Source organism: Corella eumyota, chromosome 1 (genome assembly GCF_963082875.1).
Source record: "Corella eumyota chromosome 1, kaCorEumy4.1, whole genome shotgun sequence".
NCBI lineage: Eukaryota > Metazoa > Chordata > Ascidiacea > Phlebobranchia > Corellidae > Corella > Corella eumyota.
In genome coordinates this window covers 9,801,844-10,045,636 of record NC_137490.1, presented here as the reverse complement: position 1 = coordinate 10,045,636, position 243,793 = coordinate 9,801,844, and the positions used below count along the sequence as shown (strand labels likewise).

General features: G+C 28.7%; 14 protein-coding genes, 1 long non-coding RNA gene and 1 pseudogene across 31 annotated transcripts; 9 read left to right on the top strand and 7 right to left on the bottom strand.

Moving 5' to 3' along the window:
• Nucleotides 1–858: 858 nt before the first annotated feature.
• On the bottom strand, nucleotides 859–2,141 carry LOC145763854 (uncharacterized). The gene is made up of 4 exons (XM_082575390.1): nucleotides 2,047–2,141; nucleotides 1,812–1,955; nucleotides 1,621–1,732; nucleotides 859–997 (listed from the first exon to the last, which is right to left on the bottom strand). The coding sequence occupies exons 1-4, from the start codon at nucleotides 2,103–2,105 to the stop codon at nucleotides 971–973; spliced, it is 342 nt and encodes a 113-aa protein (XP_082431516.1). The 5' UTR covers nucleotides 2,106–2,141; the 3' UTR covers nucleotides 859–970.
• A 2,927-nt stretch (nucleotides 2,142–5,068) lies between these two features.
• Nucleotides 5,069–10,928, bottom strand: LOC145758866 (uncharacterized). Its single transcript, XM_082572586.1, has 7 exons — nucleotides 10,869–10,928; nucleotides 8,430–8,507; nucleotides 7,627–8,332; nucleotides 7,349–7,515; nucleotides 5,947–6,056; nucleotides 5,297–5,444; nucleotides 5,069–5,223 (listed from the first exon to the last, which is right to left on the bottom strand). The coding sequence occupies exons 3-7, from the start codon at nucleotides 8,292–8,294 to the stop codon at nucleotides 5,069–5,071; spliced, it is 1,248 nt and encodes a 415-aa protein (XP_082428712.1). The 5' UTR covers nucleotides 8,295–8,332; nucleotides 8,430–8,507; nucleotides 10,869–10,928.
• Nucleotides 10,929–12,561: 1,633 nt separating this feature from the next.
• LOC145748693 (RING finger and CHY zinc finger domain-containing protein 1-like) lies at nucleotides 12,562–16,459 on the top strand. Its single transcript, XM_082564979.1, has 5 exons — nucleotides 12,562–12,949; nucleotides 14,792–14,977; nucleotides 15,092–15,287; nucleotides 15,358–15,441; nucleotides 15,561–16,459. The coding sequence occupies exons 1-5, from the start codon at nucleotides 12,684–12,686 to the stop codon at nucleotides 15,663–15,665; spliced, it is 837 nt and encodes a 278-aa protein (XP_082421105.1). The 5' UTR covers nucleotides 12,562–12,683; the 3' UTR covers nucleotides 15,666–16,459.
• On the bottom strand, nucleotides 16,400–22,508 carry LOC145748657 (patched domain-containing protein 4-like). Of its 3 annotated transcripts, XM_082564977.1 has the most exons (18): nucleotides 22,371–22,508; nucleotides 22,091–22,285; nucleotides 21,726–21,910; nucleotides 21,520–21,624; nucleotides 21,219–21,325; nucleotides 20,852–20,972; nucleotides 20,540–20,737; nucleotides 20,318–20,448; nucleotides 20,019–20,108; nucleotides 19,792–19,953; nucleotides 19,503–19,677; nucleotides 19,326–19,389; nucleotides 19,049–19,216; nucleotides 18,724–18,926; nucleotides 17,690–17,995; nucleotides 17,254–17,465; nucleotides 16,981–17,184; nucleotides 16,400–16,872 (listed from the first exon to the last, which is right to left on the bottom strand). In XM_082564977.1, exons 1-18 carry the CDS (start codon nucleotides 22,446–22,448, stop codon nucleotides 16,457–16,459), a joined length of 3,120 nt encoding a protein of 1,039 aa, XP_082421103.1. In that variant the 5' UTR covers nucleotides 22,449–22,508; the 3' UTR covers nucleotides 16,400–16,456. The 3 variants fall into 3 exon arrangements, with proteins under 3 accessions (XP_082421103.1, XP_082421102.1, XP_082421104.1); XM_082564976.1 differs by having other exon boundaries at nucleotides 16,981–17,465; XM_082564978.1 differs by having other exon boundaries at nucleotides 16,733–16,912; nucleotides 16,981–17,465.
• A 3,062-nt stretch (nucleotides 22,509–25,570) lies between these two features.
• On the top strand, nucleotides 25,571–59,905 carry LOC145755868 (cytoplasmic dynein 2 heavy chain 1-like). Of its 2 annotated transcripts, XM_082572106.1 has the most exons (83): nucleotides 25,571–25,794; nucleotides 26,022–26,165; nucleotides 26,284–26,446; nucleotides 28,735–28,884; nucleotides 29,042–29,155; nucleotides 29,962–30,197; nucleotides 30,296–30,538; nucleotides 30,709–30,828; nucleotides 31,427–31,546; nucleotides 31,693–31,868; nucleotides 32,711–32,906; nucleotides 33,049–33,165; nucleotides 33,396–33,539; nucleotides 33,719–33,963; nucleotides 34,173–34,388; nucleotides 34,476–34,609; nucleotides 34,846–35,083; nucleotides 35,166–35,349; nucleotides 35,514–35,719; nucleotides 35,906–36,061; nucleotides 36,254–36,365; nucleotides 36,515–36,685; nucleotides 36,840–36,998; nucleotides 37,120–37,343; nucleotides 37,460–37,661; nucleotides 37,973–38,146; nucleotides 38,709–38,813; nucleotides 39,211–39,361; nucleotides 39,493–39,692; nucleotides 39,900–40,082; nucleotides 40,185–40,367; nucleotides 40,651–40,797; nucleotides 40,967–41,173; nucleotides 41,319–41,451; nucleotides 41,632–41,784; nucleotides 42,194–42,381; nucleotides 42,625–42,812; nucleotides 43,080–43,205; nucleotides 43,463–43,593; nucleotides 43,927–44,049; nucleotides 44,151–44,233; nucleotides 44,462–44,611; nucleotides 44,708–44,799; nucleotides 44,926–45,052; nucleotides 45,163–45,281; nucleotides 45,424–45,595; nucleotides 45,812–45,996; nucleotides 46,357–46,499; nucleotides 46,889–47,022; nucleotides 47,140–47,364; nucleotides 47,542–47,731; nucleotides 47,887–48,029; nucleotides 48,207–48,419; nucleotides 48,649–48,786; nucleotides 48,848–48,955; nucleotides 49,365–49,531; nucleotides 49,699–49,944; nucleotides 50,379–50,592; nucleotides 50,824–50,965; nucleotides 51,163–51,272; nucleotides 51,669–51,683; nucleotides 51,957–52,055; nucleotides 52,321–52,444; nucleotides 52,536–52,699; nucleotides 52,869–52,988; nucleotides 53,140–53,274; nucleotides 53,440–53,583; nucleotides 53,762–53,917; nucleotides 54,025–54,131; nucleotides 54,510–54,666; nucleotides 54,825–54,996; nucleotides 55,170–55,237; nucleotides 55,404–55,529; nucleotides 55,969–56,079; nucleotides 56,279–56,386; nucleotides 56,783–56,921; nucleotides 57,077–57,282; nucleotides 57,572–57,735; nucleotides 58,048–58,259; nucleotides 58,382–58,530; nucleotides 58,670–58,864; nucleotides 58,946–59,062; nucleotides 59,324–59,905. In XM_082572106.1, the coding sequence occupies exons 1-83, from the start codon at nucleotides 25,618–25,620 to the stop codon at nucleotides 59,480–59,482; spliced, it is 12,987 nt and encodes a 4,328-aa protein (XP_082428232.1). In that variant the 5' UTR covers nucleotides 25,571–25,617; the 3' UTR covers nucleotides 59,483–59,905. The 2 variants fall into 2 exon arrangements, with proteins under 2 accessions (XP_082428232.1, XP_082428239.1); XM_082572113.1 differs by lacking the exon at nucleotides 51,669–51,683.
• Nucleotides 59,906–65,751: 5,846 nt separating this feature from the next.
• LOC145752011 (protein lin-54 homolog) lies at nucleotides 65,752–68,402 on the top strand. The gene has a single exon (XM_082568196.1). The coding sequence runs from the start codon at nucleotides 65,768–65,770 to the stop codon at nucleotides 67,658–67,660; it is 1,893 nt and encodes a 630-aa protein (XP_082424322.1). The 5' UTR covers nucleotides 65,752–65,767; the 3' UTR covers nucleotides 67,661–68,402.
• A 1,575-nt stretch (nucleotides 68,403–69,977) lies between these two features.
• LOC145755885 (proteolipid protein DM alpha-like) lies at nucleotides 69,978–74,479 on the top strand. Its single transcript, XM_082572123.1, has 7 exons — nucleotides 69,978–71,485; nucleotides 71,745–71,849; nucleotides 71,975–72,155; nucleotides 72,300–72,450; nucleotides 72,771–72,939; nucleotides 73,131–73,300; nucleotides 73,510–74,479. Exons 1-7 carry the CDS (start codon nucleotides 71,227–71,229, stop codon nucleotides 73,831–73,833), a joined length of 1,359 nt encoding a protein of 452 aa, XP_082428249.1. The 5' UTR covers nucleotides 69,978–71,226; the 3' UTR covers nucleotides 73,834–74,479.
• Nucleotides 74,480–76,291: 1,812 nt separating this feature from the next.
• LOC145763663 (uncharacterized) lies at nucleotides 76,292–77,065 on the bottom strand. The gene is made up of 3 exons (XR_014288444.1): nucleotides 76,952–77,065; nucleotides 76,732–76,769; nucleotides 76,292–76,545 (listed from the first exon to the last, which is right to left on the bottom strand). It is a non-coding gene; the product is annotated as an uncharacterized LOC145763663 (long non-coding RNA).
• Nucleotides 77,066–80,618: 3,553 nt separating this feature from the next.
• On the top strand, nucleotides 80,619–116,837 carry LOC145758790 (protocadherin Fat 1-like). Of its 8 annotated transcripts, none has more exons than XM_082572545.1 (53): nucleotides 80,619–83,488; nucleotides 83,610–84,214; nucleotides 86,660–86,834; nucleotides 86,916–87,043; nucleotides 95,150–95,220; nucleotides 96,543–96,700; nucleotides 96,904–97,057; nucleotides 97,152–97,398; nucleotides 97,899–98,038; nucleotides 98,182–98,398; nucleotides 98,508–98,605; nucleotides 98,672–98,879; nucleotides 100,301–100,550; nucleotides 100,871–101,104; nucleotides 101,258–101,531; nucleotides 101,656–102,117; nucleotides 102,234–102,395; nucleotides 102,511–102,690; nucleotides 102,953–103,136; nucleotides 103,299–103,526; nucleotides 103,735–103,946; nucleotides 104,053–104,310; nucleotides 104,427–104,577; nucleotides 104,706–104,917; nucleotides 105,025–105,223; nucleotides 105,330–105,460; nucleotides 105,550–105,691; nucleotides 105,897–106,075; nucleotides 106,273–106,357; nucleotides 106,455–106,594; nucleotides 106,732–106,889; nucleotides 106,968–107,204; nucleotides 107,319–107,487; nucleotides 107,656–107,793; nucleotides 108,035–108,188; nucleotides 108,342–108,442; nucleotides 108,630–108,762; nucleotides 108,884–109,020; nucleotides 109,129–109,227; nucleotides 109,322–109,472; nucleotides 109,584–109,753; nucleotides 110,074–110,566; nucleotides 110,700–110,951; nucleotides 111,049–112,468; nucleotides 112,595–112,795; nucleotides 112,978–113,225; nucleotides 113,402–113,617; nucleotides 113,712–113,815; nucleotides 114,033–114,158; nucleotides 114,349–114,430; nucleotides 114,562–114,609; nucleotides 114,956–115,218; nucleotides 115,361–116,837. In XM_082572545.1, the coding sequence occupies exons 1-53, from the start codon at nucleotides 80,814–80,816 to the stop codon at nucleotides 116,297–116,299; spliced, it is 14,598 nt and encodes a 4,865-aa protein (XP_082428671.1). In that variant the 5' UTR covers nucleotides 80,619–80,813; the 3' UTR covers nucleotides 116,300–116,837. The 8 variants fall into 8 exon arrangements, with proteins under 8 accessions (XP_082428671.1, XP_082428667.1, XP_082428670.1 ...); XM_082572541.1 differs by having other exon boundaries at nucleotides 114,956–115,230; XM_082572544.1 differs by having other exon boundaries at nucleotides 109,584–109,777; nucleotides 113,402–113,575; nucleotides 113,730–113,815; nucleotides 114,956–115,230.
• Nucleotides 116,838–128,559: 11,722 nt separating this feature from the next.
• Nucleotides 128,560–129,845, top strand: LOC145758711 (uncharacterized protein F54H12.2-like). Its single transcript, XM_082572535.1, has 2 exons — nucleotides 128,560–129,292; nucleotides 129,385–129,845. Exons 1-2 carry the CDS (start codon nucleotides 128,560–128,562, stop codon nucleotides 129,843–129,845), a joined length of 1,194 nt encoding a protein of 397 aa, XP_082428661.1.
• A 4,091-nt stretch (nucleotides 129,846–133,936) lies between these two features.
• Nucleotides 133,937–141,149, top strand: LOC145752230 (uncharacterized). 4 transcript variants are annotated; one of them, XM_082568492.1, is made up of 18 exons: nucleotides 133,937–134,075; nucleotides 134,265–134,376; nucleotides 134,526–134,625; nucleotides 134,714–134,799; nucleotides 134,961–135,116; nucleotides 135,445–135,548; nucleotides 135,725–135,904; nucleotides 136,113–136,299; nucleotides 136,662–136,749; nucleotides 137,230–137,447; nucleotides 137,630–137,742; nucleotides 137,921–138,208; nucleotides 138,496–138,748; nucleotides 139,087–139,194; nucleotides 139,743–139,803; nucleotides 139,882–139,944; nucleotides 140,032–140,100; nucleotides 140,195–141,149. In XM_082568492.1, the coding sequence occupies exons 1-18, from the start codon at nucleotides 134,032–134,034 to the stop codon at nucleotides 140,263–140,265; spliced, it is 2,301 nt and encodes a 766-aa protein (XP_082424618.1). In that variant the 5' UTR covers nucleotides 133,937–134,031; the 3' UTR covers nucleotides 140,266–141,149. The 4 variants fall into 4 exon arrangements, with proteins under 4 accessions (XP_082424618.1, XP_082424601.1, XP_082424609.1 ...); XM_082568475.1 differs by having other exon boundaries at nucleotides 139,743–139,944; XM_082568483.1 differs by having other exon boundaries at nucleotides 139,087–139,200; nucleotides 139,743–139,944.
• A 1,781-nt stretch (nucleotides 141,150–142,930) lies between these two features.
• LOC145759897 (uncharacterized) lies at nucleotides 142,931–144,672 on the bottom strand. Its single transcript, XM_082573756.1, has one exon. The coding sequence runs from the start codon at nucleotides 144,466–144,468 to the stop codon at nucleotides 143,131–143,133; it is 1,338 nt and encodes a 445-aa protein (XP_082429882.1). The 5' UTR covers nucleotides 144,469–144,672; the 3' UTR covers nucleotides 142,931–143,130.
• Nucleotides 144,673–152,539: 7,867 nt separating this feature from the next.
• Nucleotides 152,540–169,588, top strand: LOC145754588 (uncharacterized). The gene is made up of 46 exons (XM_082570667.1): nucleotides 152,540–152,831; nucleotides 155,022–155,069; nucleotides 155,179–155,332; nucleotides 156,889–156,961; nucleotides 157,063–157,192; nucleotides 157,257–157,398; nucleotides 157,527–157,620; nucleotides 157,701–157,743; nucleotides 158,090–158,201; nucleotides 158,318–158,475; nucleotides 158,609–158,748; nucleotides 159,446–159,557; nucleotides 159,689–159,842; nucleotides 159,946–160,153; nucleotides 160,230–160,466; nucleotides 160,926–161,049; nucleotides 161,139–161,205; nucleotides 161,265–161,416; nucleotides 161,495–161,524; nucleotides 161,656–161,786; nucleotides 161,902–162,063; nucleotides 162,219–162,398; nucleotides 162,762–162,873; nucleotides 162,969–163,082; nucleotides 163,164–163,293; nucleotides 163,425–163,515; nucleotides 163,598–163,778; nucleotides 164,119–164,325; nucleotides 164,467–164,589; nucleotides 164,693–164,788; nucleotides 164,925–165,035; nucleotides 165,234–165,324; nucleotides 165,413–165,501; nucleotides 165,683–165,760; nucleotides 165,870–166,095; nucleotides 166,182–166,248; nucleotides 166,383–166,470; nucleotides 166,579–166,674; nucleotides 166,849–166,938; nucleotides 167,005–167,093; nucleotides 167,347–167,483; nucleotides 167,573–167,977; nucleotides 168,209–168,270; nucleotides 168,429–168,509; nucleotides 168,696–168,817; nucleotides 169,004–169,588. The coding sequence occupies exons 2-46, from the start codon at nucleotides 155,040–155,042 to the stop codon at nucleotides 169,353–169,355; spliced, it is 5,871 nt and encodes a 1,956-aa protein (XP_082426793.1). The 5' UTR covers nucleotides 152,540–152,831; nucleotides 155,022–155,039; the 3' UTR covers nucleotides 169,356–169,588.
• Nucleotides 169,589–171,718: 2,130 nt separating this feature from the next.
• On the bottom strand, nucleotides 171,719–181,937 carry LOC145747771 (FHF complex subunit HOOK-interacting protein 1B-like). 3 transcript variants are annotated; one of them, XM_082564910.1, is made up of 25 exons: nucleotides 181,760–181,937; nucleotides 180,988–181,681; nucleotides 180,739–180,889; nucleotides 179,389–179,501; nucleotides 179,095–179,201; nucleotides 178,911–178,943; nucleotides 178,206–178,361; nucleotides 177,938–178,049; nucleotides 177,660–177,818; nucleotides 177,471–177,557; nucleotides 177,027–177,194; nucleotides 176,771–176,850; nucleotides 176,407–176,602; nucleotides 176,160–176,229; nucleotides 175,862–176,006; nucleotides 174,967–175,043; nucleotides 174,328–174,681; nucleotides 174,069–174,193; nucleotides 173,865–173,957; nucleotides 173,578–173,723; nucleotides 173,338–173,471; nucleotides 173,046–173,224; nucleotides 172,667–172,841; nucleotides 172,486–172,580; nucleotides 171,719–172,415 (listed from the first exon to the last, which is right to left on the bottom strand). In XM_082564910.1, the coding sequence occupies exons 2-25, from the start codon at nucleotides 181,096–181,098 to the stop codon at nucleotides 172,206–172,208; spliced, it is 3,276 nt and encodes a 1,091-aa protein (XP_082421036.1). In that variant the 5' UTR covers nucleotides 181,099–181,681; nucleotides 181,760–181,937; the 3' UTR covers nucleotides 171,719–172,205. The 3 variants fall into 3 exon arrangements, with proteins under 3 accessions (XP_082421036.1, XP_082421037.1, XP_082421038.1); XM_082564911.1 differs by lacking the exon at nucleotides 181,760–181,937 and having other exon boundaries at nucleotides 180,988–181,690; XM_082564912.1 differs by lacking the exon at nucleotides 178,911–178,943 and having other exon boundaries at nucleotides 171,720–172,415; nucleotides 181,760–181,936.
• Nucleotides 181,938–192,111: 10,174 nt separating this feature from the next.
• LOC145740726 (palmitoyltransferase ZDHHC9-like) lies at nucleotides 192,112–199,395 on the top strand. The gene is made up of 11 exons (XM_082558556.1): nucleotides 192,112–194,018; nucleotides 194,318–194,397; nucleotides 194,599–194,720; nucleotides 194,866–195,038; nucleotides 195,229–195,387; nucleotides 195,599–195,736; nucleotides 196,310–196,361; nucleotides 196,659–196,761; nucleotides 196,983–197,180; nucleotides 197,545–197,686; nucleotides 198,342–199,395. The coding sequence occupies exons 1-11, from the start codon at nucleotides 193,967–193,969 to the stop codon at nucleotides 198,680–198,682; spliced, it is 1,560 nt and encodes a 519-aa protein (XP_082414682.1). The 5' UTR covers nucleotides 192,112–193,966; the 3' UTR covers nucleotides 198,683–199,395.
• Nucleotides 199,396–200,238: 843 nt separating this feature from the next.
• Nucleotides 200,239–241,694, bottom strand: LOC145740706 (uncharacterized; annotated as a pseudogene). The gene is made up of 106 exons (XR_014280907.1): nucleotides 241,573–241,694; nucleotides 241,124–241,292; nucleotides 240,815–240,961; nucleotides 240,257–240,397; nucleotides 239,924–240,075; nucleotides 239,630–239,803; nucleotides 238,921–239,125; nucleotides 238,456–238,643; nucleotides 237,750–237,940; nucleotides 237,328–237,468; nucleotides 236,890–236,982; nucleotides 236,617–236,681; nucleotides 236,372–236,441; nucleotides 236,092–236,217; nucleotides 235,881–236,019; nucleotides 235,465–235,590; nucleotides 234,921–235,023; nucleotides 234,703–234,813; nucleotides 234,430–234,582; nucleotides 234,174–234,245; nucleotides 233,894–234,019; nucleotides 233,578–233,714; nucleotides 233,245–233,398; nucleotides 232,875–233,025; nucleotides 232,659–232,781; nucleotides 232,265–232,406; nucleotides 232,060–232,173; nucleotides 231,831–231,925; nucleotides 231,541–231,648; nucleotides 230,912–231,042; nucleotides 230,580–230,720; nucleotides 230,373–230,453; nucleotides 230,066–230,221; nucleotides 229,730–229,959; nucleotides 229,404–229,617; nucleotides 229,030–229,161; nucleotides 228,851–228,877; nucleotides 228,519–228,628; nucleotides 228,126–228,352; nucleotides 227,852–227,997; nucleotides 227,517–227,610; nucleotides 227,122–227,308; nucleotides 226,740–226,914; nucleotides 226,470–226,589; nucleotides 226,119–226,252; nucleotides 225,868–226,002; nucleotides 225,569–225,720; nucleotides 225,102–225,295; nucleotides 224,734–224,871; nucleotides 224,369–224,491; nucleotides 223,922–224,046; nucleotides 223,095–223,317; nucleotides 222,896–222,963; nucleotides 222,611–222,749; nucleotides 222,119–222,310; nucleotides 221,745–221,925; nucleotides 221,175–221,326; nucleotides 220,655–220,849; nucleotides 220,346–220,497; nucleotides 219,669–219,875; nucleotides 218,070–218,196; nucleotides 217,627–217,765; nucleotides 217,150–217,286; nucleotides 216,756–216,899; nucleotides 216,349–216,581; nucleotides 215,818–216,092; nucleotides 215,606–215,709; nucleotides 215,310–215,434; nucleotides 214,883–215,074; nucleotides 214,639–214,741; nucleotides 214,032–214,202; nucleotides 213,676–213,812; nucleotides 213,355–213,537; nucleotides 212,931–213,123; nucleotides 212,627–212,764; nucleotides 212,181–212,350; nucleotides 211,867–211,978; nucleotides 211,453–211,702; nucleotides 211,211–211,313; nucleotides 210,621–210,769; nucleotides 209,337–209,524; nucleotides 208,865–209,004; nucleotides 208,569–208,661; nucleotides 208,277–208,489; nucleotides 207,939–208,140; nucleotides 207,702–207,857; nucleotides 207,334–207,488; nucleotides 207,010–207,210; nucleotides 206,684–206,836; nucleotides 206,387–206,547; nucleotides 206,075–206,226; nucleotides 205,790–205,965; nucleotides 205,566–205,717; nucleotides 205,292–205,428; nucleotides 204,923–205,108; nucleotides 203,816–204,019; nucleotides 203,517–203,617; nucleotides 203,225–203,352; nucleotides 202,554–202,719; nucleotides 202,172–202,309; nucleotides 201,818–201,926; nucleotides 201,587–201,693; nucleotides 201,192–201,414; nucleotides 200,844–201,005; nucleotides 200,513–200,697; nucleotides 200,239–200,383 (listed from the first exon to the last, which is right to left on the bottom strand). The product of XR_014280907.1 is annotated as an uncharacterized LOC145740706 (transcript).
• Nucleotides 241,695–243,793: the final 2,099 nt, after the last annotated feature.

Sequence of the window (243,793 nt, the reverse complement as noted above, 5' to 3'; positions counted from 1 at the left end):
TTTTTTGCCACATGTGGTAAAAAAATGTGGCAAAAAATGTGGCGAAAAAATGTGGTAAAGAAATGTGGTAAAAAAAATGTGGTAAAAAAATGTGGCAAAAATTTATTTTTGTTAAATGTGGCATTATGATTTCGGAAAAGATGTGGTAAAAAAATGTGGCAAAAATACTTTTAGAAATGTGGAAAAATAATGCAGGTAAAAATAGAAAAATTTTAAATAACTGTTGCTTGGTAATCTATTCGTATTGATTGTTTAATGTTGTAATTGTATTTTTTTGCCTATACGGTGGGTGTTGAATTAAAAGAAGTAATTTGCATATTTTTGTTATTACGATCACATATATAAGTCGATTTGAAATTGTTATGATATAGTCGCAACTTTTATATGCTATCGATAATTTACTCACGCACCACAAAGTGGTTTAAAAAAGTGTTGTATAGCGGTTATGTAACAGGAGTATAAGCCAAAAGGTTTAGGGTTTAGGTCGCATGAATGCCACATTATTCATCCTCGGGCCCAGAGTTCACGGCTAGCTTAAAAACGCGTCCCTACGACACACCCATGTAGCTTATTTTATACCCAAGAATTTTCGATTTTGTTTTCGTCTATTTAACTAAATTAAGCACAGACGTTAGTTTAAAGTGACGAAAGCATCATAAGGTTTTAATTTGTTGTATTAAGCGAAAAAAAGGTCGTTATTTGAAACAATATACAAGGAAAATTAACAATCATAATATCAAATTTTTTAGTAAACAGTTTCCAAATAAATGGAATTAATCATTTTCCTCTTCTACTTTATAAATATAAAACATGTAAAAAAATACAATTTAAAGTCAAGTTTCAATGTTCCGTTTTTTTTTTTAAAATCGTCTTTAGTATCTTTTTTTTGATGCCTTTTCAATGTTGTTTTATAGAAAAATGCCATTCCACACGGTAGTGGGGCTGTTCGATTTAAATATCATTCACACAGCTACAGTTGATTGTGTTTTTTAACAGCCTATAGATATAAAAAAATAAATTTTTATGTAGTTAAAAATAAAACTAGATTTATTTGATAAATAAAAGATGGTTAAAATCATTTGATCATTTTTAAAATTAATCTTTAATAATAAACAAAGTTTTAACTCAGTTTGAAATTGTTGATATCAGAATATACATTACACTAAATTTTGAAAGCCTAATATAAAACTTTAATTTTTAATAAACAAACAAGCATTTAAATATATTAAACAAAAAAAATTAAAATTTTAATCCATTTTTGAGTTAATAATAATATGGAATATAACTGACCAAAACTCAAGAAATTAATAATAATCTTTAAATTTTTTAAAAAACAAATACCTATTAATAAGTAATCAATAAATTTAGAGAATGGGTAGCCTAAAACGCAATATGATATTGTACAATATACTGAAGTTTTAGATGATATTGTACAATATACTGAAGTTTTTTTATAAACTCTAAGGAGCAAAAGTTATCTTTATTCAAAATTGGGACAAGACAGAAAAGAATAAAAATAATAAGTATATTGACATAACAATATGTTTTGAAATCTAAGATTTCGACCATGATAATCTTAAAACGCATATAATTCTGTAATAGCATTGAATTGAACTTTACCTGTTCGGCTTGATGTAAAGTTATGTTTTTTATTTGAGAAAGACCAAAAAATGTGGCTTCTGCTAGCAAAACATCGAAAACCAATGCTACTCCCTTGTTTTCAAATCCATCTCTGTAATAAAATAGGATATAAAAATAACATTTTTTTGCATACTAGAAATTCTAAAGCATAAAAAAAATATAAAATTTACCCAACAAAAGTAAAAGCAATTTTTGTTAAGTAATGCACAATTCTTTCTGTGTCATCACCAAACACAGAAATATCCAATTCATGAATTCGTTTATCAGGAGCTGCATACTTTCGATCCCCGAATCTTTTTTCAAAATTTATCATTCTGTACAAAATTAATTATTAAAATACATTGTATATAATTGTTTAATAAGAATTTATATACCTTAAAAAAATATTAAATCAACCAATATTACCGATTTGATTTAACTTTTTTGTTCATGACATTATTGATGTGCACATCACAGTTTCCCATTAAAATATGGGACTTTATAGCTTTTTGATCAATTAAACCAATTTGATTGAAAATATTTTGCTTTTTTTTTTGTCGATCATCTTTACACTCCGGACAAAAATAACGTTTTGGAAGTTTTCGTGTGGACTGAATTTTTAAACATTGTAAATGATACCAATCACGACATTCACCCTCACAGAAGATCATTTTTTCATTTTTTTTAGGTTTTAGACAGTTTTTTCCTGCATGACACAGACTAAAGTTTGACGTAAATAAAATAGATACAGCATTTATTAAAAAATGGTTAATTGTTATGTAATTTTCAGGGCACTTTTTTCCAATTTTAAGAGAATCAAATGGATGTCTGTAGGTTAGGTTATCTTTGGTATCACTGGTGCACACCCCATTATATTTTTTTTCTTTAAATAAGAATGATGATATTTTTGTAGCCAACCAGTTTCGTATAGATACTGAATTTTCATGTTTGTATGGTAAATATTTTCCAGCACAAATATAAAACGCATTTAATAGCATTATAATACCGCAATCATAGGAGTTTCTTTGCAAAGTCGTATCCTCAGGCGCAATAATATACCACTTCGATATATCATCTTCATTACAAGTATTTTTTTTTATTTCATAATTAATGTACTCCAGTATTGGTGTAAGTACAGGTATCGAATAAGTGTGAGTTGAATCAAGATAAATTATTAAATGCTTCGATAAAAGCACAATGAGTAAACCCCAATGAAAGTTATTTCCAATATTAACAGGAAAAATCCAAATATCATTTTGGATAGGAGATTTTTTTTTTAACCATTTGCTGTAACCTGGATTAAGTTGTTTTTTAACTAACTTTAACCAGACAACAAAATGACAAGGAAAAGCCAGAACTTTTACAGATGCATTTACCAGATGTTCATGTTGAGTGCATATCTCAAGAAATGCATCTATGATGCCATCATTGACCTTGTTACCGATTTTTAAGCACTCGAAATCACATTTAGGCACTACTAAAGAACCACTGTCAGTTAAGATATCATGTCCAAGTGTTGGGAAATTACATTTAGGAGGCCAATTTTCAGTTACAGAAAGGGCAATACCCTTGGATAATTTAACGTTTTCAATTTCACTTGATGTTTTTTTTTCATTATCTTTTTCAATATCCTTCTTTTTTAGTATACATATTGATAATGAAGGAACATCATGTTTTTCAATATCTTCACATATTGGTAGTAAAACAGCAACATCTTTTTTAATATCTTTACATTTACGTAGTAAAAGGAGATCATCTTTAGTAGTATCCTTACATATTTGCAGTTGAAGAGCATCATCTTTTTCAATATCTTTACACTTAGGTAGTAAAGGGGCATCATCTTTATCAGTATCCTTACATATAATCAGTTGAAGAGCATCATCTTTTTCAATATCTTTACACTTAGGTAGTAAAGGGGCATCATCTTTATCAGTATCCTTACGTATAATCAGTTGAAGAGCATCATCTTTTTCAATATCTTTACACTTAGGTAGTAAAGGGGCATCATTTTCATCAGTATCCTTACATATAATCAGTTGAAGAGCATCATCTTTTTCAATATTTTTACACTTAGGTAGTAAAAGGGCATCATTTTCATCAGTATGCTTACACATTGGCAGTGAAAGAGCATCATCTTTTTCAATATCTTTACACTTAGGTAGTAAAAGGAGATCATCTTTAGTAGTATCCTTACATATTTGCAGTTGAAGAGCATCATCTTTTTCAATATCTTTACACTTAGGTAGTAAAGGGGCATCATCTTTATCAGTATCCTTACATATAATCAGTTGAAGAGCATCATCTTTTTCAATATTTTTACACTTAGGTAGTAAAAGGGCATCATTTTCATCAGTATGCTTACACATTGGCAGTGAAAGAGCATCATCTTTTTCAATATCTTTACACTTAGGTAGTAAAAGGGCATCATTTTCATCAGTATGCTTACATATTGACAGTGACAGAGGACCATCTTTATTTAAATTCTGACATATTGCATCTAAGCAAAAAGAAGACTCCTTTGAAACACTTAAAGCAATTGAGTAACCTTAAAAGACAAAAAAAAAATTTTATTAATATTTCTTCAAACTGTAGTATAATTAAAGAACTTTTTGTATATTTATAGAAATATTTTTAAGTATATATAAAAGTTAATTATGGCAAAGCAAAAAAGTGTTCTGCATTAAATCATTTTTAAATGTATATAAATGAACAAATAAAAAACTACATACATATGCTACTTGCTAGCCTTAATTTTTTTACTAGTTTTTTGTTTTATTAAAATACCTCTAAAATTTTGTTCAATTCTTTTAAGGCTTTTTTGGTTTTTTTGTATTACACTCAAGTTGAAGACCAAGGCGGGTCATAAACAAAAAATTAACAACACTCATTGATGTAAATGAGGGTCTGCAACAAAAACATCCATTAAATATGTTGATATTTCAAATTTTAATGATTATTTTAACATTTAAAGTTCACTAACTTTCAAATATATAAAATTATCACTTAATACTGCAAGTTTTTAATAAAAATATTGTCACACCTATCCTTTTTCATACTGGCATTACACTGCTCAGCTATGCTAGAGTTCACTAATAAATTTTTACAAAACGATAGGTCCCTAAATGTTTTTTCTGGTCCCCTTTTTTTTGTTCTATTATGAAATTTGTCAGAAAGACTATAAAAATTGTTTTTCAAATCAGCTTCCACTGGCATCAAAAGGTCCTGATCTAATTTTTTTAAATTTTCTTCACTCCACTCAAATAACATTCCCATATTAGGGGAAAATAGTCCACGATGTCGATTTTCTCCATGGTGTGCTATCTGTTAGTCACACAAAACAATTTTCTATTTAATGCTAAGCATCTAAAATAAGTTTATAACACTTTTTTATGTAGCTACTGTTCTCATAAATACAAAATTAAATTTTTGTCTATAACAGTTATTTTTTTTATATAACCTGTCTCGAAATGTCAGACACAACAACATTAGGTTGCGTTTTAAAAGAAAGTAGGCCGTCAATATAATCTCTGGCACTTTCTTGTCTCAAGATATATTTAAAATAAACAGCAACTCCATGTGTGCATCTAAAGTGTACTACACCTCCTAATAAAACAATTAAAATTTAAAAAATATTTTTTACCGATTATAATCAAGTTTGTGATTTAAAACAGCATACCTCCATACTTCTTAACACTACGAAACATTTTAGGAAAAACATCCTTAAACAAAACTAACTCATTCAGTTTTATAATCATGTCATCTGTGCTTCCCGAGCTTGCTATGCCAGCAGCCGTGCACAACTCCCTTAATTTGTGCGAAGCACTCTAAAAATTAATTTAATTTATAAAAATTTTATTAAAAACAGAATGTTTTTACTTGTTATGTGATATGAAACAGTGTTGAACAAAGATATATATACTTATAAAAAAAATGAGAACTAACAGAACTTATTAAAATTATTATTCCTAAATGCTTTTGCCAAACAATAAAGTCCTAAATGCTTTTGCCAAACAATTAGACTTGAAATCAACTTGGCTCATCTCTACTAAAAAATGTCACAAATTACAGATCAATTTGCCCTACTTGCTAGAGTAACCTTTTGCTGTTACAATAACTTCTGGACTGTTTACCTACCAGGCCAAGGTTTGCAAGACTAACAGTTAATAGTAAAACAGCAAAAAAATAATAAGCTTTTTAAGTAGAAGATATTTCTAATATTTTTTTAGCATAAACAACAAATTAGCCCTTGATTTGCAGTACAAAATTGATACAAGGTCAGTCCAATTTTGTGAATTTATCAGTAACTCAGTATATATCTAATTTTACCTCATCCGTACTATGTAATGCTTCCAAAATTTCTTCATGAGAAACTGAAACATTTGTTAATTTTCTTTTATTGGAAACTTGAGATTGCACAACTGAAATTTTTCTATGTTCTGTATTAAAAAGAACATTCCCAGCCCTAGTCAAGGATCCCCATCCAGGGTGCAATGGTATTGTATTTAATTTTTACCTTCCAAGGGTTTTGATTTGAATCTTAAAATAATAACATTTAAATAAATGCCAACAAACACAACTAATTATAAATAAAATAATTGTAATTTAAATTTGATTTTTAACATTTTATCCTACTAAAAAATCCCCGGCCAATAATTTCCTTGGAATAGTTTTGCCACATCACTTCAATATCAACCTTATCTAACTCTTTTTGGTCCAACTTCAGACAATCAACTGCGTATTATAAAAAACGCATTTTTTTAAAGTGCTATATTACAGAGTTTTGAAATTTTGTAAGTAATGTTTATAGCACTTTAGTATGGTTGACAATAAATCACAAAATGGCTTTAGAACTTTTAAAAAATGTCTGTAGTACTAACAATTTAATTTTCAAAAACACTGGAAAATGATTAACATAAAAAACCAGGTTACCATATTTTTTCGTGTGACATAATAGCGTAGTTAGGGTATACAAGCTAGTTCTTTCTAAGTCATTACAAACAAGGCTTGCTTTTTCTTTTTTTTTAATTAATTTTGATTTTTTTTGTATTTATATATATATATAACTTAAAAATTAGGTAAAATCATTTAAAGTTAAAACCATTTCTGTGTTTAGTGACACCAACTTTATCAATTCTTGGGTAAAAAAATATTGCTAATATATGTTTTAAAGCAATTTTCTTAAAAATCATAAATTTAAAATATAAAATTATTTAAAGAGAAAATCAATATCGAATAAAAATTATATATATACATAAATTGATGCTAGAAATGCACCTGGACGCTGACAAGTATTTTTCCAATTGCCATCTGCTATGAAAATTTTAGGAGAAATTCCACATTTTAAACAAGAAAAGTGATAATTGATATCGAGTAGGGCACAAAAATGATAAAATGCATTCCTAATGCTATCAATTTGATTAAGTGGTTCATTGAAAATCATATTTAATCCCGTTTCAACTCCAACATGATTCTATGAAGAAATACTTTAAAATATTTTTTTTTTAGTAAAATTGATGTTGTTAAAAACAAACCTCAATTCCTCTCATAAGGTATTGTATAAGTTTCAAGGAAAGAATTTGCAATTAGCACAGTGGTAACTTGGAACTAGAATATCTAAATAATTATATTTTAGTTAGTATTTCATTTTTACTAGTTGTCAATTGCTAAAAAATCAAAAATTTTTACAACTTTATTCTTGTTCAATTAAAGAAAATTTGTAATCTGTTACCATTCCAGACTTTTCCCAAGCCATACACAGTAGCCTTCTTTCGTTTTTGTTCTAATAAGATTTTATTTGAACAATGCGGGCAGCAAACCTCTCCTGGAAAAAATATGTTTGGTGGTGACTTTTCCTCAATGTTATCTTTCAAGACAGTTGTTGGAATTTTTTTAAAACTTAAAAAATAATCCATTAAAATAATATCCTCCTCAGTTGGTAACTGGATTTCACTAAAAAAATATTAAAGATTTACAAAAAGAAATATTAAAATTTAAAATTTTTTTTACCTTTTTGTGTCTTTTTTTAATAAAGTGAAGTCTATTTGACTGACTAACCACTTGCATGCATTCTCATGATTGCAAGAATAATTTTGATTCGAGAATGGACATTTGCATGACCATCGTCCACTTTCTTTATCAAAGGTTACTCTAACTCTGTTAAATTTGCAATAATAATCAACTTTGTCAGTAAGCACTGAAAAATACATATGTTTGTCATTATAGCCCAGTGAAGCAAAGTCTGCATAAACAACCAAAGGTAAATTTTCCTCACAACTTTTAACATATATGTCATTTAAATAATTTTTTGTTGATAATGTTATAACTTGAAGAGTAAACAACTTCTGAAGACATGCTGTATTCAGTTCAGGAAAATTTTCAATCTGTGCATAAGGAACTGAACTTAAATGTATGCACTGTGTTGACGGATTATTATTATAGATTTGGTCACCCATCATTAAAGAAACACAATCTTCATTGCTACAAAGCTCAATTTGCAGGCGTTTGTGGCTACGCACATGGATTGGTGACAAACAGCCACTCTTTTTAAGTGCAACGAGAAAAATACCACTTTTTTTGTCTACACAAACAGCAGGAAGAATATTTACAGGTGTCCCATGTTGACACTCTTTATGTCGTCGCAGCGAAGCCGCACTTCCAAAGCATTTTTTACACATATTGCAGCTATTCTTTGTTGTATTTTCTTCTAACAAAGCTAACACAAAAATTAAATTTTAGCAACTTAAAACTACATAAACTTACAAATTTTAAGAATAGTTTGTAGGTTTTATAAAAAAGTTCTAGTTTCTTACTATTAATTTTGAAATTTGAATCATCCTCTTCTTTTTTTTTTTCATCGTTTGTAGTTAATAATGATGTTGTACAACCCTCTAATCACACATTAAAAACTTATTTAGTTTATTTTAAAATTCAAGAAAATATTTGCAAAACGTACAAAAATAACTTATGCATGTAAAAACCATATTTTAGAAGGTGACCACTTTGTCCAACAAAAATTGTTTCTTTGCATTTAAAGTATTACACAAAACTTTCTAAGACCCGACCTAATATTTGCAGCTAGACTAGTGATATTTAATTAATCATATATGGGCAATTCTCATTGGGAAAGTGTTTTTTAAAAAAAAATTAACTTAAATTATTTGTTTAATTAACTTACCTGTTTCTTTGGTTTTGATATTTAAAGTTTAAATTTAAAAAAATTTAGGCAAATATCTTTTTATAAGTGATTTTTTTTTTAAATTTAAAATGTACAAATTTTTTTGCACTTTTATGGCTATTTTAAGCAATAATTTTAAGTTAATATAAAAGTTAAAAAAACAGATTACAACAGATTTGTAAAGTGTTAGTATAAGAGGTTTAAACATATGCTTAACATAAGCAGGGTACGAATTAACGTTTAAAAAACGATTCGCTAAAAATGAGGTCGCATTTTTAGAGTAATTATTAGGTCCAAGTCATAATCTTCGTTTTTTTGTATCACTTGACGAGTTGCGTGGCATTTTTTAAATGTAACGTATTGTTAAACAATCGTTAAGAATATTTTGCACGAAAAACGAGACATTTTTAATTCTTTTAAGGCTGTGTTATGCATTTAAAAAATTGCGCAACAACTGAACGATCTCGGGAGCGAAATTTACGCATTGCCAAAACATGGAAAGTTATTGTTATTAAATGCCCTATAGTAACCTACATTTACGCAGGATTATGTTGATGTAATTGAATTAGTGTGAAACCGGTGTAAAATAGATCGTAAAAATATACACGAGAGTTTTATCACTGCCTGAACCTTTTTTGGTTGATTCGCTATTTCTAATATATTTGTAAAAAACGATTCGCTAATTTTAAAAAACGATTCGCTTTTAGCGAATAGCGACCCGTTATTTCGTTCCCTGATAAGTTAAACAACAACTTCTATATTACAATTTAAAAATCAGCAATTTTTAAGTTTTTAACTTGTAAGAATATAGGTAATTCCGTTATCGAATTTACATAAAAAGTTTTATAACTTGAAATTTAATCAAATACAACTTTTAATATTTTTAATTCTCTGATTTTAGTTGTTAGGTACTATAAATAAAAACTAAACTTTAATGTTCCTTATCAATTCTATCTACAATAATGGTAACGGAATTACAACAACAGAGATTTTGTAGAAATGCTTATTCTGCCTGGTTTAAGTGATTTAAAATAATATAATTATTTTTATAAGTAAAAAAATGAAATGGCATTGTAATATAATATCCATTTTTTTTAATTTTGTGAGAAAGTAGTTTTGAAATTTATAAATTAGTTTTATGGGTACATATATTACTAAATAAAATTAAATAAAAATATTTATAGTTAACAAGTTGATTTTTAACTGATATTTGGCATATTCAAACAATATTATAAGCTATTTTACCCACTAGACTTATTGTTTTTGCATAATTATCCATTTTATTTAGGTGTAACAAATTGTTTCTGCGACATCAATTTTATTACTAATTTAGAGTTTAGCGATTTAGAATTTTAAACATGTTATGTTTGTTTGTTAATTTTATTTTTGGAGTTATGTTTGTAGTTTTTGTTAAAATGGCAGTAAGGAATTTTAAAATTTGGTTTGTTTGTTTCTGTTTAAGAGTTTATTTAAAAAAAAACCTAGTAGTTTTTAGTTTTGTAATTCCGTTACCAAGATTTTTTAAAAAATTTTTTAGTTAGGTTTGTTTCTTATTTTAACAGTACCTAAAACTATTTTTTTTAATTTTATCTGAATTTGAGTAAATTTAAGGCTAAAGTTACATGCCAAAATTCGACAGTGTCTTTCTGTTACTTAAAGTGTTATTCTGTTACCAGGTCTTTTAAGTTAATTTGTCAATAAATAAACATTTTTTAAACCCCAACTAAAAAAATTTGGTATCTTTTTGTTGCTTTCAATAAGGACAATTATTTACACATGTTTAATTTAAGTTAGTTTTTATAAAATTCAGACGAATTGGGATTAAGTATTACCCAACTTTTTATATCTAATTTATTGGCGTAATTCCGTTACCAAACATTTTTCAATTTTTAAGAAGCATAGAAGTTCGAACTGCACTTCTTTGCTTATAAAAATTTAGAATGGCAATATATGGGTTGTTTTAACTTAAAAAATGATTTCAATTTTATTAAAAAAAAAAATTATAGGTTTGTAAACCACAGTAATTGTAATTCCGTTACCGAAGAATTGCCCATATACATATTTGAACACTTACCATTAGTTATCTTTTCCACACTCAATTTTTTATTAACAATTTCAAGCACCCCGGAACACTTCGCAGCTAAAAATAATTTATAACGTATATATATACTAAAATTTTTAATAACTTACATTTAAACAAAAAAAAGATATTATCTTTTACAATTTCAAATAAGGTTAAAGTTTAATATAACAATTTTACTAAAGCACCTTTTTTTAACAAAAAAGAGATTTACCTTTGTAAAAACTATAAAATTAATAATAAATCATGTATACTTTTAATATGTCTAACAAAGGTTTCTTTTCTAGCATACACTTTTTTACAGTTTGGGCAGTGGAAGTGGCCATTACGTTCCGATGCAATAACTCCTCTACATTTTAAATTGCAAGAAACACTAAAACCTAAAAAAAGTTATGTTTTTTTAGTTCCGTTAGTCAATTAGTGTAGGCCAGCCTGGAAAGTAGAGCAGTTTTCGACGAGATCTCGTGCATGCAAGCGTAAAAAATTGTGACCGCGCGTGCACGCGTACTAAAATTTCCGGTCTAGGCATGCACGCGTGATATATGTTAGCGTGTTTTACTGCGCATGCACATTTTTTTAAGACACCAGGGGTGCAAAACGCTAATTTCAGGCGTGCATTTTTTTTAATGAAAAAAATCTCGTGCATGCACGCTGCCCTACTATCCAGACTGGAGTGTAGGGTGGAAGGGGGTGCTGACAACTGGTAGCCAGTCACCTTTTTCTTGTTTAAAAAGGTTTAAGGCTGAATTGGCTAACACACTGACCACCTAAGCTATGTAGTACCTTTTTAATACATTAGCTCTGCAAAATTTGTTACCCTAACATTTAAATAAAAAGATTGGGTTGTTTTAAATCAAACCCTTCCTTAACATTTTACTGAAAAATTGCAGTTGCATTTTTATTTTAACTTAACTCTTTTCTAAATGAACGCCAGTCCTTTTAAAATGCAATAACAGCAGCAAAATTAGCAAAAAATAAATCGTTGTCGATGAATATGAATATACATACCGTTTCTTTTTTCTAAAAGATAAAAAACAGCCTTTTTAAAATGTTTTTTGCAGTGTGTCAGAAGCTCTTGGTGAGTTTTAAAACTACAGTTGCATAAATGACACTGCGTCCCACTTAGATAAATGTAAATATCTTCTAAGGAATCTCCGAAAAAACAATTTTTGTTTTTCATACTTGGTCACGAAAACAAAAAAGAATTCGTGCCCCAAAAAAGAAGGAAATTTCCACCACGCGTTTCAGTTTTAGTGGTAAACGGAAAAATGAATTAGTTTATTAAAAATAAAAAAATTGATTAGTACTTGCATATTTTGTACTTTATAAATAAAAGTTAATTAATAATTAATAAAACTACTATTGTTAAATATATTTTAAACCTAGTAAAGTATATATTTTAACTAAAAATGTATATATTTTTAGCCACATTAATAAAAGTATTTTACCACATTTTTTTACCACATTTTTTACCCACATTATTTTGCCACATTTTTTACCACATTTTTTTACCACATTTTTATGCCACATTATTTTTGCCACATTTTTAAAAATTATTTTTGCCACATTTTTTTTACCACATTTTTTTACCACATTTCTTTACCACATTTTTTTGCCACAATTTTTGCCACATTTTTTTACCACATGTGGCAAAAAATCTCACAACCCCTCCTCAAAAAATAGTGAGACCGCAAAAGAAATCTTCTTAGCTTTCTCCTGCCGCTTCGCATTTAGGTTTTTAAACTCTTCCTCAATTTCTTTTCTTCAGTGTTTTGTTTTCTCTTAAAACTAAATAAATAACTTAGAAAAATGGGCGAGGAACTGGAAAATAGCTACTTACCTAGTTTAAACCTTTTATCTGAGGGTGCTGAAACAAATACGCTTAAACTCAAACCACCGGCTTCTGATGGTTGTAAACATTATGTAAGACATTGTTTATTCGTAAGTCCATGTTGTGGAAAATTATTTTCTTGTAGGATATGTCATGATAAAGTTTCTGAACATGAAATTGACAGACATGCTGTTATTAAAATTGTCTGTTGCAAATGTGATACCCAGCAACTCGTATCTAACAGGTAAGTGCAATAATAAAACCTCTGGTAGTTACTAGTTGGTAGCGGGCTTATAATGGCTTATGCTTAAACTGGAAAATCAGTGTTATAACTTTAAAATTAATTTTTATTTAATTATTTTGTACTTATTTTGTTAATCATATTTTTTATTGGTAACCAGACACTTCAGCCCCCAGACACTTCGGCCAATATTTTTTTTTTCAAAACAGCGGGGATATTGCATTTTAATTACCGCGAGAAATTTTATTTTTTGCGTAATTATATACAGTTTTTTAGACAGTATTTGAAACAAAATAAGCAGTAAATTAATTTTTTTTTAATAATAATGTGCAAGAACATGTTATCTTTCTTTTGCCGTGTCAATTTTTTAATTTTACAAACTAAAACCTATAAAAAACTAATTTTGAAAGCGCTGCGCTTTTTTCAAGACGATGCATTATGATATCACAGATTTTGCGAAATAGGGCCGTCTTTCTAAACGATATTTGAAGAAAATAGATCATTATTAATCATTTTTTACACTGAGTAATATGCATAAATATGTTATTAGTTATTGCCCGTGTTAATGTATATAAATTTATATACTAAAACACAAAGAATAAAATTAAATTTTGCATAAAGTACAGTATATATAAAAATTTTTAATGGTTGTTACATTAATGACATATGTTAGTTTTTAGAATATTTTTTTTTTAATTTTTGTTTCAAAAACCGTTTTTAAAACGAATTAAAGACGGGTGCTTTCGGCCTGCAAAATTTTAGGACTAATCGCTTTCGGCCTGCGACATATTTCATTAAACTGCGGGGAGCCTGCAGCGTTAAGCCCGCGTATACCTTTAATGCAAGACCATATTTTACCGATATTTTAAATGAAATTTGGTAAAAGAAACAAAAATTTAAAAAAAATAAATATTCTAAAAACTAACATATGTCATTAAGGTAACAACTAATAAAAACTAAAAGCTTTTATATATACTGTACTTTATGCAAAATTTTATTTTGAATAATGGTAAAATATGGTCTTACGCTGACTTTATACACGGGAATTTCATCGCCGACTCCCTGCCGTTTTTTTGCAGGACAACTCTTCTGGAAACTCTTTAAATGTTTTATTCTTTGTGTTTTAGTATATAAATTTATATACATTAACACGGGCAATAACTAATAACATATTTATGCACATTACTCAGTGTAAAAAATGATTAATTAATGATTTATTTTCTTCAAATATTGTTTAGAAAGACGGCCCTATTTCGCAAAATACGTGATATCATAATGCATCGTCTTGTGTCACCTAAAAGCGCGCGCTTTCAAAATTAGTTTTTTGTAGGTTTTAGTTTGTAAAATTGAAAAATTAAAACGGGAAAAGAAAGATAACATATTTATGCATAATCCTCAGTGTAAAAATGAAAAATTAACTTTCTTTTTTCCTCAAATATTGTTTGGAAAGGCGGCACTATTTGGCAAAATACGAGATATCATTATGCATGGTCCTCCGTTACCTAAAAGCGCGCGCTTTTAAAATTAGTTTTTTATAGGTTTTAGTCTGTAAAATTAAAAAATTGACACGGCAAAAGAAAGATAACATGTTCTTGCACATTATTATTAAAAAAAAATATTAATTCACTGCTTATTTTGTTTCAAATACTGTCTAAAAAACTGTATCTAACTACGCGAAAATAAAATATCATGCGGTAATTAAAATGCAAAATCCCCGCTGTTTTGAAAAAAAAATTTTGGCCGAAGTGTCCGGAGGCCGAAGTGTCTGACATTCTTTTTTATTACTAGGTAAAATGCAATGTTTGCCCATTGTTTGTAAATTTTGTAATCATACTGTATTTGTAGATGCACTAATTGTGAACTTGTATTTGGAAAATATTATTGTTCTGTTTGCCGGTTATATGATGATAATGAAACCAACAAATTTCATTGTGATGGCTGCGGAATATGTAGGCTTGGGAAAAGGGAAGATTATTTTCATTGCAATAAATGTGGTCTTTGCTTACCAGTATCACTGTTGGAAAAACATAGGTATGTAGCTGTGTTAAGTAATATTACATTAATTTTTAAATAATTTTTTTTTTTTTAATAACATACTTTAAACGGAATTATTATTAAAACAGGCTAAATTTTTTGTATTTTTAGATGCATTGAAAATGCATCAAGAACTAACTGTCCAGTATGCATGACTGACTTGCACACTGCCAGAAGCAGTTGCCATATTCCAAAATGTGGTCACTTGTTGCATTCAAAATGTTATAAAATGTTGTTAAATTCCGGAAACTACAAATGTCCACTGTGTGGTATTTCAACTTTACCTATGGAAGAACATTGGAAAATTGTAAGTACTGATGCAAGACAGTTAGTCTGAAAAAATCTGTTATGGTTTATTTTAATATTGATTTTTTAAGATTGATGAAGAAATTGCAAATACGCGAATGCCTGAGGAATATGCCAATTTCAAAAAATGGATACTGTGTCAGGATTGTCACTTTGTAAGTTAATCATTCAGCATTGATATATTACATTTTTTTCAATCCTTCACCAAGTATTTTTTTAACCTAAAACAACAACAAAGATTACTTAAAATATATTATCATTATTTATGCCACAGGTCAGTGAAGTATTGTTTCATGTTCTTGGATTAAAGTGTGAAAATTGTGGTTCTTATAATACTTGTGATACAAAACCACCTAACCACGAAGGAACATCTGTGTAATTTTTAACACGCATGACACTTTATTTAGATTTTAAAAATTTGTCTTAATTTTAATCTTATAGTGCATGTTGATTTTTTATTTATATAGATATATAAATATTGTTTGTTTCTAATGTCCCTTGAAGTGAATTCATATTAAACTTTTATAAGTCAAAAATATTGTTACCACCCCGTCGTATAGCTTAAGTAGTTTAAAATTTTGGCCGGCAGTGTGATGTAGTGGCCAGAACGCTTCACAGACTAAGTGAGGTTGTGGGTTGGATCCTTTGTGATCTCATGCTGTAGCGCCTTCAAGTAGACCTCTATAAAAGGTATGAACTTCTGCTAGGCCAGCACTCAATCAGCATCATAATTATCGGGCACTTAGGCAACTCGAGACTGGGTCGGAGTGACTATTGTTTCTCCATGTTTAGGTCGCGCCTTCGACCTTCCCACATCAAGGATAAAGATATACATAAAAAATATAAATAAAAACTTAATATTGTGAAAATTATAAACCTTCCTAAGCGCCTGATTTTTTAAGCGAAATCCTTAGTTTTGGACAATGCTTTAAAGAGCATTTTTTTGTATTCGTATCTTCTATCAGCACCTTGGCTTGTCCACCGTTTAGTAATTTTTTTTTTGTTAGTTTTTACTGTTTGTTTGAGTATTTTTACTGATAACTGTTTTCTGTAAATAGTTTATATATTACTTTTGGATTCTATTTAAATAAGGTTTCAAACCATAATTAAGGATGTGAACATTTTTAATAAGTATACTTATACTGCAATCAAACAATAATAACAATATCATTAAAGACAGGTTATGTGTTCAATTTTACAATCGCCTTCCTCCGAAAGTAAACTTGCCGCCCTTTGAGAATCGTAAAAGTATCTGCGAGCATGTAAATGCGGGCGAGAATCACTAACGTTGGTACTTTCAGCAACAAGGCTACCAGCTATGTCTATAGACTCGTTATGCGTTCCAGCAAGCGATTTTTTTTGTGGCGGCAAAATTGTTAAAAAAACTGGCAAGAAAAAGAAAATATGTGCCATTAAAATGCATACAAAAAAAGCAATTGCCATAAATGTTACGCCGTGTACATGCGAAACTTGAAAGGTAAGTGTTATGCAGCTAAGTGCAAGTATGAGAAGACCGCAAAAGTTTTTTGACGCTGTCGATCGCAGTGATTGTCTGGAAAGGTTAGCACGCCCGGACTGATTAGACGCTTAAAATATTACGGATTGCTAAATTAGTTAGTTCCCAACCTAATATGATTATTTAAAGTTAACTTTTAATAATTTAATACTCTTTAAAAAGTTTTTGATATACTTACTATAAAATAGAAAGATAAGATTACCGATCACAGCCATGGAATAAGGTAGGGCAAATAGTAAGGATACAAACATAAATGAGTCCAGTCCAATGTTAAAAAAGGATAGTAAGCCACTTACACCAAACGTGGTGGAAGCAGCAAAGCATACACTCCAAATGGGAAAAAAAAAATCGTCAACAATAAAGCAAGCACACAATCCGAAAGCTAAATGGATAATTGGCCCTAGGTGAACAGTTTTGTGTATAAAATTAAAAAAAAACAATTTGTACCTACCAAAAACGCAAAGGAACAAAGAAATACTGACATAGGAAAATTGTCTCAATTTGTAACTTATACTCCAGTCAAATTCCGGTGCATCAAAATACAAAGATGGCGTGATGGATTTGTTTAAGTTATTGATAAAAGTACGAAATGAAGGATCGTTAAATTGATTACTAGCGTACAACCTTTCATTTACTATACGATTTGAATGATAATAAAACCATCTGCAAAAAATAAATAAATACTTTAGCATCAAAAGTTTGTTAACCTACGCTTAAAAGGGTAATCCTAATTTAATTTTGTTCTACGGTAAACTGCTTTGCAAACAAATTGTATTTTTTTATGGTTACTAATTTGGCTCAAGTATATAAATTAAATTATGTTACCTAAAGTCAAAAATAAATAATTAATGAATTTGTTGGTTATTCAAATTGCGAACGACACTAACCTATATGACATACACGGATTTTTATTATCACATCCAGTTACATTATACACAATGTCGTCAGTATAATAACTTTTAAAGTCATCAGAAGCCGTGTAATTATTCCAATATTTTTTCATTTCATCTGCTGGTAATTTGGTATCTACCTCTAACGGCATTGGTGGTGGATTTGGATCATTTTGGGTTAGGGAAGGTAGTAAATCCGGCATATATCGTTCATTAGGATCATATGAATCAAATTCAATCTCGTTAATCATTAAGTTCGCGTCCTCAATTGAATTATCGTCCTTTTTGTTATTGTTAACAAATCTTAAAAATAGTTATTATTTTATTTGAAATCGGTTAACTCGTATACAATTTTTAAACAAAATAACATGATTGCTGTTATGATGTTATTGCTTTATAGTGTTTTACGCCTGTACATGTAAGTATTAGCCTGTACATGTAAGTATGCTATAGGTATACAGGTGTGTATAAATACAATATAATCACACCAATAAATGTAAATAAAAGTACTTTGGATGTTTTGATTTAGAATTTTGAAATATTTACGCTTAAATTCCGATTTTAGAGGTCACTTAAAAGTCCGATTCACGCTTTAAAACCAAAGTGAAGGGAACTTAAAACAGAAATTTAAAATGAAACACAATTAAGTTAAAAAGGCTTAATAACGTCGTTATTATACAATTTATCAACAGTTTGTTCTAAAACAAATTTTAAAAAATGATAAAAATTTTTGTTTAATGATAAATTTTCTATATTTAAATAGAATAAAATCCGTTTCAAATTATTTGTTTAAACAAAATCCGCTTTATTTTTTACCTCGTTTCATTATAAACCATTGTGTTTGTTTTCTTTTAATTTATTTTTATTTTTAGATTTTCCGTTACAAGTTTGCCTTATCACTTTAGAATATTAAACATCGCAATGCCATAGATATCTTGCTAACCCTATATTTTTATGGATTTTTTGGGGGGAACAGCAATGTTTTACTCTCGTTAATCGCCTAAAAAAATTAACTTGTCAGTAATCGGTACTTGATAAATTGTTCCAGCCAGTTTGTTGATAGTTTTCCGTTGACGTTTGGATGATTGTCGATAATTTGATGAATTTTAAGTAGTGCTAATTGAACGTCGATGTCCCACGGATTTCCTTGAAAATTACCCTCCACCACAAAAGATGTTCCGAACGGATGAAATCCATTTACCAACTCGTTGTTTATTTTGTACAAGCTGCTGTCCTAAAAAAATTGTTTGTTTTTTTACGTTGGTCAATTATTTTTTGACTACACATAATCAAGAAACAAATTACGTTTTAATACTAAAAAACTTTTAGAAATGGTTCAAAAATGGTTTAATATACCTGATTAACCAGCATAATAGGATTAATTCGCTCTTTTAACACCAAACAACCAACAAAACAAAACGAAACGTAAGTCAAATAAACCAACATTGAAATAGGTCTTATGTAAGTCGCTACAACTCCATCAAAATATAAATCGGTCCATAACTGCAATTGTCTATTCACAATCTAGTAATAATGTAATAGGTTAACCCCAACTTATTTTACTTCCACAGAAATAAAAATAATTTTTTTTTAGTAAAACCTAGTTTATTCTACACATATGAACAAACACAACCTGTCTTCGTGTTATTTTCATTTTTCTGGTGGAAGATTGTACAATCACTTCAGAATCTAAATTTCTGTAAATGGCATATCGCTTTTAAACGCCTATTTTTTTGATTTATTTACATCGTTATTTAAAATGATTTTATACTAATTTAGAAAAAAAAACTTATATATCTAAACCATCTACTCGTTTATGGATTCCGCTTTCGAAACCTCTGATAACACTGTATTAGTTGCAGTATTACGGGATCGTCCCAAGTTGTTAATGGGTTTGTGTAAACAAAAACTTTGAATGACAGAAAAACATATTTTCATACAGCCCGGGGCAAATGACATTTGGAATAAAAGAGCAAAGACTAAGCCTAAAAAAGATGTTGGTCAATATTAAATTCTAATTTACCCAAATATTACAAAACGTTCTAAATATAATTGAAGTCGTTAATATTGTTAAATTAAAATTGTAAAAATGTACTAACCAATGTTGTATGTTATACACAAATGTGATACGGAAGTAAGGGTTCCTGATGGAATTAGAGGAGCAGTAAATGAAATTATAAATAAAATTGAACAAACAAAATTAAACACAAAAGTTTGTTTGTAAAAATCAACAAATTTGACACCTACAGCAATCGAGGTTTCTGTAAAATATTTAAATTTTACATTTCTCCTTAAACATTGTCTAAGAAATTCTGTAATATTATACCTTTTGCATTGTTCAAATTGTATTTGTTGGTTAACAAATCCCATTTAAAGTAGAATCTAATATGGTGCAGTTGAAATATTGATTGGGTGGCTAAAACAATCAATATAAATACGGTAAGCATTTAAATTAATAATTTATAATGGTCTCTTTATTAAATTACGTAGAAATAAAATCAGATAAGTGAAAAATAATCTATTTAAATTTAACAAATAAATTTTATTTTTATCACAGTGTGCACTTAGTTTTTAAAGTTAACTGTATATAGATTAAAACACCTAATAAAGGTTTTGTAAAATTACCGGATATAAAAATTGCCAGCTGAACAAAATTAAAACAGGGTATTCCATATATAAGTGAGTGGATTGATTTAATGCACACCAAAACCATTAGGATACTAAGTGCACCAAAACAACATGCAAGAAAAGATATCCTGAAAATAAAAGTTGAATTATTAAATCGATTAACTGACCTAAGTCTATTTAAGAGTTAAATTGACATGTTGTTAAACAAATTTAAATTACCAAGTCACACTTTCTTGGGATATAGTAAAAATACCCATCACAACAAAATGAATTAGACAAAGTATAGCAATATGATATGTTCTTAATTCCACAATATTGTCCCATGTTTTATTAACACTTTCTGTCGTTGAGGATAAAATAATAAAATGTTCTGTTTGAAAGTTGGAAGCCAACTTTTCAAATTCATTTAGCCACAATCTAAAATAAAAATAATAATAAAAAAAGTTATTAATCATCATTAATCGAATTACCCAAAATTAATATCTTTAAATCATAAAAAGAGCTTTAGTGGTTTGATTGTTAATATTGTACCTTGCTAATTTTTTTTCATTTTTTGTATTAGATTGTAAGATAAAAATCAAATGAAAAGATCGAGCTGAAAAAACATTAATATCATTGTGACTTATCCATCCAATACTGCGACCCAAAAATACTGTAAAAAAGATTATTTTAAATCCCCTTTGTTTAATAAATTAAATTACTAAATCAATTTTTTTTAACTAAATTTACAGCAAGATTGTTTTTCCACAAAAATTAAACAAAAAAATATCTAATTTGCAAACGAAAATTTGCTTTAAAGATTAAATAGATTGCTTTGCATTTTACATTTAAAAATCGTTTTTTTAGGTAAGTTTAAAGCCACGAAATATAATATAGAAATAATCGTTCGTTTTCCTACCTTTAATTTTTGTGTGATTTTTATTCAAGGAAGTAAGCAATGCACAAGCAGCTTTTGTTTCTTTATCAACTTGTAATTGGAATATGACATCACCTTTCAATCCCGATCTACATTAATAATACATTACTGTTTTATTTTTATTTAACAAATCTTTATGATATAATTTTGAAACTAATTTTGTTTTATTTACGAGATAAATTTTAATAAAACACGTAGTTTCTTTTAGTGAATGCTTTATCGATTATAGATTTTAAAAGAATATTCCGCGCTGGTTTAATATGCTTAATACACATTAACTAACCGAAGCAAAATTTCTAGTAGTGGGTCAAGATCACAGTCTGAAGTTTCAATTTTTGAGGAAAGAATTTTTGTCCAGTTGTTTGAGCCCTTTTTTACGCAAACATCTCTAAGTTAAAACAATAAAACAAATTTACAAAAAAACAAATTTACAAAAGAAAATTTTTCTTATAATAAAAAAAATATTTTGACGAGTTTAACATTTTTTACGTGTAGGAAATATTTTTTCCATTTTCAGTATTCACTACTGTAAGGTTTTTAACAGCATCATAAAATAGCAACACAGAACTAATAGACGCGTCATTTAAAATATCTTCGTCAAATTTTGATTTAACTATTGCTTGACCCATGTAGCGACTTGATCCCAGTTTTGCCCATGTGTTATTGAACCATTTCTACATAATTTATAATTAAATTTTGTTTAAATATTGCAAAACAAAAAAAATATAATAATAATAATGAAAAAAAAACATTAAAAACCACATTAAAAAAATTGATCATTAAACATGTATAGTTCATCTAATAATGTACACTAGTAGAAAAAGAACTTATCATACAAAAATATTAAATTCTACCTTATCAAACTCTAAAAATTGAACTGACTTCTGGTTAACTGGTAAAAACGATTTTTTTATGTCAAGTGTTGACATTGTTGAAGTATTTGGAAACGTTTGTGAAATTACATATAATGTCGTTGTAATAATCAGGGGAAATGCTATAAAGGGTGCGGGACAGTTCCATACGAAGAAGCCAAGTTTGAATGCTAATTTCTGTATATATTTATGCATTTATTAGACATTTACATACAAACCTTCACACGCGGCAAGAATAATTAAATATATTTTACAATATTACCGTTACAAATGTTGACAGCGTTGTTCTTATTACAGTGGGTATTTTGGCGTTTTTGAATTTGTTTCTAGTGCAATTCATTTTAATTTATTTTTGTTTAAACGTTTTTCAGTAAAATCGTGATCATATTTTAAGAGAATATCCCTGTTTTCTAAACAAAAGCACTGAAAGTTAAGGGTAGTCTGACTACTTTGACTAAATGGCTTAATCTGGCTACCTTGACCTTTTAACTGTTTTTGATGCGTTTTTTAATGCTAGATCATTCAAAACAATGTAGATCTTAATTTTGAATAAAATAAAAATTCAAGCATTCATGGCATCGATCAGTAAATTTACAGAATTTTAAAGACTTTGAAAACTACAGTTAATATAAACGTATATGCAGCTACGCACAAGTATGAATCTAGATGTAGAATATCAATGCCTCTGTTTTAATTAAATTACCACGCGCGTAATATGCTTGTATTTATTTGTAACTTAAACTCCCACGGGAAACTTGACTGGCGTGTTCTAGGGATTATTTACCATTAGTTTATTATATCTAAACGTTAAAATATATTATTTTAAAAGTTGGTAAATTGTAAAGAAATACCTCTATAAAAAAAACAATTCATTCTTAACCTTATACATTAAATGCCTAATTAGCAGATACAACAGTAAACGTTTTCTTTGGTGTCACTCTTTTGTTAATATTACAATTATTTAGCTAAATATAAACTATCGTTTTTGTAAGAAAAATGTTTGTTTTTTTTAATTAAATTTTAATGTTAACCGTTAACGATAACTTCCGTTACTTTCCGATGAATTAAACTAATCAATGCTAATGAAGTTACCATATTTTTTAACGAATTTCCATTTAATGAAGTTACTTTTTCGGTTTAATTTGTTACTTAATCAATAAAGTGTTACTTAAATAATAACCTGATAATAAATTTATGTTGTACTGTCTTGCCTACAGAACATTGCTTTACCAAGTAATTAGTTAAAACATCCTTTAGGCTTTGTGTTGATAACATTCAATTGGAAAGTCATCGACATTTTTTTTAATAACTCTTATTTGAATAACTGTACAATCTTTATAATATATGTCAAAATCTACATACAGTTTAAATTTGGGTTACTGAATCATAAAAATAAGTTTGCTTTACTGAAAAACCGAACCGTTATCCTAAATTTATCACCTTCTCTTAAAAAAAAAACTTAAAGTCTACTAGTAAATCGCAAAGAAACCCGCTTTATTGCTAGAAGATACTACAGCTAAAGTAAAATTTTACTTTTAAAAACTTACAAAAAGTTAAACGTTAAATTTTTTCGATGTGCAAATTTTGCACGTTTACCTTGCTTTTTTTGCAAGTTGGTCATCTAGTGGTTGAGTTTAATTTAATATTACATTCTTAGCTAAGAGACGCTGTGTTCCTATTTCAAGCTGTTAAAAACTAACACGAAAATCGAATTGTTTTTAAGTAGGAAACGTCTTTTTTTAGTTGTTCGTAAAAAAGTAATTTGCATGACCTTCTTTGTATTAATACATTAGTTATTGCATTAATTAATGTCACGAAAGTTACATTGCGTATTTAAAAGATTTTGCTACAATGCGATAGAAAATTTATTCTGTCAGTCTGTGCTTCTTTACATTTTGGCACATTTATATGGATGCCATCAATAAGATCATAAACGGATTTAGATATTTTAGGAATAAAATTTCATTTACCGTAATTAGATAAAGCCAGTAACAAAATCATTACAAGAATAGTATCACTCAAGAATTGAACAACTAACGTATTTATATCAACTCAAATGAATAAAAACTTTGACAGAATAGCATCACAGTAGTAACTGCTTCCATAGTGAAAATAATATTAAACTTATTTAAATATAAACTGCTATAAGATTTTCCTATCAGACTTATTTCAAGTTGGCCGTAAAATCACAGCCGACGAAATAAGATTGCAACCGACGGAATGAGATCGCAACCGACGGAATAAGATAACAACCGACAGAATAAGATCACAACCGAAGGAATAAGATCACAACTGAGGGAATAAGATTGCAACTGACGGAATAAGATTGCAATCGACGGAATAAGATCGCAACTAAGGGAATAAGATCATAATCGACGGAATAAGATCACAAGCGATGGAATAAAATCTCAATCGAAGAAATAAGATTACAATTTAAAAAAATATAAAAAAACGCGAAAATCGCATTGGCTGTTTATATAAGATTACTGTCTGTTAATTTAAAAAAACTTAATAAGACAATTTTTATTAACCCCTTACCCAAACCCTCTTCTGGGAAACGCTCTTCAATTTCAAAAGTAATATTAATCGTCGGCTGTGACCTTATTCTGTCGGTTGTGATCTTATTCCGGCGGTTGAGATCTTATTCCGTCGATTGTGATCTTATTCCGTCGTTCGTGATCTTATTCCGTCGGCTGTAATCTTATTCCGTCGGTTTTAATCTTATTCCGTCGGCTGTAATCTTATTCCGTCGTTTGTGATCTTTTTCCGTTGATTGCGATCTTATTCCGTCGATTGTGATGTTATTCTGTCGGTTGTGATCTTATTCCGTCGATTGTGATCTTATTCCTTCGGTCGTGATCTTATTCTGTTGATTGCGATCTTATTCTGTCGGTTGTGATCTTATTCCGTCGGTTGTGATTCTATTCTGTCGATTACGATCTTAATCTTTTAAAATTATTAGTGAAAACCAGATTTTATTCCGATATGGAATTTGTTCTTTATACATCTATTTGTCAAATCATCAAAATCGGTATATTATATTATTATCTAGTAGGTTATGTTAAGTAAAGGGTCACTTTACGTCATGTATAATATTCCTAAAAAAACTTTAATTTGGCAATTTGAGCTTAGTCCTTTTGTGGTCATATTACTTGCATGAGATTCCTACGCATCCCCATTTATATAAGTACTTCTAGTAAGGATGTTGTCTGATGGTATAAGTCTAAAAAATAGTGTGTTACGCACATTTATTAGAAGGTTAATAAACGTGCCCACATATCACAATTTATAGTTTCAGAATATTTTGAGTCTTGTGATACCAAAGTAAACAAACTTCATACTGCATGACAATAGCTTGCCTGTTTATATTATAAATTTAGTTTGTGTGTTAAAATAACTCAGAAAATAACTGTTAAAATAAATGTTCAACATTTAATACTTGATGTTGTACTTAGACTTATTTGTTAAGTTTTTTCTTATTGAAGTAAAAATCTTTCATTATTTTATTGATGGCAAATGACGAAAGAAAAGAGTTTATTCTTCAGTTTATATCCAATACTTTTGGTACTTCAGATACCAAACACTTATTGCAGGCATCTGAATTGGAAACATTTTTGGATGATGCAAATTGTATGACCTTAGCTGCTGTCAGTGATTTAAAGAAAAACATAACAGTTTCAAATTCTGTAAGCTTAGTAAATATTTTATATGAACAAAGGGCTAAATTAGGAAAATGAAATTTTATTTTTTTTCAAAATTTGTATTATCAAATCTCAATTAAAACAAGATCTGAGCTTATTCATTATCTAAATATTTTTGATTTTTACTAAATTTAAGAGACGAACTAGCATTTTACCTGTTAAAAAATTAAATTAGTACTTGACTGTATTTATATCGTTCATTTGTTTTTTAGTTTATTTTGGATCCTAAACATAAAAATGTTTTGTTTTTCTACAAAATTAAACCAGAACCAATCTCACCAGAGAATCAGAGATCAAATATTTTTGTTTCAACTATGCCAGATCCTGTAACTGGCTTGTATTATGGAATGCAAAAAGTAATTTTTTGTATATTAAAGCATTGCTACTTTTATTTGTCTACATTAATAATTCAAAAGTTTATGTGTAAAGTCTATGTATTGCTTTTTTTACACTTGTTTTTATAAATTATATTAGGTTTTTGTTCCTTGCCTAATGAAGGACAGCGTTAACAGTGGTATAAGTTCAAACTTACAAAAACAACTGACAGATTTGGAACACAATTTAGGAAGTGTAGTAAGAAAATCACATTCAAGTCAAAATGTATTACAACCTAGCGAAACACAGGATCAGTTTGGTGGTAAAATTTAAACAATTAACAATTTTTTGAGTAATTATAATAATATATATAGTTAAATCTTTAATTTTATTTCAAAAGTTATAGTTTTGATTAGGTAATTTTACTGTAACATTTATTTTACCCATTACTAAGCAATAGCTAAGCAAAGTGCTATATATATATATATATATATATATATATACACTGGCGTCGATCCTGGGGGTGCAGGGGGTGCATGCACCCCCACTTTTAATTTTATCAAGTGCTGAATATATGTGGCACCCTAGAATATTTGCAAAATTTTGCATTTTTGGTGTAAAAACGGATAGTTATATACGCGATCTAAAAAATTTCAGATAATAAATACTTGGAATGTCGCCAAGTACTTAACAAATGTTAATCAAAATGGCATTTTCTGCGTGCCAGTAGATTGTGTAAAACTGGAATTATTGCGAAACAAATAACGATTGTCTGTTCCCTATTTTAAGTAATAATTGTACTTCCATTTGTTAAAAACCAACGTGGTCTGCTATCGTTGCGAACATCAAGATTAAGACTATTTAGAGTCTATTTTAGAAAAGCTAAACCAACTATGAGCACTTTAAAACGTTTTTTTTTAGAAAATACATTACTTTTTTTGGCACCCCTAACATTAGTAAAAAAATTTTTTGGATCGACACCCATGTATATAGTCAATGGAGGTATTTATCGGACAGTTAAAATTTGGAGGTAATTAGTGGACACCATTTTAATTTTTTTTAGGGTTGCCACTTTTTACCTATAATTTGCCTTAACATTGTCTATATCAAAAGGAAAAAAAAAATATATATATACGCTTTTGAAATTTCAAAAAAAAATTTTTGATTTTTTCGAAAAAAAGGCAAAAAGTAAGTTGTTAAAATTTACATAATTTTTAAATTACCAAATTTTCAGATTGGCAACACTAACTAAAAATGCACTAATCTTTCTATAAGGCCCTAATTTAAACTTCTATCTTCATTACACTCTATAAAAAATGCGTCCAATTTTTACCTACACCCTATTTTTGTAAATGGGGGTAATTATTGGACACTTATGAATACATTTTAATTGCTTTTAAAATCCCAAAAATAAACCTTGTAGTCAATTTTAGTCATAGATATTATAAAGCATAAACAGATTTTAATTTCTCATGTTTTTGCAATAAAGTATATTAATAATTTAGAGTAGAAATAAATTTAAAATAAAAATGCCAAAAAAATATATATCCACCCCTCAAAAGACTTAAAAAAAGGTGCAATACAAGGAAAAAAACACAAAGCTGTAGGCACAAGTGTTAGAAATTTATCCAAAGAATATAACATACCAAAATCAACAGTTCAATATTATTTTAGTAATGAAGGTACAGATCGCCCAGAACATGGCGTAAAGCCTGTATTTATCATCATTTAATGCAAACAAATAAAAGAGTGTATAGAAAATTGTGGTTTGCAGGTGTATAGCCTACAATGTAATGGAAGACACTAAAAAAAGACTAAGATCTATGTAGACAATTCTTTAAAAAAGGAAAATCTTAACTAGGGTAAAGTAACTAAGCAGTTTCTTAAAAATCCTAATAGTCCTACAAAAAGTTTGCGTCTAAACTGCCTGAAGCCTAAAATTATCTAAAAGATCCCCTTTATCTCAAATTTTTTTTAGAATGTGGCAATTGTTAACACTGGCTGATAATTACCCCCACTGTGTCCAGTAATTTTTGTGTAGATAATTATTGGACATTTTTGTGTCCAGTAATTTTTGTGTAGATAATTATTGGAACCCCATTTGTGTAGATAATTATTGGACATGTTAATCTAGAATTTTAGGCAAACATGTGTAGATAGAGATTTAAATGTTATTTTTTCCTAATAATGAATGATAACACTATCTTAGGAACAAAAAATATTTGATTTAAACCTTAAAACAAAGAATTTATGGCCAAGTTTGTCAAAATCCTCCAATAATTACCTCCATTGACTATACAATAATATCTAAACATTCATCAGATGTCAAATCAGGATAAGACTTTTGGCAAGCGGTAAATTTGGTTAGATTAACTACTATTAACACCATTTTGTAATGCAGTTGCAAGTTTCATATAGTATTGAGACCTTATATTACAAATCATGCTTAATAGGCATGTCAGGCATAGAAATTTGCAAAACTTAAATACCTCTGTTGTTAAATGCTTCAATTAATAATTATGTTTTTTAAATTTTTTTAAAAGTTTTGCACTGTTTAATTATCAACTGGAATTAAAGTGGACTATTAAGATTTTGAATTATTTTTTACAGGAATTTTGAAACCGACGGATGAATTAAATTTTTGGTTAGAATTGTCAACATCTGGTTCTCGCTTAGATATTCAAGAAAGAGCTCAACATTTTTACGAGATACTTAAACCAATGAGCGAACAGTTTTCCAATATGAATAGTCTTTCACTAGGTTTCTTGAGTTTACATTGAAAACAAATTTTTATTAGTTACAATTTCCAAATTTATTATTTGTAAATCATTTTAAAAACTTTTGTATGAAAGATAACACAAAACTGTTACTATTATAAGTAGAAGCTTTATGTTTTTATGTTTGTTTTATGTGATAGAAAATTCATTGGAGCTTGTTGAACAAATTCATGATATTTTGGATGATCTGTGGAAACAAACCGACCACCCTGAATACCCTGGAAACAGAATGTTAAATTTCTTAGATATTATTGGTAAAAATATAATTTTTAAATTGTCAGAAAATTTTAAATTGTCAGAAAAATTACGAGTTAATATATTTAATGTGGTGTAAATTTATTACATGTTTTTAATTAGTTAAAATCAAAAATAGTCAATCTTATTTTATTTTAGAATTTTTATTTTTATTTTAAAAATTTAACAAAATTTTTTTTATTTATAATTAAGTTTTGGGCAAGGCAATTTTCAAAGGTGGGCACCAAATCGTTAATGCGTTAAACGTTAAATAACGAAGTTAATTTTTTTGTTAAAATTTAACTTTTAAGTTAATTTTAAAAATCGTTATCGGACCTGTTAACTTTCGTTAAATTGTGCTTCCGTTAAATTAAGCCCGTTAACTCAATATTTCACAAGTAAATCCATGGTAATATAAGGAATATATATGTTTAAAATTGCCGTTTATCGGGTTTAATCGTCGCAATTTTTAAACGATGTAAGTAATTACTATCCGGCCACTGTTATTTGGGCATTAGGCCTATGCCAGTTTTAAAAACTTCTTCTTAACCATTTTCATCTAGTTAAAACATGGATTAAGAGAAAAACTATTTTTTTTAAATCTTTTTTATAAAAAAGGTAATTTCTTTGTTTGTTTTAATTAAATTTTAACGTTAACGTTTAACGATAAATTCCGTTACACTTGGTTTAATTTACCGAAAAAACGTTAGCGAAGTTACTGTTATGTGTAACGAATAACCATTTAACGAAGTTGCTTTTTCGTTTAACTGTGCCCACCTATGGCAATTTTATTATAATGCAATGATGTTTATATTTAATTTCAAAGGAGATGAGATTTGTCGCTTTATATCTATCTATTTGAAAAAGTTTAACTCGGTTTGGAAGGATTCTTATATTTTGGTCAAAGATGGTTTACAACAATCTATTGCTTTATGTGAACGATGGATCAACATTACCGAAACCTTAACATCAAAGTTGTGGAAGCAATATCCTTCCCATCAATGGAAAACGGGAAAGTACCGAGCAAAAAATGTTATTCCCTGTATGCAAAGGTTTCAGGAGGTATGTATGGTTTATTCATTGTAGTTTTGAATATTATACAACTTAGGTGGAATTGTTTTCTTTATATTTTATTTTTTTTTCTAAAATAAATGTTTTAGATTTTAGAGCTTCGCAGTGTTTATGAGCATCTCTTGCGTCTTTTGTCATCAGCTGAGCGAGAACGCCTTGCAGAATCAAGCAATCTTTTTCAAGCATTTGGTCATTTCTCAGCATTACATTACAATTCATACACAGAGCCTGCATGGCGGTCTGCTGTGGTTAGTTATGAGCGAGCTTTACAACCAGCAGAAGATGCTGTTGCTGGAAAGCTGCGAAGAACTTTAAAGGATTCTTCAGGAAAGGTTTGCAAATAAAAAAATATAATGACCTTAATTATATTCTTGTTTCTTCTTATGTCGTTTTATCTTTACAACTACTTTTATTTTTTTATTTAACTATATAATAATTATTTGCTAAAAATAGATTTAGCATTTTTTTTATTTTGTCACTTTTAAATATTTTGTTAATTTAGGTTCATCAGCTTTTACATGAGTTTAAAAGAAATCATGATCTTATAAAAAGGCCAAGAGTTAGTAAAGCTCTAACACCTGAACGGGAAGCTTTGTTGAGTCTTTTAACCAACTATACTAAGGTGACTATTTAACATATGGGAATGTAAAAAATTAATTGTCAAGTCAATTCTTAACTACCCAAGTTGATTTTTTAAAAGTGTTTAACATAACGCAATTCTTAAAAAATTAACCAGACAAATGTTTTACAATGTCGTTAGATGATATCGTCAATTTGAAGTTGCATATTTTAAAACAGATTCAATTTTTTATTAGTATTCTTTTTATTAAATAGAACAAAAGCCTATATCATGAACCTTATGTATAAAACTTATAACCAGGTATATTTGCTTGTTAGGAAAAAAACTATTAAATTTGTCATTTATAAGAAAAGCACAATTAAATTTAATCATGTGGTCTTAAAAGTGATTTCTATTGACTACTGTTTTACATACAAAGTATTGGAATTAAAATATTAAATCAGGGAATCTAAATTGAATTAATACTTGAAATTATTCATTATCTCCACACACCTAATAATATTTTTGTGTATTGTAATATTTGATTTTTGGCAAACATAAATTGATTAGACAAACCCGCAATAAAAATAAAATGATGAAGTAAATTTTAAAAATAAGTATGTAGTGTATATAATTTAAATGTTTTTTTTTATATTTTTAGTCTTTAAAAAGTGAGTTTCGTCAGCATTCTAGAGAAGGAATAAATATAGGCAAATCAAATGGAAAAAACTTATCTGAAGTTGTTAGTAATATTATATGGGTTAAACAACTTGAAGCGAAGGTGATTTGATTTTATGAGTTTTATTATAAAAAGCAATAGTTTTTGTGTAAAACCCTTTTTTTCAACTTTTTTTAGGTTTTCTAAGTATTTTAAGATGTTTTCTTAAATTTAAGATTGTTTAAAGAAAACAAAAAAATTAATTTTAGATAAATGATGTTTTAAAATCATCATCTCAACTTCTTTTCACTTTACACGGATTTGAGAGGTTCAAAGATTTTTCTGTAAAAATAAGAGAGGAAATGGAAGCTTATAGACAAGAACAATTTCTTTCCTGGTCTGAGTACATGATGTCATCACTGGATGATATTAATGATCCTGTGAGGTAAACATTCTTTTGCTATTAATTATATTAATCAGGGAGGGCTGAAAGCCAAATTACTTTGACTCAGCGAGCCTTGGTATTTTGTCGCAAACTCGGCCGAGTACTTGGTTAAGACGTCATTAAAACGTGTGACTACTCACAAGAATCTTACTCGCATAGTAATTAAAACTGCAAAGATTTGTCAAAAAACTCATACTTATAGATTATAAAGTGTTTAACATTGGCAAAACTACTCACTGCTGATAGCGATATGATTTGTCCAAACGTTTATTGGGCGAAAAATTTCAGTATTAATAGGCTGAAAATGACAGTTTTTGCACAAAATTTTTTGCTACTAAAATTGCACAACAACTAAATTGACAAACAAACAAAAAATTAACGTAATATAATTTAGAGTAATTTATAATGTATTTAAAATGGCAAACCTCGTGGTTTTTATGTTAAGTAAATCTTATACTTTTTTTAAATGGCAAATTATTACTTGACATCGAAGTACCAAAAAATGCTCGACGAACATTAGTATTAAGATATTTTTAATACTCAGGCCAAGTACTCGACTCATGTTTGATTGGCCTATCTTTGATATTAACTACAAACATCTATTTACATAAGTGTTTTTTTTAAATAAAACATTGATTTAAAATTTATTGAAAGAAACATACATTTGTAAATTGTGAAATATTTAAATCTATGCAGTTAACAGTTTCAACCTCGGTTACTATTTCTAAAAATGATCTCAACTTTATGAACGTTGCCTTTATTTTTTATTTAAGTCATAACCAATTTTTTGTTTATCAATTTTGCATCTCAAAATACAACCTGATAAAAAGATTTATGTTTAGTTTGCAAAACAACAGTCGAGTTATGGAGTTAGATCATCGAGACGGTCGGCTAACAGTTCATTATTCGGATCGAACTGTATCTTTATTGAGAGAAGTCAGGCAGTTAGCTGGTTTGGGACATCGGATTCCTTCTAAACTACAACATGCAGCAGCACATGCACAAAAATTTTACAAACATGCTGTTATTTTAAAACAAGTATTGTTTTTTTTTCGTTACGTAGGACAAAAATAACACTGTACAGTCGCTAAACAATTATTTTTTTTATATAAACTATTTGTGAGTACATTTGTAGTAAAAATTTAATAAATGAATTGCATAATACATTATATTTTAATAGGTTGCCCACTTTTACAACACAATTGATCAACAAATGATTACAAGTCAAAGACCATTGCTATTGGAATCTGCCCTTAATTTTGAGAAAATTATCAAGAAACCAAAAGCTGGCAGCAAAGTAAAAAACAAAACTACCTTTATTAAAATAATTAGATATACCTAGAACAAACATTTAAATAGAATCATTAATTAAAATAATGTTATTTTTATGGTACTAAAAATTGATTTTTTATGCTTAGTATTTTAGATTTGTTTATTTTTTTAAATTATCCTTCGATTTTAGTTAAATGAATTTTAGTAGAAGTTGTACATAGCAGCAAACTTCAAAATGTCATTTATTTGTTGAAGGTGAATGGTGATGAAAAGGTGCATATTACATGGGATAAACCTGAAGAATTGGAGGAATATATTAAAAAGTTACACGATGCAGCTGATAAGTTGACCACTGAAAACAGAAGCTTAAGGAAACAGCATTCTGTTATTTGTGATAAGGTATTAATGTTTTTTTTTAAAGTTTTTGTAAGACCTTAATTGTTGTTATGCACATGTTACAATAAGTCTATTTTTTATGAAAAGAATCTTTATTCTGAAACAAATTCAGAATATGGCGACACAATCATCTATAAGAGGAAGTTTTATATGTTGGTTTATGTGTCAACCCCTTTTTCCAGGTTGTTAAACTTATGAGCATTGATCTTCTTAACAACCAACAACGCTGGAAGGACTCTCTGTCTGATATTCGCAAAATTATTTCTGAGGTGCAGAGAAGGAAAACGGGAAGTGATTCTGCATCTGTTGGACCTTGGAGAGCACATTGGAATCGTCAGATTTATAAGGCACTGGAGCACCAGTATCAGATGGGTTTGGAGGCAATTAATCATAATTTACCAGAGATAAGAGTGGATTTAGTGTTTAGGTTGGTTGAATGTTATAATAGGTGTAGTGCCATACAGTGATAATAAATTATTTTTTTGTTAAAGCCAAATTTTTGTAGTTTTTGTAAAAATAATAAACAGAATATTTTAAACAAGTTTTTAAAAAAGAGACTTGTAACGTGGTTTTTATTAAAATTGCAATGTTGATCATGTTTATTTCTTTTTTTATTTTTGTTATTTTATTTTACAGACAAGGAAGGTTACAATTCAGACCGGCCTTCGAAGAAATTCGTGCGAAGTTTTATCGGGAAATGAAAAAGTTTATTGGCATCCCTGGTTTATTTCGAGGAGTTACAGAAGTTGGAGATGATCCAGCGGCCACTGGTCAAGTTGTTTATCCAATTATGATTGACAGAAATGCGGATAGTTTTTATGCCATTTACAAAAAAGCTGAGGATTTGTTTAAGTAGGTTAAGTTTTAAAAGAAGGCTACTCAATATTTTTAAATAGATATTTTAAATATATTATATTTTTTAAAACATGTTTTTTTTAGGCGTTTAAGAGCATTACAAGACAGATTTGAAGAGTGGGTTGTTTTGGGAAAAGTTGACATTGAAGAGCTGGTTAACACTCATTGCAACAGTTATGATGACTATGAACGCAACTTTAAAATGGTTAAACTAAAAGGTAATGTAATATTTAATTTTATAACTGTGTTTGTGTAAAACATAATAATTACAACTCATAATATCTTTTCACTATTTTTTAATGTTATTTTATTATTAAAATGTTATTATAAAATAAACACTAATTTATATAAGCTATATTTACTTCAATCAATTATTTATTAAAGCTTAATCAGTCAATTTGGATAATTTGTCCCGAGTGAAATAGTTTTTAACACATACAATCCTATTTTGCAGGTAAAGACATTGAAAAACTTTTAACTGTTGAAAAAGTTGATTGTTTGACCATTTCAACAGCTCCTGTAAAAACTGCTGTAGATGATCAACTTCAACATATATTTGAAGTGTTAATTGTTTCACTTAAAAATAGTATTTTTAAAGATGTTGATGTATTGAGTGGTTTTGTTTCATCTGCAAGCGATTCATTACAGACTATGCCACAAACTATACAGGAAATTGGTGAAGCAAATGCTAAGTATTCTTTAAATTTTTATATTTTTATTTTATTATAAAGAAAATCGAACATTTCAACATTTGTTATTTTTTTGCATTTTTAGACACCAAGAGTTAAAAGAAGCAATGCCAGGGCATCAACAAAGATATGTGCAAGCCCAGAAATTTGATTCATTGTTAAGAAAGATGCGTGGAGAGGGAATCGGAGGTGCTCTTGCTTCCTTAAGAGCTAAATGGGATTCTATGGATATTCTAATGGAAAGTCATCAAGAGATTATTAAAGGACAAGTTAGTGTAGAATATTTTTTTTTAGTATTTTTAAACTTATTGACAGTAATTTGTAATTTTTTCAAATAATTTAAAATATCTATTAGCCTAGCACTTAGATTAATTTATATTTGCAATTGTTAAAAATAATAATAAATAAGTAAAATAATATTTTGACTTATAAGATAATAGTTATGAAGACTGGAGTAGAATCAAGAGTTCAGTCGTTCAAAGTTGAACTGGAAAAGTTTTCTGCTCAGTGGCAACAACTTAAACCAGGTGATGATGTTATAGAATCAGGGGATAAATTAAGATTGGCAAATGCAGTAAAAGCAATAAAGGAAAGGAAAGAAGAATTCGCTGATCTTAACCAAGTTAAAGAACAACTAATGTAAGAATTGTTAATTTTAATCCTAGTTTTATTTTTTCTTTTGATTAATTTTTAACAAGTTTTTTAATTGTTTTTAATATATTTAAACTTAAAATCAGATGTGGGACAAAAACTGTTTAAAATATTGTAATTACAGCTTAAATTTTATTTTTTTAACAACTAAGCACTAATTTTTTTTCATTATAGTAAGGACTGTGGTCATTTTGAGCTTCCAGTACCTGATTTTACACTTGCAGATGAGTTGAGGGTGGATTTAGAGGGATTAGAAGTGACTTGGTTACTTTATGAAGATTTTCATTCTGGGTTAAGTGAAATGTCTTCTCAAGATTGGATTTCATTTAGGTAAGATTAAGATTTCAGTATTTAAATCAACTTTTACATTTTGATCTATTGCATTTTATCTATTGCATTTCTTTTACAGGCATTCCATAATTTTACCATTTTAAGTTCAAGTTTACTATGTTTACTTACAATTTGTTTTTTTGTGATAATGTAATTCAGGTTTTAATAGTTTATTACCTCTTTCATGTTCAGATCAAAAACACATTTGTTTGAGGAATTTTTGCTTACTTGGGATGATCGGTTAAGACAGCAAGGGCCTTCTGTTATGTCAGTTAAGCTTCAAAAAGACATCGATGTTTATAAGGTAAAGGATTAATCTATTAGTAGATTTGTTAATTGTGGTAAAATAGGGTATGTTTAGGGTTTCAAGTTTAATTACCTATAAATAAATAAAATGTTATTATTTTAAAATTAAATGAGGTTTAAATTATTTGTATAACAATTGTTTTGTAGGAATTAATTCCAGTGTTGAAGTATGTGAGAGGAGAGCATCTATCACATGATCATTGGTTAGATTTGTTTAGGCTTGTTGGTCTGCCACGAGGCACAACATTAGAAAGACTAACTTTTCATAATATTTTGTATGTTGCACCAGCTATTGTGGAAAACTTGGCTAATCTAAAGGTTAAATATTAAAGTTTAATTTATTTGATTGGTTCTGCAGGTTTTTTTTCAGTTAAGTACTGAACTAAGACGTTTTTCTTTTAAATTTAAAGTTTTGTTTTAAAGTACTTTGTTTTGGCAAAAATTCAAACACAACTTTTTTGGCGCTTTACAGGAATTAAACAGTAAGGCTCAAGGAGAAGTAACTATAAGAGAAGCACTACGAGAATTAGATTTATGGGGGGCAGGAGCTATGTTTTTGTTTACTAAATACCAGAATAGTACGAATAACTCCTTGAAACTTATTAAAGAATGGAAAGATTTGCTAAATGAGGTTATCTGTATTTATTGTTTGTTTTGTTTTTATTTTTTTATGGTTTCAATATCTACTTGGCAAAATAATAAAAAAATTATATTAATGTTCATAAAAAAACAACTTTAAATTTATTTTTTAGGTTGGTGATAATCAATGTTTGCTTCAGTCTCTTAAAGATTCTCCATATTATTCTGGTTTCGAGGATAAAGCTGGAAACTGGGAAAAAAAATTGGTCGAGTTAGATGAATATCTTCGTGTTTTAAACTCAATACAAAGAAAATGGGTATATTTGGAGCCTATATTTGGGCATGGAGCTCTACCTAAAGAACAAGGAAGATTTAGTCGAGTGGACTCTGATTTTAGGTTTACAATAGATTTAACTTTATTATAAAAAATACTTATTATTATAATTTTGTGAATTATTTTTTTTTTAAATATTTAAAAAAAATTTGTTATTTTAAAGTTATATTGTTTAATAGATCTATTATGTCGGATATATCTTGCGATGGACGAGTTTTGTCGATTGTTGGACGAACAGGAATGCGAAACCAACTGACAGGAATGTTGGATCAATTACAAAGATGCCAACGTTCATTAAACGAGTATCTGGAAGAAAAAAGAAATGCTTTTCCAAGATTTTATTTTATTGGTGATGATGACCTACTGGAAATATTGGGACAGGTAAATATATTTTTGTAAATACAGAATGTTGTACTTAAGATAAAGCCTATTGTGCTTTGCATAAAATACTATCAACTTCTTGTTTTTAGGCTTAATTTTTACTGCTTTTATGCCTTTTTTTAAACAAGACATTACCCAGCAATATTTTACCTAATTAATTAATTAAAAATCTAAGCATAAATCATACTTAAAATATAAAGTTGATTTTATGTTTTGTCCTAAAAACAACTTTAAGGTTGTGCTCAAAAGCATGTACATAAACTTTAACCCTTTACGTTTACAAAACTTGATATTCAAATATGTTTGAGCAGTCTACAAATGCTACTGTAATTCAATCTCACCTAAAAAAGTTATTTGCGGGTATTCACTCTGTCAAGTTTGAACTAAACAAAAAAACAGATCAACAACAAATTGTAGCTATGAAAAGCTTAGATGGTGAAATAGTGCCACTGCACAACCCTGTCGCTGTTTCTGCTGATGTGGAGGTATTAATTAACTCAAACTAAATTTTATTTTTTTAATTTTTAAATAATCAAGATATAGTAGTAATGTTATTTTTGCATCTTATCTAGAAAACAATAAAATTTATGATTTTAAGAAACTTTTTAAAACTTTTCCGTGTTTGTGACCTGAGTTAATGTAACAAGAACAAATTAATGCTTAAAATCATGATTTATTAAAATTTGAAGATAAGTGTCCGCACTATAATATAGTTTAAGTTCCCCTCAAATGAAGTCTAAACATGTGCTATAAATTGCATTTTAATAAATAGTTAAACATTTTAATAAAAAAAAAGTTAGTTTTTCCCATATTTGTTAACATTGAACAATTTTCTTATAACACAGTAAAGACTAGCTTACATAAAAATCGTTGCACAGACAATGCAAACTTCCCGATTTGTTGATTTATTAATTTTATTATTTTAGTAAAAAAACACTTTTTTTAAAGGGACTCACGAATTTTTTCCCTGTATCAGAAAAAAACAATTTAGTTTTAATATTAATAAAGAAAAAAGTGAGTTCAATTACTTCAAATTTGTATTTTTAGGAATGGTTGATGGAGTTATCTGAGCAAATGAAAGAAACGTTATCAATTTTGCTGCGCAACAAACTAACTACAACTAAGCAAGAATCAGATCAATTTCCTTCCCAAGTTAGTTTAAAATATTTGTCTAAAAATCTTTTAGACATGGGATTTTAAGTACATTTGAGTAATTTTTTTAAATTTTTTGTATTTTTTTTCTTGATTTTATTATTTGTGTTAATTGTGGTGTAAGTTAAATATTTTTTATGTTGTACCTAAATTTGTTTAAGATTGCTTGTTGTAACTGACGTGTTATAAAAAGTTTTCATACACTTAGATTTTTTAACATAATAGATTGGGTTATATATTTTTACTGGGTCACAAAATAACTTTGTTAGGTTATACGATTGTTATATTATTTAACTTATATGTAGCTTACTAAACAATTGGCTTATACAACTTTCTTATGCTTATCACACTGGAATCAAGTAAAAATACCTAAAAGTATGAATTAATTGCTCTTTAGATCTTATGCCTTGGTGAGCAAATAATATTCAATCAAAATTGTGAGAATTCGATTACGGATCATCGTCTTTCTCAACTTCAAACTGAGTTAGGCAAAACTTTGCAATCTTATACTACAGTTTATATTAATGCACAAGAACTGGGAGAAAATGGCAAGTGTTCTTAAATTCTAAATTGATTTTTTATCAAATTTTTTAGTTATTTATTTAAATTTGTTAAGATTAATACTATGTGCAAATTTTTAGAAATTAACAACTTACTTTTTTTACTTTCTTTTTAACAGAGGCTAATGTTCTTGATCTAAAGCTAAAATCGCTTATACTTGATGTTATTCATAACATTGATGTGATTGGTCAGTTAAGTCATGCTTCCATAAGTTCCACCAATGAGTGGCTTTGGCAAAAACAACTAAGATTTTATTCTGATAGTTCAACTACCATTCGTATGGTGGATGCTGAGTTTAATTACACTTTCGAATATCAGGTTGAAAAAATGAAATTTTAAGTATAAGTAAAATGAGATTAAAACAATTTGTATTGTTAAGAATTACTGTTACTAACTAATCTTGTCTAAAAAAATATAACTAAAAGCAACAGGTATTTTAGTTTGTTAATATTGAATGAAAAATTAAAGTTTTATATTGATTATCAATTGCCATTGATTTAAACAATTATGACTGTTTTTATGTAGGGAAATGCACAAAAATTAGTGCACACTCCCCTTACTGATAAATGCTATTTGACTCTCACACAAGGCATGCATATGGGCTTAGGAGGTAACCCATATGGACCTGCTGGAACTGGTAAAACAGAGTCAGTTAAAGCACTTGGAGGCTTGTTTGGAAGACAAGTTTTGGTGTTTAATTGCGACGAGGTATTACTTGTCAAAGATTTAATAATTTAAACTTAATAAGGGAGTCAATATTTAAAACTTAGTTAAATGTTCTGTTTAAGTAAGAAAAAAATTTTATTGCAGGGTATTGATGTAAAGTCTATGGGTCGAATATTTGTAGGGTTAGTAAAGTGTGGAGCTTGGGGTTGTTTTGATGAGTTTAACAGATTGGAGGAAGCAGTGTTATCTACTGTCTCTATGGACATTCAAGTTATTCAAGCTGCTTTAAAAAATAAAGCACCTGTTGTTGAATTGTTGGGAAGACAGGTTAGTTTGCATAAAGTTAATGGGAAAACCAATTTATTGTAGTCTAAAATTAATGTAGCTTGTATTTTATAAAACTGCAATGTTATCCAAAATATGTAAATATCATTTTTCTGTGCAATTTTTATTTTTTTATTTACTGAGGAAAGTTTCGGACAGATGCATCTCTTAAGCCTTTTTTGATTATAATATAAGTGTGTTATAAATTTTTAATTGGTACTAAAAATTTTTAGGCAAACCAAGCAGTTTTATTTTAAAACTTAATTAATTATTTGCTATTTATTAGGTTGATATAAACTCAAATTCCGGAATTTTTATTACTATGAACCCTGCAGGGAAGGGATATGGTGGCAGACAAAAACTTCCTGACAATTTAAAACAACTCTTTAGACCAGTGGCCATGTCGAAGCCCGATAATGATCTTATTGCAGAAGTACTTATATAGTTAACGAGTTTTTTTTTCAACTTCTAACATAAAAAAATCACATATTAAAATTTTCTTCCAACTTTTATTTAACAATCTTATTTTGTTACTTCAATTTAATATTTGTTTTTAATTTTTAGAAATACTTTTACAAATACATGCTTGTTTTTATTTGTAGGTAATCTTATTTTCTGAAGGCTTTAAAGAAGGAAAAGCGCTTGGACGAAAACTAGTTGCTGTGTTTACATTAAGTAAGGAGTTACTAACACTCCAGCAGCATTATGACTGGGGTTTAAGAGCTTTAAAAACTGTTTTAAGAGGTAGTGGACAAGCATTACATGCACTTAGAAGAAAACTTGAAACAAATGCTAATGGAACAAACAAAGTATGCTTTTTTGTGGGAATATTCACAATTATAATTTGTTTGGTATTGGGAATATTAGGAAAAGTGTTTTTTTGACAACTTGTTTCTTTATTTTTTCTTAATTTTTCATTAAGGACTTTGTAAAATATTTTTTCTATCGATGCAGGTAACAACAGATGATGAATATAGATTAGTGGTGCAAGCCTTAAGAGTAAACACTTTATCAAAACTAACATTTGGTGACAGTCAACGATTTGATGCACTAGTTAAAGATGTGTTTCCTAATGTCCAGTTCAAAGGTTTGCAAACATAAATGTTGTGTTTTTATTTAATATCATGTTATGCTTTATTGTCTTATTTTGTTTAATTGTAACAGACCTGCATAAAAAAGAAACAATTTTTTTAATATGACAACTTTGAAGAATATCTGTTTTAAATAAGGCAAAACAATTTTTAAAAAAAGATAAAATTATAATTAGATATTGAACAAGAGAACTTGATAAACGCAATTCATGAAATGTGTGAGGAACTTCACTTAGCTGCACAAGATCGTCAAATCAAAAAAATTATGGAACTTTATGAACAACTTCAACAAAGAATGGGTGTGGTGGTTGTGGGACCTTCTGGATCAGGTACTAATACTTTTGTATTGTTAAAATATTTTTTTTATTACATAATTTACTTACTAATATTTTTAAAGCAAAAAAAATTTACCGATAGCTTGTTGTAGTGGTTAGAACACTTGCTACACCACACATGAGGTCGTAGGTTCAATCCCTACTGATCTCATGCTGTAGCACCCTTGAGTTAGGCACTATACCCAAATTATAATCTATAACATCTATAATATCCCAAACTGCTGAAAACTGGGTCGGAGTAACTGATGTTACTCTATGTTAAAGTCGCGCATTCGATTTTTCCACATCGAGAATAAAGATATAAACAAAAAAAAATAAAATAAAAATAATAAAAAAATTGTATACTGTAGTTTATTTGCTAAAATATGCATATTTTTCAAATATTTATATAAACTCTTTTTAGGCAAAACCACATTATGGCAAATATTACGTGGTGCTTTAGCTAAACTAAAACACACAGTAAAACTTCACACTATAAACCCCAAAGCAATGCCCAGAACCCAGCTGCTTGGTAAAATTGATCTGGATACCAGAGAATGGTCTGATGGGGTTTTAACAAATAGTGCTCGGGAGGTTGTACGTGAACCATTGGTAAGCTTTTTAAAATTTTAAGTATGACTAAGTTGGTTTCATAAAAAAATGAATCGTTGTCAAAATGTTTTTGCTATAAGTGATTGTGTTTCTAGCTTTGTTAAATGAAAGTTTATATTAAATTATATTTAGACCAAAAACGAAATTTAATTTTTTTTTGTTTAGACTAACTATAAATTTTAATAAAATTGTTTTTTGTATACTTCACTACTATCCAAATTACCCGGGGAATATTTTACATAGGATATACATTCATGGATTGTATGTGATGGTGACATTGATCCAGAATGGATTGAGTCATTAAATTCTGTATTAGATGACAACAGGTTGCTTACCATGCCCTCTGGTGAGAGGATTCAGTTTGGGCCCAATGTTAACTTTTTGTTTGAGACACATGACCTTAGCTGTGCCTCACCTGCCACCATTTCTAGGTAAGGGTTGACGATTTTTTTAACTATGTAAAAAAAAAAAACAATTCTGAAAATTTTCATGCATTTACAAATGTAATTTAATTGTCTATACTACTAGTACTAAAGTGATGGGTAGATTTTGTAACATCAGTAAAAATAAAGCAAGTTTTAATGTTGGTGTTTACTTATAAGTATTGCTTTTATTGTGCTCAGTTTTATTTCAAAATGAATATTTTCAAAATTTTTTTGTTAGTGTTTAGAGTTAAAAATATTTTTATTTTATTGTAGAATGGGAATGATTTTTCTTAGTGATGAGGACACTGATGTTAAAGCTCTTGTTCACTCTTGGATAAAGAAGCAAGAAGAAGATCTTCAAGTAAAATTAGAAGGATGGGTAGAAGATTATTTCTACAGGTTCGATTCAATTCTAGCAATAATTTTGATGTTGCTGCATATTTTTAGATTTTGTAACTTAAAATCTAAATATTTTTGTAATGACTTTATGGATTATTGTATTGGTAAAGCTGCAAAAAAAGTTATTGTTAAAAGTGTAAAAAATAGAATTTTGTCAAATTTAGTTACATTACATAGGGGCACATTGTATTGAGTCATAAATTTAAAATTAATTTAATTCCTTAGTGAAATATTTTAAAAATTATAAATTTATTTAGAGCATTAAACTGGGTCAAAAGATCTTCTGGGTTGGTCGTGGATTGTAGTCTAGTTGGAATTGTTTTAAATGGACTTTCTCATCTAGTGGGTTGCAAAGAAAAATTATCTTTTGTAGTTGGATTAATTAAAGGTAAAAAATAAACCATTTAATTCTTTTTTTATAGAAACTTTTATTATTTTATCTTGTATGTAAATAGACTGGGATTTTTTTCAGTTTATATTTATTTCAATACATTTTGCGGATAATTATTTTTCGCAAAAGTAAATTCATAGCATAAATTTGATCAGTATACATAAGTTATTTAAATAAACTTGCTTCTGCATCGGCTATTAGGTTAATATAATCATTTTACAACAACTATCCTTTTTTTTATTAAAACTCTTATATTATTATATTTTCTAAATTGCAATTTGTACATTTTGTTTTATTGTGCTTACAAAACTGTTTTTAATATTTTTTCAGGTTTGGGAGGTAATTTGTCTGCAGCAAGTCAAAATGATCTTGCAAAAGAAGTGTTGCAATGGGCACATGAGTCTCCCCCTGATTCAAAAAACCCAACTAATGTATTCTACAATATAAAAAGTGGTATGTTGTTTGTGCAAGTTAAAGTACATTGTAGAATGTAATATATATAAAAAGTTTAGCTTTTTGTCTTGCAGAGGATATTAAAATGTTTTGTTTTATAGGTCGTCTTGAGTCATATCAAATGGATGTGAATGCAATTGTTATATCGCCCAATGATGTTTTGCAATTGGAACAATTTCCTATGGTAAAAAGATTTTTGTAATTTTAAACAAGTGTAAATAGTCAACTAAGCTTGCTAATTAAACCTATGAGGTTGGATTTAAAAAAAAATTAATTTTTTATGTCAGAAGGTTGATTGTCTAGACATAAAAAAATGTTTATTACAATACCATGCCACCATCCACTTTATTGGTGTAGCATTTTTTAATTAATTTTCCTTAACTTGATCTGTTAACTTTTTTATTAAATATAGATTGAAACAGTGGAGATGCAAAAATGCATAAGTCATGTAATGAGTTGGTTAACTCCTGGTAACCGGCATCCCTTTATAGTGGTAGGACCTGATGGTTGTGGAAAGAGTATGCTTTTACATCAGTGCTTCAATCAACTGAGGTCTACTCAGGTCAAATATTTTTTAAATTCAATATTTTAAAATTTTTTTCAAGAAATCTAATTGAAACATGTATTTGTGTTTGTATAATCTTATACTGTATTTAAGGTTGCAACTATACACTGCAGTGCACAGACATCACCAACTCATCTAATTCAAAAGTTACAGCAAACCTGCATGGTTATAAGTGCTGGGGGGAGGTAAACTTGTTCTAAAAAAATAAAAATGTTTTTAAAAACATTTATATTTGTGTTGATGAAAAAAATTGCTATACTTACGCTTTTCCAGTTCTATAAAATTATAATACTTTAAACTAATTTTTTTAGTACTGGTGGAACTAGCACAGCACTAAGGCCCCGAGAATGTGAAAATTTAGTCTTATATTTAAAAGATATAAACCTTCCAAAACCTGATAAATGGGGAACAAGTCAAACTATTGCTTTTATACAACAGGTTAAATTTGATTTGTGATTTTGTCTTAATTCTTAAATAAACTGGGTATAGAAGTTTGGTTGTTTTATATTTTTGTTAAAATAATAAATATAATTTTTATTATTGTTCAGTTATTAACCTATCATGGTTTCTATGACAACGAGAATGAATGGGTGGTTTTGGATAGAATTCAAATTGTAGCTTCTATGAATGCAGCCACCACACTTGGAAGACATATTCTTACAACAAGGTGTGTTGTTGGTTATATCTTTTACATATATAAATATATTTTTTGAATTAAAAAACAAAACTTAACAGATTTAATAAAATATGAATATTTTTGTCTATATCAGTTTAAATTTAAATAGTTTATGTAAATTTTTATTTAACAGATTTACTTCTCGAGTAAGAATATTGAGCATAAACTATCCAGATTCTGATGACTTATGTGCAATCTACACTGCTTATATGACTTCAGTGTTACACCACATTGAAGAATTACAACATCATACTGTGTGGGGTTCACCATCTAAAATTCAACAACTTGCTTCTTCTATGGTTCAGGTGGGGAATCTTTTATTTATAGTTTTTATTATTTTGTTGAAATTTTTGCAATGTTTTGTTTTGGTAAAATTATTAAAAAATTGGTAAATAAGTTGGGCTAATACTTTATGTTGTGTATAAACTAAAATTATTATTTTAAAGTTACAGGTGGCCAAATATGTAAATCCTAATTATTATGGTAAAAAAATATAGTTTATAACTATATTTAAATATCAGGTTTACGAAGAAGTAAGAAAAGTTTTTCTTAGTGATGATCACGGCCACTATATGTTTACGCCACGTCATTTGACGCAATGGTGCACGAGTTTAATACGATACGATCGTGAAAGTTTAGTTAGTGATGGAAGATCTCCAGAATCCTTACTGAGTGTATGGAGTTACGAGGCTTGCAGAATATTCAGGTGAGCTTTTTAGCATTTTTAAAACCTGTTATATAAACCTGTTATAAATATTTTAAGGTAATTGAAATTTTATACCAAATCAATAGAAAATTACTTGATGGAAACACATGGCTTTACCACATTAGGTTTTGTATTAAATTCCTGCTGTTTTTGTAACATGGAGCACTTGATCAAATAAGATAAATTCCTGTAAAACCTATTAAGAACTTATAGTTAATATTATCACAAACTGCTAAGGTTAACTTAAGATTTGATTGGGAAAACAAATGTTACTATTTGTATAGGCTAAATAAAGGCAAAAAATCACATTTTAAACAAATAATTGAACTTAAATATGTTATATATTTTAATATTTTTTAGAGATCGAATTGTGGGATCAAAAGGTAGAGACAGGTTCGACATGATTCTATCATCAATACTGGCCCATGATTGGTCAACTAATTCCTTGGAAACGATGAACTCTGGGTACTATGTTACAATGGGAGCTAGACAAGAACTTACTGGTATATTTATTTTCTTTATATTATTTTCACGTCAAACCAATCTTAAGTAAAACATTATATTCAGTACTTGCGAATTTAAACAGTTGTCAGTTTAAGACAATATGACCAAATATATTTAAATTTGCCATAGAAAACTTTGCCATTGGATGAAACTTGTTCATGGCGTTAAATAATGTCTTATAGTATTATTGTCTTTTTTTACATTAAACATAAATAAACACAAGAAGAATGAGTAAAGTAACAGAAATAAAATTTTAAATTTGCAAAAATGTTAGGGAAAGAAAAACAGTTTTCCCAAATTAAAATTGTTTTATGTGTCAAACATTTTTAGTAAGTTAAAAATCTTGGCTATTTTTTCAAATAGTAAAAAAAACAATTTTTAAATTTAGGCGATGGAGTATTACCAATTCATGGTAAAACATTAGGTCACCTTTCTTCAACTGATTTAAAAGATGTGGTTGTGAAATCGGTTGCTGGATATAGTAGAGATGTTAGAGAAATAAACATACTGGTTTTTCAGGAGGTTTTGACTTTTTAATATTTATCCAAAAAATGTTTCAAGATTTAACCATATAAAAAAAATTCATGGTGTTTAAATTCTATAGTGATTTAAATATCAATTTAATAAAAAAAAATTAAGGTTCTTGAGTTTATGGCTCGGGTTGATCGTGTAATTTCTGCCCGCGGTGGTAGTTTGTTATTAGCCGGACGAACTGGTGTTGGAAGGCGTACAGCGGTTGCGGTTTGTGCTCACATACATCGCATGAATTTGATCACCCCAAAAGTTTCAAGGATGTATGGACTGAAACAATTTAAATTGGATTTAAAAAATGTTATGCAACAAGCTGGTATTGAAGGCGAACAGGTTAAATCATTTATCTGGTTATTTTTATTTATTTTAAAAGGCAAATAACACTGCTGCAATTACAAACATATTATTTTTATTTTTAGTGTGTAGCATTAACCTTAGTTGTAATTGTAATTATTTTTAAATGTTTTTTTTAGAAAAATAATTTAATTTTGTGCAAATAAATAATTTTAGGTTGTTTTCTTGTTGGAGGACTTTCAACTGGTCCATCCTGCTTTTCTTGAGCTCATCAACAGTGTTCTTTCAGCTGGAGAAGTTCCAGGGCTTTATACAATGGAAGAATTAGACCCTCTTTTAGCCCCTATTAAAGATCAAGCATCAGATGCAGGGCATAGAGGACCTCTCCATTCTTATTTTGCTAAAAGTTTGTTAATATTTTAACACAAATTTTTTTGAATAAACTAAAGAAAAAAAAAACTTTTAAAAATAATTTAAATACAACATCGAATAGTTTGGTATAGCATACAGTGTTAAAAAAATGTAATCTGTTAAACCTCTCCTATTTTAATGCTTTTATAGGGGTAATGAGTAACCTTCATATAGCACTTATAATGGATTGTACTCATAAAAACTTTACAATAAACTGTGAAAGCAATCCAGCTTTATATAAGTTATGTCAAGTGCAGTGGATGGATCACTGGGAGAAACATAGCATGAAACAGGTATAAATTTTTCTTAGTATGGCAATGTGTGCACTAATATATCAATAAATATTAAAATACAAACAATAAGTTTTAAACAAAAATTGAAATGTATTTTTAACTTTTTCCTAAAAAAAATTTTTTATAAAAGTAGCAAAATCACATTTAAAAAATAAATTAGGTAAAAATTCTGTTTAGCTCACAGAAATGTTGCTTAACCACCAACTTCAAGGAAATAGTGGCTTCAACCCAAATCAACTATGTCAAAACTTTGTAAAAATCCATGAAATGTGTGGGAAAAAGAAACAACAGGATGCCACTCCACGAAGGTACATGACTTTCTTGAGGACTTATCAAAATGTTTACCAATCTGAAAAAGAACATCTAATGAAAAAACAGGGTCATTTACAGGTTTGTTTAATTAAATTCGTCAGAAAAAATTTTGAACAGTATTTTTAATTAATTGGAAATTAAAATTTCAAACTTCTATCGTTTAAACTAAAAAAATTAAAAGTTTTTGTACGTTTGTAAAGTCTTATTTATAAATTTAAATAATTTAAATATAGGTTTTTATTTTGGTTAATAAAGTGTTATTCAGTTTATTTTTTAGTTAAATATATATGATAACTCTTTTTTTAAGGCTGGTTTGTCTAAATTAAATGAAGCAACTTTACTTGTGGACAATTTAAAAAAGAAGGCTGCAAAACAAAGCACTTTACTTGTACAAAAACAAGCAGAAGCTGACGTGGCTTTAAAAGAAATAACAATTGCTATGCAGGTATTTTTTTAAACAAATTTTATGCTTAATAACAATACCTTAATGATAACTTAATCTTTAGGATGCTAGTACGCAAAAGAACGAAATGAGTGGTTTAAAACAACAAGCTGCCGAGGAGAGAGTTAACATTGATAAAAGAAAAAAGGCAATTGACATTGAAATGTCTGAGGTATTTTATCTTTTAATTTGATTAAGTCATTGACGTAACACCAGCCAAGGGTGCTAACTCGCCTAAATCTAGCAAATTTATTTGCAGCACAATAAATTAAATATTAAAGTTTGTAACTTTATATTTATTCAAATTCTTGGATTGCATATGTAGGGGAAATGCACCTAATATTTGATTGGCACAATATTTTTGTGTTTATTGATTAATTATTGATTCTTTTAAATCGTTATTTTAATATATTTTTCTGACATTAATAAATACCAAAGATGAATAATAAATATACCCAACTGTTGTAAAACTAACTCTTGCACCAAATATGGTATATTAATTTAAAAAACGTAAAACTATCTTTATTTCATAAAATAGCAAAGCAGTTCGAATTTTAAAATTTAGCTTTTCAATATTTCAGGTCCAACCTTTAATAACAGCTGCTAAAAAGGCAGTTGGTAACATTAACCCAACAACATTGTCAGAAATAAGGGCACTGAGAATGCCGCCAGATGTAATCAGAGACATATTAGAAGGTGTTTTAAGGTTGATGGGAATATTTGATACAACTTGGGTTTCTATGAAAAGGTTGTAAAATTAAAAAAAAAATTTTTTGCATTTTGTTTTGTTTGATTATTTACTAAAATTTTATATTTTAGTGAAACAACTAAAATAAATTTATTTAATAAATTAAAATACCGAGTTTTTTTTTTATTCCAAAAAATAACATTATTAAATTAAATAATTTTATGTAGTTTTTTGGCAAAGCGAAGCGTTAAGGAAGACATTATTAATTTTAATGCTCGTCACATAACTCCAGAAATTCGGGACTCTGTTATGGAACTTTTGGAAAACAATGCAAGATCGTTTAGTGCAAAAAATGCTCAACGTGCTAGCACTGCTGCAGCACCTTTGGCTGAATGGGTAAAAGCAAATGTTAAATATTCACAAGTTTTGGAAAAAATTGAACCCTTGGAAAAAGAGCAAAATAAACTTAAAAGGTAAATGTGTTTGTCAGTTAAATCGTGGTTAAAAATCCGACCCTACATAATCTATGTTTTGTTAAACAAAATTGATTTAAAAGCAGCTAAGTTGATTGGTAAAACTCGCTTATGGGTAAATATTTAAAACAAAACACAATAAATCAGTTAAGAGTCGAGACTTAAATGCAAAACAAATTTACAGACAGACTAAAAACAATAGGCAGGAAAAATATTTTATTGTAATTTACAGTTTACGCGATTTACGCTTTTTTATTTTTTGTTTTGTGGGTAAATGTATTGTCTTTTATGGCTTGTGTGGTGGTTAGTAGGATCAAATATCCAATTAAAATTTAATAAAAATAACTTAAGTAAACTACTATAATTAAGAAGTTAATATTACTTTTTTATTGTCAAAATAATACCTTATAATACAAAATAAATTGTCTGTTTAGAAATCTTGAAAAAGCAGAATCGAGAGTTGATAAACTAAGTAAAGCGTTAGATGAAGTTGACAACAAAGTCGCTGAACTCAGAAATAAATTTGAGAAAAGAACAACTGAAGCTGCACAGTTGAGAATTGAGGTTGATAAAGCAAATGAAACTATTGTTGCTGCAGAAACACTGGTTGGAAAATTAAGTGATGAACATGTTAGATGGAATGATCAGGTGATTTTAGTGTTCTAAACTGTATATGTTTAGTATTTTTAACATAAAAGTATGTTTTTATTACAAGTAATATTTATTTTACTGGCACTATTTATTTTTAAAAATTTCTAAGATGATTAACTATATAATTGCACAAGGTGTTTTTTAAGTAATGCTAGGCAATGTTTAAAGTAAAAAGTAATTTCTTGGAAAGAAAATTTCAAAATTCTTTTAAAAAATTGTGTTATATAGGTTAAGACACTTTCCACAGAGTTAAATCACCTTCCAGCATGTGCCCAACTTGCATCAGCATTTATCACATATCTTCCTTCAGCTTCTGAAGATTTAAGAAGAAAGATGCTGCACCATTGGATGGAAATGACACAACTACAACGTGTGTTACTTTTAAAAAAAATTTTAAACATATTTTATATTTATTTCTATAATTTTTTGTTAACTGTTTTTATTAAATAAGGGTTTTATGTATAATTTTAAAAAATCTTAAAATATTTGGACAAAAATTGTTTGCCTTAAATCTGCTGGTAGTTAGATTAGAAATATAATTTTATGTAATGTCTTTAATTTTTATAGATTTTGACTTTCGAAGATTTTTAAGTACTGAAAGTGAGCAACTTTTATGGAAAGCTGAAGGTTTACCTTCTGATGAACTATCAATGGAGAATGCACTTATAATATTACAAGTAAGATTTTGATGTTAAACTTTTTTTAACATTGGGTTTTTATTACGTTTAAATTTGTAAATGCTTAGTATGTATTTTTAAATGGAGTTATTTTTTACTCATGTCTAATATTCATGCATTAAGTTTGTTTTATATGTAAATGTTGGTTCTATATATAATAATTTAGGCTCTAAAACTGTGAATATTTCAATCTAAATCTTATATAAAACCTGCATTTTAATTAAAGAAAATGATTAGTGTTAGTAGAAGTCATTTTAAGTCAATTCTGTTTAATGTCAATTTCATTATTCAATTCTGATTTATTAAATATATACTGTAACTTTTGAATAACATCTATTTTGTTGTATTTTTAAACTGTTGTAACAATATTGTTTATTATTTTATGTGCAAAAATAGATGACAGACTTTAAGGTAAGATTCGCTTTTTAGTATGCATATTTTAATTGGTAAAACTGTGCTTTGTAGTGGACTTGTGCTTCTTACTAATTTTAAGAGTTGTCCGTGCACAAATATTTAATATTTATTGACAACGCTGTGTGTTGTGAAATAATTAATTCTGCTTTGTGGTTTTATGCAGCTGTTTTGTTAATTTTTTTAACTGATTTAAAAATACCAGTTAAATCTAAAATAAATATACAAAAAATGGTTAACAAATAGTATTTTTTTAAATTATCTTATTTACAGAGTTCCGTTCGTCCCTTTCTTGTTGATCCATCTTCAAGGGCAACTGATTGGCTTAAAAATCACCTTAAAAATTCAAGGTTGGAAGTTGTTAACCAACAGGTCAGTTTGTTATACAACAAGAACATATTAATATTAATTAATAAATGGCCTGTTTTTATTGAAATTCTTTTTTATTTGTAAAAACAATAAACTTATTTTTTAATATGGCTTTGTGTGCCAAAAACCAACTAAAGTAAGAGTTTTATAGTTTTTTCTTTGTAACTTAGGTTATTAATACATGTACTGATGTGCAATTTATGTACAACTAATTTAAATTGGTTATAATGATATTATATACTTTAACAACCAAAGTTTATCTGACTAGGATTCAAACTTTGGCACCACTCTAGAGTTGGCTGTAAGGTTTGGCAAGACTTTACTTATTCAGGAAATGGACCATATTGAACCTGTGTTGTTTCCTTTATTGAGAGGAGATCTTGTTAGTTTGGGTTAGTCGTTGTTATTTTAAATTCAGATAAAACACTTTTGTTTTGAAACTTTTAATCTTATCTTTTTTTTAAATCATTTTTTTGCTTACAGGCCCTCGGTATGTTGTGCAACTGGGTGAAAAAACAGTAGATTACAATGAAGAGTTCAGGTTGTTCATGACAACTCGCAATCCGCATCCAGATATTCCTCCTGATGCTGCAAGTATTATTTCCGAGGTCAATTTTACTACCACAAGAGCTGGCCTTAAAGGACAGGTAAATTAGCTTTAAAATATTTAAAATGCTTATCAGTATTTTGTAATGTAATCTTTAGTTGACTTTAAAGTGCAAAGTTGTATGTAGTAAACTTTTTTATACTGAGTTAGTCTAACCCAACTTAGATATTATTAACATTTTAAATCATAAACATAAAAATTATTTTTAGTTGCTAGCACTTACTATTCAAAATGAAAAACCAGAGTTGGAACAAAGAAAGACTCAACTTCTTCATGATGAGGAGGACTTAAAAATTAAATTGGCAAATTTGGAAAATAGTTTGTTAGAGGTTAGTTTTTTTGCCTTGAAATTTAAATCTAACAGTTGTTTTAAAATTGAAAAATTATATTGTATGTGACCGTGAGAATAAACAGTTTATAACCTAAATTTAAGAAACATTAACAAATCTTTAAAATGTCATAATTTTGATATTTTATTAGCAATTGGCTAAAGCAGAAGGAAATATACTGGAAAATAAAATTTTAATCGAGAGTCTGAATCAAACAAAAGCAAGTAGTTTAACAATAACTGAATCACTTGAAGAATCTCAGCAAATGGAAATCTCACTTGATCAAGTAAGTGTTTATGATAATAATATATTTTCTTACTGTTTGTATTTTATTTGATTAGTGCTAGATAAAATAAAAATTAAGTTTTAATTTTGAGATTTATGTAGTTTAAATATTTATTTCTGTTTGTGCTACTTTTTTATATTTCTGTTCGTGCTACTTTTTATTTAGGAGCGAGATGCCTACCTTCCTTTAGCTGAATGTGGAAGTACAATTTATTTCTTAATCACAGATTTGTGTAAAATTAACAACATGTATCGCTTCAGTCTGGCTTCTTTTTTGCGTATATTCCAAAAGGCTTTACATGTAAAAACCGTAAGTATTTATTTTTAGGATTTGCTTAGTTTAAGAAGAATTGTACAAGTTATATTGAGCAAACTTTTGTATAAATATTTTACGAGTGCATACTTGTAATTTTGCACTTTATAAAGATTTTTAAATGAATGGGATAGGAACATATCAAATCGGATTTTAAAATAAAATATTTAAATAGGATCATGCTGACACAAATTCAAGAATTAAATCACTAAGTTCACATGTGCAATGGTTAGTGTATGAAAATATTACAAGATCTTTGTTTAAGGAAAATAGACTTATGTTTTCCTTTCATCTTGCTCATGGTATTCACCCTAAAATGTTTAGTGAACAGGTAGTTAATTTAAATTTTTTAATTTTAATGTTTAAAACCAAAAACAACATTTTGATATGACTCAATTCAACCTTTTTAACCTAACACTTAACATGTTTGATTTAAAGGAATGGGAATACTTTCTTGGTTTAAAAGTAGGTAATTCAGTTTTGAATAATAATGAAGAAAAAAAACAAAGTAGAGACAATATCCCAGTTTGGGTAGAATCTGACAGGTTTGTGTGTATATAAAAATGTGGTAATCAAGGTTTTTGCTGTTTACAAGTAAAATATTTCAAACTTCAAAACATTCTTTATGTAAGTTTAATGAATGTGACTTTTAAGTTAACATGTGTTAAAGCCTTTACTTGTAAAAAGTAAGCAACAACCTATTTTTAACATATATTGCGATAAGTTCATTGTTTTATAATCAAAAATATTCATTCTAGTTGCCATCTTTACTTTAAAAAATAACTCTTAAAAGAAAACTGTAACATTATTTAGGATTGCAAAGACAAAAACGAATTATTAAATATGCTAGTTTTTTATTTAAAGATATAAAGGCATTATCAAAATGTTGTTGGACCCAGAACATGAAAATTAATTGTTTTTAGACATCGGTATGTTGCCACATTGAAATCTACCTTTCCCTCCTTATATCAAAACCTAGACTTAGAAAACAGTGGGACTTGGGTTGAGTTTTCGAGAAGTTCTCATTGTGAGCAAGAATTTCCAAAAATCATTGCAGCTAAAATATCACCTTTTCAACAGGTTTTTAACTAATTTTAAACAAAAAGAATTTTATTTAAAAAATTGAATCTGTTTCTGTGCAAATTATTAATGGTTTTCATCACTGTTTAAATAAAATCTTTTTACAGTACAAAAGTTATAAAATTAAAAATTTTACATTCTTTATTTTTAAACTTAAGATCTTAGTGGTTCAAGCTATCAGACCTGATCGCTTACAAAGTGCAATGTCAATGTTTGCTTCAAGAGCATTAAATATAAGACAAATATCCCCACCAGCAACAAGTTTACGACGATTATTTGAATCAGGGTCTACTTTGTCGTCAGAACCAATTCTTATAGTGTTATCTGCGGGTAAAAAAATATTTAATTAATAAGCGTCGAAAATTTAATAATTGTGTTTAGCTTAATTTACAACGTTTAAGGTAATTTTTCACAGTAAAAAAATTTTTTAACGAAAACATTTGGTTTTTAAAGTATTAGTTTTTTTTTAGTGTTTTTAAATAGTTTTTTTAAATTTTTGTTAGGTGCTGATCCATCCCAAGAGTTACAAGAACTTGCCACTGCAACTGTTGGTGATGAAAATTATTTTCAAGTAAGGTTTTAATCTAATTTTTTGTATATTTGAAATTTCTAAAGCTTAACAAAAAAAAATTTTTGTGGTAAATTTTTATTGCAAATCAATAAATTTTATGTTGGTTAAAACGATATATTAACTATTATTGGTGTCATTTTTAATTTGCGTTTTTTTATGTATTTAGGTTGCCATGGGCCAGGGTCAAGCAGAAGTGGCAATGCAGTTAGTAAGAGAATGTTCAAGAAATGGACAGTGGCTATGTTTAAAGAACTTACATCTTGTTACATCATGGTTGGCAATATTAGAAAAAGTTAGTATTTTCTGTTAATGTTACTTCTTATTTGATGAGAAGTACTTAGACTTTAGTATAAGTAAAGGTTTAAGATTTTAAAACTGGCTAATTTATAAATTATAGCTCAAATCGCTATTTAGTAAAAAATAAAGTTCTTTTTAAATCTATTAAATATTAAAGTTGAAGGCCACAGTTTTAAAGTTGATTTAATGGTTGTTCTTTAAACTGAATTTTACTAAAAATAATCATAAATAAATTTAAATTATAAATAAAGAATATTTAATGATATGTAGTTCATGATTTCTTTAGTAGTTATAACATTACTCAATCTTAACTTATTATTTTAGTAATGATAAAAAATTGTTTTAAACAATCGTTTTTGTTAAAAAAATATAGACATTATTAAATTTTTTTTTTTTTAAATATTAAATTACACATAAAAATAATATTTTTTAAGGAATTGAATTCGTTGGAGCCAAGTCAAAACTTCAGATTGTGGTTAACATCTGAAGTTCATTCGAAATTTCCAACAATTTTGTTACAATCTAGCCTTAAAATCACATATGAAGTAAAAAGAAAATTAAAACAATCTTTTAAAATGTTTAATCATTTGTATTTTTGTTTTATTATGAGATCAAATAGTTATTAATTATAGCCATAAACATTCTGATTTTGTTTTCTGAAGGCCTAACTTTTAGTTGTTAAAAGGACCTAAAATATTGTAAAAAACTGTTAAAAACTTTTGCTAATTTTTTAATCTTTTTTAGTCTCCTCCTGGAATTAAAAAAAATTTACTACGAACTTACGATAGTTGGACTTCTGAATTTGTGGAAAACGGGTCGAAAAAGTCAAGACCTTCTGTAATTAGATCACAGGTACAAAGATCTTTTTATCAATTTTAGATATTTTGGTTTTAAGTTAAAAGTTTCTAATTCATGAAATTAAGATAAAGAGCCAAATGACATGAGACGTTATATGTTATTGGAAATCATAACAAACAAAATTAGGTTGTTAAATTTGAAAGTCTATCTGTTAGGCAAAGTTTTATTGGTTCACAAATACTTACATGTAACACGCAACCTAAACAAATGTTGTTAAAGTAATGTATAGTATACTGTGTTAGTAAGCTTGTCTTTACATTTAAAAAAATTCACTCTACAGCTGCACTGTCCCGTTAATTTTTTGGAAACATACTTCTAGTAAAAAAATGTTTTTTTAATTCACTAAAAAAGAATTTAAAAACATTTGTAGTAAAAATTATTTTTTTTTAGTCTCTATTTGCATTAGCATGGTTTCATGCAGTTGTACAAGAGAGAAGAAGTTTTATACCACAAGGTTGGACGAAATTTTATGAATTCTCGCTTGGTGATCTTCGAGTAGCTTCAGATATTATTGATCAACTTTGCGGAAGTAAGTTTTTACATTTATGTAACATATGCAGTTGGATAACACTAAAAAAAATTAAATGACAGTGAAAGTAATATAATAAAGTTTAACAAGCATAACTTAATACATTTATACGAATTCTGTTATTTCTAAATATTAAATAAATTCCTTTCTTAAAGATCAAGAAATACAGTGGAATTTTATGCAAGGTTTAATGGAAAATGCCATTTATGGTGGTAGGGTGGATAACACTTTTGATATGAGGGTTTTAATTGAGTATCTGAAACAATACTTTGACCCTGGTTTGTTTTCTGGGTCATCTAGCAGAAATCATGGAAAGAGATTGGTGGCCAATATTTCTCTGCCTTCTTCAACTAAACTTAAGGTTAGCCACTTCAGCATTTAAATGCAAAAAAGTGATACATCCTTTTTTTCAGTTAAATTAATGGTTGAGATATTTTCAGGTTATTATAACAGTGTTAAAAATTTAAACTTACTTTGATCACATATATTACTTTTTTATTAATATGAAACTTTTATTAATAAAAAAGTATTAAAAAAATGAGAAAACAGTTAAACTCTGATGGGTGTGCTATTTAAATTTAGTTGAAATTGCATTACTTTAGGTTTTATTTTGTATATTTATTAAAAAAATGTTTATTATTGAAATGTAGGACTACCAAGCAGTTATTGAACAATTACCAGATGATGACTCTCCTGCATACTTTGGTCTTCCCGCTAATATAGAAAGATCGGCACAGAAGATTAACTCACAAAAAGTTATTTCACAACTTAAAACCTTAATGAGATCGGTTAAAGCCGGAGCAAAATTTGACAGGTTGAAATTTTTTGCCTTTGTTTGTAAAATATTAGTTATTTTTTACCTTTGTAAAGTGATCAAATATTATTTTACTCAAATTAAAACTTTAATTTTATTAAATGCCTTTTTTTATTTTATAATGACTGTATACAAATATATATTATATTATTTTATTTTTTATAAGAACTGTATAAACTATAGAATTTATCGTTTTTATCAGATTTTTAAATTTTTTGTTCTTTACATTTTTTTATTTGCAGCATATGCAAACAGTATATTTATTATTAAAAACTGTCCAAAACAAGTTTTTAAAACATAAGTTATTTGCAGGGAAGCATGGCAATCTGAGCTAGGTCCAATTTTACAACTATGGAAACGACTTAACCAAGGAAGTAATAGCGTCGTGCATGCCAAACTTGATGCACCCACCATTTCAGGGGATTCTGCAGTTTTTCAATTTGTTCTGCTGGAGCGATACAATGCTGTCAAATTGGTACAAAAAGTTCATCAGACTCTCTCAGCTCTTAGTAAAGTTATCAGAGGTATATCGCCTAATTTTACATCAGTTTACTTTTTTATTTTTTACAACACATAAACTTATATGCTGGAAAAACAAATTAAACAGTTTTTTAAAACAAAACAGAAAATTATTTTATAATGTTAGGCACTCAGTTATTAACAACAGAGGTTCACTTTCTTGCTAACTCAATTCTTCAACAACAAACTCCAATACAGTGGTTTAGTATGTGGGAGGGACCAGATGATCCAATGCAATATCTTCATTCTCTTATTGCTAAAACCATGGCTTTACAAGTAAGTTTTTTTTAGTGTTTAACATAACAGGAAATTAATAAACAAAAACATGTTAATAGGTTGACATTTTGCCATTTTATCATGACTAATGTAAATTGGAATAGTATTGCAGCTTTTTTAAAACTTTATATCGACACAGGTTTGGGTAGAAAAGGCAGAACGAGGATCTTTATTGGGCTCAACCGAACTTGACTTTGCAGATCTTTTTCATCCTAACACTTTTTTAAATGCTGTAAGGCAAAAAACAGCTCGAGAATCGCATGTTTCAATGGACGAATTAAAACTTGTTTGCTCCTGGAAGGGTTCAATTCCTGGCACAAAGTTAAATATTAAGGTAAGACAATGTTTTTTTCAGTTTTTATGTAATAATTTGTTATTTGATATCTAAGCTATTTATTTATTGAATTACATATAGATGGGGGGTTTACAATTGGAAGGCTGTTCCTTTGATGGTATAAGGTTATCTGAAAATCAGCGAGATTCTGCAACTGTGTCAACTGTTCCACCTTGCTATGCTGCCTGGATACCCAGAGTAATTTACCAATTTTATTATTTAAAAGTTAATTTACAGATCGACTATTAACAGATGTACAACCCCCAAAAAAATTTAATTATCCATGTAGTTTAAAGTTTCATAAATTTTAATGATTTTGCAAGAGGTGAGCAAAATTCATAAGAATAACTTTGCTTAAACTATTTGTTTGCCCAAATTAAAAAATGTTTCCTTACGATACATTTAAACTATTAGGCATTGCCAATGTATGTCTTTATTGTTTTACTAATATTTATTTAGAATACGCCTGGTCCCTATAGTTCTAAAGAAACCATTTCGTTGCCAATTTATACTAGTTCTACTCGCGAGAGTATTGTGACTTGCATAGATGTGCCCTGTGGTGGTCATCATATGACATGGATCCAAAGTGGTGCAGCTCTTATCTTACAACAACATTAAGCTTAAAGTTGTTATTAGAAAATTTTGTAAGAATTTTTTTGTTGTAGTTAGACTAGCTATAAGTTTATTTTATGTAATTTAAACAAATATATAACATGAAAATATGTTTTTTTACTGTAAATATTAGTTGCGTTAAATATGGTTGTTTTTTACTTTAACTAAAATTAATCATTTAATTTACTTTTTGTGAAAACAAATAAAAAATTATTTAAAACTTCTATTATCCTTTGTAGAAAATATGAAAAACGTTTCTGTAAATATCCATAGGTAGTTTTTTGTTTAATTATTTGGCTAATAAAAACTAAAAATCTAAATTAGCTATAAAAATTTTTTTGTTTAAAATTTCATATAAAAATATTCCTTTATTAGTTTCGACATTTTAATTATAGTTCAAAATCTTTGATTTTAAATCGTATTGTTATTTTCGGCAATGTTATTACTCAACATATTTTTTTAACAAATATTTTCCTTTCAAGAATTAATTCTTTTGAATTTTTGGTATGTTGTTGGTCTTTAAGTCTAAATGTTGCTGTTCATTCTAAAAATTAATTTTTTATAGTGTTTAGTTAATTTGATTGCTTAATAAAGTCAAAGATTTATATTGTTATATACGATAACTGAGTTCTAAATATTAAATTTGGATAACAGGGTAAAAATAACCACCTTGTGTGCCACATTCTTATTGCCCAGATTTTGCCAACCGCAAGTTGGCGCTAGAGAACTATTTCGTACAACTTTCTCTTCAATTTAAGAGTTTACGGCAGACCACGACTGAGCGCGTCGCGTTGTTTTGGTCAATAGTAAAAATGGTTTTGAGCTACGCTAGAGCCTTAGCAAAAAGAGACAAATATTGGGCTAGAAAAGCCTAACTTTTTAAGTTTCAGACCTGTTAAAAGAACCAAAAAAGAAGATCTTCTAATTTAGTAGCATTTTGGCATTTTTTTCTAATTTAGTAGCATTCTGCAAAACAAGAAAGTTAGTAGTGGATTTGGCGGAAGAGTTAAACGAAAAATGCAACGCCAGCTTACATAAGATAAAACTATACAAAACAGACAAAATAAAAGCTACGAACGATTGTTATGAACAAAAGATATTTAAAAACAGATACGATTCCAAGCTACTTCGAAATAGAGGAATACGAAATGTTTGTTGCATACGAAAATTAAATATTTACGTGTGAAAATTGCAATTAAAAAGGACACTAATTGCCCAAAAAAGTTAGGCGAGTTCTCTAAATTAAGCTCAAGAAAAAAGCCTAAGGCTTCGGGCCTAAATAAAAATTTAAAGTACAAGAAACAACTTCTTTTAATACGGAAATTTATAGAACATGGTGTTCATGATTACTGGCAACTGATAAATCGCCTTATCTATTACAAAATAAATGGCGAAATTGCATTAGAAAATATTTAATGGAAACAAATAATGAAAAATATATAAAATTTTTAAATCTTATTTACGCAATCCCCGAAACATGGAACAACATATCGGTTACCTTAGGTCAAACAAGTTTTTCGTTAATGCTATCAAAAACACCAAATCACCTTAGAAATATACAAATTAAATGGTTTGTTGATCTAAGAAAAATCGATAACCTATAATTAGACTAATTATTTGAAAAAAAATATATACAAACCACCATCAATGTAGTTTCGGAACTAAATTAATTTCCTTTCAAATCAAACTAAACCTCAGGACAATAGTAACAAACGAAACGCTTTTTGCTTTCGAAAAATTAGACTCAAAATATTGTACGTTTTGAAAGATAAGCACCGAAACGTCCACGCACATGTTTTTATCGTGTCCCGTGATTAGCTTTTTTTTGGAAACAAAAAACCGGCTGGATTGTAACTTAACTAAAAAGGCCATATTTTTTTATATTGAACAACTCATTCTTGGGGAAAGTGCCAAAAACACATTAAATTGCTTTCTCTTGTGTGTCCGATATACAATTTACACGGCTAATGTCCGTAAATGCTGCCCTAGTATTGATAGGGTTTCTATTTAACGAAAAATGTTTTTAAATCTAAAAATTTAATTACTGAGAAAAATCTCAGTTAAATTGACTATAACGCTTACGATGTTACTTATTACTTTGATATACTTTTGTGTATATGAATGTTCTGTTTTAAGTTGTCGTGGTTTATTTATTTTTTGTGATAACCGTATTTTTTTGTAATTACTGTTTCTTTCCGTTAATGTAATTTTGTGTATTTGTACTTTAAAGACTTTTAAATAAAACTCTCTTATAAAGAAAAAAAAATTTTTAAAGTTTAGTCCGGACTACGTGTCAAAAGGTTTCGGGTTCGAGCTGCACCATTGCCACACTGTTCGCCCTTAAGCCCGGCATTTACGGATAGCTCCCACGTCATAACACACACTCTTCTCAAATATAAAACCTACCACCTTAGGGTAATACAGAAAAAAATATCAAACTTAACTAAAATTCGGTTTAAAGCCAAAGGGTTGAAATTTTACCGTTAACGGTTTTTCAAATTTTAACGTTAACGGTTATCAATAACTGTAGTTACATTGCATTTAATTTCACTAATTAAAGTCAACGAAGCTAACGTATTGTGTAACGAATAACCATATAACAAAATTACTTTTACGGTTAACTGCGCTCACATATAATAATAATAATATACATTAAGCATCTAATTTATGTTTAATTGTCTATCTCTGATTATACGTTTAATTGTCTTTCTATGATTATATTTTAATTTAAATAAAAATTATTAAATTGGAAACACTATGTTCGCTATAACGAGTTCATTTTACGTAGCGGATTGAAATGAATAACCAACTGGCAATTTTGCGAAACAAGGCGGCAATCTGAAAAAATGGTGTACTTTTCTATTATAACCTTATACTCAGACTGTAATACGTCTATATTTTTTATTTTAAGTAAAGTACTGACGTCAATTTATATATGAGTAAGAATTACAATCGATTTGTGAAAATTGAATATATGAGATATTGTCAGCCGGTTTCAATTTATCCGTTTATATATAGTGAATAATGAATGCCAGACACTTCGGCCCCCGGACACTTCGGCCAAATTTTTTTTTCAAAACAGCGGGGATTTTGCATTTTAATTACCGCGAGAAATTTTATTTTCGCGTAGTTTTATACAGTTTTTTAGACAGTATTTGAAACAAAATAAGCAGTAAATTAATATTTTTTTTAATAATAATGTGCAAGAACATGTTATCTTTCTTTTGGCGTGTCAAATTTTTTAATTTTACAAACTAAAACCTATAAAAAACTAATTTTAAAAGCGCGCGCTTTTAGGTGACACAAGACGATGCATAATGATATCTCGTATTTTGCCAAATAGTGCCGCCTTTTCAAACAATATTTGAAGAAAATAGAGCGTTAATTTTTCATTTTTTACACTGAGGATTATACATAAATATGTTATCTTTCTTTTCTCGTGTCAACTTTTTAATTTTACAAACTAAAACCTTTAAAAAACTAATTTTGAAAGCCCGCGCTTTTAGGTGACACAAGACTATGCATTATGATATCACGTATTTTGCGAAATAGGGGCCGTCTTTCTAAACGATATTTAAAGAAAATAGATCATTAATTAAACATTTTTTACACTGAGAAATGTGCATAAATATGTTATTAGTTATTGCCTGTGTTAATGTATATAAATTTATATACTAAAACACAAAGAATAAAACATTTAAAGAGTTGCCAGAAGATTTGTCCTGCAAAAAAACGGCGGGAAGTCGGCGATGAAATTCCCGTGTATAAAGTCAGCGTAGGACCATATTTTACCGATATTCAAAATAAAATTTTGCATAAAGTACAGTATATATAAAAGTTTTTATTAGTTGTTACGTTAATGACATATGTCAATAAAAACTTTTATATATACTGTACTTTATGCAAAATTTTATTTTGAATATCGGTAAAATATGGTCCTACGCTGACTTTATACACGGGAATTTCATCGCCGACTTCCCGCCGTTTTTTTGCAGGACAAATCTTCTGGCAACTCTTTAAATGTTTTATTCTTTGTGTTTTAGTATATAAATTTTTATACATTAACACGGGCAATAACTAGTAACATATTTATGCACATTTCTCAGTGTAAAAAATGTTTAATTAATGATCTATTTTCTTCAAATATTGTTTGGAAAGGCGGCACTATTTGGCAAAATACGAGATATCATTATGCATCGTCTTGTGTCACCTAAAAGCGCGCGCTTTTAAAATTAGTTTTTTATAGGTTTTAGTTTGTAAAATTAAAAAATTTAAGACGCCAAAAGAAAGATAACATGTTCTTGCACATTATTATTAAAAAAAAACATTAATTTACTGCTTATTTTGTTTCAAATACTGTCTAAAAAACAGTATAAAACTACGCGAAAATAAAATTTCTCGCGGTAATTAAAATGCAAAATCCCCGCTGTTTTGAAAAAAAAAATTTGGCCGAAGTGTCCGGGGGCCGAAGTGTCTGGTTACCGTGAATAATATACATACAAATTTTATCATGATGTTTTATTTGACTCTATCACCTAAGTGATAGTACGAAAATACTCGATGCTTGAAATGGACATTAATAAAGTACAGGATGCGGTACTGTATGTAAACTTTAACAAAAATTTGCGGAATGTGGTTCAGCATTTTTGTACTTTGCTGCAGAATGAATATGTTATTTGCAAAAGCTCAATGTTGAGGGATGATTCGAAATCGACTATAAAGCAAAAGAGAAAAATAGGGAAGATATAAAAATTTCGCTCTTATCTGCATTCAGCGATTTTTATTTCCCACACCCTGCGACTTTCCGCATCCCGTATTTAAGTTAAAAAATTGCTGAATGCAAAAGAGGGCAAAATTTTTATTTGTTCATTTCGCAGCAAAGTACAAAAATGCTTTTCCGTCCCGCATACCGTAAAATTTTGTTAACGTTTACATATGGTTCCGCACTATCCTGCATTCCATACTGGTATTGTTTCAGCTAGAAACTAAAAAAGTCATCAAGTAAACAAAATAAGTCTGGTCCAAGATATATCTTACATGGGTCCAAACTATGTAAATTTCAGATAAAATTGTGTTTTTTAAAAAAGAAGGTGGTTTCTTTTTTTTATTTAAAAGTTTAATTAAAAGTTAAAAGGGTTTATAAGTTAAATTATTGTGTCTAACACAAAGTATATATATAAACACAAGTAGTTTAACACACGACCGGAAGTAAAATTAGAATATCAAAATGGGTCTTAGAAATGCATTACAGGTATAGGAAAAAACACGAATATCTTGTTTTACAAAAATTCCTTTCGTAGAAATCTAAAAATTTCATTCCATTTTACTAATATTTAACATTTTTACGCACAATTTTTTTCGTGTAGTGTTGTTATTAAATAGAGACATGATTAAAATAAAAGTAAAAAAAATAATAAAAAATGCCCAAAATGTTGTTTACAAAACATTATTATGTCATACAACACATTGTTGTATGAATGGAAATTGGGGACATATCTAAATTATATTCGGGGCATGCGATAATTTCTTTGAGAAAATACAAATTTCTATTTTTAATAAAAATTTTTGCATATAAAAGTGTCAAAATGTTAGTATAATAGAATTCTAGTTAAATTTTTAGGTGCCCAAGTTAGAAATTTTCGTAAATAAAAATATTTATGTTTTTTCCTATGCCTGTAATGCATTTTTAAGACCCATTTTGGCCTCTATGAATCGGAAAAATGACGTTACAATTAGGTTGAATCAGTTAAACTACTTGTGTTTATATATATATACTTTTTAATACAAAACCATGTTAAATTTATAAATATTTTTTTTAAATATCTAACTTTCTTGTTTTTAGCCTTAGAATTAGATTTTACTAATAGCATAGATGCAAGGGTTTAATATCATCACTTCCTTTTAATATTACTATTCAACAAAGGCCTTTCTCCTATATAAGTTAAATACTATCAGCTGTTGGTGTTTTTAAGGCCAGTGTAACACAAAAGTTAAAGCTAATTAAAAATAATTTTTAAAACACTAAATCAAGTGTTGGAAGAGGTTATAAACGCAATCAAAAAGGAACATTAGTATATAAAAGAGACAGACAGTATAGATTAATTGTCCCATAAGAGATACATTTTTGTCACAACTCGGGTTAAGAGCTACCCGAAGGTGCTTACTTCTTTTTTGTGACATCTAAAAATTGTTTGAAAAGGTGTTAGATTTTTGCATTTTTTTACACTTATTTATAACTATTTATACCAATTCTATTTTATGGTTTAGATGTTTGTATAAACATTTTAAAAAATGGAAGCCTTTGAAGGGTCTGACGATTTAAATAATATGATTACTGATAAGCAAGAAAATTCCCATGAAATAACAGATGATGCTATTGAAACAATTTTAATAGAGGATGTAGAAAACATTGCAGAAAGTGTAGAAACATCACAGAAAATGCCGGAAACTTTCAACAAAGTTGAAATTCCAACACAAACTAACCCCAACCTTGTTTCTTTGTCACTTCAACAAAATACATCTCGAAGTCAACCACACATTAAAGTAAATGAGAAAAAACTGTTAGTGACGTCACAGACACAACCCCTGCAAGTATTTACTCAGCATAAAGTTGTACAGCCTATTATTACCAAATACGTTGTTAAAAAATCATCAGCTGCCTTTATACCGAAACAAAATATTATTGAAAATAAAAGTTTTTCGATAGCTCATCAACCTTCTCTAAACCAAAAAGGATTGCACACTCTTACTTTGCAGAATAATAACCTTACCCTATCCCCAATTAAAGGAGGATTTAAGATTCCAATTTCTCCATTAAAAAACTCTGGTTCTTTAAAAGTTTCTATGGTACAACCAACAACTTCCTTCAAATCCATAAACCTAAACCCGATTACAATTGTTACAAATAGACCTCAACAGCAAACAAAATTTCAATTTCAAACTGTTTTACAAAATGATGGAGCTCCAACACAATTGACCCAGAAAATGCAATCAACACAACAGCCATTGACAGACCAACAAAGAGCACAAATACCATCAATAACACGAAATATACAAATTGTTAGTGCAAATGGACTGGCCCAAAATAACAACATTGGCAACCTCATTCAACCTCAAGTAAGAGCTGTTTCTGTGGGTGGTCAATTTTCCCAGCAAAACCGAAGAATACAACCTATGATAGGTGCTCAAACGACATCCAGGCAAATAACATCACATGTAAAGCCACCAACTCACCAGAGACTAATAATGCCTGCAACGACTGCCACACAAAGCTCATCAAACATTGCAAATTTATCACCAGGAACTTTGCTTCAAGCTGGGAATGTTGGATATGCAATGGTACCTGCAAAATATGTTGAACAACTCAAAAAACAAATAAACAGCCAAATGCTGTATCATCCAGAGCAGTTGCTAGGGTCTAATGCAGTAGATATTGATAAATACTCACAAACTCCTCAGTCACAAAACCTGTCAGCAGCTAAAATTTCTAATGGAAAAATTAGGAAGCCATGCAACTGCACAAAGTCAATGTGCCTTAAACTTTATTGTGAATGCTTTGCTAATGGCCACTTTTGTGAAGATTGTAATTGCATAAATTGCCATAATAACTTAGAGTATGATGGTGATAGGTCAAAAGCAATTAAATCTTGCCTTGATAGAAATCCAGCTGCTTTTAGACCTAAAATAGGTAGAGGCCGTGATGATAATAGAACTCATCAAAAAGGTTGTAATTGTAAACGCTCTGGGTGCCTGAAAAACTACTGTGAATGTTATGAGGCAAGAATCGCTTGCACATCTAAGTGTAAATGCATTGGGTGCAGAAATGTAGATGAAGATCGAGGATCCACAGATGATCAACATCTTTTAATGAATTTAGCGGATGCAGCTGCTGTAAGATGCCAGCAACAAGCTGCTGCAAGTAGCAAAATAAACACTCAATTTGGTGAAATAGGTCGCCCAACACAACCATGTAATTATTATTCAAACATTGGCGAACGCCTTCCTTGCACTTTTTTTACTGAAGAGGTAATTGAGGCAACCTGTACTTGTTTATTAGCCCAAGCTGAAGAAGCAGAAAAGACAAATCGGTCAACCCCAGTTGCTGAAAGAATGATTATAGACGAGTTTGGCAAATGTCTGATGCAAATTATCCAAGCTGCAGGAAAAGCAAAAACTAAGAATTAAAATATGACTTGACTTTGATCTTATAGACAAAAGTTAAATTTTTTTGTAATAGCTTGTGACAAGTAAGTCAATTTCTACTTAAGAATCCATTATAGTGTTTTATGACTAAAAAATTTGTTTTTTAAAGCGGTTTAGATAATTATTTTGTAATTTGGTCAACAATGTTGTTTATTTCTGTTGCCTTCAAAAAAATCAAAGCACTTTTTCCTTGTCTTTAATGTTTTTATAATGTTTATACTACAGTTATACTTGATATGTTGTTCAAGTTTTAACTTGGCTTGTTTTCTATGATTCACAATTTTATTAACCAAATATCAATTATGATAAGGTTAATTACCATAACATTTTTTAAAAATTATATATACCTGTTTTCTTTTTGCTTTGGACTACCTCATAAAATATTGGGTGGGGCAAATAGATAAATATATGCCCAAGGTACATAACATTTTAGTTAAGTTAGTAAAAAAAGGCATAGTAATAGTACTTTTATTGTTGTTTATAATGTAAAATGGTATATAATTATTAATCATGGTTTCATCTTGCAAATTTTTATCAAGACTATATCAGTATAATATAGCTTTTTATTTTAAATTTTAATTGGCGTTAAATGCCCTTTGTTTTTAATATTACCATACGACATTCTTTATTATGTGTACATAGATTTTGTTAATTCTATTAGTGTATGGCTATCAATTAAAAGTATAAAATCCTAAATAAATTTCATTTTTATTAAATAATACAGTTTTACAGATTTGTATCTGTGGTCAGTTTTTTTCTAATTTTTACAGAAATAACTTTTTTAATACAGTTTGCTTATTTATCCTTTTTTAAGTTTTTTAGTTAGGTCGTTTTTTTAACAAAGAATATGCAGTTTAAACATTACATGTAAGCCAGTTAAATTCAACCACAATGTATGTTTATAGCTATTTCGCTTAATGCTATATGCAAATGGTCCTAAAAATAATTTACTTAATAAAATGCTATAGGCAACTCGAGACTGGGTCGGAGTAACTGATGTTACTCCATGTTTAAGTCGCGCATTTGACTTTCCCACATCGAGGATAGAGATATATACAATTAAAAATAGGTAACCGTATATTAGCATTCTAGCTGTATCTTATTAATACCGGCAGCGTGGTTTCGTGGTAAAAACACTTGCACCACATGAGGCCGTGGGTTTAATTTCCAGTGCTCTTATGCTGTATTGCCCTAGAGTAAGGTGCTTTAAACGGTATGAACTTCTGGTAAGCCACCACTTGATTTGCCGCATAATTATCGGGCAATTATAATCTATAATATCCCAACCTGCTACAGGCAACTCGAGACTGAGTTGGGGTAATAGTTGTTACTCTCTGTTTAGGTCGTGCATTCAACCTTCCCACATAAAAGATAAAGATATACACAAAACCAAGCAAACAAATCAAATGGTATAAAGGGTTTAATCGTTGCTAAAAATTTTATATATAATTTAATTTTTTTGTGTGATCAGTCTTCAATGGCCTACACTAAATTTATAAGAGGCCCACTCTAGTATTAGTATCTCTATGCTTTGAATTGTTTTAGGCATCGTTGGTTTATCTACTTTTTTATTTTTAAAGACTTTTATTTTGCTAGGCTTTCAATGCGACCTACCCCTTGGCATTTTTAGTAAATACGAAAAAAATCTTTTGAGGTAATTTTACTTTGTGTCACAATCTTTTTGTTATTTTTTGTGACACAATATTGTCACAAAAACTTACAATTCCTGTTGTCGATAACGCTTTTGTTCGTTTTTAAGTGGGCGTAAAACTAGTTTTATAACGTAGATGCAGAAAAAAGAGGAACTTTTGTTGAAGTTATGGAAATGGTACTAAACCTAGCTGTGGGCCAGTCTGGAAATGAGGGCAGCGTGCACGCCCGAGATTTTTTTTGGATAGGGAGTATCTATAATTTATACTAGGCAGTTAGGTCAAATAGCTGAATAGATTGAATTATATTAAATGTATATCAAATTGATCGCTTTCTTGAAACGAATGGCAGAATGGGGAATGGGTCGAATTATAACTAATCAATTGAATGAATAGTAAATCGTTCAAATGGAACAAAGGATCGAATTCATTAAAACCTAATCTCAACCTTCACTCATTTGAAATACAGATTTATTCGATTTACTTAAACTGTTGATCCATTCGACTATGCAATCCATTTAATAAACATTTTATACGCATTTGATTCCATATATTTTATAGCTGTACCAATTAAACAGTGTTTTAAATTACTTAAAAATAGTAATATAATAAATAAAGATATAAAATTTTTTTTTTAAAAACATCAAATTTATTGGGTAACCACCCAGTCTGAAAAGTAGGGAAGTTCTTGTGCATTCAAGCAAAAAATAGACGAGAGCACATGTGCACAGGCATATGGATACTTTAATTATAGGTCTACGCATGCGCACATCCACAGTACAAGTGTTTATGAAGTGTAAAGTGCGAAAGCGTCTTTGGCTTTTATACCTAATTGCTTTTAAACTAAATGTTTTAAAACAGACAAAAAAATGGTTTAATTAAGTAAGGTTTTTACTGTAATCGTAACCCAACCGATTCAAATACTTCCGCTAAGTAAATGATATAATTTTAAATGCCTTTTCATTTTTTTGTGTAAGGTTTTGTCACCCACTTTTTACGATCAACTTTATAACATGTTAATAGATGTAAAAAGCTACATATTTTACAAACAGGCTTATTTTTTATAACTCAAAGAAATAATTGAAATATCGTATCTGTTTAGTAATATATATACTTTAAACTATTTTTTATTTAATCATTTTGCACTCTTACAAAAACTAAAATTGTTTTAATTTGGTGTCGGTGAAATTAAGAAAATTGAATATTTTAATATTGATAACATCGTAAGAAAATTTGTGTGTTTATTTTTATTTTCTTTGTTTTTTTTGCTTAATGACAAAAACCCAATAGAATAGCGATTAACAGCTTGAGATAACTACTAGCATAAAAATAATGTATTTAACGAAATCTGATTGCCAGATTTAATAATCTTGTGCTTGGTTTTGTTTTGTAATTCAAGTTAGCTTTTCTAATGCAGTCTTTATAAGGAAAAGGAACACTTAATATAACAAACTTTTTAAAAAGCTAATTTATACATTTTTATATTACATGGACAGATACAAAAATATATTAGTTATGTCCATGTTGCATCCCAACTCTATTTTAAAAGTATAAATTAGATGCAAGTTATAGTATATTAAAATGTAAGTTCCAAAATCTCTCCTACGTTGTTCTTTAGCAACCTTCAAAAACATTAATCATAATATCCCAAACTGCCAACTTTTTCTTAAAGTGTCTTAAATAATGGCATTCTTTGTTTAACGTCTTTTAGATAAATGTACCTTATTGTTTGTGTGCACCATAAAAAGTTAAAAAAGGAGACAGTTTCTAACTCATATCAATGTTAAAATTGCCTAAAGGTACTCCAGATTATGGTTTTTTGAAAATTCTAAAAATATATAACCATGCATTTGTTTTATTTTTATATTCAGGTTAATTTAAAAGTTTAATTAAATTGAAATGTCACGCAGAAGTTTAGATCATTTAGATGATGAAGATTCGTTGGTAAATGGAGGTTACAAGGGTTATCGTATTGATCAAAGGGGTGAAGTGACTGAGTTCTATGATCACAGAGACGAAAGTATTGCGCCCCCTAGTACTGTTGGATCAAGGCAACCAATATTAAATGAAAACCCTTCCGTGGCTACACCATTACAGGTCCAGCATTCACAGGCACCATTAACACACCATGTAAAAAGAGTCAGATATAGAGATGCAGGTATATAAATAACTTTATCACTAAAATGCAAAAAGTATGTATTGTATTTAAAAGTGGTAACTTGAAGAGTAAAGCAATTTTATTGTTGCAAAAACAACTTCAGTTTAAAAATTTGTCAACTAATAGTTTTGTTTTTTGTAAATTTTCAGTAATATTGTGATATAGTTTTTGTTTTTCCGTTAACTTTGTTATTTTGAGCAAAACTTTTATTTCTTAATTTATAACAAAAGAACATTAATGATTTCAACCCTTAATTCAGGTTGTTGTGACAGTTGTGTAAATTGTTTAACTACAATTGGAACAATGCCACTTGCCACTGTTATTGCCATGTTACTAAGTTTTTTGGGAACAGCAATGTTTATAGGTAAAATTTAAAACTAAAAATACGTATAGCATTCTTTTTTTAACTTTTTTAAAAATTAAATCATTTTATTAATTTACGAGATTTTACATATGCATTCGCTAAAATATATTTTGTTTATTATTAAGGAGCAGGATGGTCTGCTTTGGACGAAACTTTAACACTTTTTTTACGATATGGCCCTGTTGATGGCAACCCAGCCACTGATCCAGCACCAGAATATATTTTTCTTCCAGGCTCTGCAGCTTTAACTGCTAACCAATTCATTTTAAGAGATGTTAACAATTTGGGAAACCTTGTACCGCAAGTGTATGTAGCTTACAGAAAGCCACATTTTTTTTCTTTTTTAACTGAAACACCCAAAAGTTGTTTTATTTGTTTTTTTAGTTATTTTTTTATATATATAATTTTTTTCCTTTTGCATGACAAACTATCATTTTTAATTTTTTATAGTTTTCAATCCATTAAATATTCATTTTATGGCATCATCCCATTTATGTTGATTTTTACATTTTTGTTGGGATTTAATACACGAAGAAGCACACAGGCTTTATTGGCAAAGGAAAGAAAACCAAACAGTGCTTCTATCTGTTTTACTGCCGGGGTATGCTTTAGTTAGGTCCCACCTAATTATTCTTTCATTGTTTTTTTAAGTTTATTTTTTACTTTTGTTAATATTTGTTTTAGTTTACTTTTTTTGACCACATACAATATTAAACATTTCCTTTTTTATTATATGACCTAACACTAAAATGATTATTCTTGGTATAAGTTAAACATGAGGTGAAAATTCATTTGCATGTTTTTTTTATGTATAATATGTTTTTAAGATTTGTTCCTTTAAATTAACATTTTTGTAATAATAATTAAGAATTCTACAGTAAGTTATAAATGTTAACTGATTTCTTTAAATAATTTTTTTAGCTTATTGCTTGCACCTACATTCTTATATTTGGTTGGATATTTTTTCTTGCCTTCACAACTTTGGGAGTTTATTATTATCGTATAACAATGTTACGATGCTCTGATTTGAATGACAGAGGTTACACAGAAGGTGTTTTTAGTTCAATTTGTATAGACCTTGTGCAATTAGGTAAAGAATTTTTTAAAACATTATTCATGTTCTTTTTATTAAAAAAAGGAATTATAATTATTTCAATCCCTTATATATGTTTATAAATAACATTATCATTGTTAATTAGATGTTGTTATTTAAATTATTTAAACATAAATCATTTATTGTATTGACCAAAAATTTATTATGTGATTTTGATTTTTGTTTAGGTTTAATAATGTTTCAAAACACCAATGATGAAGGTTTTGGAAAGCTTTGTGGTCCTGGTGATAATATGAGGTCATTTGGTAAATTAAAAGAATATTGTGAGAATTATTACACAGTTTACCAATACATGTTGATAGCTTTTGCTGGCTGTATGCTTGTTATTATTGCTATGGTTAGTTCTCGTATAATGGTCAAATATATACCTTTTTAACAAAATTTTTTTATGAATTAAAATATTTTTTCTGGAGTATGGTAAATTTATTTAAAATAAAAATGAGATATGCTTTTAAAAACAATTAAAAACAAAAAGAGATATACTTTTAAAAACAATGTGTTTTTTATATTAAATAGGCCAAGTAATTATTTAATTTATTTTACCAGATTAACTTTATAATGATCCTAACATCAAGTTACAACAAACTAACAATAAAGCGGTATCGTCCCTCTCGCCCAACTCCTTCAATTGCATCCCAACCTATTTCACCTGCTGCCCCTGTCACCATTCCACCAATTCGAGCAAGCTCGGGTCCCCCACCCTATGTTGTGGGAACAAGAAGTGACACAAACCTCAAGGAGAGGGGTTATGGAGCAAGAAGATCATCTCGAGGCATAGAGTTGGATTATTTGATGGAATCAGAAAGTTCTTATAATCCTAGAAGAGAGATAGACAGCCACATGGGGGTGAATTATTATTACAAACAGTAACATCTCTAGAAACAATGGCTTTGTTTTTTCATTTATAACTGTTAAATATTTTTGAACCGAATTTTGTTTAAAACCTAGTAACAATTAAATTTACCTGTTTTGATACAGCAAGAATTGTAAATATGAAGATTACACATTGCTGGGTATTTTACTAAAGGTTTTTGCAGTTTAACAGCATAACTCCATTTATTACTATTTTTATTTTAAAAATATGTGTCAGTGTCTCCCTGTAGAATTCGATTTTAGTATTTTCACTAGCAAATTTTTTTGTGGTAAATTTTACTAACCTATTTTATTTCTCTATACACAGTTACATTTAGCACTTTAAATAGCCTTTTTGCCTATAGGCTCCTTTTTATAAGTTTTATTTTAGGGTTAATAAAATCATTAACTACCTGTTTTCAAAGGTACTGTTTTTTTTCTATTTTTTATTATATGTAACTTTCTAGTAAATCTTTTGATTTTAAATATATTTTAAAAGTTAATTTGTATAGGGACATTGTAGAACAATTAAATTATAACTATTATTATTATACAAAGATTTTTGACCATTTTACTTATATTTTAAAATGTACACATTCCTTTAGTTTTAAAGTGTTTTATTTCCTTGATATTCGGCCTTTTTAGCACCGTCGTTATGTAAATAAATTACACATTTATACTTTTTGTAATAAGACTAAATGATCTAATAAAAACAGCACAGCAAACCTATTTTAGTTATTTTGTATCCTTATTGGTAATTTAAATTATTTATTTTAGTTAAAACAACCCTATTTAAAAGTCGGCGGTCAAAGTTGTTTTAAAGAAGACAAAGTGGTATTTCACCTGATGTGTTGCCTAACATTTGAATCGATTGGATAAACTTTCATTGTTTGTTAAATATTCTTTTTTATTAGAAACTAAAATACTTTATCATTTACTAACATAGAGTTTTAACAGTTGGTTTACCAAAACGTATTATATTGTTACAAATGTTTGTTTGCAATTTAAGTTTTTACTAACTATTTAAGCAAATTTACCAATAATCTTATTCAACTTTATTTAAACAGAATTTAAAACATAAATACAAATTACTGTAACGGGTTTTGTTATAAAATCACTCAATTTTATTATGTAATCACAGTTGTATTAACTTAATTGTCCTTATTCAAATAGAATCAAGGTTAAACACAATACATATATACAATAACGCAATATAATATAATATCCCTATTTCAAATTTAACTAAAAGATTATACTAAACTATCAGATCAAAAGCATACACTAAAAGTACCAACACTTTACAAAAACGATAAGAAAAGTGGCTCATAGATAAGGTAAATTAGAGCCACAAGGTAAGTTAGAGTCCCCGAGGAAGTGTAAGCGTCAAAAAGCGCACAAAGTTCGCTACATTACTAACAAAGTACAGTTATTAATATAAAATATGCACAGAGAACAATTATGTAATAAAACACACTTAAAAAAACAACTTAACTGAACACAAAAGAATTACACAAAGTAGGCAAGAAAATGTGCCAAGACTGAAAAGAGAACAAATCTAAAAGGAGGGTGCCCTTAAACGTATTGCCCCAAAACTACAAACATGGCCTATGTTACAATATAAATTGGCAAGGAACTTATTAAACAAAGCACATTGAAATTCTACCGTAGTAAAATAAGCATGTTTATTTTGTAGTAGTTTTTTTAAATATTAAAAGCTAAGATAACTTTGTCTGACTAACATCTTTTCTTTTTGTTTGCTAACATATAAAATCTCTTTTTAACAAAATATAATAACTAATAAGTGTTTATTATTGGGTTTTAAAATAGGCCTATGGGTAATATATAAACTATTATGTCCCATAACTTGTTATAGATAATTTTTGAATTTTTTATGTATTACGCGGTTTATCAACTCGTTTACAATAATTTAGTAAGCTACCCGGCAAATAGAGTAAAGCTGCTAAAGCAAGTTTGTGCCTGTTTTAATACGACTGAAATCGCGATAGCCTACGTTGCTTGGTTGGTTAAGTTTCTTTGTTTACACCCACTGATATAAAAGTACTAGTTGCTACAGTGTAAATGTATATATTTAGGTCCCCAATGTTTTTTTATGCGCTTTGAAGTTTTGTATTGAGTGCTAAAACAAACCTAAACTTACATAAGAATTGCTTAAAAAACAACCAGACTATTAAATCTTAAGCTAGTGAGCGCATTTGTGATTTTGTTTAGCTAGACCAAAAATTTAAAACAATATCGACAATAACAATACTTTACTTTTCCTTTTCTTTTGTTAAAACGTTGAATGGTTAATTAAAAGTTTTTTTTTTGATTTTTTTTAGCTTTATTAAAATCGTTTTTGTGACATTCAAAACTAAATACATTTTATTAGGCGGAGTTTAATAATTATTATTAAATTGTAAGCATAACTTTTGAAAATAAAATTCCTAATGTCAATTTTAAAATAAAACGCCAAAAATGCCGTGCTACAATTTATTTGCATCAATAATCAAGTATACAAACTTAATAATTATCGATTAATTTAAAAATAAAATTATTTTTTTTTATTAAATTTTTCATCTGCAGATTCCATCTCTTCAATTCTCTCTAAAAGATCGGCTACGTTGTCCTGTTCATTGGCGGCAAATTGGTTTCGGTCTTGGAAGTTTTTATCTTTTACGTCGAACTGAGCTCCAACTGCCTTCTCTAAACCAGTTAGGTCTGGTGAAACCTCTGTAACAGAATGTTGTAGGTAATGCTGAGCTTGTTTTTAAAGAATTTTACTGTTGCACTTATGCACTATACTCACAGTAATATTATTTGTAAAAAAGTTAAAACAATTTTTTTATGGAAAAAGGCAACGAGCTTAAAGCCTGCAAGTAAAACCAAAAAATTTAAAAGTAAAGTTAAATTGTTTACCCAATTTATTGCCGTCTCTGTCGCCATGATAATGAAAGCTAAAAATTAAAAAAAAATTAAAGGTAAATATACAAAAAAATAGAACAAAAATAACAATGTTACTTATTATAGATTAAATACATGCATTTGGTATATTTTAAAAATTTAAATAGAAGCAAACGTTTATATCGTTTGCACAAAACTAAATAAAAAAGGCAACTTAAAATTAATATCATCTTACTGAAACAACCAAGCGTCACCGGACATTACCATGCAAACAGCTATTACAAGTACAAGAAGTGAAAATTTTATCATGTTTATGAGTACGTTTGTTTCTATCTAATAAAAACAATCTATAAAATCAAAATAAACAAATACTTTAATATTTTGGAAAGACGCAATGTCTGACCGTTACAAATCTGCTCTATATTAATATAAAAAGGTCGTGATGCGACAAAAAAACTTGTGATTCTATGTCGTTGCATGGCTCTGATTTTGACATCCAATTTTTAAAAACTGCGATGTGATTTTTTAGCTTAATTTTATCTCATTTATATACTTTTACAACAGAAAATGTTTAAAAAAAATAAAAATGAGAAAGTGGGTTATATTCTACTTCCTTCTTCTACTTCCTTCTTTCACGTAGTTATTTCTACTTCCTTTTTTGAATGGACTTCTATGAATGCCTTAAAAAAGACAAACCTAAAAAATATTTAGAAATTTTTATTAATATAAGTTATAAATGGTAAAGATGCTGCCTATTCTTAATTTTTCTAACTTAAATTAATAGAAAATTTTAATTAATAATAGCAAACAATTATGCTTAAAACTTTTGATCTTTTTAAGTTATAAATTTTAGGGAAGTATAAATATTAAAAGTTTATTCATTATATTGTTTAAAAGTTTTGATTTAATAAAGTTATTGATATAAAGGAAGTATGAATATTCATAGGCTGTATATTCACAATATGTTGCTTAAAAGTTTTTATAACTTTAACTTAGGGCTTGATCTTTTTGTCCATCTCAACATAAATAAAAACAAACATAAAAAATACTGATCTGAATAAAATGCACTTGAAATGACATTTTTATTTCTTATAAATTGGCTGTAACAAAAGATTAAAATACACTTTCTAAAAAACTTTTTTAACATGCGAAATTACACACTATAGTAGTAGAATATGACATGGTACAAACCTTGTTGCAATTTACGTTGTAATGTTTTCTTAGTGCTTATAAGTTTTGTTGTAATTATAAACAAAATAATTTTAATAAAAGGGTGTTAGAGGATAACTTGTAAAATTTAACGCAAAAATATAAAAAATAATTAGACTGATAAAATCTTAGGCTGGTAAGAGCGCACATGTTTGTTAGGCACAAAAAGCTTTAAATTAGTAAGTACAGTTAATAAATCGTGAAGGGCACTAAAATCGTTATATTTACATCTCAGTTTAAAAAAATTGTGATGTGTTTTTTAAGTAAAATTTTTACATTTTTAATAACTTTGAAATGGAAACTGGTTTGAAATACACACAATTAAAACTAAAAAAACGGTTAGTCACGTGAATATTTCTGCTTCCTTGTATGTTTTCTTAAATATAATTTGATGGTTATTTAATTACTTGTTTTTTCATACTTTTATTTTTATAGCATTAATAGTTTGGCACTAATATTAACCTTTAAATATACGTTAATTTTTTCGTACAAGTAAAATACTCAATTATTTTTGGCAAGCTTAAAGCAAAAAAATAGATATCAGGTAATCCACCACATTAAAAAGTAGTAAGGGTAATTGAAAAAAAAGCTACTTCCTTCTTTCACATGGTTATTTCTACTTCCTTCTTCAATTTAGCATGAGGTTAGCGTTCATTAGACGTTTAAAAACTACTTCCAGGTTTTCATAAAGTTGGTTAAACGTTTTAGCGTGGATTAATATATCATCCAAGTATACGAGACAAACAGAAGATAGTATACCTTGCAACACTTGTTTCATCAATCTCTCAAACGTACTTGGACTACCACAAAGTCCAAATGGCATTACGTTAAAATGATATAATCCATTTCCAGTTGAGAAAGCTGTTTTTTCTTTGTCAACTGGGTCAACCAGCACCTGCCAATAACCGCACTTTAAGTCAAGCGTGGCAAACCATTTTGACCCACTGACTGCACCTAATATAGAATCTATTCTTGGCAAGGGATAGGAATTCTTTTTAGTTATATTGTTTAACTGGCGGTAATCCACACAGAACCGAGTTGTGCCATCTTTCTTAACCAATACTACTGGTAAGCACTAAAGACTAAAAGACGGAGAAATTATTCCGTCTTCTAGCATTTTTTTTACAAGATTGCCAGCTTCACCTTGCTTGGATTGCGGCAACCTTCGCGGCCTTTGTTTTATTGCTGCTGTGTTACCGGTATTAATGGTGAAAGGTAGAATTGGTAGGAAGTTTTCCTTTAGCATGCCTTACAAAACTTTCAATTAAGTGTTTTACTTTTTTACATTGATCCGAATCTACAAATTTTACGGCTCTTTTTATCATGTTTTGGGTATCGTCGTCATCGGTAAACACGCTTTCGTTTTCTATTTCGATCACTTTTGGGTATGGCTTGTTTCTTGTTACCACTTGAAGTTTTACTTTTTCAAGGTCATTATTAACATAAAACATTTATAATGTGGAAACACGCCTAAACAAAACACTGGAAACTATAAACATTTAATAATAACACAATGTATGGTCAAGCTAAGGTGTCGGAACTGATAAGCTTGAAAAAGATAAATATACCCATAAATGTGCTTTAAAACGTCTTGATAAAACTTGAAGACTTGAATAAAAGAAGAGAAGGCACAGTAAGAACAGTTTATATTTGTTATAATACTTATTTAAATTTATGTTTTTTATGCATAAGATATAATCGTTTTAAATGTAAATGACTAGTGCTTTTTAGCAACAAGGAATTTTTATAATTTGCGCAAACACTAATTTAATAGGAATTTTTAGTTTATATATGTAGAAAATAGTTGACTTTGTCGTTAACTATTTTTGTACATAATAATAACTAAATAAAATTTTATTTTATTATAAATTGAAAAAATTATATTTAATCTAAATATTTTAAGCAATAACTTAACCATCAAGAATATACAGTTGTCAATAACCTTATTTAAACGGTGATAAAATGACAAAAAATAACTATTTAGAGTATGTTAAAATTATTAAATACTTACATGTGATTTTACACTATTAGATCACCAAACACAATTTTAAATACACAATAGTCTAAATACCGCACGGAAATTACAATTAAAATTACATTTACACATAAAATAAGAAAAGGGGTTTTACAAAAAAACATAAAGATGCCACTAAAAAAAATAAAATAAAATATTACTATTTTACAAAAGCGTAGCAACTCTACTAAGAGTTGTCGTAAGGTCGATCTTTTTAAATTGAGGATAAATAACCAAAAATTCATGCTTGAGTGACCCTACTTAAAAATGCCGTCGGCTATGTAGTAAACGAACAAGAATTCGCCTTTTTTCTTTTTTTCCATGTGCTTAAGTGTATAGCCAGTTAAAATAGAGTTTATTTTGTTTAGCGAAAAGCCGAAACGCAGTGTTATAGTTACTAGTAACGCCGTGAGTTTGAATTAAGGATTGCTTTTGTAATAAGTGTAGTGAATTGATTAAATTGTATTATAGATTTTGTAAGAATTTACATTTTTTAAATAATTTTTTTAAAAACTTAATTTAATTGTTACGGTTAAATAAATTTAATAATAACGAAAATGATTTTTTTTTGAATTTTCAATTAATAAGTATCTAAGTCTGTAAGTGTGGCAGGGTAACATAAAGCACACAGGATATGTATGTGTATATAACGTTATCTTTTGTTTTTTTCTAAAAGACCCACTTTTATTAATTTTTCATTTTTATTAATGTTTAAAGAATAAAAAAATTTCACTTGCTGTTTTAAAGACTAGTAATGGATGTAAATTGCAAAGAATTTCTTCAAGGAGGTGTTAGTTTGCACAAAGTTTGTTTTTCTTCAAAATTATGCAAATAAAGATCTACAAATTTCTGTTAACTAATTAATGAAAGAATCATGAAAATGTGCTATCAACTGACTTTTTTAATTTTACTTTACAATATATTAACTTTAGCTGTGCAAACAAATTCACAAAACCATCATGATAATTTTTCTTTTACTTCACCTTTTTATGAAGCCACAGTGCCTGAAATTAGTGTAACTGGATCCTCAATTGTTGAAAGTAAAACAATGATGGGCATGTGGCTAACTGATTTTACAGCAACAGTGCAATACAGTGTTGTTGGTCAAAATTCACATTTTAAAATCCGAAAACGCATTGAGGGTAACTTTGTTTTTTTAGAGCTTCAAGCTCGGTCGCTTAAAAAAGATTCCAATGTTCGTATTAAAGCTGTCTCAAATGATGGCACTCATGAAACTTTTTGTACAGTTAAGGTTAAACTGTTGGATATTAATGATTTGCAGCCATTGTTTCCATCGGTACCATATTACGTTGAAATTGATGAAAACATTAAAATTGGAACTACCATTTTTTATGCACAGGCTACTGATTCAGACAAGGATATTGAAAATAAAAGATTCTACTACAGTTTTCCTGATTTTACTAATAATTTTGCAATAAACCCAACCACAGGTGCTGTAACAGTAACAGCCCCAATTAATTATGACTATCAGTCAGAGCATGTTCTTAGAATTCAGGTTACAGATCGGAAAGCAGCTTTGGCCGGTAATGAACAACCCAAATATACAACTCTAACAATATGGGTAAAAACTGTTAACACATATGCTCCATCTATAACTGTAAGAACTCCACTGGATTACCTTAGTAGTGAAGTGGCAAATGGTAAACGTCGGATTTTTACTACCTTAAAAATTGAAGATCTGGATAAGGGATCTCATGGTCAGATAAAAGAACCCAGGATTATTTATAGTGAGATCAATCATTTATTTGAGTTGGAACCAATAAGTGAAAATGAATTTTCAATTGTGTTTCGTCGTGATCCCCCAATTAAAAATGCTGTTGTTAACATTACAATTGAGGTTTCAGATAAAGGAATTCCGCATAAGACTTCACAGGTTACAATTCCTGTTCAACTATATGACGACAGAGCATTTGTGCCACAATTTAAACTTAATCCCTTCACATTTTTTGTAAGTGAATCAAGTCCAATGTACACACAATTAGGCTTTGTAGATGCTTTAATATTAAATCTGAGCAAGCCACAAAAATGTCGCTATGCTATTGTAGGTGGGAATCTAAATAATGTGTTTGAAATAAATTTTAAAACAGGACTGCTCACTACCAGAACATCTCTCAGTCGAAATGTAAAATCACAGTATAAACTTGTCATATCTGCTACAAATGTAAACATACTATCTGGCAATGGACGAAATGAAACAACTGTTATCGTCAATGTTTTGGATAGCAATGATCATGATCCTATTTTCAACATTACGTCATATACAGCTAGTGTTGAAGAAAATGCCCCCATTGGATCATTTGTAGTTCAAGTAAGCGCATATGATACTGATATTGGCAACAACGGTTCAATAGTTTATAGTTTGACAGATGACTCTCCTCTCTTTAAAATAAATCCGTATAATGGCTCTATTTACACTAAGCAATTACTGGATTATGATGCAATGAGCACCAAATCCCATATTATGAAAGTTAGGGCATCTGACCTTGGTACACCATATAGTAGAGAGAGTGAATGTTTAGTGGAGGTTAGAGTGTTAGACAAAAATGATAATGCTCCTAAATTTCATATACAAAACTGTACTGTTTCCCTGCCAAAAAGCACAATGGTGGAAACAGAAATTGTTCAACTGGGTCTGTTTGATGCGGATAGAAATGCAGTGTCATGTTCAATATTATCGGGAGATACTACGACTTTTAAAATTAAATCGAACACATGTGCCCTGCAAGTTAATTCGACATTGGATAATTTTTCTATTAAAAAAATATTTACATTACAAGTGGGTGCAACTGATGGAAAACTAACCTCTAAGCCAGTTACTCTTTATATAACCTTAACATCACATGGTGCCATAGGAAGTGTTTGTCAAAATACTGGCGAGTTTTCAAGATACCAAGAAATATTAAACAACAATTTAGTTCGACCCAAAATAATTAAAAATCAATTTGTCCAATTTAATCGATCATCAGATTTACCTAATTTATTTTCTCCAAAAGTGCTAAATTACAAAGAAATTCGCACCATTACCCTTCCTGAAAACACACCACTTAACGCAGTTATAGCCACAATAAATGCATTTGATAAAGATCGAGGTTACAATGGTGAATTGTGGTATACCATAACTGGTGGAAATGATGATAGCTGCTTTTTAATTTGTTCGCAAAGTGGTTTGATTCGATTGGTTTTACCACTGGATCGTGAAAGACAGGATAGTTACAATCTAACAATATCTGTATCAGATATGGGATCACCAATAAAAGCTAAAAACTTTAGAATCTGGATTACTGTTTCCGATGTCAATGACTGTCCTCCTACTTTTGATCAAAGTCTTTATGAATTTAATATACCTGAAAATGTATCTATAGGCTACACAATACAAAGAAAGATTTGGGCATATGACAGGGATCAAGAACAAAATGCACAAATACATTACAAAATTTCTGTTGGTGGAAATAAGTTTTTTATTAATCCAGTCACTGGTTTGATAAATGTTACAGGAAAGTTGGACCGAGAAGAAGTTGCAGATTATAAGTAAGTTGTTTTTGACTTATTAATATTAAGAGGTAGGATATTTAATTTAATAAAAAATACTAGAGGTCTAAAAAAGAAGCCTATAAGTTGTTTTACATTTGTAAGAGTAGTTTTTTTTTAGGTTGGTAGTGACAGCTACAGATGGCTCTAAAACTGCTCCACTGTCTTCTACCGCCACTGTTTTAATCCATGTTGATGATGTTAATGATAACATTCCAAAGTTTTTTCAAAATTTCTATCGCATTCGTATATCAGAGGACCTTCCTGTTGAAACACTTATCTTTTTTTTAAAAGCATATGACCCAGATTTTGGTGCGAACGGAGATGTTCGATATTCACTTACAGATGTACGAAACAAACGTGATAGTGTTTCTCGTTTTAAAATTGATGATCGCACTGGTGCAATAAGACTTGCAGCACCTCTAGATTATCGTACCAAAAGTCTATATAATATAACAGCACGTGCCAGAGATGTAAATCAACGTCACCTATTTTCAACCTGCTATATTGAGGTCCAAATTTTACCCGTGAACAGAAACTTATTTGCTCCCTTTTTTGAAGAACGCACAAACATAAGAATGGAAATTGCAGAAAATGCCATGATTGGTTCTCTAGTTGGCTCTGTATCGGCAGTTGATGAAGACACAACAGAAAGGGAAAGTGATATTCAATATTCACTTGTGGATGGAACTGGACTTGGATATTTTGTTATAGAACCAGCCACAGGTATTTACTACTTTGGGGCTTATAATTTTACATAATAAAACTCTATGTACGTTTAGTAAATTTAATCTTGGTCTATGTTAATAACAATGCCTTTATTTAAAATCAGCTAGGCTTTTGTTAGATTGTTGGTTTGGAGACATTAGTATCATAAAAATCCATAAATAAAATAAATAAATGTGTTGTTAAGTTATATACACTTTTTTACTAGATAAAGTTTTCGTGAACACTTTTTTAGTAATAGTAAAACCTATTTTCAGTTACGTTAAATATATCTGACACACCGCTTTGCCAAAATATTAATTTGGGTTCTGTCCTAACATTTGTTAAGTTTCTATCATTTTAGTTGCCAGACGCCAGTTAATTACTTGTTAAATAGCTTTAAATCCCATTTAACTAAGCGCCGTTTAATATTCAATACAATTTGCCAATCCCTCAAGGCGGTTAATTTTGTTTTAAACAAAAATTTTCATCGCAGCTAATTCAACTTAATATTCAAAATTTTGTCGCCTAACAAAGCAACTTATTAGTTTGTAAATTTCTGTGTCGTAAGGAAGATATACATAATTATTTGGACTTTTAAAGTTTATAAATTCTAAAATAATGGTATATAATAATGGTATATAATGATAGAAAGTATTTCGTTTTTAGAAAAAAGGTAATTTTCAAAGCCTACTATCTAAAGGTAATCTTTTATATTACAGCACAAACCATCAAATTGCTGAGTAAAATATTTAAGCCTTGGGTAGATAAAAAAAATTTTGCGCTTTGTTTCTTTGATAATAGAGTTAGTTAAAAAATTGTTTGGCGCGGCATTATACAAACAAAGTGGTAAAAGCAGAGCTAATGTGTTTTTAGTTTTTTCTAGCGTTTATTAAATACAATAATAACAATTTATATTTATTTACAGTTTATAAAACTACAGTTTATAAGAAAAATTAAGTGAATACCATGGGGGCTGGTGAACCTTATTTTTTTAAATAAAAATCGTTACAAACTACTTAAAATTAAACTTTTGGGTAAACTGAGTTTTGGGCAAGAAAACATTTTTATTTGAACAAAAACTAATCCCGAAGTAATGCCACTTACGGGATTATACCATAACAATAAAAACATAGGATTGTCATTATAGTACGGTTCGGTAATACTAGCCAAGCGACAACATTTTCAAAAAAAAAACATTCTAAACGTTTTACGTGTCTAAAGTCGTATTTAAATGCCGTGTAATTCTGTTATGACATAATAATCCCAGGACTGGCTTTCAAATTCTTTTTTTTTAATTGTTTTACCAAAGTTTTAAATCAGGTTTAAAAACAAGTTTAATAATTATTTTAAATGATAATAGTTAACTGTTTGCTTCAAATAAATGGTTTAATTTATAATCTAGTTATATTAGCGCTGGCCTCCAACTTTCAGTGTTTTCGGGTACTTTTGTTTTACGTAACCAACGTCTCATTTCGCTTAAAATCATAAATTCGTTATTTTGATAAGGTTGAAATAAGGTTACCATGCTGAAAAAAGATTAAAACTTAAATCCGCTATATGCTTGTCTTTTTAACAGTTTTATTATTATCTAACATATGTTTATCCATATAGCAAACAATGTTATCGGCAAATTTTTATGTTTGTTCGTATTTCTAAGACAAAAAGCTAATATTTGCATTTTAATTAACACATGATTATAGTGTCGGGATTATGAAAACTAATGTTGATTTTATTAAATAACTCGTATCGATAAAAATTAATCTTTTAAAGTGTATTTTGGCAGTAATCAGCTTGAGTAACACAAGTCTGTAAAAACACTTAAAAACAGATACCTTGTTTTTAAATATTCTATACTCTTTAATTAAATAATTAACTACTTAAGCGACAGTGTACCACACACCGTTTGACATTTTCTTGAAGTTTTAAACATCGTAATTGTAACATAGATATTGGTTTTAAAATTTTAATCAAAAAACAAACATATTACCAAAAATATTGATGTATACACTGGGTTGCGATTTTTATTAATTTAAACAGTTGTTAAATTACTGTGTTTAGTAACGAAATGTTGAGCCATAAAAAATACAATTTAAATGAATTTGCCTTAATTCTAAGGGAGTGTTAAGCTCAATGTGAACTATTTTTTATGCTTTAACCTTGTTTGAATTTTTGTTGAAGAAGGTTTTTTATACAAAATGACTTTTAAAAATGTCTAACTTACAAAAGGTTTGACTACAACATTATCGTTTTTTATTTGACAAGTTTTCGGTACTTAATTAAGCCTTGTTGAACAAACTTACGCCAGAAACACGTGACACTATCCACTTAAACGCTGACATTTTATTTTTTAGCCACTTATGTTTCCAAGCAATGGATATATTTGAAATAACCCAGTATTTTTTTAAAAAATATATTTTTACAAAAACTATGTGGCCAAATCAAAACTACGGACTTTTTTTGTAGGTGCGATTACCACGTCCCAAGGTTTGGACAAAGAAAGTCAACAATATTATTGGTTGACTGTAGTAGCTGAAGATCAAGCATCTGTCCCGTTATCAGGTCATGTGTTCGTGCTGGTGGAAGTATCTGATGTAAACGACAATGCTCCATTGTCAATTAAGCCAATTTACTTTGCAAGGTATGCAAAAAAAGAACTATTAACAATTTTTGTTTACCACTTGTCTATGTTATTTTTTAATTTAAATAAATATTTAATCAGTATTGAAGAAAACTGCCCTCTTGGAAGTGTGGTAACAACTATAGAAGCATTTGACAAAGACACAGACTTGAATACTGAAATAACTTATACAACATCCAGCAATTTTTTCAAGATTAACTCCATAACAGGTGATTCATACTTGTACTTAAGACTATCTAAATAATTCCTTTTTGTAAGAGGCTCCAGCTAAAGTAACTAAGTTTTAAAACAGGATTCGTTTAAAAATATATTTCTATTATTCTGAACAATCAGTTTATTTTAAATTTGAATTTAAGGTTTTGGGTGAAAACTTTTAAAAGCGGCTTTTACATCACTTATATATTTTACATTAGTAATTATACAGCGTACTAAGTAGTTAATTAAACTACGACAGCTATTTAGACAGCTGAAAACTAAAAGTTTTAAGTAAACTGCCGACATTTGCATCGCTTTTACCTAATATTAAGTTTTATCAAGATATTTATTTACATATATTATTTAAACATCCTTATAAAAAATATAGCCAGAAATTGTTGGATTTATTAGAAAATTTAACGTTTTCGGCCTACCCGTCTTTTCCGTCCTAAAAAATTAATGTAGTTTTTTCAAAACATTTATAATTTTGTTTATAATAATAAAAATAATTTATGTTATGCATGGTTGGGCAGCTAGAACTTTATTTGAAAAAAATGTTGGGTCTTTTGACTAAAAACCATTTGACTAGATGGTCAGTTGCCGTAAAACCAAAATTTCGAAAACGATCTTTTACTGAAATTTAGGTCATATTTCGAAAACGATCTTTTACTGAAATTTAGGTCATATTTTTTAAAAATTTAACAAACATTGTCCAAAGAAGGGGGTAAGCCTGGGTTTACGGTCAAATGGTTTTTGATTAAATGACAGTAATCCATTGTAAACTATTATCAATAGAATAAATACAGTCTATAGATTTCAATCTTTTAATTTAAAAATTTTAAATAATGGTGTATGAACGTAAGTTGGGTTTATGAATGGGCACCTTGTGCTCAGTGTTATCTATTACATAAACACCTGGCCCAATAGCTTGAAACCAGTGAATGGCAATAGACAACTTCTGTCAGCGCTTTTCTTGTAATAAGGTCAAATTTTACCGCCTAGAATCATGTTCAAGCTGTTTTGAATTCTGTTTTTTGTATGTAGCAACATGTTTTCCATGTTCCCGGTACATTCCATGGAAGTTCCTATTATGAAAAGTCTTTTTGTTAAAATCAAATTTGAAATTTAATTCTAAATCAAAAATTACTAATCGGTCTATTATTAACGACCAAAGGCAATTTTACCTGTAAAATAAGATTTCCTCATTAGCTTGTGTAAACTTTAGACAGGTGGGCTTAATCAAACTGAGCGAAATTATAACAAAAGTCATTACATAGTTATCAGCAGGCAAATTTATCAATTTCTTACAACACACATTAAAATTAATCTCTTGGTATACCAGTTAAATTATGCGCTTACTAAGGATTTACTGCTAATAAAAGATGCTCAAGTTAAATGTATTATTTGTAATTTATGATCGGCTTAATAATAATACTTGAAATAACGACCAAATCAATTATGAAGTGTGTCCATTTTGGTAAGAATGATTAACTAAAGAGAAGTTTAATCATTTTTTGTGTATAAACACAGTAAACAAACTTGTTTAATACACGTAAATGTCTAACTAGTTTTGTGCAATTAGTATTAGCCTTTAAAAAGTTTTGCAAATGTTGAATATATTTGAATTTATAAAACGTTTACAATATAAGTTGGTTCTTATTTTCCCGAACCCTTTTAACTTACAGTTTATAATGAACTATTTTTATCTAAATTTTCTCATGTTGGTGATATGTGACACCAGTGCTTTGAAACGCGGTGGTATTAGAAAGTTGTTTGTTTTTCTAATTTCGCGAATGCGCCCCTTTCTTAGAAAAAACAAAAGGCCTTATTTTGTCAAATTAGTTTCATTTACTTCTTTTATTATTTAGTATTTCAAAAGACTGTAATTGAATAATAAAGACACCACTTATAATTTATTAAATAAGGGCGTTGGGTATTTTTTTTCCTAATTTTATATACATTTATTATTATTATTATTAAGTTAAGATTTTTTTAAAGTTTATTGTTGTGATTAGTTCAAACGAATGTTTTTTCGTAATTTGTACACATATATTATTGGTGTAATATATTACAAAAAAAGTTATGTTTGTATAACTTAACACCCTTAAAACTCATTTTTAAAGTTATTTTAGTGTGCCTTTTTGTTCTGCTTTCTTGTGTTGACACAACCGTTTTGCTTCACTGATTTGCCAATAATGTTTACTTGCTGTATGCTGTCTAATGGCTCTAATCGTCACTTTCTAAAAATATCGTTTTGTGTAACCATGAACCTTTAAAAAATTTTACCACAAAGGGTCGGCGAATTTAACATTGGTTTGTTTAGTGTTTAGGCTTATAATGAAATACAGGCGTTGGTTTATATAAAGTTTTATTTGATAATTAACTTTGTTAAATTTTCGCAAAGGCTAATCTTGCTTTAAATAACGGCTTTAAAATACGGTTTTCTTGTCCTTTTGTTTATTTAAGGCAAACATATTTTTTGCTTTTTGGTCGTACTTTATTATTGCATAAACCAAACATTTGCGTTGATTTAATAGAGTAACTATGATTAATTAGTCTTTTGTGCAAACTTGGCATATTCATACGATTTAAGTCTAACACGCAAAGTACACGAAAAAATAAAAATATAATTGAATAAGGATGCAAACTTTCACCTTATTAAAAGTAAATATATCTTTGTACGAATTGACTTTAAATATATCAACGCCAAAAAAAAAAAATTAATAAGAGGCGTGTTTTATGGTCGGGTTCATTTTCGAAAATAGTATTAAAATCGCAACTTATAAAATATTTAAAAAAAAATTTAACCTATACCATTCCGTTATTGAAAGTAAATAAACAGTTTTAAATTACTCTTTCAAAATTTGGCTTTATTACTCGGACTTTATTAAGGGCCTAAAAAATACTATTTTCTTTTTTTTTATGAAAACACCTTTCGCAAAAAGGACATTATTAAAAAAAAATAATAAAAAGGCCTAAATATGTTTTTTGCGCTACCACCCTAGGTAATTGTATATTTGTTAATCCTAGTTAATTGTCTGTTGACTTTTTTGAGTTTATATTTTTGATTTTGGTTTGAACATGGAACAAAACTAGGGAAGCTTTTGTGTTAAAAATATAACTAAAAGAAATGTTAGAGAGGCTTAAATTTGTGTTTGCCAGATCACAGTCCTAGCAAGTGGCCACTTACCCCTAGTATTGCGACAGCTGTGCTTATCCTATCTGACCGCACCTATGTACGAACAATACAATGTGTTAACCAGTATTTAAATTATAGTTTTCAATTTATTATCTTTTTAAAACGAGGATTTGTTTATTTTTTATTGTGGGTTTAGGTTGCAGATTAACCTTTTTTGTTTATTTAATGCTAATGTATTAATCGTTTAAACTTTTTTATAATGTTTTCGTATTTATTAATATTAAGGTATTAACAAAGTGGTGGCCAATTGAGGTGTTATCGTTTCGGTTATCCTAGACTTCTGAAACTTTTTTTTTGTATGATTTAGTCATTTTAAATTGTTTATTTAAAAAAATTAAAGAAATTATTTTGTTGTGTTTTGTTATTGAAATTAGACCACGTGTTTTGTGTTTGTGTGTAATTGGTGATATTGTAAATTAGGTCATGTTTAATGTACTTTCATGACATCCATCAAATACTTTTTACTAGGCATGTAAAGTATATCTACATAAAACTGTAGATTAACATATGAACTCCCAACATGTATGTTTTATATGTAAACAGTTAAGGTAAACATGTTTAGTTACAAGGGCTTTAATGTATAAAAGGGTTTTATAAATGGCCCCGCTTCAAATAAATACATCTTCATATTATTTTAATAAAATTAAACTGTACTGATTTTTTAAAATTTGTTGTAAGGGTATTTAGGTTGCTTCTAATTGGCATAACTAAATTAATACCAACCCGATCTTGTCTCACTTATAATATTTAAGAATCTCAATGTATTTTTGTTTATATTACGAATTGAATTAATTAGACACGAACATGGTTATTAGTTAAATTTCTTCTTCTAAGCGTTTTATTTTAAATAACCAGCGACCACTAATTAACGAATTAGTCTGGTGTTTAAAAGTCTGACGACGACTGTATTAACGAAAAACAACTAACATATAAATATCGTTGTAATTTGGTTTGCTTTTCAATGTAATAGTGCACAATACTGCTACAGTTTTTGTTTCTTGAAATCCTATTACAAATTGAAATCCGCATTAATTGTTTGAATAACATCCCATTCAGTTATTAGTGACCTAAATTAGCAAAATTCGATTAACGATTTTTATCCAAACAATTGCTTATCATTTTAGAGGGTACACCGGTTAGTTAAAAACACATCTAGCAGATTTAATGGTTGGTGTTGTCCGAGTATAACTTTTGTTAATATGTACTTAAATTTTATAACAAACATCTTAAATTATTTATAATGTATTATGTTTTAGGTGTTTTTAAATAATGTAGACGCTTTTTATTTTGCTAGAACGAAAAAGCATTTATAGCCTATAGTCTTTTATTTTATAAATTAAATTGTTAAAAATAGAATTAAAACAACTAACAATTTTTTTTTAATTATTTTGTTTCATTTTTTTGTATTTTCCTAAGACTAACCAGGTTTTTGTTTACTTTTAATTCTTAATACGATCAAATTTATTTGCCAGTGTCATTTTATTGGCCATAAAAACATAAAATAAGCCGACTCGTTCAAACAATTGAAAAAAAATTAAAAATGGTGCAATTTGTTCAAGAAAAACTTAAATTTTAAATTTTTTGTTAAATTCCACGATTTAAGTTAGTTGTTAGAAAATATTGTTTATAACTGCCTACAATTGTAATAAGCAGTTTCATTATTTGCGCCAGGAAGACTGTCTTGAAAGCTTAACGGCCGACCATAAGTCCTAAATAACAGACATGGACTGACAATAACATCTAGTAAGTCATATAACTAAAGAGAAAATAAAACGTGTTTGCCTTTACAATACACACAAGTCAGAATTTTTAGAAAAACAACGGTATATATATAACATTTTTTTTACAAGAACACCGTAGTCTAAATTTTTTTTTTAATAGTTTTAAAGGTTACTTTGTAATAACTTTCAAATTTTGCCATTAAACTTTCAGTATTCTTTTTTAGCGGATGTATCGTTTAAACTTTAACATTTCGCCATAAAATTAACCTAAAACAAAACATTAAGCGTTTATGATGACAGAATATAAGCTTAGTACTTACGAAACTTGTTTAGATGAAAGAAATACGAAGAATATAAACAAAGAGATGTCATTTTAAATTTTACGACATGATCTGTAACGTCTTTTATTAGTTTTTTATCCAAACAAACCGCGCCAACAAAAATGACTTAATAAATCAACTCAATCGAACGCTTTGTTTAAAAGCCTAAATTATTTTAAAACATAGTTTTTTAATATTTTATGGTATATTTCATACACAAATGATATAAAACCTATTTAGTTACACGTTAGCACATAGACTGTAATCCGGAACCCAATAGGAGAAAGTTTTTTAGGATAGGATGCCTGTTTCTTTGTGGGCAAATGGACCAAGATAGTCCTTTGTTGAGATTTTGATTAGTGCATTGAGTAAGTAGGTTTCTTCGATCGAAATCAACGCTATTATACTGAGCACAATAGAACCTAGTGTGAATCACACGCAAAACTTACGACCCACGTTTAGTTCTACCACTTACAAAAGATCTTTTATATCATATTCCGCAAAATCAACAATTTAGCAGTTACGTGTTTTATCTCGTGTTTTTGGTATTTACTATTTGATTTCCAGCGAGAGTAACTTTGATTATTTGATTTTGTAAAAATTTTGTAAAAAAAATGATTAGTGAACAATATAGTTTGCGATTTACTTTCGGGTAACAGTTGACATTATAAAAAAAATGCTTTAATCATGATACAATGTGCAGACTCGTTATTTTAATTAAAATTTCCAGCGACAATATTTTCTATTTTATTTATTTATCTTTCAATAATTGAAACGCTATATGGGTCATACGTCTTAAGAACATGTTTTAAAACATCAACGACCAAAATTACCGATTTGTTCATAAAATTGGTTTACTAATGGTAGACTAGGTTTTTTTTTGGTTAACCATTAGTAGACTAGGCGACAATTTTCTTTTTGTTGGTTTGCCTGACATATTTTATGTGCGCTCCTGTGAAACGAACGAAACGGATTTTCCATTATAAAAATTAAATATAAAACAACAAACTATGTAAAAAAAGATATTTAAAATATCTGTTAAATTATTTTTAGACAGGTTACGTTAGACACTCTTTAAAAATATGTCAATTTAAATTTTCACATTGGGTAATTGGTTTGAAAGTAAGTTTTGCACAAGCTGTTTTATATAGCAAATTGCGTCATTCGCAAACAGACCTTTCGTTACGCGCGAACGAGTTATTTCCCTCCTCTTGACGTCATCACAAGAAAATATACTTCCCCGGTTGATAATTCAATCGGATTTGATATATCTGATACACAAGGGATTGCTAATACATCAATTGATCGGACCATTTGTTTATCAAATTTGACAAAAAAAAAACTTGTGGGCAAACAAGGGTTAATGCTTATTATCACATTAACAGTTAAAAGTTGGGACAAATACAATGAACTATTATAAGATTTTATGTCTGATAAAGCGTCAGACAGGTTTTTGTTCCTGTTTGCTATTGAATCATCAATCAAGTATTGTTATAAAGTGTTTGATTAAAGTCCTACTAAAAATATTTTTTTCAAAAGGCTCTTATATACGTTAAGTTTTATTTTTTGAGTGCAAAATTGTATATGTTTTAATTTTTGCTGATTTATGATTTATTTTTTATGTGTGAACCAAAAGCTTAAACTCAACTACCCCTTACATAAAACTATTCTAGTTATTTGTCTGTGAACTTTAGAAGTGTTAACCCGTTGTGTTTCGCCACTTTAAAGTATTCACATGATAGATGATTTCACAACGCTAAAGAAATAGTATGGGGCGATAATTAGCTTGTTTAAGAAAAAAATTCTTGTGTAAACCTTACTATTTTTTTATTTAAAGTAATTTAGAACATTATGTTAGTTCCAACTTCAAAACAAAATTTTGATCGTTGGATTATTTTTAAATTATATGTTTGTATATATATCAATATAATTACTAATTTAAGTATTACATTGGATAAAATTTATAAACTACTTATACTTATATCGGGGAATTCTGTCCCCTCTTCCTTTATGCTTTCAAGTAAATTAAGAGATTGCAATAAATTTAACCAATGGTTATTTCTATAATAAAAAAATTAAGCCTAAAATATAAACACATAATTAATTTTTATTCGTATTTGTTTTATTCTCAATGTAACAAACATTTGTTAATTTTTTTAAACTTTGTTACTATGTGTTTTCTACTAATAAATACTTACGTAAAACAACCTAACAAACATTGAGTTTTAAACACTTTTATTCGACCAAACTTTTAAATTTCTTTTTTATCATTAAAGAATTTAAATTATAAAGATCATTGTTAAATTTAAAACAAATGCTTACTGTTTGTTTCTATTAAAAAGTTATATTTTCTATATGGTATTAGCTTAGTTTAGTTTTGGTTAATGTGTCTCGTTTCGGCTTGGTACGAAAGATAATGTTTATCATGTTATCTTGATTTCTACTAATGACTTACTGATAACATGGCAGGGTTGATGTTGTGTACGCATTAATATTAGCTATATGAAGTTACATATTGCGTAATATCAGTTTATTTAAAAACTTTTATGTGACTTAAGTAAAACCGGCACTTTTTATTACGCCATTTAATTTAACATACTAATGGGTTCCATTTAAAAATGTATTTTTTAATTTTGTGTAAAGATAATTTTGATTTAAATGTTATTGCTATTAAATTACAAGCTTTGTTAACATTATAAACTATTTTGATGGTAAAGTGTGAACATACGTTTAGTAAAAGATAAGTTTTCATTGTTTTTAAAGACCACAGATATTTTTTAAACAATATCGTTAATTTCGAGTGTTTTCTCAACGAGCCGTTACTTCTGGTGTCATCTGTTTGTTTTTGTACCATTTTAACTGTTTACTTTCTTACTTTAGGTGTTGTGACAACAAAGAAAAGAAAAATTGACAGAGAAACTGCTAAAACCCGAACCGACTTGACATTTGAGGTGATTATTATCATTAAAGTCATTAAATTATTTCCTTTGCCCAATTACTGTAACAATAAACCTGTTAAGGTTAACAAGACGTTTAAACTTATATTAACAAAACGTTGGTTAAATATTACAGAACTTCATTAAAACACGATCGGGTTTTAGACTTAAATTAAACATCGTTATATTCATATATACTAGTACATAGAAATATTTTTACCTTGATAAATACATATAAAAATATATTTGCAGATTGATATTTTAATTTATTTATTAAACCATAAAAAAGGAATACAGAAATCCAGGCCGACTTTTTTTATAAATTTAAACGATGTACGCCCGCCAATTTCAAACAATTTTTGGTTAACTAGGTCAGAAATACCATTCAGCCCATTTTTAAATTACACCGGAAAAATTTATAAAATTTTAAATCGTTTTGTAGGTTAAACATATGCAGATAACATAGGGCCTACTTTTTTATATCTTACAACACACAATAGTTTTCTATTTTGTTAACACTATTTGTCTTTTGTTGGATGTCATTACGATCTCTAAATGTAATTAGAAATTAGAATTAGCTTTTATATTTCGGGTAAAATTAAAATCAGTCACTATGTTGAGTAAAAAAATTTAAGAACCAATTTTTATTATGGAAGCCTTATGTAAAGTTGCCTAACTTTAACTTAAGTGTTCGGCTGTACAAATTATGCACCAGATTTAAATACAAATAAAAGTGTTAAATAACTTTAAAATTAGATTAGTATTGTACAACTCTTGCCTTTTATATTGCCTCTACGTTATTTCATTATATAATTTTTTTAGATTAACAAATTAATTCATTTAGAATTGTTTTTTTTTGTTACAATCTGTTAATAAAATAATGAGAACAGTAACCTTAAACCCGTAAGCTTTTATATAACAACTGACTTATATTTCATATACACACCTAGAAATATACATGTATTAAATATATTATTATTTACTAAGATAATCAATTTAAAAACTAAGCATTGATTTAACTTTTTAAATAAAAACATTTTAAAATAATCAATAAACTAGAAGCACGTCACGAAACAATTGGCGTAAATTAGATTCTTTTATTTGTCAACTTTGCTTGAGTTTGCACAAAAGGAAGCGAAAGTTGCAAAAGAATCTGTTTTTCAACTAATCAAAAATGTTGTTGTGTATTTTGTATTTAAAATTAATTTTGTTCTCGAAATCTTATGAAGAAATTATTTGTTTATGCCATTAAGCAAGCATTTTTAAAGTAGATGTTGCTAATATGTTAAACGGTTAAATTGCAATTTAGTTATATTAACACAGTTACTTCGTATCAGGTTTTAATTACTGATTCTGGAAATCCCCCATTGAGTTCAACCACAAAAGTTGTTGTCGAACTTCTTGATCAAAACGACAACGAACCCCGGTTTATTGAGGATTTAGATTCTACTTTAAATTTGCCTGAACGTGCCAGGACTCCTGTTTTCTTACCAGTGTAAGTTTATATACAATGTATTATTTGCGACTTATTTTTTACTTTGCTAATTATATGAAGTTTTATATAAAATTTTTAACTGATAAGATTAAGTATTATCATGTCTAATTTATAACTTTATTCAAGTAAAATTGCATTACTTTTTTTCTGATATTATATTTAAAACTTGTAAAATAATATTATTTATTTCTCTATTAATTTAGTGCTAGAGTTGTTGCTCACGATAAAGACGCTGGAAAAAATTCCAACGTAACATATAGATTAAAGGACAGCAACGGAAGATTTTTTATCAACGCACACACCGGAGTTATCAGCACTAAATCTGCTTTTCAAGAAGGCTTTACTAAAGTGATTAAGGTAATTTTTTTTAACCAATAAACTCAGATAATTTTTTTTTACTATTTTTGTCAACCGTAGTTATTTTTATTAAAATTATAATAATTATTTATAGGTAATGGCGTTTGACCAAGGTATACCACAGAAACATTCAAGGTACAACCGTGTAACTATATCATGGGGAAAAAGGGCTACTAAGTCTAAACTTTCTCCCAATTTCTTAAATATGCCCGAAAGTAGACCGGAAATGTATTTTGAACACGTTGATGCTGGGTACAAACCAACAAATAAAAGCTCTAGGTTTATTAAGCTAATGGAAGCTTCTGATCTTGATTCGGATCAAGTTTGGTATTACATTGCAAGTAAGTTCGCTTTTTAGAATCTGTGTGTAAATACAAATAATCGTGAAGTTTTATAAAAGCGAATGTGAAGTATGAAAAAGACTTATTTTTGTGTTCTTCTATAAGCTTGTGCTTCTGTTTATTTAACCTTACGGCAAAATTTTGGTTTGTTATGACAGCATTTATTGAATTACGATATAAGATAATAATCGCCAATTTAACTATAAGATTTCATTTGTGAGGTCGATTGTAGATGTTGTATTTGATTACTTATTGCCACCTTGTAGTAGAATAAATGAAGTTTAGGACAAAGTTGAATATCTTTATGACTTAGCTTTTCATTAATTGTTTAGTCTAATGCTTTACATTATTGGTTCAACAACATAACCTTTTTAAGACCTTTATAATATTGCGCGCAAAAAATTGTCGTTCTAACATACATGCGAATGTAGGATTATTACTACTTAATAGTGTCTAAAATTTATGCCCAAGTTATTTTATATATTCTTGTTTGTTTGCAGATGGAAACGAAGATTACATGTTCCATATTAACTCGAATGACGGCTCGTTGTTTGTAACAGGGGATCCTGATGCAGAGAAAACTAGTTACTACAATCTAACCATCGAAGTTAGCGACGGATATAATAGTGAATTTACTGATGTAAGTTATAGAATGTCAAAAGAAAATTTATTTGTTGTTGTTTTAACTGTTATTTTAGCAAAACAGAACTTCTTACCCAAAAACATTTTTTTGGTTTATATATATAGATAATACTTTTTAATATGACCGATTTACTTTGATAGGTTGGAATTTCTATAGGTGATGTTAACGACCATAGGCCACAATTTAGTCAAGAAATATACATAGTTTCAATTGATGAAAATGTGCCGCCAAATACAGAAATCTTGCAACTTAACACCACGGATAAGGATTTGGAACCAAGAAATAAAAACTTTAAATATAGCATTCGACAATCTAGTAATCCAAAAAGTTTAAACAAATTTAGAATAACATCTTCAGGTGAAACATTGTTTGGTAGTTTTTCCATTTTTAAGCATTATGTCACTTTAAAATAATAAAATTAGTACAACTACTACTTACTATTTAATAAACCCTTTTTTATATATAGGAGCGATATACACTACATCGACTCTAGATAGGGAAGTGAACAAGGAACACATTCTTATTGTTGAAGTCAGTGATCAAGGATTTCCAGGGGCTTTGGAGGTAAATCATCTTATAAGAAATAAAAACCAAATGTAATTTATTTTTATGTTGAAAATTTTTTTGCAGAATTATTGCCGGGTGATAATAACAGTATTCGACCTTAACGACCACGCTCCAGTATTTACATCTTCAACCTATAAAGCGCAAGTGGTAACTGGTGTTAGCGACGAACAACTTGGAACAGATGACACCCTGGAAATGGTCGTTTTAAGGGTAAAAGCAACTGACATCGACAGGGGAGAAAATGCAAGAGTTTTATATTCCATTGCTTCAGGTTTGTTGCTTTTGTTAACTTTAGTTTTATTATCTTAATTTATACAAAACAAATTAAAAGCTATGCTTTAATAATGATTAAACAACCAAAAAACGTTTCAGGCATTATAGTAAAACACTCAAAACTTATAACTGAATATATAAACAGTGGTTTATCATATAATTTTCACATCTTAATTGGGTATATTTATTTTTAACTTTTTTTAACATCTTGATACCAAAATATTTTGTTGTCGCAAATCTCAAAAACGCCTCTTGCTCAAATATTTTAAGAAAAACTTGTTTTCATTTCGCTAAGCATATTCACCCAAACGTAACCTTTTATAATTGAAATTAGGTTTGGCAAAAATAAATAAAATGGATAAGATAAGACGCACCCACATAAATGTGCTATTAACTTTTTTTAGGGTACTTAATTAGTAAAAATACATATATTGACGCTAATTAGAGTATAATAAAAAAAGTGAAAGTATTTTTGGTATCTAACACTACTAATGCTTTATGGCAGGACATTTCAATTATTTTGTTTGAATAGTAGAAACTTCCATGTGTATCTAGGTTAACGCTGTGTATTTCAAGAAAAATGCACAAGACGTATAAAACAGCCTTGTAAAATATTTAACGTTGCTTGGTTGATAGGTAATTGTATTTTTCTGGACCTTTTTTATTACATTCAATCATATTAAAGTGCGTTAAAAGGTTGTATTAAAAGCAATTATACTTTAAAATATCTTTGATTCGGAAGGTAGTAATTTGGTTTAAACTTGGCTAAGTATACGTGGTGTTGTAATGATGTGACAGCAGTCTTCCAGCTAGGCACATTTTTCTACACTACATCAACATTTTCTTTTTAGACTTGTACTATGAAATTCCAATTAAAATATTTGCTTTGTTATGTAGGGTCTTGTTTGGATTTTTGCGATGTTAGGTTGTGGAAAAAATAGACGCCACGAGTTCAAAATTGTTATGTCCTATTAACATTCTTGTTTTATTTTTATTACGAGGTCGTGTTTAATTTAAATCCACTGAATTTTCTGGTTTGGAATTTCGGTTACGACAGAATTTCTGCCACCAGTTGTCTTTGTTTAGACTAGTTAAGCGCCCACCTTGCGACTAATGGTCGCAACAAAAATTTAACCGTAGTTATTTCCCGCTTACTACAAACAGAACAATTATTAATTTTGAACGCTTAGGTTAAAATATGTATCAATACATTATCGTCTATTGAGCACTAAACTTGAAAATAAAAGAACACTAAACTTGAAAATAGAAACAACATGTTAAAATTTTGTCAAGACTGTTTATAATATGTACTTTAAAACTCTTTGGATTTAACTTTTAAGTTGTAATTTTTTTTACTTTTTAATTAATAGTATAGCACTGGTGTGTATTTAATAAAAATCACAAAAATTTACTCTGCAGGGAATGAGGATCGTTTATGGAAAATAAATCCCAGCAGTGGAGAAATAAGTGCAACTCGACGCATTGTAGGAAACAAGGGGGGTGCTATCTCTCTGTCTACTTTTTTGGTAAGAGCAAGTGACTGTGCGAGAATACCTCTCAGTAGCACAGCTGAAGTAAGGATAGAAATTGTGACACGATTTGACTTTCCCCCAGTCTTTGCAAACAAGTTTATTACAATTGGGGTTAATGAAAATGTTCACATTGGAAGGTAAGCCGATTTCAAGAATAGTTTTTTTATAATTGATAAATAATTTTTTTTTATATTCAAAAAAGGTTATTTAAACAATTAGAGTTTTAGAGTCTGCTAACTAGTATTTGTGTTAAATGAGGTATGTTAGTTTTGTGACACAATTTATTTTAGCATTTTGAGGGGTTTGTGGTTGTAAGTATTTTATTAAGAAAATCAAGGGTTACAGAAGTTATTATGTACTTATAATTTTAAGCTTTATACCTTTGTTAAAAGTCTCAATTTTTTTTATTTTTACTAGTTATTTAATTTTTTTAATTTTGATTTTTAATTTTTTATAGCTACATTACCACTGTTACTGCAACTGCACCATCAGGCATTACTTACAACATCACATCTGGCAATTTGGGTTCAAAGTTTTTTATTAATGCCTTTTCTGGTGTTCTGACACTTGTCAACACTTTAGACCGAGAAACAAATGATAGTTATAACTTATTTGTTACTGCTGTCAATGCAGATGGTAAAGCCTCAACTATGAATTTAGTTATTACTGTTTTGGATGCAAATGATAACAGGTTTGATATACAGTAAAATACAAAATTGCAACCAATTACTTTGCGTTTAGATTTAAATTTTTAAGATTTTCATTAGATTTTATTAAAATTTAATTAATTATTAAACTGGTAAAAAGCTTTGCCACAGTTTTGCAATTCTATATTTTATTTTAGGCCCAACTTTAACAAGTATAATTACTTGGGAAGTGTATCAGAAAATCAAGGCAACACAGGTTCATTTTTAGTTACAAACTCTAAAGGTGGTCCCTTGGTTATCAATGCACATGATCATGATATTGGAGACAATTCAAGACTTGTATATTCATTAGTAAATCCTGCTACCACTATTAAACAAAGGTTTGCAATTGATGGAAATATCGGAGTAATTCAACCCCTGCAAGGAGTTGGATTGTTTGATTATGAAACTGCGAAACAATATTCTTTTGAGGTATGTACATAACGTACATTGATTAAACTTATTACAATATACTTATAAATTATATTAAACTTTACACCACTTTGTCTGTATAGTTAAAAAAATGTATTTAATTCCTTTTTCATGATGCATTTAGGTGCAAGTTATGGATTCAGGAGAGCCTCAGTTATCTTCGATTCGAAATGCCATGGTTACCATTGCTGTAGTTGCTAATAATTATTCTCCACCAATTTTCACACAGTCATCTTACGAACTAATAGTGTTTCTTCCTACTGCACCAGGAGTTATTATATCTCGACATACTTATGTTGACGATACAGACTTTATACGTAGGAAAGGTACTAGTCTAATCTACACTATTTCTGGTCAAAATGATGGAAATGCTTTATCTATTAACTCAACATCAGGGACTCTTAGTGTTAATAACCCAGACACTTTACAAGAAGGTGATCAGTTTTTGTTAAGAATTCGTGCCAGTGATGGAAATAGATCTTCTATTGCAATTTGTGATATTACTGTTAAAAATTTGCCTTCCAACAATTTGTTTACTTTTTCCCAATTATCATATGAAGCAGTAATTTTTGAAAATGTTGATGAGGTAAATTTATTTTAAACAGGCGATTAGTCCTTTTTATGTATTATAAAACAGTTTGCCTATGTTACCAGTGTGCTTGACTTTTTTTTTAATAAACAAATCATCATTTTAACAACTAGATTCAATTTATTGCCTTCATTCAAGTTCTTGGTACTACTATTAATGATTTCTTGAGGTACTCAATTTTAAATTCTAATCCATATTTTTACATTCATCCAACAACTGGTCTAATTGAAACCACTGGTAAACCTGTTGATAGAGAACTGCATTTAAAATTTAAAGTGAGTATTAAACTTTTAACTATTTGACTTAAATGTATATTCTGTAATTGCTGTTTTAAATTATTGTACTTTTACATGGTTTTGTATTTTATGTTACATTTAATTTTAAATTTAGTTACTCATTGAAGTCGTTGATGTTCATTCTACTGATGCTGATAATAACATTTTGCGTCGCGGCCGAGTAATTGTAAGTGTAAGTGTTAAGGATGTAAATGACAATGCCCCTTATTTAGTTGGACTTCCGTATTTAGCTACTGTTCAAGTAGATGCAAAACCTGACACAGTTGTTAAGCAGGTAGGAATAATTATTGTTTTTAAAGTAGGCTTGACATAAATGTAATAAAAAACACAAATTTAATTATTTTTAAACGTTAGTTATGTGTTTTAAAATTAATTTTAAAGTTTTTGGTTTTTAAAATTTTATTTTTATTTGATAAATAAAATTGAAATTATTGTTTTTTTTGTAGTAGAAAGTTATCTACAAAGTTTTAAACAATAATTCTTATGCGATTTGAGAAAAAGCAGTCCCTTCTGTAATTTATTGATATTTTAATCAGGTTCAGGCAATTGATGCTGATATTGGATTAAACAAAGAAATAAGATACAGTTTGACAGGAGAGTATTCAGATATTTTCAACATCAATGACCTAAATGGAGTAGTGACACTTAGCAGAACTCCTTCGGAACATCTTAGTAATGAAAACACAAAATTTAATCTGACAGTTTTGGCTTCAGATTTGGGCAAGTTCCATTTGTTATTAAAATGTTTTTCAATTCAGGTGGCTAGTTTACTATATGTTTTATTAATCATTGGTAATGCGCATATTTATTATTTTTATTAAATATTGTCATTTTAAAATTATTATTTGCTTCAAATTTTAAAATTTATGTTTTTTTAAATAGGTCATCCAAAATTACAAGGATTTGCAGTACTTCAAATTTTAATAGTAAATCGGGCCACTCCAGTATTTACTGAACAATTTTACGGAAATATTTTATTACCAGAGGATGCTCAACCACACTCAGTTGTTTTTTCTAATATATTTGCCTCCAATCCAGAAAACTCTAATATATGTTATTCAATAATAAGTGGTGATCCTATGCATAAGTTTGACATTGATTTTCTTAGCGGTTAGTTTTTAGCTTTTACCATTTATTATAATTAATGGGATCATATTTATTATAATTGTTAACTTAGTGTATTATTTTTTTGTCATTTCAATCTTTTTTCTTATTGCATAGTTTGTTATAAATTCCATTATTTTTTTAAATAATTACTTTGCATCTAAGGAATAGTTGTGTGTATTAGTAATACATGTTACAATTTTCTTATTTTTAGGTACTCTAATTACTTTGGGAAACTTGGATTATGAACAAACAAAACAATATCAACTACAAGTAAGGGCAAGAAATGCACAATCACATGCTTATGCTGATGTTAAAGTAGTAGTTAATATTATTGATGTCAACGATAATTGGCCTATTTTTTCCAAACCTAAATATGAAGCTACTTTATCTGAATTGGCTCGTGTGGGAAATCAAGTTATCCAGGTTTGTTTAAATTTAAAAGGTTATAATTTTTTATTTAAAAAATTTAATTTATTTTACTTGCATTTTTTAAAGAATATTGGTTTTAGTTTTTATTTCCTTTTTTAAGGTTTTTGCAACTGACGTTGACTCTGAATCAAATGGATATGTTCGTTACTCGATTGTAGAAAGCACTGACAGTGGTTACTTCTATATTGATCCAACAACGGGTCTTATTTTAACTACTAGAAATCTTGATGCAGAAACAAAACAAAATTTATCTGTAGTAATCAGAGCTTCAGATGGTGGTAAACCAGCTAAATATTCCAGTGTTTCAGTTAATTTGTTTGTCAGTGATGTGAATGACAATTTCCCAATATTTGAAGAGGTAAGTTTGAACTTTTACAAACACATTTACTTAATTTACTTTAAATTTAAAATAATAAGTGTGAAATTTTGTTTAAAATAAATTAATCAAAAAATAAAAATGAAGTTAATTTTTAGATGGAATATGAGTTTAGCATTAGTGTTAACAGTGAAAAGGACAAATTTGTTGGAAAAGTTCAAGCATTTGATTCAGATAAATTAGATAGAAATAACTTATATTATGGAATGGAAAACACTATGGGTCTATTACAAATTAATTCAAAAACAGGTTTGTTTATAAAAAATCAACATTATTCTTATGTATTTAAATAATATTTAATAATACTTGAATAATTAAAAAAATCTACCAAATACATGTGGTGTTTTCTTATCTAAAAAAAATAAAAATTTTTTTAGGTGTAATAACCACCACTGTTATTATTACTCCTGATCTTCCAAAAAACGTTATCAGTAATGTTTCGGTTTCTGATGGAATATACTCCTCATCATCTGGAATAATTATTCACATCATTGCTGAAGATGTTTTCCCGATACCAGTGGAGTTTGTGCATAATATTTATAATTTTTCTGTTTCTGAAGGAAGTTCTTCTTCGTTTAATCTTGGACAGGTAGACTTTTTTAATTTGGTTTTTTAAACCTAGTAAAAAAAAATTAAAAAAATATTTTTCTTTTTTTATGATTGTATTTTATATTCCACTAAACAAATAATATTTAGGTACAAGCTACTGGAACTGGAACACTAGAATACAGAATATCCAGTATTGACTATTTTTCGCAATTATTTATAATCAATGCATTGTCTGGTAACTTGTTTACTAATGCACCTATAAATCGTGAAACTTTATTAAACAAACTTTTAAATCAAACTGACAATGTTGTTGCGACAATTTTTGTTCAAGCCCAAGACCAAAGAGGTAATTGAATATGTTTGCTAAATGAAATATATTTTAACCATTTAAGCTATCCGGCCTTACTAAAATTTACTTTAAAATTTAATTTATTAAAATTTAATTGTTTTAGGTGTGATTGGAAATTGCATGGTTAACATTTATATCAAAGATGTAAATAACAATGCACCCAGATTTACCCAAAGCTTGTACAAAGCATACATTTCTTTAAAACAAGTTGTGAATAACCAACATGTATTAAAGGTACTATACTAGATAAATGAAACTGGGAAATTAAACTGTATGTAAAAGTATGTACATATTTCATTTAAAATAACTTAAATGTTTTTAAGATTACTGCAAGCGATCAAGATAGTGGTGAGAATGGGCGGGTAACTTATTTATGGGGAGAGGACGTTTCTAATGCAAAACAATTCTTTAGATTAAATGATCAAACTGGTGACATATTTATTAGGGAGATTCCAAGAAAATTGGGTAGGGTTTTTATTACTACTTATCTTAGGTTAAATGTGACATTTATTGTGTTGCTTTTTATTAAATTTGGAAACTATTGGTTGTATATAACAATTTGTTATTTAGCAAATTGTAAGATAAGTTATACAATGAAAAAACATTGCGTTGATTTGTTAACATGATTTGTAATTAATATCGTAACTTAAAAATACCTTTTTGTTGCTAGGTAATGTTGAGAAGTATAGCTTTTATATTCTGGCCAAAGATAACGGACCAACTAAAACTCAAGACATCTCCTCAGTTTCTGTTTCAATATTATTAACAACCAACTCTGATTTATTTTTGCATTTTACAAATTTATCTTACACAGCTTATATAAGGGAAGATGCAACTGTTGGTTCAAGTGTAAGTATAAACAACACTTGTTTAACAAACATTTAATTGTTTTTTTTTAATGGATCAAGTTTTTTTTTAAATACAACAAAATACCAAAAAGATCACCTTAAACTCATTTAAAAAATTAGTAAATACAACAAAATAAACTTTTGCATGCAATTCTAAAATAAAAATAAATGATTTAATTATGTAAAATTTTATTTAAGGTTGTAACTGTTCATGCATTTAATGATGATGAAAATAATATCAAATATAAAATTGCCCAACCAACTGCTACAAAAGAAAACTTAGGTATTTTTTCTATTTTTGTTATAAACAATAGGTTACCTAGCAACCCATGCAGAATATTTACTTTTATGTTTGTTGTATATTATTTAATTTCATTTAGTTGATGTGCCATTTGCAATTAATCCCATTAGTGGTAAATTAACAACAAGTAGTTCTATTGATCGGGAAAGCACAAATATTTGGAATCTAACCATTCTTGCTTATGTTGACACCTCACCTCAATTGGTTACATCAACTCTTGTAATTATATTTTTTTGTAATTATAAATTTTTAATAATATTTCTAAATTTCTTTAAAATAGAAACTTAAACTGTTTTTCGAATTGTTACATGTAATGCTATTTTAGTTAAATTGGATATTTTTTAATTTAAATTTAGGTATCAATAAATGTTATTGACATGAATGACAATTCACCTCAATTCACCTCTGATCGTTATGAAGCTTCAATTATAGAGAATCTGCCCAAACACACGGAAGTTATTCAAGTATTTGCTGTTGATTTCGACTTGGATAAAGCTGGTACAGTTGCATACAGGTAAAATTAGTTATTAATTATAACCCTATATACTAAGTAAGCTAATTATGTTAAATGGTCATTTCATTAAAATTACAGCCTCAAACCAAGTGAACCTTTCAAAATATTTGCTATTGATAACAAAACTGGGGTTATAACAACTACAAAATCACTGGATCATGAAAAGTTAAGAAGTTATGAAATCACAGTTATTGCATCTGATGAAGGGCAACCAAGTATGACAGCAGAGACTACTGTCATTATTCATGTAATTGATGTTAACGACTGTGAGCCTCAATTTCTAAAATCCAAGTACCATATATCATTTTCAGAAAGGTAAATAACTCTTATTCTTCAGTGCTTTAAATTTAAATTTTAGTTTAATTAAAAAAAATTATGTTTTATGGGTATTGATATTTTTTTAAAAAAAGTTTCAATTTTTTATTTTAGTTCTGCAGTCGGCGTACAATCAACTATGTTTTTAAGAGTAACAGACAATGATACAATTGATGTTTCAAATATTGCTTTTTACATCACAAAAGGCAATAATGCTGTTGTTTTTAAAGTTGTCTCAAAGCAAGTCAATGAAAACGAAAATATATGGACAGCGGGATTAGAGGTATTTTGTTAGTTTTTTTTAAATGCGAATTATATATAACAGTTTTGTGTTAGGTTTTTAGTTTAGTTTTTAAAAAAAACTTCCTTTTATATAGTAAATCAAAATTTACTGTTGAATACAAACGGTTGAATTGCTTTAATGTTAAACACCTTAAAAATAAATGTTCAGTTATTAAAACCATTGGATAGAGAAACACAGCAAAGTTACAACCTTACAATACTGGTAACTGATGGTCTTTTTACACAACAAACAAGAGTTATTGTTAAAGTTTCTGATGCTAATGATAACACACCTACTTGTAGTCAGGTATTTTTGTTACACTTTTTTAAACCTAAATGAAACACTTATTGTGTTTTAAAAGCTATTCATATTTAGTACTTAGATTTAAAAGCTTTAAATAAATATTCAGTAAACTGTTTTTCGCAACAGCAAAATTTTCAATATGTGTGAAGTTTAAATTTTTGTATATGTTAAGTCATTTTCAAGAAACAAATGTTTTTACCATTAAAAATTACACTTAAATTTTTTTTAAATTTTTACTTTTTAGCTTTCTTATTATGTTTCCATTCCTGAAAACTCTCAGCAAAACTCAGAAATTCTTCGAATTAAATCATATGATCCTGACTATGGCTCAAACAGCAATCTTAAATATGCAATACTTGGAGATGATTCAAATGCATTTACCATTAATTCTAATTCAGGTTTTTTATGTTAAAAAGTGTTGTTATATACAAAATTATTAAAAAACTTTTGTCTGAATTTGTGTAAAAAATAAACTGGTAGAAAAATTATTTTAATATTGAAACTTAAATGGAAAGCTTTGTTTAAATTAATCAATTAATTTATATTTTAAGGAATTATTTTTACTTCATCCTCACTCAACCGAGAAGTAAAAGATATGTATCGCTTTACAACCTTTATCACTGATGTTGATGGTCTATACTGTACAAGTGAAGTAAGTGTTTTTATAATTAACATTCTAATAGGTTAGTCTGTTCTAATTTCTTAAATATTTAAAAAAAATATTTATTAAAATATTAACATTGTTAAAATTTTACAAATGTTAAGCTAAATCAAAAAACATCTACATAACAAATTATTATCACTTGTGGCTGTCTTTAAATTTTTTAATTATTTTTAAGGTCACTGTAAAAGTAAGCGACATCAATGACAATGCGCCAGTTTTTGATTTATCTTCATTAAAAGCATCACCAAGAGAAAATACTCCAATCAATTCCCTTTTACATCGAGTTATTGCACTTGATAAAGATCTGGGTAAAATTTGTTTATTAGATTACACCAATAAAGAAATATATAGATAATATACTTGTTTTGTTGTTGCATTAAACTAACTTGTTATTAAAAAAATAACTTTTGATTTTAAACATTTATGTAGGAAATAATGGTACATTCACACTAGCCTTAGTGGACGATATTGATGGGCATTTTTATATTGAACCAAACACTGGGGTGATTGTTTTAAAACAAGCATTGGATAGAGAAAAAAAATCGTCATACGATCTTGAAATTTTGGTAAATTTTAATATTTTTTTTAATTTTTTGGATCTAAAAGGGTTTTTTATATAGTTTAAGATTTAAGATGAACTTTTTCGCATTTTATTTTATTTCTTAATATTGTAGGCAACTGACAATGGTCAACCACGGAGATCATCAAGTGCTACCTTACATCTTACAGTGCTAGATGTTAATGATAATCCGCCTGTTTTCGATCAAAATCAAGTAAGTTATACATTATTTTTTTCGAATTGTAAAGAGATATCTATGTAAGTTTATAAAGTCTTGGTGCTCAATTTTAAATATTTTTATATTGTAGTATGAAAGTCACATTAGTGAAGACGTCCAGCCTGGTGTGGTTGTATCTCAAGTGAACGCCAAAAGTATCGACACAGGAAATAATGCTGATTTAATATATTCTCTAATACATGGGAACGAACATGGAAAATTTATTATACACCGAGATTCAGGTGTCAATATTATTAAATTTGTTAAAATAAAAATTTAGTGTATTTAATTTACATAAATTTTAAATTAGAAATTTTATTTATTTTAAATATGATTAAATTTTATATTAACAGGGGAGGTGAGATTGGTGTCAAGTGTTGATTTCGAGAGCGATCAAAGTTTTGTTCTAACCATTTCAGCTTCAGACAGAAGTGACAATCCACTTTCTGCGGAATGTACTCTTAAGTTGATAATCGATGATGTTAACGATAACTCACCAGAGTTTACTGAAAATCCTTACCAGGTAAACAAAGAAAAAAAAGTCCAGGTAAACAAAGAAAAAAAAAATTTAATGCATTTGACATAACTTCTATGACATTAACTTTCTGGACAAGGCGGTGGGTGCTCTTTGAGAACATTATTAGAAATTTAAAAAATGTTTTGTTTTAAGTTAGTTTTAACTTAGCAACGCAGTCTTTTAGGATTTTATAAAAAAAAAGTATTAAGATTTAGGTAATTTTAAAAAATTTCTTACGTCTTTCATTTAAAAGCATTGTCAATAACTTTACGTTTAGTGATAAAAATAATTGATAACCTAGTTCTTCACTAAATCTTTTTTTACAGATATCGATACTCGAGGATGCTAACGTAGGTCAGGTTTTGGCGACCGTCACGGCAATAGATCTGGACAGCGGGGAGTTTGGCAATATAACTTACAAAATAATATCGACTCAAAACCTTCTTCCTCTTAGTATCAATGCTGTAAGCGGGGAAATCTCGATTATATCCCCGGGTTTAAATTTCGAAGACAAATCGTTTTACAACATCCAAGTTACTGCAACAGACAAAGGAAAACCACCAAGAGAATCAAAAGCATCAGTTTTAATAAACGTTGAAGACATAAATGATAATGGGCCACAAATTTTGCTAAAATCCCCTCCCAACAATGAAGGTGTTATAACTTGCTCGCCAGACGGTGCCAATTGTACTGTTTATGTACACGAGGGTACCAATAAACCAGTTGTGGATGGCATTGTGTTGTTGAATTCTTCCGATTCGGATGGACCTGACAATTCTGGACCATTCAAATACAGGATTGCATCTGGAAATCACGCGGGTAAGCTTAATACATTTACCCAACAATCGAATAAATTGTTACAAATTAACTCGTAATGTTGCGAAACGTTAAAACCTCAAAAAAATATAATTTTTAAATATTATAAAGTTTTACAATTTATTTTCTTGACTAGGAATCTTTTACATTGATCCTGAAACCAAAATCTTAAAGACCAAACACTCTCTTCGACTTAGCGATCTTCGTTCTCAATTTTCCCGCAATAATAAGCAGGTGGTACATCGCATCACGATCTCTTCAGAAGATTCTGGGATCCTGTTTTCGATGACGTCACGGCCGGATTTAACGCTTAATGTAGTTGTGTTAAAGGAAAGTCAGTATGCACCACAAGTTACACCTCATCGCATTGGTGTTAGCGTTTATTCAAGTAAGTCAATTGCGGTAACGAGCATTTTACATAGACTTATCTTTGTTTGTAATTTTTTTATATATTAACCTAAAAAAATGATTTTTGTTTATTTCAGGTAAATTTTTTAAAGGAAATATATCGTCAAAGTTGTATGCATCAGATCGCGATCATTTTGATAAAGACCGACTTCGATTTTCGTTATCTGAACCTGACGATTTTGAGAATTTTGCTGTTTATCCCACAACAGGTGCTATTAGTGCACAAACCTACTTATCGGTTGGTGATCACGACGTCACAGTTCGTGTAAGTGATGGTAGTCGATCGACGCTTTCCACAGTTCAAATATCGGTTACTGAAATCACCGACGAAATTTTAAAACAGAGTGTTTCGATCTCTTTTGACGCCATTGAGAGTGAGGCAATCTATCTTTCACTTTACCATACCTTGTTTGTTGACAAATTGGCTAATATCTTACCAGATGGTTTTAATCAACTACGTGATTTTATAGTTATCTCTCTGCAGACAAATAATATGAATAGTGTAGAATTGTTGTTTAGCATTCGCAAACCTCCCTCTGCAAAGGCGCCATTTTACGAATCTATGGCCTTGCGTGGAATTTTAGAAAACAGCCAATCCTTAATCGAGGAAAAGTTAAGAATTAATGTTTCTAATATTAAAGGCATAATCTGCGATCAAAACAACTGTCAGTATGGGATTTGTCAACAGATACCAAATATTCTACCAGAAAACTTTGACAATCCAATCCAACCTGTATCAACAAATACTCTAAGCTTACTGACGCCTCATTTTAACAGAAACGAGCAATGCGTGTGTGCACTTGGGAAATCAGGGCCGATTTGTAAATCTATTTGTTCACAAAAATATAACCCATGTTCTAGAAGTAAAACTTGTTCCTTGGATGAAGGAGAAAAAACAGGCTATACTTGCGATAGCGACTCTGATACAGTAATGGCATTTTCGGGTCAGGCATTTGCGCAGTATGTTATTCCATCTAAAACACCGTTACACGTGAGTCTACGAATTCGCTCTTTTCAATCTAATGGTACGGTGTTTAAAGCAAGTGGAACTCAAAACTTTGTGCGTCTTGATATTGCAAACGGTTTGCTAAAATGTACGTTTGACTGCGGAAGTGGCATTCAAATTATAGTGCTTGATCTCCAAAGGGTAAATGATGGAAAATGGCACGATGTTGACATACAACATGAAGATAACAATTGTGCTTTTAAATTAATACTAGACAACAGATTTGTTGCATCCGCTCAAGCACTAAGTGATGGAAATAAACTTAATCTTACAACGTTTACTGTGGGGGGATTTTTAAGCAAAAATCGCCAATCACGAAGTATATCATCAAGATCCAAACGAAATGCTGTAGGTAATTTATTGCGGGGTTTTAGAGGTTGCTTGCAAGATGTTGTATTAAATGGTGAGCCATTGCCGAATGCTGCGCAACGATTTCCTAAATCGACTGCTTCGGGAATTTCTATGAAATACAATAACAAAGTTGTTTCGAGGTATGGTAACGCATAACAATTTATGATAAGTTGGCATTCTTAGTTGTACCTATTTAAATCAAGTGTTTATTAGTTTGAAGTCAAGTTTAGGTTTTGCGGATAATTTTAACTATTTGGTTATTAAAGATGCCGAAATAAAATATTGGATATGGGTGCGTGTGTGACGTCACCGTGCATAAATGGAGGTATCTGTCTGCCTGATGCGGGCTCATATAGATGTGAATGCCTACCCACTTACATGGGAGAAAATTGCGAAATAGCAAATCCTTGTGGTACTTTGCCTTGTCAGAACGAAGGAGTGTGCTTGGGTTTCGGTAACGATTTCAGGTTAATAATTTTTAAGCGGATTTAGACCTAAATTTAAATATTAAACTATAAAACTAAGTTTTTTGAGCTAGCCAGTTTAAATGTCTGTCAAACTAAATAACCTTTAAAAATTACTTAAGTTTAAAATTACCTTACAACTTTGCTTCGAAAACTTCAACTTAATTTAATTTTTTATTATTTAGGTGTGATTGTAAGGATGGATTTAACGGAGCGTTTTGTCAGACACCACCTTCTTGTCAAAACCACAACCACTGTTTTAATGGTGGAAGTTGTAAAATTGGTGCATGCGATTGTTTGCCTACTTGGACTGGATTAAATTGTGAAATAGATGTGGATGAGTGCACTAGGAAAGTTAACGGACAGAGCGTTTGTGCTGAAGAGTGCTTTAATTACGACGGAGGATTTGCCTGTAATTGCCGCGATAAAATAGGTAGAATAAATTTAATATCAATAATTTTTTGAAGTAATAAAGTCGTACGAAATGCCCTAAAAAGTTAAACAAATTTATCTTATTGTTTACTTTAATACTCTTACTTGTTTACATCGATAGTTGCTCATTTTTAACGAGTTTCAATTTTATTTTACTTGAAATTATTTTATTCTCAGCCAACGTTGACTCTAGATGCAAATTTGTTAATTCAACAATTTTACGAATAAATTCTGCAAAATCGCCAGTTGGTGTCGTAGTTGCCATTAGTGTAGTGATTATCGTGATTCTTGTCGTTGTGATTGTGGGAATTTTGTGTTGGCGAAGAAGACGTAAATCTAAATACAAACAAGGTTCGAATGTACCCTTGGCACCAGTGCATTCATTTAATCCAGGTTTTTGTTTCTCTATTTAAATTTAAATGTCTGCAATATATTTTGTAATAACGTTTTTTTAACCATAAGGTAGAAAATAAAAAAATGTTTACAGATAACTACCACATTCCAGCGCAAACACCAGTTGTGCCAGAACGACCAGATATTTACCATCCAAGCTCACGTGACTCGTTTAACTACGATGGAATTATTGTACAAGTATTAATTTCAATATATATTTAAAAACAATTTTCTATAAAAAAATACTTGTATACGAGTGTCTGTTATTTTATATAGAGTTAACCTTAACTAAAAAGACAATTTAAAATAAATTACTTGAATTTGCACAAATTTCACAATCTTTAAGTTTATAAAATATATATAAATATGTGGCTCCTCTTCACACTTCATTAGTAAACTGGTTGATTTTATTAAGGAACGCCCACCAGTTGTGTTGGTACGACCTCAAGCCCACCCACTACCCGTTATAACACCTTCGGCTTCTGATAATGATTCGATTAAAAAACCACCATCTTCATGGCATGAATACGATCTTAAAAACGTAAGTTTTTTGGTTTGTTTTATACGGCTTTCAATTCAAAGTTATGCATCTCGACCCGTTAACTGTTATGTTGGCACCTGCTATTATATATTACATACCAAACTAATATATTTATAACAACTAATTTACAAAGATTTTTCTTGCTTTATTGAACAAAAAACTAAATTAAAATGTTTTTAAATTTTTACAGTTTAACGAATCAACATCCAGTTCATTTCGAAATCACAAGCCAGATCATAATTTCAGTAATTTGTCTATACATGACCAACAAAGTATGTTTTTTTGTTATTGTTAGTTAAATTATTTCTTGTAACAATTTCTAATTAAACTTGTGTTTATTTTTATTTTATATAACAAGTTATATTTAAAGCGAATTTTTTTTTCTAAATATGTTAATGATTAGTTTCGAATTATCATGTGATAACAAGAGATCAAGCCCGCTCTCGAAAAGGTTTAAATTATGTCAAATTTTAAATGTTATAACTGGCATGTTTTTTATGGTTATGGAATCTAAAGCATGTAAACGCACCAAAACTATGGTTTTTTTGTTAAATATCATGCTATCTTAATAAAAGAAAAACACGTTTATTAAATTTTTCAAATAATTGGTTTTATTTTATCACATTTTTTTCTTTAATTAACAAAAACTTTTAATTTGTATTTAATTAGGTATATCAAAAAGCATGCATATGCATTATACTTAAGGCATGATTATATCTTCATTTTATCAGTTAGCTTTGTTAAATTTTTAGCTTAAATTTTTTTTATTTTGGTTACATCATGCAAATTTGATTTAGGTTACGATTGGGATGTAACCGATTTGCGACCGATTGGTGGTTCTGGAATGGTGTCACCATCCGTGGCACACGTTAATGGTAGACAAATGCCAGGTGGCAGTATCAGTGACATGCCAAGCTCCCCCGAATCAAGAAGAAGTATCAGTAGTTACGCAACTGGTCGAAGTCGCCGCAGCAACAGATCGAACGCCCTGCAGGGTTATTACTCCAAAAGTGCAAAGCGAAGACAGCAAAAGCAGATGATGCAAATGGTAGAATACAACGTAAGTTACAACGTAGGTCGCGATTTTTTGGGTAATTGTTTAGATTACAGAAGGGTTTTGCAGTTTTTATTAAATAGCAAAAAAAGGTTTAGTCGACATTAACTTATACAAAGTACATTACTATAATTGTTCGCATTTTTAGATGCATGATCCTCAAAGTAGAAAACGACTTCAAAATCAACTTTCGTATTGCATCAGTCAAGGAACCGCCCCTGAGAACGTTAGCACTGGGTATAATAGTCAAGGTAGCAGTATTCAAAGCTCTGCATCCAGGTATAGACCTTCTATTTCAAGTCATGGCCTAACTTCGCCCCCACTTCATCCTCCTTATCAAAATGATGTTTTACTTCCTTCAAACCCAAGAAACGGCGCAGAATTTAATCAAACACCGCGTGTTGATTCACCTAGAGAATGCCTCACCAGCGATGGTCCTAAATCTTCTTCGTCTTCCGCTAAACCATCTGATTCAGACACAGTTTCGATTTCGTCCAACTTGGATCAACTTCCACCGCCTCCTAGGGAATATGAGCTTCAATCCCTTCAAGAAGAGCAAAGCGATGTTATTAATTCTCATTTACCTCCTTCATTTTCAAGTTATTCTCACACGTCACTTTTTGAGACTCCTTATGACGTTAATCTTCCTACTCCGTCAGTGGCGAGAAGCACTCGCTTCCATCCTGATCAATATCTTGTGAGTTATCTTTCTTCTCACACCTCTGATATGAGTGAAGGTGAATCTGTTCTAGGAAGTCCCAACGGGGTTAAAAGTTTACACAGGTCTGTTCTTCGACCGGAGGACCTACAGTTTACGCCTGCGCCTCCCGTTCGTATGGACAGCGAACGTCTTGAAATGTCTTCTCTTTCAGAAGAAGAAGAGGATGCTGCTCTTCTTGATCAACATAAAAAACTTCCCAAGAGAAAACAAGCAGGGTTACGATCACAAACTACGAAGTTATACGGAAATCGAAGGCAGAAAAAAACAAAACGAAATAGTTCCGTAAACACGAAAGCTGTTCCGTTAGAAATTTCTGAAAAAAAATTGGTTAACAATAAAACTGAAAACGACGAGTTTTTTGCTTAAATCAAATTTTAAACATAATTCTTTTCTGCAAATTTGTTTTTTACTTTGCTTGCTTGTGTATTTTAGTTATTAAATTATATTAATATGTTGTTATCTTTAGCTACTGTTTTCAATTATTTTTGTGATTTTTTTCGCTTATTGTAAAATTATTGTTTGAACATTATTTTCATATATTTTTAGGTCACTGTGTTTTTTTGAGCTTACTAATCTTTGTTGATGAATGTACTGTTTAATACAAAAACATTATTTTTGCCTTTAATTTTAGCAATGCGTAAATTGTCATTAGTTTTTGGTGCTTTATTGTGTTATCGCTTGCAAAATTTACGCTTCCGAAATCGTGAAATTTACACTACCAAGTTTCAAAGATCGGAATATTTTTGTTTGCGTAAATTATTTTTGTTATTTTGTAGACTACGACTATTTGCTCGTTTTGATCATTCTGTATTTTTCTAGTTTTTTTATAATTTTATTTCATTCTTTTATTTTTTATCGTACAAGGGTTAATTTTTAGAATATGAAATAAATAAACAATTTATAATTAATCAGTTTTGTAATGTATTGGTATACCACAGTTAAGTTTTTATGCATACCTATTACAAAGCTGGCAACATGGTGTCGTGAGTTCATTCCCCATTGACCTCATGCTGTAGCGCTCTTGATTAATGCGCTATAAACGGTATGAACTCCTGCTGAGCCAGCACTTAATCAGCAGTAAAATTATCGGGCAATTATAATCTATAATATCCCAACTGCCACAGGCAACTCAAGACTTGGTAACTGATGTTACTATATGTTGAAGTCGCGCATTCGACTTTTTCACATCGAGGATAAATATACATACAAGAAAAAAAAGCGTGTTAGAAAATAACAACATTTAGCGTACATAATAATATGGCAGATATGTTACACATTCTTCCACTTACGATTTCCATTTTCTAAACAGAAATGACAACTGTTTGTTAAATGTCGTTGAAGGAATATTATAAGCTTGTTTGTTGACTTAAGTTTAAAATCAGAAATGGTTATGTTGCAAGAAAAGTTCGATCGTCTCGTAATATAGCCTAACGTTTAGGTGGTGATATAATAAAGGTTCAAATCGTATAACCCTCACCCTGGAATGTTTATTGGGACGAGACGATTTTCCTAATTTAGTAAAAGCCTAGGTATTTCGCTTTAACGTTTCACCGTAAAAACCAATTTAGCTAACTCTGTTATCTATACTTGTATTATTAAAAACGAGTAAGCCCATGGTTTAACACTAAAACACTTGAACGTACAACATTACATATATAAAAGCACGTTAAAATACATTAAAAACACTATTACAGATTTACTTCACAATTCATACACACGGACACGCTAGTAGTAGAGTAAGTTGATCTATAAGAGATTTATGGGTGGGGTAAGAGAGTCCTAAAAAGTGTGAGTTGATTTATAAAATATTTATGGGTGGCGTTAGAGAAAACTAAAAAAAATGGGAAAATTGATTTATACGATATTTATGGGTGTCGTAAGAGAGTACTTAAAAAGTATTTATTTATTGGAAAATGTTAAGTCCATTTATACGAAAACTGATTTATATTTTCTCATTAATTTTAAATACAATTTCACACTCGGTTGGACACCATTAGCCGCTATTGTGCACTTCTTTTTGGATCGCCTTATCGCCTGGTCATTTCAAGTTTTTTCCCTTTTTCCAGCGTGCTTAGTCACGTGATTTGTGTTTCGCCTTTTTTGTCTTTATTTGTATCGTAACTTGGAATAATTTTGTAATTCTACTTTCAGTACGTCATATATTTAGAATACGATTCGCCCTGTTCTAACAATTCATAAATGGTCTTTAGTTAGTTTTTGTTAAAAGTAATATTGATTTTTAAGTGTTAAGCCAGTTTTGTTTTTTGTTAATTGTTTTTCTTGTGTACTGAATATTGAATACATTGTAGAGTATTTCAATTGTTGTATCAGTCTAGTTAGACAGTTGCAATTCTGGGCCCATTATCGGTATTATTTTTATATTAACTAAGATCAATCTGTGATCAAGGGGCGTATTTTATTCTCCGATCAACCTATTGTTGGTCACGTGGGGTATAGTTAGACAAACCCTACAGAAAATGTTTAAAGGAGTTAAATGGCTGGTAACAGAGAGTATGAAGAGAAATTTTTAAGATAATGTGTGTAAAAATAATTAAATGGCGTTATTGACACAAAATCGCGTGAGCGAAATTTGTGTTCATAGAAGCGAGTTTATTTATATGTAAGTAAAAAGTTTTATTGAATAGAACAAGTATTTCAATTTTGTTTTATTAACATAAATAATAAACACACGAATTATATTTTTATTGTTTTTTCCATCTAAATAATATATTTTTAATTTTTTTATCGTTTGGCTTTAAGTTATCGGTGAACATGTTGTTAATGGATGGATGCTTTTGCCTCTACTTTTTCACACCACATATAAAACACAGTAATGTCCGCATGTTGTATTTAGAGGATGTTGTAATGTTTTTGAATTGAAAGTCCACCCCGTGCTGTTTTTATTTAAGAATACATTAAATTCTTTGTATAATGGTTGTAATCCCATAGGATCGAAGCTTTTTGGGCGCTGTTGACACGAAATTGCGTGAGCAAAATTTGTGTTCACAGAAGCGAGTTTATTTAAATATCAGTAAAAAGTTTAGGTTTGTATTACATTCTTATTCCTTATAAGTTAATAACGTGTTCGTTATTTTTTATGCTGACAGAAGGTTAGTGAAATTTGATTAATTAGGTTGATAGAAATACGCGCGGGAAAAAAAACGTGTTTAAAAATATAAAAAAGTAAAACCTAAAACCGGCATGTAAAAGCAACAAAATAATATTGATTTTCAGAGATTCTAAATTATCAGAAAATTTCCAAAAGTTCTAAATTAATAGAAAATTTCCAAAAGTTTTATATTAATGAGAAATTTCAACGGTTTTATGACAATGGAAATTTTCAACGGTTTATATTAATGGATCATTTCCGGAGATTCTAAACTTTTTTCGAAACATTTGTTTCGCAAGTTATAATTAGGACAATGGAAACAATACAATATATGTAATAACGCGTACAGAACTAAATGTTATGGAAAATTTCTAGAGGTTCAGAACATTTTTCGAATAATTTTTTTTCGTAAGTTATAATTAGGACAACAGAAACTACGCAATAAGCTCAGGTTAGGTATTTATTTTCTAAATGTAACACACACAGAACTAAATGTTATAGAGCTAACGTGTTTAATTTCGTACTTTTTTTAGTTACTTAGATTTCTTGTATTTTTTTTCATTAGATTTTTAGATAGTAAATAAGTTTTTCGATAATTTATCTCTTTTATCATCATGAGTGAAAAAATGATAGACTTGAACACGACAGAACGAAGTTGGTATGATGTTCTAGAAGATAGTCAGATCTTAACCGATCAAGAACTCTTTCCTTTTGAGGATTTTCAAGAATCGGTGGTGATTCCTAATTCTTCCACTGCAGCCCAGCCAACCTCAGAAAAGTTGCCAATATCGTTAAAAGCTAAGAAAAAAACGATCCCCGTCAAAGCGATGCCAGCAATTAAGAGGTAAAAAAAAATTTTAATTGTAAGAGAAATTATTTAAATAGTAAATTAAATTTAGAAAAAATTCAACGGAAAACACTGTTTGATGTAAGTATATCACCAATTTCGAAGGAAGAAATGGATAAAGGTAAATGTATTAAAATTAGTATTAGATTAAAGAAATATAGAATAGAAAACCTTTTTTTTTATCTTTCACTCAAATGTTTTATGTAAAAATCTTTGAATATTATTTTGAAGAAGAGGAGGATAGTGAAAAAGGAGAATCTTCTTATGAAGATATATTAGATACAAGAAAACGAATTATACGGAAAAAGCGGATGAAAAAAAGATCGGTAGAAAGCTCAGACGGAGAGCTGTCGGTTATAAAGTGGAAAGCAAACAAAGAAGCGGAATGTTCAGGTAAAACAAAAATAATTTAAACTAGATTTATTTGATAAATAAAAAATGGTTCGAAATTATTTGATTATTTTTAAAATTATTCTTTATTGGAAATAAATTGATGCATAAACATTACTTAATTAAAAATATTACCTAAACTAATTAAACAAATATTACGTATATCTTTTTTTAATTATTACACTAAAAAATTAAATTTTTTTCATTATTCTGCGCTTTAATAACAACCCCTAATTTTTATTAAATAAACAAGCTATTAAATATGTAAATCATACGAAAAATTAATTTTTTAACTTGTTTTTATTTAACTAATATCATGATTTTACCTTTAAATTTTAATAAACAAATACCTATTACTTGGTAATTAATGATAAAAATTAAAATTTTAATTCATTTTTGAGTTACCAATATCATGATATTCAATTGACCAAAATTTGAAAACCTAACAACAATCTTTAAATTTCAATAAACAAACACCTATTAATTAGTAACTAGTGATAATTCAATTTTGAAAATAGGAGAATCAGAAATTTTTATTATGACAAACAACATACTAAAATTTCAAAACCTTTAAAGTACTAGAACAAAAGTTATTTTGAACCAAAATTCGGACTAGTAAGAATAAAAACAATAATAATAATAAATATAATGACAATAACAATATGTTTCGAAATCTAAGATTTCGAACCATAATAAATTCTAAAACGAAATTAAATAATTAAATAAAAAATTGTTTAGAATATTATCAACAAAAAAGTGAGAATAATAATCAGGTGTAAAAAACAAAATGTGATTATGTAACACTTTTTCAAAAAAATTAATCACATATTTTTTTTTATATAGATAGATCGTTTACACTTCCTTTGCGTAGGAGTTATTATCGTTCGAATTATGGTATGTAATTTAATTTAAAATTATTATTAAAAAAGAGTTTGGTATAAATTTATTTTTTCTAATATTTCGATGTTTAGTAGACAGCTCTACAGAAGACGAAGAGCTTTCTTTTTACTCGTCTTCACTTTCTAATTTAAAAGGTAAGTTTTTAACTAGAATACTATATCACAATTCTATAATTATAGCTGATGGATCTTAAATAAGTATTAAATGTTACTAAAAAGTAAATTATTATTTTTTTAAAGAAAATATGACACAAAATCAAAGTTCAATTAACAAAAGTTGTGAAGGTAAATAAAAAAATTTGATACATTTTTTAAAATAAATATAATCTTTTATCAAAAATAACAGTAAAATTGATTTATAGAAGACGAGATACAGTTTGATCCGGTGATCGAAAGTTCGGAAAATGAATTACAGGGTGCTTGATTAGAAAACACAAATGTTCTTTTAAAAAAAAAATCATTCATTTTATTTTAAGCTTTTTTCCTTAAATTTTCTTCCTCAAAAATTTCAAAATTATTTCGCTTTTATTAAAAATAAAATCAATGAAAACTTAATAGTTTATATTAAGGTTTAATGTTTTTTATCAGTTTTTTCTCAATTTGGTGGAGGCGGCAATATTCAAGTAAATGATGAACCAGATTTAATAAAAAGTAATCAAAATTCTATCAAAACACACTTTCGTGCTGGTCGAATGTTACAGTTTTACAATTATGATCCCTGTGACCTAACAGGTATAAAAAAAACGTACTTTTAAATCAAATTGAATACAAAAATCCTTAAAAAAAAACGAAAGTGCTATAATTTTTTTGTTTATACAGAACAAGATTGGCGTAATTTTTGGTTTCATCGTTTCGTTGAGAAAATTTTTAATGTACAAACATCTGCATTCAAAATAAATTTATCCTATGGATTTATTCTAGAATCACCTACAACTCAAAATCAGCGCTATTTTCATGCATCGATAAATAAGGCGAGTGTACTTGAAACTTCTGTTCTTATCGAAAATTTAGAGGATTTTCATGAATTTATTCGACATAATTTTCACCTTGACGTATTAAATTGGGCTATACTTCAGAGACCTAATTCCAGTTTTGTCGTTACAAAAGTTACAAATATTTCACTCTACGTATATCCAATTCGAAATTTATTTATCGGTCACCCGACTGAATTACCGAGTTATCTACTAAGCAATCGTTTATTACTTTCTTTAACGGGTAATAGTCAAAAAAAGTTCGATGACAACCTATGTTTATTTCGTGCTATTGATTGTTTTATATCCAAACGTAAGAAAGCATCGGAGATAAGAGTAACATATCTTTTAAAAAAATACTCAACGAAATCTAGAAATAGCTTTCCTGGTATTCAAATTAAAGATTTACCACAAATTGAAAACTTTTTAAGTTAATTCAAGTATATTCAAAACTACCAAACACTTACACAGAACTAATTTATCGCAGTCGACGTGCGATGTTAAACAAAAATGAGGATATTATGTATTTGAATTTATATAAAAATCATTTTAGTCTTATTACAAATCATGTTAAATTTTGTAAAGGATTTGTGTGTCGTAAGTGTTTGAAGGTATGGAATTCAACCTATGCACTAACCAGACATAAAAAAATCAAAAACTGTTCACTCAATATTAAATTCAAGTACCCAGGTGGAGTTTTTCGTTTACCCAAAACGATATTCTCGCAAATACTTGAATATGGAATTAAAGTTGAAAGAGATTTACAGTTTCAAATTTTTCGTGCATGTTTTGATTTTGAGACATATTTCAGTAAAAATGATATACCAAAACAAACGGAAAGAACGACATGGATAGTAAAATATAATTCTTTCAGTAAGCATTTGTTCAAACGTAAATAACTTCACAAAACCACGTTGTTTTGTTTCAAACGGTAATTCTGTTAAATTAATTAACGAGTTTTTTTCTTACCTTACTGAAATACAAGAAACAGCGCTTCAATTATTACTTAAAAAATTTGAAAAAGTTTTTAATCAAATAGAACAGCAATTGAATTATTTAATGCAAAGAGAAGACTCAGATGCAAAAATTACTAGACATCCACTTTTCATTCTTAAAAAACGATTATTAAATCGAATAACTATGACCTACAGGTAGCAAAACGATATATTTTTGGTTATATACTTAAAAATGATAAGTTACAGTATGTCATTAAGAAAGCAAATAAATACATGCAAATCAAAACCAGTCGATTTAATTTTCTAGACATCGTAAATTTTCTCGCTGCAAATTGTAGTTACAAAAAATATTTAAAAGCTTTTGAAATCGAAGAACAAAAAGGATTTTTTTCATATGAATATCTTACATCAATTTCGAAGTTAAACGAAACGAAATTACCGGAATACAAAGAGTTTTTCAGCGAATTAAAAAATTCCAATATTACTCCGCAGGAGTACGAGTCATGTCAAAATGTATGGAAAACAAAAAATATGAAAACGCTTAAAGATTTTCTTGTTTATTACAACAATCTCGATACATATCCAATGTTACTAGCTTTACAAAAGTAAATTGATTGTTATAAAAACCTTAATTTCGATATGGGTGACTGTGTAACCTTACCAAAACTTGCTTTACAAATAATTATCAAAAGTATGCCGAAAGATACGTTTTTTACTTTATTCGATGAAAAACATAAACATATTTTTAGCTTATAAAACAACAGTTGAGAGGAGGTTTAGCTATAACTTTTAATTGTAAACAAATTGTTGGAGAATCATTAATTAGTGAACAAGACAATAAAAGCAAGGCCAAGACCTGTCGATTTATTTCTGCGTTAGATGCAAATTCACGGTCTGCGAAATTATTTTGTAGATGGTTTTTCACAAGCAATTAATAATAAAAAAAAATTAAAAATTTGCGAATTTCACGGTTGCTTTTGGCATAAATGTCTATGTATGTTTCCTCTGAAAAGTAAATTAACATTTGAACAAATTCGTGCACGAATAACAGTAAAAAACACTTACTTGGAAAAACATCGGCATTTTTTTGTTTCGGTGACGAAAATAAATTAAGTACAAAGGGTCTCAACAAGACACAAAACCAAACAACAAAAGAACAATTCGACAGAGTATTAAAAACAGAAATTGCCGAGAGTGGGTCGAATCGTGGGTTTCGTGTACGCAACAACAATGTTTTCACGTATTCGCAATCACGTTTGGGTCTGCCCTTTTTCTTTCCCAAACGAAAGGTTTTAGCCGACGGAATTTAAACCGTCTCGTTGGATTTGTGATCGCGCGCGCCGGAATCGTGACCGCACGCCCGTGACCGCACGCGCGCTCGCGCGCGTGCTCGGCGAAGACAGAACATGTTGTTAATATACTTTTTATGTGTTGTTTTTTGTTTCGACTTTCATTCGTTAACTCGTATATAAATAACGAACATTTCAATAAAGACTTTATTTCAAACTCTTTTTGTGTGTGTTGAATCTTCACATGTCGGTAACGTATAAACACCCGTTTACGTGTCTTATAAGTGGTCCCACCGGTTCAGGTAAAACATGTTTCGTAGCAAAGTTGTTAAATAATCTGAGTTTGATTGAACCTCGACCTCGAAAAGTAGTTTACTGTTACACGGAATGGCAGTCTCAATTTAACGAACTTAAAAAGGTCGAGTTTTACAATGGGTTACCCGAAGCAAGTCATTTCGATGCGCAAGAACGTACTTTAGTTATTATCGATGATTTGATGGAACAGTGCAACTCCAGTGTATCTTTATTATTCACCCAGCGCTCACATCACCTAAGTATTAGTGTCGTGTACATTGTGCAAAATTTGTTCGATAAAGGCAAGCATCATCGTGTGATTAGCCTTAACTCTCATTACCTAATCGTTTTTAAATCACCCCGCGACAACAGTCAAATTATGCATCTTGCTAAACAAATCTATCCGAAGAAATCGCAAGCAGTAGTCGAGGCTTTTTAAGATGCCACCAGCAAGCAATACGGTTATTTGTTATTCGATTTCAAACAGTGTACGCCCGAAAAACATCGTTTACGCACCAATATTTTTCCTGGTGAAACTCAGTATGTTTATGTCCCCAAATAAAAAAAACTGTATATAAGTATGTGAAACGTTGAAACGAGATTATTTTTCGTTTTACTTTGGAAATGGAACAATGTCAAAACGTTTAGCTAAGCACGCTAGTGTATTAAAAATACTCGCAAATTTTCCCGCTCCGGCACAAAAGCGATACGTTTCTGCAGCGGAACCGGATCTGATTAACTGTTTGTGTGAATGTGCAAAAAATATCTTACACGGAAGCGTTAATCTGGATGAAAAAAATTAAAAAAAATTAAAAAACACAGAACAAAATTACGTTTTGTCGTTAAAAAGAAAGCTAGCCTTAAAAACAAGCGAAAAACTTTTCAAACGGGTGGATTTATTGGTGCTCTTCTTTCCGCAATCATTCCGGCAATTGGCGGTCTACTCGGTGGAATAACCAGGACATGAATTCGGTTTTAAAACTGGCTTTGATCGATCCCCGCATGTTGCAAACTGCGGTCACCCGAACTCACTCACTTATGTCGAAGCTTGATTGCGATATGACAGAAATCACAGAGAGCAAAGAAATGACTGTAAAGCAAAAAGTTTCAGCTTATAATCAAAGACTTCAACAGTACTTGACATTCAAGGAGCAAACCGAAGCACCTATTCCTATTAAAATAGAATCGGTTCGTAAACCGAGCTTGGATTTAGAAAACAATATTTTGAAGGCGCCACCTCAAAGCTTAAAAGCAAAGGGAAGTCGCATACTCAATGTTATAAAGACCTCACCTCGTTTAGGTTGGAATCCGGAAGGTCGCTTGCTATACAATAACATTTCGATACCCGGCAGCGATATCAGTGATTTAATTGACGATGTGTTAAAACAACGAAAAACCAATTCGATAGGATCCGAGCATTTGTACAAGGAATTTGAATTGCAAGGCCTAACAGATAACGTATCCAACAAGCATAGACTAGCACAAACAAAGAAAAAAAAATACCAGAACTAAGCCTACTAAACGATGGCTTCCCTACTAAAAAAAATGAAGAGTGTTTACTACGATCCCTCAAAATCGGGGGGTTGTGGTGGAATTAATGCTTTGGCACGGAGCAGTAAAGTCACTAAAAAACAAGCTAAAAAATTCCTTTTGAAGCAGGACGTTTATACATTACATCGCCGTTCTCGAAAGTTTTACCCACGACGAAAAACAATTGTCTTTGGTATATCGATTTAATCGAACTTACAAAACTCAACAAGCACAACGACAATTTTAAGTTTATTTTAACGTGTATCGATGTTTTTTCAAAATTCGCTTATGCTTTCCCGTTGAAAAACAAAACAGGTGTTTCGAAAAGGCAAGGCTTTCGAAAAGATTTTAAAAGAAAGAAATATCGAAAAAGTTTCTTTTGATAGGGGTACAGAGTTCTATAACAAAACTTTTTTGAAATTACTAAAAGGGTATAACGTCGAGTCGTTCTCAACACAAGACTATACAATTAAGGCATCGGTGGTAGAACGCTTTAATTTAACTATTTTAACAAAACTCTACAAATACTTTACGCACTCTGGTACATTTCGTTTTATCGAAGTTTTACCAAAATTTCTCGATGCGTACAATCAAAGCAAACATAGAAGTACAGGTTTTGCACCTGCGCAGGTAAACGAAGATAATCGAGAAGAAGTATGGTTTAACTTATACGAATCGAATTCAAAACCTAATAAAAAACCACGTTTACGTGTTAACACATTAGTACGAGTGAGTCGCCTTCAGAAACGTTTTCAAAAATCTTATCAGCACAATTTTTTAGAAGAAATTTTTGAAATAAGAAAAGCTATTTCGGGAAATCCACCATATTACAATCTCAAAGACTTTAACGATGAACCCATCGAAGGGACTTTCTAAGAGATTTTACCGGTTATTAAGGACAACACTGTTTTTCTTATTGAGAAAATTGTTTCAACTCGGAAACGCAACAAAAAGATTGAATACCTAGTTAAATGGTATGGTTACGACGAAAGTTTTAATTCATGGATTTCGAAAACGGACTTTAAACAATATATAAACTAAAACTTGTGTAATGTTTTTTTCATTTTAGTCATAATGTTATCGAGTGTAGATATCGAAACTGCGAATGCTAATTCCGTAAATAAATCAAAGCGTTTGGACGTGTTTGTTGCTATTTCACAATTATTCGTATTGATAATTTTAATCGCAGCCAGTGTCTACAACTTTAACAATAGTAGTAATCAAACAAATTTTTGGTCGAGACTTTCGGGATTCGTTCAACCTTCTCCTCAGAGTGCGAGTACAAATATTACGAATGAATGAGTTTTACTTAACAACTGCTAGCAATGCTAGTATGGATTATTTTCCGAATAATGTTTTACATCAATTCACAACAAAACTGTCTAAACCTATCACATTAGATCCCGATTGGGTTTGTGGACTTAGCGAAATAAGTCTACCGGGGACTTATGCAAATTTAAGTGAGAATGATTGTAAACTACGGTATACCAACAATGGAGTGGTTCATGATCTTACACTGCTTACGGGATATTACGACACACCCAGTGCACTTTTTAAAGGTATTGAAGATACTTACATGCAAAATTGAGTGGTTTATATCTGTATTGCGACATACTTGACTATTCGTATCACGGAGATAAACGTACTCCGTTGTTAGATACTATTGGTTTACGGAGTTATAGTACTACACCCATGCATGTGCGATTCAATCAAATTCATTACAAGAAAATAAAAAAAAATTATTTTAATACTATTAGTTTTACGTTAACAAATGATATAGGGGAACCAGTATATTTTCTTTCGGGAAAAGTAATATTGACTCTACATTTTAAACGAATCTCACCATCTCTTTTGTGATTTTTGAAAATAAAATATATAAAAGAAACAATACTTGTGTTTTTCATTTTAGTCTACGCGCATCGTTATGTGAAAGAATGTATCGTCACTACAGTCCGCCTTATATCTCTTAAAAATAATGTATATGAGAACTATTATGCGCAACAACACGGAAGTGGAATACCAATCTTTACCGGGCAGCGTGTCCAATCTGGTTACGGATTAGGATCTATTTTTAGTAGTCTAGGTCGTGCAATCTTACCTATGATCAAATCAGGAGCAAAAGTAATTAATTTAACCGGGGATCTAATTCGCGGAGAAAATCCAAAACAAGCTCTTCTAAAGCACAGTAAGGAAATGGGAAAACAAATTATGCATGATGCAAAGGAAACTTTTTTTTCACCTTCTGGTACCCAACATAAAAGACGTGGTGCCAAGCGAAAACGAAACAGTGGGAAAACTAATAGCAAGGGGAAACGCAGAAAAAAAGATATTTTTGATTAAGATGGCTCTCATTCACCCACTCTCTTGTGACTGCTTGACCTCGGATCTCGATCTATTCGGTGTGCCTCCTACTCAGACCTCAATAGACAGTTCAAAAACTATTCAAATCTTACCTCTCTCCGCTTTAAGCGATGATGCCCCATTGGAATTCGTTTTAAATGGCAGCGGTGAACAATACTTAGACTTAGCCGCGACACGTCTTTTTTTACGCGCAAAAATAGTAAAAAAAGATGGAAGTAATTTAAATGCCGATCAAGAAGTGGCACTTATTAATTACCTACTTAATACAATGTTTAGTCAAGTGGATTTGAGTCTAAACGATAAACTTGTTTCACCTAGTTCGAATACTGCATATAGAAGTTATTTGGAAACACTCTTATCTTTCGGAAGAGATGGAAAAGAAACACACTTACAATCTGCCTTGTGGTATGCAGATACGAAAGCACAGTTCGATAATTTAGCAAACTCAGGGTTTCGAAAACGAAAACAAAAAACTGCCTCAAGTGCTTCATTCGATATGCTCGGAAAACTTCATCTCGACTTATTCTTTCAACAGCGTCTCATGCTTAACGGGGTCGATTTAAAAATAAAACTTATACCAAACAATAGTAATTTTTACTGCATGTCTCCACAAGATGAGTTTAAATTGAAACTAGAAGAGGCTTATTTATTAGTTCGAAAAGTAAAGCTTAATCCTGATCTTCAACTAGCTCATATCAAAACCTTAAATACAAGTACAGCAAAATATCCCATTCGTCGTGTCGAAACAAAAGTTTTTTCCGTATCCGGAGGAAATTTAAACGCAAACATTCAAAACCTTTTTTAGGACAAGTACCCAAACGTAATGTTATTGGCTGTGTAGATAACGCGTCTTTCAACGGAGCAATCAATCGAAATCCTTTTAATTTTAAAAACTATTCGATCAACTATATTGTTTTACACAATGACGGTAAAATGATACCCAGTACTCCTTACACTCCAGCATTCAATAGTAATCACTACAGCCGAAGCTACACTTCTTTATTTGACAGTACCGAACAATTTTTTCAAGACACCGGTAATTGTATCTCTTCAACAGACTATAAATCCGGTTACACTTTGTTTGCTTTTGATTTGACGGCAGGTGGGTGCACTGCATCCACATTCGATTTAATACGACAAGGCTCTGTTCGACTTGAAATACATTTTGAAGAACCACTAGCACACACTATCAACATTATCGTTTATGCGGAATTCGATAATCTCATTCAAGTAGATAAACATCGAAACGTTATTTTAGATTATTAACATGTATTCTTTTGAAATCGAAAACATCATTGCTAAAGACCAACAGGCAAAAAAATATTTTCATGAAGTTTTATCTAGGGATGAAATTAATTTCACAATTGATAAATATCCCGCTTTCTACATTATCAATACGGGTGTAAGAAAAATACCTGGTGCTCATTGGATAGCATGTTACTTTGACAAAAAACAAAAAGCAGAGTACTTCGATCCTATGGGATTACAACCATTATACAAAGAATTTAATGTATTCTTAAACAAAAACAGCACGGGGTGGACTTTCAATTCAAAAACATTACAACATCCTCTAAATACAACATGCGGACATTACTGTGTTTTATATGTGGTGTTAAAAAGTAGAGGCAAAAGCATGCATACCATTAACAACATGTTCACCGATAACTTAGAGTCAAACGATAAAAAAATTAAAAATATATTATTTAGATGGAAAAAACAATAAAAATATAATTCGTGTGTTTATTATTTATGTTAATAAAACAAAATTGAAATACTTGTTCTATTCAATAAAACTTTTTACTTACATATAAATAAACTCGCTTCTATGAACACAAATTTCGCTCACGCGATTTTGTGTCAATAACGCCATTTAATTATTTTTACACACATTATCTTAAAAATTTCTCTTCATACTCTCTGTTACCAGCCATTTAACTCCTTTAAACATTTTTCAATAAATAAATACTTTTTAAGTATTCTCTTACGACACCCATAAATACCGTATAAATCAATTTTTCCATTTTTTTTTAGTTTTCTCTAACGCCACCCATAAATATTTTATAAATCAACTCACACTTTTTAGGACTCTCTTACCCCACCCATAAATCTCGTATGAATCAACCCTAATTAGGTTCAGGGCAACAAATCGTGGGCCTAATTAGGTCCAGGGCAACAAATCGTGGTAGAGAAGGCGATAACACTACAATAAAAATACACTTACCATAATATAGGGCACTTGGAACCTACAGGCTCCAGACATAATAACGTTTACGTTACAGTTACGGTAAAAATACGACAATATTTTGTTGGAAAAATAATGGCAGGTTGCAGAATGCAATTCTTTATCGTATTTAATTGCGTTTATAAAATAATCTATGACTAGTTTTAAAGCTTGCTTACTATAGTGGAAGTGCTTACATCCTATTTCACGTTTGCTCTGATTTCGATTGTATATAAGTCGTGCTATTAATGTATAATATATTAATGCTTAGAGGTTACGCCACAAACTCACATTGCAAATATTACTTACATACATTTTATTTCAGACTGCTGAAAACGACAAGTTACAATATAACGACCGTTAGCCTACATAATAGAATATCGAATTCGTAGCATTTTTTTTTTGGTATATATCTTTATCCTCGATGTGGGAAAGTCGAATGCGTGACTTAAACACAGAATAACATAAGTTACTCCGACCCAGTCTCGAGTTGCCTGTAGCAGTTTGGGATATTATAGAGACTATAATTGCCCGGTAATTATGCTGCTGGTTAAGTGCTGGCTCAGCAGGAGTTCATACCGTTTATAGCGTCTTACTCAAGGGCGCTACAGCATGAGATCAGTGGGGATTGAACCCACGACCTCATGTGTGGTGTAGCAAGTACTGACAGAAATTAATTTTTTTACCTTTTTTAAATATTATGTTTCACACATTTATTTTAAGCGTAGATTTCTTTTTTTAATTTTGTTTTTAAACCAACTTTAACAGAATAAACAGTTGTGTTATTTTAAATTATTTTACATATTGATTTGTAGTTAGGTAACTAAGCAACCTCAAACTTTATTAAAATTTATATTGTCCAAATACAAAGGTGGGCAACAAACCGTTAACTCGCTAATTGTTAAGTAACGAAGTTAACTTTTGCGTAAAAATTTAACTTTTAAATTAACTTTAAAACATATAAATTAACTATATAACATAAAAACCTGTTAACTTTCGTATTTAACTTTTATCGAACTTTTAAATCGATTTTGTTTTAAAATTTTTTGTCTAATAATTAAAAAAGATATACTTGAAATTTGAATAATTAGTTTAGTTAATATTTTTAAAGTAATGTTTATGCATATCTTTATTCACAATAAAGATTATTTAAAAAAATAATCAAATAATTTTGAACCATTTTTTTATTTATCAAATAAATCTAGTTTTCTTTATTGTTTGTCAAAAGTACTTTTTACTAGAAAGTAAGAATTGTTTTATGTCTAGAATTTTTGGGTGAATAACTATAAACGTAAAATGTAGCGTTTTGATTTTTGCAAACAACTTTATTATGCAATTAAATTTTAATTATATTTCTAATGTCGAAAAATATTTATGAACGGCTTACAATGACAACGTATCGCAAATTATTAATTTTTATTCAATTAAGGTTCAGTTAACAACTAAGGTAATTAACATTTGCAATTTTTAAATATTTTCATTTAATATTATTTTAACATATGCTATAATATTTTAGTAATGGTATAATATTTTTTTTAGTTTTCAAAAAAAAAAATGCCGAAAAGTATTTTTATTTGCGCCTAGGTCAATTTGTGTTTTTTTTCTGTTTGTTTTTTCTTTCTTTTACCACTTTCGCAGATAAAACAAAAAACTTGGTCTATAACGTTTATTTGACTTATTATATTTGGTGCAAACAAATTAATTAAAAAATGAGTTTAATTATTTGCCTATTTGGGCAATATATTATTGTTTTTTTTTTAATTAAAAAATGTAAAGCTAATATTTGTGTATCTTGCAAAAAATAATAAATAAATAAAGGCAATGCTTCTTTATGTATTAAAAATAATAATTTTTTAAATTAACTATTTTAATTTTTATATAAAAATATTATTTTACAGAAAAGGGCGGAGTTTTGCCAAGATATTTTTATTAAAAACGTAGGACATATTTTAATAAACTTATAAAAATGTTAAAGGCATATTAAATTTAAAATAAAATATTTTTAACAATCTTACTTTAATTCAAAATGATTTTACATTTTAATAAATGTTTATTTTAAACAAACGGGTGTTTACTGATTATGGTTTCGAAATAAAAATGATTGGCAACCCATATGTTAAAAGTTGTTGATGGATGACGCTGGTATGGAAACTAGAATGCTGTAAACAAAATTCTTTTATAAATTAAAGGTTTTTTTCACAATTAGTAAAAAAAAATTATATTTAAAACCTGCATGTAAAATATAATTTTTGTATCTTCTTCATATTGGTAACACACAATCTTTACAGACTTAGAAACAGGGTTGGAAACTTTGGCAGGTTTGTGAGTCAGTGGTAATATCTGAATTTTTGCACCACTACCTCATTGCCTGACAACACATAAAAAAATTATAGAAACTTTATCAATAATAAAATAATTGATTGTAACACTTGTGGAAAATTTTTTTAGGTTTATTTAAAAAAGTCAAATTAGCATTTATTACAAATAGTCAAAATCTGTAAATTACCATAAACAGACAAAATTTACGGATAGTTCTAAAATACGGGATGCAGAAAGTTGCGGAGTGCGGGAAATAGCGAAACCGTATGTAAACGTTAACAAAAATTCTATAAGAGCGAAAAAGAATGGGATTTTTTCCTTTTGCCTTATAGTCGTATTTGCATCTTTAGACATTTAAAGTCAATCCCGAAACATCCCTCAACCCTTAAGGCAAAATTTTGTTAAGGTTTACATATGGTCCCGCATCCTGTACTTTAGTATTGTCCAAGTTAACACAAAGACAGAACAGACAAAGTCATAATATATACAAAAAGAATATTTTAACTTTAATTAGAAAACGTCAATAGCAAAATCATTAGTTTTTTTGTGATCGTATTGTCTATGCTATTTAATATCTAGGTTTAAAGATAAAATAAAGGTGCCAAATTGAAGTTAGGCAATAAAGATAAGGTATTCTTATTAAGTGATATTTACAAAATGTGGTTAATGTATTATCCACTTGCTTGTCAATTTATTAAATTTGTAACATAAAATTCATAAAATATGACCTAAAGTCATGCTTTAAAAAAAAAGAAAGAGCTGGTTATCTGAAAGATGTTGTGGTACTAGCATAAAACAGAATTTATTTTTTTACAGATGATAAACATATTTTCGGATTTACTTATTTTGTTTGATCATTTCTAAATTTGAAAAAAATTGTTTTATTTTTTACTGAAACAAAACAAATACAACATGGCAGGTCAATACAGACCATTAAAACAAAACGGTTTGGAAATGTAAGTTACCTTAAACTAATATTCTTTATAAACTGTGTAAATTACCTATAATGTATAAAGCAAACTAGGTTTAATTATTTCAACCTATAAGATAAGGGTTAATTTATTTGATTTTGTTAGTGCCATGCATTTTAATCTTTGGGCAATTGTTTAATTATTTTTTAATATAATTTATTTATTATTTTTAAGACGAGGTATATCACGAGGTAGTTTGATTGACCAATCAGGTCGAGAAGCAGTTGAAGAGGTTTTAATTCACACAAATCTTCAAGAACTCTCCTATTATGATTATTTGCCGTTGGTTTGTGCTTAAATAGTTAAAATATGTATATATAAAGTAATAATGTATAAGATAATCTTAAAAAATAAAAAAAATTATAAATTCACCTATTTTAACAACTATAAAATTGTTAGGAAATGTATTAATCAACAAATAAATTAAAATTTTAGGGGTCAGATTCAGACGATGACTCAACTTTACGAGGGGAATCCACACAATCAAGAGGTTCTTTAACACACAGCAACTTCCACACTGAGGATACTATCACTGGTGACATAAAAAAATTCAATAAGCCACTTTTATTGTCAAATGTCTATGTTTTCATCATAAATTTTAAGATTAATTGTTTATTTTTCAGATTCATCTCATTTTTGGTCAGCCGGAAATAGTTTTACAACTGGAAACACAACAGAGAGAAGTTCTGTTTATTCTTGGGGGGATGACGTGAGTTTTAAATTTTAAATTTAAGCCTACATTGCTATGCTTACATTTTAATAATTATTTCGCTATAATTTTGATTTATATAGTTTTAAGTCATTTTTTGGTATAAATATTGTGAAATTAAACTTTACCAATTGTGGAAAACAATTTAATCTTTATTTAAGGAATTCGATCATCAAGCAAGCAGACTTGTACGTCAAATGTTTCAAGCAATTGAAAAGATGTTGTTTGAAGGAGTCTTATCTGGAAGTTCATCTTTACAGCATGAATGCAGGGAATGGATGTCTGTGTTTCATCATTTAAGAATACTAGGAAAACAAGTATGAACGTGTAAAAGGAAAAACAAACTAAAATAGCAGCATTTTGCTGTTTATAATTAAACTGCATTAAGCAAAGTAATAAGAAAACATTTTCTTGTCCTTGTTTGGGATTTTTTGATTTTTAATTATGTTATCTATACTGTCACATAGGGTGTGAAGTAAAACTTATATATAATTGTACTTGTCAACTTATTTTGTTCAGTTTGTCTTCCCCTTAACTATTACATAAATAGTAATTACGAAACTATGGTATATATCTTTTTTGAAAGACATTTTGCCTACTGTTTAGCATATCAAATATTTAAACACTATATTAAAAAAATTCCAGCTTGTTCAACCAAGAGAAGGGGGTTTTCAATTTATTCCAACTACAGAAGCATCTTTTAACACAACCCCAACAAAACATTACACTGAGGGATTTAATAGTGATGGGTAAAAAAATAATATTATTTAATGTTTATAGGTATTGCTATCTGGTTATTTAAATACATTCTGTAGAGAAATTTTCTAACTAACTGTTTAGTTCGTTATCGGTTCTTACATTCCTAATTTAGGTAAAAATTTTATTTAGGAATTGTTGTATAGTAATTGTATTTTTTATTTTCAAGTTTATCTGTAATGGGAAAGTCTTTAGCATCAGAATCTATTCCACAAAATCTCCTTTCTACTTCTGGAAAGTCCTCTTCTTCTGCTCAATCCCTGGGAAATGATCTTTCCCATCTCCAGGAGGAGATATTTGGACAAGATGGATATTTAGAGGAATATTTAGCCTATGATATCAAAGAAATGTATGTGAGATACTATATTCAAAATTTCTGATGCATAAATAAATATCTATTTAGTAAATTAAATTAAAATAGTAGCCCACTATTAAAACATTTTTGTTAAAAAATTTATCTTGCGAATGAGTTTTTTATACTAATTTAAGTTAAGTTTTCATTCGCCAAGTTTTATTTCGTTTAATGTCTAAATCTACTTCTTTTCTATCATATACAGGGATGAAGAAGAACATTCAAAAAGATATCATGTTCCACGGAGAAGAAGGTTGGGGTTTCCTCCAATTACACCTAATGCCTGTGTTAGAGATTCTGTCTTGCATCAAATTTTTGACATATTATGGGGCCAGGTTATAGCTTGTCTTCTTGGTAAAGGGGATTCAAAAATGAAAGGAAATTTACTCAAGGTTTTGAATTTTACAGTTTGTAATGTTCTTTTTGGAATGTTTTATTTAATTTAATGGTTAAATTTAAAGAAATCATGTTATGCACAGGCCATTTTTTATTTACGTTAGTTATTTTTCTACTCGCACAACGATGCCAATATTTTTAAAATTAATAGATGGTTTTAAGACATCAAGATTAAATTTTTTTTTTTAAATTAAATATAAAAAATTTGCAAGTCAGATCCTTGTGCAACTTGCTAGATAATAAATACTGATGCTCGGGGTTTTGTATTTTGTTGCCTTAACTAATTTCAAAGGTTTGCTAAACAAAGCAGCACCAAAGATCAAAGTTTAGGTTTAATAATAAGTAAATTTCTTTTTAGATAATAGCAGACAGTTATGCAGCATTTCAAGGATCAATTAACAATATCATAAACCAGTCGACTGATGCAATAATTTCATCTCAAGGAGGTGTTAATAAATTTAACTACATTATTTTAAAATATGAATTATCTGTTTATTCAAAATAACAATCTTTTCAAGTTGTCTTAGTTTCTACTAGTTTTGTCGTTAAATATTACGTAAATGAATGTAGGTGCTTAAATTAACAATTCATTTGCCTTTTTTTAAAAAGTGTTGTATAATCTATGATATTTTAATCGAGGAATCCTTTTTTATTTTTAATAATAATTTACAAACTTACTTACAAAACTAACATTCATTTGTAACTAGATTTTAATTTTTTTAATCAGATGTGGGCCACTAAAATCTAGACTATTGGTTTTCTATATATTCATAATGCAAATGAATATATATTTACTATAAATATGTTTGTTTTATAAAAATTCCAGTCATAACTTAAATAGTTTTTACTAACAAATTTAACAAATAAAATAATTCTCTCAATAGAATTTGTTACAAAAACTTTTAAAGTTTTATTACAAATTACAGATGGGGAGGAAATCTATTACAACCATATGGGGCCAATACCTGGGATAATAGTTAATCAAGCAAGCAGGAATGACAATGTTGAAAACCCAAACTTTATTATTCCATCCTTTTCCATCCCGCCTAGACTTATTTATCCTGATATAATGGGATTACCTCCTTCAAGAGGAAGTTATTTTGAGCAGGGTGGCTGGGGAGTGAAACATCAAACTTTTACATCAGTAAATATTTTTTTCGATATTATTTTTATTTTTAAAAAGTTTGCTTTAACAATTAAAGATATTTTCTTAAGGTGCTTTAAATCTATTGAATATTTTTTTGTAATTTTGATGCAATGTTAGGATAAACATCCTCTTTTTTTAATAGTTTTTCATTTTAAAGATAATATTTTTTTTAAATCCAGGGCCGTCTTTCTACTGCATCACATCAAAACTTAGGAGATTTAAATTCTCTAAATGATTTAATGAAAATTAGTCAAAAAAAGCTTCAGACTAGAAGTGACAAAATACCTAGTGTGTAAGTGACTAATGGAACTTATTTTTTATAATGTTGTTATTTAAAAATTTAAATTATAACCCGATCTTATGTCCAAAATATTTGGTACCATGTAAGTTTTAAAAAAAAAATTTGTTACTTAAAATTATAACCAAGGTAAAAATAAAATTTTAGAAATGAAAAATTTTTTGGTTTTTAGGTCAGATGAACTTCCTTCCACAATTCTCTCTGACTCCTCTTACCCTGAAAGATCATCTTCTAGTCATCACTTAATTAATGGCAACAAATCCAACATGCCATTGGGAATAAGTCATCATCTTTCGACTTTTGCATTTGGTGGAGGAAGTCCATTGGCCCCATTAAACCGTCCTTTAACTTCTCGCGAGATGTTTCATCCACCAGGTGGAGCATCTACAATAAGGCAACCAAGCGCGACAGCAAGAAAAGGAAGACTTGGAAAACTTGCAAGACTTCTTCCACTAGATAGGTGTTATTAAAATAGTTTAAGTAATATGTTGTTTTGTAAAAAGTATTTATATATTTTATTATTTTGTTTTTAAATTATATTTCATGCTAAATAAAATTTAGTTTTCTAGACAATTTTTAGGCTAAATTAAACTAAAGAATAAATAAAGGCCTGTTTTTTTGACTGCTTCGGACCCAATTTTGAAATTATTTTACTGCTCATGTAAACAGGCTGTGAGGGAGTTTTTATTGTAAGAAACTTTTATCGGTATTGTAAGAAACTTTTATAGGAAAATTGATCCTTTTTAGAGCGAAGACGCCAAACACTGACTTTGATGGATTTGTTAGAGCCACTGCTTTTAGAAAACCATCCAATTTAGAACAAGATATAACATCCTTAACTAATCCGAGAATAAATTCTCCCTTTCAATCATACCAGTCCTCCCCCTTACCTATCAACAACAACAGTTCAGGAAATAGTATCTGGGTGAATCGTTTACCACCTATATCATCAAACTTGGAATCTTTGAATGAGAACACACTTGTTGATTTTAAGAAAACTGTAAGGGTACTTCAAACTTACTATGGTCTTAAATCTTGTATTTTAAAAAATTGTTAATATAAACAATATTATTCAAAATTTTTGATTTTAAGTACTTTATAATTATAATACTATTAATTTTTTATTCCAGTTTTCTGCAAGCTTTAAGTTTTAAATTGTTAAAATTTTGGTATATGAAAAAATGTTTTCTTTAACTAAAAGAAGTTTGTATTTAGTATTTATAATTAGTTTCGGGCCTGAAATTTTACAACTATCCTGTTTGTTATACTTGTTATATATATGTGTATCTATATATCCAAGTAAATTAACAATTTTTTATTTATTAATTTTTTATGCAGAGAGGAAAAACAGCACACACAAGAATATCCAGTACAATTGGTGAAGAAAAAAATATGTTTAAAGGATTTGATTATAACATGAGGCCAAACACTACACACACTTTTAGGGTATGTGTATAGCGTTTAAGTATTTTCTAAAGTTATTTTATATACCTAAAATGTGTTTACTGTTTATTATGTTAATGTTTAAAACTGACATGTTTTAATATACGAAGAATCGGCAACGTGGTGTAGTGGTAAGAACACTTGCTGCACTACCATGAGGTCGTGGATTCAATCCCCACTGCTCTCATGCTGTAGCGCCCTTGAGTAAGTTGCTATAAACGGTATAAACTCATGCTGAGTCAGCACTTAATTAGCAGCATAATTACCGGGCAATTATAGTCTCTATAATATCCCAAACTGCCACAGGCACATCGTGACTGGGTCGGTGTAACTGATGTTACTCTATGTTTAGGTCGCGCATTTGAGCTTTCCACATCGAGGATAAAGATATCTCCAAAAACATATATATCTTTTGTTACGATAATGTGTAATATTTAACAATCAGATTTGACACAGTTGTTAAGTACCTGTTTGTGCAATATTATTGAAAGCATTTGTTAAGCCTTAACTAGAGTAAGGAAAGCTAATAAAAAAACTGTAATAATTTCTAGGATGTTATTGCAAAGCGCGCAGTATCAGTAACACCCTCAAACCTTGCTTTGGGTGCACAAGGTAACTCATTTGGTACTATAGGATTAAAGTCAAACAGTCCATCTGGACCACCCTCATTTAATAACAACTCATTTGTAGGACTGCAGCATAATAATAATAACACAAGTCCAGAAAATGTTACTGGATTAGCTGGGATCACAGGTAAAAAAATATTATAATTTAACACATGCCTACATTGAACAATTTTATATGTATATGATGAATAACTTTTTTGTTGTTTATTAATAGGAATTGGAATATCAATGGGCGGTAATAATGTTCAAACACCGGAAGATGACAATGTTAATAGTTCGTGGGGTAATAAACTAAAACTATTTTAGAGTTTAAGTTGTTGTGTCTTTTGTTAATCTCCAAGGGACATTTTTTTAACATAATAAACCTTAATATTTAGGGTCACCAGCACAACATATAACCACCTCACATGTTAAAAGAAAACGTGTAGTTACTGCTGGTGTGAATTAATTTCAGAAAGCAATGAAATCACTGTGAATACTCTTAAAATCATTGAACACTTCTTGTATGTGCTAAAAGTTAGGAAAAAATAATGGATGATCAAAAATTTGCTTAACAGATTCAAGTACAAATATTGTAATTGTACATTTTTTTAAGTTTTTAAAACCCAATTTCCAAAACCTAAGAAAATTAAGCTTGTTTACTAGATTAGTTTTCTTGTGTAAAATTGCTTTGCAGAAGCATAGGTATTTTTAACTTTACAGGTCACTTCTAACTGGCAGTGTGGTGTAGTTGTAAGAACTCTTGCTACACCACACACGAGGTCGTGGGTTCAATTTCCACTGATCTCATGCTGTAGCGCCCTTGAGTATGGCGCTATAAACGGTATGAACTCCTGCTGAGCCAGCACTTAATCAGCAGCATAATTACCGGGCAATTATAGTCTCTATAATATCCCAAACTGCCACAGGCAACTCGAGACTGGGTCGGAGTAACTGATGTTACTCTATGTTTAAGTCGCGCAGTCGACTTTCCCACATCAAGGATAAAGATATATACAAAAAAAAAAACTCTTGCCCCAATAAGTTTAAGGAAAGTGTGTGCAATATAGTAATTTCTGTACAATTTTTTTTAGTGTGTGTTTATTGTGTGATATTTCAGGAGAAATCCTTTAATATTTTTTATTTCTTACTTCAGTTGGTTCAAATTTTATTTTAATCAATCAAGCATGTGTTAGGATAAAATCTATAATCCTGCTGATTTCTACTTCATTTAAAAGATATTCATTTAAATTTAATTTACTTACTGTTATCGAAATCTGTTTAAAAAATATCTGCTTACAAAACATCTTCTTGGTTAAAGTTTGTTGGTACTATTATTTTTTGTATTTTAGAAATAAAAAAGCATAGTGTAACTACATAGATCGTTTGTTTAGTCCCCACTGTTTTATTATTTGGAGCTCTCAAGGGTCTGCCTTTGACTATTCGGGCCTCCGGGTATAAAGCAGCAGTTTTTAATACCAAACTTGGTTAAACTACTTTGCGTAATTTAAAATTAAACATCGTCGTACTTATTTTATTTGAAATAACAAAAATCAGTATATTTTTCTTTGTGACGTCACTCGTCATTTGATTCGCAAGCGTTAAAAACGTCACTGTTTAAAATCATTTTCAACATTAAATCGTGATATCTCAAAAACCACTTAATCAATTTAAAAAATGATCGCTACATCGTGAAAGTTATGTGCCGATATAATTAAAGTATATAAACTCTTTGGCTGGAGTACTCCTTAGAACAAGATAAAACACATTTCCTCGAACGAACCACCTAATTTTCTTTGCCCAACGACGGAACTTCCGAGACGATAAGACGCACCAACCTGAGGCTGATTTTTTTGTAAAACCCAAACGAGGCCTTTTCCATAATGCCCAAAAAGTCCAAGACTCTTTTAATCGTCTATTGTCGCAATTACCCCATAAACATTTAATATTTTTGTTCGATTTGTAATGTTGTTTTTGTAATTTTGTTTGAGCTGGGTGAATGTAGCTTTAAAAATTAACAAATTCGCTACAGACATTCATTCCGCTTAGTTTGTTTTAAAAAATACCTGATGAAAGTTTTCCTTGGGATACGATCCTATATATGAAAGCGTATAGTTTACTAGCTGTGGACTTTCAAGTCAAAATTATTTTTTCTGCAAACTAAGAAGTACAGATTTTTCTTGCGTTTTAGGATTTTTGTTGACTATCTAAAATACCTATATCACCATTTCCGCTATTCCTACCACTATCCCAGCTTTAATCACTACTTTAATCAACTAGCAGGGTAACGTAATTGTAGAGTTCAGACAAGAAAGGTGGTAGTTTAAATTAAGAGACAATAGTTGTAATGTAATAGCAGTAATATGTATTTTAGAGAACACCCTTGTTTTTGTGAATCACATTTATTTTTACAAATTCTTTCCTAAAAACTTAAAAGTCCTGGAATTAATAACTTTCACATTATCATCTTTAAAGTTCATAACCTTATAAACTCCTAACGTGATTTGCAGCTAGCCTACTTCATTAAGCAACTTGACTAATTGGTTATTATTCCCAAAATATGATTGTGCTAGCGACAGGATGAGTTTCATAAGATGGTTTTAAATATAATGTTGTATTCTTAATTAGTTTTTTGGCAGACATCATTGGGTAGTCAGAATTCAATTTTTAACGCGGCAGCGTGGTGTAGTGGTAAGAACTCTTGCTACACCGCACATGAGGTCGTGGGTTCAATCCCCACTGATCTGATGCGGTAGCGCCCTTGAGTAAGGCGCTATAAACGGTATGAACTCCTGCTGAGCCAGCACTTAATCAGCAGTGTAATTACTGGGCAATTATAGTCTCTATAATATCCCAAACAGCCACAGGCAACTCGAGTCTGGGTCAGAGTAACTGATGTTACTCTATGTTTAAGTCGCGCATTCGACTTTCCCACATCGAGGATAAAGATATATACAAAAAAAAAAATCTTTTTCACTTTTTTTTTTATTAGCTCAGGTCTAGTTGTTAATTGTTGTTAAAACCTTTTCAACACAATTATTTTCTAAAAAAAAACATAATAATAGTAAATTAAGTGTAAAACATAAGAAAAGATTAAAAAATTGAAAACAAATTTTATTACTAAGTTTGCCTGATAAATAATAGTAATATTTTGAATAATTTAAATTGGTCAACATTCAAAACAAAACTAACAGGAAAAATGATTTTTTATAAAATGGCTCTACATATATGAAAATTTGTTCAAGTTATGTTTTATGATTTCATTTTACATCAAAACTTAGCATAACTTTTGTAAATTAAAAACATACATTAGGTAAAAGTTGAGTATGGCTTATCAGACTTTAGCTTGATCTTTTTTTTGAATAGGTTTTATTGGAGATAAAAATGAAATGTCTTCTGATAAATTTTTTTCCCATCCATTTTGATTATTATCCTTGTTGTTATATCTATCCCTAAACCCACCTAATGAATACCTTGCATGTGAATTTTTATCGAGTTCATGATCATTTTCATTGTAAAAGCTATTAATATGACTTTCTGAATTCAAAACAGATGGACTTTGCATTAGGCTATTGCAAGATGATGAAAAATAATCTACTGTAGTTGGCAAACTGCTACAGTTGCTATTATCTTTATCTGGTTGCGTTTGCTCAGATTGTTTAGGTTTGTTATGCTCAAAAGTACAAGATTTTGATGATTTACAGTTAAAGCACCCACAATCATTTGGGGACTTTGGGCGATTGCTTATTGCATAGACACAATCACTTTTATCGTAACTATTTAAATCTTCTGCACTTTGACTAAATAGTTTCCTTCGTAAAGTAGAAGTACTTAAAATTTCTGAGGTATTGTCATCTTGGGCCGAAGTAGCTTTAAATGTACATTTATATGGTGCAAGAATTTGGACAAGATCCAGATTTGTTGGAATGGAAATGTCAGTTTGGGTAAAGGTTGTGGTTGAAGAATGAGATACTTTATTTTTAGCTGGTGAAATGTTTGTGACGTATTGTTTTCTAGGTTGGGAAGATTTTAAAGGTAAAACAGAAGGTGAAATTAAGTTGTCACGTTGTTTGGTTCTTTGTTTTATTTGAGCTGGGGATGGTGATATTATTGCAAGATAACAAGGATGGTCATTTGATGACCATGGACTTGTCATATTAACCACATTGGCAAAAAAGTCATCTATGGCCTTCTGTGCTTGATATTCAGATGCGGAATCAAGTTTAACAAAATTTTGTTGTTCATGTAGTTTAGAAAGATCAATATCTGCTGGTTTCATTAATGCAATCTGATCTATATTCCAAAAACTAGCAGGAGATTTTAAAGACTCCCCTTCCCCAACATCTACACTACTAAAATTTTGAAACACAGAAGGACTAAATGATGGCAGTAAAAGACTGTCAAGTGTACTTTGATTTTCAAAGGGATTGGTAATACTTAATTCGTTATCACATATCAATGATTTCTTTTGGCTCTTGTTTTTCGGTGTGCTAAATTGAGCTTTTTCAAAGCATTTTGTTTCATGTTGTTTTCTGCTATTTAAAAAATATTTATAATCTACTCTTGTATGAGATTTAACAATTTTAGAAGTAGGTGTTTTTTCATTTTCTGATTGTCGTTGAACTGATGCTAAATGATCTTCTTCAAATGGTTTATTTTCTTGTAGTTCCATTTTAAAAATTCTAGGACTTGCTTTAACCAGATAAAGAAGCCCTAGGATTGAAAAGTTAGACACTTTTTAGACTATCCTATTACTATAATCTTAACTAAAGTAAACGTAATGTACAAAAATATGTTAACATTCAGACATTTATTTCCTATCTGCCTATGTAAAATTTTTAAGTCGGTACTCTATGTAAAATTTTGTAAATTTGGACTGTTTAGAGTTTTAGAATATTATACTAATTTTATTGTTGCACACTTTGTACACAATGCACACCACCACCTTTCTGCCAGAGAGCTGGCAGAGAGTAGCAGAGAATTTTGCTTGGGCGGATAATTATAAAAAATAGTGATTACAAAAAAAAAATATATATTTTTTTCACTTTTATTTTGTTTCAATATTTTGTTCACTTTTTTGAAGATATGTGGTAATTAGTGCGCTGTTCTTTACAAAATATCAAAAATAAATTGAAGCGAAATGATAGGTAAGTTGTCAAAACCCCCGATTTGTAACGTCACTTATATAGCGTATATTACGAAAATACAAAGTTTACACCTGCATTTGACCACTTTCTAATATTTTGTTCACTTTTTTGAAAATATGTCGTTGTTGGGTACGTTGTCCTCCACAAAATATAAAAAATAAATTGGAACGACATGATAGGTAAGTTGTCAAAACCCCCGATTTGTGACGTCACTTATATAGCGTATATTGCGAAAATACAAAGTTTACACCTGTATTTGACCACTTTCTAATATTTTGTTCACTTTTTTAAAAATATGTCGTGGTTGGGTACGTTGTCCTCCACCAAATATAAAAAAAGAATTGGAGCGACATGCTAGGTAAGTTGCCAAAACCCCCGATTTGTGACGTCACTTATATAGCGTATATTACGAAAACACAAAGTTTACACCTGTATTTGACCACTTTCTAATATTTTGTTCACTTTTTTGAAGGTATGTCGTGGTTGGGTGCGTTGTTCCTTACAAAATATCAAAAATAAATTGAAGCGACTTGATAGGTAAGTTGTCAAAACCCCCGATTTGTGACCCGATTTGTAACCTATTCGGAGGAACACACAACCACATGAAAAAGTTGTCGATAATATAACAATACTGGTAGCCCGCTTTTCTAATGGTATCTAACAACATTCTGCCAGAGAGCAGCAAAGAAAATTGCTCGAGCGGATAATCATAAGATACAGAGAAACCAAATACTTTTAAATCGAAGATTATGGCGATCGTAAAAAAGTTATACAGTCCACCTTTTCTGGGAAACAAATTAAACATTAAACAAAAACATGTTTATCAAGTTCTTAACATTTTGACAATAAAATAAAAGTTACAAAAACTGTTGAAAATCTAACGCAAATGTAAACTTTCGCACTTAAGTAATATACGTTCCATTAATGGACAACCAATGATATATATATAATAAACACTAAATGGCCAACTTCACGAAAATGAACGCTAAAAAAAGTGAGGCCACCCATGTAAATCGAGATCATGCCCAAAAAAGCATTGTAAGGTATACAAAAATGTCCGTTTTTAGCCTGTAAAATTGTTTTTTGTGGATAAAAATCGATAATATTGCAAAAATAAAATATATGTAAATAAAGGTTAAAGTATAAACACTATAAAAGGTTTTATAAACCCTGTTGGTAAAATGTTTAGGGCATGTTAGGATGCAAATTGTTCAACTTTTTAGTTTAGTTGCCTGACTTTAACTGTCAGGCTGATGGTACAAAATCAATCTTTGTATATTACATTATCTGTGGACCGTTCTTCCAAATGTTTAAAAACATCCAAAAAATTCCGGTTTACAATTAATTGATGATGTCCAGTTGTTTAAAGAACTTGGTGCTGGTAGGTATAGAAAAAAGAAAACGTAGATATGTGTAAGCTCTAGGAGAATAAAGGTGAAGGGTAAGGGCGAATTTTTTAATTTTACTGAAATATTGCTTTCCCCTCAATGTGCATTTATTATTTTTAATTCAGATTTTAAAAAAAGCTTGGTAAAACTGATTTCACTTGAAAATTTTTTTGTTATCATGTCCTGTAGGTTTTAATTGATATACTTTTTATTTTTTAACAGTTTTAAACAAGACTTTAATTTTTTGACTTTAAATTTTTGTCTTCTTAATTGTTGTTGCAAAATTTTTAATTTATCTTACATTTTGTTTTTAGGTGATGGAGTTGGAAACTTTTTTAGCTGGAATAGCCTAACTGTGCTCATGATCATTTACATGTTTTATTTTGAAGTGGCCCAATGTTTATTTTTAATTTGTTTTTTTTACCCAGATTTATATTAGTTGTTGCAAATGCTGAGGAATATTAAAAACTGATGAAACAATATTTCTTTTTTGTTGTTAAGACTATTTTATTAAATAGTTGTTAATCTTTCGAAAAGTTATGAAATGAAAACCTTAAACCCTTTAGTGGATCTATTTGTGCAATTATGTGCAGCCCAAGTAACCATTTTAGTAACTTAATTAAATCCGAATGTTAAATAAAAATTGTAATTTCACTTCACTGTTTGTTCTTGCATATGTGAACAAAGTCAGTGGTATGATATACATATTTATCTAGAGTCTAATTACAATACATAAATTCATACTAAATTTATTATATATCATTGTGGACAACATACTGGTGCGCGTTAAAACATTTACCCAATTATTTAAAAACCTGACATTAATTTTTATGCGCCTAAGAAATGCGTGAAAAAGTGTTTTTTTAAATTTCAGACAATTAAATGGCTTGCTGCCTGGAAAGAGTGAAAATAATACCTAATTAAATTTTTTATAAAATTGCATCCAACACGACAATGCAGATGCTTTGTCTTCTGACACTAAACGAATTTTTCAGCGAAAAAAATTCTCGACTTACTGGCGCAAAGTTTTACTGTTTAAGCCAAACAGCAAAGTTATTAGCCTACAATTAACTGACTTTTATATATAAAAAACTGTGTATTGTATAGGACATAGGATAATTCTAACAAAAAGAAACAGCTTCACAATTGATTGTGCCCAAATCTTAAGTTAGTCTAGTCTTACATTTAATGCATGAAAATGCACTTTCAGGGTAAAATTTATTGAAACAATAGTCTAACGCATGTTGTAAGTCATTATAAAACTTGTCCCAGGTTCACATAAAAAAAATGGCCACTAAATAAATAAAAATCACCAATGCAGTTACATAAAGTTGGCTGTGTTTTTTTTTAAACAAATAGCCAATAGCCCACATCTTATTGAAAAAACTATATATTTTAGTAGTGATGAAATACTTTACGAAATCGCCCAAAGCCTTCGAGATGCCATATTAAAAAGCAAAACTATTTTTAAATTTCTCATGACCAGGATCTTTTTTAAAACCATTTTAAAATTTTTTATAGTACAATAATTTTATTTGGTATACCTTTTTTTAGCAACCAAGGGTCCAATATCAAATCCTTTATTTTCAAAAATATGCCTAAAGTTTTTGTTATCGTTAAAATTAGAACAATGCCATTAGGCGGACAAGATGGTTGTGGGATTTGTTGCAAGATTATTTTTGATGGATAGGCGTCTAAACGACGTTATTATACTGTATAAAGTGATCACTAAAACACAAACATAAAATATTGAACAGTAACCGGTTATGGCGATAATTAACTGGTATCGGCACAATGGTATACAAAACACTTCGTCGATTTAAACAACAACTCTTAAATAGTGACAATTTATGTGATAACTTTAATTTCCCTACTTCACACAGAGCGCGTCACATTGGAAAAATAAATACTTTTCCTACATCATCTTTTTTCTATTTATTTATTATTGCTTGCATTAAGTTTTATCGTTGTTGGTTTGTTCTTATTTATAAGTATGGTCACACTTTCTTTTTGCTAGTTAATATTTCCTGATTGTCTTTGTGCAATTTTATGTATATAGTAATGATTTGTTTTAGTAGTAAATAGTTCGTTATAGTATTTGTATTTTTTATATCGGAAGGGGAGGAATATAACAAAATATGCCCGGTATACAGCTTGCTTTGCATCTTAACGTTACTTAAGTGGCGCTAGATAACTTTCCCTATCTTTAGTTAAGCATTGGTACTATTTAGTGTATGTTACATTTTATTATTTTTGTGTGTAGTATCCTGTTTGTAAATTTTAGACTAAATAATTTTTAACAATGTTAGCTAATTTTCTATTGTAAATATTAAAGTATGTTTAATTGGTTATTTTAATAAGGTTTCACTGGAATGAGAAAAAATACGTACAAGTGTTGTCTTAGCATAAGTACAAACCGTTTATAGCGCCTTACTTGAGGGCGCTACAGCTTGAGAGCAGTGAGAATCAAAACCAGGGCCCCATGTATTGAAGACTAGTGTTCTGACCACGACAATATGTAACACCATTATTAAATTTATATTACACAAAATAAAAATATTAAGTTTTAAACCATAATAGTAAATGTACGAACAACAGCGATGTGTTTTGAAACTGAAGATTTTTATGTATAAATATAAATACCGACATTTACCTAAATGCATGAAAAACACGTAGCGTAGCACTGGTGTCTGGTTGTTTTTTGTTTAAATTTTTTAAGTAAAATTACTTATAACTAGATTTATTTGATAAAGAAAATATGGTTCGAAATCATTTGATCATTTTTAAAATTAACCTTTATCGATAAATAAAGTTATGCATAAACATTGGTTAATTAAAAATAATAAGTAAATTACTAAATTAAATATTACGTATTTAATTATTAGACTGAAAATTTATTTAATTATTAAACTTAAATCTTAAGAACATAAACAATTTAAAAGTTTTAAATCTTAAATAAATTTATACATAAACATATTAACTGAACTAATTAATCAAGTATTATGTATACCTTTTTTTAATTATTAGACTAAAAAATTAAATTTTTTTCTTTGTTCTGCGCTTAAATAACAATTCTTAATTTTTATTGAATAAACAAGCATTTAAATATAATAAACATTCAAAAATTAATTTTTTAACTCGTATTTATGTAACTTATATCATATACGATTGACCAAGATTTAAAAAAATATTAACAAATTTTAAATTTTAATAAACAAACACCTATTAATTAGTAATTAGTGATAAAAACTAGAATTTTAATTCAACTTTGAGTTATAAATATCCTAATATATAACTGACCAAAATTTAAAAACCTGATAACGATCCCTAAATTTTAATTAACAAACACCTATTAATTAGTAATTAGTTATAATTCAATTTTAAAAATAGAAGAATCGGAAAACTTTAATATGACAAACAACATACTAAAATTTCAAAACTTTTAAAGTACTAGAACAAAAGTTATTTTGAACCAAAATTCGGACTAGTAAGAATAAAAACAACTAGATTTATTTGATAAATAAAAAATGGTTCGAAATTATTTGATTATTTTTAAAATTATTCTTTATTGGGAATAAATTGATGCATAAACATTACTTAATTAAAAATATTACCTGAACTAATTAAACAAATATTACGTATACTTTTTTTTAATTATTAGACTAAAAAATTAAATATTTTTCATTATTCTGCGCTTTAATAACAACCCCTAATTTTTATTAAATAAACAAGCTATTAAATATGTAAAACATACGAAAAATTAATTTTTTAACTTGTTTTTATTTAACTAATATCATGATATAAAATTGACCAAGATTTAAAAAAATAAAAACAACCTTTAAATTTTAATAAACAAATACCTATTACTTGGTAATTAATGATAAAAATTAAAATTTTAATTCATTTCGGAGTTACCAATATCATAATATTCAATTGACCAAAATTTGAAAACCTAACAACAATCTTTAAATTTCAATAAACAAACACCTATTAATTAGTAATTAGTAATAAAAATTAAATTTTTAATTCATTTTTAAGTTATAAATATCTTAATATATAACTGACCAAAGTTTAAAAACCTGATAACGATCTTTAAATTTTAATAAACAAACACCTATTAATTAGTAATTAGTGATAATTTAATTTTGAAAATAGGAGAATCAGAAAACTTTATTATGACAAACAACATACTAAAATTTCAAAACCTTTAAAGTACTAGAACAAAAGTTATTTTGAACCAAAATTTGGACTAGTAAGAATAAAAACAATAATAATAAATATAATGACAATAACAATATGTTTCGAAATCTAAGATTTCGAACCATAATTATTAAAACAGTTACGCAACAGTATACTTTGGGAACGTGGAATTTGAAGGAATGAAAAATGAAGGAACAGAAAATGAAGGAACCGGAAAATGAAGGAACGGAAAATGATGGAACCGGAAAATAAAGGAACGGAAAATGAAGGAACCGGAAAATGAAGGAACGGAAAATGAAGGAACCGGAAAATGAAGGAACGAAAATTGAAAAAAGGAGAGGCGGAATCTTAAAAAAATAAAACGCGGAAATTCCGTAGATTATTTATTTGTATTTAAGTCAATATTATTTTAGAAATTAACGGGCATTTTATAGAAGAGAGTTAGGGTATACTTGGGTAATAAACATTAACTCATTATCGCTTATCAGTTTTTGAATAAATGACAGTAATCCTAAATAAACAGTCAACGGTATTTCCGCGTTTTAGTATTTAAGATTCCGCCCTCTCCTTTTTTGCTTTCCTTCATTTTCCGTTCCTTCATTTTTCGGTTCCTTCATTTTCTGTTCCTTCATTTTCCGTTTCTTCAAATTCCATTCCCTTATTTTCAGTCGACCCTATACTTTTATTGTCCTACCATAGTGACGTTATAGTTTTTACCGTTATTTTGCTTCTGCTGGCAACTTAAAAAATGTTATTATGACGTTTATAAACAAATAAGTTTCCTTCAGAATTAAACATATACCCCAGCAGGTGTTTATAGCGCATTACTGAAAAGCGTTACAGCATAAGAGCAAGTAGGATCAAACCCAAGACCTAATGTAGTAAAGCCAAGTGTTTTGTTGTATTGTTAATATTGTTGTTGCTTTTAATATAATAACAAAACAAGTAACCTGGTGGTTAATACTACCTAGTTCAGCACAGTTTTAGAATAAAGTTGCTACGCTATTTACTTGTAAAAAAAGGTTTTGCTTATTATTTTTGTAATTTTTTAAACACTTTGCACTTTTTTAAACACGTTATTTGTTAAGTTGCCTATCGCATAACAGTAACCATCATCATTGGTACCGCGAATCCAATCAAGTGTTAACGGGTCGACTGAAAATGAGGGAATGGAAATTGAAGGAACGGAAAATGAAGGAACGGAAAATGAAGGAACCGGAAAATGAAGGAACGGAAAATGAAGGAACCAGAAAATGAAGAAACGGAAATTGAAGGAACCGGAAAATGAAGGAACCGGAAAATGAAGGAAAGCAAAAAAGGAGAGGGCGGAATCTTAAATACTAAAACGCGGAAATACCGTTGACTGTTTATTTAGGATTACTGTCATTTATTCGAGAACTGATAAGCAATAATGAGTTAATTTTTATAACCCCAGCATACCCAAACCTTCTTATGTAAAATTCCCGTTTATTTCTTAAATAATATTGACTTAAATACAAATAAACAGTCAACGGAATTTCCGCGTTTTATTTTTTTATAATTCCGCCTCTCCTTTTTTCACTTTCCTTCAATTTCCGTTCCTTCATTTTCCGATTCCTTCATTTTCCGTTCCTTCATTTTCCGGTTCCTTCATTTTCCGTTTCTTCATTTTCCGGTTCCTTCATTTTCCGTTCTTTCATTTTCCGGTTCCTTCATTTTCCGTTCCTTCAATTTCCGTTCCTTCATTTTCCATTCCCTCAAATTCCGCGTCCCCGTGTTAACCAGAAACTTGCACGTGATGTAAATTGCATTGTGGGACTTTAATGTGTTACAATTTAAAAACATGAATTGGGTAAGCTGTTACTAATATTTTATATGAACTATTTTTTAGTAATAAATTAAAAATTTAAAACTTATATTTTAAAACAATTAAAAATTTTAAAGTTTAAAAGTCTTATTTTAATCTTTATATGTTTGGCAACACTGTAATTATTACAGTTCTTTTTACTCAATAGCCGCGGTTCCCAGCATCGCGTGTAACTGTTCTGTTAAGAAATGTTTAAGAGTTAGTGTTGAATACATTTCTTTAATCTTGGCTAAAAATAAAATTTCTATAGTACAAGTCTGCTTATTAAGAAGCTATAGAACCTTCCACACAAGCGGACTAACTTCCAAATTATTAAATGCTAATCCACTACTTTTAATAATTGGAATTGTTGCGATTCGTTTTTATTGATTTTTACAATCTGACAATCATTACCTACTGACGGGCTTCGCAACTCCACAGCATATCTTTAGAATTCATTTTGTACTCTTATGTTGTAAGTTATCTTTTTTTTTTTTTTTCAGGCTATGTTTTATTTAATAAGTTTAAAACAATTTTAAGATATTTTACTGTCAGTAATAATTAGGAAATAGAAAAAATGTATATTAATAAATTGGTCTGGAAAGCAAGGTGATCTTTGGCGTTTAATTGTGTGTGCAAGGCAGATTTATCCTTGAAATGTGCAAAACAAAACTGCCTTGTCAAAACGTATCTTACATGCACATGCTTACTTTTTTATTGTTTGATTGTTTGCTTCAGTGTCACTTATTGGAAATTCAAACTTAAAAAATGCAGAATTTTCAAATAAATGCATTTTCTATGTTACTTAATAGGTAGGTATAGAAATATTTATATTACTTTAAAGCAAAGTCACTTGTCTATTTGAAAAACTATTGTTGCAAACAATAGGTTTACTGTATATATTTTACAGGCTCTTTTAATAATAGTTACTAGATTTATTTGACAAATAGATGATGGTTCAAATTCTTTTAAACATAATCTAATTATTGACACTGCTAAAATCACTCACTAAGCTTATATTTTGATTGTTTATAAATTTTTTATTACTTTTACAAGTAAACACACTAAGCCAATTTTCAGCATTGATAATATCTTACATTGTGTTTGCGATATATTTAATAATATCAATTATTATTAATTGATTACACTGCATCAATGCAAACTTAACTAGATTCTTATAAAAATTATTTAAGCATCCAAACATGCAAAAACACGCAAGTTTAATTTTTTTTTTACATTGGCAAGGTATTTTTGTTTTTGAATTTTTCGTGTTTGTGGTCATTAGTCCAAAAAAAAATTTAATTAAATTTAGGGGTGCCAAAAAATAGTACAATCTTCGCTGAAATCAGCATTTTTAAGTGCTCTTATTAGGTTTAACTTGACTCTAAATAGTCTTAAATTTAATATTCGCAATAATAGCAGACCACATAAGTCTTTAACTAACATAGGTATAATTGGTACTACAATTTTTATGTAATATAAGGCACCAGACAATCGCTATTTGTTTTGCAATAATGCCAGTTTTAGGCAATCTACAACGTAGGTGCATATTTTAACTTATGGCATCAATAATATAACGAAACTTGGCGACATTTCAAGCATTTGTTATTGCGAGATTTTTTAGATTGCGTAAATAACTATTCATTTTTACGCCAAAAATGCAACATTCTGCAAACATCCTATAGGTGCCACATATATTTGGCACATATTAAAATTATAAATGGAAGTGCATGCACCTCCTTTACCACCAAGATCTACGCCATTGACCATGTTATGATTTAATTATTGATCATTTAACTCAATAAACGATTTAAGCCTTGTTTTACAACAACTATTTAAGTGTCTTATCATCTGCATTTTACCTCATAGCAGTATGGTCGCAAGTTTTAATCTGTCATTGAAATGTACGCTTGTCCTACAACTGCAAGTTTGAAATATTTTTAATCAATGTAAAAAGCAATAGATTTAATGAACATGCTATTATTTTATATATAAAAATTACCAAAAAATCGATAAACGTACTTAAGCAGTCATTTATGATAATTATCAAAATGTGAAAATTTTAATCTACTGACACTTTAAAAAAAGAATTATTGTAGAAACACTTTCATTGTCTAAATAATATGCGTTAAATTATTACCCCCACCCTATTATTCTGAAAAAGGGGGTAATTATTAAATGGATTTTTATGAACCTTTTCATTTTTTTGAAACATAAACTAGTCCTGGCATACCTTAAAATAACAGTTAATATAAAAACACCTTCCTACAATACAAATATGAGAACAACTCTAAGATAACTAAAAATTAAAAACGGCAAAAAAACATGTATATATATATATAAAAATATTCACCAAGCCAATTTTCTAAAACAAAAGACTATCAAAAGAAAGCTTTTATATTTTTCAAGTATATATAAAAAGTTCTTATAATAATTAAAGAGAAACCTGGAAGAGCTTAGGAAAATAATCTTATTTTGCTTTGATTGTGCCTTTTACTGTGTTTTGAAATTTTTTTTGGAGTATATAAATTTAGTAAAAAAGCAATATTTTGTTTAAAACATATCCTAATTTAAATATAATGGCTTACAAACATTCGCATGAAACAAACATATTAACTGTTGAACTTAGAGGTAAAAATTTTTACAATTGTTTATTTTTTTTTAGTTCTGTAAAAGACCTAAAATGGAAAAAGGTTCAATCTCTAAAAATAAGGTAAATCAAATTTAATAAATACGAAAGATTTAATTAGAACAATTATAAGTATTTTTATAGTGGTTCAACAAACATATATAAACGTTTTTTCAACACATTATTTTAAAAGGCAAAGAAGGTGATTCGAAGATATATAAAAAATTCCAAAACTGGCAAACTTATTAAAACGGAAATAATAAAAATTGACAGTAATGGTGAAAAAACTACAACCTCTTTTCCAGCTGGTTCAACCATTCCTGAATTAGATATTATTCAAAGCGCTGGTAATCTTTTTTTGTACTTTTAAATTCTAGGTAATTATAATCATTTCTATATATATTAGGGATGGAACAAAAACTATTTTTTTTTTCTATATCACTTTAAGGTGATAGGTTTTAAATTTTTTTATTGGGTAAGGGTGTGATATTGTGACACGTTTGACCTTTCTGTAAACGCTGGGCTCAAGGGCGAATAGTGTGGCAATGGTGCAGCTCGAACCTGAAATCTTTCGGCCCGTAGTCCACAAAATCAAAACTACAAAGGTGGTGACAATAACTTGCAAACATTGGGGATTAAATGAATAAAACAAAATGTTAATAAAGTAGCAAATATATAATTAAAATTAACAGTCCATTTATCATATACACTTTTAGTTCATTAAAAAAAGTGTAAAGTGGGGATTAATATTTAACAAGTTTGCTTAAGCGTTGAAAACCTGGCGTACATAGGCTTGAAAAGTTGTAACAAAAAGAATTTAAAATTTAAATTTAAATTAAATTTATTCAATTTAATAATTCGAATTAACACTGATTTTAATGTTGTAAGCAGACTTGGGACATATATTTTTTTGCATTTGACCTCTTTGAATATCTTTTAAAAAGTTAACAGTTGTAACATTTTAAATTAAAGTATGCATGTTTTAAAAAAAAATGTTATGCATTAAATTTTACTTTAATCATGTCCCCATATAACATTTCAATTAATAAAAAAATGAACTTAAGTTTTTGCACATTTGCAAAACTAAATCAAAAATTTTCTTCAGTAGTTTAAAATTTTATTGATTAAGTAAACTACCTGGATAAAACAAAATAACTTCAGTGAATTTTTTTTCGAATATTGTAACTTTCTTTTAAAAATACTTGGTGTTTTTTAAAAATGTGGTTATAAAATAAAATAGCTTATATTGTTAACAAAATAAAGTTTAAAAATAAAATATTGAAAGTTAAAATTTTTGCAAAGGATTTTTGTGTAATGGTTTTAAAAAAAATTACAATAAAGTTTTTTGGAAAGGGTTTTGCATAATTTTGTTAAAGCTAAACTGCCTTAGCAATAAAACTTTACTTTACCAATATAATAAAACGTAAAATTGTTAAATTAACAATTGAATAGTAAGTGTTCAATTACTAAATTTTTTTTTTTAATCTTACCCTTTTTTTAAAAAGAAATATGATAACGCACTTTATTAGATTTTTCAATATTTTTTATAAAAAAATAAATTATAATAGTTTTGAAATTAAAGTGTGAGGGGTTTATATGCTAGTTTCTAACAGGTTATATATTAATAAACAAACATATTTTACAATGTATGTATATGTTTTTTTGCTTATTATACTACCTTAAAACAACCTGAACCTGTTCCCTTTTCCTTATTATAGTTGGTTAGTTGTCAAATGTTTCCACATTGGTATTTGGGGGTACTTACTTATTAACAATATTTGCTTTACACTTATTTTGCCTATTAGAATATTTTTATTATAATTTTTTCATTGCTTTAAAGCTATGTTTTTTTAAGTTAATAAACAAATCAGAAATATCACTATTCATTGACAACTATATTTAGCAGGTAGGCGGCTTTCAAAAGACTTCAACATATCTACTGAAAATAAAGATACTAAAGATTCTGCACCAGACTGGTTAATATAGTTTGTTTTAATTAAGCAAAGAACTATTTTTGTAACTCCTTTGTTCATACCTCAATAGTTTTTGCAGTTTAAAACATCTGTTAATATTTTAGTGGGGATATTGGACCTAGTGTACCAGCAAATTTACCAGGATTGGATGACTTGCTTGCTAAAGAGATAGAGCTGAATAAAAATATGAGTAATTTGGTTGAAGAAAAAGCAGAAAAAAAAAATTCTCCAAAGGTTGGTTATTTAAAATCTTCAATATACTTTAAAGTCAAATCATTTTTTTGAATATTTTTGTAAGGGTATTGATGAAAGTTTTGAAAGTGCACTTATAACAATGGCAAAAAAGAAACGACAAAAAGATCCAAAGTTTCGACGTCGAGGTTTAATGGCTAGTACTTTGCGACATGATTATAGTGATGATAACACTGAAAACAGCAATGGTGAGTCAATTAATTAAATTGTTATCTAAAAAAAAACATTAATATTTATATCCAAGTTTATTCTATCTGTTTTTTTTCATATAGCCTACTACTATACCAAATAGTTAACTTTAATATCTTAAACTAAGCTGCTGATAACTTCGCTGATGACACTGATTATCGAAACATTAAAAATGTTGAGGAAAATTTTGAAGAAGAGGATAAAAGGAAAGAAAAACACAGGTTTGATGACAACAGAATTTTTTCAATATCGAAGTGTAAATATCATTGCAGGAGGTTTTATTTAAAATATTTTTTTATAGACGAAGACATGAAAAGAGAAACAAAGATCGTTTAACTCGAAAGGTTGGTTTTTTGCCTCTTGAATACATTTAAAAAATTAATTTAGGTAAAATGTTAGAACTTTTACGATTTTTTGTCTAATAACACCATAAAGGTTTTTCTTAGTTGCAAGAATGTTGTTCTGTTATGTTCAGTGTAACATAATTAGCTGTTTTCTATATTTGTTTATTTTTCAAATCCCAACTTAATGCAGTTCATTGACATACAACAACAACAACTCGTTGAAAAAAAATGATTTTTTAATTTTAGAAAAAAAATATCCATCTTTTTCTGACATCAGTCCCTTATAACTTATAGATTACTTTAAAACTAAAACAATTGATCCATAATTTATTGTTGCTATTTTTAGGCAAATAAAGAGGAAAGTGATGTTCAAGAATATTCTAACAATGAAGAATTACATCCATTAGAGGAGGCTGAACTAGCAAAAAAAATACAAGCTGCTGCTACTCAACAAAAAAGTAAAAAAAAAACTGTTTAACTTTTTGATTTTATCAAAGATAGGTAATTAACTACTACAATATCAAAACAAACCCATATTTGGACTTATTTTTTTACTTAATTTTAAATTAAAAAGCTGATGAGAAAATGGAAACAGAGAAACTTTTATCACCAGAGGATAAAATTTTACAACCTGGTGATGAAAACAAAGTACCAAGTGTGGTCAACAGCAATGATGAAAATGATATAAAAAAAAGAAAAAAGAAAAAACATAAACACAAGAAGAAAAAAAAGGTTTTTAAAAAATGCAGTTAAACATTTATAATGAAAATGTTGAATTTTATTATTGTAATATTAGGTTGATTTTTCATTTGTTTTTTCCAGGAAAAGTTTTAATTTCTGAACTAAAAAGGTAATTTTTGTTTAGAAAACCAAAAAATCAAAGAAAAGAGATGATACTTTAATTGAGAATGTTTCTAATCAAGAAAAATTATCTTTGGAAGAAAAGGGGGAGGATGAAATAGTAAGCGACTTTGAAAACAAAAATACAACAAAAAAATTAAGCAGGTTCAACAATATTCTAATTTTAAAAATTAAGTTGTGTTTTAATTTTAAACAAGAAAAAAATACCTCCAATAAATCTGTAGTTTTATTCTATAAAAATTGTTTGTTAAATATATACTGCGGTAGCCAAGTATTAAGCTATTGCTATTATGTGGTTGTGGATAGAGTTAAATAATTTCTCTGCTACTTAATAATTGCAGTGCTAATGCTTAAAAGTAGTTATTCAGCACTATGGTATTGATATTTTAATATACTGAATTTTGTATATAATTTGTATGGAAGACTAAAATTCTCATAGCATAGGGTTTATTTCTATTAAAAAAAGAAAACACAGAACTCAATATATGCCAACAAAAGTAAAAGCAATATTTTGTTTATGTATCTAATTTATGCTACTGCCAGCAACCTTTTTTAATCTTTTTGCACAACCAAATTAGTGTTGCAACAATTGCACATAAAAAAATTAGAGATAAATGTTACTAATGTTTTTATATAAGTATGTGCAAAAATAGGGTTATCACTCCGCTATTGTTGTTATCAATGCCTTGCGTTAAAATAACTGTTAGTTTAATTGAATTTTATGTTAAGTTATTACCAGTGAATCCATGCGTATTTGTTAATTTCGAATCTATAAAATCTTGGATTCAAACCCCAAATCAATCACAATTCAAAAACAATCTATATATAATTTTTTTTAAAGATTAAACAGCCTTTCAACAATAAGTTTATCTTCCATATCTTCAGCATTCAGTGATTCTTTTGATTTTGCAGAGGTTAATTCATTTGTTGGAGGAGGAAATGACTTTGACAATGTAGGTTTTAAAAAAGTTACAATTGTGATTTTATTGTATACTTTTCGATATTAAAATATTCCAATGCTTGTGAACATTTGTTTAGTATCGTGTGCAAACTTGTACTTATAAAACATTTTATTTTTGGGAAGGCACTTGGTGAATACCAACGATTAAGAGGTATAAGAGGAGGTTTTAGAGGAGGTAGAGGCGGATTTGATCATTTCTTCAGAGGGCGTCCACCATACAGGGGCGGTAGAGGCTGGAGAGGAAGAGGAAATTTCAGAGGAAGGGGTAGAGGATATGGTAACAAAATTTTGATAAAGAAATTAATAATTGGTTTATGTTTATTTTTGTAGTGATAACAAAGAATAAGTAAAAATTTCCTGAAGTTGTAATTTTGTTTCAGATCAATATCAAGGTTTTGATCTCTATGGTATTCCTCCTGCAATTGTGACAGGGCCAGGTAGGGGTGGAACCGTACCATGGAGAGGGAGTGGCATATGGGGCCCTGGTTGGGGTCGAGGCTTTAAAAACTATGAAGAACCAGCTGGAATTGGAATATATGTAGAAGATGACAGCGATGATAGCAAAAAGATAAAAAGTTATTCTTCAAGGTAGAATTTGGTTTTAACACACTAATTCCTATTTGTTTTTTTAATTGCAATTTATAACAGTTATTTTGTATTACAGATCTTACTCTTCTTCGTCTTACTCATCAAGGTCGAGATCTTACAGAAGGAGGAAAAGGCGTCGCCATCGCTCAAGGTCGCGCTCGTATTCTCGCTCTACCTCAAGAAGTTATAGTTCGAGATCATATTCTCGATCTGGTCGCTCATACTCTAGATCAAGTCGATCTTATTCTAGGTCAACTTCAAGGTCTTACTCATCAAGCAGAAGCAGATCATTTAGAAGTTGCTCGCCTGAAAAGTAAGATAAATATTAAAATATTTATGAGCTAAAAAAAATTACCTGTGCAAAGTTTTATTTCATTTTTTTTTTTTAACTGTTCTCTTTATTCTTTGCTTTTTTATTTCTGCAGACTTTTTTTTTCTTCTAAATTTTGAGTACATGGCTTTGAATAATTTTTTTACCTTTTTATTTTACCCTAATTTTGCAAGCTTTGCCAGCAATATGTTTAAAATTTTTCAATCAAGTAAAAAAATAAAATTGAAAGTATGGCAATTTTATGACTACATTATAAGAGTTATTTGTATTTTTTTTAAGTAAGAATTTTTTTTATATTTTTTTTTATTATTACTTGAATGAGACTCATTATTTAATACATAATTTTCTTTATAATAGCACTTTTTTAGAAAAAAAAATAAAAAGTAGTTATTTAAACTTACATTTACTGCATATTATTTGACATTTTTGAAATCCAAAAAGGGATGGAAGTATGAAGAATGTTTATGCTGTCGGAGAAAGGGTTGAAACTAATAAAAATGATGATGATGTTCCGTGGTGGGCGGAATTTGACAAAACTTATGAAGTTCAGAAACAAGTGAAAAAGGTAGTTAGTTGGCTTAAATTGTACAGTGGATTATAAAATATTATTTTAAAAATTATTTTAAGTGTATTTTGAAATTTATGTATGTACAGAGTCAAAATGTGACAAAGATGAAAGATAAGGCAGATAAAGAAGAACCACAGGCTAATTCCAAAAATGGTTTGTATTTTTTTTATTTAAAATAAAAATTTCACAAAAAATATTTGTAATGTATTTAGCAGAGGCCCAAGCTCCATTAAATGTATTTGAACTAACACTTGATGAAATATACACTGTGAGATGTGTTATGGGATTGGTTGATAAAGTAACAGAGCAACAAGATCAAGTGGAAGAAGATGTAAAGGGTTGTCTAAATAATGTGATTAACGAGGTAAATGTTTTTTATAAGTTAATAATAATTTTTTTTTTGACAAGGCAAGAAAATGTTAAATTATTAAGTTATTTTCAGGTTTTATTTGAAGAAGGCAAGCAAAAAATGGTATGTCATGTGTTTTACCTAAAATCATAATTTTTTAAGTTGTATTTTTTAATGCATTGCAATGCATTAAATAAATGTTTTAAAAATAGAATTAAGTCTTATAAAGTTAAACATTTTTTGATAAATTTTAGATACATGAAGTTGAAGTTTGTGTTAGTGATATGCTTGATCAAGTTTGTTCAGATGAAACACCTATAAAAATAACTAAATCAAGTTCAGAAATGTTATCAAAATGGAATAAACCGATGCTTGCAGAAAATAAGTATGCCGAATAAATATGGAGTAAAATACATTTTAAGTTTACTATTTAATTTTTAATAAAATTATTCTTATTTTTTTAATCTTAAAAATTTTTCAAAGACTTTTATTTTGAATAGAATTCTCGAATGCTATGTTAAAGCTTGTAAAATGCGATCAGATGTAGAAAAACAACAAAAAATTGAAGAAAACACAGAAAAGGAACAAAGAAGAAGTGAAAATGAAGAACAAAAAAGTGAAAAAAGGGACAGGCATGGTAGACGAAAAAAAAGAGGGGGAAGGTTTGTTTTAAATTTTAATTTTTTTAACACAGCAGAATTATTAATTTTAAAAAATAATTTCTGTTTAGCCAAAGGAGTAAGAACTGTGGAAAAGATTTTATTTTTTTATTTTTTATATCTATTTTTTAAAATTCAAATAATCTATTATTCTACAGAAGGAGAAGAAGATTTAGTCGAAGTTACAGTCGGTCATCATCTTATTCTTCATCTAATAGTTCAAGAAGGCAACCTCTTGTAAGTTTGACAACTGAACAAGAACAAAGTTTGCACCAAGCTCAACAAATGCTTTTTCTTCAACAAAAACAACTGCAAGCTGCTGGAATTTTACCAGCCCAGTAAGAGCAAAACTCAGAAAAGTTGTTCATGCTTGTATAAATTATTAATTGTTTTTTGGTATGTAACTTAAATAGAAGTAGTTTATGGGTCCCAGTTTAGTATTTATTAAATTCTTTTTTATAAAAAGGTTTTACAATAAATTTTAGACCAATATAAATTTTTTAGTTTAAAAAAAAAAAACGATTTTAAAAATCCTAATTCACGACCCTAGATTATTTTATTCACATTATTTATTAAGAATTTATAATAAAATTTTAAATTTTTCATTTTTTTAGTTTTATTCTCCTTTAACTGAGTAGTGAGCAAATATTTCTTAAAATTTAAATTTTAACCTTTTTTTATGTGAAACCTTACTTTTTCAGCCTAGCTATTCCAACAGTTGCAGGAATCCCCAAACAGATAACTTTAACTAACGTTACAAACGCAGTTGTTCCTGAACCAGAAATACTAAGCAACAGATGGGATAAGGACATGGTATGCGCTAAGTATTGACTTTTTAAATAAATGCTTTTGTGTTGTTTTTTAAATATTTATTGTCATAATTGATCAAAGGCATTCTTTTATTTTAGGATGTGATATTAAAAACAAAGTGCAAAGATGATCTAACAAGAAAGTTAATGCAAAGAATGAAAGAAAAAAAACAACAAGAAGATGAATCTCCAAATTTTATGTCTAGAAAAATGGTAAAATTTTGGTGTTTTTAATTTTTTATTACTCTGAAAGGGCAACACAAAAATCTTTATTTTATTATAAACCTACCTTAGGTTGATGCAATGGGTTCAGAAAAAGTATTTTCTGGAGGAGCAAGTTTAAAAAGTCGAAAGATTGCATTTTCTTCTATTGAAGGAGGAAAGTTGTTTAAAGATGGCACACCAAACCCTTCAAACATTTCAGGTTAATATTTTTCATATTTTTTTATTAAAACTAAACTTCTTTTTAATATAGTGAAGTTTTGGTTTACTTTCTATAATCTTTCAATTTGTTTTATTTAAATAGAAATTTTAAAGTTTTTTAATTGTTGTTAGAGTTTATTGATGGAAAAATTTACTGTAAAAGTGATTTGGATTCTATTACTGCACAATCAGTCAAAGAGTCTGACATAAAAGATGCTGGAAAGTAAGCAAAATTATTTATCATTTTTTTTTAATTTAATTTTTAGGATTTAACAATATATATTTATATAATGTGAAAAAATTAGGAACAAAACACAAGCTGAGAAATTGCATGCTTGGTCTGAGGAACAAAGAATTTTAAAAGAAGAAGTGAAAAAAAAGATGCGAGAAAACATTGAAAAAGCAGAAAGAGCTAAGAAAGAGCAAATTAAAGAGCAGATGTTGGAGCAAGAGAAGCAAAAAGAAATCATGAGAATCAGGGAAGAGGTTTGAATATTTGTTGTGGCTTTAGAAACATTTATTCATTTCAAAATTTTTTTTTTCACCTACTTAAATTTTATAGTTTTAATTTTAACCAAATAAATTGAAAGGTTTTGTTAGTTTATGTATACAACAAAGTATGAATTGTTACAGGTTGTGATTGTGACATGATACTATTTCGAAACAAACTTTTTAGCATTTTTAATGTATATACTTTTTAAAGTTTTAAAAACATGGAATACAAAAGTCATGTATAAATAAAGCTACTTAAAAATATCTCTTTTGATTAAGAATAATGTTTTTTAAAACTAAAATCTCACTTTCGATTTTTTTTATGTTTTAATAGGTTCGTGCACAAATTAAAAGAGAAATTCAAGAAGAAATAGAAAAAGAAAGAAAGCAAGTTCTTGATGATCCTGAAATGAAAAGTCAACTTTTGGAGTTAGAAGCTCTAAAAAAAAGTAAAATTGCAAAGGTTGACGGTAATACTACCATCGTGGATGACAAAACTAAGTTGGACTACTTTACAATAGAGCAAGATAAACATAAAAGGGTATAATGAGTATTTTTTTAATCATCAGTAGAACCTAATAACCCATGCAAATGTAACAAATTCTTATGTTTTTGGGAAAAAAAATTTAATTGTTTTGAAACGAGTACAGTTCAGTTTACTTTGCAAGAAATATTTTTTTAGGACATGAATGTATGGTTAGAAAAACACGGCCGGACTGCAGCTGATATGTCAGTTGATGAAATGAGAAAAATGCAGATGCATTATATGCAACAACTTCAACATTGGGGTCAACAACAACAAAAAGTAATTTTGATATTATTACGTCCCAGCATGAACTTAGTTTACTTTTTTTACATAAATTTTTTTTTGTACTTGTTTTAAACTCTAAAAGCCATTTTTTCACTAGGCATATATGCAATGGTATTGGGCTAATCAACAGCATTATCAACAACACAGTAATGCTTATCAACATAGTTCTTATTATAACCAACAAAAACTCGAGGTAAAAAGAATTATTTTATTTCAATAGATTTTTTTAAATTTTTTTAAACAAAATTTTATTTTATTTAAATTTTTTTAAACGAAATTTTATTTAAATTAAAATTAAAAAAAAAATTTTATAAGACAATCTATTCTAGATGCCACATCCAGATCATGATCAAAAGTTAGCTTCATCTCCTTATTTAAACCAAGGAAATTTAAATTCAAATACTGATTTAAAGTCTGGTATAAAGGATTCAAATATTATGGTATAAATATTTTTGAAAAAAATGTTCGTATAAAGTATATATTTAACAAAACTTTTTTTATTACAGAAATAATTATTAAAATATTGTACCTAATTTTTTTTTTCTTTTTTAAACATTAGTCAATTTTAAACTTATGTTTTTTTGTTAAAATATTTATATCAAAGTATCAGGTTATTAATATAAAAATAACTCACCTAGGGCCAATCTCATACAATGATTAATAAAAGTATGGATGGCCCACCTAGATATTCATCTCAACATCACTCCTACCAACAAAAAAATTATAAGGGTAAATTGTGTTGTAAAACTCTCTAAGTTTAAAAAAATTCTTATTTTTTATTAATTCATCTGTTTTGTTTTTGTATATATGCATATAGGTCATGGTGGCTCCCTTTATTCCCATCAACAGCAAAGCCCCTCAATTCGCTATCATCAGCAACAACAACATTTGGAATATCAAAATAAAGTCAGTTTTAAAAATAAACTGTTAGCTAACATTTTAATCTTTTTTAAATAATTTAGATAGTGTTTTTTATTAAGTTTACGAACATTTTATTAGGGGTTGTCTGTTACATTTGCTGTAAAAATAATGTAGGTCAAGCCTCTTTATCTGTTCTTTAAAAAATTTAAAAACTGATTTTATTAAGATATCTGAAGAAAATCCACATATTAGAGGCCAACATCTCCAACCAACTAAGATGCCAGGCCATATAGAAGATAACATGGTGACCTTTTATTTATTTTTTTTTGGTTTTGCATAATTTTCATCCTTGTTTTTTTCTAAACATAACTTAACAAAAATATTTAAATTTAAAACGGCAATATATTGTTTAGCATTTGTCATCTGATAACCACCAAGGCCACCATGTATACCATGATCCTAATCCAAGAAATAACCAACAACTACAACCAAGAAGCCAAGCACATGTGAGGGCACCCAGCTTTCCCCTCCAGCAACGATTTGATTCTCATAGAATTCCCCAATTGCAGCCACAAGGGCATCCACCTGGCTACCAGAATAGTGCTAAACATCAAACAGTAATAACTTCATCCCCTAGAGGTAAGAACTTTAAATCTGCAAAAAGACATTGATGCAGTAAATCTGCAAAAAGACATTGATGCAGTAAAGCAAATATATTTATTTAGTGGGTGAGCATGATCATCCTCTTCCTCCAGGAGATGGGGAAGCTATGCTTAAACCAACAGGGCTAAGGTAAATAAAAAGTTTTTTGTGTTTTTTATCTAGCAAGTCAATACTGTCCAAACAAGTATCTTTTCTAGAGTGTTTTATACTGAGGTCATGTTAAGCATTCTTCCCATTCCTAAATGTACCTATTTTTTATTCAGTCAACCTGCCCCACCAGGAGTAGAAGAGTTAATGCCACCTGGTGTTGACCCACTTTCTTTTAAGACGCAACATGAGGAAAACGATCCGGTTAAAAATTAATTTATATTTAAATAAGTTTTTTTTGTCATCTATAAATTAACATATTAATAAGTTTTATATCAATTAAATTTTTTTTAAATAACAACAATAACTTAGCCTAAAAAGAAAAAGAAACATCACAAAAAAAGGAAAGAGTTATCTGAGGCCGAAGATGAGGAAATAGAAGATGAAAATAAAAGAAAAGAAATAATGGTAAATATATTTTATTCTGAAAATCGATTTACTGCATTAAAACGGAAATAAAATCTAAACTTGATCTAACTACTTAGTTTAACCAACCAAAAAAACAAAGAGGTGGTTTTAACAAATTGGTTAATTTTCAGTATGACATAATATGAATTGTAATTGAATTTATTATTATATTAGGAACAGTTAGAGGCTCTTCAAACAAAAAATGCAGAGGAAGTAGAAGATGGTGAAGTTAAAACTGACGATGATAATCAACAAAATACCACTGTATAAATTTTTTTTTTTAATTCCATAATTAAATAAAATTTTACTTAAAATCATTTTAAATTAAAGGTTGAGGTAAAGAAAAAGAAAAAGCACAAACATAAGAAAAAAAAGAAAAGAAGAAGAAAACATTCAACTAGTGAAGAGGAAACAACTCAGTAAGTTTAATAATGTAATTTTTTGTATCATTATGTATATTTGATTCTCACATGCGTAAGAATAATATGGGGAGTTTTTTAGTTTTTATATTGAAATACCAATTTCAGTTTAAAATGCTAAAAATACTGGTCATTGCATTTAAAAGTTATCTAACAAGTTAACAACTAACAGAGATGCAATAACTTTAGTTCAACTTCTCCTATAATTTGTTGGTAGTCAGAATACTGTTAAAACGGTAATCTTTTATTACAGACACAGTCAACTAATCCCAGTAGTGACAGATGCAGTTACAGTTAAACCTCATCATGGTCCATCTATTTTTCATGATGAAAGAGGAAATAGTTCGGCTTTGCAGTCTCACGAGCTTATGTTTAACCCACATTCTCAAGGTTAAACCAGTTTTATTGTTAACTTTTTGCTGTCTTTGTTTTTAAACATTTAAACTGTTCTCTATTTAAACTAAGGTTTATTTTGACAGATTCAAGTCAAAGAATTCATCAAAAATCATACAACCAATTTGTTGATCATGGGGCCAATTTTAAGTCGCATAATGCACCCCAACCCCATGCACTGGGTCCTTCAGGGTTTAATCACTATATGGGGCCTAGTGGGGATCACTCTCAAAGTTACCCAGCCAGGCAAGAAACCCAGCCTTTTTTGCCTCCAAACATGCCTGATGATCCCATTGAGCTTGAAGCCTGGGCAGGAAAAATAGATAACCAGTTTCACGATGATCCTTTGTTGGTTCCGCATTCTGCTGGGCCTGTAATGGAGCAAAGGTTTAAAGATAACTCAGGGCAACCTTTCCCACCTTTAAGAGATGTTCAGTTTCAAGATAAACCTGGGAATATGGGAAATAGTCCCAGAGATTTTCAAAGAAGAGGTAGTTAGTTTTATATGAATAGCAAATATTTTTTTTTTAATAAATAAAATCTGGGAAATTTTTAAATTGATGTTAGTTGCAACAAAATTTAATATTTTAAAAGTTTTTTTTTAATTTAAAAGTTGCAAAAATTTAAATTTAATATTCTGTGTAGGTTAATTTTATAGCACATTAATTTTATAACACATATGTTATTGTAAAAAATTATCTGATTTAATTTGCTTGCCTAAGGACCAGAGCTTCCAAGAATGCACCATCCAGATGGAAGGCTTGTTGTGAGGGAAAGAAAGGGGGTTTGTGTACATTATTTTTTATTAATAACAATTTTACTTTTTAACAAAACTAATATTGTGCTTTTAGCAAAATGTTCTCTATAAAGTAAAAACTTGCTTAATTTAGTCTTTCCATTTATTTTTTTAGGGCTATTAAAATATTTTAAATGTTTTTACAGAGACCAGGGTTGCGTAGAAAGAGAAGACGAATTCAACCAAGAAATTATCATGATTGGGATCAACCTCCTAATGATGGATTGGTAAGATAAAAATACATAAATATAAGATATATTTCTTTTAGTATTAACATGAATAAAACAATCTATATTTTGTGGTGTGTATATTACTGTTTACAAAATTTGTAAAACTTTTGGGCAAATTTCAAGTATGTACACCCAATGAATATGTAAAAATTTTTTTTAAGAAGTGTTTACTGTTTTTTAAAGGTTTATTACTACAGTGGTAGTGAGAGTTCAGGGTGGGGTTCTGACACAGGTTTTGATGACATGTTGGCTAAAAAACAACGCGAAACTGGAGCTTCACAACCGATGCATGTTACAAATACAAGGTATAAATAAGTGCTAATTATAAAAAAAAAGGTTTTTAAGTTTGATATTATTAACTGTTTTTTTTTGGTTAATTTATGTTTTTTGTATCATTTAATGTTCAATGGGAAATTTTTTAACCTTATATTATTTTTAAAATTTTTTGCAAGGTTAATGCAGGTTTTTAAAAAATATTTTTTAATTAAAAGAAGGGGGTCGCCTGCCGCATCCAGGCCTGATGGTTATCATCTTGGCATGGGAGAACCTCAAGGAATTCCTGTAATCGGGGGTTCACAGCCCCAACCCATTCCCTCACTTGCTAATCGTGTAGATTTACACTTAGATCGTGGTTCTATAGGAAGACGACAATTTGTACCATCTAATCAGGCCTTACCCTTATTTCGTGAAGACAGGTATAATTTGCCTTCTGATTTAGCTCCAATAAATCCCAATTATAACCATCCCTCAAGGATGTTGCCACATGAATTGGGTCATCATCCAGGCGGTCAGTTTCGACATGACTCCAGCGATCCAATGCATAGAAGACCGTATGGAATGTAAAAAAGCCTTTGTTATTACTGTAAATTATTTTAAAGCTGCCATGGTAAGAAGTGAACATTTTTGAAATTAGGTTTCACCCTTTTTCCTGTGTCTTTGTTTAATTGTGGTTCTGCCTGCCAACGTTATCGTGTTTATTGGCTTGCTATGTAATAAACACTTTTAGTGCTGTAATTTCAATACACTTGTAAGTGATGGATTAATTATGAACTTGCAGTTAATAAAATTTAAACGGGCTTGTATTTTTCGCTCAAGATTTTGTGGAGTGTTAGACATAACGGGAAAAATATTGAATTAACATAACAATAAAATATGAAATCGTTTTTATATTACAAAAACATTTGACTGCTGCAAAAGTAAGTTATAAACAACGTCATATAGTAAAGCCACGTGTTCTAATCACTACACCACGCCGATAATTAAATCAAATAAGCGTTTCCAATATGGTAAAATACTGTAACAAATCCGCTATTTAATTGTCCACCGCGTTATTGCAGAATAATTTAACTTTAAAACTTAAAAGTTATTCTTTCCCCTCTTTGTTTTTTTTTACGATTTTAGTTATGCATTAGCAATTGACCGAAATAACTCAGATTTTAGTCTTTAAAATTTCATTTTAACAAATATTAATTTAAGACCATACTCTACAATCTTGGGCAAAAAACGTCTATTGTTACGGGAACCCTGTGAGAACCCGGTCACACAGTATATGATGACGAAGACCATTTTTGATAAATATCAAATTATAGATAAGTTAAGGTATAATGAAGTTATTCAAACTCGGGCATGACGATTAGGATCAATTTGACAAGTAGTATCTAAAGCAATATTTTGTCAATCAATATAAAAATTTTAAGATTTAGGCAATTAAAACAATTAACGATGTTAAAGAATATGAGGCTTAAAAATAGAAAACTTACACAGTTATGTTTCACATGCCCAAAGCGAAGAAATGATTGGCATGGCGCGTTTTTTTTATATTAAAAATTTTCCCAGTGACGTTTTTTTATTATTCTAAAACAGAAATGCGAAAAAACTTTTGGGTTTAATAGCTAGCTAGCTACTGCTGCCGATAATCTTTTTTTTGTATATATCTTTATCCTTGATGTGGGTCATCAGTTACTCCGACCCAGTCTCAAGTTGCCTTTAGCAGTTTGGAATATTATAGATTATAATTGCCCTGTAATTATGCCGCTGATTAACTGCTGGCTCAGCAGGAGTTCATACCGTTTATAGCGCCTTACTCAAGGCGCTACAACATGAGAGCAGTGGGGATTAAACACACGACCTCATGGTGGTATAGCAAGTGATCTTACCACTACACCACGCTCTTATCTTACCACTACACCACACTCTCAGTATCTTATGACCGCTCGTTATTATATGGCTAAATACAATAGTGTAACGATTTTTTTAGTTTGTTTACCGCCATTTTCTATCGTAAATTCATACCCTAGCACAGAGTTCAGCTTATAACATTTTTTAACAAGAATATTATTAAGCACACAGACAAGCTGTTTAAAACCACCCAGTCGGTTGTTCTTAACACAACTCATTTCAAGCACCACAGCATAAGGTATGCCAATTCTGCCAAAATGGTAGATCGTCTTATTAGAAGGTTTTAAAACAGATAACTAACTTAGTAGGCAAGGCAACATTGTTAAGGCAATTGTGATTTTTACGCCATTCATTATAATAGACTGCCAGCATTAATGACATCGGGCCCTGCATAATTAAATAAACATGCTGTGTGGGTAAAGATTTTGATCGAAAAAAATAACTGCGGCTTAGACAAAATTTAAAATCCAAATGCCTGTTGTAACCTATTACCATCGACAATATTGGTCATGAATTAATATTTCGCCATGAGGTCGTGAGTTTAATCCCCACTGCTCTAAAAATATGAGGATAACAGTTTGAACATTGTAGTACAATATTTTGAATTTTAAGCAGTTTTATTTTTTGACCAGATATGTAACTTTTACAATCTGACCAAAATTTGATTTTGTAGGTTGTATGTGTATAACAAAGTAGTTAAAATTAGCAAGAAATGGTCGATTTAAAAAAAAACATATTTGAAATATTTAGAGAAAAATTTAAATGTAATTTATTCGTAAACAAAAAAATTTACATGGTTTTGGCATATTAAAAAATCTGATCAAGAGATATATCGGCAAATACAAGTTTTTTAAGGTATTGTAATTCGTTTTTATGGCTTAAATAAGATAAAAAATAAACAAAATACTGGCAGAATTCTTTATTAAAAATTATGTAAAAACAGTTTGAAAGTTAATTACAAAATACTTTAATCTAAAATTCGTACCAATGGTTTAAAAGAACATTAAAATAATCACAATTTATCAAGACACAATCTTAGTTAAAAAATATTTTAATAAAATCTAGCATATCGATAAAATATATTAAACAAAAGTAGAATATGAATGTGAGCAACAGAATTTAGTTTACAAGTAATAATAATTTATAAAATAAAATTGACGAACAAGATGACATCTTAAAAATCTAGTTATTAAGTAAGGCACATGTAAAATGAATAAAAATGATTAAAAGATTGTTTTTAATATAAATGGGTTTTTAATAGAAATAATTTAAGACATTATGAACAAGGTGACCCGTAATATCATTACATTACATATTGCATACATAATTAAAACAAATTGTTTACTTGGCAATATTTCATAAGAAACATGTGTTAATCGGCATATTTGTGTAATAAAAACTATTAATAAATAACCACAAAATAACAATAATTAAAAAAATATAAGTTTTAGAAAAATTGGATTATCAATACAAAATCCTGGTTAATTAAGCCTTTGGTGATTTATGTATCACTTTTTACAGCAAATGTAAAACTGCATGTTCTTGTGCAATTGCTGCTATTTCTTTGACGAATTCCGACAAAATTATGCATGCATATACAGCATTTTTTGTTTTTAATTCCTGTAATCTTAATTCTTCATTTATTTTGTGTTGTTGTATTCCAGGTTTAACATAAAACATTGAATTTGAATTTTTTATTTCAGGTCTCCTTTCGTTTCGAGCCATCTAAAATTATTATTATTTATTAAAACAAAACAAGGATTTTTTTTTTATTAAAAAAATATAACAATAATACCTTTAACAAGGTTTCCAAATCTTTATGTAGCGAAGTTTTTTTCTTGTTTTGTTTTCTTCTTAAAAACATTTCACTTATCAGAGTTCTGGATGGGACTAAACAATTTAATATTTTTTTGCAATAGTAAGTGGTAAAGTTGTATATGTAATTTATTTCTTGTTAAAACATAAATAAGCATTACCTTTTGAATCTACAAGTTGATTAGTTTTAACCAGATTGTGAGTTGATCTTATATCTCCATAAGAAGGTATATCTGCTCTTACCATGAAATATTTTTGGGCACGGCTAACCAATACTGAAAAGTTGTCTACCTTTTCACTATATGCATTTATCTTGTTGCGAGCACTGTTTAAAACCTATAAAGAATAGACTAAATGCAAATTATAGTATAACATGCAGTTAAAGTCTAAATAACCTTGACAAAAATTTAATAACATCACCAAAAATTTAAAAAAATTATTCTATGTAAAAACTGTCACCAAAATAAAAAATATTATACTAAATTTGAAAAATTTTAGTCAGTAAAAAATTTTAGTCGTTTCAGTCAGTAAATTTTATACCTGGTACAATGATCTAACCGAAGGTTGAAATATCATTTGTGTGTTAAGCAGAAATGATCTAAGAAGGGGCTGAGGAAAAATAGCAAGTCTTGTTATTATTCCAGTTACCAAAAGGTTTTCATACAACGAATTATTCACCATTTGATCAAGTTTTGCAAATAATGTTCCAATTAAAGGACCTAAGAAAAAATGATATACTTAAAAAACTATCTAAAAAATGTGGTTTATTGTTGCTATCACCACATACTATTTAAAATAACTTTTAGAAATAAGTTTCAAAGTAAAAACAAACCGGTATAAGGAATTCCCTGTAATTTGAGAGGAATGCTTGGAGCTACTGAGATGTGGGTCGGAGTGTATTCTTGATTTTCATAAAATGAGGAGGACTGATTTGACTCTGAATCAATATCTGTGTTATCCGTAAAACTAAAAAAAATATGGTGGATTGTGAATAATTTCACATTGAAAATAAAGATTATAGAATATTTAAATTAATACAAATGTAAAAATAATTAAGTTTTTTTAGTTTTACTTCTCGCTTCTCCACTCCTCAACTAAAATTTTAAGTTGCTCATCAACTTTATTTTCCGGATCCTCATCACTAAAATGATATTCCTCGTCGTCCATTTTAATGTGATTATCTTTTTTAATAAATAATGGAGAGTTGACGCTGTTCACCTTGGGGGAAGAATAATGTTTTCACCCAAATCTGATTAGTGCTTTGGCGATGAATAATTTAAGAATTTGTTTTGTAATTTTTTTAATTGTTATGGGAAAAATATTATTTACAACAAATTGCCAAAAATTATAAAAGCTTACCTCTTCGTTTGAGTTAAGGGTATGAACAGGGCTAACTAACAATTCAACATCAGAAGTTGTCTCTAATGACCCTGTATCTTCACTAAAAGTTGACTGCAAAATAAAATTTATGGAAAAAGAGTTTAACGTTTTTGAATATCGTGTATTCAGCAAAAATATTTCCAAAATTATCAATTTATGAGTTAAATTACAAACAGTTTTCACCATTCTTCCAGATTTTTCTTCTAGTAAGTCTCTTGTTGATTTCGGAACAATCTCCATTAAACTTCGAAAAAATTCATCAACTGATAAGTTTTCAGAACTTCTTGGATGCTTCTTTGAAACATTATCTAAGAAAATATTAGGTATTATAAATATAGAAATTAAAAATTATGCATAAAACAATATTTTCAGTATTCTTTAGTTGTTATTTAGCATTTCTTCGAAACAGCAATTAAAAAACATTAAAAAAATAATCACAGACCTGATTCTGTAGATATGTTTTTATTTAAATTTTCAGTTTTGCAATGGTCTTTGTTATGACCATTGTTGTTTAAATCATCAAATTCTTTTTCAGAATGCACTTGCAATGAGTTGGTATTAACTTGTGGAAAAGTCTGAGATCTAGTCTTGGCATTGTTTAAGTTGTTAAAAGTAGAATTTTCACCACCTAAGGCAAGTGTGGTGATACTCATTGTTTTGTATGTTGCTGATAATGCTTTTTGAGTAGGATCATTGTTAAAATCATCTGCAATAACATCTGAATACATCGTAGAAGTTTTTGAATTCAATGGTTGAGAATGTGTTGTAGATAAAAAATTTAAATTGTGGGCTTGATCTAAAAAGTCATCCACTTATTAAAGAGTAAAGTTATTACTTAAATTAAATAATAAACCAACAAATAAATAAAACAATAAATAATTATCTTAAAGGCATTGGGAAATTACTAAGCAATTTTAACTTTACTGGCAACATATGACCTACAAGGATCATTAATGGAATAGAATATTGAAAGCATAAAAAATTATTACAACTAACATAAATATATCAAATCCAAGTAATAAAAACGTAAAACTATTTCAATTTTATTGCTAATTTTTTATTAATTAAGTATTATTCAGACCTAGTGATTTAGTAGTTATTGTAGCTTCATTTATTTCCTTTCCATCATATAATGTTGACCATTCAGCACATGCATTTCTGGTAATTAAATTATTATTAAAACAGCATTAATATTTTAAATGATTTTTTTTATAAAATCATAGAACAATAAACTAATAAACTATATATCTATTTATTAAATAAAATATAGTTTTAAATCTTTTGATCACTTTTTAAATCTGTATAAATATAATAAACACAAGTAAAATATTAAAAAAATTAATAAGTGAAATATAAAGTTTTAAATAATAAGACCAACAAGAGTCCCCTTTTTACCTTCATGATCTTATTTTTATTGTATTTTTTTATGCTCATGGACAAATATTAACAAATTTAAAAAGCAAAATATCAATTTTCGATTTTAAATAAACAAACAAACACCTAAATGTAATAAACAAACAAAAATTTATTAAAATCATAATACACATTAGACTAAATTTTAAAATTTTAATATCAAACTTGATATTTAATAATCAAAACGACAATTTAATGGGCTATAATAAACAAACAAAAATTCATTTTTAAACCTGCTCTCAAGCTTTTTATTTTTTATACAATTGTTTAAAATTTTAAAAACAGAAATCTATAAACTTTAATAAACAAACATTTAATAAATAATTGTTAGTGACTAGTAAAAATTGTGTACTAAAACAAAATGTACTAAAACTAAATATTAATATTTTTTTGTTGTTGTTTTAAGTAAATTGCAATTAAAGAGGAGTATTATTAAAATATATAGATTGATTTATATTTAAATTATTACGGATGGCCTTACACTTAAATATTGTTATGCAAACAAGTTAAACATAAATTATTACCACCAAACCAGAACTATTCTTGTATTAATATTAACTTACGTGCAACGTTCAATGCCTAGCCTAGCATTTTCTAAGTAATCCATATAACTTGTATTTAAATCCCATTGCGACTTTAATTCAGGTCCAAATTCAGCCATTGTGTTTATATTGGTTATAGTGTGGCTTAAACCACCATCCGCATTTCCTGTAAATTAAATAAAATATTTATTAGAAATAGTTGAACTTTAAGTTGTGGCCTAAAATTCTAAATATATGAATTTACAGCAAAAAGTTTTCAAATGTTTAATCTAAACTCCCATTTAGTTTTACTTAAACCACATAAACAGATATATCAAACCATTAAAACTTTTCTTTTCTTTTTGAGATTGATCAAATATATCAGAAAATTCGAGCCGATCTTCAGACACCTAAATATCAACACAATTTAAATTCACAAAATGCTCCTAAAAAATTCCAATACAGCCTAATTTCAATAACCAAATATATACTGTTTTATTTTATAAGATATTTTAAACCTAACACTCCAGACTAGTTTTTCTTATTACACTATTTTTTGTAATACACATAAATTAAAATTATCTCACCTCTGACATATAAGGTTCTTGGTCGTTATCAGCATATTGGTATCCAGTATTTTCAAAAGAATTTTGTAAGTTTTTTTTGGACTCACAAGCTGTTGGTACGAGGGCAAGAAATCTGGAGGCAGAGGCATTATACATATCTACATCACATACTGCATGGCGTTGGCTCACTAAGATGTGTTGACATGGAATCAAATATCTTTTTAATAAAAAAGCATCTTGTAACAGTAAAACTATAGAACATTTTTAAAATTATAGGGAGCTAATTTAAATTAATTTACTAATAATAGAATAAAAAATTTAAAGAATTAGCTACTACCAATTATTTCTTTAAAGAGTTTAGCATCATACAAACACAAAGCTTTACCTTAAAACAAGTTGTAAAAGAAAGTCCTCACAGTTAAGGTCAATTAGTGTTTTTATTAATGAAAGTGAAACAACTGCAAGCTAAAAAAATGGACAATTAAAATACAAAAAGACATAAAATAGCATAGCCATAGGGATGGGAAAAGTTCATAACAATTGAACTTTTCCCATCAATTATTACCTAAAATGTATCATAAAAAATCCAGAAGCATATGTAGAAACTATTAAAAAAAAAACTAACACAAATTAATACTTACCCTGTTATTGCTTGCAATTCTCTGAATCAAAGTGTTGATAATTAGTGAGTTTTCATGTCGGTGGGTGAGCAAAAACGAAAGAAAACATCGCATAAGTGAAGGAGCAGTAATGGATTGTAAAAATAAGTTAAGATAAGCTGTCGTGACTACTACTTCTTCTGCTGATGTCTTAATAGAATAAAATATGCATTGTGTTTAATGTATTACTAATATATTAAACCAGTTTAATGACTGGTTTATTACCTTTTTATGACATTTAAAACTACATGTATACTTTTAGTAAATCAAGGTAAAAATTTAAATAATTTGTGTAACTTTGCATTTTTTGATAACATTTTTAATACACGGCAATTACTTAATTTTGATAAGCTATTGTTATTATAATTTTATTAGGGATGGATTTTCACAAAATTAGCCCTAAAATAAAAAAAAATCTGTATATACCTTATGTAAAGAGGGTCCAACTACAGATACTAAAAATCCATTGTACAAGAAATTAAGAAGTTGTTTTCCAACTGTTACATCTGCTACCTAAAAAAATAAAACACTTTCTTATGAAAACATTTTCTATTTTGATAGAAAATTTTTCTATTTTTGAAAATTACTTAAAAAGAGTGAAAATATGTTTTTTACCTCGACAATTGAGTTACAGAATTGAAATGAGTTCAAAAAATTGGTGAGTTCAGGAACATGTGACCAATCTTCTTTAACCAAACAATGCCAATCTTCATCCCTTACTTTCATGTGACAAGGAAGGGTGGAGTACAGGGCACTTAGACCGGTGGCTAGTACCTTAACGTTAATAAAAAATGATTCAAAATTTTGGTGCATCATTAGCCTAAAATTCTAAAAAAATGCAGTTTATATATATGTTTAATATTTTAATTAAAAGAACGAAACTAATTGCCTACCGGACAAAAATTTGAGTAATGAACCATAAATTTTGCAACATCTGGATTTTCGTTTGAAAGAGCCATGCATAACAACAAAGCATCTCTTGCTTGCTGTCCAACTGATCCATTACTAAAAATTTATATTTTTAACCTTACTACGCCATTAAGTATGTGACATTTTTAATTATTTCAATTCTTTGTTAGTTACAAAAAATGTGTTTTAACATTCTAACATCATAAATTAATTTACAACAAATCATGATATTGGTATATTTTTAACTATTACCGATGGATAAATTCAATTAATAATGAAAAAATTTGAAAGCTGGCTGGACCATGTTTATCAGCAATAAAGAAAACTTGTAATAAAGACTGGTCCCTATTTATCCAAACGCATAGCAAATTTAATAACACAACAATATGTCCATCCATTTCTTCACTTCTACAAGTAAAGATATTTGTTAAAAATTGACATTTACATACAGTAAAAATTAAGTAAATAACAGTAATATGTACATCATGCAAAAAATAATAATATGAACCAGGGCTGTGCAGTACGAAAAATTTCTTTAATCAAAAAAATATAATTATGTTTATTAATATATTATATAAATATATTCATTTACAACATAATACACTTTCCCAATAACTTTATATATATACGCTTATTTTCACTATGCAATTTATCATCAGATTGTTTTGTAATTGTATAATAATCGCACATTGCATATATATGAGTGTGCCAACTAACAACTTTAATTTAGAAATTTTAATTCTAAATATCCCATACCACCCATATCAGTTGAAATTTGGTTAACTGGTGCAGCATTTTTTTAATGCTTAACTGCAAATTTTATGTATGTAAAAAATTTATAAAGATATGTTTATTGTTTCATTCTTTAATACCACCAAAAATGATTAGTAAACATAACTACATGCAAAAACAGGGAGCGTTTTTTATATATATATTATTTAGGATTTCTTTTAATACCTTGAAGAAAAGTCTGAGTTAAACTGGGAATTCCTTAATGAGAAAATATGACAATATATAAATAAGTCAAATTTTTTAACTGATATCCAAAAATTAAGTCAATTTAGCTATTACAAATTAGGATACAAATTCTTATTACAAGTTTTTAAAGAATAATTTTTATTTTAAATTCAGGATATTTTACCTTGGTGAAAAACTTGATGATAGTAGCTTCAGCATTGGGTTAACAAGCTGATTATGATGCAATAATGAATGCTGAGCTTGACTAATCAACACTTCATATACTTTTAACTAAACAAAAGTGTAAAATAATTTAAACAAGCTAGCAGGTCATAAATTGCAGGATAATAAAATTATTTAATTTTTTCAATTTGTATTTGTGTTTTTTTTTTAAATGTTTTAATATTTAATTTAAATTATGAGTAATGTATAAAAACGGTATTATTAATAAATTTTATGGTAATTTTTTTATTCTTACTAGATTGATCATCATTTTCTCTTTCAATGTAGTTGATTGTTCCCACCAATCATTTAATTTTTGAAAAATGTTTTGGTTTAGCGTAAACTCAAATATAGGCCCACATAAATCACCTAGAAATTACATTAAAATTTAACAGAGGATTTTTTCAAAATACTTAAACTATAATTCGACAAACAATAATAATAAATTTTAGGGGAGAAATTTAAAAATTAAGTAAAAAAAATATTTTTTTAGGTGGATTAATTTTTGTTATTGGAATTCTGTTACACTAAGTTCATTAACTTATCTGACCATCTTCAAATGATTGATTATAAAAATCCTATCAAAGCTATCGTCTAAGTTGTAAACTATCGTCTTTGTCAAAAAATATTATTTTTTGTATCAATTAATCTTTAACCTTAACATTTACTAATTGCACTCACTTTAATTCAACTAAACATTGTTAACAACAAAAATTTGTGTAAAGAACTACCAATTAACGAATGTACTTTTTTGGTTAACACTGCCCAACTAAGATTATAACCAAGTTAAAACCATACTTGTACAGCCATACAACTACTTTACACACACACACAGACTTCACCTAAAATGGAAAGAAATGAAACTTGCCTATTACACAAAACTAGGCGTCTAAACCACCGGTGTTATGTAACATCAACAAAATTTAAAATTCTGTCTTTCCTCAACCATTTTGTATTTGTTTTGTTGGTTTAGCGCTACATTGTAAGAGCTGGTTTAGCACTTCAATGAATTAAATATACTGGCATATAAACTTTTTTGTAAAAACGTGTAACTTATCATGACTTGTTAAATAAATTTAAAACATACGGTAGCGCTCGTATGTAATTAGCATATGTGAACTGCCAGCTGGTATTTAAAAAAAAAAAGTTGACAACAAACAAGCTCCGACTAAATTAAAAAAATGTATGTGACTAAGGGCAAGAGCAGAAAGCACCCTTTTGTTCCAAGAAAAAACTTGAAATTATTTTAATATATTCACTATTAAAAACATGTTTATGCTTGTGTTGTAAAGTTTGCCTAATCAAATTAAATATAAAGATATATATAAACAAAGAAAAACTAAAAATATATTTAAACTAATTGGAATATATTTAAACTAATTGGAAATATTTAAGTTATGTAGCACAACTTTAGTTGTCACGTTTTTAACTTAACCTGCAATTGTTTTAATAGAAGGGTCAAGTCTAAAAATCTAAAACAAGAGGCTAGAGCCTATCTGCCTTTCTGTAAGATTTCATCCTACAACCTTCATACGCGGTATATATTGCATATCATTTTTAACAAAAAACAACATACTATTTTTAACTTAAAAGTTAGCTAAATTACCAGATGATTGCTCTTCGACAAGTAAAAATATCATTTGTTCAAGTAAATTTCTTGTTGTCTCAACATCATCCAAAGTTGTGTTTTCAATTTGTACAACAAAATTTGTCCCAGTTTGTGCAGAACGACTTGTACCATTTATTACATCACATATCTTTTTTTTGCAAAAAAAAAAATAAATGTTTGAATGCACATAAATCCAGAAATCGCGCAATTTTTAACCCTTTTATTATATTACAGTTAAAAAATTACCTGTTGCCAATGTGACTTAAATGCTTCAAAGCAAACATTAGCTGGTTTAACATCCACTGAAGTTGATCTGGTTAAATCTCCAGATTTAGTTAACCTTTTTAACCAGCTCATTGTTGTGGTATATTCCCACGCAAATAACCATGAGATATTTATCAACAAATTAAAACACAAATGCTATTGGTTTTATTGTTTTATTTAAATTTTAAAAACAAGTTATATAATACAGATTTTTAGAGCAAAACCAAAAAAGTGAATTTTTTATACAAAGGTTTTCTCCTAAAATAAATAAAAGCGTTGTAATTTAGATGATTTTAACATTTTGAAAGCAACATACTTAAGCCTAAGTTTCAACATCTGAAAAAATTTCTTTTTTATTAAAAAATTGTTTTTTTAAAAACTCCTAAGATATCTTTAAAAACCATATCGTACCTATTAACTTTCGTTAACTTGTGCTTTCGTTAAAATAAGTCTGTTAAATTTAATTTTATTACAAATAAACCATGCTTAAATAAGAATGTTTAATTTGACCTCTTACTGGGTTTAATATTGTAATACCAGCTTTTAAAAACGTTGAATATACCAGCTTTTAAAAACTTTTTTTAAACTTATGTTTGTTTGGATAAAATTTTACCTGAAATATGAAATTGCTTGTGTGAAAAAAGCTTGTCAGCTTGCTTTTTTGCTTGTTTTATTTCTATTTTTAAAGTTAACGGTTAATGATAACTTCCATTAAATTTCGTTTAATTTAACTATTAAACGTTAACGAAGTTACCTTATTTTTTACCGCATCTTTATTTAACTAAGTTACTATTCAGCTTTTTCTAATAACTGTCCGTCGTCCCCTCCTATGCTATCACCTAATATCTTTAAGTCTTCAAATTTTGTTGTGCGTGTTAAAAAAATCCTTTTGTATGCTTGTTTGTCCAGTTAGTTTTAAATTGTTTAACACATTAATAAAATAACTTGGTTAACAGTTAGTTTAGAAATACCATACGACACAGGACCGCACTTCCGAAAATAAGACAGGACCGCACTTCCGAAAATAAGACAGGCACCGCTTTCTAACTTTTTTGCCGCTTTTTGGCTTAATTCTTTCTGTCTGTGTTCTATCCGGTCCCTGTCCCGGGTGCCACAGGCGACGTCCGGCGGCGACCAGCGTTACAAATGGGTCCTACTAATTACCGCACCGGACCGCACGGGACCGCACAGGACCGCACCGGACCGCACCGGACCATATTTAAAGTGTCTAATTACCGCACCGGACCGCACGGGATCATATATGAAGTGTCTAATTACCACACTGGACTGCACCAGACCATATTTAAAGTGTCTAATCACCGCACTGGACCGCATGGGATCATATATGAAGTGTCTAATTACCGCACTGGACTGCATGGGATCATATATGAAGTGTCTAATCACCGCACTGGACCGCACGGGATTATATGGAGTGTCTAATTACCGCACTGGACCGCATGGGATCATATATGAAGTGTCTAATTACCGCACTGGACTGCATGGGATCATGTATAAAGTGTCTAATCACCACACTGGACCGCACGGGATCATATAGAGTGTCTAATCACCGCACTGGACCGCACGGGATTATATGGAGTGTCTAATTACCGCACTGGACTGCACGGGATTATATGGAGTGTCTAATTACCGCACTGGACCGCATGGGATCATATATGAAGTGTCTAATTACCGCACTGGACTGCATGGGATCATATATGAAGTGTCTAATTACCGCACTGGACTGCATGGGATCATATATGAAGTGTCTAATCACCGCACTGGACCGCATGGGATCATATAGAGTGTCTAATCACCGCACTGGACCGCACGGGATTATATGGAGTGTCTAATTACCGCACTGGACTGCACGGGATTATATGGAGTGTCTAATTACCGCACTGGACCGCACGGGATCATATTTGAAGTGTCTAATTATCGCACTGGACCGCACGGGATCAAGTATGAAGTGACTAATTACCGCACCGGACCGCATGGGATCTTATATAAAGTGTATTATAACCACACAGGACCACACAAATAACTTTAGTTACCGCACGAGTCGCTTGCTTCTGCTCAAAAATATAAAGGTTTTAGTTATTTAAGATACTTCTAATGACTAAAATTACATAAGACGACAAAGTAAATGATATTTTTTTAATGAAAAAAAACAAAACTACAAAAGATTCTTGCAAAACGTGTTCTTCAAACAAAGGTGTATATGCATTTAAATTTCTGTATACGCAAATAATACATAACATCATGTTGGTAGTTTTAGTAATCTCGGCCATGCTTTATGAAAGGTAAAAACGAATAATTCACAGAAAATAAAATAAAACACAGGGTCAACCAAATGACGCTACAACTTATTTTAATTGTAGCCTTCAGGTTAAATATAATTTTACTGTAAAATTTCTATCTTAAAAAGTTTATTTCAGTTCAAGTCTTAAAGATAATTATTTGATTGATTTTGAAATTCAAAACTGTAAATCATTTTTTCAATTTTTTGATTGATCTTGTCTTGCTGGATTTGGGCGTTTTTCTTTGCCCTGGCTTCGTTGCAGTTTTTGTGACGTTGGCAACAAACAATTTTCCGCGTTTTGCTTCCACCAAATTGATCTTAGTTTTTTGTTCGGAAATTTTGCATTTTAAAAACTTAATAAACAGATTTTTTCTTTGTTCGTTTCCCATCTCTACCCATTCTTTGTTACTCTTCACATACGCTTTAAATTTTTCGCATACAACATAGTTTCCCGTGTCATGTAGGCTACTACGTATATCCATCCACAAGTTGTGTTTTGACAATGTTGTACAACTTCTCAATAAGTATCGGTAAAGAACGCGGCTTCCAATTAATGTCCAGTTTAATTATGTTGTTGATACTCTCACAGTTGTTGTTTGTCCACCATCCATCTTCCTCATTAAAACGCTGGGGACAAATAACAAACTGGAAAAGACGATGTTTTAAATGGACCGTAAAATAATTTTCAAAATGATCCAGTTCTTTGTTTTTTTCGAGGATTTGATTTGCCTCTTTTTCAAAATTTTCTTTGTTTTTTTTTGAAACAAGCCCAGCTTTACCAAAAATGCTGGAGATTATTTCATTCCTACGTTTTAAGTCCACACCTTCCTTGTCCTGCAAAAATTTTGTCACGTTATCTTTGACATGTTTGATGCAAAGAAAACGCGTTGGATTTTTGAAACATATGTCCAATGCTTTAGTCAAAGCCTTCTCATCGTCGCTTCCAATTGAAACTTTGACGTTAACATTCAAGTCGTTACACTCTAATTTAACATTAAGATGGGAAAAAAATGAACAATATGTACTGCATTTTCCATCCCAATGTAAGAATAACGGACCAACACAAATGGGGTGATCTTTAGTTTCCTTGCTGTTTACTTTAAGGTTTTTGAACACAGTAACCGTTACATAACATTTTGAAACATTAAAAGTTCTATCAACTCCTATGACATATTCATTGTCGTTGTTGGTGAGAAAGTTTTGAAACATCAGCATCTGCTCGTTAGTGTATAGGATTATGCATGGCGGTTTTTCTGAACTGTTGTGTATAATTTCTTGAATAAAAGGGTGATTGTCGCTCATCATTGAAAATACTTCCAAAACCTCATCTGCGACGTTTTTAACAGAAGGTTTATTTTTATTTAAATTTTGTCGCGCATTTCGAATTTGGCGAAAATCTCGTGGACCGTTAATCGAATCTTCTTCTTTTAAAGTTGTGTATATTTCCCTGGTTGGAATATTGTGTTTGATCTTGTCTTTAATTTTATCCATAATTTTAGGATTCGTTCGAACATATTCATTCTCGATGTTAACCTGGTTTCCGTGGTTACTTATAGTATCTGGATAAGTTCCCAGATATTCTACCACAGCTCTTTTCTTAGCGCTACAAATATCTTCTGAAACCCTGGTAAACCACGACACTCGTTTCTTGAAGTTAGTGTTTCTTTTAAGCGCACAGTAATATCTATTTATCTCAACAATTTCATTGTTAGCTGGTTGAGGAATAATGGGGACGTAAATTTTAGTGCCATTCACAACGGTTTCTGTGCAATATTTGTTTCCTTTAAAATATATAATTCTAACCATATTTTCTTTAGCCAAATATATTGTCTTCCTGTTTCTTCCGTGCTTACTAGACCAGACCCCGCAATCATCCGCAAATACATTTTTTTTGTTTTGAATTTTTCTGGAAATATTTTCTTCATTATTAATTAAGTAAAAACTATTCGATTTGTTGCCAGGTGGAATAACTTTATATTCGATTTCATCCGATAGTAACAATTGGTATGTTTTATCGGCACTTAAAAACCTATTTAGCAGCATATTATTTTTTTTAGTACCCAATGTTTTTTGAGGGCTTTCATGGAGTGAACTTGTAGAGTTAGTCGTTGGCACGATTTTAACAGACGAGTTCGACGATTTTACAGATTCAAAAACACTTTCAAATTTAGCTTGGTTGAAAATATTGGAATCTTCATTATCAAGAGAGATATTTTCTTCTTTTAACGAGGATTCACTTTGAATTTGTTTGGAAAGTTGAATGCTTGAGAGATCAGTTTTCTGACTTTTTATGTAAGTACCGAAGCCTACTACGCCTTCGTACGGCGAAGAATGGGAGATAAGTTCAACGTTATGTCGAAGTGGCACAAAATGATTAGGAAGCCAAATTAAATTCTGAGAAAGACCATCTCTTGTCCACGTAATCCAAAGTGGCTCAACGTCAACGTATTCATCTTCATCCATTCGAATATTCAAGATTTGAACCACTTTATCATTAGGTCCATTACATGGTGGGTATACGCTTACGATAGGCCTGTTGATGACATTACTTAAAGCAAGCATTGTCCATGCCGAAGAATATTCTGAGTTTTTCGAGCAATCTATACAAGCTTTGCTAAAATCGGGAGAAACTATGCTAAAATCAGTAGAACATAAATGATTTACATATTTTTTTTCATTTAATGCCATTTTTATACAAGTTCGCACTCTTAATTCAAGTGCCAAATTAAGTGTGCCACTTAATGCAAGTGAAGCTGCATTAAAAAGGCAATTGCCGTCACCAGGAGTATATAGTGGTACATTTTCGGGCATCCAATTTTTCAGTAATTTATTGGAGTAGGGGTGTATATCTAAATCTGAGAGATAATCTTCGTGTGAAACAAACGCCTGGTTTTCGCTTTTTAAAAGTAATGATTCGCGCAAAGCACACCTTTTTAATTTCTCGTATCCACATTTTGAAGCCTGTGTAAATGAATAATAGTAATTTTTAGCTTAGCATTAAATTAAATTATGACAGTTACTTTAAGACACGTTTGCAAACGATACGCCGTTGACAATAAAAAAATTGGTTCACGTATGTTGTCAGACTCTAGACAAAACAACGTGTCGTTTACCATAAAAGAGAATTCTCTCGAACCGTAATCCGTAGGTGACAAGACCTATTGTTTTAAGTTTGCCACTTTACTGAACACCGACGGTTGTTTTACTTCTGCAGACATCATCTAAGTCTGCAAATATATATTCCCTTACCACAACCCTAGGCTCCCAACGAAGAGAAAACAACGTCGAGAGAATTTAGCAGAGCCGTAGTCTAATTATCTTTTGTCTAGAACCGGACAATATACGTGACCCAAAAAATTATATAAAATTTACTTACTTCGTTTAACCGCAACAAGGATAAACAGAAATTGAAACAACCGTTTTCCGGAAAGTGAGAGCAAGATTGGCAAATGAATGGCACATCATTTAAATTACGCAAATTTATAAATTCATTTTTATTCAAATTTTCACAATGATAGTGGCTCCATCCAATACATACTACGCATAAAATGCTATTTGGCCCACACTCCTTTTTGCACTTTGTGCAAGGCCATTTCGTAATTTTACCCATGTTTTCAATAATTGTTTGACAGTTTTACAAATGGATATAGACTTATAACTAGATATGAAAAGTAACATTAAACCCTAGAACTCTTCAAATGAAACCGTTTTGCCGAGACGTCATAGTATTATTACAAATTTCTTAACGTGAATTTACGTCAAACCTTTAACAATGCTAATCGTGATGTCATAGTATTATTACGAGTTTATTGACGAGATAGATTTATTGCTACATGCGTTTAGTTAGACAGAACAAGTTTTAACACTTATGTTATAATATAAGCTTTTCCGAACATTATTTACTAAACTTTTACTAAGGCTTAAACAATAATTAAACCCCAATAGAGTACGCTGTAAAGATGAGCATCGATAAGGCCACACTTAAATTAAAATACACAAAATGTTCGTGTTAATCAAAACTTGCTTATTACCAAAACCTGCCCAAATATTCAATCTACCTAATGTAATCTGTACAAGCGGCTTTTAATCAGATTTAAAACTACAGAAAATGCAAAATAAATGCGACACAAAAAATTATACGAAACACAAACTACAAAGAATATATTAACGAATTGAGTAAAAAAACGAAAGTCTAAACCTATATTAAACCTTACTCCGGCCTTACTTATTAATGAGTTTTTACGTCCACCGAACTGACCAAAAAGCTATATTCCCAGTTATTTGAAGCAAATCAAAAATAGGAGCAAGCGAGTACAAACAATAAAGAAAATATAAAACATAATCGATAAACTGAACAATATAATGAATGACGATTGGGAGTAAAAAATTTCCCCATGCTGGGATCAAGGAAAATGGTTCAGCGTGAAACGCCAAAACTTACTAAAAGTGACCTCTTGCTAATAAATCAATTTTGAAAACTTTAATTAAATCGACAATGGACATAACATCGAGTATATTATATAGGCGTTCGTTTCGTAGAGCGAAATTGCCATAGGTTAAAGCCATTCTTGAATTTGCACTACATCTGTGCTTGTTAACATTGATTTGTTACCTGTGTGACGGTAATTAGACACTTTATACATGATCCCATGCGGTAATAAGATCATTTATATATGATCCCATGCGGTCCAGTGCGGTGATAAGACACTCTATATGATCTCGTGCGGTCCAGTGCGGTAATTAGACACTTCATATATGATCCCATGCGGTCCAGTGCGGTAATTAGACACTTCAAATATGATCCCGTGCGGTGATTAGACACTCTATATGATCCCATGCGGTCCAGTGCGGTAATTAGACACTTCATATATGATCCCGTGCAGTCCAGTGCGGTAATTAAACAGTTCATATATGATCCCGTGCGGTAATAAGACACTCTATATGATCCCGCGCGGTCCAGTGCGGTGATTAGACACTTTAAATATGATCCCATGCAGTCCAGTGCGGTGATTATACACTCTATATGATCCCGTGCAGTCCAGTGCGGTAATTAGACACTTCATATGATCCCGTGCAGTCCAGTGCGGTAATTAGACACTTTAAATATGGTCTGGTGCGGTCCAGTATGGTAATTAGACACTTCATATGATCCCGTGCGGTCCGGTGCGGTAATTAGACACTTTAAATATGGTCTGGTGCGGTCCAGTATGGTGATTAGACACTTTATATATGATCCCATGCAGTCCAGTGCGGTGATTATACACTCTATATGATCCCGTGCAGTCCAGTGCGGTAATTAGACACTTCATATGATCCCGTGCAGTCCAGTGCGGTAATTAGACACTTTAAATATGGTCTGGTGCGGTCCAGTATGGTAATTAGACACTTCATATGATCCCGTGCGGTCCGGTGCGGTAATTAGACACTTTAAATATGGTCTGGTGCGGTCCAGTATGGTAATTAGACACTTCATATGATCCCGTGCGGTCCGGTGCGGTAATTAGACACTTTAAATATGGTCTGGTGCGGTCCAGTGCGGTAATTAGACACTTCATATGATCCCATGCAGTCCAGTGCGGTGATTAGACACTTTATATATGATCCCATGCAGTCCAGTGCGGTAATTAGACACTTCATATGATCCCGTGCAGTCCAGTGCGGTAATTAGACACTTTAAATATGGTCTGGTGCGGTCCAGTATGGTAATTAGACACTTCATATGATCCCGTGCGGTCCGGTGCGGTAATTAGACACTTTAAATATGGTCTGGTGCGGTCCAGTATGGTGATTAGACACTTTATATATGATCCCATGCAGTCCAGTGCGGTGATTATACACTCTATATGATCCCGTGCAGTCCAGTGCGGTAATTAGACACTTCATATGATCCCATGCAGTCCAGTGCGGTAATTAGACACTTTAAATATGGTCTGGTGCGGTCCAGTATGGTAATTAGACACTTCATATGATCCCGTGCGGTCCGGTGCGGTAATTAGACACTTTAAATATGGTCTGGTGCGGTCCAGTATGGTAATTAGACACTTCATATGATCCCGTGCGGTCCGGTGCGGTAATTAGACACTTTAAATATGGTCTGGTGCGGTCCAGTACGGTAATTAGACACTTCATATGATCCCATGCAGTCCAGTGCGGTGATTAGACACTTTATATATGATCCCATGCAGTCCAGTGCGGTAATTAGACACTTCATATGATTCCGTGCGGTCCGGTGCGGTAATTAGACACTTTAAATATGGTCTGGTGCGGTCCAGTGTGGTGATTAGACACTTTATATATGATCCCATGCAGTCCAGTGCGGTGATTAGACACTCTATATGATCCCGTGCAGTCCAGTGCGGTAATTAGACACTTCATATGATCCCGTGCAGTCCAGTGCGGTAATTAGACACTTTAAATATGGTCTGGTGCGGTCCAGTGTGGTAATTAGACACTTCATATATGATCCCATGCAGTACAGTGCGGTAATTAGACACTTCATATATGATCCCATGCAGTCCAGTGCGGTAATTAGACACTTCATATGATCCCGTGCGGTCCAGTGCGGTGATTAGACACTTTAAATATGGTCCGGTGCGGTCCGGTGCGGTCCTGTGCGGTCCGGTGCGGTCCTGTGCGGTCCGGTGCGGTCCAGTGCGGTAATTAGTAGGACCGCGACCAGCGTTACAAATAGGCCTATAATAATAAACTTTCATTTTTAGCAAAATTTTATTTTGATAAAAAATAAAATTAACAATAAAAAATATAATTTATGCTTATTAAAAGATGTTTGCCAATATTACCGAATAGTAGTATTTTTGAAAATTAAAATTGCGAAAATAAATAACTTACCCAACTGCGCAACAAAAGTAGAAATAGAAAAGCATATATATATAATCACAAGTGGGCTTATTAATTAAACTTATCGTTATTTGTTAAAATCAATGGTGGGAAATGTGGTGAATTGGTCATGGCGTCGGATTACAAGCTAAAAGATTTCGGATTCGAGCTGCACCAACGCCACACGTATTTGCCTTAGAGCCCGGAGTTCGCAGACAAAATAGTTTTTTTGAAAATAATTTTGTTTCAATTTTTTTAAAAACATTTCTGCATTAAGTTGCATGTTGTCAGCCTAGCTTTTTTGACTTACAGCTATAATAAGGTACTACATATTTATTCGGTAGCGTTTAAAACACAACATGTGATCATTGGTTTGATACTTCCTCGGGTAGAGTTGTCTGCTGGTTGAGTTGTCCACGGGTTGATTTATCCACAGGTTGAGTTGTCCCGTGTTGAGTTGTCCGGTGTTGGGTTGTCTGGTGTTGAGTTATCCTCGGGTTGAATTGACATGGAACCATTTTTTTGTGTATTTTTTTGAAAACATTTCGTTGTTAGGTACGTTGTTCTTTACAAATTATGTAAAATAAATTGAAGCGCTATGATAGGTAAGTAAGTTGTTATAAACCCCAATTTGTGACGTCACTCATAATATTTATATTACGAAAATACGAAGTTTACACCTGTATTTGACCACTTTCTATCATTTTCTTTATTTTTTTAAAAGAATTTTGTTGTTAAGTACGTTGTTCTTCAGAAAATAAATAAAATAAATTTAGGCGCCACGATAGGTAGGTTTTTTAGTTTAGTACGAAAGTTTAATCCTGTGTTTAACAATTTTCTAACGTTTTGTTAAGTTTTATTTCATTTTCAGAGTGTTTGTTAACTTAGGTTTTTGTTGACTTATTTTATTTAAGGTTTTATATCTTTTTATTTTTCTGGTATTTTTCTCCTATATTTATTATTTTTGTCCGATTTAAAAATATTTGGAATCACTATTTTTTATGATTTCGGCCCAAGCAAAATTCTCTACTACTCTCTTTTTTTTATTTTGGTTTTTCTCTGTCAGCTCTTTGGCATAAATATGATGGTGTTCCAACTGTTCAAAAAACGAGTATTTAATTTTCCATTAAAAGTTTTACCAAACTATCAACTTATGTTTAAATAAGCAAAAATTTCCAGTAAGCGAGATATTCCAATGGTCTGACAATCTTATGGACGGTCAGACGGTGTATAATTAAATTTAGTCAGATAGGGCTGTAGGGGTACTATTAATAAAAATAAATACTATTTAACAGTTTTAAGAATAAAATTTTATTAAAAACCATTAGGTATAGCTTGTAGCAATATCACAATATTAATGCTTAATAGTCAGATAGTTAATAATATCACTAAAGAAGAAAAGCACATAAAACTAATTTATTTTTTCTCGTATTATTTTATTCCAATATCAGACTATCTGAATATGGTAAGCAACCTCTGTTTAATCCATACAACTCATTTCAAAAACCTTACCTTAAAAATGGTAAAAATATGTGTTTGTAATAGTGGTAACGGTAACCAGACACTTCGACCCCCGGACACTTCGACCAAAAATTTTTTTTTCAAAACAGCGGGGATTTTGCATTTTAATTACCGCGATAAATTTTATTTTCGCATAGTTATATACAGTTTTTTAGACAGTATTTGAAACAAAATAAGCAGTAAATTAATATTTTTTTTTAATAATAATGTGCAAGAACATGTTATCTTTCTTTTGCCGTGTCAATTTTTTAATTTTACAAACTAAAACCTATAAAAACTAATTTTGAAAGCGCGCGCTTTTAGGTGACGGAGGACAATGCATAATGATATCTCGTATTTTGCCAAATAGTGCCGCCTTTCCAAACAATATTTGAAGAAAATAGAGCGTTAATTTTTTATTTTTTAGACTAAGGATTATGCATAAATATGTTATCTTTCTTTTCCCGTATCAATTTTGTAATTTTACAAACTAAAACCTATAAAAAACTTATTTTGAAAGCGCGCGCTTTTAGGTGACACAAGACGATGATGCATTATGATATCACGTGTTTTGCGAAATAAGGCCGTCTTTCTAAACGATATTTGAAGAAAATAAATTATTAATTAATCATTTTTTACACTGAGGAATGTGCATAAATATGTTATTAGTTATTGCCTGTGTTAATGTATATAAATTTATATACTAAAACACAAAGAATAAAACGTTTAAAGAGTTGCCAAAAGATTTGTCCTGCAAAAAAAAGGCAGGGAGTCGGCGATGAAATTCCCGTGTAAAAAGTCAGCGTAAGACCATATTTTACCGATATTTAAAATAAAATTTTGCATGACATGTTAGTCATAAAATTTTGCAGGCCAAAAGCACCCATCTTTCTTTCGTTTTAAAAAAAGGTTTTTGAAACAAAAATCTTTAAAAAAATAGATATTCCAAAAACCAACATATGTCATTAACGTAACAACCAACAAAACTTTTATATATACTGTACTTTATGCAAAATTTTATTTTGAATATCGGTAAAATATGGTCTTACGCTGACTTTATACATGGGAATTTCATCGCCGACTCCCTGCCTTTTTTTTGCAGGACAAATCTTTTGGCAACTCTTTAAACGTTTTATTCTTTGTGTTTTAGTATATAAATTTATATACATTAACACAGGCAATAACTAATAACATATTTATGCACATTCCTCAGTGTAAAAAATGATTAATTAATGATTTATTTTCTTCAAATATCGTTTAGAAAGACGGCCCTTATTTCGCAAAATACGTGATATCATAACATAATGCATCGTCTTGTGTCACCTAAAAGCGCGCGCTTTCAAAATAAGTTTTTTATAGGTTTTAGTTTGTAAAATTAAAAAATTGACACGGGAAAAGAAAGATAACATATTTATGCACAATCCTTAGTGTAAAAAAAAAAAATTAACGCTCTATTTTCTTCAAATATTGTTTGGAAAGGCGGCACTATTTGGCAAAATACGAGATATCATTATGCATTGTCCTCCGTCACCTAAAAGCGCGCTCTTTCAAAATTAGTTTTTTATAGGTTTTAGTTTGTAAAATTAAAAAATTGACACGCCAAATGAAAGATAACATGTTCTTGCACATTATTATTAAAAAAAAATATTAATTTACTGCTTATTTTGTTTCAAATACTGTCTAAAAAACTGTATATACCTACACGAAAAAACGCGGTAATCAAATTGCAAAATCCCCGCTGTTTTGAAAAAAAAAATTTGGCCGAAGTGTCCGGGGGCCGAAGTGTCTGGCATTCGTGGTAACTGATAACCACGAAAAGAAACATTTTAAATATATTGCTTCCAAACACCCATAGCACACTAGTAATTAATGTGTGCACATTGCAAAACTTAAGTTTATGTTTATATTCATTGGATTTGTTAGTATTGTTATTTTGGTTAAAAAGTTATTTTTTGTTGATATTTACCTTAATCTTTAGTGGTATTAAATTTATCTAATAAGATTATATATGATTTTATTCTTTGAATATCTTGTTATTTTGTGATATTATTACTGGTAATGAATGATTGTATATAATTGTAAAACTTGCTGATGTTTCAAGTCACTTTGTTCACATTAAAGATAAAGTTATATCCCAACAAATTTATTTTATGAGAAACTGTTTGATATTTTTTTTATTATATTATGGTCTTTATGTAAAAATTAACATAATAGGTTTAAAAGTTAGTAGAAAAACAGATTTGTCTAGATTTTGATGTAAAAATTGTATTGAATTTTTAAATAATGTGAGAAAAGATTTTGGTTTATTTTGTTCTAACGTAAGAAATGACTGCTTCACCAGCTTCACTTCCTGAAAGAGCACAAGTAAAAAGTCCAGGTACTGAAGGTTACTTATCCTATTTTTTTAGTCAATTAGCACAAACATAAACTTTATTATAGCCTACAAGTTTTTTCATACCTTAATCTTAAAAGTATCTAAAATTTATCTATGTTCAGCACTGAAGTTAAAAAATGTGTTGGTTGCTCATTTGGCTTACTTTTTGGACATAATTTGTTTTAAGAATTAGATGGAAATGACCTCAATCACTTAATTACCAAAAATTAATTTGACTTTCAAGTGATTTTATTAAAAAATAGCTGTATATGACTTATATAAATTTTTAATTTTCTGTAAAGGCCGTCATATGAAAGAACTTCCTTCCACATCTTCTTCATCTCCTATTCACCAAACTGTAAGAAGGATGAAAAAGTGGGAGGTAGGATATAAAATTTTGTTGATTTTTATATAAAATTTTGGAAATATCCATAGGTTTTGCTAAAACGGTATTTGGTACCGGGGAATTTGAAATTTTAAAATATGTAAATGGTCACCATCAACTTATTTTTAATCTTAATTTTTTTTTTTTTTTAGTTTATGCATGTTGAAAAACTTAAATAATTCTCTTTTTTACTTTAAGATATTTCCGGGTCGAAACAAGTTTATGTGCGATGGAAGGTTAATAATGGCAAGACAAACCGGGATCTTATATTTTACAATCAGTCTTATTTTAATCACTGTTGCTTTATTTTTTGGCTTTGAGTAAGTTTTTTTTTTAAACTTTAAATGTTCTTTTTTTATTCTCTGAAATAAAACATTATTTATAATACTAGAATAATTATAAGGCCGGCCTTTAATATTGTTTTTTTTTAAATTTTTTTGTAAGCACTTAATTTTAAATTTTTAGATGTCGTTTAACTCTCGTCAGCCAGCTTCAATTAGGTTTTCTAATCCCTGTATCATGTGGTTTGTTGTTTTTCTTCAATATGTTTTGTTTATTGAGAACAGCATGGAGCGACCCAGGAATTATTCCAAGGGCTTCTGCAGAGGAAGCTGCTTACTTAAATAAAACTCTTGCAGGTTTTTATTAACATAGGCCTATTCAATGTTTTAAATTGGTTTCACAATTTAATAGTTTTTTAATATTGTTTATTTTAATTTTTGTTTGTTAAAACTTTATTGGTTGTCAACTTGTACATTATTTGTATTCATTTTATAGATTGATGTTAAATTAACAATTATATATTTTTTGTTAATGACCTTTTTTTAGAAGAAACAGCAAAACAAGAAGGGACAGGTTACAGACCTCCACCTCGAATATTGGACATAACAATTAATGGGGTTCCAATGAAACTCAAATATTGTTTCACTTGTAAAATATTTCGACCTCCAAGGGCCTCCCATTGTAGTCTTTGTGATAATTGTGTGGGTAAGTTTTTTATGGTTAATGCTTTTGTTTTTTGTATAAATTTTTTTTCCCTTTTTTTACCGATTGGGTATTACTTCAGTATCTATATTGGTATAAATATCAGTTCTGTATTTTATATTTAGTCTATAATTTATTAACATAAACTTACTATTTTATATTGATGCTAACGCTAAGTTTTTTTTTACAAAATTAACAAAATAAAACTGTTTAGATAATTTTGATCACCACTGTCCCTGGGTTGGTAACTGCGTTGGTCGTCGAAATTACCGATATTTTTACTTATTTGTGACATCACTTACTCTCTTGTGTTTGTTTATTTTCTCATTCTCCATAGTTCATATCGTACTATGTAAGTACGATTTTTAAAATAATAATTATGTAAACACCTTCAATAATGATGTTGTTGTTTTTGGTGGTTTGTGATATCTATCAATTTCTTCACAGAAACACCTTTTATTCAGTAATAGGTAATACTTATATATCAAATAGCAACAGTGTTTTAAAATAAATATCATACTAACACTTGAAAACTTTTAATGTCCAAGAACAAAAGGTATTGGAACTTAAAATTTACAGCTTAGGACATTAAAATATATATATTCTTAAAAGTTTTTAAACCATAATTATAAATTATTTATATATGTTTTGCTATAATGAAAAAAATTAAAAAACGATTGTAAAGACTATATTTCATGAATAAATATGATAGAATTATATTTTGTTTAAGTGCACTACGTACATTCATGGTGGGTATTAAAAAAAATTTAACTGCCATTAGAGTATTAATTATTGTCAGCTATTTATTAAAAAAATCCAAAGCGTAAGTCTATTGTAATTTTTTCTATAGATTTTATTATAAAATTCAAAATTACTAAGTTGTCATGTTTTGTTTTAATATTTTATTTTTCTTATTTCATTTTAGTATCAGGATTAGAAGATGGATTTGTTAATGCTTTGAAGATTAGTCCTGGAAGATATCCTTTTACCAAACTTACAAATTTTAATTTAAATAAATAGCCTACTTTATGACTTTTGTTTTTTGAAATAGAGTGCTGTTTTTTTATAATTGGTAAAATATAAATAAAACTTTATGGGCGTTTTCACTTAATTTAACATTTTTTTATGATGTTTTTAAACCCAACACTAATTTTACATATGTATATGTGTTAAAAAGGACATATAACAAAGTAATTCAAGTTTAATAATATAGACAACTTACCTAGATGGGTCATTTGTTAAAAAAGTTTAAAGTTCCTTAACTCTTACTTTACTGTGTTGGAGATTTTGGTTTGTTTTTTCAGTATATGGTCCGTAATTGGTTTATCAGGTTTTCATTCTTACCTTGTTGTACAAAGTTTAACTACAAATGAAGACGTGAGTTAAATCAATTATTTTTTAAAATTAATTAAAAAGAAGGGTTGGTTATTGTTGGTCTTTAAATATATTGTTTTAAAATTAATCATTATAATTAAATTATAAAACTTAATCAAATTGTTAATTTTAGGTTTAAAAAAACATATGTTTTTGCCATTTTAAAATAAAAAAATACAATGTTACAATTTATGAAAATTTATATATTACTAATTTAAATTTAGATCAAGGGCACTTGGTCAAAAAAACGCAATCCTGAGATTAAAAATCCGTTTGATCGTGGAAGTCCTATTAAAAATTGCTTTTATGTTTTGTGCTCGCCTCTTCCTCCTTCTTATCTTGATAGAAGGGGGTATGTAGACCCGAATGATGTACCCACTCCTGAAATGGTAGTTTCTGCTAGATCCAACGGCACAGAACAGGTTAGTTAATTTTGTGTAAAGTTTTTTTTCATATTTACTATTCAAAAAACAACTGGTTTACTAAATTTTTGTTAAACATGTTAAACACCTTAGTGTATGTTACTGAACAACATAAAATAGTGTTAATTTAAAATATATTTTACAATCTGATATTCTAGCGAAGAAAATTGAATAAAATTTAAACCACCATCAATATTTTAAATATTTAAACTGTTAATCAGATTTAAAAAAACAAGGGTCAAATTTAATAAGTCTATTTTACAAATTTTAGGTATTTTTAAAATGTTCTATGCTTTGTTATGATTTACAAAAAAAATTAATTAAATCAAATATTGTCAACTAATTTAAATATATTTTTTTATAGCAGTCTACAAGTCAACAACCGGTCATGGATTTGGAACCTTTTGATACCAACGGAGCCACATATCCTCGGCAGCCACAATACCCTCGCCAATCTAATAACCCTAACAATGCTAATCCTATGGTCAATGGAGATGCTGTGGTTGGTAAGTGGTTAGTGGATATGACTGAGCTATTCTTGTAATGTAAAAAACTTATTTTACTAGTTGTTATTTTAGAATTAAACGTTGCTTTTTTATATTTTAAACACACAACTTAAAAAAAGGTTGATTTTATTTGTTAATTATTGATTTATGTAACAAAATCCTTTTTCGTGAACTTATGTAAAATTTAACTTAAATTTTAAAAAATCAAAATTTTGTAAAGCTTCTACAGCACTTAACATTCATGTTTATAAAAATTAATTTATAATGATCAATTTTTATAGAAAAAAAAAAGGTTTATTAAATTTGTTAAACAAAAACCATAAGAAGTGTGTTTTAACTTTTTAAAAGATTTGTTAAGAATATTTCTTTTTAGTTGTAAACACTTACAATGGTCTTTAAAAATTTGAATACACATTCATAAAAAATTGTGAAATTTTAGTGAACTAAATATCAATTTTTTATCAGGCAAATTAAAGTAATTAAATGTTTTAAGTTTAGATATGTAAAAATTTTACACTTTTTATTATTGTTAAATTTTTATTTTTACTAAAAAATAAAGCACTTGTTAGGTTTTATTTTCATACCATTTAGTTTGGAATTTTTTTAATGCTTTTTTTAATAAAATATTCAGTTATTATTTTTTTTTGTTTTATAGACATGCAAGATGATAACCCACAAATTACAATAAGCCATCATGCATTAATTACATTTCAACCCCGTGTTAGCTACAATTCGAACGACTCCCGTGAACCCCCTGTGTTCCCCTCGTCAGAATTAGAAAACCGACCTGGAGTTATAATTCAACATTTGGGAGCTCCATTGGGTGTTGAAAATGACGTTCATGGCAAAGAACATGATCTTTCTGTGGTAACAGTGGGATCGACAGATTCACATTCCCATCTTTTAGAAGATAGTCCCAAACTTTTAAAAAATGGGGTTAATAATAAGGTTGTAGAAAAAGTGAACGGAAAAATACCCAAAATTAGCTCAGTTTAAATTGGTTAATAGCTGATTTTAACCATGTAGCACCATCCAACTCTGTGTTTTTTAAACAAAAATTGTCTGATGTTTTTAATTCTTTTTGTTTACCTTAGAGTCCATAAAACATAACTGAAGATTAGAAAAACAACAGTGTTACAATTTTCTTTAACAATTTTTGTTATTTTAGTATACCTATTTAGAAAACAATTACAATTTTTTAAACAAAAATTTTGTTTCAGCTGTGCTTTTATTTTACGTTTTCTATAGTATTTTTGAAATATGTGTTTACATAGCATTTCTTTGTTGTGCAACATAAAAAAATCGTAATTTGTTGAATCTTATTATATTTTATGTATATCTTGCAAATTGTTTTTGTCTAGTTGGAATTTAAAAGTTTGACACCAACACCAAACATAACATATCTAAAATTTCACTCTTTTTTGTTGGTGGTACTATTTGCACTAAATATAATTTTGTAATGAAATATTTTCGTTATAGCTTACAAATCAGTAAATTTCACTAAATTGTTTGAAAATTGTATATACTTTATTTTCAGTGTCAATGTTCATTTGATTGGTTTATATTGGTAATTTCCTTGAATATTATTTTACAAACTATTTACTAAAATTATGTAATATTGCTCTAGGGTTTATTTGCGAAATTTGTTCCAATATTTCATATTTACGAAGCAAATTATAATTTTTAATGTAGCTATGTTATTACATTTTAAAACAACATTTTAAATGATTATTAATTTTAAAAGTATGTATTTGTTTTTTTAATTATTATTAATTATTCTATGTTTAGAATTTAATACCATGTAAAAATTTTTATGTAAAAATTAAAATGTTTAAAGCAATTCATTTTGGCTAATGTTATAAGAAGCATTTTATATTTGTATAGCGTTGCCTTTTTATATTACGTTTTGTTTAGAACTACCCTAATTTTTTTATTTTATGTAGTTTGTTATGTTGATTACTAAATGTTTTATTTAATGCAAATATAGCTTTCATATTATTATTTTTGGTTTTTGACATAATTTTTTTTTCTATCATACCTAGTGCCGTGGTACCCATTGGCCATCAAATTTTTAAACATTTAAAAAAAAAATTGTTTAATAAATAATATCAAAGATATAAATTGTTTAACTAAAAATAAAACACATCAGATCACTTTTAAAAATACTTAAAAAACTAGATAAGGGAAAAAGCTAGGTAAAAAAACATATAATCACACACCATAACTGTAGCAAATAATAAAATTCCATCTTAAAACCAACACCTATTTAAAAAAAAAACTAATAAAATATAGGTCTAATAAAATCCAAGTGCTTAATAGGCAATTTAAGAAACTATAAATAATTTTATATGTGCTTTATGTGTTGTCAAAAAATTCAGAAATCAATAAAAAAGATTTTTATACAAAATTAAAACAAGAACTAATATAACTTTTAAATTAAAAAAAAAAACATTAAATATAAATATTAAATATAAACATATATAAAAAGTTTTTAATTTAGTGTATAAAAAGTTTCTTTGTTACAATAAAAAGTTTACTGTACTAAAACTTTTTTAATATGGCCTAATAGAAGCAGTTAAACCTCTTAACGCCCATCTACTAGATGGAATTGATTCTCTTAAAACATCCAACTCAAACACTGGAATTTTGGGGCTTAAGCAAGTGATAAATACTGGACAACTATAATAATCAGCAGGTCTGTAAAATCACAAAATTAGATTGTTAAGTAACTGTTAAAGATTTATTATACTAGCAGTATATACTAAAACAAAGCAGCATTCAGAATTTTGTTAAGAAAAATACACAGATATTTAAAAAAATGTTTACTTGGTCAATTCACCACCAGTCCCATATTTGTGGGTCTCTGTGGTGAAGGTCACGTGAATTACAGGTAACGGAGTAGGTCCATGTTTTGGGGGTGAATCAATCATCTCACCACTTGTTTTATCCCAACCACAACCCCATAGATAAACACCATGTAGAAAAAAACCCTCTGCTGGAGGATCTCGAAGCTGAAGAAAAATAAAAAAGTATAAAATTTGTTAACTAAAATACAGAACTAATTTTATTTTAAAAAACCAAGTTAGTAATTACAGCAAAGCATTTTACCCAATATGACGACGACTAAAAATGTGTAAAAAATAAAATAAAAACTAACATGATCTTTGTCTCTTTGTGTTATCTCTATATGGAAGACAATATTGTCAACATTTCCAGCCTTTTCCACATGAGACTTTATTGCTTCCTGTTTTAAAGCTGAGATAAGTGCGTATGGGTTAAAAAATGCACCTAACCAATATGCTGGTAACTTGTCCTTGCCCTAAAACACAAATTTCCAAATTTCCAAAAAGTGCTCATACATTAAGCTTATAGCTTAATGACAAGTATTTTTTGTTTAAAATAAATTTATATGTATATTTTAACAAATTCTAATAGTAGAGAAAAAAGATTTTTAAACTCCAAATTAAGGATACCAACATAAATGGTAAAACAACTTTAAACACACCAAAGCTAATATTCTTTCGAAATGAGCAACCCTTGCACTCAAATCATTCAACCATTGGGAGAGGGGAGTTTCCCTTGGTGGTGCTGTTAACCCAGCAAGCTTCATCCAAGCTTTTGGAATTAACAATTGGCTTAACTCATTTGCTATCGCTACATCAAAGTTGCTCAGACAATTTCCAAAATGATCCAGGTTTTCAACAGCCCCTTTAATCGTGTTTAAACTCCTAATAATAAAATTTTATGTATTTAAAGTTTATTAAAACATAAAAAAACACATGGGTGTAATTATAATAAATTCAGAGTATTTTTATGTTACAACAACAACTGTAAAAATAAATAAACTTACAAATACTCATTATACACTTTAATATAAAAAATTAAATTTTAAACAAAAACCTTTTTATTTCTGTAAGAAGGGTTTGTATTTGAATTAGTTCACTTTGAATAAACAAGTTAAATGGAGTTAAACCTCCAATCTTCCGTATTCTTTCATTTACATATTCCTAAAAAAATAAACTAATTTGTTACATTTTTCTTAAAAAATCAACACTTTTTAAGAAAAAGCTTTTAATTTGGGTAAAGTTTGAGTCAAAATAAAAGTCTAATGCCAAAAGTTTAATAAATAACCTTGCTCCACGATTTGGGAATTTTTGGTAGAGCATTATAACAAACTTCCCATAACTCCACTTCTTTTTTACCCTTTAATAGTGAATGTGTATGTGTTGCATATACACCTCTATAAAAATAATATATTTCCTTTTGAATTTACGCACTAATCATTTTTGATTCTGATAATAAATAACAAATAAGGCAAAAAGTTATAAATAAAATTTTAAAACTGGTGCGAAATTTAAATACCCAAGCATTTTAAAAATGTGTTTGTTGGAGTTTTATTAATAATATACTTAAATCATAACAATATTAAAATTACATTAATAGAGTTTTTACCAATTCAATAAATTAAATGAAAAAGTATTTTACCTGCCAATAACACATGGATGGGAACTGTTGTTACTAATGGAGGTTAGAGGTGGTAAATCTAACGAAGTTGGGGGTCTTGGATATAATTTGTGTGATAAAGTTTTTGACTCAGGCAAAAAGTCGTAAATCATGTTTAACCTTAAAAAAATCAGGCATATCAAGAAAATTTTATTCAACAATTTAATTTGAAAAAAAACTAACCAGAACTTAATATTTTTTTGAAATATAAAAAAATATTTTTTAATAAGAATATTAATATAAATAAAAGTGCTACACCACTGATACAAAAAAAATGCAACATTTACTGTTATATGCCCCAATAACAATTAAAAAGGCTGAAACAAATTTTTTTTTAAATAAAACTGTCATTTGTTTGTGTTACCTTGTAAAAATATACTGGTCATCACCATGCACCGCTTCCTGGTTAGGATGAAGATTACATGCTTCAGCAACATCTAATGTGTGTTGTGGTAACATATCGATTGATTGAACAATTAAATGTTGTTTAGCACTTGGGGCAAATAAAATAGGTGAAAGTCGATACTTGACTAAAAATAAATTACTTGTTAGTTTAACAAAACATCTATTTAAAAATTATTTTTGTCAGTTAAACAGAAAAAAACTAGTATCTATTAACTAAGAACTTTTTCTTTTAAATCATGATACTACAATTCTCAAATCGTTTTCAAGTAATTTAAGTAGTAAGCATGAAAGTAGCAACACAACTCAAACCACAAAATAATAATAATGTATAAAATTTGATATTTATTAACTATCAGGTGAAGGTAAGGTTATATAACCATACTGGTTTTTCACACAACCACAATAAGAATAAAAAATTTTGTAAAAACCACAAATGTACAGACATTTTATAAGTTCCCCAAAAGTAAAAAGTAATTTTAAGAACCGTAAAAGTAACATGCCCACTAGTGCTCAATATCATTAATAATTAAAATTTAAAATATTTTTACCTTATAAGCAGTGACAAAATAATTTTATACACAGCAAATTAATATTTTTAAAACAACATGTTATGTTTTTAACTTTTTTTACTTTTTGGTATTTCAAATTCTTTTTTGACCGAACTGGATGCCATCCAATAATCAACCAAAGAATTTAAACTTTGTTGGTCATACTGGTTATTTACATAACAACCATACACCAATTCTGCTATTTGATATCTGAAATCATTAATAAATTATTACAATTTATAAAAAATATAAAAATAAATTTTTTTGATCTTCTGTTTTGTTTTTCAATTTTCAAGTTCAAATTGCCATGCTAATCTAAACTTTTTTAAACATTTTATTTAGTCAAGTAATTTAAAACACATCTATTTTTGTACCTCAAACCCGACCAAGAAATGTTTCTGAGCATTACATTTAAGCCAGATTCGGCTCCCCTTTGTGTATCCATAAATTCATTTGTTATTGCTTTAAAAGATTGCTATTTAAAAAAAATAAAATAAATGACTTGAATATTACATGATTACATAATTTATTTAAGTTTGTGAAATTAGATCACAACAGTTGTTTTAAACAACTTCTGTTGTAAAAATCTTTTTTCTGTTATATCTAATTAAATAAAATTTATACCACAATCTTAGTTACAAACTTTTCTATATTTAAAAAATAAAAAACAAACTTGAAGCTGTTCAGTATTAACAAAATCAAATGCATTTGGTTCCTGCCACCCGACACCAACTGGAAACCTGGCCCGCAACTGTATTGCACCATGAAGGAAACAAATGTTGTGTAGACATGGCAACCATTCAGGTCTTGAGCATGAGTTAATGATATCACTGTTGATGTTGGTGGTCATAAATCTAAGTAAGTTGTCTTTCATTCCCTGATAATTTAATTAAAATTGGTTAAATATTATTTAAATGCACAATACATAAACAAACTACTAATTGAACAACATAAATTGTTGTTAGTGATTCTCTTTACAAATTAATTTTTTTACAGATGACATTTGTCAGGCTCACATGAAAAAACAAAAAAGTTTTTCATTAAATTGTTTGGTGAATTTTATAACTTTACATTCATAAAAATGAAAAAAGTAACATGAAATGCAAAATAAATGCACGAACGCAAACACTAATTGTCGCAAACAATAATCAACTTAGCAGCATGTCATTGAGGTAGCAAATTAATAAACTATTTAACCTTGTTTTTGACATTGTACTGTAAAACCAGGTTTTAATGTGTCCTCACTATTATGATTTGGGTTAATATGTTTACCTTTTGTTAATATGTTGAAGTTAGATAAATGTAATGCAACACTACATGATTACTGATTGCCAAACCCAAGCATTTACAGTATATTGATAACTAAAAACCCCTACATTTAAGAATTCCTGTAGTACAAGCAAATCATTTAACACTACTGAGTAGTTTATGCCAAATAAGTCATGTTTTTACTATATCTGTGAATTGTGAATCATGTCAAAAAATGTAAATAAAAACAACAATTAAATAAGCAAACAATTAAAATCAATATATTTATCTCGAAAAAAGTAAGAAAAGAATGTAATCTGGTAATTTATAAAAAGTAAAAGGAATATTTGTATTTATACCCCAACTCGCTTATACTTTATGAATTAAATAAACAATGCCCATGTAAAATATGCAATATTACTTTAGATTCATTTAAAAAAAAATTGTAAAGTTAACTTTTATTATAAAGACCTTAAAAAAGGCCATTTTTTATGTAAAACAGGTCGCTTTTGTCAAGAGTTTATAAACTTACCCTTGGCGAATCAAATACTAATTTCACAGAGGTATATAGCACACTTGTTGGTATGTTACAGTTGTTGATTTCCCATGAGAAAAAAAGTTGAAATTTGCCATAAATAATTTGTTCATTGATTAATGAATAAATATGCTCTACTAGGGATATATTGTTTTGGACATTGTCAAGGTACAGCCATTTTTCCTTTAAAGAAATTTCAACTATTTGTAATTTTTCTACATAATATTAAAAACAAAAACATATGCATAAATTGTATGTTGTAAAACATAAATTTATAAGTTTTTTTATTGTGTTGCATAAAAAATAAATATGCCAAATTCACTTTGCAATTAAGAATATGATAATCAACAAAAATTAATTTCTCACATTTTCAATGCAAGAAGCAATTGCCTTCAAAATTTTTCTTTCTTCATTTAATCCATTTCCACTGACATATATCACCTCATAATTTTGCCCACTAGCTATGGCAAACTTTACAAATGACTTTAATGCAACATTTGTATCTAAAATTAAAAAAAGGCACAAAGGATTAGTGCACTAACTTATTATTTTATAAGAAGATTTAAACAAGAGCATTTAACATAATTCAATTCAAATAAAAAAAATTATTTAATAAAAATTTAACAGATATTCTAATCACCTTTCTTAAAAAGTAGTATAATAGGGAGCATAGGTGAAGCGTGACTTAGTGCAACATTTAGGTCAGGAGCTTCGTCCCTAATATATTTCTTACCAAGAACTCGAGCCACGAATTCTGTTGAAGCATGAACAAGTCTGTCACTACGAACAGCTCTAAAATTTAATAACAAATCAACCATTATTTTAAAAAATATTTTTTTTAAAATTTATGTTATTGAGGCTTACCTCACAAACAGCAACCTTTGTAGTGCAGTGTAGTGGTCATCTGAGTTATCTGGAAGTCGATATTTAGAACTCTCTGGTGAATCCCCTTCACATATAAGTCTCCACTGGGCCTCCCTGCCATCCCTTGACATTTTATCAAAAACTTCATGGAACCAGTCATGATACATTGCCAAGATCTTTAAATAAAATTTAAAAATTTAGAGCTTTTTTTTAAATTTAGAACTTTGAAAGCTCTTGAGTTTTTAAATACATATAATTATAAAAACAAACAAAAATAATAATTACCTGAAGATTATGAAATTGATCCTCAGACATCCAATCAAAAGGTTTTCTTGCAGCACCTCGAGATTCTGATGCATGACTTCCCATGGACACCATCAGAGCATGACCATAATCGGGTGATATAAGAAATTCTCGTTCCCCAAGATTAACGTTTCCTAACAATGCATAAAAAATAATTATAACGCTAGAGCATCTATTATTTATTATTAACATAATTACAAAAAAATGTGATATTTGCCATTAGTAAAAGAAATTTTACAATTAAAAAAATGTATTTAAATATGTTTAAAAAATTTAACAAACAAATAAATGTACCTAATGAATCTTCAACCTCTAAAGCCATCACAAAAGCTATTAAAAGTCGATCATTTTCCATTACAGACTGCCTCAGAGTTGTGTAAATATTATGAGTCATTTCATTACAAACAACTTTTAATGAGCAATGTTCTGATTGTTGTATACTTTCGTCATAAAGGCTAATACAAAAATTCAAAATTAGTAATTAAAAAGAAATAATAAATTTGAATCAAAAAGAAAAATTTTAAAAACAAATCGTTATTAAATCCTTTTCAAACTAAAAATGAAAAAAAAATAAATATAAAAAAAAATTACCGAATAAAACATTGCCAACTGTGTTGATAAAATGGATTGATAATTGAAGTTGCCAACAAAACATCAAACAAAACAGCCCCTCTTAATGCAACCTGATTAAATCCTTCCTTGGCCCTTTCTATGATATTTTCAGAAATGCTAATTTTTGCTTGTCTAAAATGTTTAATTCCCAAAATTGATATAAAAGTATTATCTATATACGGCCCACAACAACTTTATAATTAAAACTTAACAATGTTTTTCACAAGCAATATGGTATTTAAAAAAATTGGACAAAAACTAAAACAACTTTGTAAAAATTTATAACATTTAGTTAATTTAGTTACGTCTCTAATGCTTCGTCATATCTCTTTTTAATTTCAGCGAGTTTTTTAGTGGCCACAATGTCATTCAACAACCTCGCATCACCAGCCAATATCATCTTGATATTGTCCTCAAATTCCTGAATGGTTTTCATATTTCTTATTTTGTCTCGTTGTGTTGCAGACCATTCATCTCTCAGTCTTAGTTTTTCCAACCTCATAAACCTAAAATTAAATACATTTTACAATTGAATACAAATGCTAAAAAGCAATCTTCCAAACACACAAGTTTAAAAACAAATTTGTGTTATCAAGTGTAATTACATAAAAAAAACATGTTAAAGTTACCTATCTAATAATTCACATTTTACTCCTTCTCTTGTTGTTTGATTATATACCACAGTAGTGTAAGCTGCCAGCTCTGGTGGGACATCTTGTGGTAGAGTAGTAGTGTGCATGTATAACCTAAATGAAGGACTACATTCCACTTCATGGTCACCAACCTATCAATTTTTTAAATATTTATAGCCTTGCTTCAAAAACTGAGTTAACAATCTTTCATAATTAATTTCTTAATATTTACACAAATTGTTTTCTAGATTTTATATAATTAGTTCAAGGTAACATATATAAATAAAATAATATATGTTAAGTATATATAATCTAATCATACAGTTATACAAAAAAATGTTAATAAAATACTTATAGTAACATACCATTATTTTAAAAGGGGTTCTGCTTTCATGAAACTTTTTTCGTTGCCTAAAAACTTCTTTAAATCGAAAATCCTTAGCTAGTTCTTGTACATCACAGTAGGTTATCAGTAAAGTGTTTCCTTCACTTAAACTTGTCTCAAATTGAGCTCGGAGATTCTAAAAAAGTTATTTTACAAGGTACAAAAATTATCCTAACTGTTTTTGGGTATAAAAACAACCAAAAATACACATGCTTACATGATATTGAACCACACATAGATTATTTTCTGTATAACCTTTCAACCAATCGATGACTTTTGACACGGGATCACAGATTACACACCAGGTAGCATGTTGAAAAGTAAGCAAGCATGTTTGATCTAGAGTAAAGTCGTCCACAGGCAGATTTTTGGTTATGAAAGCTTGAATTTCAACCGATGTAAAATTGAATTCAGATAATCTACAAAAATAAAAAATGTTATTATTACCTAGTTACACAAGTGACCTGTTAAATTTTAAGTAAATGAATAATTCCATTAAATACAAATAATATTTGTTATTAAAAAGGAAATTCTTATCGTTAAAAAAAGAATTACCTGTAGTTATTAAAAAGCATCCTGTTGGGAATGGGCAATTCATAATGCTTGCAAACATGACAATAAAATACAACCATTCTTTTTTTGCTGTCTGAGGTCATTGCCCCACAATATGTCAAATAAGCTGAAGCAAGAATACAGTTGGTGACCAACTGCTCCTTGCTGATAATTTCTGATAACTCTAATTTCCAATCTTTTTCCAACGACTTAATACTAAACAATGCATTTGCTTACGTGATAATTTACAATAACATTCATAAATTATAAAAAAATTAAAAAAAAAACTAGTTACTTTTCAAGAGTGCTGATAGCAGATCGAAGACGTTCTTGAGAGGTTGTAAGTTCATCTTTTAATCTGTGTTTTTTTATTACAGCTTCATCATACCTAAAAACAATAATACTAGTTTTAGGATTTTAATAGTTGTTAGTTATTAAATTGCCAAAAAAAATATTTACAAATTATACATTTATTTTATACACTTTTTTTTACAATAAATGACCACTTTAAACTATTATTTCTTAATAGCATATTAATTATTTTAATGACCACAGAGTAAAATCTGATTTAAATTATAAAATGCTGTTCACTTTTGCTGTAGAACATCCACTTGATTTTGAAGGTTTTGTATATCATCTTTAACTAAGCCCTCGATGGAAGTAGTGTTTCCAAAATCTTCTTCATCAGCTTCACTTTCTCCCATATCACTGTCATCTATTTTTGCTAGTGGCTAAAAAAAATTGTCAACTTAAGTGTTAAAAACTGTTATAAAAAACAGTTTACTACTACATGAAAAATAACAAAATTTAAAGTAAGACTTATTTCCACTAACAAATATATTTTTAAAATAAAAAAGTTGATACTAAAGCATTTTTAACATGATTATTGTTTGCTTTATCGGACTACTACAGTATAGTTTTTGGCATGGAGTAGTCGTGTTAAAACCATGTTCAATTTTCAGTGCTTTTATTCTGTAGCACTCTTAAGTAACGTGCTACAAAAATCGCACTATTAATGAATAAAAAAGTTAAAATTGTATTGATCAACTAATTTTCTTCTTACCTTTTTATCTTCAATTTCAGCCTTTTGAATTTTTTCCTTTTCAATTTCAAGTCTACTTAAATGATCCATGGCTTGCTTAAGTGGTTCACATAATCTTGTGTACTCCACAATTGAAATTACGTATTCAACTAACACTGCTGCATCTTCACTGCTGTACCTTGCAGCTGAAATCGTTATACCAACTATACCTGTAAAAAGATTATAGGGTAATTATGGTTCAAAATCTTAAATTTCAAAACAAATATCGTCTTGTTCGCTGTTCGTGTTAAAGTAAAAAATTATTGGTTGAAAGTATAAGTAAAATGTGAAAATATTGGTTAAAAATATAAGTAAAAATATGGTTCGAAAATGGGTAAAAAACTTACATTTTCTTTGTTAAATATATGCTTGTTTGATTATAAAAAGTTTATCACTAATTAAATTTTAAGTTAGAATAACTTTTGTTCTAGTAAATTAAAAGTTTTAAAATTTATTATGTTGTTTATAATAATATTGTGGGCATATTTTTTTGTTTTGAAAATTTAATTATCACTAATTAGTAATTGCTTGTTTGTTTATTAAAAAATTTAAAAGTCGTTTATAGGTTTTCATAAATTGATTAATTGTATATCATGATATTAACAACCTTAGAATGTATAAAAAAAATATTTTTGTTTGTTTATTATATTTAAATTCTTGTAAGAATCAAAGATAGAAATTAAAGATAGATTAGGCTTTGAAATTTTGACAAAATATGTATAATAATATTAATAACACAAAAACAAAAAAAAAATTTTTGATTGGGTTTTATAGATTGGGTTTTTATGCTTATTTTTTAATTAAAAATTGAACATTGATAAAAGGCTTGTAAAATATAATTTAAGGTTTATCATAATATCAATGCTTTGAAGGCGAAGCCCCTGGTTTAGTTTTAAAAAAATAAACTTATATTTTTCTTTTTAATTTATCAAAAGTTTTTATATAGATTTAAATTTTTAAATAATCAAACAATTTCGAACCAACTTTTATTTATTAAATAAATCTAGTTAGAACTAAAATAAATTTTTAAATTAACAAAAAAAGTTATGCTGATTGCGTTTTAATATAAATATTTTTTTTATATAACAAGTTAATACATATTTTCATAACCTTTTACCCGTTTTAAGGCCCAACTTGTATATCCATATGTAAAAAAGTCAAGCCTTGTAATATTTTTAGTTGTGTATGTCTGGTTTTTCTATATAATTATCTCAGCTGAAAAATAAACAAACACGCAATTTGACAGTGTAAAAAAATAGTACTGACCCGTTGCTTTTCTTTGTTGAATAGTTGTTTGTGATTCTTGCAATAAAGAACCCTCTCCAGTAACACCTTCCTGTCCTTCTTTACCTTTTAATAAATATGGTTCAACTTCATGGTATGTAGATTCTCGTAACCCAGTTTCCCAATCAACACTGTAACAAATTTACAATTTACCAGTTAAATATCTAGGTATTTAAAAATTTAGTCTATTTATGTTTAGCTATGATACATGATATCTCAATTTTAGATGCTAATTTGTATTTTTGGTGATACTAGTTCAATAAAATAAGTGTAGAATTGCCTGTAACATAGGCTACAAAAGATTTAAAATAATAAGTTTGCAACAAGAAGAGTTAGATACCTAAAATGCTATATACTACTATCACTTATACCAATGCCATTACTGCCATAACCCCCATTAAACCGCCTTTCCAACTGTTACTACTTTTACCAAAATTTAGGCATAAGGGTATTTTTAAGCATTTATAGAATTATAGCAAAAACAATAATAGTAGTAAAAAAAGCTTGAAAAATTTGATTGTAGACTTATAAAAAAATTGCCTTTTTCTATTATTAAATCATGGTTGTCTAACCTGTGAATCATATCCACAAATCTAACAGTATCGTTCATAAAATTTTGCATACTCTTCCATTTATGTCTATCCACATATCCTTCTCCCTTTCCCCCAGATTTGGCTTTAAAAAAAACATAGTATTAATAAATTTTATTTATTTTATATCCAATATATTATTGGTCGCCAGCCAATTCGTACTCTGGTTTATTATTATTATTATACTTTAACTTTAAAGTTATAATATTTTTTACTTTAGTTACCAAATTTCGAAGAAGACTGTGTCATCTGCCTTTGCAACTTTGCTGGTTTTCCATGAGTTTGTTTTTTGTTTGCCTTCAAAGTACTGCCTGAAGAAACCCTTGAAGATTTATCTGAACCTTCCACCTCACTGGCAAAACGACGGTTAGTGCGTGGTGTTTTTGAATCCGTTCTTCCTTGTGATTGCTGGTCAGCTCGTGATCCAGATAACCAAGGCCTTGCACCAACAAGAACCATCACCATTTCTAAAACCTATAAAAGTATTTAAAAAATAATGAGATTAATAAAATCTGTCAAAAAATCATTGCTGAATGTATTAATACGGTAACACAAAGTATAATTTAAAACTTGTTTTAATATCTATCCATTGCGTTATTCATAATATTATTTTCACTAGTTTTAAAACTTAAAATTACTTGAGCCACAAGATCCGGAGGTTTCTTAAAAGCTTTTAGTCTTTCAATACAACCTCGATCTACTTTATTTCTCCAATGTTCAACTTGGTGTTTGGCTGTTGCGAGGCTTAGCCTGTTACCAATTTTAATATATTAAAAAAAATTAATGTATTTAAAGAGTATTCTAAAAAAGGTTTTTTTTATTTAAAAATTAAGTTTTTGTTTTGTTTTTAAAAGACAGTTGTACAAAAAAGATCCACTAATAATGCAGACTATTCTTAGTTAATATAAAAAATTTCAGAATATATTATTAATTTTCGAAATTAAATATCAACCTTGCATCTTCTAAACTCTTTTTTGCCATCATTATATCCTCATCAACCTGAACTTTTTTTGACTTTAAATTTGCTTCTCGTATTGCATCAAACTGAAAATCATATTCATCATTTTCCTCAAACCTTAATAGGATATCTTCCTCATAGTCTGACTCTTCATCTTGATTCAACTAAAGACATATTTTTTTAAGTAAAGTAATTAAAAAGCTAAAAAAAATATATTGGAGATCACAAAATTTTATCAAAAATATTTTAAATTTTATTAGTATTGTTCCTAAAAACAAAACTTCAAAATAACATTAAAAAAAACTTATAAAAAATTTGTAAAGATGAGTCACCCAGATCAATATTACAATAAAATAAAAAAATTGTAAGTATCCATTAACTAGGCAGCAAAGTCACCCTTCTACATTTAAAATGAATAAATTAAACTTAAGTAAAAATACTTGTAAAAAAGCATGTAGTGATCCTCCTCCTGTTCCATATTGAGCCTTTAATTTTTCTAACCTTGTTGCTTCTGTGGTAAGCTGTTTGAACAGGTCTTTCACCTTTTTTTGTGCCTGGTTGAACTGACATCTTAAAACCTAAAAAAAAATTGCTACTTATATTTTTTGCTACATCTATTTAACATAAAACTATTTTTATTAAAAAAGGTTTGTAGTTTAACTCTAATGTTATGGTAAAATATTATTAACTAATTTATAAATAAATATTTTTTTTTTCTCTGATCGGTTGAATTAGTTATTTTACCTTAATAGCTTTTTGCATGGTTTTGGCATCCTTTCTAGTTTCATCCAAAGTTCCTAGAGCATCTCTCAACTTGTTTGTTTCTTTATCCAACACTTTACTGTTCTTTTCATATAGGTAATGCAAACATTCCATAAATTTTCGATATGTGTACGGGCCAACAAACACCTCCACTGAAGATCGCTTCTCGGTGCTTCTGCAGCAATTTCCATAACAATTTAAGCAAATCATTTTTAAATAATGTTTTGGTTTTCTTACATTGAAATTAGCTTTAGGTATTAAAACATGAATTGAAAAAGTTTTTGTTCTGTATCTTAAAGTAAATAATTTAAATTACATAAAAAAGGCTAAATATATTAAACAAACTCACTGTATACCGATAATTCACCAAATTTATTTAATATGATTTAAAAAACACTGTATCTACTTGTTTAAAAACTTTATTCTTTCCAACAAAATCGTTTTCGAGTATGGCAAGTTTGGCATCTCCATTTTTTCCACCTTAATTGATTCTTTGTCTTTTTTTTGTTGCAAACTTGTACCAGTAACAGGTATACTTACATTCGTTTCACCCGCCCAACTTGTTTGTTTACAATCTCTCAGTGTTAAACTAAAACAAAAAATTTAACTATTTACCTTGTTTTCCCTTTAAAAAACAAAAAATTTATCACCAATCTGAAAAACTAATAATTCTAAGCTATATAAGCTTAACCAACTTTTGAAAGAGGTAAGATGCTCATATATTTACCTGTGCATGTTTGCAATAGCCATAGTCAAAGCTTCTCGAGTTCTAGTTGAAGTGTCTTGGGCCACCTTGTGGTGGTTAATAAAAAACTCAGCTTGTTGAATTAAGATATCCTGTGGCCAGTCTCTAATCCACATTACCTAATTAGTAAAAGTTTTTAGATAAATATAATTCAACTATAAGACAAGACTAAAATAGTTAATAAATGTAAATCTTAGTTTATTCAGCTTAATAATTACAGTTAACAAATTTAAACAAACTTTTATGTTAATGACACTTGTTGACTAATATAAATAACCCAGTTTATAACAATGGCCAAAAATAGCACAGGCCTTTTTAAAAAATGTCTTTTTTCCAACCTGACATTCTAACACCACACCAGGGTATTGATGAAGAGCAACTTTAAGAAGGTTGTGGTGAGGAGGAAGTATCATAACTATGTGAAGATTACACTTTACCCTGGAAACAAAAAATTTGATTGGGTCACTCATCATATTTGGATAGTGCCTTCTAAGGGTTGGGGTGAGAACCTAAAAAATAGCAAATTTTCTAAAACTTAGTATAAACTATACAAATATCTAATACTTAAATTGTTGCCATAACATATAATTGAAAACTGAAGTCCTGTTGTTTTTTTTACTGCTTAAAAGTCAAAGACACCTTCTGGAAAGAAATATTTAAGTACTAAAACAAGGTAAATATTGCATTTAAAAAACACAAAAAAATATTTTAATATATAAGTTACAATAATAACATAATTATATATTACTGTTGCTTGTTTTTTGAAGTGCAATATTAATATTATACATAATAAAAAAAATTTTGTGTAAATTTTTATTAGGCATACAAAAAAAAAATTATCCACAAATTATGTAGATGGAAGATTTAAATTAACTTACTTTCCTTTTTTATAGCAAATTTTTAGCAAGAATAATTAATAAAGTGTTAAAAAATCATTAAGGATACCTGAAGCAATCCATCCATTTCATCATTTGAGAACAGATGTGGGTATTCCCCAGCTACAAGAAGACTGTTAATAGCATCAAGAAACAAAGGATCACTTAATTCTCTAATAAATTTAAATTAAATTTTAAATACCTTTTATTTTTTGCATTTATTAGTAGTTAAAAATATTAAAGTGTTTTTTACAATAAACAAAAGTCTTTTTTAATATTTAGTACAAAAATCTGTTCAAAGTGAAATAACCTACCTTGCAGATAAAACAATGGATACAGGCTGACCTTCAGTGCCTGCTACCCTAACAGCTGTTCTGAGACTATCAAAGAAAGCAGTCTGGCGTGAAGAGTCAATGTTGAAAGGTCGTAGATCAGCAACATGTAATGCAAGTCGTGTTAGTTGAGTTAAATGGCTTCCCACTGCACCAACTACCACTAAACTTCCACTGTAATTTTTTAATAAAAAAATTAAAAGAAATTTTTACAACAAAAAATTAAAAATATACATGCAATGTTTAATTAAAAAGATATATGTTAAAAAATCAGTGATTTCCTTTTAAAATCATGTTAAAAATGAGTCTTTTTTTCTAAAAATTAATTAATAATAAAATTGTTATTCAAAACAAATTCAATAATTATATATATATAATAATGTTTAATGTTAAATTTTTTTTTAAATACCCATGATGATAACACAAAACTCTGTGTATCCTAATAATATGAGAAAGAACATCTTCACTAAATATTAAGTTGGTTAAAGCCATATTACTTTGCTGTTGGTCTTCGTTGTAATGCACTAAGTGTGCCTAAAATACATAAATTTACACTATAATTTTTATAAAAAATTTAACAATATAAAAAATGATACAACACAGACATTAAAACAACATCACAAAAAATTATATTCATTTTTATTAATTGAGTTTTTTTTTTTTGGCTATGGATAAAATTAATGACAAAATGCAGTACAAGTAAACCTTTAAACAATCTAATGTTTCTTTTGGATCATCAATTGCATGCAATTCTATTCTGATTGAACGATGAGAACTAGCTATTGGCCTGTGGTGTAGTTTAGTTTCAACTATAATGTTAAAACAGCAATTACACACTAATAAGCGTAAAAATATTTTTTCATACTTAATTAAAAATTAACTATTTAAACCATGAAAATTATTTAGAATAAGCAAACCTGGAAATGTAACAAAACATTTCTTAGTATCTGTTTTTTTCTCCAAAAAACTTGCGAAGGTTTCATTAGTAATTTTTTGCAACTGTTCCTCAAAACAAAGAATATCAGAAGTCCTACACAACTGATCTCCAATTAATCTTTCCATCTCATGTTGCCATAGCGATATGACATAATTTTCATTGGCTCGATCCTCTTCAACTAAGCGTCGTAAACATTGACACATTTTCGTAAGCTGCCGAAGACTAAAAGCATAATGATGTCTTCCTGGCATTGGGCTAAAAGCATTTAATTGTTTACTTTTAATATTTTACTTGGTTTTAGAGTATTGAGAAAAAAATGTTACAGTATTAAACACAATAAATAAATAAAGTTTTGTAAAATATATTATTTTACAAAATAAATTTCATTTAACATATTTTTTTTGAACAAAAATATTAATTCAATCTTTTTTTATTTGCAATTAATAAGATGTTAAGTAAATAAACAATTTATAAATAAATATTTTAAAAATAAATTCCCGAAAACGCTTACCATGGTCTTAACACATCTTTTACAAACTCTATCAGTTTACATGAAGCAGTTGTAACACATTCATGCAATTCTTGTACAAGTGGTTTATCTGATAAATTTGCTTCCAACACAGAATACATTATGCTGCGTAGATCACTACTTGATGGTGATCGTAGTCGAAGAACAGCAAAATGTCGAAGTAAGCGAGGGTCCAGAGTAAATTCAGAATCACTTGTTGATAAAGTTGCTAAAACCTAAACAATTTTATAACTGTTGTTAAACTACATAAAATGAAAAACAACAAAAGTTTAACAGCTTTAATTACAACTTTCTTTTTTTTTCAAGTAAATATAACTTACTAAGGAAGAGTATAAAAATAGTAATGAATTTTAAGCAATATTATTTAGGTTTAGTTTTATAACAAAAACCTTGAATCCTTCAATAGTTCTCCATTCAAAAGGTTTAGTCAATTTACAAATGGTCTGGTCATCAACTAATGCCCTTAATAATTCATTGTTTCTTTGAACGCATGAATTGTCTTGTGCTGGTAGATTTATATCATCGATGAAAGCCTGTCCAAAATTTTGAAAACTAATTTAAGTAACTTTATAAAAAAAAATATATTGAGTATTTAAAATAATTTCATTATTTGTTAAAAACAAATTTAAAAAAATCTAAACAGTTAAACCTAAGAGTTTAGAATCTAATATATAAAAACAGTTTTTAAGTTATTTGTTATTAATATGAATAATAGTGATAATAATAAAAATAGTAATACTAATAAAAACATAATTTTACTAAAAAAATAAAAAAATTAAGAACTTCTAAATATTTTCCATCTTTCGCCCCATAAACAAAACCTTGTCTGTGTTGAATATTATGTTGGATAAAATTATGAAGCTGTGAAGCTGTACTGGAGTGACTGAACACCAATCTTTTTAACACACTTGCTTGTTTGTCTAAAAATTTTAAAAACCACAGATGTTGATAATAATTTCTGACACTGATAGTACATATTTGAATAAAAAAATTACATAAAAATTTATGAAATTTTGTATTTCGATTTATTTTCAATAAAGCAAAGTGTTTTTCTAATTATGTATAAAGTATGGATGGTCAAATCAAATCTTAGTTTAAGTTTATGCTATTAAATTATTGATTACAATTTATTTTTTTATTCATATTTATTTAATTAGTAAAAAAATTAACAGCTGTAATCTATAATCTAATTAATATGGGTCCTTAGAATTAAATAAAATACCATATCAAATATAGTTTACAAGAATAAACATCATATACCTTGTAAGTCTAAAAAGTCGTTAACAAGGGAAGTTTTTCCAATTCCTCGTTCACCAATTATTAAAACATGTTTATGAGCCATATGAGCATAGTCAAGCAAACTTCGTACTCTGATGGTTTCAATTGTATCCACAAAAACCTAAAAAAAATTTGTTCAAATAATAATAATTAAAAATTTTTTTAAAATGTTTAATTTAGAGCCATTTAATATATTTTAGCCAGGCAGTGGAGGTAATGTACTGGTTATGTAGCGGCATTTATCATTACACAAGTTTTGTTAACACACCTTCACCTTAAAAAGTTAATTAACTTTAAAAAAACAAAGTGAGCAAAATTATATTTTACATATAACTGAAATCTAAGTGATTTTACACAGTCTCAAAATTATTTTTTCCCATGTTCTTAACTAAAACATAACATGCACATCACTTTTCACGACTTACTTCGCCAAGGATATCAGTAGTGCCTGTGTACGTTGCTTCGGGTACTCTAGCCATCCAACTATCCCATTCACCTGATTCATCCACATAATAATCAAACACTGAAATCTCATGATCATAGTCAGGTAGGCTAAACAACATAAAAGTTGTGTAATAAGTTACTTTAATTAAGGTAGGCTGCAAAGTCAACCTTGTTTAACGTATACAAAAAAAACAACCCTTAGGCTTTTTTTTCCCACAGTGGTTAGATTTTTATACAAGCCTAATGGGATATATTCAATAAACATAGTTCTCATTACTAACTAGTGACGACTTAAATTAAGCTAGGCAATTTTATATAAATAAAAACACTGTTGAAATTTTAAAAGATCGCAACAAATTATTCAATACATCTTGTTTTATATTATGATATTTATCACTTTAATGCAGAAACAAGCAAGACTATTTTTGAAATTATTTTTTTGCAGTGACATTATTTTAAAATAAAAATTCTAATAAATACTTAAACGTGAGTACTTAAGGTTAAAGCGAAATCAAGCCTAATTTTAAATTACAGTCTTGATTGCCCTTAATGAACATAAGCATGTAACTTTAATTTTTTTCCCCTTCGACAGCTCAATATTTTTTTGAAACAAATGCAACAAATTTAATAAACATATTTTTACAGGTTTTTTAATTATTGATCACTTAAAGGGATTGTGTGGTCGCAGGGTTTCTTTTTTAATAGTGTTGGAATTTTTTCATCTTGCACAAGAATACCATTACTTTTAAATTTAATTTTTGCAATATCTGGATTTAAAGTTAAAATATTGTTAACAGGAAAACGCTCACGATTCATGTGACGCACGTCGTCAACGTCATAAGTTCAAATGCTGGCAGAAATAGAAAAATAATCTTATTTTGACAACAAAACAATAATATACAATTGACCAAAATTTAAAAACCTTCAAACGATTTTTAAATTTTAATAAAGAAACAAGAAATTACTAATCGGTGATAACAAAATTTTCAAAATAGGAGAATGAAAACATAATCTAATAATGAACAACATACTAAAATTTTAAAACTTTTAGTTTTTTAGAACCATGTTTTTAAATTTCTGATATCTTTAAATTTTAATAAACAAAAAAGCAATTAGTAATTAGTTAAACTATTTGACAATGTATTATTTAACAACGTTAAAATCATTTTATTTTAAATAAGACTAAGGCGGTCTTAATAGTTAACTTCGCTTTAATTACACTGGTCTGTCTGTTTCTTGTAAGTGTATGTGGGCCAATATCAATCGTTTTTGACCGGTGAACTTTCAAAATTAACAACATAACCTTAATTTGTTATAATTTTACAAATACAGCCTGTCTAAATAAAAATACTTTAAAAGTAAGAACTGTCTTATAAAATATGACTAAATTTTGCTTTTTATGCCAAGTTTGTTTTCTGAAAAAAATTTTTAAAAAAGTTCAACAACTGGCTAAAAAAGGGCAAAATAGGGTTATTTTCCTGTCTGCCAGCATATAAACTTATGATGATGATGTCGAGCGTCACATAATAGGAATTTTCTTTATTAAGAAAACTACAACAAACAAAAATAATGTTACTTACGCAGATGACAATGTTTTTAGTAAATCACTAAAACCTTTGATAGAAGGACCTTCGAGCAAGCCACCAAATGCCCACACAAGACAAAACAAAAACAGCCTTTCCACATGCAAATCACCTCCAATGTGCTGTTGCTGTTCGTTTAACATTTCATTTAACAAAGTGAGACATGTACTAAAAAGACCAACTTCACAGACGGGAATCTTTAATCTTTAACATAAAGATTGTAAATTTTTAATATATTTTCCAAAATGCAGTTGTTATATTTTTATTATTGTTCTGTTTAGATTAATTAATTTCCTCCATGTTTGTTTTCATCCAAATGGTAGGACTTTAATTGTGTTTGGTAATATAGAACAATTATATTTAACAAAAACTTAATTGGATATTACTTAATGTTTAAAGTTATAAGACCCATGACTTTAAATTAGCAAGATGCAATGGGTAAAAGAAACCTAACATTATCACAAAACCCCGTAGGTTCGATTACTAATGACTTAACAACAAAAAACTTTACTTATATGTTATATCACTCACAAGAATGAAATCTATTATCACTTTCAAGAATATAATCAATTTACAAGTTAACGGATTGGCAATATTCACAGGTAAAAAATATCTAAGCAAGGCTAAGATTTCACTAAAATGGTCTAAACATATATATTTAATAACTAACAAACCTTGCTTCTGCAAATACAAACTGACAAACAGGGTCCAATGTTTTGTTAAACGATTTTTGTAATACTAAAACTTCTTCTTTGGACCTTGTTTCAAGCCATGATTGTGCTAAGGATCTCCATCCTAATACATATTTGTCAACATAAACAATTCCCTGTAATTAGTTTTTTTTAAAATTTGTAATATAAAAAAATCCCTATAGTAAAATTGAAGTTTTAAACAAAAAAGGGTTAAGTCTATAGATTAAAAGCAGTTTATTATTCAAAAATAACAGTAGTAATTTAAATCCAAAAATATAAAATTAATGTTACTGTTCTAGCTAATAAAGCTGGTGAAGCATTGTTAAGATTCGTGGTTTCAAATATTAGTCTCATATTGTTTGTGAGATGAAGTTTTTCACTGTTGCTTAAAGTTAGCACTTTGTGTCCATCCAATGCACTGTTAAACCTATCAGACCAAGAACTGGCTAATGGACCATCAAAACATAACCAAGTTGTACTTTGATTCTAAAAAAATTTGTACAAGAGAATAAAAAATTTTTTTTTTGTTACCTTTTTTGATGTAGGAAAGCCAAAATTACAGCTTAATTATAACTTCTCATTTGTAGTTCCCAAAGTTTCAAAACCCTTTTGTTAGTTTTGAATATTATTGATCATTAACCTACTAATTTTTTTTGCTTACAGCTACCGACATCTCATGTTATTACCTATTTAAATACATTTTAAAACACATAATGTTATAATTTGAAATGGAATTAAAAAATTAAATCTAACAAAATTCAACATTTACTGAAGTTAATATAGAAAAATTTGCAAATTAAAAATTCTAAACCCTGTTAGCATTTCTCCAAGCATGAGTTAGAATGCCTTCCACCCATTCATTTGAAGGATTGACTGTGCCAAACATTAAATTAAAATCATCAACTGTCATAGGATTAAGGCGCTGGAGTTTATGACTTGACAATGCTGGGCTAGTAGCTCGACCTTAACAACATTTATAATTTACAGTTATTTAAAAAAAATATTTCGATAACTATATTTTAAACTAAATATTTTTTAACTATCTTTTATAGTATTTCAATAACTATCTTTTAAACTAAATTACAAAAACACTGTGACTTATTTTATAAATATTATTAAGTTGTAACTAATTTTTTTTAAACTTAAAATGTGAATTCTAAATAACAAAACTGAATTTTTTGTTTTTTTAATATATATATGTTGCATGCAATAATGTATCTAAGAAATGTAAGAGACAAAAATACACAATTAACAATATTTTAAAACAATAGGAAAAAAATAAAATCAGCCTCGTAATTTAAAAAAAAGCCACATTTATTAAATATTTACACATGATTTTTCAGTTAAATATCGCTTGATCAACAAATTCAACTTGACTTACCTGAACCTTGATTTTGTGGTAAAAGACACAGTGAATCCACTAGAACAGACAAAATTGTTGACTTTCCAGTCCCACTATTCCCTGAAAGAACAACACCCTGTCTTAACTGAGCCATTTGGTACAAGTAAGTAACCTTGTTTAACCAGTTCGAGTGTGGTACCAAACCTCTTTCCTGAGCAATCTAAAATAAGAAATATAAAAATTTAAACTATATCTTAAATAAACTATATCTTAGAGATGATGTAAGAAAAATTAAAAAAAGATAAAAATAGTCTAAGTACCTGTCTGTAACCCAAAATTTGTTTTTTTGTATAATTAAAAAAAATCTAAAAATTCTTTATTTACCCTTTTTTACTTTTTTGTAACTTACTCACCTGTTGAATAGCAGTTTCTAAGTCATGATTTTTAGCAGCTGAGGAAGGTATATTTCCATTGGGCGAATTGTTACTCATTGAAGTAAGGACATCCCTAACAAACTGGATTCCACTAAATACATCTCTTACTATATTATTAAATATTAAATGCTCCGATGCAATCAGTCCCGAAGAAATTGTTTCAAGTAATGCCTAAAAGTGTAATTTGTTAAAAAATATCTAGAAAAAGTTTTTTTTTTAAATTTTATGCTTCGAAGAACCTAAAATTTATTTTTTTAATAGGGTAAAGAAACACTCTTAAATAAATTAAAATTAGTCATATTTTTCAATTGTTTAATTCCATTTGCCAAGTGAAAGATTAAACAACTAACACCAAAATACAAAACATTTTATAGCACAGCAACCTGTATGTTAACCAGTTTAGTAAAGCAGCAGTAAATAATACATAAACTATTTAAATATAATAAAAACAAAAACCTAATTAGAATCTACCTGTGCAACAAATCCATGATCAACCTTAGCTTGACTTGTGAGTGTGTTAGGACTTGGTGCTGTCTTCTTTGTCAATATTTTGTCGCCAATCATTGTCCTTGCAACAGTGGGAGATGGACTTACTTGAGGTAAAGAAATTCTGAATAAAAACTTTAATTTAAGTTTGTTAATGTACTTAACTTTTGTAAATGTACTTCTACCAGGAAAACTAACATACTAGCTAAAGGAGCTATTTACCTTTTTTAAATTTAACATTTTAAATTATTTTAAAAAAATACAGTTTACCTGACAGAAGTTTGACTATTAGATCGTGACATTTTTAATTCATCAGCTCGAGATTCTATTCTTTCCTCCTTTAAATAAAAAATTATTTTTAATAAAAATAGGCAGTGTTTACAGTACACTTACTGTAATTTGTTAAAAACCCTTATATTGCAATTCATTGAAAATCAACATATTTGTAAATAAAAATATTCCTTTTTACCTTTGATTTTCTTTTCTGCGAGGCCAAATTTAAAGCGACGATCAGTGATTGAATATTAACTTCATGATAACCATTTCTTGGAATTTGTTGGTGTGAAAGATCATGTAATGTACGGAGTCGATCAGAAAGAGCTTTAGGTGCTCGAAGTCCCAATGCAGTACAATAAGACTTAAGAATATGAGCAATATCTGGTTTACTAAGTCTTACAATTCTGTACAATGCCCTGTATAAAATGTTTATAAACGTATTAGTTCTGATTGTTGATGACAATAAATAAAAATCCTTAAATGAAATAATCTTGTTGTGAATTACGTCTACCCTCGTTTAAAATTTTATTTTTGATTTAAAATATAAATATTTGGATAACTTGTATTTTACAGTTCTTCGAAAAACTTAGGACTGTAAAGTACAAAAGAGATTTCACTAGGATTGCAAGGTTTAGAAAAGAATTAGGTAGAACCGCAATGTTTAAGAAAGAATTAGCGAGGATAGTAGAGTAATAGAAAGAATCGCTAAGCATCGGTGAGAATCAGCAAAAATCATAATAACATTAAAGAAAATTACAAAGGACTGCAAAGTATGCGAGAGAATTTGCTAGTAATGTATAGTATAAGAGTTTTCTTGAAAACCGTAAAGTACAAGTGATCCAAATAATTTTTTTTATTGTGTTTATTTTGTTCAAAAAAATCTTAAAAAAATCCCACATTATGCAAGAGTGCGTTCAAATATATATTAGTGCTATTTATGCATTGCCAGTTTGACATACATACATGTTTTGTTTAACTTTTTTATTTGATCGCATACATATGAATATATTACTTTTTAACCTGAAAGAAGTAGTTAGCTGATTACTGTATGAAGGTGAGGAGTTGTAGGTTAAAAAAAGTTGGACAGTTGGGTTTATACTTATCACTTCACCATTGTTTTCCAGACAACTTATTGTAGCTTCAGCCTGTTTTGAAAGTGTCTTAAAATTAACTTTGAAAAAAAAATCAAAAAAAATCTGCACAATTAATAGTTTACTCATAGTTTTAAAGCAAGTAACAGTGTAAATATGACGAAATAATAGAAATAGGTCAAACGGAACACTCAAGTAAATTATTTCGTTTTAAAAAATTTCTAGCTAAATATAATTATCGAAGTTGATGTATTAAAACCAAACTTTCGCACAAATTTAAAAAATAGTTTATGAAAATAGACATATTTGTTTTCAACGCATCCAAACTAAATACAATAAATCAACACTTTATATTACATGATTTAAAAATTTTTACCTGTATCTTAGACTCAACCTGGTTATACAGAGCAGAGGTAAACTCCAATATAACACTCAGAGCCTTCTTGTTTAACAAATGACAGTCGTCAAAACAACCCCAGGTTCCATCAATCAATAAACTCTGCAACACAAGAAATATAACCCACAGTTAATTTTTTACTTAATGCAAAAAAGAAAAGAAAAAAAAGAACCATGTTTTTTTTGTAATATATTAATTAATTTGGGGATGGGAAGCATTTTTCAAAGTAATGTGAAATTAACTATACATAAATATTTGTTATTACAAAATTTTTTATTGTAAAGTTTATTTTGTTACTGACATACAATGTATATATATTTATCCTTTAAATAGAAAAACTAAACCTGTAAAATCTTTGAAATAGAGTCAACTTGCAAATTTTTGGAACAACTAATAAGGTACAAAAACTTGCCCAGCATTGCAGCTAAACCTTGGACTGTTTCAGTTTTGCCAGTACTAGTTTCTCCAACAACACAACAACCCTAAAAAGATTTAATTTAAATATATTTACATGTGCTTAATTTAGTTTAATATGTTGAATAATATTACATCTTTACAAAAAAGTTTATTATATATTTTTTTTTTAAAGACCAACATTTAAAAATCCTAAAATTTATTTTTTAGCTTACTAAATATTTAGTCTTGACAAAAGGTTTACAAAATTTCCAATTAAAAAACTACAAAAGAATCAAATTATCATTCTCCTACTTACTTGTGTTTGCTGAGAAGCAATTGACATAGATATAAATGCCTTTTCAGTAAGTGGAGTTAACACAAAAGTGTTTGTAACCCCATAAAACTCATGCCCGTAGTTATACTTTGCTTCCAAAAAACAAATATTGTGTTGTTGAATGCCTTTATGTTGTTGAACATATAATCTTATACTTCGCCTCCATTCAAAATCACCTAGTGAATAGTTAATAAAAACAATTTAAATTGCATACACTTTTTAAAGTATTTTTTAAATATTGATATATACCTTATATATTACACCTAACTTACAGCTTAAAATTAAGAAGATTTCTAAAGCTTAGCCTTTTTTAGTGTTTAAATGTGTCAGTGTTATAAAAGGCTAAGTTTATTTTGGTCGGCTTAACAACAAATTTTTTAATCTTTATTAAAGTTTCAGTATTCAAAATTTTTAACAGAACATTTAAAAAAAAAACAACACTTAAATACCAAGTTCTCTTATTTTTCTGAATGCCATACCATCCATAGAGTCTCTAAGATAAATAGATGTCATAACCATACTTTCAAGTCTTAACTTGTGAATAGGTAACATAGGTTCATCTAATCCCTTCCAGACACCTCTGTTTAGCACAGCTGGTATTCTATAAAACATTTTTTTTAATATTAAATAAAAGACCCACAATGGTTTTGCATGAATATTTGTTGTTAATATGCCAAAAAAATTAAAAATTATACAATACACATTTTGTTCTATAATACTAAATTGTTTTGTCAACATTAATAATTACCTTGCTATTGTGATTGCAAATTTCTTGCAAGTATTTTGAAAAGATTTTCGGTCAAATTTTAGCTCTGTGATTGCTTGTTCACATTCCCGTGTCCATAGAAACAGCAAACATAGTCTTACAACTTGACCTGGATATCTTTGACAACAAGTTAAATTAAAAAAAAAAAAATATTGAACATAAATGTTTGCACAAAAATAACTACTTCATTTTTGGCACACTGCTACGAAAATTAGATTATACAAAACACCAACTTGTAAGCAAGCTCTTCAATTTGCAAATTACTCTCAATGTCATAGATCGCTTTACAGATACAACTATGTAAACTTCTGCTAACTGAATCTTGAAGATTTTGTAGCCATAACTCCACTCCTTCATATAAGCTCACCTAAAAAAAACACCAGAAATCAAAAAGATTTAAAAAAATTTTTTTCGCACAACCAATTTTTTTGGGCACAAAACTATAGAAAAATTAAACCAATAAATAAGTAAAACAAATCTTTGTACTAAAAATATATTTAATATTTCAAGATTTTAAAGTTAAAGTGAAAAGTTACTAAAAATTTTTTAGTCATATTAAAACATATTTAACCTAAATAACAAACCTCTTCCTCCAAGCATAAAAATTCTTTATCTATTGAAGTAACTGCGGTCGCCTGGTAACTATCATTAACCTCATCAGCTAAACTTGCTGTGTAGTGCGGACTGTCAGTAGATTTAATTTCCTGATAAAACATTTTTAGTTTTAAATTACAAAATATTACGGTACATCGCAACATTGACATTTTTAGATATAAAAAAACTATATAAAGCATGTAATAAAACAAGACAAAATAAATGATCCTAAAATTGATTACTTTTAATTAACTACTTACCGATCTAAACCTAACACCAGAAGACCGCAAATGAGAGTTATCCTCACCCAATGTAAATCTACGATCTGGTGGAACAGGAGTTGGTGTGTTTTGTGCACTCTTAAGGGAACTTCCTGTATCTGACCATGTTGTTAACTTCTCCAATTTGATGTCTGATATACTACTAAAGATTGTTCTAAAAAATGTTAAATAATAAAAATTTAAATCAAGAAAATTTATAGTAACTAAAAAAACTAAATATTAAAATCCTAAATACAAAACAAATTTTTTCAATTAAGTTAAACTTTAATTTTTTTTGGCAGAAATATTTTATTTTAGGTCATTTAAAAATCATAATAAGATTACCTATAAACACTGCACCTTGAATTCAATACGATCATACCTTAAATGGGGTCTAACTGACTCAATATCATTCGGCCTTGAAAGAAGTGAAAGTAAAGCAGTATCGGTAAGAAAATAAAATCGAGGACAAACAGATCTTTTCTTGTCTAAATATTGGGTTAAACACTTAAAAACACTCTGTAACTCTTCTTGCATGTGATGTAGTACTACTCCTTTGGGAACCTCCCCTTTAAAATAAAACAATTTATAGTACATATATATATGTGTTTATATATAACTTTACTTTAATAAAAAAAATTTAAACCATCTTGTTTAAATAAAGATTACTTGTTTTGTAAATTTAAACAAATTATTTATTTACCAAAACTGTTTAAAGTTTTTTTATTACAAATTACATAACGTTTTATATTGTATCAAAAAATAACAATTTATTACCTCCATAGCAACATTGCAATATATTTTTTGTATCAAAAGCTCTTCTGACTAATTTTACATAACTTTTATCCACCATAGCAAATCGCTTCGCCTCCTACAATTTTGTTATTAGTTTATTTTAATTTAGTAATTTATAACTCAAAAACAGGATAATTTAATAGGTAAATTCATTAAAGTTACCCCTTTTGTTAATCTTAAAACTAATTAATAAATTAATTACTATTTCCAGAAATATCCACAAGAATAATATCAATATTTTCTTTGTTTAAACCACAGTAGAATCTCCTATAGCAATTAATTATTAGTGCTACACATAACATTATCCACAAGATGACCTGTGGTAATTCTTTAGAGGTTGTATGATCTGAAAAAACAGCTTCTAAATCTAGCCACAAGTCTTGAGTTTCCAGCCACAAATCTAACACTTCAACCACACCTTTTAACTTTTCTGCCCAAGAAGCTGCTTCTTCTCGTAGGGGGCCTAAAGTAAACCATACAAAATTTTTTATCAAAATGATATTTCATAAAACCTTTGGCAACCATAATAACAAATTATGGTTAAAATATTATTTTTTGTATTAAGATTCAACAAAATTAAATTTAACCAACCAATATGCTTTGAAGTCAACATGTTTGCCAACAATGCTTGTGCATCTTCCAGCTGCTCCAACAATCTTTCTGAATCTTCCTTAACAAGATAAACCGGACCTCTTCTTTTGTAGTTACTAAACGAGAGAACTTGCTCTGTCCATTCTTCCTCAACTCCTCTCATTTTGACTTCCAGTTCCAACTCTTTACTTGCTGAGATTGCAATGTCTTTAATCTCTGATTTACGCCTATAAAAAATATTTGCTTTTAAATTATAATGTTTTATTTTTAAGTTAAAATCAATTTTCATTTACACATTAACTGCTTTAAATAATTATAACAAATTTTATCATTTTCTAACATATCTACTAGAATGTTAAATAAACTAAACAAATATAACGCATAACCCCTTACTTTATTAAACCGATATCCAACAAATGTCCAAGTTTAAACAAATTAGCTTCTAATTGAAATTTGCTGTTTGTTACAAACATAACTTGTAACCAATGCCTGTTTCGAATTTCCTTAATAATAACAATATTTATTAAGATACAAACCTATATAGCAAAATATATATAGTGTTTTAATAATATTATTTAACATTGTAATATTAAACAAAATATATTAGTTAACTAAATTATAAGTTGGGTAAAAAAATGCACTGTTGGCCCACTTTAAAAAAATTTCCTTCACAAGATTATTGTACAAGTAAGATCTTTATTTTTATTGTTTTAAAAATAACTTACTGGTATCATGATATCCTTGAACTTTCCCTAAAAGTAGTTAATATATTAGTAAAATTGTTATTGTTGTATTATTTTACCCTATTAAACACATGTAGATTTAAATTTATTTATACTATAACAATTTTAAAGTTCTTTAATTAAATGGTATAATATCAAACATTACATATAACTCAATTCACCTTTTTAGCAAGCCTGTGCAACAATGGAAGAACGTCGAGATAAAAATGAATTGAGTTTTTCATTTCAGTGTAAGCATCCCACTCTTTTAACTTTGCTGGGAGTGATAAACACTCTTCCCAATAACCTTGAACCTAAATATTAATGCAAATATACAAAGCAACCGTGTTTTGATAAATCATATTTGCTAACTGCAAAATTTATTATTAATTTTAGGTTAAACATATGTAGATACAAAAGTACTAAATTTCCAATTTCTTTAAACAGCTACACTCTTGTGCAAAAAATATAAAAATAATATATTACATATAAATGTTTTTTTTTAAATATTTAATAAAATTTTTACATTTCATTTAATATTTAAAACATATTGTACCTCAGCATTAGCAATATGTAGATTCACTCCCTCCCACAAAGTATCTCGAAACTTGCGATCAAAAGCAATAAACTTCTGAAACAAGCCATACAACATACCCAAAAGTTTAAGTTCCTCCCCTGTTTTGTCCAATTCCGAAAATGGTTTTGGAGGAATTCCAAATAATCTCTGAACAGATTCCAGTGTTCTTCTCTTTGCTTCATAAAGTGTGTATCTTGAAAATCAAACAATGTACTGAAACGTGTCAATATTACATAAAATGTATGTTAGTTATAAAAATGCATAAAAAAGAAAATATGCACAACTTGGTCGGTAGTAACACTAACCTGTTTTGAAAGTCATGTAATCGCTGAACGGCTTCTGCAGGCCTAACAGCAGGAACTGCAGGACCTTGAGCGTCAAAAGCATTTCGAAATTGAATAACTTCAACGACAAATGTTTTAAGTTGTTTGTCTAGTTCTTGTTCAAATGAAGTTCGTCTTTCTTTAACTAAAGTTTGGCCCAAGTTATCAGCATATTGTACAAGTTCTAACCAGTTTTGTCGCAAACTATCAACCTAACAACATACAATACAAAAATGTGTAATTTTGTAATGTTATATAAAATAGAAATATTTAATAGATAATTTGTTTTATTTAGAAAAAATCGTCTTTAAATCGAACCTGTTCTAGTTCCGCCCTTGCTAATCGCAAATCATAAGCCTTTAATTTTTCATACATGTTTTCAATGGGAAGATAAACATCGTCAATTTTATTTTCCATGTCATGAATTTCATCAAGCAAACTAAGTGTGCTGTTCAGCTGATCTAATGTCGTTACCTTTATTTAAATATTGAATAAATATTGGGAACAATTAGCAAATATGTATTTAATTGTAATATTTAACATATATAAAAAAGGGCCAATATTAAAAAAAAACTAACAAAAAACAAGTTACTAATTTTTGAAATGTATAAAACAAAAAACAAACTGAAGCAGAAAGACGACTCTGCATATTTTTTCGATATTGAAAAACACTGTCCAATTTCTTTTTTGCTTCTTCATGTAATATCTTTAAAATATATAAAGAAACTATGTTTGTTACCTAACAAATACAAAAACATATTAACTAATTTAAATAATAAAAAGGTTAAAAAATAAAAATTATTTTAAAAGTTTTTTGTTGTTGTTTGCTAACCATAGCATATTGGGTCTTCCATGCAGCAGCTAATCCTTGTAAAGCATCCTGAACAGGAGCTGGGCATAAGATCACAGAACCCACTGAGACTTTAAATGGAATGGAGGAAATCTTTTTTTCAACTTCTAATAAGTACTCCACCTATATTTATAGCAAAAATAACCACTAGTTATAAATTAATAAAAAATAAATTAAAAAAAAAATTGAAAAAGCTGACACTTAAATGTGAACCTTAAATTATGTTCTATGTTTTGTAACAATTTTTTTTTTATATGCAGCAAATCATGGTGTTTTATTTCCAAAACAAATAAATAAAAGTAACAGATTGCCACCTCCTTTCTGATGGCAGCTTTTTCAGGATCTTGTGACATGAAGTTGGAGTATGAACTCTGCATGTCATCTCTCCATAAAAAGTTATACTGAGCTAATCGCTGAAGGTACATCTTGATGTGGGATTTTATACCTTAAGTTGTACATTTATAAATAAGTTAGTTGCTATAAAAATGATTTGTTGTATTAGTAACAAAAAATCGGCTTTAAACTAAAATTTATGTTATAACTCTGCAGCATATAAAACAAAAAAAGGTAACTAAACTAAAACATATAGCTAAACACAATAACACCTACAATAGCAACCCTAAATAAGTAAATATAAATTATTTTTATTAAAGTAAAACATTTCAATTAAATGTTTCACTGAAACATACTGATTTGTGTTTAAATTAAATTAATAATAATCTAGTAACTGTAAAATAAACAAATATATAATACATTGTATTTTAACATAACTTTCCACAACCATTAAACTTCCGACTGATGTAGTTAAAATAATAATATATGTCCGCATTCCACCAAACAATTCAATAACAACTTATTTAAAAAAAAAATTTTTTTAACTTCATCTTACCCAAATTATTAAACATTAAAACTACTTTAAATAATAAGCTTTATATTAAATCACCTTTTGTGACAGACGAGAGTGCTGTCCTATAACCTGTAACCTTTTCTTCCATTAAAATATCAGACTCAAAATTTTGATTCTTCTTAGTTCCAGCCCAGTAAACTATTCCTAAAGAAATGCATTATTTACTTTAAAAACACAATTCTGGAAAAAATAAAACCTAAAACACACAAAGTAATGTACCACAAAGTCAGCTCCTTTTATAAACAATAAATTTATAACAAATAAAAAAAATTTACTTTTTATCGCAACATATTTAATAAATTTATATTTAGATAATAAATTTATACCCCTTGTAGAATCAGTAATAGATTCCACCATTTCATCAATGGTTTGTTGAACATCTGATAAAGGTGGATCCAATACTATATCAGGTATGCGAAACCTAATTAAAAAATTTATAAAAACTTCGAGAATTTATTTTTGGAAATATATAGAATGCAAATAACAAGTAATTCTAATGTGACAATTTACTTGGCCTGGTACAAAAATTTACAAAACATTAGTGATATAACAAACTTGATTGCAATTTGGATTTTAAGGCTTTTATAAGTTTCTTCAACAGCACTTTCTTCCCACAAGGAGGTGTTGGAAATAAAAGAAAGAGAAGAGTCTGTCCGATTCATGTCAGAACTTATATGTAAAGTAATATATATGTAAAAAATCCTACTTAATATTACATTATCAAAAAAGACCTCAAGTTTTTTCAATTTATAAAAATAACCTTGATTGTGAGCTACCAGGTCTTGAGTAATTGCCAAAATTTTGTTGCTCTGTATATTTGCTTCGAACTGCCTTACTTAAAATGCTTAGGCTTTGGCAAATTGCATTTAACACACTTTGATATACTTCTTTACTATAATAGTCTAGAGAAACAAATAGTGGTTAAACATTCATATAAAAAAAACTTGTTAGAGTTTTTATTAAATGGGCAACAATAACTACTGTTAATTAAAGAGTATTTATCTCATACTAGGCCAAACAGGTTAATATTCAGGAAATATCAATAAGTAAAATATTTAAATTTTGCAAAATCATCTGAAAACTGTGCTAATTTAATAATCCACCTGCAAAGTAGGCAAAAAATAATAAAACACAGACAATATTGTATTTCTGACCAAAAATATGTTCCACAACTGCTTGTTCTGTAACAAAGGATTGCTTTGATGATTCCATAGTGCCCCCTGTAGATATACTTCCACTTCGTTGGATTTTCTTGGTTTTTAACATGGAAATTTGAGCTTCATATAAATTTGTCAATTTTAATCAAATAATTTATAAAACTTACAAACAATGTTTAAATAAGTGTCTTAATAAGCATAATTAAGGACCACAAAATCATTTATATAATTTACCATGTTTATGTTCAGCACTGTTGATTCTACTACATGATAATATTTCAATAATATCATGTATAGACGAATTTATAGCTTCAACATTTTCTTGCATTTCATTACTTTTTTTAAGAATACTTTTGTTGATCACCTATGACAAAAAAACATATTACTAGCAGTTTTTTTTTATAAATAGAACACTTATTTCTACTGCTTTATTACAGACCATTTTAAATAATCAAGTAAATAATTAAAACAAAATAGCTAGGTTATATATTTTTATTTTTTACATTATAAAATAATAAGGTAAAAAAAAATAGTAACATTTTTTTTTTTTATACGAAATATAGGTATTGCAGTATTAAAATACCGTTAACAAATCAAAGGTGCTCCAAGTTTTGCCCAAAATAGCATCCTCATCAAATAAAATAATGTTCTTAACTGATGACAATGTATTTTTAATCTGTTCATTTACAACCTTGTTCACCTTGGTGACAATTGTTTGCAATCTTTGAGTTGAGGATCTTCAAAATAAATCCATTTTGTATAGTTTATTATTAGACATCTTTTAAAAAAGCATAAATACCAATAATTTTAAGTATCATGTAAATTTTTTTAAGTTAAGTCTCCTTAAATTAAAAATCTATTTAGTCTATAATTAATATTTATTGAATTACACTTTTAAAATAATCTAAATTGTTACCTTGCTTTATTTAAAAAAGCATCAATGTTCATAGACTCCCACGTAATAGTATTTAAGCCAGCTTGCAAACAAACTATTACTGAATCAGTTTGAGGTTTAAACAAGGGAATAAATGGAGTTGGAATCATTTCACAAACCTACAAATTTTAAAAGAAAAATTTAATTATATTCAGTTTTGTTAATAACTTTAGTTAAAAATAACCTACTGACTCTAAAATGTTAACAATGCAAAAACAAAAAGTTTAAGATCTATTTAAATCAGGTTTATCATAAGACATATTAAAAGCTTCGTAAATGTGAATGTTATAAAACATACTTTTTTATAATCATAAAGACATTGTTCAAGATTAATCTTATAATGTTTAAACTGTTTTTCTCGGCTTAGAATCGTAACTGCTGCTTCTGGTATTTCAAAATGCATTCGAAGAAACCATTTTGATTCCTAAAATAAAAATAAAAAATTTCTATTTAAAGTTAATTTATTGTAAGTTTAAGATTGTGCAAAATTAAATTATTGTAAGTATTGTACTTAATATATTAAGTTTTAATAGAGACTTAAGTTAGCTATATTAACAAAAAATAGAACTAACACTAACTTGAATTAGATGCAAAATTTGAGAATGAACATTTACCACCAGCTCACCATTTTCTTGTTTTAACAATGGTACCTTTGTGTAGATTTAAAAATTTAAGAAAGTCTTGTAACTTAGATTACCAATAATGAGTTAATATACAGCCATTTATTTAGTAAATTACTAAACAAACCTTTTTATAATTTTTTTTACAAATAGAATCTCAAACCTAAATACATGTAAAAAGTTTTAGAAATTTAAAACTAAATACAAAGCGTACCCTTAGGCCAGCTAATGCTTGGTCAACAGACTTGTACCACTGTTGATACCATAAAGCTTCATAAGTTACCAATGCGGTGGCTAATCTGTTGTAAAACTTCACAGTTCGATGATATTCCTTATTTTGACTAAGAGATTTGTTTTCTTGAAAAGTCTTAAAAATTAAATACAATTGTGAAAATTGGAAACAAAATAATGTTCACTCAAAAAAGATAAAAAAGGTTAAAGAAAAAGGAGTATTGTTTTAAGAAACTTTTTACAAACAAACTTTTACCTTCATAGGTTCTTCGATATGAGATAAAAGTTGACGAGACCAAAATATAGCGCCAGCAACAAGAGGAGAATCCCTTGGTAATACTGGAGCATGTTTGTCTTTTTCATACATCTGAAATTATAAAAAAAAACGCAAACAATTGTTTGAATTCTGATTTATGTTTTCTTGCACATTATCACTAAAGATCACAAGATATTATAACACATTAAAATGCAAACCTCTTGTATGTGTTCCAGTTCTTTTGCATACATTGAGAAAACATCACTGTATCGATCACTAATTAATTCTTTCAACAAAGGCCTTTGAGTAACAGCATTAAATCTAAGTTAATATTAAAAAGCTTAAGTTAGGAAAAAATGACTATATCAACTAATTCTAAAACTTAAATGCAAAATCAATGCATAAACTAAATTAAAGGCCTATTAATGTTAATTCTATGATATTAAATGTTAATTACTATGATATTAAAATGATAACAATGATTTGTAAACCTAAACAATTTTACTTAATTACACAAGTTTCCAAAATTTTAACTAAGATATTATAATTTACTACTTTGACAACAAAACCAGTTTTTAAATTTTTGTAAAACAAAGTTTAAAAGAAAAAATTGCAGACTGACTACACCATTTGACATATGTTTTTACAACAACACATATATCAATTTAACAATGTTTTAAAGTTTTTTTTACTATGTTTTTGTTTGTTATTTTTAATTTATTAAATTAAAAGCGGTAATAATCCTAAATTAAAAATAAATACTTAGACAAAATCTTCAGTCCATGTTGCGTCTTAGTTGGTTTTGAAAATAAAGCTTTCAAATAGACAATCAGCAATTGGTCAAGATTTTGAGATAATATTGAGAAATATGAAAAACTTTCCTCAAATCTAAAAATAAGATAAATTATAAATAGTTTGTACTTACCTATTTTAGATCCACAATTATGTGTGCTCTGTATTTCAAATAAAAGTTACATTACCAAGTTAATAAATACTATATTTATTTTTTTTGTAGTTATTTTAGTCAAGGTTAAAAAATCAACTTTATAATCTAAACATTTATAATCTAAATTTAATTAAATATTTGTTTGATAATTTAAAATTAAAAAGGATCGCAAGTTTTTTTTCGTGCATTACTGTTGTGTTATATTGTTTGTTAGCAGGTAAACAATGTTTACTTTTCTATTTGTTTTCTTTGTAGATCAAGTAACATGGCTGATGATATTCTGGTTGACATTGCTTTTATAATTGAAAATATATTTTCTATCAGCAAAGTTGAAATACTTGGACCTTCCTCTTCTGCACTGTACAAACGTCCTAAAAATTTTAATTGTTTACACTGTTTAATTTTTTTTAAAGTTGTTTGTTACATACATTGAAGTTACTTACGTAAGTAAGCTGAGGCATTGTATTGATGTTTTTGTGGCAGACCAGCACTTGAATCTTCTAAATTATCACCCAAATCTGAATCACTGTCAGCTGTAAATTTTGTAGAAGTTTTGGTGTGACGAGTTCCTTAAAATTTCAAACAAATAAATGGAAATTGTATTTTACAAAATAAGTTTAAAATTCTAATTTGGATTGGCATAAATTGTAAAAAAGGTTTTATTTTTAAATAAAGTTATTAAATAAATTTATTGAAATTTTTTAATGGAATCTAGTAAAAAACCTGATCTTAGATCCTCAACTTCTTCATCTTCGTCTTCTTCTGGAAGTGTTCCCATACTTTTTTGACCTCTCTAATAAAATAATAGTTATAATAATTTTTTTTAAAATAGTTTTTTTTTAAGAAATACTATATATGTTCTAACAAAAAAGTTTGTTATTTATGTATACCAAATTTGACTAATAGCATCCATGATATGATTTAAATACTTTTTTTGTAACTTGTACATTATTTTATTAACTTTATACATTGTAATATTGAAAAGCTTGAGCCTTATGAGGAACCTCTGGTTCTTTAGGTGAGATAGAATGCACTAAAAAAATTATTTTCTTTTTAAATAAATAAATAAATTTTGAAACAACAAATACATTAAAATTAGATATAAACAACATAAAAAATACTAAACATATTTTAGAGGCTTAACATATCACAGACAATTTACTTGGAAATACCATAAAAAAAGTTAATAGTAAAGCAAATGAATTAAGATATTTAATTTTATGTTGGCAGTACAGACTTACAAGCAACAGCTTTTTCATCAAGTAAATCATCTGAAATTTCTCCTTGAAGAATATCTTCTGCTCTCGGCCGTGGCAAACCAGTTGTATCCAAAGCTAATGGTTAAATTAAATTTAAGTATACTTTTTAATGTTTAATAATTACTCAAAATTTAATACTTAAATTTAACCTTGGCTTATATACATGTGCATTGTATATTATAACTTACTATTTTTTCTGATAATTCTTATTAGAAAAATAAAATAAGTGTTAGTTCTTTTATAAAATTAGATAAATCTTTGTTGTTAAAAAACAGTCTTTGTTGTTAAAAAAAAATCTTTGTTGTTAAAAAAAAAACAAAAAAAAACAAGACTTAGATTTAATTTATAACTTATGTTTTTAGATATAACAAATTATGTTTGTAAGTAAGATAAGTTTAATTTACTTTAAAACTAGACTACCTAGTTTAGTGAATTGTCTAAGTGAAGCAATAATACTAAGCAACTCATTCATTCTTCCAACAATAAGATCCAAATTGCCCATAATTGTTTCATCATCTTGAAGCGATATTCCATAACTAAATGAACCAAACTCCTTAATGTCTAAAACACAAAAATCAATGTTAATAAATACACGTTGTTGTAACCTTTGACAGTTTTAATGGTTTTTGTTAAATTTAAAAAATTAGATAACCATGGCATTTATAACTATCGCATCACTTGTCACAAACAACAGAAACAAATAACTTCCAACCACACCCCAATCTATTATTAAAGGGTCATGTATTGGATATACATAGGCATGCCTACTTTATCATTCATATTTCAACTATTTTGCCAATATAATTACATAATAAAGTTAAAAAATAATTATAAAAAACTACCAGAACTAGAAACAACTGATCCTGTAGCAGTTTTTCCTCTCTTGTTTCCCTTATTTTTGTTAGCTGTAACCTCCAAAGAACTAATTGATTGATTTAAACTATGTGAAGCTGTTGTAGAAGTACCAAGATTTTCTCTTAAGCTTTTAACCAGTTCACGATAAAACCCTTGTAAAGCTATGCAAGCTCGAAGTCTAAAGATATCACAAGCATAAACTGATTTTAATAACAAAATTTTGTCTTTGTCGACTATCCACCTTAAGCCTATTAAAAAAAAAATTTTACACACAAATACAAAAGTCTACATGATATGCCTTGTTATTAGTAGCTTTTTAATAAAATATATAGCTTTTAAAGTGTTATGTTACAGATTTTTGCAACTTTGTTAATGATGTATACAGCACGTTAGTATGGTTGACAATGAATCACAAAATGGCTTTAGAACCTATTTTTTTGTGTGACGTAGAAAGTACCCAAGTAGTGTAGTGAATGTATACAAGCTAGTACTTTCTCATCACAAACAAGGCTTTCCCCCTTTTTTTTAATCAATTTTATTATTATTTTTTTGAGTTGTATAACTTAAAAAGTAAGTGAAATTATTTAAAGTTAAAATCATTTTTGTGTTCAGTGACACCAACTTTATTAATTTTTGAGTATAAAAATATCGCTAATACATGACTTTAAAAAAATTCATTTTATTTTTGACTACCTTCCAGTTAAAGTCTTATCATCGTCATGAATAAGTTCTTTTTTTTTAATTCCTCGTTTTGTAATTTTAAAAGTTGGAGGCAAAGCATCTTCCTGTTTAATTTCATTTTCAATTATTTTCCACATATCTCCATTTTGCACTATTTCTGAGATGTGATCCCTACAAAGGGCTGCTAGTTGATTGCCAATCTAAATAAGAAACGTTTGTAACCACAACCTTTAAAATAAAAATAAAACATGCATATATATATATTTTCAAATTTATTAATTTTACAATAAATAAAATAACTAAAATAGTTTGTTTAAAAAAATATAATCAACTACAATAACCTATTAAAAGTATTAGTAAAATAGTATAAATAACACAATTTCAGCCCTAAATTTTATTATATTAAATATATAAATTAAATTTATTTAAATAAAAATACCAATTAAATTTTATCCACATTGAAACCTTTGTCATTACCTTCATGCACAACAATCCAAGATACCCACTCCTAGCATAAAACCTTGATATTGAATCCATCTGTCTTATAGCACCTATTATAGTTGGTAAAATTACATTAATCACAGTAACTGGATTGGTTTCGTGATGAAGTTGTTCTAAATGTCTTCGTATTGCTTCCAAATATTTCACTTTGTCTTTTGTTTCATTTTGTGCATCTGTGATTCTAAGTAGAAATTGATCTTGTTAAATAAAAAAAAAATTAATTCCTCATAAATACAACTGGGTTTGATGACCATGCCATAGTATACTATAAAATCTTTGTTTAAACATTATTACTTTTGGCATGTTTTAAATCATTAAATTGATTTTGTCATTTTTTCCCGTTGCATTGTTGTAATATTAATTGTATATCGTATTTATAATTTACTTTTATCAATGCGCAAAAACCAAAGTAAAAAAAAAACATAAGTCCAGTACCAGCAACATAATGTAGTCATTAGAATAGAATTGTTAACTTTACAAGGTAAAATCTGTGTGGGCCCGATTTACTTTCACATGATTGCCTTGGAGTAAAGCACTTTAAATGGTAACTTCTGTCAAGCCAAAAACCATATGAACATTAATAATTAGACCAAACCATTATTAATACCCAAACTGCCAAAAAAAATTCATTGCCTACAATAGGGTTTTAACAAAAAATAAATTAATAAACTAAATAGTAACTTACAACATGTCAATAGTTCTCCATGCCCTCAGAGACCTAGATTTTGCCTGTATAAGAACCCCAATAACATTCTTACATTCTTTTCCTTTTAACTGTTCAGTTATTCCTGACAAAACTCTTTGTCGACGTTTCCAACGTTCCAACTCTGTCAAAGGACCTGAATGATTGTCAAGCAATCTGAAGGGAAGTAAAGGTTTTTAAAGTTATTCTTATCTACTGTAATACTTATTGCTAATTAATTTTGCAAAAAATACCAAACAACTACTTATGTTGAGACTAAACTTTTTAATTTTTAACCTGTCATCATATCCCTCAGACAAAACACCTTCAATTGTTTGTGTCCACTCATGTAGAACATCTTCGTATGATTGAATAATGCTCGGATCCAAAGCCATTGTTCGATGTTGAACTAAATCCCTGCTTACCAGTTGATCAGGAAGACATAAAATCTAAAAAGTTATATATATATACATTAAATAAAAAAAAGTTTTGACAAATAAATAAAAAATAGTACATCAATATCAAGAGACAAAATATACATAATCAGTTTAAAACAAAACAGAACACTATACAATATATTAATTATTCAACATTTTTAAAGTAATGTAGTTTTGTAATATATATATATACCTGTTGATTTGAGGCATAAGTCTTACTGGTGGCATGTGTCATCACATTTACATATTTCTCAACAGAATGAGAAAGTTGAGCTTTGTGATCATCTGTGCATTTTCCCCAATCTTCCTGACTCTTAACCATAGGAAGAAAAACCTAAAACAAATTTTTTTGACTTAAACTTTAAATAATAAATATATAAAAAAATCAGAGAATGGAATAACAATGCTTAGTAAAAAAAATAAACAGATTAAATGTCGGGGAATAACCAATTGCACTTAAAACTGCCATAAAAATTTAAGTGTGGGTCGGATTTGCAATAATTGCCAAATATTAAAACCATTTAAAGTTTTCCAGCTCTATAACTTTAAAAACTTTTGTATAACATTAATGCATCTAACAAAACATTATAAAATGATTTTTCAAATAGCCTTTCTTCAAAATTTCATTTTCAAAAATTTAATGCTACTACCAATACTTTTAAGGAAAAGTTAACCCTCAAACAAGATTACTGAAACCAAAAAGATTGTTTTTTAATTACAAAAATACAAAAAATACATATTACTAATCTACCTGTCCCAATATAGTCGATAGCAACTGTAGTGAATTGTTTTTAACCTCACCACTAAAAATCTGTTTGTGCATATACACCTGATCAATATCACCTTCTGTTATTGCTCTTAAAAAATAACAGCACACCAACTCATTTATACCTATTCCCTGTATTCAAAAAAAGTAAAAAAAATTCCGCCGTTTAAAAACTTTTACATTTATAAACATATAATGGTTGAACCTAATTTTATAGTTAGCCCAATAATACATTTTGTTCTTCAAATTAAAATTTTTAAACAAAATGTAAATAAATTAAAAAAATTGTTTAACCTTAACATTAATTAAATTAGATGTCATTGTTAAATCTTCTGTCATCCATGCTCGATTTTCTGGTCGCTTTCCATAAACAAACAACTTGTTGCTTCCATCACTGGTAAGAAATTGAGTTAACAATTCAAAATTATTAGGCTCCAATAAATAGTGCTCAAGAACTGTAGGACTAAAAGAAAAAAAAATATTAAACATGTAAAAATTCATGTTACAACTTGCATTAAAAACCATTAAAACCAAAAACTGATTGTGTAGTAAAAAAAGTTTAATATAATAATAACTATATATACTTAAATAAAGTTTACAAAATCTTGAAGTTTCAAACATTTATTTAAAAATAATAAACCAAAATTTATGGAAAATAAATAATTTGCTTAATACTATAAGTTATTAAGAGAAAATTCTTTGTAAAAAAATATTAAAAACAGAAATACTGCACTATTATAAACCTATCTGTTTCATCAACGGCAAATGTTTCCTGAATTTTATTGGCAATCCACCAATGCCGTTCATCCATTTTGTTTAAACACTGTAAACATTTGCATAAAACAGTAAATTATTAGCTCTTATACTGCGAATAAAAAAACAAAATATATACTTAAAAACAAAATATATATAAAGAGGTAAATAAATGTTTTCTAATAGGTTTTCATAAAACTTTATTAAAAGTTTATTGAAAATTTTTTTATTAAAAACTTTATTAAAAAAACCTTATGGTAGTATATTGTAGTTTGTAATAAAAATGTCAAAAAAGCAACAAAAGTAAAAACTTATGAACACAAGTAATTTAACAGTATTACTACCAATGTTTTTTCCCGTCGCATTGTTGTAATGTTAATTGTATATCGTATTTATTATTTACTTTTATCAATGCGCGAAAAACCAAAATAAAAAAAATAAAAAAATGTTAACTGCCATAACAGTCATAACAAAGCGATTCCAGTAATACAAATTTTTTTTTAGCAATGGCGAGCATTATTATTAATATTCTGTTAATATAAAACAATAGTATTGACATAAACGGCTATTGTTTGCTCTAAGCATACAACAAACAAATACATTGTTTAACTTTGATTGACTGAAAACGTAAATGTTTGTTTTTGCAAACACAAACAATTGATATTTTAATCTGACAACCAACATTTACATTTTAGCAAATCTTATTAAAGTCTAACAATTTTTTTTACATTAGCTTACAGAATTCGGCATGAGCAATCGGACAATGTTAAAATGGCAAATACCGATATAAACTGTCGTTGCCTCAGAGCAAGTCTGGAGCAGTTACGTAACCATAGTTACGCAGTGCACGACACGGATTGTAATATAAGCGCGTTTTATGCTTTTACAAATAATTAATTTGGCCAACAAATTATTATTAGTTCATGTCAAATGTTTTTTCTTAAAAACGTGATTATCGTTTTCTTTATTAAAAAAATTGTTAAAAGAAGTTGGTCATATCTCGAAAGATGACAAGTGTTTTACTTGTTTAATTTAAAATTTAAAATAATCCTGGTGTTGCTAATTTTGGATAAATCTGCTAAAGCTTACTTTAATTTCATATACAAAAAGTTTTTAATATTGATTTATTATGAAATTGTTATTTATTTGCTGACATGCGCTAACATATTGTAACGTAATTGTCTCTCTGTCGTTTCTCTGTTTACCTATTTTATAACTACTAACCTCAGTATTTAACAGATTTATTTACAAGACGATTGCCATAGAGCCACCAAACACAACCGTTTAGCAGGTTTTTAGAACGCTACAACCCTCGTACAAGTCATCTTTTTTAGTTAATGCAACAAGTCACGTGGTAAAAGGGCAAAGATAAGCTTACAGACGACTACGTGCGACAGGCATAATAAGATAAAAGCATTTAGGTAAACAACAAAATAAAGCATTCGTCGAAAGCTTTTTACTATAACTTGTATATCGAATTTGCGGTTTTTAGTTGACAACTTTTTTGAAACTTTGAATTTGTTTTACCGGTATTATTTATATATTTTAAAGAATTTCTTTTCGCTTTCTATTAAGTGCAAATGTTGGTATTAAAATTAGACTAGGCAATTTTGTTCTACTAAAGAGAAGCTACCCAATAACTATGGATATTTACTGTATGTAAATTGGCGTTTATTTTAAGAAGAATTATCCAGAATTTAATATTCTTTTACCCAATTAAGTGCAAATGTATTTTAATAAATTTGCTACAGTTGCATGTTATTTTAAAATTCTTAAGATATGTTGGACATAATAACCTGCGCTCGCTACTTGCTCGCTACTGCGATAAGGTTTATATAAACCTTTGGTGCATTTTGAAGTAAGAAATATTATTTTATATTGACATATTTTTATTGTATAAGTGTTTAAACTAGATTCTATTTAAATAGAATTTAGTAATAAAACTGTATTTATATAATAAAACTAAATTATACTGGAGCAAAACCTGTTACAGTAGTTGAACAAAAAACTCCTCCTTTAAGAATATTTTTGTTAACAGCGAAGATTAAAGTTTTTAAATAGCAGCACAAAAATACACATAACTTTTACTCGGCCTGCGAGAATTAAAAGAAATACTATGGAAATAAAAAAATAAATAAATATAAGTGGAAAAATACAAGTTTACATTGAGTTTTTACGTTTTCGTCTTTGAGTCACATTAATGGAAAACAC

What these genes read in the sequence shown, in the direction of transcription:
- LOC145763854 (XM_082575390.1), bottom strand. Translation starts at nt 2,105, where the DNA reads ATGGGAAACTGTGATGTGCACATCAATAATGTCATGAACAAAAAAGTT. An exon ending in ATTGCTTTTACTTTTGTTGG is followed by an intron (nt 1,733 to 1,811) that starts GTAAATTTTATA and finishes ATTTTATTACAG; the next exon opens with AGATGGATTTGAAAACAAGG. An exon ending in CTTTACATCAAGCCGAACAG is followed by an intron (nt 998 to 1,620) that starts GTAAAGTTCAAT and finishes TTATATCTATAG; the next exon opens with GCTGTTAAAAAACACAATCA.
- LOC145758866 (XM_082572586.1), bottom strand. Translation starts at nt 8,294, where the DNA reads ATGTGTAAAAAATGCTTTGGAAGTGCGGCTTCGCTGCGACGACATAAA. An exon ending in CATTACATAGTACGGATGAG is followed by an intron (nt 5,445 to 5,946) that starts GTAAAATTAGAT and finishes ATTAATTTTTAG; the next exon opens with AGTGCTTCGCACAAATTAAG. An exon ending in TAGTGTTAAGAAGTATGGAG is followed by an intron (nt 5,224 to 5,296) that starts GTATGCTGTTTT and finishes TTGTTTTATTAG; the next exon opens with GAGGTGTAGTACACTTTAGA.
- LOC145748693 (XM_082564979.1), top strand. Translation starts at nt 12,684, where the DNA reads ATGGGCGAGGAACTGGAAAATAGCTACTTACCTAGTTTAAACCTTTTA. An exon ending in TGGAAGAACATTGGAAAATT is followed by an intron (nt 15,288 to 15,357) that starts GTAAGTACTGAT and finishes TGATTTTTTAAG; the next exon opens with ATTGATGAAGAAATTGCAAA. An exon ending in TGTGTCAGGATTGTCACTTT is followed by an intron (nt 15,442 to 15,560) that starts GTAAGTTAATCA and finishes TTTATGCCACAG; the next exon opens with GTCAGTGAAGTATTGTTTCA.
- LOC145748657 (XM_082564976.1), bottom strand. Translation starts at nt 22,448, where the DNA reads ATGAATTGCACTAGAAACAAATTCAAAAACGCCAAAATACCCACTGTA. An exon ending in CTACTAGAAATTTTGCTTCG is followed by an intron (nt 21,326 to 21,519) that starts GTTAGTTAATGT and finishes TTATTAATGTAG; the next exon opens with ATCGGGATTGAAAGGTGATG. An exon ending in TGGCTGGAACAATTTATCAA is followed by an intron (nt 17,996 to 18,723) that starts GTACCGATTACT and finishes ACTATTTTTAAG; the next exon opens with ATTTGTTAACAATAACAAAA.
- LOC145755868 (XM_082572106.1), top strand. Translation starts at nt 25,618, where the DNA reads ATGGCAAATGACGAAAGAAAAGAGTTTATTCTTCAGTTTATATCCAAT. An exon ending in TGTATTATGGAATGCAAAAA is followed by an intron (nt 26,166 to 26,283) that starts GTAATTTTTTGT and finishes AAATTATATTAG; the next exon opens with GTTTTTGTTCCTTGCCTAAT. An exon ending in CTTCTTCAACTAAACTTAAG is followed by an intron (nt 57,283 to 57,571) that starts GTTAGCCACTTC and finishes ATTGAAATGTAG; the next exon opens with GACTACCAAGCAGTTATTGA.
- LOC145752011 (XM_082568196.1), top strand. Translation starts at nt 65,768, where the DNA reads ATGGAAGCCTTTGAAGGGTCTGACGATTTAAATAATATGATTACTGAT.
- LOC145755885 (XM_082572123.1), top strand. Translation starts at nt 71,227, where the DNA reads ATGTCACGCAGAAGTTTAGATCATTTAGATGATGAAGATTCGTTGGTA. An exon ending in AGTCAGATATAGAGATGCAG is followed by an intron (nt 71,486 to 71,744) that starts GTATATAAATAA and finishes CCCTTAATTCAG; the next exon opens with GTTGTTGTGACAGTTGTGTA. An exon ending in GGGAACAGCAATGTTTATAG is followed by an intron (nt 71,850 to 71,974) that starts GTAAAATTTAAA and finishes TTTATTATTAAG; the next exon opens with GAGCAGGATGGTCTGCTTTG.
- LOC145758790 (XM_082572538.1), top strand. Translation starts at nt 80,814, where the DNA reads ATGAAAATGTGCTATCAACTGACTTTTTTAATTTTACTTTACAATATA. An exon ending in ATGCAACTGTTGGTTCAAGT is followed by an intron (nt 106,076 to 106,272) that starts GTAAGTATAAAC and finishes ATTTTATTTAAG; the next exon opens with GTTGTAACTGTTCATGCATT. An exon ending in TGGTGTTAGCGTTTATTCAA is followed by an intron (nt 110,952 to 111,048) that starts GTAAGTCAATTG and finishes TGTTTATTTCAG; the next exon opens with GTAAATTTTTTAAAGGAAAT.
- LOC145758711 (XM_082572535.1), top strand. Translation starts at nt 128,560, where the DNA reads ATGGCTCTCATTCACCCACTCTCTTGTGACTGCTTGACCTCGGATCTC. An exon ending in TATCAAAACCTTAAATACAA is followed by an intron (nt 129,293 to 129,384) that starts GTACAGCAAAAT and finishes AACCTTTTTTAG; the next exon opens with GACAAGTACCCAAACGTAAT.
- LOC145752230 (XM_082568483.1), top strand. Translation starts at nt 134,032, where the DNA reads ATGGCAGGTCAATACAGACCATTAAAACAAAACGGTTTGGAAAT. An exon ending in ATTATGATTATTTGCCGTTG is followed by an intron (nt 134,377 to 134,525) that starts GTTTGTGCTTAA and finishes TTAAAATTTTAG; the next exon opens with GGGTCAGATTCAGACGATGA. An exon ending in CACTGAGGATACTATCACTG is followed by an intron (nt 134,626 to 134,713) that starts GTGACATAAAAA and finishes TTTATTTTTCAG; the next exon opens with ATTCATCTCATTTTTGGTCA.
- LOC145759897 (XM_082573756.1), bottom strand. Translation starts at nt 144,468, where the DNA reads ATGGAACTACAAGAAAATAAACCATTTGAAGAAGATCATTTAGCATCA.
- LOC145754588 (XM_082570667.1), top strand. Translation starts at nt 155,040, where the DNA reads ATGGAAAAAGGTTCAATCTCTAAAAATAAG. An exon ending in CTTAAACCAACAGGGCTAAG is followed by an intron (nt 166,249 to 166,382) that starts GTAAATAAAAAG and finishes TTTTTTATTCAG; the next exon opens with TCAACCTGCCCCACCAGGAG. An exon ending in AACCTCCTAATGATGGATTG is followed by an intron (nt 168,510 to 168,695) that starts GTAAGATAAAAA and finishes TGTTTTTTAAAG; the next exon opens with GTTTATTACTACAGTGGTAG.
- LOC145747771 (XM_082564910.1), bottom strand. Translation starts at nt 181,098, where the DNA reads ATGAGCTGGTTAAAAAGGTTAACTAAATCTGGAGATTTAACCAGATCA. An exon ending in AACTCAGACTTTTCTTCAAG is followed by an intron (nt 178,362 to 178,910) that starts GTATTAAAAGAA and finishes CTTTACTTGTAG; the next exon opens with AAGTGAAGAAATGGATGGAC. An exon ending in ATTTGGAAACCTTGTTAAAG is followed by an intron (nt 172,416 to 172,485) that starts GTATTATTGTTA and finishes TAATAATTTTAG; the next exon opens with ATGGCTCGAAACGAAAGGAG.
- LOC145740726 (XM_082558556.1), top strand. Translation starts at nt 193,967, where the DNA reads ATGACTGCTTCACCAGCTTCACTTCCTGAAAGAGCACAAGTAAAAAGT. An exon ending in AGCACAAGTAAAAAGTCCAG is followed by an intron (nt 194,019 to 194,317) that starts GTACTGAAGGTT and finishes TTTTCTGTAAAG; the next exon opens with GCCGTCATATGAAAGAACTT. An exon ending in GAAGGATGAAAAAGTGGGAG is followed by an intron (nt 194,398 to 194,598) that starts GTAGGATATAAA and finishes TTTTACTTTAAG; the next exon opens with ATATTTCCGGGTCGAAACAA.